At 44.4% G+C, this 287,501-nt stretch overlaps 7 protein-coding genes and 1 long non-coding RNA gene across 18 annotated transcripts; 3 read left to right on the top strand and 5 right to left on the bottom strand.

Moving 5' to 3' along the window:
• Positions 1-879: 879 nt before the first annotated feature.
• Positions 880-25,612, bottom strand: GLYCTK (glycerate kinase). Of its 2 annotated transcripts, none has more exons than XM_035106104.3 (5): positions 25,564-25,612; positions 14,145-14,551; positions 12,920-13,071; positions 6,075-6,250; positions 880-2,895 (listed from the first exon to the last, which is right to left on the bottom strand). In XM_035106104.3, the coding sequence occupies exons 2-5, from the start codon at positions 14,519-14,521 to the stop codon at positions 1,990-1,992; spliced, it is 1,611 nt and encodes a 536-aa protein (XP_034961995.3). In that variant the 5' UTR covers positions 14,522-14,551; positions 25,564-25,612; the 3' UTR covers positions 880-1,989. The 2 variants fall into 2 exon arrangements, with proteins under 2 accessions (XP_034961995.3, XP_088518320.1); XM_088662194.1 differs by lacking the exon at positions 25,564-25,612 and adding an exon at positions 25,244-25,451.
• A 194-nt stretch (positions 25,613-25,806) lies between these two features.
• WDR82 (WD repeat domain 82) lies at positions 25,807-45,145 on the top strand. Its single transcript, XM_035106107.3, has 9 exons — positions 25,807-26,107; positions 32,810-32,907; positions 37,537-37,603; positions 37,748-37,847; positions 40,419-40,535; positions 40,933-41,088; positions 42,133-42,202; positions 42,431-42,573; positions 42,978-45,145. The coding sequence occupies exons 1-9, from the start codon at positions 25,947-25,949 to the stop codon at positions 43,005-43,007; spliced, it is 942 nt and encodes a 313-aa protein (XP_034961998.1). The 5' UTR covers positions 25,807-25,946; the 3' UTR covers positions 43,008-45,145.
• Positions 45,146-47,380: 2,235 nt separating this feature from the next.
• PPM1M (protein phosphatase, Mg2+/Mn2+ dependent 1M) lies at positions 47,381-65,470 on the bottom strand. Its single transcript, XM_035106109.3, has 10 exons — positions 65,101-65,470; positions 57,784-57,907; positions 55,933-56,187; positions 55,426-55,538; positions 54,484-54,568; positions 52,743-52,861; positions 51,679-51,742; positions 50,869-50,976; positions 49,985-50,133; positions 47,381-48,242 (listed from the first exon to the last, which is right to left on the bottom strand). Exons 1-10 carry the CDS (start codon positions 65,415-65,417, stop codon positions 48,077-48,079), a joined length of 1,500 nt encoding a protein of 499 aa, XP_034962000.3. The 5' UTR covers positions 65,418-65,470; the 3' UTR covers positions 47,381-48,076.
• A 13,133-nt stretch (positions 65,471-78,603) lies between these two features.
• On the top strand, positions 78,604-144,113 carry TWF2 (twinfilin actin binding protein 2). 4 transcript variants are annotated; one of them, XM_035106112.3, is made up of 11 exons: positions 78,604-78,753; positions 96,244-96,321; positions 118,622-118,800; positions 122,278-122,373; positions 123,398-123,502; positions 128,073-128,087; positions 131,788-131,820; positions 137,152-137,277; positions 137,422-137,572; positions 138,102-138,223; positions 139,184-144,113. In XM_035106112.3, the coding sequence occupies exons 1-11, from the start codon at positions 78,729-78,731 to the stop codon at positions 139,349-139,351; spliced, it is 1,098 nt and encodes a 365-aa protein (XP_034962003.1). In that variant the 5' UTR covers positions 78,604-78,728; the 3' UTR covers positions 139,352-144,113. The 4 variants fall into 4 exon arrangements, with proteins under 4 accessions (XP_034962003.1, XP_034962005.1, XP_034962004.1 ...); XM_035106114.3 differs by lacking the exon at positions 131,788-131,820; XM_035106113.3 differs by lacking the exon at positions 128,073-128,087.
• On the bottom strand, positions 119,188-123,476 carry LOC148686911 (uncharacterized). Its single transcript, XR_015948222.1, has 2 exons — positions 123,360-123,476; positions 119,188-119,690 (listed from the first exon to the last, which is right to left on the bottom strand). It is a non-coding gene; the product is annotated as an uncharacterized LOC148686911 (long non-coding RNA).
• A 5,867-nt stretch (positions 144,114-149,980) lies between the features above and the next one.
• Positions 149,981-179,260, bottom strand: LOC118080620 (hyaluronidase Ccc Hy-4-like). 5 transcript variants are annotated; one of them, XM_060271511.2, is made up of 5 exons: positions 178,875-178,950; positions 158,970-159,080; positions 154,412-155,420; positions 152,152-152,241; positions 149,981-151,010 (listed from the first exon to the last, which is right to left on the bottom strand). In XM_060271511.2, exons 1-5 carry the CDS (start codon positions 178,907-178,909, stop codon positions 150,618-150,620), a joined length of 1,638 nt encoding a protein of 545 aa, XP_060127494.1. In that variant the 5' UTR covers positions 178,910-178,950; the 3' UTR covers positions 149,981-150,617. The 5 variants fall into 5 exon arrangements, with proteins under 5 accessions (XP_060127494.1, XP_060127495.1, XP_034962007.1 ...); XM_060271512.2 differs by lacking the exon at positions 178,875-178,950 and adding an exon at positions 163,320-167,239; XM_035106116.3 differs by lacking the exon at positions 158,970-159,080 and having other exon boundaries at positions 178,875-179,260.
• Positions 179,261-189,347: 10,087 nt separating this feature from the next.
• Positions 189,348-202,836, bottom strand: ALAS1 (5'-aminolevulinate synthase 1). 2 transcript variants are annotated; one of them, XM_035106119.3, is made up of 11 exons: positions 202,783-202,836; positions 201,117-201,340; positions 196,811-197,026; positions 195,796-195,948; positions 195,473-195,695; positions 194,816-195,000; positions 193,271-193,450; positions 193,021-193,185; positions 191,727-191,995; positions 191,001-191,163; positions 189,348-189,650 (listed from the first exon to the last, which is right to left on the bottom strand). In XM_035106119.3, the coding sequence occupies exons 2-11, from the start codon at positions 201,313-201,315 to the stop codon at positions 189,490-189,492; spliced, it is 1,914 nt and encodes a 637-aa protein (XP_034962010.2). In that variant the 5' UTR covers positions 201,316-201,340; positions 202,783-202,836; the 3' UTR covers positions 189,348-189,489. The 2 variants fall into 2 exon arrangements, with proteins under 2 accessions (XP_034962010.2, XP_088518326.1); XM_088662200.1 differs by having other exon boundaries at positions 201,818-202,836.
• Positions 202,837-252,843: 50,007 nt separating this feature from the next.
• On the top strand, positions 252,844-281,670 carry POC1A (POC1 centriolar protein A). 2 transcript variants are annotated; one of them, XM_088662201.1, is made up of 12 exons: positions 252,844-254,172; positions 256,805-256,889; positions 257,851-258,022; positions 260,168-260,347; positions 262,490-262,597; positions 264,643-264,758; positions 265,827-265,960; positions 269,508-269,576; positions 271,338-271,490; positions 275,193-275,252; positions 276,740-276,922; positions 281,357-281,670. In XM_088662201.1, exons 1-12 carry the CDS (start codon positions 254,110-254,112, stop codon positions 281,453-281,455), a joined length of 1,422 nt encoding a protein of 473 aa, XP_088518327.1. In that variant the 5' UTR covers positions 252,844-254,109; the 3' UTR covers positions 281,456-281,670. The 2 variants fall into 2 exon arrangements, with proteins under 2 accessions (XP_088518327.1, XP_034962012.1); XM_035106121.3 differs by having other exon boundaries at positions 252,844-252,930.
• The last annotated feature ends 5,831 nt before the right edge of the window (positions 281,671-287,501 follow it).

Below are 287,501 nucleotides of genomic sequence, written 5' to 3' on the forward strand. Positions count from 1 at the left end.
CGGCACTCAAATAATGGCCTGCATTTTGCAGCGCAGCAAATTGGGATCAGGACGGTTGCCTCTGCAGGCTTTCTTGCTTTTGTTCTGTGGGATTAGAGGAGTTAATCAGAGTGACAGTGACTTCTGACTTTATACTGTTAAAAAGGTCACAAACTTGAGGCTGCATTGTTTTTTCTGGCCAGCATGCAAAACAATACATGGGGAGAGCTTGCAGCATTCAAGTAGCACAGTGCATTCCGCCATGAAATATCAACCAGGAAGAAAATGCCATCTCAAAAGGGTGAGCAAAAGGTCACAGGGTCAGGTTACATTTGTGCTGGTACATCTGGACTATTCATCATGCCATTCTTCCCATAACAGGTGATGACACTCTCCCACTTCAGTGTTAGTAATGACTCCAAGATCAATAGCTAAAATGCATATGCTCCCTGAATCTGGTCAATTAGATTCTCAGTTCCAAGCTCTTGCCAAGGACCCAGAGGCTGGGCTGTAGAAACGTCTGTCAGATCCAGGCTGCGGAAACTTAACACAGAAGGCTAACCTACTGACACCCCCATGCAGGGAATCCTAAAAATATATATATGCTTATTTGGGAAATGCAAAACAAAGCCAAGCATACTACAGAATAAAGGAACACAGGAGAATGTGTCCCACCTCACTACATCGTTTTTGCTTTAGTGATGGTAAATACAACAAATTCAGGGCCAATGTAAGAAGTTACAATATACCAACATCACTAAATTGAAATGCTTTCTTCTTCAGAGTTTCAAAAGGCTTGTGTCTATAGTCACAAGTTGCTAAAGTTGTCATGCAAAATGTGAAGACAAAAAGTCAAAGGTAATCCCTTTTATAGAAAGAAGAACTTCATAACCATATGAGTTAATCAGCAAATATATTTCTTTTATTTCATAATGGGCAGTGCATTAGACAAGGGGCACTGTGAGAGAGGGAGCATGAAAGACAGTTTTCGTGTTAAAAAAGAAGAAGGTGGTACAGTGGAATCTCGAGTTGCAGACATAATCTGTCCCAGAGGCATGTCCGCAACTCGAAGCATTCGCATCCAAAAGTGCAAGGTCTGCGCATGCGCGCGGCACGATTTAGCGCTTCTGTGAGCAGCAAAATCCGGAAGAAACCATTCCGGTACTTCCGGGTTGCCGCGGGACGCAACTTGAAAAGACGTAACCTGAAGCGGACACAACATGAGGTATGACTCTGTCACTTAGTAAGTGGTGTCTGGGTAGGATGTTTAGCCTACAGCAGACTTAAACTGTGGAATCTATAGTACATACTGTACAGGAAACAGAAGACAGATCTGATACAGTGATCCTTTTTCTGCTCCCCTCTTCTTTCAGTCAGTCTTTTTTGGAGTGGGGAGTGTTCCTAATGGAAGTACTATACGGCTGGTGTATTTCCCCCCCCCCCTGTTCTGGGAGTGTGTCAGGGGAATGGGAGGGTAGTTGCAAAGCCCTTTCCAACCCCAGCCCCAGAATGCTCCCTTTTTTGGCCTCTCCATCAGAGCACCAGTGGCAGAAGAGAAACAGCAGCAGACCTTTCCGTGGTGGCTGGGATGGGAGTGTGGAGTATCTGCAGAATCCTATGGCAAGGTCTCACTTCTGCCAGCAACTGTGCTGCAGCGTCCTTCACTAACTAGCTTCTGAATCAAATGCAAGGGATGCTCCACACAGAGTGTATTTATCCAATTAAAGCATTTATCCTCTTTTAAAAAATCAATTAAAAGATACTTTTTAAAAAAAAAAGCCTATCAGGAAAAAAATATGTTAGTGGTCTTAAACCAGGAGGTGCTAATGCAACCTTAATATCCAGGATTATGATTATCTTTTGCCTTGGAAACATCTACCATGTGTCTAATTGCAACCTTTAGAATCTGACACTGACAGTCTGGGCAGCGAGGCTCCCTGTTTCGTGCAGCCTAGACTTGCCCAAAGTTCTTCCTCTGTAGTAAGAAGAATCTGAATGTCTGGTGCATTGCTAACCACCTCTAGCTCTGATTAAAACAGCATGAACGTCCATGACATTTGTGCCTGTCAGGCCCGTCATCAAAAGGTGGCGCCCTCTTTGGAACTCGGTGAAGAATGTGTATGAATCATTATTGCTCAGAAAAGTTTCCACGTTGAAGCCTTCCTGCTCAGCTTCACGCACCAGCTCCTGGCTGCTGAAGGCCCCGGCAGCCTCTGTCGGCCCATCTTGCCCGTCAGTTCCGCCACTCAGGAACACGACTTCGTATTTCTCCAGAAGGCTGCCGGCCTCCGTGGACTTGGCTCTGTGCAGTTCCAAAGCCACTCGCAGAGCCAGCTCTTGGTTCCGTCCCCCCTTCCCACTTCCTCGAAGCTGCACAGTGGTTTCTCCCCCAGCGAGAAGGCAAATGGGTCTTCCTGCTTGGGATGCTTGCAAAGCTTTCAAAGCATCCGTGCAGTTCAAGCCCGGGATCGCCAGCTGTGCTTCCAGGTCGGATAGTGCTGCTTCCACCTTGTCTTTCAAAAGGTCAGTCTGGGCACCTCTCATGGTGCTCAGGCAAATGAGCTGAATCAACAGGCTGTAGAGACGAGCCACTGTGCCGACCTCCCCACACACTGCATCACTCAGAACCAGGGTCAAATAACCCAGCTCCTCTGCCTGGCACCGGGCTTCCTCCAAAGCTAACCTGTTTGAGCCAATGACAACGTTGAAGACGTGGGAATAGTCTTTGGGAGTGTTATGTCCTGTGGCAGAGCCAGACAACACGGTCTGCACAGATTGTGGCAAGGTGTCCAGCATATTGTATTTGGTCAATATGTGAAAACATTCCTGGACGCCGTGGGAACTGGCAACAGTGGGGCCGCTTGCAATGATGTCCAAAGGATCCCCAATGACATCAGAGAGGATGAGGCTCAATACCTAGAAGCAAGGAAGGCAGGAATGGCTCATTAACGTTCCACTGTGCCTGCTCTGAATTTGAGTCTTAACTGCAAGGGGAGGAGGAGGAGGGTGAGATCCTCCATGCATGCTGATCACACGGGGACTGCAAAATCGTGTGATTACTTGCACAGGGTGAAACAGCCCACAGAGGGGGCTTCCCATCCCCTCATAACACTTTGGGAGCAACTGGTTTCAAAGCAGGCACTTTATAGATTCAGCTATAAGTCAAATAGCCTGCAATCCTAACCAAGCGATGCAGAAAGTCAACCCTGCTGAACTCCATAGAATTTATGCTGAGGATTAGGACCACAATGTTTAAATAGATCCATGCGTATTTATAAAAACCGCAGCTAGCAAGCACCATCTTTGAAACAAGGCATTTCTCACTTTAGAGGGAAGGCTTCCGAGATGATGCCTGCTGCAGCACGTGCTCATTCGCTAAATACAAAGTATACTCGAGAGCTGTGCGCAGGTGAAAGTAATAGATTAATTTGGCATTTCCCAACCTGGAAGCCACAACACTTTTTCAGGTGGGTTGCCCTGTCCCCATCCCTCCCAGGAAGCTGGAGGCACTGCCATGAGCTGGCTGCCTTTCTCCACTTACTGCTGCAGCTGCAACAAGGGAGGAGGGTGAGGGGAAGCAAATGGCTGGAGCTACGTTATCATCAAGCATCCTTGCTGGCCAAGGAGCAGCCAGCAGCCTCTTTCTCCTCCTCCTGGCCCAGGTGGAAGGTGGATATTGCCAGCAGCTGCTGCCCCAGTCCAGCAGTCATTATGGAGTGGGACAAGCTTCTTCATTACCATCACCCTTGGCTAACATGCTGCTCCTGCAGGACTGCCTCCCCGCAAAGACTTCACTCTCTAGGGAAGCTGGACCCAAAGGCAATGCCTTTTGAATCCCACTGTTGCTGCTATATGAGGAAGTGTTTAACAGTGTTGGTATCAAGGCATAGGCTGTGCAGGCATCACAGCAGCAGAGGGCGAGGGGAAAAAGGATAGTGACAAGAAGGCAATGAGAAAGAGGAGGAGGAGAAGGCTTCTCAGTATGTAGAAAGACTCTTGATCAGGGTCCATCCTATTAAAACAAATGGCTACAATCATTCACATTCATTTATCCTGCATGTCTTCTGCAAAAATTGGAAGTGAATGACCCAGCCATGTCTTTAAACACTGCACTGAATACATCAACTGTGCCACTGGTGAGCAACTGCGTTTGAAAATGACTCCAAGAGTGGCAATCTCTTTCTCACCACTCAGACAGAATTGATTTCTGCCCTTCGCTTTTCTTTGAGAAACAGCTGACCCTTCCAAGTCCATGATTTAAAAAAAACATATATTAATGTATAAGACTTCTGGAGTTGTTAAATATTCTACCCTCCCTGCCTCTTACCATGCACAAATTGTGTGAAATGTGAATTAAGAACTAGGCATATACCTAACTTGCATAATCCACAACTGCTGTATAAATTGGGATTTTGATTGGATACTTTGGGATTTTTAGCACAAAATTCCATTATCCTGCTAAAGTGGTCTGTTCAATAAAGAGACCCTAATCTATTGCTTCTTTTGCATTCATCCATTTAAAAAAGAAACTTCAGAGCTCTCATGGTTATGCAAAGGCAGTGTAAAAAATATGGAAGAATCCTCTGGTAATGGCCTCAGAGCTTTTTTTAAAAAAAGGTTTCACCAATGTTGGGCTTCTACTAATTTCCAGAGGAGCACATTTTTTTAGGGATTGGGAGACAACATGATATACTCCAATTGTTGCTGGACTACATCTCCCATCACCCCTGACCTTAGGCCATGAGGACTTCAACTGATTGGAAGTTGGGAGTCCAGCAACGTCTGAAAAGCACCACATTAGCTTGTCCTACTTTAGTGGCTTTTAAATACCCTGTTGCCTTTCCATTTCCCCACCATCCTCCTTCCTTTCCAAGCTCAGCCCCACTCCTGCACAAACAAAGGGAAGGGGGGGGGAACAAGAAAAGAAAAGCAGACATATTTTAAAAAGACTTTCTCTCCGATTTGTGTGTGTGATTACATAGTTCATTCTAGGTGTGTAATTTGGGGTTTACTACTTCACTGTCCACACAGTCTTGAGTGCACTCCGGAAGCAGATCTCTCATAGAATCATAGAGTTGGAAGAGACCACAAGGGCCATCCAGTCCAACCCCCTGCCAAGCAGGAAACACCATCAAAGCATTCTTGACATATGCCTGTCAAGCCTCTGCTTAAAGACCTCCAAAGAAGGAGACTCCACCACACTCCTTGGCAGCAAATTCCACTGCCGAACAGCTCTTACTGTCAGGAAGTTCTTCCTAATGTTTAGGTGGAATCTTCTTTCTTGTAGTTTGAATCCATTGCTCCGTGTCCGCTTCTCTGGAGCAGCAGAAAACAACCTTTCTCCCTCCTCTATATGACATCCTTTTATATATTTGAACATGGCTATCATATCACCCCTCAACATTCTCTTCTCCAGGCTAAACATACCCAGCTCCCTAAGCCGTTCCTCATAAGGCATCATTTCCAGGCCTTTGACCATTTTGGTTGCCCTCTTCTGGACACGTTCCAGCTTGTCAGTATCCTTCTTGAACTGTAGTGCCCAGAACTGGACACAGTATCCAGGTGAGGTCTGACCAGAGCAGAATACAGTGGTACTATTACGTCCCTTGATCTAGATGCTATACTCCTATTGATGCAGCCCAGAATTGCATTGGCTTTTTAAGCTGCTGCATCACACTGTTGACTCATGTCAAGTTTGTGGTCTACCAAGACTCCTAGATCCTTTTCACATGTACTGCTCTCAAGCCAGGTGTCACCCATCCTGTATTTGTGCCTTTCATCTCTCTCCCCCCCCATGCTAAGCAGACAGATGTTGGCCATCTTTCAAGGTCAGTAGCCCACCATTCCTCAGATGCTTTTTGACTACCTGCCACCTTCTCTTCAGCTTCACTGAAACTGAGCTGACCAAGTTTATGCTCATTGATGTTAAGGAGGGCAAAACAGCAACATAAACAGCAAACAAACAGCTTGCCCACTCCTTCTGCACTTCAAGTCTATCCATGCCACCCACATCTGACCTAGAGTTAAAAAAAAGATGTTCCTTTCTAAATGTTCACAGAGTTGCTGGGCAAAGTCAGACAGCATCTCATACCCACCTGGGCAGGATAGGCAGCCCGTGCCAACCCCCCACCTTTCAACAAGGAGAGGGCCTTTCGGATGGTGTTCAGCTCGTGAATGGTAGCTCCCTTTGAAGCAAGTAACCTGGTGATGGTTTCCTTCTCTTCCAGGGTGACTGGCGGGATGGGCGCAGGTAAAAGTGCTGACCCTCCTCCTAAAATGCAGGAGAACTTCACAGTCAGTACATTTTTACACAGCGGGGCTCCTTCTCATGACCACACACAAAGCAGTCCTATATCAGAAACAGAGCAATGGGAGACATTTTGCAGGCAGCTTTACCCTTTCCCTTGGACTGGAAGCATATTTTTTTCCCAATTCTTTTTCAGCTGCATGCATAGCTTATTGGAATGACAACTGGGAGTGCTTTTATACCGAGTGGCTGAAGCAGAGATCCGCATAAAGACTCCTGAATGCATTAGTCCTCCTTCTCGAACATACATCACTGTTTCATCAACGACTCAGTACGGTTCTGAACCTGTAAAATCACAGCATAAGTAACTCTAGCAACTAATGGAGAAACTGTAAAAGACTGGACAGGCTCTTTGTCCTTCAGCTGATACCAAAGGAAGGTGTTTAAATATGAACGTCAAGACAATCAGTTTTTTGTAATGTGTAAGAAAGGGCTTGAGAAATGATGGCGGTGGCAATATAGTCTGAAGGACAGAGGGATCGCTATGGTGAGTGGTGATTGACAGGAATCTGCAGAAAGATTGTCCGGGGGGAACAGGAGTGCGTAGTGCGGGAGAAACAGGAAAGAAAAGATGAGAAAGTGAATGAGAAACAAAATTGTTGCTTTCAGGGATAAGGAGGCAGAGGCTGAAAGTGAATGGGAAAAGAAAAAGGAGGGAGATATAGCAGCACTGGTATAACAAAGGTGGTGGGGGTGGAATGAGAGAAGAAGTCAAGGATCAAAAAGAGAAGACAAAAAGGTGATTGTGAAGAGGAGCCTTCCAATGAGACAAACAGGAACCTTCATTCAAAAGTGTGATGGAAAGAAAGCTAACATTTGTAACACCACCAGAAAAAAGATGAGCCTTTTCCACCAATTCTTAGAGGCCTCTTTGGATAGCTTAACCCACTGCTGACCTGGAATCTGTAGAGGACCTTCCAATGCATAGGCCACCATCTCCTGCCACTCAGCCAAAATATGGGCCAAAAATATGTGGCTGGAGGGGGGAGGGAGGGGAGAGACTGAGGAGGACAGCTGGAAGGCAAAAGGATTTGGAGTGTGCTAGGTCCCAAAGATGATGAGGCATGTTTTAGTGATGAATAGAAGTCAGCAAAAGCATTCTAAAACAGCACTTTCATCTTTGATTTGTTTGTGTGGGGGGGGGGAGGAGATGCAAAGCTGTTTTAAAGAAGCTGAACTGACTGTCTTTGAGGGAAGTGGTTTGCTAAACAAGCGGCGAGAACATTTGCACAAACATATTGGTAAAAAGGATGGCGGGAGTTTCCACATCTCTGACCCCCTTTGTAGCCACAAGCAGGGCTCATTTCCTCTGCTGCTACCTTTCCATTTCTGTCTCTGTAAGTCAGGTGGAACTAAACGGTGGCCCTCCAGATGTTGTTGGACTCCAACCCCGAGCAACATCTGGAAGGCCAAAAGTTAGCCACCCATGAGGCAAACCACGGCAGCCAAGCACCACCACCTGCTGATAATTCTTCAGTACCACCAGCTCCATGTGATCAGACGAGGATTGGGGAGGCCAACTCAGCTATGAAGCTCCATGGGGGAACTTGGACTAGTTACTCCCTCACCCTAACCTGTTGCGAGGATAACAGGGAGTGGGGAAGAATGATGCCTGTTCCCCCGAGCTTCTTGGAGGAAAGGTAGGATATAAATGCTATCAAGCAAGCAAGCCACACCAGATACCATTTTGTTTGTGTCCCAGTAGCTGGGAGGGAGACCTGCTCTACATAGGTGTGGTTGCATGTTATTCTTGCCTCGTGCTTCTCTTTCAAGCCAGACCAAACGTAGTCCAGGAAAGACTTGAGAAAAGAAGAAGGATCCCAGACAAGGCTGTCAAACGTAAGGCCTGGGAGCTTTATTAGACTTCTTGTGGTCTTCAGCGTGGCCTGCGGCATCCCTATCACACTCCGCACAAATTATTCATCCAGGACTCTGGGGCTAGGGAGCAACACTCCTGCCAGGGCAAGTGGCTGTTACCGCATGCGCTTTGCATCAGCCTCTTCCACTATTCCCTTTAAACTAGCAGCTCAGATGTCAGGGAGGGTGACGTGTACAGGAGAGGGGACAAGCATGAAGCAGAACGGAGTGCAGAACGGACAGCTTGCTGGCATTTGCATTTGCAGCTGAGAAGCAAGGGTGCGGAATAGGCAGCAGTGGCCCACAGAGAAATTTGCAGAGAAGGAGTCAGGTGACAACAGGGATATTTAGACAGGCAAGGTGGCGGGGGGGGGGGGTCTTGGGAAAGAGTTGCTGGGTGCTGAAGTCTGGTTTAAGGAATTCCAACTGGGGGCAGTGCTTGCAAAGAGATTTTGTTATGCAAGATGGAGTGGGAAGGAAACTGGTGCAAGACAGCAGACAATATTTTTAGAAGTTAACCAGCAGACCTGCTACTCCCTGTGCATTAGAGTAGGGGACTTTTCAGCGGGTGGTTATGGCTCCTGGGAACCTGCCGGAGGGTAGAGAGTTTTGCCCTGTAATCTGTTTGAATTTGCCACCCCTGATTTACAGAAAGAAGCAGTTTGCCAGGGGAGAACGAGCAAAAGTAACACTAACGCAACGCAGAGCAATCTTGGTTGTTTTATTGACCTCGTTCATAGCGAAGAGTGCTTAAAAAACAGCACCAGGCTATGCAAAGTAGAGAAATGAAGTGAACTGCAGATAAAAGCTTGTGGCAAGTGACACAAGGGGATGGGAAAGGGTGGAAAGAAAAACAGCTCCAGCACCAGACGTATTTGCAGCCCGTGTGACGGATGTGCGATCACAACTAACAGGACAACCACAGAGAGATATGATCAAGAGGATTGTGAAAAGAGTAGAGGGCAATCTTGTACCAGAGGCAGCTCAAAAAGCTACCATTAAATGATAAATGCTCTGAGATTTGAGAGACAACATCTGGCAAATATGACAAACCAGAGAAACAACTAAGTAGGCATGACAGTTCTTCAGTCACCAGCAATCCAGTCACGAGTAGCCAGAGAAGGGAGTGTTCTCTTAGATGGGAGTTTTTGAACCAGCTTCCAAAAACACAGAGCTGGCTACAGTAGGCTTTGAGGGTCTAGAACTCTTGCCAATAAAAAGGTAGCCAAAGGGCAAGGAGATTCCCATCATACAACACTTTCATTCAGGTAGATCCATGTTTGGATGGTAGAATCCTCTCTCCCAAGCATGGCAGATTGCTTGTACACTGTGAAATGGAGGGACCCAGCTGCCAGGGACCCACAGTGGATAATGAAGAATTCAGCTCCCTGTTGAGTTGATTAGGGAAACACTGAGGGATGGTCATGGGAACATTTGTACGCACACATGCATGTATTTTCCATGATAAGAATCAGTGGATGTTTCTGCACATGAGCAGTGAGAATACTTTGGAGGCCACATTCTCTCCACTAAGTTCCCTAACAATTGCTCTGGTCTAACCTCCACATATTAAAATATTATCAGGCGTCCAAGCCAGTATTCTTAGTTGGTGCCTCCCAGAACTGGAATTTCTTCCTCCTGCAGGCCTACAAATTTCTGACCTAGTATATTCATACTTTCTTTGTGTTAAGGAAATACTGGAGTCTATGTTTGGGTTGTGTGGATATCTGTGCTTTACTACTTATTATATTGCTGAATTTTTACCTGCCCTAATCTTCAATACAGTGGTACCTCTGGTTACAAATGCTTCTGGTTACGAATGCTTCAGGTTATGAGCTCTGCTAGCCCAGAAGTAGCTGCTCCTGGTTGCAAACTTTGCCCCAGGATGCGAACGGAAATCATGCGCTAGAGGTGCATGTGCAGCGGGAGGCCCCATTAGCAAAATCGCGCCTCAGGATAAGAATGATTTCAGCTTAAGAATGGACCTCCGGAACATTTGTAACCAGAGGTACCACTGTAATAGCATATAGCAGACATCAGTGCTTAAAATAAATAACTTACTGCACTAGTATCAAGTATGTAAAGGTAAAGGTAAAGGGACCCCTGACCATTAGGTCCAGTCATGACCGACTCTGGGGTTGCGCGCTCATCTCGCGCATTATTGGCCGAGGGAGCCGGCGTATAGCTTCCAGGTCATGTGGCCAGCATGACAAAGCCGCTTCTGGCAAACCAGAGCAGCACATGGAAACGCCGTTTACCTTCCCGCTGTAGCGGTTCCTATTTATCTACTTGCATTTTGACGTGCTTTCGAACTGCTAGGTTGGCAGGAGCTGGGACCAAGCAACGGGAGCTCACCCCGTCACAGGGATTCGAACCGCCGACCTTCTGATCAGCAAGCCCTAGGCTCAGTGGTTTAACCACAGCGCCACCTGGGTCTCATCAAGTATGTACAACTATACAAATTTAGCTGAAATGCATTCTGAATGATGCACAGATAAATTGCTTCTTGTTCTATCCTTCTTTTGCCCCTGCTCATCCATTTCTGTACCAGCTTTGCATTATCACAAATTTGGCATCCATAATGGTGGCAGACACAGTAGGCGTAGGTCTACAATCTGAAAAGGTTCATAACTGGAAAGCAGGTATAGCATATAAGGTTTTAAAGGTCAAAACTAGCTCTTTGAATTGCACCCAGGAAAAAACAACAACAACCTGGCAATCAGTGCAGTTGAGCCAGAATCGGTGCAATATGCTCATACCCTCCTAGTTACCAATGTGGCTGCTGCATTCTGCACCAGCTGTAGCTTCTGAACCATCTTCAAAGGCAGCTCTGTGTACAGCGCACTGCAGTAGTTGAACCTGGAGGTTGTCAGAGCATACACAGCATAAGCCAGGCTACTCTCACTCACGTAATGTCACAGCTGGGCTACCAGCCACAGCTAGCAGAAGGTGCTCCACACCACTAAGGCCAATTGTCCCTCCAATTGAATGACAGTGCTGGATCCAAGAATAACTTGGGGTTGCACATCTGTTCCTTTAAGGGAAATGTAACCTCATAAACAACTGGATGCATTCCACTCATTGAGATGGAGGATTTGGAGGAAGTGTCCGCTAACAGACTTATCTGGATTGAGCTTCAGTTTGCTGGCTCTCATCTAGTCCATTACCAAGGCCAACACATCCACTGCCACACCTACCTGGGAGGGTGGGGGGAAAGAAGCAGAGTCGTGTGTCATCAGCATCCAGACAACAGCATGGGGGGGATAAAAGTGAACCATGTAAAACTCACATCGGAGGCTTAATGGGTCCAAGAAACAACCCCTAAGCACCAATTCCTGAAGCTGGCCATCAAAGCAGCTCCCCTGGCTACCAATTCAGAGACACTAAGGAAGCCATAGTTAATGGAATCCAAGGCTGTCAGGAAATCAAGGAGTCGACATGGACCCAATCCCCCTGCCTCCCTCCCAAATGTAGGGGAACTTACAGGCAACCAAGGCGGTTTCGGTGCCAAACCCAAGCCTGAACCTTGTATGAAACTGACCTAGGAAACCAGTGTCATCCAAGATATTACTGAAGTGCCAGCACAACTTCTTAGGCCAGCTTCCATCTACAGGGCAGTAACACAATCCTTGGGTGAATCACAGAATTGCAGAGTTGGAAGGGACCCAGAGGATCATCTACTCCAACCCCCTGCAATGCAGGAATCCTGCCCACAGCCATCCCTGTTTGGGCTCAAACCACCAACCTTCCACTGCACCACACTCAGCATGCAGCAATACAACAATCCATATAATATTGAAAAGATGCAGGCTTCCTGCTCTGATATCACCTAAGCTCCTTGTCAAAAGGCAAGTTTCATGACTGCACACCAAATGGAAATAAATACAGAATATTTCATTTTCTTCTCAACCCATTCAGAGCAGCTTGCAGACAAGTTTCTTTAACCCTGCTCTATGTAGGCTCAGTGCCCCCTGCCAATTCCACAGCACTTTAGAATAGCATTGCTTTTGCGTTTTCTGGTTCAGGGCTGCCATCTCCTGGAGAAAGCCAACCTTGCCACCTCAAAGTGCACGCGAGTGTTGTGAGAAACAAAGGCAAGAGTGGTGCTTTGAGAGAGCCAGGAAACATCAATGCAAGAACAGAGATCTAACGCAGAGATTAATCGCTATGTGAGACCCGCCGATCTCAAACTACTTAACAAGAAAGGTGAGGCAGGAAGACTGAAACAGAGAAAGAAAGAGAACAACTGATGAAGATCACATAGCAAAATCTATTTCAGCAGAGTAATTTGATGCAGAGAACTTAAAACTCAATGTTAGCATTCCACATTACACTTTCGTCCACTCCAGCAGACACCATCAGGATTCCCAAAATGCAGCTTTCCTTGAGATGGAGAAAGGAACAGAGGACAGATGGGTCAACAGGGACACTGTTTCCAAAGCAAGTAGATAGAGGAGAGGAATATGTGATTATCCTGCTGCTAGAAGAGCACATTCGAACACACAAGCTACGAAGCTGCCAGCAGTGTGGGAGTCACACTGGGGAACAACTCTGAGCCACTTTACGCTCCAGTTCTGCTTTCTTTGCACAGACAAATTGACCTAGTTTGTTAGGTAAGCTTGTGCAGTGGCTTCTTCCCTTCACAAGTGGGAGGGGAAAATATATATAAATCAGATCAGAAAAGGGGGAAAGAACGGTAAGGAAGCTAATGGAGGAAGGGAGGAGAGGCTCTCTCCGTAAAACCCGAGTCCCTGTCTTGGGATCCCAAGGCATTACCTGAGATCAGCACCAGGAGAAGGTCCCCAGCTGCCAGGCCCTCAGCCAAATCCCGGATAGCGTTGGCTGCCTTCAGAGCTGCTCTGTCAGGAAGGTTGTGCTTAGCTCCTTCCATAACTTGGATGCGGCTCTGGGGCTTCAGCAACATTGCCCTGTAGGGGTTAACAAAAGATGAACAGGTTCTCTTCTGGCACATGCTCGGCCTACATGCAAATGAAGAGCTAGGGGGCAGTTCCTTCTGAACTGCTCTGTGAGATGCAATCATTTTAATAGATCCATTGCCCAGTAGCCTGACAGTTGCTCAGCTCTGAGACCTGACAGTGTCATACCCTCAAGAGCTAGGAGGTCCCAATGAATGAAATTACAGCCTGGCTCCAGCTAAACAACCAAACAGGGTGATCAAAAGCAGGACAAACATCATCACTGCCAGACCTAAGGTGTGCATGCACATGCGACAAAAAGGCAACAGAGGGCAGTATCCACCTAAACAGGTCTGCCAGTGCAAGCACTTTTAAACGCTCAATCGAAATCCCTCTCCCTCTCCTTGAGCACCCCCTAAATATGTTCTGGGGGTTCTCCACATCTCTAGATTTAGGGAGCACATAGGGAAAGGGGAGGGACTTCTGTTGTGCAGCCCAAAGTGCTTGCATTAATGGGGTTGTGAAGCTGGAGAGGCATAACAATCCATTCTGCAGGGGCAAAAGGATTCCACAGCATTTCAGCTAAATGTTGCTGCTGTCTTGGATCTATCACAGATCACCAAGTTTCCCTAGTACTCTAGGAAGCCCTAAGTAGCAAAACTAACACATAAAAAACCACCCTTTAACAGCAAAACTAGGTAGGAGTTTAAAGTGGGCAGTCCACAGTAAGAAAAAAGTCTGGAAAATTTCTCTCTAAAGGATCTATACCGGGCAACCAAAATGGTAGCACAGACTATTGTTTCTAACAGGGACATTCCTCTACTGTCTACTGTTTAAAAAGCCTCTGGGACTGGGATTAGATGGCAGATACTTCTGACAGAAAAATGAAGACCAGATTGTTCAGTACACAACCAAGAGTGAGGAAGAAGTTATGTAAAGTCAGTAAGGGGGGACTTTGAGGCTGCTCCCCCAGGCCTGGTTGTGTATTTAATCACCCTCCAACAGGGCCCTGCTTCCTCACACCCTGCTCTAGGATTATTATTTTAACAAAACGTGGACTAGAAATGCCCTTAACAAACCAGTACCTCCTTCCTGTGTGCTGCAGAGTTTCTTGGATGCCTTGAGGAACACTAATCACTCCCCGCACGAGGTAGTCTCCAAGGATGTCCTCTGCCGCAGCTGCCATGCCCAGAACAGCCTTCCCAAAGCTGACCAGATACAAGTTCCTCCTCACTTCAAAAGGCCGACCGTGCAACACAAGCCTTGGGCATTCGCCTGGCTCCAAGACCAGGGCCCTTTTTAGCATAGGCCCCGGCAGGACTCTGGCAACAGCGCTGCGGAATAAATGAAGCCCATGCTCCTGGAGGGCCATGTTGGGGGGAGCTGCCTCACGGGTGGAGCAAGCAGTGGAGCGCCAGCAAGCTCTGCCAACAACAGGCCAACCCTTAAAGAGAGAGGCCATGGCCCAAGTTGTTAACCAGCCGCAGTTCACCTGCAACAAGGGACAAGGGAAAATTAATATTTCGAGCCACACTATGAAATCAGGGGGCGAGAAAGTGACAGAGGAAAGGTGGTGGGTTTCTCTCCACTCCTAACTTAAGAAGCTCTGCATGTACTCTTGCCTCAGCCTCTACAACTGAAGTGCCTACTCACTACCCCCTGGGAAAGTCCAGAGGTCTTCTCGTCTACCCAATTTGATGGATCAAGTGAGGAAGTTAATAATTTACGGAGCAGGGCTTGCTTGAAAGGCATTTGCCTTCCATTAGGTAACTAGACAAACTAGATGAGGCAAGTTAAGTAAAGTGGTATATTTAGAAAAGAACAGTATACCAAACTGCCTTCTCCCACACCAAAAGCAAAGTGGGGTAGACAGGAAGGCTACAAAGCCAGAGCTCTGTGATGTTAGGGTTGCAAAATAAGAAGCTGCAGTGACTATCTAAGGAATGGAAAGGATCGAGCTAGCCGTGGAGCTCAGTCATTGGAGAATGAGGGGGAAAACAAGGAGCTTCAATGTCCCCACCCAGTTTTGCTCTGTAACCACAGCTACTCTACAGTAACATAATGCTGGGGCAGGAGGTAACTCAGCAGGCCAAGAGTCACACATGGTGATAGAACAATGGAGTCTTCCTACATTGAAGCAGGGGTGAGGAAACTCCGAATATTAATGGACTACAACTCCCACTGTTCTTGAGCATTGGCCATGCCAGCCGAGGCTGATGGGACTGGGAGCACATGGGCAGACTTTGGTCTTTCAAATATCAGTGGGGCCCTGGGCTAGGCCAAAATTTGGTGTCCCTCTATCTCTGCCTCTCGTTCTACTCATCATAGTTGCAACGCCCCGAAGCGCCCCCAAGGCTCAGCGCCCAGTGTGGTGGAACCGGTTGCACTGCCCTAAATCCGCTTCCGGAGGGTGGCAGGCTGCTTGCCCCTACACTAAAAGGTGCCTTTCAGAAGCAGATGAACCATCTCCCCTTCCCTGAGTTGTAGTTTCCTTGTCAGGAGGGAACAATAGTTTTGTGTTGCTTTTGTAGTATCCATCTGTAAATGAAGAGGTTGAACAGGTGGCAAAAAGACAGGCCCTGCTAGCTGCTAAGCAACAGAAGCCTCCAAAGGCAAGAAAAGCACTCCAGATTTCCCTCATCCAACGATGTCTGGCAATAAATTCCAAAAACTAGATTCCGCCCCAACCCCAAAAAGAAATTCATAAGTGCATCTGATTTTTAGAAATAGCAGCCTCCAACCAACACTTCGGGTACCTTGTGTACAGGGCAAAAGCACTGAGATATCATCCATAGACTGATGACACCCAATTCTATCATCAGGCAATCTAGAAGCATCAGTGACAGTTCTTAAAACCAATGTCTGGAGGTCAGGGTTGAATGGATGGGGACTAAATTGAGACAAGGCAATTATTATTTTGGTGTGGGATTCTTTGTGCTCTGAGGAGACAAAAATGCTTCAGATAGGAAGGGGAGGGTTACTGTTTACTGACTGGGCTTGCGTGTGGCCGTGCTTCCTGACCTGGTATACCTCCTGGAATCTCAGGTTGCCGGTTTGGCAACAAGAGATTACATCTGATATGTCAACTGAGCCCTCTCCTAGATACAGAGGATCTTGTCTATGTCATGTGTCCCTTTGTAACCTCCAGGACGGACAATTACAATGTGCTTCACGTGCACTGCCCTTGAAGACTGTTTAGAACAGGCATACCCAAACTTGGCCCTCCAGCTGTTTTGGGACTACAACTCCCACCATCCCAGTGGTCAAGGATGATGGGAATTGTAGTCCCCAAACAGCTGGAGGGCCGAGTTTGGGAGTGCCTGGTTTAGAAATTCAATTTCTTGCACGAGTTGGGAGGTGTGTGTTCAACCGGCGCTGCCGAGTGCACCGACTGTGTATTCCCAAGGTATAGGAAACTGCCACACAAGGTCATACAACAAGGCTTTATAGGTTTAGAGCTATAAAGCCCTGTAAGGTTCAGTTTCTCAGCTCCCACCAGCTGCTTGGAAATGAAATGCATGATCTTTGAAGTCCGCCTGAAAGCAATTTGAACACAAACTGTTTTGCCAATGGGACTTCAAAGGCAATGTGTCTTAGCATCCACCAGCTGATAGGCAGCGAGACCTCCCTCTGAAGTCCATTTCCAAAGGGACCTCAAAGGCAAGCCCCTTTTCAAGCTGTTGCCTGTTGTCACGTGACTGAGAGGTGGGTGTTGTTCCACAGTGGATGGGGGAAGGAAGGATCCCGCCGATCCCCACCTCTGCTTTAGACCTTTTATATATTTTAGACTCAAGGCTAGCAAATGTGATAGCCTCCAGATATACATAGCTGGACTCAGTCAATTTCCACCAGCGCAGAGGGATGATGTGTATTCATTCCAGCAGCTTCCTGAAGGCACTGCTTTGGGTGACACAGAGCAAGTGACACAGAAAACCAGGGAGCTTTATCAATCTGCTGGGGGAGGAAAGGGGTGGGAGCATCTCTTCCAGAACAAGCAGAAGACAAGATGCAAACCTCTCAAGGTGCTGAAGGAGTCAGCCTGCTTCATTTCCAAAAAGCAACCCACCCACCCCTTTACTAAGTAATGTTACGAGAGAGGCACGTGCCTATATTCAACCATTTTTTTACTCAGAGCAGCTCATTGAAATCAAGAGACCTAAATGAGCAATGGCCATTAATTGCAATGGGGCTATTCCAAGTAAAAGTTAGCTGGGGGGGAAACTGGACTCTGCCCCGAGGAGTTTTTTGCAAACCAACTTGCAACAATAGGGAAGACCACAGAAGAACGAAAGGAAAAGGACGAGACAAAAGTGACAAGGGACAAATGTCATGGAAGTCCCAGTGCATCAGCTTAGCCTTCTGATAATTTCACTCCAAGCTCTGGATGTGTGTGCTGTATTAGCTGTTTAAATCTATTGTTATCGGAGTGTACATTTGTGGTATTTAGTCAGCTGCTTTGGTCTGCAAAAGAAAAACCAGGCCATAAATAGGGAAACACCCTCATCTGCTAGCAGACGGAAAAACGAGCACAGCTCACAGCCCCACTGACGTTTTCCCGCGGGGAAGTGAATGGCACTTGCTTCTGCTACAGCTATTCCCTCATGAGCATGTAAACGAGCTATGGCAAAACTGAATTTAAGTTGCCTTGGAGAAAAGTTTGACTTTTTGGCAACAGCTCCAGCCAGGCCAGGCTACAAACAAAGTTTCCTTGTTTTCCTGTTCCTTCGTTTCCAACTTTGAAGCCTCTATTTGGAACGTAGTCCAGAAGCCCTCATTAATCTTGGCGGAGATCTGCTGAGAATTGCTTCTTCCATGACAGGATTGCTTGGGGATTGTGAAGGGCTTAGATTAATCTCCTTTAAATGAAAACTTCATAAGCTGCCATTAATGAATAATGGTCCTAATCTGCATATTAATTTGAATAAATCATTTTGATATGTTCTTCTGAATGTTGCTTCTGACTATGGCTTGAGCTCCACTAAACAAGACTGGAGACTGGAGTTCCTAGTTCCTTATTAAATCCACTGGAGGAGGTGTAAAGAGGTGTTCAAGATAATTACAAATCGACGTACAAGCATATATTAACCGAAATGATTCACAGTACCTGCAATTATATCTATATAATATTCATTAAATCACCAGAAAGAAACACAACATTCAATAATGAACACAGATTAGTCAAACAGTATCTCCAAAATCAGTTTCTGGGCCACCAGTGCTGCTTGGAGAATTGTGTTTATCATGAGATGTCCTAGAAGAACTTCTCTCAACCTAGTACCCTCCAGATGTTTTGGACAAGAATTCCCATCATCCCCACCCAGCGTGCCCAATGGCCAAGGATGATGCTGGAAGGCAGCAGGCTGGGAAAGGCTGCCCCAGAATTGCGTTTGGCCCTCGGTGCATTTGCCATTTTGGTGCAAAATGCATTTAGGCATGCTAAGTTCTGAGCACCAACTGACAAGTCACATACAAATAAGGAACCTGTCCTATGACTCATGGGCAATAACCTTAAATCAGGGTAGGCAAAGCGGTAGCCCTCCAGGTGGTTGTTGGCGCTCCCAACTATGATCATCCCCAGACAGCATGGCCAACCATTAGGCCATGCTAATGTAGGATTACCAGATGTCCGTTTCCCGGATTTGTGAATAAGTCCCCGGACAAATTCCATCCCCGGTATGTCCCCGGATTTCATCTAATGTCCCTGGGAAATGCAGCAGTGGCAGTCTCAGCAGCCCAGAGCAGTTGGTTCTGGCTGGCTTCAGGAGCTGCCCAGAAGTCCCCATATGATGGTGGTGCAGGGGCTCTAAGATACAGCTTCTGGGCTGCCTCCACCTTCCCTGACCCCAGCAACTAAGCTGCCTATTGGAGCAGCCTCCCAACTCCTACTTGTTAGGCAACGGGAAGCCTCCCTTCCCAGCTGAGGGATCCCTGCCCCCTCCTGCGTGTATGCAAGTAGGAATGGGATTGGGGCTGCTCCGATGGGAAGGGAGGCATCGCGCCACCTGAGAGATCCCTGCCCCCTCCTGCTTGCACACAAGTAGGAATGGGATTGGGGCTGCTCCAATGGCAAGGGAGGCATCGCGCTGCCCGAGCCCCGCTGCTACCGCCTCTCTCGGCCCTCCTTCTCCGCCTTCCATGGCTGACCCACCGCACACCGCTTCCCCACCACCAAAGAACCAACAACTCAGGGGCTGCCCAGGCTCATGGAGAAAGGCGATAGAAGCCTCGGAGAAAGGGGAAACGTGGCGGTTGAGGTCAAGGCGGCGGCCGCCCCTCTTCCACCGCCATTGCTGCAGCATCAACGTCCTGAACGTGTAGTATTTATTTATTTATTTATTTATTTATTTAAAGTGGCCCTAGATTCATTGAAAAAAAATCTGGTAATCTTATGCTAATGTAGTTCACCAACATCTGGAGAATCAGAGGTTCCCCACCCTGCACTACATGTTAGTACGATAGTTTGGGGCCCATTCGGAGACTGCTTTAGACTCCTAAATGGTGATCTTTATACAATTGGCTATTTGTACCTTTTCAAGGCAAAGCTGAGGATGAATTGACAGGGTATCTGATCAGACAACATCTCTCTCAGAGACTCTTGCCCTCAGCACACGATCTGGCTTCCCTGAGTTTAGGTGAGGTGAAGGCTCAGCCATGCTTTTTATGTATTGGTTGCCACTTGAAGCTGTGGTAATGTCATAGTACACATATTTATCACATTATCTTTCTTCAGGTGTAGGTTTACAACCATGTACATACCACAATGTAAGATGTTACAATGGACCCTAAATATAAACCTCTGAAAAATTACAGGCCCCTGAAAGCTGCCACCTGGTGATGAAAAGCAAGGAAGCCTGCAGAATTAATGGGAGGTAATATAATCAGCATAGCTGGGCGGACTTAATTACAGGTTCACTCGCAGGGCATCGGGACCGGCAGCGGATGTAACCGATATGCAACCTTCCTTACCAAAGCTGCAACCTGAGATTCCAGGAGCTGCTGACATTGCTCCAAGGCTGTCACTCTCCCAAGCCCAAGGTGAGTGATCCGTTCTTTTCTGCAAGCCACTTCTCAGCTATCCCAGTCCCGACGACCCCAAAGCCCATTTTTTACCCCTTTACACTCCTACCCAACTTTCCTGCCTGCACAGAATTCAGATCTTGGCCTGCTCCTTCACCCGAGATCCTTCACCTCTTCTGACTCAAATATCTGGGCTCATGTCCCTTTTCCAAAAAAGTTACCTCCCCCAAGCATATAAACGCAGAGCTCGAGGAAACTGAAAAAGTGTTCGGTAAACTTCTCACACCCAGAAATATCTTATTTCTGTTTTGTTTTTTCTTTTATTGAAAGATTTTCATGGATGTCGTTTCTGCTATTATGAGGGAAACACAGGAAATGCCATGACAGCACTGCGTACCGTGACAATGTTCCTGAGGTTATGGGGAATGAAAAGTGGCAAGTTAGAAATTGGGGTGACAAAGACAATATTCTGGGTCATGATTTCCCACGTGGCTGTATGAAGTTAGAGCCAGTGTTAGATATGAACTGAGATATAAACCTAGGTTATGGGTGCAACAATGGAATGTCTATGTGTACTTTTTTATAAGAAGAATACAAAGCTGAAAATGAATGAACTGCAGCTAATATACTATGTTCATTTTACACACTGTCTAGTCCTTCTCATGCCCACCCCCTAATATTCTTAAGAGGGTCTCTTCTCCAGTCTTCAGAGAGTAGCTGGAAGTGGGAAGGCAGAAAAAGGTCCTCCTTTCCTTCCACTTCTTCCTTCTTAATCTGAAATCGTAAGCCCAGAGCTCAGAAACTGCTCATGCTAATGAAATTCCCTGTCGCAAAATGCACCTACAACAATGGGAGCTTTGAACACTGGTTAGAGCCACCTGGTTCCTACAGAACCAGAATATGGAAGCAGAGTTACTAAAGAGAAAACTCCTAAGTGAAAGGGATGAAACAGCTCTCTTGTTGACATATGTCCCACCTGAACTAAAATCTCACTCACCAAGGAACTAAACTAAAGCCATCATTCTGGTATGGATGCTTTTACTTCCCTTATACATACATCTTGTTGAACTCTCTCTTCCTAGAGAAAAGAGCTGATCAAATCTGTGGCCACCTTATTGTGCTTTCAGAGGATTTACCTTGAGTTCCATTTGTGCAGCAGAACAAAATATAAGACTTCTCATTAAGATTATTTAGGTTCCAACCTGCATCTATGCAGCAGGGAATAAGTCCTGGTTAACTCAAGGGAACTTACTTTTGAGTAGATGTATAGAGGATTGCTCTGTCAAAGTACAATCTGAGAGAAAGGCTCTTCCAACATTCCATTATGAAAAGATTAAACTTGCACAAGGCAAACTGTGCTTTTCACATGCGCCTCAACATGCTATGAAGCCTGCTTCTACAAAATCAACCGAGTTATCCCGAGTCACCTTGATTAACAGAAATATACATTTGCTAAAGTGCCCCTAGGCTTAACTTTTGGTTTTGTTTTGACAGATTAATGGAAATCACCTTCAGGAATTTGTCACCATTTTTACTTAAGTTAACCAGGAGGAAGATTAAAAACAAAGCACCTGACATATTGTAAACAGAAAATATCCCTCAAGATATTTTATGGGATAATATGGGAGTAGCCCCAAATTTACACTGTTGTGTCAGTCATATCTAAGGGGTAAGAAAAAAGTGAGTTTCAATTGCTCAGGCAGTACATAGGTGTCAATTTTTCATATACTGTATGGGTGAGGAGAGCTCAACCCTGCCAGCCACCCCCATCTCACCATACTCTTGTTTCAAACACGGAGAAGCTTTCTGTATTCTGAGCGAGGCTGGGATAAAAGTGCCTGCAGAGATGGAACACACAGAGTCACACAACAAGGACAGGGAAGAGAAGAACTTATCAGATGGAACTGTCACTGTTTTCAATTCACTTTATTTTACTTGCCAAAAAAGAAAGAATTTCCTCATTCACTTTCTTAAATGTGACTATTAGGGTCTTCGGAAAGCATTTTGATTAAGAAAATTATTCTCTCATTGACACAGTATCGTCTATTCATTTAATTATACAAGGGAACTTTTTCTTTTCTTGCCAATCATCCCTACACAAGCCTTGGTGTGACTAACATAGACTGAATCACTTCTGTCCAAAGAAGAATATGTTACCCAAAATATCTCCAAGCAGGATGGTGCTATCCAAGCAGGATACGCATGCTAGCTAGCAACTAACAATCCCACCTGACAGCAGCCAATCAGCCTAAGAAAGCAGCCATGATCTAAACAGGACCAAATGATCACAGCTCACAGAGAAGGGTGCAGTAAAGTGTTGTAATTTATCCGCATATATTAACAGAACCGTGGTCCTTTTCAGTGAGTCAATGGGTGCAATACAATGCAGTACTAAGTTGGGCATGTGCAGAATGAGGTCCGCTCACGCAATGGGACTTTCAACCCCTAAACCTTTTCTGGGGGTTCCCCCAACTCTCCGGAGCAGATTTATGGGGTGCAGGGAGAGGGGGTGAGTTCTAATACGTGAGCAGACCAAACTCCTTGCATGCAACAACTTAGTTGAATCCCACCCAATCTCTCCAAGCAGGACAATCCAGAATCCCAGGGTTTGTCTTATCTTTTTTTTTTTTTTTTTTACTTTGGCAAACCCAGGGTTCCTCCAAGCATGCTTCTTGTTTCTTAGTGTCCCACATTTTGGTGCCATTTCCAGTGGCACTCAACACACTGAGTTCTTTATTAGTGGGAGCAGTGATGCATACGCTCAAGACAAAAATACACTATCATTTTTTATTATTATATAAATTACTCTACCACCCTTCATCCAAGGATCACAGGGCGGTTTGCAATATAAAAACACAAAAACACATACCATAATAACAAACAAACAAAAGCAACCCCCTTCACCCAGTTTAAAAGGCCGTAGAACGTTTAATTAGCCAAAGGCCTGGGAGAAGAGAAATGTTTTTGCCTGGCACCTTAAAATATGCAATGAAGGCACCACAAGTGGGGAGCAACAGCAGAAGAGGCTCATTCTTGTCTTGCCACCTTCCAAACGTCTCGTGGAAGGGCACACACAAAGACACTAATGCAACCATTCACATGAGCAGAGGGCACATACTTGGAAATGCATCTTTATTTCAAAAACAACATATGAAGTAGCCTTGAAAATTTGCAGAAATGTACAAAGACTTGGAAGTCAATCTAGTTCAGTGCTCTGCACAAAGGCAAAATCTCTCACGTTCAAAGTCGCAACTGATCAGCCAGTGTCATCCTATGAAAGCACACCCTAAGAAACTGACTATTTGTTGGAAGCCGCCCAGAGTAGTGGGGGAAACCCAGCCAGATGGGCGGGGTATAAATAAATAAATAAATAATAATAACCGACATGAACAATCGTACCATCGGTAGCCGCAAGACTCAGTCTCCGTTATGACTCCACTTGAGCTCACCATCCCTCACACAGCACTACTCCTTTCGTATTCAATCTCCTGGATTGCAGCTTGCTTTCTCTCAGAGGGACATGCTGGGCAGGGAACATCATCCATTAAATGTGTCCAACCTCTCAAGTGTGGGATTTAAAGCAGGAGGGATGTTAGCAGAAACAAAGTAAGCTGCTTACAGGAAGTCAGACCAGGGCTACATCTAGCTCAGCATTGCATGATTTGCCAGAAACAGGGAATGCTCAGGCCCAGGGGCCAAATGCCAGCCTTTCTGATCTAGCCCTTGAGACACTCTCCAGGCAACACACACTCCCAAGCCACACCCCTCACCACCCCTCATTTTATATAGAGAAATAGCCAAGAATTCTTAGAAATCGATTACCTTTTATTTTTGAGGAAAGGCCATAGCTCAGTGACTGCCACTCGCAGCACTCTAGCAAAATGTGCCACTTGGTCCAAAACAGGTTGGTGACCCATGGCTTAAACTACCGGTAAATGGCACTAGCTCTTTAGGCTTTCCAACAGAAGACCTTCACCATTCTACAGGGACTGGGAAACGGCATAAACTTTGCCACTGAGAACCCTTTCTAATTATAATCTGAGCAGCCTCCCAAAACAGGCCTTCTGTGTGATTCTGCTGGAGGCGCACTGGCATCAGGATATGACTTCATAACTAGATGTGAGCCTCCAAATGCACACCAAAAACGAACAATGATTTTGGAGACGTCTGATCTAGAGTTGTGAAGGGGGAGGAGAGCCCATAAAGTTTCACGGCGGAACCGCCTCTCCTCCACATGCCAGTGAGGTGTAGTGTAAAAGCGGTAGACTCGTAATCTGGTTAACCAGATTGTCTCCGCTCCTCCACATGCAGCTGCTGGGTGACCTTGGGCTAGTCACACTTCTTTGAAGTCTCTCAGCTCCACTCACCTCACAGTGTGTTTGTTGTGGGGGAGGAAGAGAAAGGAGAATATTAGCCGCTTTGAGACTCCTTCGGGTAGTGATAAAGCGGGATATCAAATCCAAACTCTTCTCCTCCCATTTCCCGGGTTTTCACATTTCTAGTTTGATCCTAGACAGGTCACCCTTAATACTGCCTAGAGTGCCACACGCAGCGTAGCACGCCTGGAGTTATACTCTTTTTCAAAACGTCTCCCTCCCTGCCTGGCGGCTGTGTGTGGAGAATCTTCTACCACCAGATTCCAGCTCTTGATTACTTGCAAGGCAACTACTTGCAAGGCCCAGATTAAAGTGTGCACGGTGGTGGTGGGCACTGCCAGAACCTGATTCTTCTACCGACACTGCAACTCATGGGGCAGCCCCCCTTCCTCGCTTATTTTTAATTTTCTAATTTATATGCTGTTTAGTACCATAGCTTCTCAGCGGTGTACAATGAGGATGCAGCTAGGGTTGCCAGACTCAATAGAGGACAGGACTTCTGTGCCTTTAATTGCCCTGCTCTTTTGAGTCTGGAAACCTTAAAGAGAAACCAGCCGATCCTTTGTTTAATTTCCAAGCAAAGGGTCTGCTGCTTTCTCTTTAAGGTTTCCAGACTCAAAAGAGAGCAGCGCAATTAAAGGCACAGAAGTCCTGTCCTCTATTGAGTCTGGCAACCATAGATGCAGCAAGAATGCATGACGAAAACCTGCTAAAATTTACAGCGCGAGCTCGTCCTCGTCTCCCGCCGTTTCCCGGGTTAAGAAGGCGAGACTCGCGAGACTTGGCTATACCTGAAGGCATCCTGAACCTCCAAACCGCAAGGTGAGCGGAGGCGGGGCTCTACACTCAACAGCGATTGGCTGGCTGCCCACAGAGGAAAACGTTCCCGCTCGACCGTTCTATCACGCCCCCTCGCAAAAGGAGGGAAGAGAGCGGAACTGAGCGATTGGAAAAAGGCCGCGCGCGAGCGAGCCCGCCTCATCACATCTAACGCTGCTGGAATGCCGGCTCCCACAATGCACCGCTTCCGCTCCCCCCCCTCAAGCCGCCTCTCAGAGCGACTCGCTTGTATCCCATGAGCCATTGCTCTCCCCCTTTGCCGCCGGCCCACCTGCGCCTTTAAGGGTCGCCGCCTTCCGCCTCGCTTCCCTCCGCTGCCCCACAATTCCGTGCGGCGCACCACCCTCCCCTCCTCCCTCCCGCTCTCCTCACACGGCCCCCTGGAGCCGCAAAATGGCGGACACAATGAGTAGCCTCCGCCGCTGCTGCAACTGCCGCCGCCGCCGCCGCCGCCTTCTCCTCCTGCCGCCCACAGCTTGACTCGAGCCCGCCTGAGGGCGCCGTCGACCAGCTTCTCCGCCCGACCAGCGTCTCCTCCCCGCGGCTTCCTCCTCTCCCTCCGCCGCGAGGCAGGCTCTTCCCGCTTTCCCCGCGCCCTCTTCGGCGTGCAGGCCCCGCCGGCTCCCTCCCTCCTCCCGCGGCGGCGGCGGCGGCATGAAGCTGACGGACAATGTGCTGCGGAGCTTCCGCGTGGCCAAAGTGTTCCGCGAGAACTCGGACAAGATCAACTGCTTCGACTTCAGCCCCAACGGCGAGACCGTCATCTCCAGCAGCGACGACGACTCCATCGTGCTCTACGACTGCCAGGAGGGCAAGTGAGTGTACTGGGAGGGGGCGGGCAGGCCCGGTCAGGCGTGGGGGGGGGAGGAAGGGAAGGAGAGAGAAAGATCCTCTCTGAAGACGGGAGGAGGCCCTTCAGACCTTTCGCGGGTGAAGGGGAGTCAGTGGAGCGGGCGGGGGGAGGGGGCTTGAAGAGAGACATTTAGAACATTTAAAATAAACCGGTTCTCGGCATCTGAGGATACTTGTGGAGGAGGGTGGCTTGGGGACCGGTGTGGGTGTGTTGTTGGCAGGACCGGCTGAAGGACAAGAAGCGCCTCGGGTTGGTGGGATGCCCCGGCTTCCAAGGACGGAGGAACCGAGGGCATAGTTTATTCCCCCCCCCTCCCTTTTGTATCCCGCCTCCTCATCACACTGTGAGATCTGTAAGTAGGGCCTGTCTTATCTTCTAATATTCTTGGGAAAGTGCAAGTGCTCTATAAGCATTGGTGGTGTTTCTTGCCATAGAGAAAAGCAAGTTGTACATCTTAAAGGAAAAGCCCCCCCCCTTTGGTTTGTCAGCCTAGATAGCTCAGTTGCTTAGCATAGTGCTGATAATGCCAAGGTTGATCCTGGTATGTGGCAGCTGCCTATTGTGCGGATGCCTGGTGATCATCTTCCAAAGTAACTACTCTATTCCAAACTTAAAAATGGAAAGCGTAATGCTGGTGGTCAACAAAATAGGTTTAAAGACTGTCTCAAGGCAAATCTAAAAAAATGTAGTATAAACACTGACAACTGGGAAACATTGGCCTGCGAGCGCTCCAGTTGGAGAACAGCCTTTACCAAAGGTGTCATGGGCTTTGAAGACACTCGAACTCAGGACACAAGGGAGTAGTGTGCTAAGAGGAAGGCACGCTTGGCAAATCCACACCATGATCAACTCCCACCCAGAAACCAATGTCCCCGCTGTGGGAGGACGTGTGGATCTAGAATTGGTCCCCACAGTCACTTACGGACTCATTGTTAAAACCGTGTTTATGGAAGACAATCTTACTCTGCTATAAATGATCGCCAAAGAAAGAATAATTCCTGCATTGCAGGGGGTTGGACTAAATGATCCCTGGGTACCTTCCAACTCTACAGTTCTATGATTGGGTTCCCCTCCCTAGCTATATTGAGGATTGTGCTCCCTAACCTTTGTATTTACCTATGCAAATAAGCAGTGTGCTTGGTTGCTGACTGAACTGACTAGGTCCTAGGTTTAGGAGGAAATCTATGTTGATGGCGACTTCAACAAGATAGCATTATTGTGGGATCTTTAGCACATGGATATGTTAGGGATGTAGGTAAACGGGGGGGGGGGCTGAGTGGAGAAAGGCGTGATGTATAAAAACAGTACCTCAGTTGGAATATGGTTGTGTCAGCAGAGGAGCATGAAGTGAGTCTAACTGTCCCATCAGTAGCACCAGATATAATGCTGTAGAATAGATAGACTGGTAAGTAGCTGCCCTTTCCTTTTTATCATTGTGAGAAAATGAAGATGAAATTATACCGGCAGTTGTGTCAGACACGACTCTGTGTTTGTGTTGCCCTGCTAAATGATTCGGTGATTATAAAGTACTGTATTCTTGCAAATGCAATTTGCTGCTCCTGTTAGTGGGTTTGAATTAAAATGCATTTATAAAGGCTTGTGTTCAGTTTTCTTTCCTTCTCACTCAGTGTCTTGTTAAAGTTGATACAGAAAGCACCTTTTTTGAACCACTTGCTTGTTTTTATATGTGAGACCAAAACATTGAGACAATGTGAATACCAAATCCTAGTGAATGTGATATTTTCAGCATCTCACCTATAACAGAATTTTTTTCAGCTTGCTTACTAAGTCTGGTACACTAATAAAGTAGTTCCTACCCCACTTCCTAATCTGTGCTTCTGTGGGGTAGAGGCGTACCTAGGGGTTGGCGAAAACTGCCCTTGCTAGGGGCACAAACTTCACCTAGCAGAATCCTCCTATGATACCTGGAGTGCCCCTGGCTCACCTCTCCAGGTCCTGCCTTGTTTTTCTGCTGGAGGGGACGGAAAGGGTCCTCAGAGCAGCTACCAGGCAGGAAACAGTGCAGCTGCCCCATTCAGCCCCAAGGAGACATGTTCTTCTTGTCCAGGCAAACTCACCTGCTGCTCAGATTTGGGGGTGGGGGCGGGGGATACAGCACAAGAGCACAAGGGGCCCTAGGTATGCCTCTGCTGGAGGGTAGATTACAAGGGAGGTTTTTTCTGCCAGAGGTTGGGGGCTCCATGTCTTCTGTTGACAGCCAACCACCAGTGGTATTGTGGAGGCGGGGCAAAGAGGTTTCCCCCTTTCCTGCTGTATCTAGCTTGCTTCACTTTGTTGGGGGTGGGTTGGTGGTTAGACACATTCGTTTTAATGCATGTGGTCCCAGCACACACCAGATTTTGGGAACTGAGGTTGTGCATATAGTGTCCACACAGGAAAAGGGATGGCATGGGTATGGAAGACCCTAAGCCACATCACACCTCACAGTGTGTTTGTTGTGGGGGAGGAAGAGAAAGGAGAATATTAGCCACTATAAGACTCCTTAGGGTAGTGATAAAGCAGGATATCAAATCCAAACTCTTCTTCTTGAGGAATCAAGAAGGGAAACAAAATTTCCAAAACTTTTAAAGACACATTATTATTATTATTATTATTATTAAAATTCAGTGAGATAGGGTTTTTCAAAATAAGTGTATTAATAGTATTTCTTACTATACATAGATATATAATAAATCTGTCTGTCATCAGTTCTACTCCATGATTTATACTGTTCTCTTTTGTAGACAGAGTTCCCATATTTACGGCTCTCCCCTCCTGAAGTGTCTGCTCTTTTCCATGTACAAGTACTTAACTCCATTAGCTGACACGGGCAGTTCCAATTCAGTCTACTGCTGAATAGGAATCAGGGTTTCTGTTTTCATTCTGAGAGCATCAAATAATATTTTGCAGTCAGCCTTGAGGATGGTGAAATCTTTGTCAATAATGAAGCTATCTTTGCTATTTAAAAAAAGGTTTCTTCTACTGAAACCCATATTATTTTGTATCTGTCTGATTTAGGTTTAAAGCAATTTTTCAAATTTCAAAGGAAAAAATCATTTACTTGTTAAATTGGTTGCCCCCAGCAAGAGTGTCCAGAGCTTATGAAGTGAGACATCAATGAAAAGCACACTCACATGTAATCAGACTATGTGTTGTTGTGTAGCTCCAAGCTTTATTTTCTCCTTGTTTAAGGCAGTTCTTAGACTAAATAAATGCCTTTTTAATAATTGAAAGCAGTCCTATGATCTTGCATTGGTGACACATACAGTTTGTTCCCTCCCTTTCCCCAAGGGGAGTGTGTATCAAGCCAAAAAGAGTTCCTTACCCTCTCACTTCATTGTGGGCTCAATTTTATGGAACTCCTTTCCAACTGAAGTCAGACAGCCCCCTTCCCTGTTGAACTACTGAAGACATTTTAATTGAAGTATTGTTATAGTTCTGACCAATTTTATAGTTCTATCAAAAATTTCCTTTTTGTGTACTATATTTCTTGTACACTGCTTAGAGGTGGTTATACAGTATATAAATTGTTTAATAAATAATAAATAAAAAGGTGATTTTGCCACCTATTGTCACCTATTGTTGAATCACAGTTTACATGCTCTATTTATATTTGTTCTTCTACTCTGTTGATTCTCACTCTGACCACAGATAGACAAATTGAAATTAAGTGTCCCAGCTTCACCTAATGCTTCTGTCAGTTTGAAGAGGACATAACATACCGTACCAGAGTGCAATGAATTTTTGAGTGCTAGATGTAATAGAAGTGGCACAGTACATCCTTTCACTTAGCAAGAACATAATTTTCATTCCCCTACCTATGTTACAGTATCAACAAGTTTGAAAATAAAATTTATTCATGTTTATTGCTTAAATACTATAATCTACCACTATAAGCCATGGTTTATACACCTGGCTTATGCATTCCCACCATTCCTTTTGCTGTGAGAAGGAGGAGCTTGAGGGCTTCTTTCAATTTTAAACTGAAACAAAAAACAGGGCAACACGTGACCAAATTCAAACGAACATAATGTATTTACAACATATGTAATGTCAAATATATGCAGTGGTGCCTTGCTAGACGAATGCCCTGCTAGACGAAATTTTCGCTAGATGAAAGGGTTTTGTAATCGGAGGTTGCCTCGCAAGACGACGAGGTTTTCTATGGCCGCCGCTTCGTCTTGCGAAGCGTGGCCATAAAAAGACGAAGCAGCTGCGAGTCAACCTCTGATCGCAATCCCAAAAGGCATTTGTCTAGCGGGGAAGAGGCAAAGGAAGAGCAGCTGTCAGCGCCTGCCAGCTGATCTTCCTTTGCCTTCTTTCCACGCTACAGCTGGTTCCCCTTTGTGTTCCGCTGGTCTCTGCCGGATCATTCCTCCGCTTCTCCCCTCCTTCGGCTCGGCGGCAGCGGGCGCTTCCTTGGCAAAGGCAAGCAGGCAACCCCGACAAGCAGCGCCCACCGATCTTCGGCTCTGTCCCTCTGTCTGCTTGCCGGGGTTGGCAGCGCCTACCGATCTTCATGTGACAGACGGTGGGGAAGGCAGGCAGGCAGACAAGAGAGCAAGCGCCTGCCTGCCTGCCCCGCCGCCAGTCCCCCAGACCCCATAGAACGCATTGATTAAGTTTCAATGCATTCCTATGGGAAACCGGGACTCGCTAGATGAATTTTTTGTAGGACGAATTGAGTCCTGGAACGAATTAAAGTAGTCTATATATAGTAGTAATATAAATCGCATGTAAACAATTCCAATAGGTCTCTGTGAGTCCCTGTTGATATGGCAGAAAGTCATTCAATAAGAAACAAGTTGAAAAGCTTTGTGTATGCAAAGTTCCGAAGTAGTTAAAGTAGTCAGCGAACTTGTCGTATTCCAAAGTAACTGAAGTATTCAGTGAACTAGTCGGACAGTGTTTTCGGAATGTTGCACTGTTTGCAACACGGGGGTTTGGTTTGTTTCTTTCCATTTTAAACTAGCTACAGTTATGTCCAAAGTTGGGACTCTGATTAAACTCTCTAACCCTGGTTTATGATTCCTACATGAATCTGTTGAATCAAGCCAGATTTCCTGGAGTGCAGACAAGGAGGAATTAAAAATACAGTCATACTTTGGTTGTCAAACGCCTTGCGACTCGAACATTTTGGCTCTCGAACTGCGCAAACCCAGAAGTGAGTTCTTTGGAACCCAAACGTCTTCCGCGGCTTACAATTGAGTGCAGGAAGTTTTCCTGCAGCCAATCAAAAGCTGCGTCTTGGTTTTCTAATCCAGAATGGATTCCATTCGAAAACCAAGGTACGACTGTAGATGCTTCTGACTACCCCTTCCTGGTGTATCCCATGGCTAATTCCGATAATACTAAACTATAGTTTACTAGTACATTCAAAGTGACTTAGCCTGTATCTAGACTGGGTTTTGATGCAGAAGGCCCAAGTTCAAAATTGACTCATCCATAAAGTTCATAAGCTCCTGGCCAATATATAGTTTTTATGATGAGACAGATAACAAATCTCTTCTTGCAGCAGGCTACAATGCTTGCTTTTAAATTTCCTGGGTAAAGATTCAGAAATACTGACATGACTCAGTAGCCAAACATGTTTATGACTTCCTCTTAACCTTCCCCTCCCCCAAGTTTTCTCCATGTGTTATAGAACTTTGGTAAGGAGAGGTCTTCTATATCGTGCTGAGCTCTGGACCAGGCAAAATAAGTGCTGGTTTGTTGTGCTACTTCTGCCTGGCTATTTGTAAAGTAAAGAGCAAAGTCCTTTTGCATATGTTACAATATTTGACAGATGTGAGGGAATTTCTTACTGTAGTGGAAGATTAGATCTAGAACTCTGATTTGGGTTGTGTCTGCACATCATCCAGGAGCTGAAATAAGGCTTATGCATTGCCGCCGCCTCTCCCCTACCTCTGTGTAGCCAGAAGGAAGTTTTTGACTACATCTGGTTTCACTTTTCTCTGAATCTTTGCTTGTTGTGTCATATGGGCCAGGATTTAATATACAGGTGAAACTCGAAAAATGAGAATATCGTCGAAAAGTGCATTTATTTCAGTAGTGCAACTTAAAAGGTGAAACCAATATATGAGATAGATGCATGACATGCAAAGCAAGATATGTCAAGCCTTTATTTGTTGTAATTATTTGTCGTTAGGCGGGTCAATTATAAATGGAATGTAATTAATGAAATGTAATAGTGATGTTTATTTTTGTATTATTGTAACTATTTGTTTTATTATTGTGGAATTTCCAAAAGAAAGCATTTGTAAAAATTAAAAGAAAATAAGTTGCATTACTGAAATAAATGCACTTTTCGACGATATTCTCATTTTTCGAGTTTCACCTGTAAACTCTTAAGTGGTTTAACAAACCAGCTTAAGACACCATGGTTTGAAGTGAGCTTGCTTTGAATCTGACCAGATATTCATTGGAACTGTTGCTAGCCCCACAATCTCTTTATTTAATGGCATATGCTAGCATGTAAAAAAATCATTTGTTAGTCACAGTTCATTTTGTGGTAATCAAAGGAGAGAGAAACGGCAATCTTAAAATGGCAGTTGTCTTCTTTGAGTGAAGGTGTTCAATTGCTTTTTTAAAGGTTTTGATATGGCTAAGCGGAGTTCTTATATGTTGGAACAAGTATAATCGTTCTTGTATTTCTTCCTGGCAGACCTAAGAGAACACTATACAGTAAAAAGTATGGAGTGGATCTCATCAGATACACGCATGCTGCCAACACTGTGGTGTACAGTTCCAATAAAATAGATGGTAAGTGATCTATTCATTGTCTCTAATACCTACCTGCTTTTTGGCAGGGATAGATAATAATTACTGAAGACTTGAGGAAAAGATTGGGCTTGACTACATTGAGTGGTTTATTTATTAAAGCTTTTAGAAGGTAAATGAATATTTTCCATGCTCTTAGGGATTAATCTCTAAAGCATTATTTTAAAGAGAATCCTTAGTCAATTATTGACTGAACTGTTAATCAGGGTGAAATGAAAGCCTGAAACATTGATTTGATGGAAGCTAAACATGTATGCAGATTTCTCTTAAATTTGCTACTGGCTTATAGTGCAATTCTAACCATGTCTACTTAGAAGTACGTCCTATTGAGTTGAGTATGACTTACTTCCAGGTATATGAGGTTACAATTGCAGCCTTAGTACTTGCCCCCATTTCTGTTTTCCCCAACCCTAAATATATTTACTTAGGAATATATATATTGGGGTCTGTAAATTCATTTCTCTTCCTAAAAATGTTACAGTGGATTTTTGACTCTTTGTCTACATGTCTATGTGGTTAACGATGTTGATTATCTTTATCAGACTGGGTTCTGTTGGTCACATCAGATGTACATTTTTAGTATTTGAGCTTGTCTTGTGCAGAAACATAAACCTGAAAGAGATTTATGAATATGGGCTTTGATTTTTCCCCCTACTCAATCTATCCTTCCCACACTTTTCCTGCTTCTTTTTCAGTCTAATCCATTTCCCCCAAACTACTGTAGTCTCCTCACTTCTGTTGTTGTGCTTACTCTGCAGATTCTGCAGTTCCCACCTTCAGTTTATTTATTGAATTTATATCCCATCCTACCAGTGCAACCCTATCCTCAACTATTGACATGTTTGCTCCACTCTCCCAACAGCTCTCTCATCCCCAAACCTGGCTTGTTCCATCCATTCAATATCCCTGTTCATACTCTAATACAGATGAACAGTTTCTGCTTCTCATCTACCATTTATCTAGTGGGTAATCATTAATTACTTACTTTTAACTTGATAATGTTGTTTCCTTAAGTTGACATTTAAGCATTTGAACAAACCATGCTTGACTAAAACACTGAACAAGTTCTCTAGCTTGCTTTTCATCTTAGGGAAGTGGTGAGAAATTGATTTCCCCACCCCCCCCTGTTGGCCAGCTTCATTCCCTCACCCACATACCCCTGTGGGCCACCCTCTTGACTATTGGCAGTTACAGTGAGCACCTTTAAAGTCCATTTGTGAGTACGATTTGATTTAACACTGCACCTTGCAAATGGACAAAACTGGGCTCAATGGGAAACCCCTTAGTGCAAGGCTTCCTCAACCTCGGCCCTCCTGATGTTTTTGAGACTACAATTCCCAGCATCCCTGACCACTGGTCCTGGTAGCTAGGGATCATGGGAATTGTAGGCCAAAAACATCTGGAGGGCCGAGGATGAGGAATCCTGCCTTAGTGCAACCAGTTCTAGTAAAGCTTGCTGGTGGTGCTGATTTAAGCTCCCAGTTGTTATTTTGTAGCCACATCCTTACCTGTCCCACACCTGTCTTCATATATATGACATCAGGTGTCGGGTGGGTGGGCATGTTTGGGGAAAGCAGCCTTGCTTGCCATATTGGGTCCTGTGCCTACAGGGTGGAGGTTTTTCACCCTTTGTAGGGCAAACTTCTAAATTTATCCTTTTTAAGTTCTGTCAATTTAAGCTGTAAGTACAAGGAATGCCTGGCGTGCTATGGTCCATGGGGTCACGAAGAGTCGGACACGACTAAACGACTAAACAACAACAACAAGGAATTTATTTTGTAGTAACACCTTGAGTAAAATAATAAAACTTTTGTCAAATTCAGCAGTTATAACCTGAGAGTAAGATGTTGAGATACTTGGTATCCTAAAGAATAGTCAAGCTGATTATCAAGGCATTAATATGCTAAAAATTATCTGAGAAGCATTGTAGGCATTCATGGAGGGTCATAAAAGTATTATGAATAATATCTTGAGTTTTTTAATCTAAAGCTTAAAATTCAGAACTCTCCAATCTTTCTGGCCTCTGCATAGAGGTGATACCATAGCAGTAATTAACCACATCCTTCCTTCTCTTGCTGGGTGTACAAAATTATGATATGGCTCCTTAACTTTTCTTTTTAAAAAACAAAATGAGTGTACATTCCTTGATTATTAAAACAGTCCTCAGCCATGGTTGTCAGTGTTAAAGTATGCAGTGATGTGGGTTTTCCAGAACCAGCATGGTGCACTGGTTAGAGTGTTGGACTAGGGCCTGAGAGACTAAGGTACAAACCCCACTCTGTCTTAAAGCTCAGTGTGTACCCTTAGACTAGTTACTGCCTCTCACTTTAACTTACCTCACAAGTTGATGTGATGATAAAATGGAAGTTCAGGGGAGAACTATATGCACCTTGAGATCCTTGGAAGAAAGATGGCATATCAACAAATAAATTAAAAATAAATAATTTCCATATCCTAAATCAATTGAGTCTGATTTTACATAATTGATTGATTTAGTAAAAATAAGAAGCGGGGATTGGGTGAATCATGTTTGGGCTAGTTGAGGCTCATCTGTATAGCACTACCAGGGTTGCATGTAAACTTATCCATTGAAGTTGTAATGCTGTATTCAATCCAAAGCTTTACTTGAAAATACATTTCGAGATATAACAGCTTGACAACATACACTTCCTTACATAGGACTGTGTCCAGTGCTAGTCCTTTTCAGAGTAGACCTGTTGAACTTAATGGACATTACTAACGGGTGGAATTCATTGTTGTATGAAGGATGTTGTTCTGTCAGCACTAGCATTTTCTGCTTGCCTTATGGAATGATCTCCTCTCTTCTCCCACGACATGCTGTTCTTAGTGTTCCCCCGCCCCTCCAGAGCAGCTTTGGGTGGGGTCCCATTGCACTAGTGGGAGTCATTGTGGAATAGTTGACACTGACCCTAGATTTAATAATTTCAGTTGGTCTACTTTGAGTATGACTAGGCTTGGCTACAACTCAGGGTTTAAAATTTAAAAGAAAACAAACACACAAAAATGTATTTATTTTAATTACATATTCATGCACACTTCTGAGGGATAGTCATCTACAAAATGTTAATCACAACTTTGAAATTGCAGAGTTTGACTGTTTTATGTGTAACTAATGAATTTTATGAAATAATGGATTTTTACAAATGGAAAAAAAACATTAGAAAATTTTTCTACCTTGTATCACTGATATGTGCTTCAAAAGGTATCTATCTCGAATGTCTGAAGCATTTCAAGAACTCAATCAGTATGGACATGTTCTTGGAAGAGGCAGGCAAGTCATTCCTTTCCTGCAGGAGGCTTGCCACAATTTGTGTGTTTGAATTAATATTTAGGTGCTTCTGAATTTCTGCTCGAACCAGCTCTGCTGATGTACTCCTCTATGAAGAATTTCTCACTTTTCAAGCCTAATTCTACCTGCCTGATTCCAGGCTGAGGTAGTAGTTTGTACAGTTTGAGGGTCTATGATACCACCCGGTACAGGAGATAACTGTACAGGCCACTGCCTTGCCTGGGACAGAGCTTTATCTGCTAAAACAAGGCGCTTCCTCCCTGCATTCGTTTGGTGCCAGGTAACTGTTGCTACCATCAGAGTCTCTCAAATGTGTGTGTGTTTAAACAATAGATTCAGGAGCTTAAAAAACCTGTGCATTGCAGTGTGCATGGTAGAGAGTTGGCTCTTCAGACTAGCATGTCTGTCCTGGGCATTCATTTTTGGCTTGCAAAATTGTTCTTCAAAATGTGGTTACGTGTCTCTGCATGTTCTTACCAGTTTCACTGGAAAATACTTAGCCCATTATTTTTCATGTGATTAAAGGGCTGCAGAGTGTGGGTTCTGCATCCTTACTTTCCACTTGGGATTTGAAATTCTCATTTTATTTGCTCTCCCACTATAGTTTGTCTTTTGGAGAAGCTGACTTATTTACACCAACATTTATAAATATAACTTTGAGTAAAGACAGAGAAATAATTTTACAAGATTAGTTTTATCTGCTGTATAACTTACTTTTTTGGTTTTTTACTCCAATTACAGTTAAGTATGTTGAAAATACTGATTGAGAAATACTGCAAATATAATCCTAGTGATCAATCTCAATGTTCTATTTGTGTTTATATACATGTTTAAGTATTGCTATTTAGTTGTCTTTTACTTGTTTACTTACTTCTGTTCATTTCTTTTTATCCAGAAGTAGTTTTCAGAGTTCAGTATCCCAGAATTCTCATTTCAACTGCAGTTGAGTTGAGGTGGTTGGCAGTTGGATAAGGTTTACATGACTGCTAAATTCTTAACACAGCTAAAAGTTAAACAAACTGCAGGTAGAGAAATGGTTATATTTTTTAGACAGAAAGTACAGTATATTATTCCTACTGGCTCAAACCTAAAACATTTTCATGCTGGGTCACTTAACTATAGGACAGCAAGTACTGTACTATTTTGATCAGGGTATGCCAGAAGACTGTACTTCATGGCTTCAGTTTTAACCCACACAATAACTGTGTTTCAAGAAAAATAACTGTGTATTGAAATAAAAAAGCTGTTATTACTGCCAGGTGATGCAGGGTAATATTGTTTGCCTTGTTGATTTCTTGTAGATACAATCAGATACCTCTCTCTGCACGACAATAAATACATCAGATACTTCCCAGGACATAACAAGAGGTAAGATGAGTAGTGCGCTCGTAATTTTGCTGGTAAAGAAGCGGGAATAACAGTGCATTTTGTTGAATTTTATCCTGTTTAAATTGGCAAGAATGAAAGATGAAAAAATGGGTTTTTTGTCATTTATTTTTATCTCGCTTTCAGAGTTGTTGCTCTATCCATGTCTCCAGTGGATGACACCTTTATTTCTGGGTCGCTTGATAAGACCATCAGACTTTGGGATCTTCGTTCTCCAAATTGCCAGGTAAAATATTGGGTAGTCTGCATGAGGTGCACTGGAGGGCTGTTTCAGAATGTAGAATAGACTGTAGAGCATAGTACTCAATTCCACTAAAAGATGGTGTGTTACCAAAGGAATTACAAGCCTATAAATCTGTTCTGTGCATCAATTTGAGCCTTTTCTCTAATACTAATTGTCAGAATTTGTGGCGGTTCAGCATTGGAATCACAACTGGGGAGGGAAATGTTCACCTCCCCAGGTGTTGTGGTCCCAAAGAACATTCTCCCTCCATGCACACACTTCTTAGTAATATTTTTAAACCTTGTGCATGGTTGTTACCCACACAATGTTCAGCCTTTGGGAATGTATCCAGTTTCTTCGTCAAAAGCTGCAACTCTGGGATAAAGAGAATTATTCTATTTATGAAGAGCAAGCTAGTTGTAGGAAGCATTGAAATCTGATTGGATATCTCTGTTACATTACTTGATTTCTAAATACAGTGGTGCCTCGCTAGACGAATTTAATTCGTCCCGACGGTCAATTCGTCCAACAAAAAATTCGTCTTGCGAGGCACCGTTTCCCATAGGAACGCATTAAAAGTTAATTAATGTGTTCCTATGGGCTCCGGGGGACTGGCGGCAGTGGCGGCGCTTGCTCGCTTGGCTCCCTGGAAGGCGGGCAGACAGGCAGCAACAGCCCCGCAGCTCTCCTTGCTGTCGGTGGCAGGGGGAGAGGAACGAAGGAAGAGAAAGCAGCCATTTCTCTTCCTTCGATCCTCTCCCCCTGCCACCGACAGGAAGGAGACATCCCGGGGTTCGGAGAAACGCTTGCGCAGCGCTTCTCCAAACCCCGGGACCTGTCCTTGCTGTCGGAGGTAGGGGGACAGGAACGAAGGAGGAGAAAGCAGCCCTTTCTCCCCATTCGTTCCTCTCTCCCCCACCGCCGACAGAAAGCACAGATCCCGGGGTTGCCGGATCTGCCAGGCGGTGGGAGGGTCCAATCCTCCGCTTCTCTCTCCCCCTGCCCAACAGAGCCAAAGTTTGCACTGCCGCGCTTTGGCTCCGTCCCCATCAAAAAGCACAAGACAAAATTCCCGCATAATGATGATGATAATAATAATAATAATAATAATAATTTATTATTTATACCCCACCCATCTGGCCGGGTTCCCCCAGCCACTCTGGGCGGCTTCCAACAAAACATTAAAATACAGAAATCCATCAAACATTAAAAGCTTCCCTAAACAGGGCTGCCTTAAGATGCCTGCTAAAGGTCTGGTAATTGTTGTTCTCTTTGACCTCTGGTGGGAGGGCATTCCACAGGGTGGGCGCCACTACCAAGAAGGCCCTCTGCCTGGTTCCCTGTAACTTGGCTTCTCGTAGCGAGGGAGACCCTCGGCGCTGGACCTCAGTGTCCGGGTAGAACAATGGGGGTGGAGAATTATTGATTGAAAATTCCATTAAACCATTGGCAAAAATATACAAATTTTTATTAGAATGGATGAGGAAGTAAAAAAATATGATGATAAGATGGGCACAAGGTGTTGGGAGAACAATATATAGGAGTCAGTAGGATAAATTGTGGAGGGTGGACATGAATTTTACGGCCTGTATGGGAATACGGGAAAACATGATGAAATTGACATACAGCTGGCATTTGACGCCAGAAAAATTAGCGAAAATATATAGGAACAATTCAGATAAATGCTGGAAGTGTAAAGAAAAAATAGGAAATTATTTCCATTTTTGGTGGAGTTGTACAAAGGTTACCAAATTTTGGTCAGAAATCTGACAAATCGAAAAAAAATGTTGAAGTGGACGTTTGAGAAAAAGCCAGAGATCCTCTTACTAAGCTTAATACGTGATAATATCCTGAGCGATAGGAAAAATATTCTCTTGTACGCTTGTGCAGCGTACAAGAGAATACCATCAATTCAGGAGTGGCGTATTAAATTGGCAGAATTCATGAATTTAGCAAGAATGGCGGCAGTAATTAGGAGGCTCCCAAAACAAAAATTGAAAGAAGAATGGAGATATGTGGAGGATTATTTTTGCAAGGAGGGTATAAATTCGAAATGGGTGATTTGCTTAGACTGAGATCCACAAGAATACAAATACATAGACATATAATGTAAGAAAAATGTGAAAAGTTATTTTTTAATTACATACAATAAGGAAGAGGCATGGTAAATGTTATATATTGAAAGGGAACCAATATTAACATGCTTGGAAGTTGATTTTTATTCTTTTATTTCTTTTCAAATTTCTCTTTCTCTTCTTTTTTGTCCCTTTTCTTTTTCTTTTTTTCTTCTCTCCTTATGATTTGATTTGATATGATTTGTTAGAATTTTGCTTTTTGTATGTATTAGTTTGTTATGATTTGGGGGAAATTATTATGATGTGATTTGATATGATTTGTTAGAATTCCCTTTTGGTTTGTGTTTGGTTATGATTTGTTGATGTTTTTAATAAGAAATAAAGTTAATTTTTAAACCTGAAAAAAGAAAGAAAATAAAAAGAAAGGTGGTTTAACAGTAATAGAAGTAACACTTTTTGTTTTTTGTGGAGTAATTCCTTTTAATTTCCCAAATTCTAGGGCTTGATGCATCCTCAAGGGAAGCCCGTGTGTTCATTTGATCCGGAGGGGCTGATTTTTGCAGCTGGGGTCAATTCCGAAATGGTGAAGCTTTATGATCTTCGCTCATTTGATAAGGTATGTAATGTTCAGGTGCATTTGAGATTGTAAACATTCCCAAGAGATCCTCTAAACATGATGTCTGTAACAGGGGCAGAATTCCTGTGATTCAGATATCATGCATTTAACTCTAGAAAACAAAAGTCATACTCTAGATCTCTTATAGTAAAACGTATTTTTTGTTAAGTGGTCCTGAGTTTTCATTAATGTTGAAGAATGTCCTATCTGATCAGGGTCTATCTAGACCAGCATTCTTTGCCAGAATACGAGTGACCAAGAGATGCTCACTGGCTCCCTTCAGTCTTCTCACAACAAAAATAATTCAATTCGTTTGTGCAGGTTCATGTTAACTTTCATAAATAGAATGATTGAGGTGGTTCAGTTATATGCCCTCATTTGATTTTCTTTCTTGAAGGGTCCATTTGCTACCTTTAAGATGCAGTATGACCGAACCTGTGAGTGGACTGGTTTGAAGTTTAGCAGTGATGGTAAACTTGTTCTTATATCAACCAATGGAGGGTTCATCCGACTCATAGATGCCTTTAAAGGAGCTGTTCTTCATACATTTGCGGTGAGGCTGCTTTCCTTACTTTCTGGGGAGCTCTCTATCTTGAACTTCCTTAGTTATAGGTGAGATGTATTGCACAGATCCACTAGTATTGTTTTAGAGATTCCTCAGCTGTTCATCTTTCAACAATCATTCTGTCTAAATGTTTATACTACAGACATTTTTAGGAGGCACTATCAGGTGCTTCTTCCATAAACCTGTTACCGTAACTGTTTGGTATTGCAACCCAGCAGGCAAGGCTTAAAACAATAAGAGTGACAAGTGAGTCAATAGTGCAACTGAAACAGTTATTTATTAAGCAGAATACCCAATGCAAGTGTAATAGATAAAGAAAGCAGATAAAGCATGAATTCTTTACATAACAGTTCTTGGTATTGCATTGCAATATCCTCCTACTGTCCTCTTGTTCATCAACTTAAGACCTGATTATTCTAAGTTTCATAGTAGTTCATAATTAACAGTGACCATCAATATCAATGGATCTCATGGTCCTTTCTCCATCCTTTGAGAGACAAAGTGAGCCTACCCTGCTCCTGTCCTTTATGGGTTTTTATATTGATCAGAGGTGGGAACAACTTTTTCCACCTCCTTTTGTTTACCCAGTTTTCTCCTGTAATGTCATCTTAGCTTCTCTCATTTAGTAGCTTCATCATTCACCAAGCCACCATAGAAGGCCTTCCTCATTCCCTTATCAGCCCAAGGTGTTGCACATGCTGCTTGTGTATGGCAAAGGTTATGTTGAGCCAAACTCTTTTACTACAGTAGTTCATCAAGGACCCAGTAGTTCTTTAGGTCTGGATGGACTAGATTGTCGGCACATCAGTTTCTATTATTAATATCCCTTTAATTTCAAGTATACTTCAAATATTTACAGTCTCTGCCTAATTGCCATTTACTTCCCAAAATCTTGGATCACCCTTTTTAACCCAGGTAACTAAAGGATTCCATGTGTATCATCTTCTGGACTCTAGTGGTTTCTTGCTTCTTATCTTGAGGCATTGACTTGCTTTTCTCCCCTCCAAACTTACTTTTCCTTTTCCTTTGCAGGGATTTAACAACACAAAAGCTGTTACACTGGAAGCTTCATTCACCCCAGACTCTCAGTTTATAATGATTGGTAAGAGAGCCACACTCCTTTATGTAACTGTGGAACACCAAGTTTGAAAAGTAATTTCAGTGTCACTTCCAATGCAGCCTATGGCCTGAAAAGATTTCTGCCCTTCTGGGGTGTATCTGGCTGTTTTGTATATATTGGGTGTGCCATCAGTTGAAAATCAGTTGGGCTGCTTAATTAATTGGTCTCCTGTTGGTGCTTCATACTAATATTGCATAATCCAATTTACAGGATCAGAGGATGGGAAGATCCATGTCTGGAATGGAGAGACTGGAATGAAAGTAGCAGTGCTAGATGGGAAGCACACAGGCCCTATTACCTGTTTACAGTTCAACCCAAGGTTTATGACCTTTGCCAGTGCATGCTCCAATATGGTAAGGAGACAATATGTTTCTACAGAATCCCAGCCAAATTGAATATGTGCATGCTTCGGACAAATGGGCTCGCCTTATGGGTGTTTGAAAGTGAATACAGCTTTTTGTAGGAATTAGGACCTTGTTAAAGCAGAGTTGATTGCAGAGGAATCTACTTGCATTCATGCCCCCTGCAGTGGAAGATCAGGGACCCTGTGTGTGCATATGATGCTGTGAGAACATGGGGGTGAGGCTTGTGTGTTGCACTCCTGTCCCCTTAGCATACTTACAGAACAGTGCACTTCAAAATGCACATGGGCTATGTAAGCAGGAAGTATAAACTCTCAATTTATCTTGAATAGTTCTTTGTAATTAGAAAATTGGCAGACATACTAGAATCACACTGATTTTGTTTCTTCTTTCAGGCCTTTTGGTTACCCACTATAGATGACTAATTCCGGATTCATCTTTTCCATTGGACAGCTTTCATACTGTACTGACAGCAACATATTTGTGAAGACTGTAATAGAAGTATTGGGATTACATTGCAGAGACTTGAATGCTCCCATGCAGCACATCTGGTGTATATTTTGGTATGCCAGGCTCTTTGCTGCATCCCTTCAAAAGGATTTTTTCATTTGCCTGCCCACCTACCACTTCAGGAACTTGAGATCCTGGCAAGTATTGTCCCGAATTGTAGCAGAGCTTTGGTTGAATATTGGCACAGCAAATACATGTTGATACATCAGTCCCTTTTGTTTTAAGTGAGGGTTATCAATGGTAAGCTCCTAGGATTCTGGGCTTGTTTAAAAACAAACTTTCCAGATGTTTTCTCTGGTCTGAAATATCAACAGAAAATACACTCTGCACTCCTTACGTGCTTTGTGCCACATAAACCTTTGTGCCATATATACAGCAACTACCCCATTCTTGGAGAAAGCTTCTTATGCTCCTAATACTCCCATGAGACTTCATAGACATTTTCTATTCCTTGACATGGCAATGTCAAGGACATGCAGGGACTTGGAGTGGATGATCCTAAGCAATAAAGAAGTTTTCAGCTGTAAAATGTTTTTAAAAACAGACTGGATGGAAATGCATTCTCTGTACCCCTTCTTTCAATGTAATTGCAACTGATTATGTAAATATGGGGAGGGGGTGGGTGGGTTGAGCATATTTTTTTTACTTTTAGATATTAAAAAGTAACATTTGGACCAATACAGTATTGTGGAATTAGTCTTGGTTCTTCACCTGCCTTTCACACATCGGTCTTCCTGTTCTCCATATTTCCATTTCATTCCTCCAAGGCTAGGTACAGCTTGTACTGCCCCCTTCCCTAAATATTTCCACCCATTGTGAATGGGGTCATTCTGTTAGTGCAAATTTAGTTAACTAACTCTGTCAAACTAACTTGATGGGACTGCAGAATTTCCAGCTTGTTTCCAGCTTGTTTGCTTTCTTGGCTTGTGAACGAAGGGGCATGTAAGTAAGCATGCCATGTGGCAACAGGAAATGAAATCAAGGTCAGCTGTTCTATTATAGTGATGTGCATCTGGGCCTACTGCTTTGTAGTCTTCACTACCAAGTGCTTAAAACCACTAGCCTGCACATTTCAATAATTATCATCGAAGTAAGCACAATTTCAGTGCTTCATGCTCTAGTAGTTTTGAACTCACATGAAGCCCTCACTCTTACTAGCATTTTGATGAGCCATGTTTCCTTTGGCTATGTCCTGGCTTTGCTAAGTGTTGTTCACACCTTTGGAGAACTTTCCTTTGCATTTAGAACGTGCTCTGGTGGTACATGTTACAGTACTGCATCCCAGGCGTTCTCTACATCCTCCAAAGAGCTGCTGCGCAGGAACCGTACTGAGGAATGTAATGTTTTACGTTTGAGGTGCTGGGGGAGAAAACTCCAATTGCCTTCTTATTAACTAAATTGTATTTAAATTTAAAATGTTTTTTTGTTGTGTTTGTGTCCAGCGGTTGCTTACTCTGCAGAGATAATGGCTGGATCTCTCCTGAGCCTGCCAAAGTTCAAGGATGCAGGGAGCTGCAGCTCAGGGATTTGCCTCAACTGCATCAGCACACAACCTCCTGGCTTCTGTATTAATTCACAGTATGGCAGCACTAGCAGGATTGTCAGATGCAGTGTTGAGATCCAGGGGCAGCACTATTACATCAATTATGTTCTTGGCAGTAATTCATTGGCATGGTGCTGCATTGAGCTGCGTGTTCTTTTCTACGAGCACTTCAGTTAATTTTTTAAATCATAAAATCTTGCCCACCCTGCTACAAAAAGAGAAATCAATGAGTGCTTTACTTTTTACCTTGAGTAAGCTGCTACTCTACTGAAGCTGGTTCTCAGTAGGCAGTGGGATGTATGTGTACTGCGTGTACTGCATTTACTTTTGCCAGGAGCTAGTTTTGATCAAACCATTTTTTAAGAAAAGCATTGCTTGCAAATGAACTCATATTTGTTAACTGTATTATGTATCCTAAGTTACATGTTTCATTTTGTAAACCTGTATTTGCAGCTTGTGTACGACTTTACAGATACGTTAGTCAAGAATAAATTGCAGTATTGGACACAAGGAGCACTGCTGTCCTCTATTAACTTTGCCAAGTAGTGTTCCCACCATGTATGTAATGTTTCCTGGTTACAGTATTTCTTCACTCTTGGACATATCCTTCCAGCAAAGTGTGCAAGTCATCAATTTTTCCAGTTACCGAACCTAAAATAGATGCATCTTCTGAAGCAGTTGCTAGATGTTAAGATTGATAAACATTTTATGAAGATCTACTGCACTGCCAGTAGGTAAGATTCTAAGGCCTGTTCAGTTATGAAAGTGACCCTCACACCTCTTAACATTTTTTTTACATAGGTTTATTGGCTCTAAATGTTTTACACCAAGGAAGGGGAACCTTATCGCTGGGTGGCCAAATATAGCCTTCTAGTTCACACAACTTCACTAGAGTCCATCCCCCACCATTTTCCCAAGTGATTTTGTCTGCCTGCAATATGTCTTATTTGCCTAGATGGAAGACTGAGGGTTGTGCAGCTAATAAAAACCTGACTGCAACGTAGAATAATATATAAACATAAGTCACAACTGCTGCTCTGACCTGCTTAGAACCCCCATAAAGTTGCCGATGAGTGAATGTGGCCTGTGGACTGAAATTTTTTCCCACCTGTTAGCAGATTCTATTAGAGAAATGGGAGCACTGTTGGTCAAACAATTCTGGGCAAAAACTTGGGTGGGTGGTTTTTGTTTGTTTTTTTGCTTCTTTAAAAATATATGTAGTTTGGTTTTAGAATTTTATAGGATGTGGGTGTATAGTATACTATGTGTTCAGCTTTAATAATATGCATGCCTGTTTGCTTACTCTTCCATCTGGACTCATTAAAAAAAATCTCTGTTAAGTCTAAAGCAGAAGTGGTTCCATATGCAGGCTGCTGTCTTGGTGCTTATAACTTACTGTTGCACTTTTAACTCTCAGCTTCATAGCTCTATAGAGTATTGCCCATTTCAAAAGAGATAAATGATTAAAACTAATTCCTAACACATCCTCAAAGATTGAACTTCACTGGGTATGTGAGCTAAGGCTGCAGTCTCATGCAGAAACAAATCCCATTAAAATCTTACTTAGTGGTCTAACAAGGAACAGAATGTGTGCAAAGTTGTCATGAAATGCTAAATACCGTGTTTGTACAAAAATATATCGTAGGTTGATTTTACTGTTAAAACATGTATGCTGATTGAAGAGAGTGTTGTACCTGTAGGAGACAATACTGTCTCTGGTCATCTCCTTCTGCCCCCTTCAGTTTCCTTTTCTAAATAGCACTCAAAATTGTAGGGTTTTAGAAGCTACTGAGTCGTTTGAATCCTCATTGGCCCATATAGATGGTTTGTGGTTTTTACAATAATGTTCTTCTAGGTATGCTGGTAAGAGGGGAGGTGCTTTGGTTAACCCAAGGGTAGTCAACCTTTTTATACCTACCACCCACTAATGCATCTTTCTTGATGGTAAAATTTTCTTACCGCCCACCAGTGCTCCATGGAAAGAGGATTCAGCTTGTGCCATGGAACCTCCTACCATCCACCTAGAATACTGAAATGCCCACTAGTGGGCGGTAGGGACCAGGTTGACAACTCCTGGGTTAATCTGTCTAGCTTGGGTTTGCTTTGAGATGGATCTGCAATGAAGAGTTGTTCCAAGGCAGGGGTCCCCAAACTAAGGCCCGGGGGCCAGATGCGGCCCAATCACCTTCTAAATCCGGGCCGCGGACGGTCTGGGAATCAGCATGTTTTTACATGAGTAGAATGTGTCCTTTTATTTAAAATGTATCTCTGGGTTATTTGTGGGGCCTGCCTGATGTTTTTAGATGAGTAGAATGTGTCCTTTTATTTAAAATGCATCTCTGGGTTATTTGTGGGGCATAGAAATTCGTTCATTTTTTTTTTTCAAAATATAGTCCGGCCCCCCACAAGGTCTGAGGGACAGTGGACCGGCCCCCTGCTGAAAAAGTTTGCTGACCCCTGTTCCAAGGCATAGTGAGGATGTTAACACATTACCATAGCAACCCCATCCCATGTTAGCTAAGGCTGTTTCATACTCAGAACATATTAAAGTTTCTGATAGAAAACCCATTTACCACCAATGGAAAAAGCAGGATGATATGAGAAAGACAGCTGATTCTGCTTATCTCTTTAGTTAAAACAGAAATAATTAAATACATTATGCAATTAGATGGATTCTCAATTTGGTGTTTTTTATGCTGAGCTTTACTGCAGGGCATATCTGTCAACTTGAATAAAGTTGTACCATTTATTTTAAAATAAAAACTAGATGTTTTATTGCATTTAAAAATAATCATGTTTAAATCACAACAATATACAAAATTATAAACAAAATACAAGCTTGTCTGACCTAAAAAAAAATCTTCTTTTTTTAAGTGCTTACCAGTACCTCAGCTTCAGCTTAAGGCGAAACTTGGTAAACACTATATTTAATACAGATTCCATTAAACGACTGGGCAAACCCCTGTACAGAATTTTTGCATGAAAAGCACTGGGACTTTCACTTAGTGGTTTGTGGTCATGTTCTCAGTGTATTGGTGTAGCTTAACATCTTGCTGTAACTTCTGTGAGCCACGATAGAAGCTTGGTACATTTTGTAAGATATACAAAAGTTGCTAAAATCCCGTTTAAGAATAAAATGGATTAAGTTCACATTAGTGTCAGCATGCCATTTCTTTGATACTAATGCTATTGCAAAAGAAAGTCCAGAGGAAAGTTTCCATCTTGGCTCCACTTACTGAGTTAGAAAAGCTTCTTTAAGGAAGTGGGACTATACAGCTGCCCCAAGGGAATGACACCCAAACTGTGCAAGTTGCGTTTTCTGCATTTGTTTTCCAATGACGACAGTGAAAGTTGTTGTTTTTCCACACGGCAACTGTTGGCCTGGATATGGTGTCACTAATAGCAATAATACTCAAATGACAATCATCACTTGTTCAGTAGTCATGGGGTGTTCAGGACTGTGTTTGCAATTCCACTGTTGTACAGTGGAATTGCAAACACAGAAATGTCATCATAAGAAGCAGGCCTGTTACTGCCCATAGTCCAGTAGTATCCATCCTTCTTTCCCCTTGCTTTCTGCACCAGGCACTTTGCAAGTTCTGTAAACCTATAAAAACAAACAATTACTTTGTTATCTCCCAAAGCAGTGATTACCAATCCTAAAGACAGGTGAAGGATGAACTATAGTACTTAAGGCACTGGGAGTTTGGTTTACTGTTCTGGTACAACTGCCCACACACTACAGTGGAAGCAAACCGCTTCAGCGCCCGATTTGGTCTTGAGCACTGCCAACAGTTCAGGTAAACTAATTCTCTAGCAAAGCAATCTCAGCTAAATGTGAAAGGAATAAAATTTTGTCAGAGTAACTCTTAACAAGGTAAGAAAAACATGTCAGTTCAGGCCAGTGGCCCATCTAGTCCAGCATCTTGTTCTCACAGTGCCCAACTAAATAACTGGGAAGGCTACAAGCAGGACAGGAGTACAACACTGTTCTGCCCACCAGCAATTCCTAACAATTTTGAAGACTTGAGACCACGTAGGTTACCATATTTTTCGCTCCATAAGATGCACCTGACCAAAAGACGCACCTATTTTTTTAGCGGAGGAAAGGGGGAAAGCCCTGTTTTTTGGGGGAGGGGGTCAGCTCAAAGTTGTGCAGCTTTTTTGCAAAGGGGGAAAGCTCCGTTTTTTTGAGCATCAGCTCAAAGTTGCTGAGCTTATCTTGCAAAGGGAAAAAATCCTGTTTTTTATGGGGTTCAACTCAGTTCTCCATTTTCTTTACAGTTTCCAGACAGATAATCTAATCAGCCAGTCACATGTCGCTGCAGCCTCCCTCTGCAGAACATTCAACAGTGGAGGCCTGGGCAAGGGGGCGGGGCCTGGAAGGGAGCTAGCTTCCCTTATCAATCAGCTGCTGAGCGGGTTCCTTTCAACGCCCCCTTTCCCACTTGTTAGCCTTTAGCTCTTCCTAAAAAAGAAAAAGAAAAAAGCAGGATCTGCTTTTCACCCCTGGGCAATCTGGCTCCAGGGACTGCATTCGCTCCATCAGACGCACAGACACTTCCTCTTATTTTTTAGAAGGAAAAAGGTGCATTTTATGGAGCGAAAAATACAGTCGCTTCTTGTTGCCTTTACCTCTGCTTAAAATGCTTCTCTGTACATCAGTATCAGTTACAGAGAACTTCATTAAGTATGGAAAATGTTCAAAATGTTTGAAAACAAAAACTCTGCTTCTGATTGGCTGCAGGAAGCAGGACGTTTGGCTTTCAAAAATAGTTCGCAAACCGGAACAGTCACTTCCAGGTTTGCGACGTTCGGGAGCCAAGCTGTTTGAAAACCAAGGTACGACTGTATAGGTGATCAAGATAGCTCAGCCTGAGAAAAAAAACTCCCTCATGGTAAGCATGCCTGTGGGGGGTAGACACACCCACATGGTCTCTTATACACATAGAACTTACACCTCACAGAGGCTTCATTTTTCAATGCAAAGATGAGCCAGCCACTGCTTCATTCTCATGCAGCTATTTCCTGAACAGCTGAGTGATGAGGAAGATTGTGGGGAGGATTCTCTCTGCTCCCCACATCTTTTCATCAAACAGCTGACTGCAGATCCTGGTAGGAGGAGCTTGAGAAGAGAGGCTTTGTGGAACAGATCTAGCCCATGGACTGCCATTTCCCTACCACTGCTATGCCAGAACACATGTCACCATAAGCAAAAGCAGAGGTGTGCATATTCAAATATTTTAAGTTTGTTGAGGCATCTACAAAATTGGTATTGTCAATGCAAAGAATGTGTGTTAAGAAACCAAGACTCGGTGGCTTCCATATTGGCTAAAAGTGCTAACATACCTGTATGGGTCAGATGTGTTCTCCTGGACAAAATTCCTGACAATATGAGCCACATCGTCATTGGACATAACATCCCAAAGGCCATCTGTTGCCATGATGAGGACATCACCTTCCTTGATGTTTTGTTTGGCAAAGTCTAATACTTCAACCTAGTCGGAATTGACGAAAAGATGCAAGCTTTCTTAACTGCTATTCCCAAACAGCTGGATGTTTGCAGTCTCCCTAAAGAATGGTTTAAATGGGGAGCCTGGAGTCCAGCAACTTGTGCAGGGCCACAGGTCTGCCATGCATGCTTTAAATACATGTCACTACAATAAGGTCATACGAGACAAGGCCTGCTGGATGGGACCAAAGGCTATCTTCTAGCACAGGCATCCCCAAACTTCGGCCCTCCAGATGTTTTGGAACTACAATCCCCATCATCCCTGACCACTGGTCCTGTTAGCTAGGGATCATGGGAGTTGTAGGCCAAACATCTGGAGGGCCACAGTTTGGGGATGCCTGTTCTAGCACAACATTCTTTTTCTAATGGAGGAATCCTGATGCTCCTGAGAAACTTAGATGTATAGTATGGAGGCAACAGCTCTCCCCTGTTGACAAACACATCAGTAGACCCTCAAAGTCAGTATACACATGCATGTCTAATTGGGTTCCTAATGACTAACTACCTATTCTGTTTAGGGCTGCAGCATTATATGGACCTACGTTTTTTGGGGTTGGTTTTTTAAAAAAAATAAATAAATCAGGCAATATACTATAAATAGTGACAAAGCTGAATGATCTTTCCCTGAAGATATTCAGAGGACCCAGAAAGGGGAAGGAAGCTGAACTACAATGGTAAACCCATGGCTGAAAAGACTTCGTGTGTCCGATCAATTTCCTACCTTTGGAATGCAGGACAGGAAAGGCTTGACTTCAACATCTGTTTCAATAACTCTCAACCGATGATCTCCCAGGCCTCGTGAAACAGCCAGGGTGCCTAGCAAGCGAGCCTAAAAAAGGATGAGGCATCAAAGAGTAGAAGAGTGTCACAAGCATAGAGCTAGTGGTAATTTCAAGTAGAAGTTATTTAAAACATTCATCTTTTCATTGTAATATTCACAACCGATCACCATACATGTTTAAACACAAAGAACAATGTAATTAAATCTTTAAAAACAATGTTTCCAGCAGCACACTTCTCGAGCCACATAAAAACCATTAAGCATCAAGAGAATGCAATTTTGTTTTTATCTGGTCCCTAAAGGTAATCATACTTGACAACATGTAAACTGACAAGGGGAAGTTTCATAGTGGAGGCACCACTAACAAGGTAGCTCCACACTGTTGGTATGTATGCTACTGTGCAATATTTTACATGTTGAGCATGGTTCCAACTATGGAAAGACAGCATACAACTAAAATTATGTATGTATGTATGGTAAAGGTAAAGGAACACCTGGCTGTTAAGTCCAGTCGCAGGCAACTGGGATCGCGGTGCTCATCTCACTTTACTGGCCAAGGGAGCCGGCGTTTGTCCGCAGACAGCTTCCGGGTCATGTAGCCAGCATGACTAAGCTGCTTCTGGCGAACCAGAGCAGCACACGGAAACGCCGTTATGTATGTATGCATAAAAAACAGAGTACAGGAAGGATGCACTGGCTCTTCCTCCCCTCCCCCCTTTTTTTTTGCTTGCAAGGGCCCTGCAGGCACACCTGTTTTCCATGTCCATGGATAAGAGGATACTTGAGGTCATCTTTTGCTACCGTCTTGTATCCCCTGAAACGAGAAAGGTCAGCTTTCATTTTTGTGGTTCTTCTGTAATACTATGGCCACAATCCAATAAAAAGATAAACATGTTTAAACACACTAAATGTAAAACACATTACTCCGTGGCTGCAGTCTTTGTATATAAATATCCCTTTAACGCAGGCATGTTAACTTTTCTACTAACTGCAGTGCTCCGTTACACAAGGTTGTACGTGAAGCCTGTATCACAGTTCAGAATGTAATCAGTGACATCAATCCAAAAGCCATTTCAGAGCACAAGCCTAACTGGTGGGTGGATTCAGAATTGCAGCTCAAATCTCCAGAAAGCATAGAACTGCAGCATTGGAAGGGCCTCATCTAGTCCAACCCTCTGCAATGCAGGGATATGCAATTGTCCCATACAGAGATCAAACCTACAACCCTGGCATTATCAGCACCACACTCTAACCAGAAGCCAGACTACCATTAATTAACACCATTACTGAGCGGCATGACCTAATACAAGTCAAAGGAGGTCAGAAGATGGTTCTTCATCTCACACTTATGTTAAAAAAACAGCTGCACACTACTGATGGGTTCTTGGGAGCAATCTTAGGCTGACATAGGGGCTTTTCTGCATGTCATACCTTTGAGGGATTGAGAGACGAGAGCAGTTAGACAACATCTGTATCTCAAAATTTGCTCTTATCATCTCTTGAAAGCCAAACACCTTTCCCCCCCTATAATGTAAGCCAGGCATAGGCAAACTTGGCCCTCCAGATGTTTTGGAACTACAACTCCCATGATCCCTAGCTAACAGGACCAGTGGTCAGGGATGATGGGAATTGTAGTCCCAAAACATCTGGAGGGCATTTAAGCAGGGGCTGGGTGTCTGTCAGGTGTTACAGGAGCATCCTGCATTGAGCAGAGTGATGGCTTCCAATGTCCTTTCCAACACAATTCCACCACACAAACACTGCTCATCCAGGGCATCCTCTTATTGAAACCAAGAGAGGCTTGAGTGACTCACCAGCCTTCCATTGAGTAATCTCGATAAAGGACCTTCTGGCCCACATCATCTCCTCTCAATCTCCTTGGAAACTCAAACCGTATGAATTCATCTGCCAGAAGCTCTGGGTACATAAAAGCCTGAGAAGAAAAAGAACATTCAAAAATATTTAAAATGGAAGCATCATTTTCAGGGGAATGTGGTAGAGAAAGCGGGAAAACCTGTGTTGCATATTCTGCCACTGGTAAGTCCATAATTATCAGTGGCATAATACTCTGTTTCTATGGAGAATGGGAATCATCCTTAAATCACTGGTAGAATATTCTAATTGCAAAATTAAAACGAGGGTCCCAAAACCATAAAAGTAATAGGAATGATATTTGCAGGGTGAAGTGAAGTACGCAAGTCAGGAGTTGTTGCAGATGAGCTCTGCGTAAGCAAGCTGATTGCTAGCTCGGCAGAGGCTCCTTTTATTAGCACAATATGCAAAACCAGTCAGATACATTTTGGACTGTGCCCTTTACGCATCCTCCAATCACGAGGTCGTGGGGTGGTACGAAGTTATTTTGGCACCTGTTTCCACAGCATCACGGCACGGCAAACTACTAAGAAAGCAAAAGGTGACTTTCAGACAGCTGTAGCCTGCCTGGGGGCGGAGGCGTGCCTCACACCCAGTGATCAAACCACGGCCTAAAAGATTGCTCCTCACTGGATATGAATAAAGGTCTGGTAAATCACCACTGTTTGGGCAGTCTAATTAACATTATTCCTTCTAGTAGCACCTTAGAGACCAACTAAATTTGTCATAGGTATGAGCTTTCGTGTGCATGCACACTTCTTCAGATACACTGAAACAGAAGTCACCAGACCCTTATGTATAGTCAGAGGGTGGGGAGGGGTATTACTCAGAAGGGTGGTGGGAATGGCTGATTGGCTGATAGGAGTGGTAAACCTGTTAACGACTGACTGCAAATGGTCTTACAGGAAAAAGCAAGCGGTGAGATGGCTAAAGAAAGCTTTATCATGTATAATGAGATAAGAATCCATTGGACTTTTGTCTTCTGAAGTTTCTGGGGGTTTTCCTGTTGTTATTCTGTCTCTCACAACTACAATAAACCTACCATTAAAATTATGGACCGGTCATTTCTTCATCAGAGGCAAAATGGGCAAATTTAGCAGGGGATCAAATACCCCCCCCCAACTGTAGTACTTCACACCACTTCAGTGCTTTGTTTAGACTAGCACTAAAGTGCAACAGGGACCCAGGTGGCGCTGTGGTTAAACCACTGAGCCTAGGGCTTGCTGATCAGAAGGTCGGCGGTTCGAATCCCTGTGACGGGGTGAGCTCCCGTTGCTTGGTCCCAGCTCCTGCCAACCTAGCAGTTCGAAAGCATGTCAAAATGCAAGTAGATAAATAGGAAGCGCTACAGCGGGAAGGTAAACGGCGTTTCCATGTGCTGCTCTGGTTTTCCAGAAGCGGCTTTGTCATGCTGGCCACATGACCTGGAAGCTATACGCCGGCTCCCTTGGCCAATAATGCGAGATGAGCGCGCAACCCCAGAGTCGGTCACGACTGGACCTAATGGTCAGGGGTCCCTTTACCTTTACCTAAAGTGCAACACAAAGCAAGAGTAGTAGTGATATCTCAGAATGAATCTACTCTGCTGTTCAGAATGACCCTACCACTCATGAGAGATGGGTAGTGCAAGGCAGACATGTTGCCATTAGAAAATATGCAGAAAGGTGTGTGTGTTTTTCTTACCAGATGTTGGATTCTCTGCCTCTCTGTTTCTGGAGTGAATTCAGTACTCAGGGGGACAATGCTTTGTTTTCGAACAAGGAGTGCCCTAAATAAAATAATATAAAAACTGAGGTTAACTCAAGTGGATTTTTCTCAGTACATTTTTCAGACATGGGAATTAGTGACAGGGGTATGTGATTGTTGCTATACAACCAGCTTATTTAGTAAGACAGGAGGTGGGGAAGAAGATCCTTTTTGGGCCAGCCCAAGAACTCAAGATGTGTATGCCACCACCCTGCAAGTGTACATTTGAAACACCTTTCATCAATATTCAAAATAATACAACAAAGAGACTATCTCTCCACAAGCTATGCCTGAAGAGTGGCAAGAAGTTTATCCATAAGACAGCTGTTAGTTGTCCCAACACTCTACTCCTAAAGGCAAAAAGAGTGAAATTCCAATTTAGGTTCAGCACACTTCTTTAAAAAGCATGCTCACAGTGTCTTTATATTTTTCCAAGGAAAAACAGCCACATAGGACCTCCATTCAGATGAGGACTTCTAAATTCTGGGAGGAGAGGTTTAACCCTTTTCTCCCTGCACCAGTTTACCATTGAAAATCAACACAAAACACACACACCTGTTTCCAAGCAAAGTTTCAAACAGGAAACAGGGAAGGGATTTTCATTAGGAACCTGATGTAGGGAAGAAAGGGTTAAACACTATTCCTGACCCTGATTAAGGCCTCCGGCAGCTGCTTCCCCCCCCCCACCCCCGATTGTAACAAGCATACTTAATGTAATATATTCAACACTTAACAAAACATCTAATTTTGTTAAACAGAGAAAACTAACATTAACTGAATATCTTTCTTACTCAAGAGACACGAGGAATCTTGCTATTTAACTAGACCAAAAGGACAATGTTGGGTCTCATCCTAGGTTGCATTTGGATGTGAACTCACCTGCTGTCACCTGCGTTTGCCACATAGAGCTTTCCTTGCAAGTAAAGTGCAACTAATGCAGTACAACCTCCTGATTGGCCAGTAGCTTCCATCTCCTGACCAATTACATCATCCTGTTGGGGGAAAACATCATCTGATGATGCAAAGCAGGTGCCGTATTTCTCAGCAAAGTCTGAAATCTAACTTTAAAACCACTGTTAGATAACTAATGATCCGGAAACTCGCAGTCAGTTCAGACAAACACATGCCACTTTCGATCGTGCAGCAAAAATTTCTTGTGAATTGGCAGCTTACATGGGAACAGATATGTCATAGTAAACTTTATATACCAAGTAGAAATGCATAGGGTACTAAGTCCACATTGGCACAACATTTGACAATGAGTCATGGAATAAACAGCCTCATCAGCAGAAACTTCCAAGGGCTGAGGCAGCTGGTTTGCCTGGCTGTGAAAACAGGATCTTGAGCAAGATTTGCACCAATAAAGGGAGAAATAAGGTCACTCACACATTCCTGGAAGGCCTTCTCCAGTGCTCCAATTACCACATCCTCCTGCCGAATTTGTTTTTCTTCCACGAACTGTGGGTCACTTTGGCAGACGCACTGCCCATTGAGGTGCATTGGGGGGCGGTCTTGAGTGATGCCTTCCACCACATCCTCCAATTTCTGCTTGATGCAACAGTGCAAGTAGTTGGAGGCCAAGATAGATGCTTCTGGTCCACCATGACCATCAAACAGTGCCCAGTAGTGGCCAGTCAGATACTGAAAGTCAAAGCATTGAGACTTTTACCATCATTTAGTACATTCTTTTGTGTGATTGCCAGAACATTTGGGGGTGCAGCAGGCTGCACGTTTGCTTTGTATGCGGGAGCCAGACTCAAATTCTCGCTTTTAAGCAAGTCACCAATCACTCAACCTCACCTGCTTCATAGTGGTGGTGTGAGGATTATAATTATAAACCACTCTATAGTCTGAAAACTGAAGCAGACAGGTTTGTGCTTCAGGAATCAAGTCATATTATTATTATTATTGTTGTTGTTGTATTATTATTATTATTATTATTATTATTATTATTATTATTATTATTACACAACCCTCACATCTGCTTGTTAGGAACTTTGGATAGAAATTCATTCACACAAGAGCAAGCATTTCCTCTTTTGCTGTAAGCCACCATTATACTCCAAAGTGTACCATAGAATCTGCTGGTTCCACAAGGGCATCAGCTGCCCACTCTCTGACATACAAACTTCCTCTATACTCCCTAGTTTTACTCTGAGCTTTGTTGTTGTTGCTGTTTCTTTTATCTAAATGGATTTGCCAGGCAGATACAAACCCGCAGCTCATGCCTTTCATGGGATTCTCAGAATGTTGAATGATGAATTGGAGAACAAACCAAGCCATTCAGCGTATGCCGCAAGAGGAGTAGGAAGAAGCCCTAATTGTTTAGAAATATTTCTGCTTCATTCATATTGAACCCCACATGACTATGGTCCAGAAATAATTAGCCCACTGAAAGGAAGCCAGATCGTGATAAATGGGAGATAATGTCATACTTGTGAGAGCAAAACAGTTAGCAAAAGCCACTTAAGGACAAAGCTAGGCGCTAGATAGACATAGCTGCCACTTCTAATGGGTACTGCACCTGGCACCTCTCTGCCTGTGAATTGTGAAAAGATCTGCAGTCCAAAGAGGAAAAGAACAAATACGTTGTCATCATGACCTTTATCTCTGATCAATGCAAATAAATGACACAACCTCCATTTCCAACAATGTAAGAATGCCTACCATGACATCTGACTGGATGTGAATATAGCATTCTGTAATCACTCAAAATATCTTACTAGATATAATGATTATGTATGTCCTGTTTAAGTTTTTCTGACTGACAGTAGTTAAATTAATAAGTTGGCCACTATGCAACTGCTCTCTGCCACAGCCTCTTCCTGCTCACTAAGCCCTGTTGCCTCTTCAGCTTCTGACACCTCTTCCTCCCAATCTTCTCCTTCTGACCACTCGTCATCGTCCCGCCACCAATCCCTGGGTTCTGAGCCTTCGTCCTTGGGGGTTCCCCAGTTGGTACCACCCACCTTTCCTCTGTTTCCAGCCAGTCCATGACAGCCACTACACTGAATATGGAATCTTTGTAAGTCATCTCAAGACGTTGCAAAGTTGGGGACAAATATAACTGGCAAGCAATCAAACTAATGCACTCTGTATATGTTCAGAGACATTCACCTATAGACTTCATGAAGTTTCAGAAATGAATCAAAACAGGTTATGCCATAGGCTGAGCCTTGGTAAGTCCTGACTCTAATTAATCCCTGCTGTAGGCAGAAACGCTACATCTGAACTCACCTCAGTAGTGCACAGAATCAGCCACTCCTGGTCCTCTTCTTTGCCATGTTCCCTCTTTCTGATAGAGATATGACAGCATGTTGCTTGGTCTTCATTGAATTCTGATTTTTCTGCGTTGATGGTTCTGATGGCACGAGAAACAAAATAACTGAAGGAATTCCATTTTATTAGGTCCAATGTAATTGAAAACTAGCGATTTTATAATTTACTTCAAATGAGTTTCAAATGACACCCTGCAGGTGCCAAGAGGCTGAGTAGCCTTGGAGCCTAAAAGCAGGATGCAATCGGTTTTATCAGACCTTATAAGATACTGCTGAGTAGGAGACTACACCCAAATCACCAAGACTGATAATCTATAGGAATCCAAGCTGCAGACCTTTAGTTCAGGGCTAACAAGCATAATCCTAGAGTGAGCAAGCGCCACAGTCATTCATAAGGCCTTTGAGAAAACAGTGAGAAGTGGTGTGATAGGAAATACCTGCGTATTGCATGCGGTTATGGAGGAGGGGCAGCAGCCCAGCTATGCAGGGAGCAGGTCTCTCATTACACTCTGGGTCCTCTACGTTCATTCTAATAAGAGCTCCACATTTTTCTGTGGGTGTCCACATGTATGTTGCCTTTCCGCTGTTCCAAGCACAGGGGCACCGCAAGAATATAATTTAGCCACAGAATTCCCATTAATCCGATTCATTATGGCCTGGGGTGCCTTGAATGATGGTCAGGGGCGCCACAAGCAACACTGGCCTCTGTCCCTCTTTACTTCCCTCCCTCTTCAAATGCCCTCTCGTGTCTCTGTCTCCATCAGGCTGCTAAGGCTGGGGGCATCCTCTTCCCAGCCCCTGGGGGGGTGGCATGAGGAGACACCTCTCTCTTTGGGGTGGGGGGCATCTCAGAGACCAGGGGCAGTGGTGGAAGCTACCCAGAGGACTCCCAAGAAGAGGGGAAAGGGGCCTCAGGGAACACTCCACAAGGCTCGAAGTGTGTTTCCCCAGAGAGGAGCCACAGAACAAATGTTTGTTTGTCCTTTTTGAGGGAGCCGTGGACTCAAAAAGGTTGAAAACCTCTGCATTACGGAGATAATGACTTTGCACAGGATATGGCTGACGTTCTAAGTGTTCTTTCCTCGTTCTGAGCAAAAAATGTCCTCTTTCAAAAGATATTGCCCCACTGACTGACTCAACATTCACCGACACCAAGAGGCAAGCCTTGCTATTTTGCCGTCCTCTTGTTATGTACCGGTAGCATAATCTATTGCAGCAGTGGGTCAACATAGTTTCAACATTAAGTTTATTGATTTATTTTATTAGATTCCTACAACATATTATTTTAACATCATACACAATATCACTAAGGCAGCTCCTGCAACAAGGAAGCTCTTGTTCAGGGGTAGGCAACCTAAGGCCCATTGGCCAGATGTGGCTCAATTGCCTTCTCAATCCGGCCCACGGATGGTTCGGGAATCAGTGTGTTTTTACAGGAGTAGAATGTGTCCTTTTATTTAAAATGCATCTCTGGGTTATTTGTGGGGCATAGGAATTCATTGTTTTTTTCCAAAATATAGTCCAGCCCAACACATGGTCTGAGGGACAGCCCACGGCTGAAAAAGGTTGTTGACCCCTGCTCTTGTTTCTGTTCCTACAACTACACTAAGCTCAACATAAGCAACTTGCCTTCTTTCTTTCATGCTGAAAGCAGTTTTGGTCAGTCACATGGCATTGCTTCTTTTTTTTCCTCTGAAAGTGTTTGTTCATATAGTTAGAAAATATGCTGTGTTTGGCTCCCACTCCCCACCCCTTGAGGATTTGTTGACCTCACAGAATGTAATTCATCTGAAGAGTTCAGTTTGAGGACAGGCAGAGAATATAGATTTCCTGTAGCTTTATGCAAACAAATCATTCAGAAAAAAAGGGGTACTTTATGCAATGGTCTGAGTTTCAGTTTCAACCTCAAATTCAATGTGCTTTTCTATGTGTAGAGCAGTGTTTCTCAACCAGGGGGTAGGCGCATGAGTATTTTTTTTAAGTACATTAGAAGTAAAACATTAACCATCTTAAAATATAAAAACATGAAGTATTATGTTCAGAAGGTGAGAAGATCATATGCAGCGTATTACACGATGTGCACTTCATCATGAGTGCACAATAGTTTGGCGTTCTCTCATGACCAGTGCAGTGCGCATTATACACAACTGAGCAGTTCACTGTGCAGGGTGCAGTTAATTAGTCATGTGTTCATTTGTGCTGTTTATTTCCGTTACTCTTGGGAACATTGAACATTTACTTACTTACTTATTTGGGTTCTTTGGAGGAATGGTGGAATAATAATATAATAATATAATAAATATAATATTAGTAATAACAACCTCTGAGCAGTTTACAATAACATACCATATGCTACTGCTATTACATAGCAAATATTCCTGATTGTAAGGCAGGTGTGTTGCATTGAGCAAGCAGAACATGGTAGTAGTGTTCTTGCAATCTGAATTTGACCTTTTTCATAAAAGCCAGGGAGTATACTCTTTTGGCACATTCAATGCCCAATATTTCATCAACAGAAACCTCTCTTCCCCCCTTTTTTCGAGTAATACACTTGCAATCTTCCAACCCACCCACCCCCCACCCAAAAAAAGGAAGACCATTTCAGCTGGGTATAAGATGGAGGGATTTCGAAGGGGCAGAGGAACCAGAGACCAAATAGCAAACATGCGCTGGATTATGGAGAAAGCTAGAGAGTTCCAGAAAAACATCTACTTCTGCTTCATTGACTATGCAAAAGCCTTTGACTGTATCGACCACAGCAAACTATGGCAAGTTCTGAAAGAAATGGGAGTGCCTGATCACCTCATCTATCTCCTGAGAAATCTCTATGTGGGACAAGAAGCTACAGTTAGAACTGGATATGGAACAACTGACTGGTTCAAAATTGGGAAAGGAGTACGACAAGGTTGTATATTGTCTCCCTGCTTATTTAACTGATATGCAGAATTCATCATGCGAAAGGCTGGACTAGATGAATCCCAAACCGGAATTAAGATTGCCGGAAGAAATAGCAACAACCTCAGGTATGCAGATGACACAACCTTGATGGCAGAAAGTGAGGCGGAATTAAAGAACCTTTTCATGAGGGTGAAAGAGGAGAGCGCAAATTATGGTCTGAAGCTCAACATCAAAAAAAACCAAGAGACATCACCTTGCCTACAAAGGTCTGTATAGTTAAAGCTATGGTTTTCCCAGTAGTGATGTATGGAAGTGAGAGCTGGACCATAAAGAAGGCTGATCGCAGAAGAATTGATGCTTTTGAATTATGGTGCTGGAGGAGACTCTTGAGAGTCCCATGGACTGCAAGAAGATCAAACCTATCCATTCTGAAGGAAATCAGCCCTGAATGCTCACTGGAAGGACAGATTGTGAAGCTGAGGCTCCAATACTTTGGCCACCTCATGAGAAGAGAAGACTCCCTGGAAAAGACCCTGATGTTGGGAAAGATGGAGGGCACTAGGAGAAGGGGACGACAGAGGACAAGATGGTTGGACAGTGTTCTCGAAGCTACGAACATGAGTTTGACCAAACTGCGGGAGGCAGTGGAAGACAGGAGTGCCTGGCGTGCTATGGTCCATGGGGTCACGAAGAGTTGGACACGACTAAACGACTAAACAACAAATAAGATGGAGAGATCCAGGAAGTGAGTCAGCCCAGAGAACTATGACTATAATGTATTGATCCCAGTTGGCTTTGCTCACTAAACTCCTCCATCTCCTAGTTAGGCCTTGCAGCCTGACCAGCCCAGGAGTCTCTCTGAGCTTATGCTGTAGCTGCATTAAAGTTGAGGGAAGGGTTGCAGACATAGCTGCCAAGTTTTTCCTTTTCTCGCGAGGAAGCCTATTCAGCATTAGGGAATTTCCCTTTAAAAAAGTGAGAACTTGGCAGCTATGGTTGCAGAAAGAAATGCATTTATATTTTGTTCAGTAATAGTGGTTATGTACAAGTCAATATAATCTCTTATGCAATGAACATGTTACTGCAAGAAAGAATATTCAATATTTGAAAATATACCAGCAGTCCATACTTAAAAATTTTGCTTTATAATTGAAAATGAGTAGGGATTGGTTTCGTAAGCCTATCTTCACTGGGCTCTGTGTATCAGATGCCATTTGGGTATTTCAAGCTTTTTGTAATAAGAAAGCCATCCAGAAAACCAAGAAAGTCCCAGTGGTAGGAAAGAATGAGGAAGAGACTCCAGGTGCTTTTAAAAAGCTGGAGGTTCTTACTCTTACTAATAGAACAAGAACTGAGAAAACCCTTCTGTCCTCTCCTGTTGATCAAATCTGTTGAGTGAAATAGGAACTCGCTCTGGTATTTGGATGTGCTCTGACTTAGTTCTCTTCAATAGTTTTTATTTAGTCAGGGGATGTAAAAGATTAATCTTCAGGACTTGCACAATAACATGATTTTCGGACAGCTGTCATAACTTGTGTGTGTATCAATGGCACTAACAACTTCTGCTGGGAATACATATAAGCAGCACAATAAGGGTCAATGAAGTGGTCAGTCCTGTGCTGCTGCATGGAAAACCATTTTCAGAACTAAACAGTGTTTACATAACACAATTGGGAAGGAAGTATTAATGATAAATAAGTTGTTAGACTGCTAATAGGGCTTACTTATCATGGCTGTTAAATATATAATGAAGTACCACAGACCACTTTCATTTTTCTTTACAGATTAATCTCCAAACTCAATGCCGTGTCCCCCATCACCCCCATAAATCATAGGTCTTAGTGTTCATTTACAATTGTTGCTGTGATGGGTTTATTTACTGCTGGTGATAACTGGCTACTGTGACGGGTTTTGCTGGGCAGGTTGGGTCCCCAAGTGTTTTTGTTTTCTTTTTCTTTTTCCCTGCGAGCAAATGGTTAACCAATGGCAGCCTCTGAGTGGCTGGGGTTCCACGAGGGGGAGTTGAAAAGCAGAGGATTTTGAGCAGGGGTCCCCAGACTTACCGGGCTTCGGGCTGGTGCCCGCCGCGCCGACCGTGCGGCGGGCCGGAGGGTAGGGGAGTGCGCATGCAGCGGGCCAGAGGGCGGGGGAGTGCGCGCCCGTGCGCATGCGCACACGGTCGGGAAAAAATCGCTGAAAATCGCTTGTGCGCATGCGTATGGGCCTCCCCCGACCCAGAAGTGCATCGGAAATGACCTCTTCTGGGTCGGGAGAGGCCCATACGCATGCGCACAAAGGATTTTTGCCGTTTTTTTGCCGATTTTTTAGATCGCTGCCCCGCCGCGCACCGTAAGAGCGGGCGGCGGCAGCGGGCGGCGGGGGTCGTCGCGGGCCGGATTGGGAGGCCAATTGGGCCGCATCCGGCCCAGGGGCCGTAGTTTGGGGACCCCTGATTTTGAGAGACAGTTTGTAGGTTGGGAGAAAAGGGAGTGAGAGGAGAGAGAGAATTGGTTCTAGAAACACCCACTCTGATGAATATATCACAAGCTAGAGAAAGCAGGCTCTGAGCTTAGTGTGAAGGACAGTGTGTGGTGTCCTATAAGTAATTGTTGTGGTTTAGTCATTTAGTCGTGTCCGACTCTTCGTGACCCCATGGACATAAGAGTAATAGGCCAGGAATTAACTAGGAGGCTGAGCCAGAAGTAGAAGCTGGAAAGATATAGTCTACTTAGGTCTCATTCCAGTCAGGAGGGAAGAGGTTATTCTACAAAAAAACAGTTAAGAGGGGCGTGGTGATCCCTTGGGTCTGTTACTTGGAGTACCTCAGGAGTAGGGTTGTCTAAGGAGTGTGTAACTGACATTAAGTAGCACTTTAAGAACCAAAGGATTAAGCGGCAACAGCTGTGCAACAACTGAGAAAGAACTGAAGTGAAACAGCGTTATATCCTGAAGTATCCTATGTTTTACCCACTTGTGTCATAAACTTCCCTTGTTTAATAAAATCTTTATTGTTTATTTGATCAAATGCTGCCTGAGACTCCAAATTGTTAAATTTTCCCTCCCACAAGATAATACAGTATGGGGTAGTTTGTAGGAATTCATGGAACTGATGTTCTGTGAGGTGGGTGCACTATATTTAAGTGAGGGCATGCCGTTGCGCCGTCACAGCTACTACCGGTAGCATGAATGCTCCTTACTAGCACTATTCCTCTGCCACCTGTAATATGCAAACACTGCATTAAAAGCACTGCGCAGTCACACCTCTAAGTTTGCCAGAAGTTCTAGAATGGCCTGTATAAGTACAGAGACTGAGCCAGGGCTCAGGAAAAATTCCATTCTATAGCACAGAGATCAATTCAGCCAAAGTTAAGCACATGTATGTGCCACTGATTTTACTGGGGAGTTAAACTCAATAGCTGAACTCAATAGAACTTCAGGTGCTTCACTTTAGCAGAATCCTGCCCACAAAGTCAAAGCATTAAAGTAAGGAGGATGCTTGTAGGCACATTTAGGTTGCTACTCCCTTAAGATAGTATGTGGGGTATTACTACATAGGTACAAGAAGGGGAAGCAAATTGCTTATTTCTCACTTGCCTCCTCTTTCTATCCATTCTGTGCGACAGGATGGATGCTGCTGTCATCACAGCAGCACTGTGTCAGGAGAAACCACTCTTGCCACACATTTCCTTGCCGTACAACTATTAAAAGTGCAAATGTTCTCTTTGGTAGAGAATCAAGCAATTCAATGTAGCCCCACATTGTGTCACTGTGGTTTACAATTTCTTGCTGTACCACTTACAGCCAGGAACATGCAGGTCATGCTGAGGTAGTTGCTATCTGTGCCTACCTTACAGACTATTCGCTATTGCAACTTGTAATAACGTTACAATATTGCCTAGAACAAAGGCTACAAAATATATGATGTAACCAGAAGCGGTCCAGCCCATCACTAAGAGCGAGTCGTGGCAAGAGAGGGGGGGAGGGAGAGAGAGAGACTCTTGAACCAGGGATCCCAGACTAGAAAAAAAACATTTTAAAATTTCAAAACAGCATCAGATTTCTCGATCTCCTTGATACTACAGGGGCAAACAGAAATGTGCGGGCCAGGTCTCACTCCCAGCCAACAGAGGTGTCCGCGCACGTGTGCGTGAATAATAAATGCACTAAACTAGGCAAGCAGGATTATCGTGCCATTTTGTAAAGTCCTGACTTTTTAAGCTCTACGGGGCTACTTGCTGCTTTTGCACACCTCTAGGCTTACCCTCCAGCCGCTGCCGAGGTGGCATGGTACTGTATATACAGTAGTTTATTTTTAAGTCCCTGCTTTGCAAGAGGTATCCCCAAGCCGTGCGCCCTCCTCCCCCGACCGCCCACTTACTCCGCATAGCCCGCGTTCCACTGGAGGGGCTTGTCTGGCGGCGGGCAGGCGACGGGGCGCTTGCCAGGCTGCCTCTCCCCGGCCGAGGGAGCCCCGCGCAGGAATTTGGGCCGCCTGTACGGCAACGGGGGAAGCTGCGGCTGTGGCCGTGTGCCTCCTTCCTCCGTTGGCTGCTGCTGCTGCTGCAGCTGCTGAGGAATGCCTTTCCCTCGGCTCGCCGCGCTCAAGAAGCGCCTCTTGAACCAGTCCGAAGACATGAAGCGAAAGGGACAAGAGTCCGCTCCCTCGCCTCTCCCGCAGCCAACTGAGAAGCCCATCGCTGCTCCAGTCCCAGGGAGCCGTTCCCGCAGCCAATGGGTGTCGCGCTCGTGACTCACTAGCACGCGGCAGCCAGTCAGCGCGGCGTTGCTCCGCCGCGTGTCACCAGGCGTTGCGCCGCTTCCTTGGTTTCTACTTCCTTGTTTTTATTTTCTCTCTCCTTTTCTCCGTCTTCCGAGAGCTATGCCGTTAGGCAGGTGGCTTCCAACATGGGGGGCAGTTTGATTTTTAAGGGGGGCAATTCGAGAATGAATTAGACCAAGTTTAGACTTCCTCCTACTGAATAGGAGTTCACTTTTTGAATAATAAGAATTTTATGAGGGGGGCATCAGGATTTTAGAGATGCTTAGGTGGGGCGTGGCCAAAAAAAGGTTCGGAACCACTGCTTTAAACCATTTAAGTAGGGATAAGAATATTTTTTTTAAAAAAAGAGACACCTGCTGGATCAGGGCAATGGCCCGTCCAGCCCAGCATCTTGTTTTCACAGTGGCCAAACCACATGCCCTGTGGGAAGCCCAGAAACAAAAGTGATACCCAGCAGCTTGCTTCCAGAGGGGAGGCAGGACAAAGCCGACAGGGCTGGTAGCCACTGATAGACTTATGCTCCCTGAACTTGTCCCATCCTCTCTTGAAGCCACCGGCGCCTCCTGTGGGAGCGGATTCCATAGTTTAACTATGTGCGGTGTTTTCTTTTGCCTGCACTGAATATTCCAACATTGTGGACATCCACAAGTGCTTATGTGAAAGGGAGAAAAGCTTTATCTGCTTTCTGCATCGTTTTGTACATCTCTTATCATGTCTCCTTTTATTTGCCTTTTCTGTAAACTGAGAAGCTCTGAAAGTTGTAACCTTTCCACGCTGGAGAGTTGCTCTGTACTATTGATCACTGTGCTTGACCTTTCTTGAGTGTTTTGCAGCTCTACAACATTCTTCTGGATGTGAGGCAACTGGAAATGTACACAGTATTCAAAGTGTGGCCCAGGATTGGTGTTAAATGCTCAGAATGCTATTTCTCTGCAAGGGGATTGCAAGGGTATCAGGATAAACAACCAGGTTAGACCAAAAATGCAAGTTCAAAGCTTTATTATCTTATAAAACGTTATACAGCTTAGGATGTTATTTCTCTTGTGAAGAGAAAACCTGGAAAGTGGAACAGAAATTGAAATGAAGGAATTACCTTACAACAAAACTAACCCTAGCACGCACGCACGCACGCACACACACACACACACCAAGAAACGGGAAAATAAACACACACAAAAGAGGATCCTAGCTAGGGAGTCTTCTAAAGATAGGAAAAACAAGTAAGAAAACATGACTAAAGGAAGTCAAATATAAAATGAACATTTAAAACAACATAATTCTCTTGCTAGAGAATATTCATGAACATAGAACACATCTGCTGCTGCTGTTGCCAATCCTGCGGATTGTAGTTCATGGTGGGTGGTGGCTGTGGAAGCCCAGGTTCCATAACCTGAGTCTTTACTAAGAAACAGCCAAACTGGTCTCTCCACATGCATAGGAACTTTTCTTAAAGTAGAGAAGAATTCAGATTGCCTGCATCACCTTTCTTCACCCTTCTTGTAAGCTAAAACCACTCTCATACAAACTCTTACACACCTCCCACCTCTGGAATGTGGTTAGCTCAAACTCTTCCCAGGCTAAATCTCCTGCAGAAAGCCAAAAACTTCAAAAACACAGCTTTATTAATCATGAAAGGATAGCACAGAATTTGAGAGTTGGAGACGTGTTTTAAAAGCATCAAATATGGATATATCATATTTCATTAAAAGGCTTCTGACAAATATTAACTTGCACGGTTGCCAAATAAATAAGTTGGCCCTACTGCTTAGGGTTGCCCTTGTAAAGAGAAAAAACCCTCCCTTCTCCTTCTAAAACCCTGGAGCTGTGTTAGGGAGCCTTGGTTTTCAAGGCATTAAGGGAACATGAGAGAAATGTTCTGAATCGCTCAAGGTCCTCTTTGGAAGAGGTGCTTGCACATGAAATAACAGTGTTACGCTCATTGAAAGGATCTTGTTTGGGAGAGGGAGAAAGAGCAACATCAAAAGTTTGCAAAAGGTTTTGTTTGGGCAATCGTGCAGCTAAACATGCTGGATACGACAGAGAGTGGATTTAATTAGCAGATCTTCCCACTGTATTGTGATGTAACCAATGGAAGTGTAGTTTCATGTATTTTAAATTTAAAGCACTATAAGTATGCTCCTTTGTTAGATGGGGCTATCCTCCCTTCATTGTGGTGGGGTGGGGGGAATCCTGCTACAGCAATAAATAAAGATCGCTCTCCTACCGTAGTTGTATTTTAATCATGACAGCTGAGCCTCTTCTAAAGACCATGGGTTGGATTCAACCATGTATTTGCACCCACAGAAGCCAGTGCAAGGACCCCTGCTAGTGCAACAGAACTATTCCTCCTCTCCTTCCCCACCACACCTTTCGCTCGCACACATACTGTGGAATGGGTTTTAATAGGTAGGGACGCAGGTGGCACTGTGGGTTAAACCACAGAGCCTAGGGCTTTCCGATCTGAAGGTTGGCAGTTTGAATCCCCGCAAGAGGGTGAGCTCCCGTTGCTCGGTCCCAGCTCCTGCCAACCTAGCAGTTCGAAAGCATGTCAGAGTGCAAGTAGATACATAGGTAGATACATAAGTAGATACATAAGCAGGAAGGTAAGAGGCATTTCTGTGTGCTGCTCTGGTTCTCCAGAAGCTGCTTTGTCATGCTGGCCACAAGACCTGGAAGCTGTACGCCGGCTCCCTCGGCCAATAACACGAGATGAGCGGCGCAACCCCAGAGTCGGTCACAACTGGACCTAATCGTCATAGAATCATAGAATCGTAGAGTTGGAAGAGACCACAAGGGCCATCCATTCCAACCCCCTGCCAAGCAGGAAACACCATCAAAGCATTCTTGACATATGCCTGTCAAGCCTCTGCTTAAAGACCTCCAAAGAAGGAGACTCCACCACACTCCTTGGTAGGAAATTCCACTGCCGAACAGCTCTTACTGTCAGGAAGTTCTTCCTAATGTTTAGGTGGAATCTTCTTTCTTGTAGTTTGAATCCATTGCTCCGTGCCCGCTTCTCTGGAGCATCAGAAAACAACCTTTCACCCTCCTCTATATGACATCCTTTTATATATTTGAACATGGCTATCATATCACCCCTTAAGCTTCTCTTCTCCAGGCTAAACATACCCAGCTCCCTAAGCCGTTCCTCGTAAGGCATTGTTTCCAGGCCTTTGACCATTTTGGTTGCCCTCTTCTGGACACGTTCCAGCTTGTCAGTATCTTTCTTGAACTGTGGTGCCCAGAACTGGACACAGTACTCCAGGTGAGGTCTGACCAGAGCAGAATATAGTGGTACTATTACTTCCCTTGATCTAGATGCTATACTCCTATTGATGCAGCCCAGAATTGCATTGGCTTTTTTAGCTGCTGCATCACACTGCTGACTCATGTCAAGTTTGTGGTCTACCAAGACTCCTAGATCCTTTTCACATGTACTGCTCTCAAGCCAGGTGTCACCCATCCTGTATTTGTGCCTTTCATTTTTTTTGCCCAAGTGTAGTACTTTACATTTCTCCTTGTTAAAATTCATATTGTGTAAAGGGGGTCCCTTTACCTTTACCTAACGTAATTGCAATTTATCCCTCCAGGCTCCCAAGTTATGTGGGCTAAATAGAGTTTTAAAATCCCACCGTGGGCACCAAAAATTAAAAGCATAGGAATTAGAGTCTGTAAAATATTGTTTTAAGCAAGTCCAGCTATGAAGTAAACTGGCTCTCCCTTGCTTACCCTGCTTCACAAAGAATCAGGCAAAAACTTGGGAAGCAAGTTTAAAATAAGGTTTACTTACTTTGAAATCATGCATTGGTTCACAGCAATGGCAGCTGTAAAGACTACGCAAGCAAAATACTTACATTCACAGTATAACCAGTTTCAGGCAGGTACCTAAAGCTGGAGCAAGCACAGGGTACACCTGCCCTCATGATTGGTCAAAGAAAGAGAGAGAGAGAGAAAGGGGGGGAGGGAAGGAGGAACAGGAAGTACTATAACTACCGTATATGGTCATTTCTCTCTCTATCAATTGTATTTCTGTAGTCTGAGTATCTGCCTATCAGCAATACAGTTCTGTGGACGTAGCCCTTTCACATGCTAAATATCAATAATATGCATTTGTTAGGTTTGGTTGCTAATCTCCCACACATACCACCCATCCTGAAAGGGGGAATCTGAGTTCTTCCATCCTACCGTTTGAGGATTGGATAATAAACTTTTACTTTGTTTTCAGTAAATTCTACAGCACCATCTATGGCAGCGTTTCTCAACCACTGTTCCTGCACAACCCCCCCCCCCTCCTTCTTCGTGTGTGCACCAATGCAAAGTTGGGAAAAAACCACAGTGCAATTCTAAAGCTTCTGTAATCCTTAAATGACTGCCTGGTCCAATCCATTATGCAATCTTTCTGAGTCTGTATGTCTCTGCTTCTGTAGAACCAACAGTGGCAGACAGTACTAGATGTTCCATACCCCAAATAACTATGAAGAGAGAGAATTGGGAAGTGAAACTGAGCACCAGTACACCATGCCTCAAAAGAGGCAAAAAGAGAATAAAAATAAACAGGGGGAAATAAACCAAGACCACAACCATATGAACCTCACTGAATTTCTGCAGAGGATTGAGATGCTGTGGAAATGTCTAATTTTCTGCTAATAGAACATAGGAATTACTATGCTTTCTTTTGTATTTCATAGAATCATAGAGTTGGAAGAGACCACCACACAAGGGCCATCCAGTCCAACCCCCTGCCAAGCAGGAAACACCATCAAAGCATTCCTGACAGATGGCTGTCAAGCCTCTGCTTAAAGACCTCCAAAGCTTAAAGACTTTTCAAAGGTTTGTTGCTGTTTAGTCGTTTAGTCGTGTCCGACTCTTCGTGACCCCATGGACCATAGCACGCCAGGCACTCCTGTCTTGCACTGCCTCTCGCAGTTTTGTCAAACTCATGTTCGTAGCTTCGAGAACACTGTCCAACCATCTTGTCCTCTGTCGTCCCCTTCTCCTAGTGCCCCCCATCTTTCCCAACATCAGGATGTTTTCCAAGGATTCCAAGGATTCTTCTCTTCTCATGAGGTGCTGATTTCCTTAAGAATGGATAGGTTTGATCTTCTTGCAGTCCATGGGACTCTCAAGAGTCTCCTCCAGCACCATAATTCAAAAGCATCAATTCTTCTGCAATCAGCCTTCTTTATGGTCCAGCTCTCACTTCCATACATCACTACTGGGAAAACCATAGCTTTAACTATACGGACCTTTGTCGGCAAGGTGATGTCTCTGCTTTTAAAGAAGTTGTCTAGGTTTGTCATTGCTTTTCTCCCAAGAAGCAGGCGTCTTTTAATTTTGTGACTGCTGTCACCATCTGCAGTGATCAAGGAGCCCAAGAAAGTAAAATCTCTCACTGCCTCCATTTCTTCCCCTTCTATTTGCCAGGAGGTGATGGGACCAGTGGCCATGATCTTGGTTTTTTTGATGTTGAGCTTCAGACCATATTTTGCGCTCTCCTCTTTCACCCTCATTAAAAGGTTCTTTAATTCCTCCTCACTTTCTGCCATCAAGGTTGTGTCATCTGCATATCTGAGGTTGTTGCTATTTCTTCCGGCAATCTTAATTCCGGCTTGGGATTCATCTAGTCCAGCCTTTCGCATGATGAATTCTGCATATAAGTTAAATAAGCAGGGAGACAATATACAACCTTGTCGTACTCCTTTCCCAATTTTGAACCAATCAGTTGTTCCATATCCAGTTCTAACTGTAGCTTCTTGTCCCACATAGAGATTTCTCAGGAGACAGATGAGGTGATCAGGCACTCCCATTTCTTTAAGAACTTGCCATAGTTTGCTGTGGTCGACACAGTCAAAGGCTTTTGCATAGTCAATGAAGCAGAAAGGTTCATTCAAAGGTTAGATTGCCCCTTCTCCTACCTCATGTGCTATGCAGGTTTGATCACGTGGAACTGAAAGCAGAGGTGGGTCATTAGCAATGCAGATGAGCATTCTGGTTTGTGTAAATTTTGCTTTCTGATTACACCCTTTATGAAAATAAAAGCTGCCATAACCTTTCTGGAACAAGAGCCTCTCTCCAGCCAGCTGCTCCAAGTCAACATCGCAGAATCTTAGCAGTTCATTATCACATGATTACTTCAGCTACTTAAGCAGCTATGCACACACTGTCTTTGTTTTATTGTGAATGAATCGCTTTTCACATGCTTCAAGCTGATAGGTTTTGAAGCAATACAAATAAACGCTCAAATTGTATCATGAGAGAGAAGGCATTTTGGACTATTGCCATAAAAATCAGGAGTGTCTTGTCACACATTAGAAATGAAAAGATTTCTTGTGGCAAAGGTTTCCATAGACTAGAATAGAGCTTACCTCAATCAGTGTCAGGGACTGGCTGGAAGCTGAGAAATGGCTGGAAGGGCCAGCCAAGGAATCCTCAAGGGAGATCCCAGACTCAGAGCCTGGGGATTGGTGGAGGGACAACAAGAAGAGGTCAGAGGGAGAATATTGGGCAGAACTGAGACTGGAGGTGCTGAGACTACTTGGGAAACATCTGGTAGAGTCTTAGAAGTCATGGCAGACAGAGACCTTCAGTCCTAGCAACTACTCTATAAGGGCAAGACCTAATGGGGAGTATTGCTGAGTTGCCTGCTGTTTCCTTGAATAAAGAGTTAACTTCACTGACAACTGACTGTTTCTTTGTGCTGACCTGCAACTGACTTCAGCCTTGGCAATCGGGTAAATACAGTGCTATCCTCAGGTGGCAGATCTCAGCATGGATATAGAGGGGGGGAAATCTTGACTGGCTCCCCAACATCTTTTCCATTTTCTAAAAGCAGCCATGGGGAGGCCAGCTGGGACCAGGGCCATGTCACCAACGAAGCAGCCTTAATTATTTTCCCATGTACACATGGGCATAGCCAGGATTTTTGTTGCGGGGTGGGGCAGCCAAAATTGTTGAGCTTCTTTTAGGAAATCAAAGTTGGAAAATCAAAATACCCTGTGAAGAGGACATTACAGGGGGGCCGGCTTCTGCTGTAGGGGTGGGGTGACAGAGCCTCAAATAATTGAGTACTTTCAATGCTTTTCAATAATGTTTGTGGATCTAGGGGGGCAGCTGCACCCCCCATGGCTACACCCATGCCTGTACAGATGATCCCCGCATAGTCACTATTAACCACACAACACTTGTCTTCTGCTCCTATGATTTGCACTCTATGAGTAATACTAACAACTCAGAGGGGATTGTGATATGCATCTGGGAACTGGCTTGGAATGGTAGGGTTTAAGGCCCTACCAAATCCAAACTATTCCAGGGTGAGTTTCTGGAAAGAAATAGGCACACATCCAGTTTTGGATGGTGCTCATCAAATGTCATTTGGCCCTCAACATTGCTGTTTTTTTGTTGGATGCGTGACCATTTATATTTGAAAATAAAGATTGATGTTTTGATCTTGTGATTGACCTGCAGCATATGTCACATTAGAGATTCATGGGCCCCTGACGGTGATTGCTATTCATCTTAACCTTAGCTTCACAGATACACAAATTAATTCACAACTTAGGGGCTAATCAGTCTGGCAAGTAATGATGCTGAAGAAGTGAGGCTGGCAATGTTTGTGTTGCTGTTGGTGTCTGCGTTATAACAGTGTGAGTAAATGTGCTAAACGTGATCAGTGTAGCTGTCTCATTTTTCCTGGCTATTCATTATAATAAATAATGCCCATAAATTTGCAGTTAAAGGGAATATTGGGAGCAAGTTGCAAGTGTGAGTAGAGATGAAACCAAGTGTATTTAAGTGGGGGGGGGGGAAGATAAAAATACATTGTACTGATACAAGGCCGGCTTGCTTTTATTATTGTGAACTGAATAAAGAACTTAACTGTTGTTATTCACTATATATATACATTGTTATGAGTTTGGGGTGTCAGTCTGGATGATAGCCTGAGTCCCTCCCATGTGATTCTCTGTACAGTAATACCTCCGTGAACGTCCGCCTTGTCTAGCATCCATTCTGGCGAACGTCCGCAGCAAACTCGGAAGTACTGGAACAGGTTACTTCTGGGTTTGCTGCTCACACATGTGCAGAAGTGCAAACCGCTCCGCGCATGTATGCAGATGCAGCGCTTTGCCCTGCGTCCTTTTCGGCTAGTGGCCAGGACTCCGGAACAGATCCCGGCCACAAAGCGAGGTACGACTATGTGGGGTAGAATCTACAACAAGAAACCAGCCAAACCAGTTCCTTTAACCAGTGAAGGCGGTGAAGGTCCTGTGTGAGTGCCTGGAGGCGGTTGGAGGATGGATGGCGGCTAACAGATTGAAGTTGAATCCTGACAAGACAGAAGTACTGTTTGTGGGGGACAGGAGGCGGGCAGGTGTGGAGGACTCCCTGGTCCTGAATGGGGTAACTGTGCCCCTGAAAGGTTCTTTCACACACTTAACGTATGCAAAGTATTGGTACAAGTTGTGGGGTACCCACTGGCTTAGAGGACTTAAAAGGGGACTAGGCTAGCTCATGGAGCTGGAGTTCAGCCTTTTGGGGGCTGCAGCTATCTGTTCCTTTGGCAGAATCTGACGCAGGATTTGAGGTTGCACTGCCTGCTTTACGAGTCCACACTCTTCTGTATTTGTAAGTAAACACATATCTGAAAGCATCCTTATCTCTTGATAAGGAAACTGACCATGTGGAGGTGGGCAGAGCCGACTGTCTTTTAGCACTATGAATTAGGGCTGCAAAGCAATGTTTACTTATTCCAACAGCATGTAAACTAATGACAAAAGTTTCCTGACTTAATCAGGCACCACTTTAGACAAGATGCTCATTGTGAAAGCTTAGGCTGGGCGACACAATGTGAACCATGCACTGTGTTTACTATATTTTACATACCCCCCTCTCCAGCACTGGAGGACTTCACTACATTGATGCAGGTTGTAGATAATACAATGGTGTAAAATAAGAATTGTTAGAAGTTGATGACAATTTAATTAAGAGGAAAGATTTGGATAGAATATAAAAGGTTAAGATGTAAAAGATAGAGAAATAAGGTAATATTAAAGTAACAATTAGAAGTATATTAGATTTAGAGTTTACTACGGAAGATATGTAAAGAATCGCAGAAGGAGGAGGAATGAGGAAGTCAATAGATTGACAATAAGGGTTATAAGTTAGAATTTTTGTTTTTGTATTTTTTGTATTGTTGTATTTTTTGTATTTTGTATTTTCTTTTTGTGTTTTGTATACTTTTTCTGTTTGAGAAAATCTTAATAAATATATTATTTAAAAAAACCACATTGATGCTGTGTTACAATTAGCATAATGGTCAGAATAATCAATACAGATGCTGATTTTATTCTATAAAAGAGCAAACAGCAGTTCAGCTACCCAGCATCTCAAAGAAGGCTGCTTTATTTTTCGCAGTCCATTCCATTCAATCGAGACTCCATTCAAGGCTCAGGTTAAGACTGCACAATTCCTATATCTATAGGCACTTGGTTGTTGAAATTGCAGGAGATGCAAAGTGCTCTCAGTCCACCAGATGGCAGCAAGACCCCAAAGCAGACTCCGGACTCTTGAGAAGTTCAGTATCCAGCAAAAGATATCATGAAATCCTTTGAACTACTGTACTGTACTAATGATTGGATTTAGTGTCCTTGTTTGGTTTGCCTAGCAATGGCACAGAATAATCAGTGCACTCTTTTTTAATTGAATAAAATATATCAATATTTATTTATTATCTTATAGTCTGTATCTAATTAGGTGTGTTGCTTACAATAAGCACAGCTTCCTGGTATGCTTTGCCACCCCTTTCAGTGATGTTGTTCAGCTAGTATGAATGTGGTACTAGGGGCAATATGTTCCACTGGTGCTCAAGAGAGTAGTTATCAGTATCAAGAAAGAATTATTGTTTCCAACAACAGCAATAAGAGAATCCTAGAGATACACCCACTGGAAGAGAGGATGTAAATTCACAGCCTGACATAAAGGCAGCTTTTAAAAGCAAGATTATGAAAATATATTTGACAAAGATACTAACGCGACATCTGAAATTGCACATGCTAAAGTGGTAAAGCGCCCTCTGAGACCTTGCCCTGAAAGGTGGAGAAAGAAATAACTAAAATAGTAATAAAATGCCACCTTTCAATGGATAAAACCATGCTCAAAGTAGCTTACAACAAGAGTCCGATGGGCAGCCTTAGCTTTTATAGTTGGAATCCATCAATCAGGCCTCACCTTACAGGCAGTGAATATTTTGTGTGGGGTTCTGTACCTTGCCCCATGTGCGTCAGTGGAGAACACATAACCCTGCATTGCCCCGTTATACCCCATTATACTCTGCCCTTTTCCGGGTTCAAAAGGACCTGCACATCAGCAGTCACACGACAATTGGACACGTGCAAAATTGTCGCTGCCTAACCCAAGAGTCCGATGGGCAGCCTTAGCTTTTATAGTGAGCAGGTCTTCCAGGACTCACAGCCAACAGATACAGGCAAAGCCTGTTGTGAGGTGCAGGGTACACACAAACTGCCCTGTATTTTGAGCCCTTGCCACCACATCCTCATTGATCTACCTAGCACCTGCCTACTTTCACTCAAACAAATGCTTTAATACAGGAGTGGCCATGCCAGCATGCACTGCATGAGAATGGCAACACGTGCCCCTGTATGATGCTTGCTGTTTTGTGTGGCCAGGTGTGTTAGGTTTGCTCTCTATATGGTGAGTGAGGCTCCCAGGTGCCCTCATCTATATTGGTAGCCAGATTGAGGCTTTCCTCTCACTTGGGCACTTGACGAAATAGGATTCAGACCTTATATTAGTGTGACAGTACATTTCCCCCACCTCTGTGTAATATGGTGTTTAATGTACTGATTTGATTGGCTGAACCTTTATAGCTGTTGTTTAACAACTGTAAGTAAACTAGAAACTGCCTTGTATTCCTTACTACGGTACAGTAGTAATAAATTTTAAAAATGGTGTTTTATTGATTACACAAGGAGTAAAAAACCTCTTAGTCACCCCATCCCATTCCTCATGGAGCATTGCTGAAGGATAATGCAAAGAAAGGGAAAAGACTTTAATCCAGGATGCTGCTCCAACACCTGGCATGCATTGCGGATTATATCCATGTTTTTTATGATGATGAAGTTATTATTACTAATACTAATTCTTATCCTTTGGTGCATGGGCGTACCCAGGATCAAAACTAGGGGGGGGCAAGGGGAGGGGCCAAGGCACGGAAGGGGAGGGGCCACAAAGTGGGCGGGAACGGTGAACTCGCGCTCCGCCGGGCTGTGCCCCTCCCTAGAAGCAGGGCTGGTGGGCGGAGGCGGAGCCCAGCCCAGCGGAGCGCGAGTTCGGCGTTCCCGCCCACCGCGCCGCGCTCCCTGGTTCCCCGCCGCTCTTGGCCTTGCCTGAGGGCGCGCCAGGGAGCTGGAGGGAGGGTGCGGCGCGGCGCGGCGGGAATGGCGAACTCGCGCTTCGCCGGGCTGTGCTCCGCCTCTGCCCACCAGCCCTGCTTCTAGAGTAGGGCAGCTGCCCTAACTTGCCCCATGGTGGGTACACCCTTGCTTTGGTGATTACCTGTAGCCGAGTAAGATTGTCTTCCATGAGCACAGTCTTAACGGTGAGTCCATAAGTGACTGTGGAGGCCAATTCTGGATCCACACGTCCTTCCACAGTGGGGGACATAGATTTCAGGGTGGGAGTTGATCGTGCCTTCCTCTTAGCGCGTTTCTCCTTTTCACTCAGTTTGTGCTTCTTCAAAGTCCATGACACCTTTGGTAAAGGATGTTCTCCAATGAGATCACTTGCAGGCTCCCATTGTTTCCCAGTTGTTGGTGTTTATGCTACATTTTGAAAGATTTGCCTTGAGAGAATCTTTAAACCTCTTTTGTTGACCACCAGCATTACGCTTTCTATTTTTAAGTTCAGAATAGAGTAGATGCTTTGGAAGACGATAATCAGGCATCCAAACAACATGACCAGCCCGATGAAGTTGATGTTGAAGAATCATTGCTTTGACACTGGTGATCTTTGCTTCTTCCAGTACACTGGCATTAGTTTGCCTGTCTTCCCAAGTGATGTGTAAAAATTTTCAGAGGCACTGTTGATAGAATATTTCACACTGCACTTCAATTGGAGAAAGCTGCACTTGCAGAGATCAGGCGATGCTGGATTTTGGCATCAATGCTGGCCCTTGTGGAAAGATAACTGCCCAGGTAGGATAAGTGACCAACACTTTCCAATGTTACACTACTGAGTTGGATTTGTGGCACTGCAGAGGGGTTGTTTTGTGCTTGTTGGTGCAGTACTTTGGTTTTTTGGATGTTGAGCGACAGGCTAAGCTTTTTGTAAGCGAAGATATTTGGGATGGTTTCCCCAGATTTGGAGATACTGCAAGCTCACCTCTAATTTGTTTTTGTGGGATTTGTGTAAGGACCTCGGCATCTATGGGGGAGTTGCGATTAAGGAGATGCTGGTAATGTTCTTTCCAGGGCAATGCAACACCGTAGTAGCTTATCTTTTAGAAGTGTGGTACCATCTGTTGAGCATAGGGGGCATATGTCATGATTTATTGGCCCATAGATGGTCTTTGTGGCTTTAACGAAACTGTGCATCATGTGTGTCAGCTAAGTGCTGGATCTTTGGAGCTTTTTTTATCCACTGGCAGTTCTTTAGTCCTCTGGTTCTCCTCAGAGGGTTGGACTAGGACCTGGGAGACCTGGGTTCAAATCCCCACTCAGCCATGAAGTTCGCTGAGTGACCTTGGCCCAGTCACAGTCTCTCTGCCTAACCCACCTCACTGGGTTGTTATGGGACTAAATGAGGCACGGGATGTGGAAGGGGTGGGCTCTGATAAATGCAATAGATGGGACAATGCATAGTTTGTGCTAGGTAATTTCCCCAGCAAGGCCTTCAAGCAAACTGCCATACTCTCTCTGCATATACAGTACAGCATTCCGTTTTCCCGGAGGGGCTCGCACTCAGGCAGGCCTTGACCCCCTCCCGCTCCCCGCAAGCCTACAAGGTACGCCCTCGCCTCTTCTTGCCTCGACGCTCCGCCCTCTGCCCCCTCCGCCGAAGAGCGGCCCTCCCTCCGGGCGGACCCCGCTCAAGCCCCTCCTGCTCCAGTCGGCAGCAACCCGGAAGCGGGCGGTGCTGGAGTCGGAGCCGTTTCCTGCCCGGGAGACAAGCGGCCAGGGTGGGATCTGTTGCAGCGGACCTGATCCGGAGCCATGACTCACCAGACCGGCATCCACGGTAAGGACAGCGGAGAACCGCTCACCCCCCCCCTTGTCTCTGCGCCTGGGCAGGTCCTTAGCGCCCGCCCGGACCCCGAAGGCTGCCCCGAGCGGCCCGCCGGACGCCAGCTGCCCCTCCACCCGTGCAGCCGCGCCCCGCTCCGTATCTGCCTTTCCTCTGCCCTCCTCGGCCCATTGCCTTGCTCGATGCAGCCTTGCATCTCCCTTGGCAAGGCAGCAGTTAAACGAGCTGGATCCTGTTATTATTTTGTATTATAATAATAATCCCGCTGTCTGTTTGGAAAGGGTTGCTGCACCAGCAGCAGCGGCGTCTGTTCTGGGGAGGCTTCTGAAGCCCAGGGACATCCGTGCGAAGGCTGGCTGGGGGACATGCCTTGAAATGAAGGCTAATTGCCTGCCTTGGAGCCCAGAGATCTCGCAGGCACCTGGTGTTTCGACCTTGCATCCCCCCCCTTCAGGCAATGAATGCCCCACTGAAGCCCCATTTCTCCCAAATGCTGACTAGTCCGCAGTCACCTGAGAGTATCCATTTTCTTAGGTGCTCGTCCAATGGCTGTAGACAACACCAGTTTTCCTTAACACAGTTTGCACAGTTTACCTGGACCGGTTGGTTCTGGGTAAAAACTGGTATATTCTTCATAGCCCCTGCTGGCCTTCACTCACCTGGATTTCCCCCCAAAAAAACCACCACCACCACCGAACCCCGGTCTGAGATCATCTTTCCTACTGAGCCCTTAGAGCCCACAGCTGCATATGTTCTGAATGACTATGGCTCTTTGGGAGCCCTGAAATTCCTTTAGCACCTTCTCTTTTACATGTGATTTCCATATATGTGCAGCAGCTTATTTCCTGTAAAAGCTGCAAAGGCGCCCTACTGCACTTGTTTTGATGCCAAGCCTGAGAGGGCTGCTTCGTGAGGTGTTGTGCTGGAGCTCCTTGTAGTTCTCTGCAAAGGACTTGTCGGTAGCAGCTCTTCTCACCAGAAATGTGTCAGCCTTCCCTCTGCTTCTCCATTATCTCTTAACATGTTCTGCTCCGCAGCATGAATCATAATTGCAGGAACCATTTCCCTTTCTGCGTAGCAGGCAGCTCTTTTGCTTCAGTGTTTCTCTCTGTCTCTGCCTTTAGCTTTCTCCTGGTGAATCGCACAAAAGATAATCACAAACATTAATCTTCTCAGGTTCTTTATGCATGCTACGGTGCTGCTGAAATGCAGCACAGGATGGCAGTACTTCAGAAGGCCAAGTGATGCAGAATGTACATTACTATAATTCATTAAACAATTTGGTATGATGTATGTGAATTGTGCTGATCAAATTACTGGTAAACATGGCAAAAAAATAAAAAATAAATCTATGCCCTTTGTCCTCCTATTTTTAACTTCTTACGAAGAATTTCCAGAGATAAAATCAGGCTGCAGAATGTCACCCCAGGCCTAATCCAAACCTAGTGTTGTTTCAGTTTTAATCCTACAAAGAAAATGTAGGCGTCTCATGTTGCGAAAATCTTTGCAGGCTGCAATAATCCAAGAGGGATTGATTGCTACGAGGATACAATTTGATATGACAGAGCAGCAAGAAATGTGATTGGAACCAGGATAATTTGTTAAGAAAGCAATCTGCAAATGCTTTCCTAGGTCATGTTTACACACCCATATTTAACCTTGAGCTATTCTTTTGGGTGGGTTGGATCTCTGAAAGGAGGATTTTCAGGGTTATCACAAAATTATGTTTCTTAGGAGTGTGATAAAGTGATGGCTAGGATTTGTAAAATTAATTCATATTTATAATGTAGAAATTCTGTTAAGATAGGTGTTGGAGTACCTGAAGACCAGGCTGAATCAAACATCTGGATTTTACAGTAGGGAACAATTGTATGGGTACTGGTAGCTTTCAAACTCTCCTAATAACAGTTTTGTAGCATAGTGTGTAGCATGTCACCACACATATGCTACACACTTATATTATGTCATGCTTGGAAGTAGATACCGGTACATGTCTGTCAATAACATTAATTGGTAATACATAGCTTAGTCCTGAAAATCCTGAGATACTGCTCATCTCACCAAGATGTTTTCCACTACTCCTGGCTTAGCAATGCAATACTAAAATAGGGGTGGGTGGGTTGAGAAGAGGTACCAGCTACCATGGTGTCCTTGAGCATTTTTTTTCTGGACTGTGCCACTTGGAGTGATCTTACTGGTTGCTGGTCTGCCATTTTGACTAGCAAGGATCAGAACAGGAGTATCATGGGCCTTCTGCAGTGTGTAGACATCAGGTGTGCTGAATAAAGGTGTGCTGACACCTTGACAACACCTTCATCACTTTGTGCAGTAGATTTTGCAGTTTCCCATAATTGAAAACAAACCCACAGCAGGTGAAAATGTGGAAGAGCAGGGGTTTGCCCACAAGCTACTGGAATTTATTGCTTGTGTAACCAAACCTGAGGCAAGCCTATTGACTTGGATTAAGAACTGCAATTTAATAGTCCTGTTAACTACAGCATCTTTGGGTTTTTTTGTAAATGGGACCTGATGAAATCACAGGCTTGCCTTTTCTTTAGTTATCTAAATACTTTGATGCTTTGCCTGGGGAAGGTTGACTTTGCTTTGACATAAGTAATTTTTCTTGTCTCTATTTATTATGTGCTGAAATGTCTCCTAGGGTAGTTGACATATTGTTTTAAATTGCTTCAGAAGAAGACGCTGTGATGTATGGGAAGGGTTCATTTGAGGTTTTGTTCATTGTAAACAAACTGAAGGTAGAGATGGTGGATCGCTCTTTCCCCCTATATAGTTTAACTACCTTGAAATCTCAATTGAGGTTTTAAATGTGCTATAAATTATGTAACATAATCAATATAAGTATGTAGGAGCTGGAGATGCTAAAGACCTCCTGGGTCAGCTTTTTCGCCACTCTTGACGATGCAGAATTGTTACCTACTATAGATTCCTCCAGGACTTGTCCGCTTCAATTGCAGTGTATCATGAACTGATGTCCGCCCCCCGCCCCCCACCGCGGTCTTCAGGAGTCTGTTGTGCAAAGCAATAGAATAGATCTTGAAATACCTGAATGCTTTCTGTTGTTAAACACCTTGGTGAGATTCTTTTGGCAAGAACTTTACATTTATGGTCCCTATTACTTAGTGGCTCAACCACTACTACTTGGCAATGGAGCTAACTGTATTCTGGCCTCTGCTCCACAAAGAAGGGAAATCAGTTTCCTGATCAACAAGTACATCAGAGAAGTTGGAAATGCTGTAATGAGGATCACAGGCTATGATTTCCTTAAGACACTATCCTTAGAAAATGCTATCCTGATACATTTTTGTTCGTGTTTCGTATTCTCATTTTAAGTGCCATAGAACTTTGGGATACATGGATTCAATGCTGATGATCTCCACAAATGTATTAAGTCCAAGTCAACCATGTTTTGGCCTCACAGGGGGGTAAGAACCAGAGTTAGCACTGGCACATTGTGCTTAATAATGCTCAATCCTATATATTTGTTTCCTTTGTTTCTGATTGTAAATCAGATCACCAGACTTAGGAGTCCAGGACTCAACTTTTCATGCCTTTAAGATAAAGTTTAAATTGCTGTTATATCTTGAATTTTCTTCTGTTGGGTAGCTGGATAGCAGCAGTTTTATCATGTGTCCTATGCATGCCTCTTCAGAACTAAACCCCATTGAGTTCAGTATGACTGACTTCCAGGTAAATGTGTATCAGAGTACTGCTTTAGAGAGCAATCCTAACCATGTCTGCTCAGAAACAAGTTGAAGTCAGTGGGGCTTACTCCCAGATAAGTAAGGTTAGCCTTGCAGCCTTAGTTGTCTTCCTAATCACATTCCACTTTTGTCCAATACAGTATACTTTTTAGGAAGCAAGGAGCATTAAGCATGAGTCACTTTCAATACTGATATGTCTTCAAATTTGTCCCCTCTATCACTTCTAGTAATCCAGACATTTACCTCATTTAATTCAGTATGACTTATTCCTGAATCACATGATTAGGATTGTGCTGTAGTGCATTGAAGTACTAAAATGTACTTTTGTAGCAGACTAAAACAGCAACTGCCGCTCTAGAATTTGTGTTTTTGCAATGGGACCTTACGTTGAAAGGCAGGTTATAAATGCAGTGGATGACATGGAAAAGACGAACATTTCTTTGTCTGCTAATGCAGACTGGGCCACCTTGGGCCAGTAATTCCCTCTCAGCCTAACCTACCTCACAGGGTTGTTGGGGGATTAAATGAGATGGGGAAGAACCATATACACCACCACGAGCCCCTTGGAGAAAAAGGTGGGAAATAAATGCAGTAAATAAAAATATATCAGTAAAAATGCAATCAGGATTATTTGGCTCCTGACTTGAAGAAAAATGTCCCAATTCTTTGCAGAGTTAATATCTAACCCTAACTGGGAGGTGCAGGGGACTGGAGCAGAACACAAGAACCAAATGTGGCTTCATTTTCTGTGCTCCATGCTGTGTTGAGAGGAATCTCCTATTTAGGTATACTGTATATCTCAAGTTTTAAGAACTTAGCAGTTTGCAAAATCTGAATAGATGCTCCTATCATTTGCACCAAATTGCTCTTCAGGTGTTACCTTGCAGCTCTTGTATTTTGCTTCTCTTCCACCTTAAGTGAAATGCTTGTAATGCCTTGGAACAGTCCTCCCTACCATGAAATGGTTCTTGAGTTTATTCTCTCAATTGTATCGCTTGTGGTGGTTAGTAGAATATTATGCCAGATAGCTCCACCTTTAAATTTCCAAAGCTCTTTTCACTTCACGGCTGGTAATCCCTCAAAGTCGTGGGCTTGCTGGCATGGTTGCGCCTCCCACCCTCCGCAAGGTGTTGCAGAACTGGAAGACGAATGCAAGAGAAGCGTCGCTGCTTACTATGAGGCATTATAAAAAAATCCCAAATGCTGTGGGTTATCTCACCTGAGGAAAAATCTATAAAATGGCACTGCTGAATTCTAGCAAAATTAACCAAGCATATATATCTACTGTATCTGGTTCTAGTCTCACAACTAATAACATTAGAGTCATCATTCTTTGCTGTAGGGCGAGTTCAAAAAATAATTGAACACAGATTGCCTAATTCCTACTGTACCTTCTAGTTTGCGTGGGGTGTGTGTTATACATGATAAAAAAAAATGGTGCGGCTTTTCCACAGTCTCATTGCATGGTTATGGGAATGTTCTTAAAGTGCTTCATTAAGCTATGACACTTGCCCGATTTACCTGGTGTGTTCTCATAATCATTAGTGGATTAACACTCCACCCTTTTTCACCACTAGAGAAGAGCTGAGGAACCTTCCCTTTTATTTAGCTAATATAGGTTTCTTTCATCTTGCCCTTCATGGCAAACCACTTTCAGTCCTATATCCTGTAAGTAGTTATCTCAGTTTTACCCACAGAGCAGCCTTTTTCGAGGGCTGGTTAGGCTGAGACGATTAACGGAAGGTAGCTGTGATCCAAACCCCACTTTCTTTGGAGTAAGCCCCACTGAATGCAGTCAGAAGAATTGACACGTACAGTACCGGCATCAGCTCTCCAGGATTTCTGTTGGTGGACATCCCCAGCTGTACTTCCGGGAAGTGAACCTGGGAGGGACCTTTTGCATGCTGGACAGAAGCCACACCGCCGAGATACAGCCTCTCCCCACAACTTCCACATGTGGGAGTTGGTTTTGTTGTGTGAAGGGTTTTTCTTTGACTCACCTCGTGTTTCTCTCTAGCTTTTTATTGCTATATTGCCTGCTGTCCCGAAGCGAAATATGCTCTCTTTTTTGCTTACATTGCAGCCTTATTGTGCGCTAGGCCGTGAAAGGAAACGCGGTGGATAATCTTACTGGCCAGATGGCATGGCATGTATAAGGAGAGAGCTCTTGCTGCAGGATAGAGATAATCTGTAGCTTGTCGCTTGTGAATCATCCAGTGGGGATGCCGACTCCCAGACTGACTTTTAAGCAAACGATAAAGCCTGATAGAATGAATCAATTAAGACATCGAACCATGTTGCCCGGAGAGCCCATGACTTTGGAGCGATGCCTTAATAATGTGGAGCAAAAATCCTGATCCATGTGTTCCAACTGCTGGGTGAGGAAGGCCACTGGAAAGCTAATCTGTGCAAAGGCCATTCTGTGTGATAAGCTCTTTGTGGGTGCCTGTGCATCATCTATTTGGCAGTATTCATCAACCAAACTATCAAAAATGGACAGGTAAGGGCAGTTCAGGTGGTACCTGAGTAATGTAAGGGTCACAACAGTATGTGCTGCTTTACCACTTTTCTGGGAAGGTGGAAGATCTGACTTAAATAATTTCCCATGTGCAGGGAATCTTTTTTTAAAAAAAACAATGTGTTGGAGCATTTCATCATGTAGCTGTCCTACTGTATTCTGGAATAGTATAGTCCAGGAAGGACTGTATCATGTGCTATTACTGTACATTTTAATTGGTACCAGGTGTGGATTTTGTTTTCAAACACTTGGGCTTTCTAAAAGAAGCCTAACTTAGCACCTTAGACAGCATGAAGACAAGACACAGTAAGAATGTTTATTTACTGCTTCTCTCTCGATAGAAAATTCTGATGGCTTTGTTTCACTGTGCAGTGTTTTTTTTAAAAAAATGGTAGAAAATGAAAATTGGCCACTTGCTTCCATCTTCTGTTGGGCATCACTAAGTAGTAAATGAACTTGACTGATTTAGCTGCCTAGGTAGTTAATGTGCTTTACTCGCCCGTTGCTTACTTGGAGAAGAACTTCAATGCACAGTCTAAGAGCTCAGTTGCTGTCAGCCCGTTTTGCAATGAGAAAATACAAAAGAGACCTTTCTGCAAGGTGACTTCAGTATGGATTTGCTAGGTATTAAATCAAAGTCCCTCTGCCCTGAATCATATGGGTCAGTGGGCTGCTTTAGTAAAGGCTTGCCAATTTCTATAGCCTATTCTCAAAAGGCTGTGATGTAGCCAATGCTCCATCTGGCTGTCTCTGGCTTTTCCAGTCTGGTAGATAAAACGCCTTATTTGCATTGCTGTAAAGTGGTGTAACAGAACAATTGGCAGCCCATCTTTCAAATTCTTAGAAGTATTTTTAAACACCACATTCTAGTACGGTAACAGCCTTCTCTTGGAACGGAAAGCATGTGTGGCGCTGCTCAAGATCTTTTGTTTGCTGGCTGCTGGAAAGGGGAATTTTAAAATAGAAAAGGAATTTGGTTCATGTATTGCCTTTCTGATTTACGATAAGAAGTTCTGTATTCTTGCAAGTGGTAAACATTACAGTGCAGGAATGGGGAAACTCAGGCTTCAAGGGCAAATGTGGCCCTCTGGGCCTCACTATATGACCCTCCGGGCCTCACTATGTGGCCCTTGGGACTTTTCCAAGGCCATACCCCCTTTTTCTGGCCCACAACGCTCACTGGTCCTGTTCTGCCACCTCTTCAAGTTCCTTGAACTGTGATAATGCCTCTTTCTTGCCTGAGTGGATAATATAATACAATGTTTGTGTGTGGAAGTAAGAGAGAGAGAAAAACTCTGATTTTTGTCTTGCTGGAATGTGCCCTGCTATGCAGAGGTGTCACATCTATTGTTCCTACCCACTTTTTGCCCCTGGCCCTGCCTATCCCTGGCACGCGGCCCCCAGAAGATTGCCTACCCACTAACATGGCCCTCAAGCTGGAAAATAGTCGCTAACCTTGCTATGTATATAATGCTAAGAAAGACACTGCTTGGTTCTCGGATGACTTCGTGGGCCAACTGTATATATATTTTAGGGCAGTTTAACGTTTTTACAATGGGCACACTTCTTTTTTGCCTTTCACATGTCAATACATTGCTGTTTCTAATTAAAATGCAGTTTATTTGTTTACATCATTCATAACCCGCTCTTCATTTTTGACACAATCCCAGAGCGAGGAGCAACATTAGAATGCAATAAAACAACAGATATAGCTGAAAGAAAAAAAAGCAGACAGTACAGTAGCACACAGATGCCTCAATCTAGGCAAGGGGCATCGCTTCACGATGGCAAGCAGGTCTTTGCAAAAGCACAGCAGTTGCACCTGCCAAAGAGGCAGGATTGGGCCTCAGCTTCTTGCCCTGTCTACACCCTGGTGGCAAATGTGTGTTCACCGCTATGCGGAGTCATGGGTGAAGCAGGCTGTATTCCGAGAGACTCCCTTTTCATCTCTGCATCAGGGATGGTGGCCTTCCAGATCTTCTTGGGTTCCCATCATTCCTGATCATTGGCCATACTGGCTAGGGGTGATGGGGGGGTGAGAGTCCAACAGCATCTGAGGAGCCACTGGTCCCCCAACTCTTCTTTTACGAGCTAAAGTTTTTAATACTGTGTTTTAATGTAACCTGCCATGTGACCTTAGGGGCAGGTGAATAAAAACAATGAAACCAAAACATGGTTAAGTTCAATGGGACCTGAGCAGACACAACAAGCACATTCTGCAGACCTGGTTGGCAGATCAAATTATTATTTTGAATGTCCTTACCAGCTCTGTTCCATACCAGAAGCTCCCATTGTCCTTCCCGTCGCTTTGTGGAGAGTGCTAAAGGCTAGTGTGTTCAGAAAATAGAGAAGTTTTTTTTCACACAAACAAAGGAGCTGCACTTGATACAGAGCTGTAATTTTGTCTGAATAATTAAGGCCCTGTGAAGCTGAGTGTTTAAAGTTATCCAAGCAGAGGAAACCCCCTTGGAAAGAGTGTGTTTAAGAACCTTTTAGTGTAATAAGCTGATTGTCAGGATCCATCCTTTGGGCTCTGGGGACTTGACACCTGATCCAGCCGTCTCCAGTCATTGCCCGACTCTTGGGAGGGTGAATGACAAGCAGCTACGAGATTGTTTTACAGGCTTGGAGTTCAGGGAGTAATATATACACCGGCAGGACTCTCTGGCTCTTTGTGAAGCTGAACTACTAGGGCTAGATTTCAGACAGGAGGCACTTGTTGTCTTGCAAGTAACCCCTCCGTTTCTTATCGGGAGTCCATCGGAAAGCAGGGACAGGTGTCCTGAATTTTGATTGCCTCGATGAGCATATCAGGGACTTGTTTATGAGGTCAGTAAAATGCATCCAAGCCAAACATGACAGTTAAATCAAAGCTTAAGACCACTGCAGGGAGTGACAACATGGCCTAGAAACGCTGACCTTTGCCATGGCGCACTGAGTCCTGGAAGCCTTTGGAGCAGGTATTTAAGAAGTACTGTGTCTCAATTAGATGGGCCTGAACCATGGCCACCCTCCATCCCCAAAAGCTGAAGCAGGTGCATAAAAGCCGTACTGAAAGTTTTTGTTGTGTGTGCGCGAAGGAAGCTGTTACAGAGGCTTAAATGTTAAGGAGCTTGCATTGTTTTATACCAAACAAAGCTCTCTCTGTGTGTATTTATTTGGGTGCTTCTGCTCTTGCCTTTGGGCAGCCTTTGTGGTACAACAGAGGACAGGTGTCAATGCAGCAGCTGGGGGAGATCTGGAGAGTTGGGAGTGCCATGAAATAATGCTCAGAACAAGAATGCCTGAGGAGCAGCTAGCCAGGAGGTCAGGATGGCCTTACTGTACTTGGGAACCCTATAAGGCCATGACCTTCTGGGATTTGTTTTAGTCATAATACCAAATGTAGCACCTATTTCCTCAAACCCAGTGAATGGGAAATGAAAACGGCTACATAAAGATGACGTCCAGAGAATGAAAGATTGATAGCCACAGGCTCAGATTTCCTGTCAGGAGGACAGAGTGACTCGACATACTCAGGAGGGCATTCATTTCAGGGTTCATGTATTATTGATCCAGTTAATGATGGGACACGAGATGATGGGGGGAAAGATGCTCATACTAAAACTTGGTCCACTCTTCTCCTGGTGTGGGGTATGTGTAAAAATACAATGCGATTACAGTTGTAAACAGTGAATTAGTATAGCAGGAGTAAAGGTAAAGGGACCCCTGACCATTAGGTCCAGTCACGGACGACTCTGGGGTTGCGGTGGTCATCTCTCTCTCTAGGCCGAGGGAGCCGACGTTTGTCCGCAAACAGCTTCCGGGTTATGTGGCGAACCAGAGCAACGCACGGAAACGCCGTTTACCTTCCCGTCAGAGCAGTACCTATTTATCTACTTGCACTTTGACGTGCTTTCGAACTGCTAGGTTGGCAGGGACAGGAACCAAGCAACGGGAGCTCACCCCATTGCAGGGATTCGAACTGCCAACCTTCTGATCGGTAAGCCCTAGCTCTGTGGTTTAATCCACAGCGCCACCTGCGCCCCATAGCAGGAATAGACTCAGGCAAATATGTCATAAGTGTCAGGATATATTCATGCCCAGTTCAGATTACAACAGGCAGGTGTGTCGAAATGCATAATGAGGAAAAAGCATTTAATAACAGAATATGCCAAATGAAAATAATTGGGTACTCTTCCAATCTTTGATTTAAGTCAAGGTTCTCATTTGGAAATTCATGTCATTATCATTAATTTATCTATCACTTACATGCTAGAATGACTTGTAAGTGGTTTCCAACTATGAAATCAATTATAAAATACATACATAATTAAAATACACAACAAAACAACAATCATGTCCTTCCTGAACAGGCAATATGTACTACGTAACTGGTTGCTATAACAATGGAAACATATTGGTTAGCAACTAAATAAAGCCTTTACATGGAATCGAACACGATCCAAACTCTTGGTCATTCAGTCCATGTGCAACTGCTGAATTATATCTCCTTACAGACGATGGACTATTTTTTGTTTTTTTTAGTGCTCTCTGCTCACCAGCAAGGAAACTAAGGCTGCACAATTCCTGTCAAGCTAAAGAACAACATCAAGGATAAGGGCGGGAAATGCCCCCTGGCACCATAAGGGCATCAGGTTATTTCTGCTCCTGACAGAATGCGATTTTTATTGTGATAAACTTTTGCAAGTCTCTTTGAGAAATACAGTGGTAGCTACCCCAGTGTTACCCAGATATGTTGAACTCCAACTTCCATCAGCCCCAGCCAGCATGGCCAATGGGCAGGGATGATGGGAGTTGCAGTCTAGCTAGAGCAGTGTTTCTCAACCAGTGTGCCTCCAGATGTTTTGGGACTACAACTCCCATCATTCCTGACCACTGGTCCTGCTAGCTAGGGATGATGGGAGTTGTAGTCCCAAAACATCTGGAGGCACACTGGTTGAGAAACACTGAGCTAGAGGACATGAGCAGGATTTAAGTATTGTAAGTAAGTAAGTAAGTAAGTAAGTAAAATATAGTTGTCTGCTTGCTGTTCTGTTTTTGATCTACTCCCAGTCTTACAGATATCTATTCTGATCTAGTTCCTATGGGGGGGAGGGACGACACTTTTTAACTGCTTGCATATCTCGGGGTCTTGGAAGCAGAGTAAAAAATTTTCCTTGGGCCACATCCATGCTAAAACAGAGGGTTTTGATGTCCTGCCATATGGAATAGATATGGCCTCTGGTGGAGTTGATGAACCTGAGCAGTGCTGAGTGACAGCTCCTGCAGCCTTTCAAAGTTCCTTTGTATTAATAAGAGAAATTGTCATGGCTTCCTTTTGCAAAGCAACTCAAAAGGGTATCATTGGAACGTTCACTCTCCACCTTTACAGCTGGCATTGTGTGTTAAGGTTCTCTGTTACTACTCTAAGTCTGATTAAAACAGATTACAAAAGAGGCTTGTAATGAGCATTGGCAGCACAACACTGGGAAGCTGGGATCTAGTCAGGACCAAATAATTAATCCCTGTTTAATGCTGTGCTAGATATCTTGCGGGCTGAGCAGTATCTTCCTTAGAAATAGGCATCTGATCTGAGTGTACAAATCTACAGAACATACTAGGGAAGTAAGCTTCTAAGGTCACAGCTCTGGGCATTACATTTGACATTTGCCTGTAGGGCAAGTATTTTAAATTGCTGCATGTAGGTTTAGTGTTTGGGGTGTGTGTGTGTGTGCTGCCCCCAGAAGGAAAATCATTCCATGTTACTATCATATTGTAGGGTCCTGTGAAAAGATAAAGTCTGTTTCCTGAAAAACAAATGAGAGGGAGGAACGGCATCCTTAAAAGCAGTGGGAAGCAGAGGAATTTCTTGAAAGGTGATGGTCCCAGCCTTTGCAGGAAAATGTTTCGCTTGGTGATGCAGCACTCCTCTTAAAACTCTCCCCCCACCAGCAATATATTCACACACACAATGATGTCCCCAAGGCCATTGAATGGCTAATTCTACTCAAGCACACTAGCAGTTGTGGCTTGTGTATGTACTGTTGCTGCAGCATCGCAGAGAGAAATACAGGGTGAGTCTTTTAAAAGAGCCCCCGTGGAACATATGTACTCTGTATCCACGGGGCTTCTTTTAAAGGACTCACCTTGTACAAAAGACGGAGCAGGGGAAGGATGAGGGAAACCAAGGACTCACCAGCTGCAAAATGCCTACTACTACTGCAGTATGGGCTGTTGAGCTTGGTTTTGGGGGTGGTGGTGGAAAGAAGCAGGTACACTCTTGGTCTGTGCAGGGGTAAGAGACCAATGTCTTAGGAAGGTGGAGACTTACTACAGGCTTCTGTGAAGCACAACTTCTCCAGCTCTATTTCCAGCAAACTGGGTCCAAGAGCATTGTACCTGAGGAATGAGGACAACCATGTCACCTGTAGAGGCCAGTGGTGTTTCAACTCTCAGCCAATGTGTCTTGAGTCACACCCAAAGGGGAGAAGTGTATAGGAAGCTGCCTTGCACCAGTCAGACACTTGGTCTACACCAGGGTTTCCCAAACTTGGGTCTCCAGCGGTTTTTGGACTACAACTCCCATCATCCCTAGCTAGCAGGACCAGTTGTCACGGATGATGGGGACTGTAGTCCAAAAAAACCGCTGGAGACCCAAGTTTGGGAAACCCTGATCTATACAGACCATAGCTCTCCAGGCTATCAGGCAGGCAGGGGTCTTTCCACAGTCCTCCTTGGAGATGCTGAGACCTTTTACATGCCAAGCATGTGGTCTTCCACTGAGCTATGGCCCTTCTCAAACAGCATTGGAGCGAGTTAATTGTGGGCTGTGACTGAGAGAGAGAGAGCCAGAAGAAGCTGTGTATGATAAAGTAAACCAGTGTGAGTTCACTTATGCACACAGCCAGAAGGGGGAAGTCCAGCTGTTAGGAGCAAGCAGTGACAATGCCTTTTAAGGTATTGTCACACACAGGCTTACATAGGCTTTCCTTTGCATCAGGCTGTATGAGTAATGCAAAATCTGCATTGGTAAAAGTATATATTGGATTACTTTGCTGCTTTGTGTAGTGAAATGCTTGAAGAAACTTGTTTTGGGGTGCATTGCATGGCCAGTAAGATCAGCAAGGGTACATAGAAGGGGATCATCATGTAGGGATTTAGCATGAGCTAGCAAGGGTAGCCAATGTGGTGCCCGCCAAATGTTTGGAGACAACCCCTATATTCCCTGCCCAGTAGACATGCTGGCTGGAGCTGATGGGATTTGAAGTTCAGCAGCAGTTGGAGGGCACCATGTTGGCTTTCCCTGAGTTAGTGTCATAGGTTAAAATGAGTACTAGCGTATTGCATTAATATCTAGGAGGCAATTGAGAGCCACCTTTAGATCCTGGAGCACTGGTGCAATAGACTCCTCAGGAGGTGCCTCATCAAAAGGCACTCCTCTGCAATCTGCACCATTTGCAGCCCCAAATAGATTCTTAGATCAGCCCTGCAGATGTGCGGTACGTTTATCTATCTTGTAATGGCTAAACATCACACAAGTTAATCCGTAGCAAGGGTTTGCAGCCTCCTTTCGCAGCTGCTGCTGTAACTGGAAGATTCAGCCAAGACAGGCTGTGACTGGTGAGATCAGAGTGAACCTCAGTGAGACATGATTTCCCAAGACTTGCCTGGGCAGAGTCTGCAAACTGCCATTACTTTGGTTTTCTTTGGATTTTGCGTCAGTTGCCAATTACATCCAAGTACCATATAATCATGGAAGGCTGCAAGATCAGCGTCAACTTCTCCAAAGTGGTCCCACAAAAAGTTGCCTATGTTGCATTTGACTCCTGAAAAATCTAATTAAGAGGTAGGGAACCTTAAGGGTGAGATAGCCACAGCCAATGTAGAATTGAACCCTGCCCTCCTGTGCATGGTTTGGAGAAAATGGCCTTGCAGGCCAGATTGGACTCCTGTGGGCCAGAGGTTCCCCAGCTCTGATCTAATAGGATCAACAGGTTTCAGCTCCAGGTAGGTAGCCGTGTTGGTCTGAGTCGAAGCAAAATAAAAAAATTCCTTCAGTAGCACCTTAAAGACCAACTAAGTTTATATTTTGGTATGAGCTTTCGTGTGCATGCACACTTCTTCAGATACACTAGAAACAGAAGTGTCAGACCCTATATATATACAGAGGGTGGTGGGGGTGGGTGGGAATGGGAGATGGGCTGATGGGAGTGGTAAACCTGTAGATGGGTGTTAATGGCTGCTGATGGCTGCAATTAGTCCTGGGCTGAGGTGCTAAAGAAAGCTTGATCATGCATAATGAGATAAGAATCCGATATCTCTATTCATCCCAGGTGCTTCCATGGTTTTAAGCTTGGTAATGATTTCCAATTCAGCAACTTCCCTTTCCAGTCTGTTCCTGAAATTTCTCTGTAATAAAACAGCTGCTTTGAGATCTTGTATAGAATGTCCTGGGAGATTGAAGTGTTCTCCTACTGGTTTTTCAGTCTTATGGTTCCTGATGTCAGATTTATGTCCATTTATCCTTTGGCGTAGGGTTTGGCCTGTTTGTCCAATATAGAGAGCTGAAGGGCACCGTTGGCATTTGATGGCATACACATGGTGGAGGTTTCAGCTCCACCATGCTGATCTTGAAGCATAGATGGTGAATCATGGTAACAAATGCAGGAGCCTGGTGCAGAAATACACAATGGTTTTCATATTCACAACTTCAAGAAAGCACATGCTAATGAGATTCCCTCTTAACCAGGGTTTGCCAACCTGATTAAAATCCTGATTATGATGCAGATGTGGTGGGCTTAAGCCAAATTTGGTGCAGATGTAGCACTAAACAACAGTTTAGGGAAGGGAGGGGCAATGTATGCTGGAGAGGATTAGAGGGAGGGGGCATTCCTGAAGCCAGCTGCTGATTTGTACACCAGGGTTAGCAGGGAACCAGCATTATGGGTCCAGTACACAAGTAGCGGTAAACCAAAGTATAACTTACTGGCACAGCATTGGTTCCTAAAAACGTTCTCACGCCCACTGTGCTTCTTCCTTTTTTAACTCTGTGCAGAACTGCAGCTATGTCAAACTGGGGTTCATGCTTTAAGGTCTCTTCTCTTTAAAGGTAAAGGGACCCCTGACCATTAGGTCCAGTCATGACCGACTCTGGGGTTGTGGCGCTCATCTCGCTTTATTGGCCGAGGGAGCCGGTGAACAGCTTCCGGGTCATGTGGCCAGCATGACTAAGCCGCTTCTAGCGAACCAGAGCAGCACACGGAAACGCCATTTACCTTCCCGCCGGAGCAGTCCCTATTTATCTACTTGCACTTTGATGTGCTTTTGAACTGCTAGGTTGGCAGGAGCAAAGACCGAGCAATGGGAGCACCCCGTCATGGGAATTCAAACCCCCGACCTTCTGATCGGCAAGCCCTAGGCTCTGTGGTTTAGACCACAACACCACCCGCGTCCAGGGGCGTCATAGCCATAGAGGCTACTGGCGCAAGGCGCCATGGCGCCACATTCTGAAGGGCCCTTCCGCCATGCCGTGCCGTGCCCAGAGCCTCCTCCCTGTGGGAGGAGCCGCCCTCAAGCCCTGCCGGCAGCGCCACTCTCGCCTGCCTCTTCTCAGACTGCGGGCGCTGTTGCGGGGAAGCCGGCCCTGAGCCTCCCATCAGCGCGGCAGCCAGGGCTCCCTGGGTGGCAGTGCCGCGCAGCCGCTTCAGCTGAGCAGGCGGAGGCCGAGGCGGAGCACAGGTGGGAGCGCACCTGCCTCCCTTTCTGCCACTGCCACCGCCGTTGCCACCTCCTGCTCGGCAATTTTCATAAAGCGGAGACGCCTCATCTGCCCGGGGGGCGGAGGAGCCGCGGGAGGAGGAGCAGTGCGAGGGCTCCCCAAAAACGGGTGCACGAGCCCGTCTTTGGGGCTGGAGGGAAGAGACAGGGGCCAGATTCCCAGGCTGGGGACCTCCTGTTGCACTCCATCAAGGCGGCAGAAGGGAGGGAAGGGTGGGGGTGGGGGTCGCCCGAGGGATCCCCGCACCACGGCGCCAGATAGGCGTAAGATGGCCCTGCCCGCGTCCCTCCTTAGTCATGACCAAATCTTGTGGTTAAGGAGGAGAGACCTGTGCTACCCTTGGCTTGGAGGGCACACAAGTCAGACCTTGGCTTAGTAGCTGCGCCACTCTGAGCTAAAAATTCCTGGAAGGAGTGAAGTGAGCATGATCACATACATGGGAGCCTTCATGCTAAGTTTGGCTTAGCGTTATGTGAAAATTTGGTCTCTGTCAGGTCAGAGAATCGGATGTTTTCCAGGGCTGCCTTGTTTACTCAATTATTTCAATTGTTCTAATCAGTGAAACTAATAAGCCTTTAATTCCTACTTAGCTAGTTTATCTTTTACTATCACTTGTTTTCAAAGGGAAATGCATGGCCTGTAAAATGCAATTCCTGCCAGCCAGCTCACCTAGAACTGTTGTATCCATGTTTGGTGAGCAGGATGAAAGGGTTTGGCAGATGACATCATCTTCAACCAAAGTAACTCAAATCCTTCCTGCCGTCCATAAAGGTGACATTATCTGTTGTTGGCAACACACAACCCAACAGATTTTTCATTTGGCAAGCATATGCAGCCTCACCAAGAACTTTGCTGGCTTCTCTTCTCTCAGGTTCATAGCATATTATCCTTCAAGGGTCGACATAGGACAGACAGAGGGCGAATGCCAGAGCAGCTCCAGTTCCGATTCCTATAAATGTCTGGCTGGCTGTTTGCTTGGCAGCTCACTGGTGTTGTGTGTGTGGGGGGGGGGGAGGTCACATGCTTCTGGTTGGGGCATCTAAAGCAAAACAGAGTCATTGCAAGAGCAAAAACAGTGCTGCTTCTGCCCATCATCACCCCTAATCCCAGCAGGCTCCTTTCCCTCTGCCCTGTGTATACATCAGGATGCACTGTATATTTAATAAACTGTCACCTGAGCCCACCCTGCCTTTGCAAGCCAAACTATCTGCTAAATTTGGGATATTATGTTCGCCGAAGCCAAGTATCAAGTTCTTTCGATCACATGCACTCCCTCCCAGCCGGTATTTAACTCTGAAACTTCTGTGAGAGTTAATACTTCACCACACAGTCGATCAGAGCAACTGAAATCTATCTTTCTTTTTGAAAAAAAACTGTACTAGTTCTTTCTCCTTTTTCTTTTTCCTTTACCTTGTTTTGAAGAGTGGAATAAAGTTTGGGTTTCCCTTTTCAGATCCTGATCAATATGTTTCTGATTCTTTTAGCCACAACAGAATTAAAGGATTTTTTTGCCAAGGCCCGGAACGGTTCGGTCCGCCTCATCAAAATCGTCATCGAAGATGGTAAGTTTTACAACGATTTTGTGTTGTTGTCTTTTGGTGTCAGCTTTTTCAGTTGTGTACCAGTGGTAGAAAAGCAGGATACAAAATTAATAAATAAATATTTCTTTACTTCATTAATCTGGCTGCCACCAGTCAATTTGGACAGGGTGGGTGGCTGGCATAGAGCTACCCAGAGGAAGATTCTAGTGGAAGCTGCTGGAATGCATTACCTCAAGAATCCACACAACTTTAATTTTAAAAGACCAGTAGGTTTTATCCTTATTTGGGGGTGTTTTTTTTTTTGGTTGCCAGTGAAGCTTCCTTTGGGACATACTGTGAACCTCTTCGTATTTTGAACAACTTTTCCCATGAGGGTGCTTGCTGATGTTTTTGTAAAGCAACAGACCGGAGTCCTATTAGATGGAATAAGATACTTGCTGTCTGGCCAAAGTGAGGTGGCCGTATAGACTGTTCTGTTCCTGGGGCCATTTTCTGGGTGCTTTCAAAATTTGTCTCCCGTACAATGTAAATAAAAGGTTGTGGTCAGTGTTAGCTGTTGGAGTGTCTGATATGGTAGCAGTTGAAAACTTGTCTAACAAAAGAAGCACGGGATGGAATCTAATTGGTGCCCTTGTGGTAGTGAAAGGGATTTTGATCCACTTATAGAAGAGGAAGCAATTTGCACTGATCCCCCTTCCCCTGCTCCTATTGTTCCTGAAAGCCAACTCAAGAAAGTCGAGGGACCGCCCAGAACAGGGTGGGAGAAGTCTGGGAGGTGGTGGGCTGCAGAGGGAAAGGAAGATGGGCAAAAATTGTTCCCCCTGTTCTTCCATTAGGTGACTCCTCCAATAGATTCCAGCCTAATTCTCTAGTAATGACTACAGGTCCTGCTGTTTTGCATGGTTACTATGGAATGACTGTCAGCCAGTAGATAACTGAACCATTTTTTTTTTCATAACATTTTATTAGATTTTCCAATTATTACATTTTTAAACATTCAAATTATAACATAACACCTCTACATACCTTTTACTATGACTTCCCTCCCTCCCCTCATAAGGTTTTCTAATCAAAGCTTATCTCGCAGTTTCTTAAATTTTTCCCTTCACATTCAGTTCACAGGATTTACTTCAACCCTGCAAGAGTTTTTAAACTTCTACAGTTTTTTTCCATATAGTCCACATATTTACTCCAGTCTTTTAGGAACCTTGCTTCCCCCTGGTTCCGGATCCCGCTAGTGAGTCTCGCTAATTCTGCATAGTCCATCATTTTTGTCTGCCACTCTCCAATCGTCGGTAGGTCATGTGTCTTCCATTTTTGGGCTAGTAAAGTCCTGGCCGCTGTTGTTGCATATAAAAATAATACATTGTCCTCTCTTTTGATTTCTTGACCTATAATTCCTAACAGAAATAATTCGGGTTTTTTTGGAAAAGTATATTTAAGGATTTTCTTCAGTTCATTATATATCATATCCCAAAATTCTTTAACTTTATCGCACTTCCACCACATATGATAAAAGTCTCCATCCCTCTCCTTACATTTCCAGCACAATCTGTCATTCATTCTATACATTTTAGATAATTTTACTGGAGTTAAATACCATCTATATATCATTTTCCACATATTCTCTTTCAGTGCGGTACATGCAGTGAATTTCATCGATTGATTCCACAGCTTCAACCAACAATCATAGTCTATATTATGCCCAAAATCTTTTGCCCATTTAATCATGGCCTCTTTTGTCAATTCGTCTTTTGTATCCCAATCTAACAACAAATCATACATTCTAGACAATAATTTTGTTTTGCCTTCTAGCAATTCTATGTGAAATTTGGACTTCTTGTCCTCAAAGCCAATCTTTTTGTCTTTAACAAATATATCATTTATTTGATGGTATTGCAGCCAACTAGTTAGGGAATCTTTGATTTCTTCATATGTTTTCAATTTCCATCCTTGTTCTGATTTTCTTAGAATTTTTTCATATGTTAACCTCTCTCCTTCCATGTTCACCTTTTTCACAATAAATACATCCATTGGTGAAATCCACCATGGGGTCTTGGTTTCTAACAGCATTTTATTTCTTTCCCAAACTTCAAATAATGATCTTCTTATCACGTGGTTCGTAAATCCTTTATGTGCTTTTTTCTTGTCGTACCACAAATATGCATGCCAACCGGCTCTGTTGTTGAATCCTTCTAAATCTAACAAGTCTGTGTTTTCCAATGTTATCCAATCTTTTATCCAGCATAGACAGGACGCTTCAAAATACATTTTCAAGTCCGGCAAGGAAAATCCACCCCTTTCTTTCTTGTCGATCAAAATTTTATATTTTATTCTTGGTTTTTTCCCCTGCCAGACAAATCTTTGCAGTTCTTTTTGCCACTCTTTGAATTGCCCTGTCCCCTTTATAATAGGTATCGTTTGAAATAAGAATAACATTTTAGGAAGCACATTCATCTTTATTGCTGCAATTCTGCCTAGGAACGACAACTTCAGCCTGTTCCATATTTCTAAATCTTTCTTTATTTCTTTCCACGTTGGTTCATAATTATCATTATATAAATTTATATTCTTTGCTGTCATCCATATTCCTAAATATTTTACTTTTTTTGCAATTGCAATACCGTATCTTTGTTGTAGATCTTCTTTTTCCTCTTTCTCTAAATTTTTTATTATCATCTTCGTTTTTTGTTTATTTAATTTAAAGCCAGCCAAGCGTCCAAATTCCTCTATTACTTCTAATACTTCTGCAACGCTTTCTTTGGGGTTTTCTAAAGTCAATACCAAATCGTCCGCAAATGCTTTTAGCTTGAATTCTCTTGCACCTATTTTTATTCCTTTTATTTTTTCAAATTCTCTAATACTATTTAATAACACTTCCAAGACCATAATGAACAATAACGGTGATAACGGGCATCCTTGTCTTGTCCCTTTCGTAATCTCAAAATAATCTGTTAAAACATTGTTTATTATCAACTTAGCTCTTTGTTCCGAATATATCGCTTCTATTCCTTTCAGGAAAGATCCCTCTATTTTCATCTGCTCCAGGTTCATCTTCATAAACTGCCAAGATATATTATCAAAAGCTTTCTCTGCATCTATAAACATTAACGCCGCAGGTTTATCTATTCTGGTCTCTAAATATTCTATCACATCTATAATGTGTCTTACATTATCCTTTAGTTGCCGACCAGGTAGAAAGCCTGCTTGATCTTTATGAATCCAACTTTTCAATATCTCTTTCAATCTTGTAGCCATTATATCTGCAAAGAGCTTATAGTCATTATTCAATAACGAAATTGGTCTATAATTCCTTACTTCCATACCATCTGAACCTGGCTTCGGTATCAATGTTATGTACGCTTCTTTCCAGGTATCTGGGATCTTCCCTCCTTTAAGTATGCTATTCATTAATTCCCCCAAGACAGGTGCCAGTTGTTCATTCAATACTTTATAATATTTTGCTGAAAGTCCATCTGGTCCTGGTGATTTCCCCATCTTCATCTTCTTTATTGCATTTTGAAATTCAAAAGATAACTGAACCATTTACAGGCGGTGAAGGTCCTGTGTGAGTGCCTGGAGGCAGTTGGAGGATGGATGGCGGCTAACAGATTGAGGTTGACTCCTGACAAGACAGAAGTACTGTTTGTGGGGGACAGGAGGCGGGCAGGTGTGGAGGACTCCCTGGTCCTGAATGGGGTAACTGTGCCCCTGGTATCTGAAGAAGTGTGCATGCACACGAAAGCTCATACCAAAATAAAAACTTAGTTGGTCTTTAAGGTGCTACTGAAGGAATTTTTTTTATTGTGCCCCTGAAGGACCAGGTGCGCAGCCTGGGAGTCATTTTGGACTCACAGCTGCCCATGGAGGCGCAGGTCAATTCTGTGTCCAGGGCAGCTGTCTACCAGCTCCATATGGTACGCAGGCTGAGACCCTACCTGCCCTCGGACTGTCTTACCAGAGCGTTGCATGCTCTAGTTATCTCCCACTTGGATTACTGCAATGCGCTCTACGTGGGGCTACCTTTGAAGGTGACCCGGAAACTACAATTAATCCAGAATGCGGCAGTTAGACTGGTGACTGGGAGTGGCCGCTGAGACCACATAACCCCGGTCTTGAAAGATCTACATTGGCTCCCAGTACGTTTCCAAGCACAATTCAAAGTGTTGGTGCTGACCTTTAAAGCCCTAAATGGCCTCGGTCCAGTATACCTGAAGGAGCGTCTCCACCTCCATCGTTCTGCCCGGACAGGGAGGTCCAGTACCGAGGGCCTTCTGGCGGTTCCCTCGCTGCGAGAAGCCACGTTGCAGGGAACCAGGCAGAGGGCCTTCTCGGTGGTGGCGCCCGCTCTGTGGAACGCCCTCCCATCAGATGTCAAAGAGAAAAACAGTTACCAGATTTTTAGAAGACATCTGAAGGCAGCCCTGTTTAGGGAGGCTTTTAATGTTTAATAGATTTATTATTATTATTATTATTATTATTATTATTATTATTATTATTATTATTATCCCTATCTAGTGTGTAGGCTTCTCCTGTGAAACTCCTTCTTCTTTAACCCATAGTTGGGGAACCTCTGACCCTACAGATGATGCTCGACTACATCAACCGTCATCCCTGATAGGCTGCATCCACATGGCAGTTTATTCTGTTCCCTCAGTGTTTCCCTGTTAAATTCCACATTGTATTTGACCACAGATATGACACAGATATAAAATAGAAGTCACTTCTGGAAATCTAAGGGAATGTTAGGGAAGTTTAGCACTCTTTTCCATGTTAACTGCTTTCAGAAAAAAAATCTGTTTGCAGTAACTCAGAACATTGCAGGAGTGAAGTGATGAAATTTGGGGCAGTATACCAGCATACGGTTCCTTCCTGCTCTTTTCATGAGGGAATAGAAGCATGCCTGAGTGGAAAGGATGGGTGAATAGTAATGTTGTCCAATCATTCTCCTTGTGTCACACCACGCTCACTGGTGTGAATGAAATTTAGCACGACAGGCCAGTATATTGGCCCAAAGCTACAATTCTATAATGCAACAGGTACTGCAGTGTGAAAGGAACCTTAGAAAATGAGAAAGAAGCACTAGGATTATTATAAGATAATAATAGCACTCAGCAAAAAATTTCAGCAGGGGGCCGGTCCACTGTCCCTCAGACCTTGTGGGGGGCCAGACTATATTTTGAAGGAAAAAAAGAACAAATTCCTGTGCCCCAGAGATGCATTTTAAATAAAAGTACACATTCTACTAGGACGCGGGTGGCGCTGTGGGTTAAACCACAGAGCCTAGGGCAGTGATGGGCAAGCTTTTGAGCTTGGTGTGTCAAAATTCGCCAAAAAACCGAGCATAACTTGGGTGGTGTGTCACTTCGAGAAAAAAACCCCATAATTTCGTGATATTTATAGTTTAAATAACAAAAATGTATAATTGTAATATATAACTGTATTTAATAAACCAAAAACTAATTATTTAACCAAACCAAAAACCCCTTATTTATCACAAAGTGCCCAGAGCTTTTTTGGGGGAGCTACTAACCAAACTTTTGGAGTTTTTTTTGGGGGGTACAAAAGTTGCTTTGCTTGGGGGGGGGAATGCCCCAAAGCTGCTGCGCTTCTTTTTTTGGGGGGGAGGAAGAGAACAGAAATAAATGACGAATAATACCTTCGTTGGAACTAACACGCAGCACCAACATACTCTGCCAAAGCACCAGAAAAAACAGCACAGAAAGGGTTAAAAACCAATCTCTGGCTACCAGCAACAGCGGAGACAAGCTCTAGCTGAGACAAATGGGGGGGGGGGGAAACCCAACAACAACAGCCGAATGGGCCGATGGGGCGCGTGCCAGCAGTGAGGGCTCTGCGTGTCACAGGTTCGCCATCACTGGCCTAGGGCTTGCCGATCAGAAGGTCGGCAGTTCAAATCCCCGCGACGGAGTGAGCGCCTGTTGCTCGGTCTCTGCTCCTGCCAACCTAGCAGTTCAAAAGCACGTCAAAGTGCAAGTAGATAAATAGGTACCGTTCCAGCAGGAAGGTAAATGGCCCCGAATAAAATAACCCCGAATAAAAATGGTCACCCCAGTAAGAATAACAAACCCCTAAGGGACGCGGATGGCGCTGTGGGTTAAACCACTGAGCCTAGGGCTTGCTGATCAGAAGGTCGGCGGTTCGAATCCCCGCGACGGGGTGAGCTCCCGTTGCTTGGTCCCTGCTCCTGTCAAGCTAGCATCCGAAAGCATGTCAAAGTGCAAGTAGATAAATAGGGACCGTTCCAGCAGGAAGGTAAATGGCGTTTCCGTGCGCTGCTCTGGTTCGCCAGAAGCGGCTTTGTCATGCTGGCCACATGACCTGGAAAGCTGTACGCCGGCTCCCTCGGCCAATAACGCGAGATGAGCGCCACAACCCCAGAGTCGTCCGCGACTGGACCTAATGGTCAGGGGTCCCTTTACCTTTACACATTCTACTCATGTAAAAACACCAGGCAGGCCCCACAAATAACCCAGAGATGCATTTTAAATAAAAGGACACATTCTACTCATGTAAAAACACAACCGTCCGCGGGCTGGATGTAGAAAGCGATTGGGCCAGATCCAGCCCCCGGGCCTTAGTTTGCCTACCCATGAGATAGACTAATATAACATTCCCCACATCTGCATACACCAATAATTGGCTATGCTAGTGGAGGCTGATGGGAGTTGGAGTCTAACAACGGTTGGAGGACCTACAGGTCAGGGCTGCTGAAGTCTTACGAAACTCCACATCCTTTGTGCTGTCTCTCCTGGAAAGATAGTTCAGAATCAGTCTCCAAATATTTCCCTTGTAGAAGCTAGTTTTTGGATTGGCTTACTAAAATGCAAGCATGTCAAGGACAAGGCTAGACAACAGTCTTTCTCCGTGATTTACTAGTGTACTGTATGGAGGTAATATTTTGGCTGAAGAAGCATTAATTCATATGAACTTGCAGCTTCAAGTGGGACGGTCCACATACAAGTTTTATCCCTCAGTGAGAAATAGCTTTTGTTTTTCCCAGCAAGTTTCTTGTTTATTGGATATCAGTTACATTCCAATGGGAAGTCATTCCCTTCTCTGCTCTCACTATTTTCTTCTTCTCTTTTTCCTGCTGCTGCCCACCAGCTGTTTCTTCCAATTTACTTTTATTATCTCCATGGCTCTCATGTGCTGGTGACTCTCATCAGCTGATGAGAATTGGGATGGTGAGATTAGTGCATGAATATGGACTGGTCAGGGGTTTTCCAGGCAAGAATCTTAGTTATGTCTAAGGTAAGAGGTAGAGGACCCCTAGATGGTTAAGTCCAGTCAAAGGCGACTATGGGGTTGTGGCGTTCATCTCGCTTTCAGGCCGAGGGAGCCAGCGTTTGTCCACAGACAGCTTTCCAGGTCATGTGGCCAGCATGACTTAACTGCTTCTGGAGCAACGGAACATCGTGACAGAAACCAGAGCGCACAGAAACGCTGTTTACCTTCCCACCACAGCAGTACCTATTTATCAACTCACACTGGCATGCTTTCGAACTGCTAGGTTGGCAGAAGCTGGGACAGAGCAACGGGAGCTCACTCCATCATGGGGATTTGAACCACCAACCTTCTGATCGGCAAGCCCAAGAGCAGGCATCCCCAAACTGCGGCCCTCCAGATGTTTTGGCCTACAACTCCCATGATCCCTAGCTAACAGGACCAGTGGTCAGGGATGATGGGAATTATAGTCCAAAACATCTGGAGGGCCGAAGTTTGGGGATGCCTGCCCAAGAGGCTCAGTGGTTTGACCATAGCGCCACCCACCCTGTAGTTGTGTCTACAGCTAAATAAATACTCATGATCCAAATATCTGAATTGTTAGGTGGCTCCCATGAAGATTTGTACCACTGTGGTGGTCTTAAAATATCACTAATGTAGCCAACTAATTGACTTTGGGTAGTCTCCAAATCTACTTGAGCTTGTCCAGCAGTTCAGGAAAGATGGAGATCTTGTGGTTAGTCTAAAGTTAATAGCATTTCATTCCTGCTCCCACTTGAGTCACTGGCCTTGGGAAGGTAATCTGAAGTCTGCTTCTGCTTCTAGAATTTTCCAGAAGAGGACTATGGAACTTCTGGTTGCTTACTTTGTGCGGAAAACTGTGTGGTGCTTCAATTTCATGATCTTTAGAAAGACTATGCCTCCTAAGAAGCTTAGTAGGATGAATGTGTGTGTATGTGTGTATATCTATATGTCTATGTATCTGTCTGTCTATTTATCTAACAAACATTATTCTGTATATGAAAAACCTGCCCTCTCTTTCCTTCCTGCATAGGTGATTCAGTGTCAGGCTATTTAGAACTAGCGAATACACATGGATTGATGCGGCATAGGAACCCACACACTTAGTCATGGCTGACTTGAGGTGTATTTATATAAGTGATGCGTTGCTGTAAAACTTGAGGGAGGTCTGCATAAAAGGAATTTCCCTCTTGAGTCTTTCTGTCTTCTATATTTGGTGAAGAGTAAGTGCCAGGGGCACCAAGGAGAGGAGTAGAGAGGAGAATAAAATTTAGATCATTAACTTTGTTTCAGAGATTCTGTACTCTGTAGTAGTGAGGAAAGAGGAAAGTACTCCTCTTGTTGAAGGTTTTTCAGCCTGGGAGGGGGAGGGGTTGCATTCTTTTACGGAGAACCTTCCTGGGGCAGCACCAGATGCAAAAGCAGGGAGAACAGCATGTGTGACTCTTCCTTTTGTGTAGTTGCGCTATATCCCAGCCACACAATCCAGAGGTTTCTGCCTACACACACCTCTCTACCTTCCATCCAGGTAAAGAAGAGGCATCATCACAGTTCAGACACATTCCGGCCACACTATTATTTCATTATGTCGGGGAAGCATCTAAATCCCCTTGTTCTATATCAGGCATCCCCAACCTGCGGCCCTCCAGATGTTTTGACCTACAACTCCCATGATCCCTAGCTAACAGGACAGTGGTCAGGGATGATGGGAATTGTAGTCCCAAACATCTGGAGGGCCAAAGGTTGGTGTTGCCTGTTCTATATCCATGACAGCAGGATTCTTTTCGTGCAAAATAGTCTGGCCCAACTGACGAGAACATTTTCTACAGTGTACTTGTAAGAGCAGGAACTTTCTTGTTTTCCGGCCTATGCCAGATTTTTATTTTTATTTTACTTGAAGCTTTCTCCTTTGCTGCCGCCTGCTCTCTTCTCATTCCTCGGGCCTCCTGTTGCTCAATATGGCAGTGCTTCTTGACTCATTGCCTAAGCCACATAAGCCTTTTTGATGCTTTTTTCTTGTCCTCGCTGCTGATGCTGCTCCCCCCCCCCTTTTCATTTTGAGGCAACTGCTTCTAATGATGGGATCTCCGGGTTTTGGGAAGCAACTTGAAAATGGCCAGATGTGCATTAAGAGTATTATGGATGGCCCCTAAAATTCAGCACTGCGAAAAAGAATATTTTTTGGAAATAATTTACATTTCCTCTCAGAGTGTGTTTGTGAATATTCAAAGGCACTTTAGCAGAGCAGAAAAGCAGATGTACTAGTAACAAGAGAAGGAGCTCTGAAAGAATGGTTTGCATGAAATGAGGTTTTAATGGCTGCTGGTCTGAGGGGGGCGGGGATCACATTTTTTCCCCAGCTCTAGAATGGAAAGCCCCAGTCTTTACGACCTTCCTATGAATTGGCTTGAAGGAAGGGTTGATCTTTTGGGCATCTTTTTAAATGGCAGTTTAATGATCTCCTTAAAAGCAACCACAGATTTCACCATTCTCTTTGGTCATTTCAAATGTATTTATAGCATGTCAGTTTCTTATGGAAGACACCACTTGTGAAATAAATGGTTTTAAAGCTTTCATTTTCAGCGCTTTAAAAAAAAAAAATGTAATGAGCTTCTGTGATGCCCACAAAGTTCAGTGTGAAATCTACTGTCCCCACCGGCTGTCCATGTTGTTTGGCACTGCCAATCCCCCAGCAGATTTGCTCCTGGGCTCCTCGCATTCAGGAATTCCGCCCAGCAATAGCTTTTTGCCACAGAGATACAGTAAAGGTCACAGGAACGTAAGAAGCTCCTTTAAACCAATTGGGCTACCCAGCTCAACACCAACTGACAGTGGCTTGTCAGGGTTTCCTGAAGAAGCTTTTCCCAGCCCTGCCTGGAGACACAAGGGATTGAACATGAAACCTTTTGCAGGCAAGTCTTGTGTTCTGTCACAGAGCTACAGCCACCCCAGATGTGCTCGATATACAGTTAGAAGATTGGGGGGGATCTTTTTAGGGACACTTAGGCAGCTCTCAAAAAGTGTCTGTGAACAGCACTTACAATGCCGGGTTGTGTTTTTTTGCCAGATGACAGTTAAGGAATACAGTTTATATCCTTTACAGCAGGGGTGGCCAACTCTGAAGAGACTGCGATCTACTCACAGAGTTAAAAATTGGCAGTGATCTACCCCCCTTGGGGTGTTCAGGTCAAAGTTGTTAAGCTTTTTTAAGGGAGGAGGTAAGCCTCGTTTTTTAGGGGTTCAGGTCAGAGTTGTTGAGCTTTTCTGAAGCGGGAAAGCCCTGGGTTTTTTTTGGGGGGGGGGTGAAGGGCTAAAATGTTGAGCATTTTTTAGGGGAGCCAAAGTTGTTGAGCTTCTTTGAGGGGAGCCAGTGATCTACCAGTGATCTACCACAGACATCCAGTGATCTACCGGTAGATCACGATCTACCTGTTGGACGTGCCTGCTTTACAGTGAACATCTTTTTGGTAGAGCTTGTATTCCAGCTGTGTCCTATGTAGACTTATTCCAATGGAATAGTTTGGCAGTCATTGCAGACCAACAGAAGCTGCAACCTCTTTACACGCAAGGAAGTAAGACCCACTGAACCCAGTGAGCCTTATTTCAGGGAAGACACGCAAAGTTTTGCACTGTAAGGTACTTAGAAGGCTGTTTGACTAAACAAGGAAATGTTCTTCCTTGGACTTTTCTCTTCCTGCCCTTGCTAATATCCCACACTCGTGCTAGTGTAAAATTACCCTGCTCTTTATCCTAGCATCGCCTATCCTGTCCTCTATTCGTGAGGCAAGTTATTTATTCTCTAAATGCATAAACTATCATTGGGTGTAAAAGTTTAGGTTGGCTAAAGAAGTCAACATTCCCCTTGGCAGACTGAATGATTCCAAAATGAAGAGTATGGCTTTAAGACTCCTCTCGTCCAACCACAGTGCTAAGCTGGGAAATGTGCCCTTTCAGTTACCTCAGAAACATCTCTTCTAGGAAAAAAAAAAGGAAAGGAAAAAGAAGGAAGCAATTTAGAGAAAAGATGGTAAAGGAGAGCATTTCACGTGTTTCAGGTGCGAAGAACCTTTGGTCCTTCAGATGTTGTTGCTATTGCTACCGTGTTTTTCATATTATAAGTCATGTCTTATAATCTTTTTTTTCGGGGGGTGTCTTATTATTTTTTTTAAAAATTACAGTATGGTACCTCCCCTGTCCGGCGCCCGGAACTGGCTGCTGCTGCGCTGCTGGGCGCGTTGTCGGCGCTTCAGCAGGGCACGCTGCTGGGTCCTGCCGGGTCGGGGCTTCACGCGGCGCGCGCTGAGGCTCTTGCCTGATCCCGGCTTGGAGCAGCGCGCGCTGAGGCTCTTGCTGCGTCCCGCCGCCGGGTTGGGGCTTGGAGCAGCGCCAGCGCCAAGCGCCAACCCAGCGGCGGGACCGGCGGGACCTGCAGCGCGCGCGACAGGAAGAGGAGGGACCAGCGAGTGGCAGCCGCGGCGGCCAATGAAGGCTCGGCCGGGTGTTTTTTGTCGTTGTTGCTGCGTCCCGCTGCGTCCCTCCTCTTCCTGTCGCGGCTCGGCGCCCGGAACTGGCTGCTGCTGCGCGCGTTGTCGGCGCTTCAGCAGGGCACGCTGCTGGGTCCTGCCGGGTCGGGGCTCCACGCGGCGCGCGCTGAGGCTCTTGCCGGGTCTCGCCGCCGGGTCGGGGCTCGGAGCAGCGCGCGCTGCGGCTCTTGCTGCGTCCTGCCGCTGGGTCGGGGCTTGGAGCAGCACGCACTGCGGCTCTTGCCAGTCCCGCCGCCGGGTCAGCGCTTGGCGCGGTGCATGCTGCTAGACATTTTGGAGGGGCAGCAGCAGCCGGTTGCGGGCGCTGACAGGCATCTTCCTCTTCCATGGCGCCATCCAGACCTGCTCCCACCACTACGGCTTATTTTTGGGGTATGTCTTATATTTCTTCAACTTAGGAAAATCCTGCCATGGCTTATTTTGTAGGGATGACTTAAAATATGAGAAACACGGTACTACTGATTTGCTAAACACCTTCTAAATCACCATCTCACCTAAGATAATTAAAAACAGTTGAAAACAGAAAAGCAGCAAACACTGTTAAAACGAGGCAAAAACAGTAAGTACGGTAGTAGACGCTTGTGGTAAAAACCTCATAATCCAGCTGGGAAAGCCAGTCAGAACATAAATGACTTCAATTGATTCCAGAAAGTGCAGACAGCTGGCCCCTGTCATATCTGGTCCAGAGCTATGTAGGGCCTTATATGTTAATACCTTGAACTAGGCCTCGTAGCAGATAGGCGGCCAGTGCAAACCATGAAAGCACAGTGTTACATCGTTCCCACAAACAACCTAGTTGCTATGCTCTGCATCTGATCAAAGACCCAGGTAGCCCCACCTACAGTGCATTGCAGTAATCCAACTGTGAGGTTACCACGTTTGCAGAACTATGGCTCCCATCAGCGCAATTATGGCTAGCGGCCAGGGATGATGAGCGTTGTAGTTCAGCAACATCTGGAGCTCCAGAGGTTCCCCACACCTGACGTACATGGTTTGCTTTTTTATTTGTTGGGTAAAGCAAATCCAGGATTTGCTTGGATCAGATGATGCTTGTATCATGCTTGTGACACGAAGGGTGAGGACTACTGCTTCCTTTCCCCCCATGTTGGATAAACCACCCTTCCATTTTTTGGATGCAACGGCTAACGTTTTGTTAATTAAACCTGGATGCAAGCACTGAGGAAGGGGGAGGGAGGGAGCTTGTGGCCCCCTTGCTTTTCTCCCAGCCACTAAACTATGGCTTAGCAAACTGGGAATTGAGCATCCAAACCATAGCTGCCAAGTTATCCCTTTTTTTAAGGGAAATTCCCTTATGCTGAATAGGCTTCCTCGTGAGAAAAGGGAAAACTTGGCAGCTATGATCCAAACCCACTGTGTGTTCTTCCTCTCCTGCACTTGGGTTCAGAGGTGTGATTCCTTTCAGCTCTCCCAAACCCCTGCCAAATAGCTTTATTAGTTAACTTGAATTATGAGGCTTAATTTAAATACTATTCTAGGCAGTTATGATAGCATGTTAGGGGTTTGTGACTGAAATCCTAGTTGGAGCATGACAGTAGCTATGCAGAATGCAACATGGATAAGCAATTTCAATTTGCCTGCTGTCAATCTGAGTTGGAGAGAGTGCAAACTGTGCCCCTCTTCACTCTATAATTTTATAGACTTTATAGTGGTTTCCCCCGTTAGTTCTCTCCTAAAGGTTTCAGACTCTTCAATCTTCCCTCCTAGGAAGAGTGTCCCATCCCTTTTACTGCTTTAATTCAACTTTCCTTTATCGTTTGAGTAGTGATTGGCTTTAGAACCACACAGTGTACGGAACATGCCTGTACTGTAGAGTTGCATAGATGCATTTATAATTAATTCCTTTTGTTTTTGTGTGTGATTTTTTCCTAATAAAGTCTAACACGGAAGTTGCATTTCCCCCCGTTTTCTCTCTGCATAAGGTTGATATTTCGAGTGAGCTTTCCATTAATGACCCAGATACCTCATTCCTTGCTGACCCAATTTAGATCCCTAAGTAGTGCCTATGTAGCAACAGGAGCTTTTCCCCCTAATGCGTATCACTTACAAGAAATCTCATTTGCCGTTCCGTTGCACTTTCAACTGGTTTAAAGACCTGCCCTCCTGAAGAAAAGAATAATGTTGTGCTTTGATAGTTCTCATAGTCAGTCTCGCCAAGAACACCCTGAGGGCCTGTGCTTGAAAATACAACCCACTTATTCCATTGTGCTCTTCACCTTAGACTGCTGGGTTACTGGATTACTATCCCAGAGCACTAACAAGAGGATGAACCTGTGAATCACAGTAATTGATATTGGGCCTGGTGCCAGCAGTCAGCCAGACTGGACACTGACAAAGACCTGCCAGGACTCACAAAGGCCTGACCTGCAACCCCCTTGCTCACTGCCTTTATAAACACCCTCTTTTTAGCAGCTGGCTGCCTGGTTGTGACCGGTAGACCCTTGGCCTTCTCCCAGAGTCCTGGTGGCAGAGAAGGGGCCAGCGCTCCTGCTGCTATTGTGCTGGCGAATAATTTATTTATTTTTTAAGTAACAAAGCAGGCAGAGAGGAGAATTGATGGCGCTGTTGCCACAAAGAGGAAGATTCGTCTCAGTGAGGGACACCAGGCAAACTTTACCGAGGACCTACTGCCGTCTGGCAGTGGTCCTGATTGACGTCTTAGGCATGTTGGGAATATAAGCTTACATTTTAAGGACCCACTTGAAAGCTGTCTGCTCTCCTTTATTTTGTCACACTTCTCAGGTTGTTGTCATGCTAGCATTTAGGGTTGATGTTCTTTGCTCATGTGACCCTGGTAGATTATTACTTAGGATTTCCAACACAACGTAGGGCTCTCATGGGGTGAGTAAGCATGGAGCTTATTATAGATTTTGATGAAGTTTTGCCCTCCCGATGACTCTTCCATCTGCTGTGTGTGACACAGATCAAACATTTATTAGAAAATGGGACATGTACAAAAAAAATATCTTAAGGACTATTGTAATAATATGACATCAGTGGCAGGCCTCGAACGACTTCTGTGGCATGATGGATAATTATAAAAGAATATATTAGGCTACTGATGAAAATTAACAAAAGAAAATGAAAACAAACATTGCGTAGATAGATTAAGTGGTAGATGCATGATGGGGTGATGGGAAGTCATTAGAAATGCAAGAAGAACTTATTGTGATAAGATGTAACAAATATTACCATTTCTTTTGTTTTTTGTTTCCTTTTAATTTCAATAAAGCATTTAGAGTGTGTGTGTGATACCATATAGATTGGGCTGTGACCAGTTATTGACAAGCTTTATTAACTAATCTGCTATTTAGTTTGTATTTTGTTTGCTAGATGGCTGAGTAAAGAGAGGGATGGGAGGTTTTTTTATTTGTGTTGAGTAGGGAACAGAGGGGTCCCTTCTATTTCATACTAGGGTACAGAGATGACATGAATGACAGAAATATCCGCCTCTCCTCAAGCCATCTTTTATATGAACGGTATTGGTAGGCAGGCAGCATGTGAGCCTAAGACTTGCTCTTGCATCCTTCCTGAGGCACATAGAACAGACACACCAGAGCCACGTAGCTTGGTAGTTATAAAAGAAGCATTCTTCTTTACAGCAGTTTTATGTCTAGATGATCAGGTCTTTCCTATTGCCACAGCCCTAAATGATGTTTGTTATTTCTAATCTCGGTGCTTTTAAGAATTAATCTCTTAACTTCCCTTTGAACCACAAGGTCAGGGTGTGCCCAGTGTAGCTTTAGCTTCCAGCACAGTAACGAAGTCTGCCTGCAGCTTGTAGATTGGAAGGGCTGTGGTTCCAAACTTGAGAAATACGTTCCTGGGTATTTGCAGGGTGAAGTGAGTCACAAAAGCTTGTATTGGTTCCAGTGGAGCTTAGAACTTAAATCTCACTTTCTGTCCTCCAGTCTTTTGAATCTTTACAAAAACCCTATGAAGTGTGGAGTAGGAGCAGTGGGAGTTGGGGTGGGGGTGGTGATGCCACTACCAGGGTGTCAAGTTAAATGGCAGGAGATAAAGTGAAAGCCGGATTGTGAAAGCGGCAAGCCATACGGCAAGAAAATCACCAATGTGGGTAGTGGCTGTTAAATCTGAAACCTAAGTGTGACCAGAAGTGTTAGAGACACTCAGATCTCTGCAGAACCCCCTCCCCCTGAAATGAGCTATTGTTCTTATGCTTTTTGAACAAGCTATGTTCATGCCTTTTGTACATGCCTAACAAATAATAACTTGACAGGCTCTTCACCCTGATTCACAGCCACTTCCTACTTTGCACACTGAATCTGTCAGCAATCAAGTGTTTAGCAAATCTGGCTTTACAGTGCAGTGCCTTCTGCCCTGTTTCGTTTTTCCATTTTAATATGGTTAACTGAGAACACCAGCTCTCCACACCCCAAAGTCTATACAGGAAGTAAGAGCTCTTTTTGGCTCAGTCTGTCATTCTTCATTTTGCAGAACAGAAGAGCAATGAGCAGCTTAATTCAGGTTTAAGAAATAGAGCAGCCTTCTGTTGACTGGTGGTACATAAGAGCATAAGAAGAAAGAGGCCTACTGAATCAGGCCACCTAGGCCTATGGGAAGTCTGCAAACAGGCCTTGAGTGTATCGTGGGTAGTAACCATCCTCTATAAATTTGTCTCATACTGTACTCTTTTAAAGCCATCCAAGTCAGTGACCATCACTATATCTGGTCAAAGCAAATTCCACTGTGTGAAGAAGTGCGTCTTTTTGTCCCTCCTAAATATTCCAACATTCAATTTCATTGGATGGCGCTGGGTTCTGGTATTGTACAAGAGGGAGAGAAACCTCTCCTGAACCTTTTCCAGATTTGCAATACAGTGGTACCTCGGGTTACAAACGCTTCGCATTGCAAACACTTTGGGTTGCAAACTCCGCCAATCCGGAAGTAGTACCTCGGGTTGCGAACTTCGCCCCAGGATGAGAATGGAAATCGTGCGCCAGCAGCACAGCAGCAGCAGGACGCCCCATTAGCGAAAGCATGCCTCAGGTTAAGAACGGTTTTGGGTTAAGAACGGACCTGCGGAACGAATTAAGTTCGTAACCCGAGGTACCACTGTATCCTCCTTGAGATGAGATGACGTAAAGTACAGGGGAACCTCGGTTGGCAACCGCCTCTGTTTACAACGAACTCGGAGAGCTATAGCCGTGGACCTGGAAGTATTTACATCCGGGTTCCGCGTGTGTGGATGCGCAGAAGTGATCTGCGCAGCGTGTGTGTGTGCAGAAGCGCTCTATCGGCGCTTCATGCATGTGCAGAAGCATGCCTTCGGCGAGTGACAAACTCGGGGAGCAACCGGCTCCCCAGAACGGATCGTCGTCGTAAACCAAGGTACCACTGTACAAAAATGGGTAATAATGTTGCCTAAGTGTTTCATAACTATACTGTACCCTGTTTCTCATATTTTAAGACATACCCATAAAATAAGCCCTAGCAGGATTTTTAAGCATTCAAGGAATATAAGCCATACCCTGAAAATAAGACATAGTGATAGGCGCAGCAGCAATGCCGGCAGGAGGAGGAGGAAAAAAATAAGACATCCCTTGAAAATAAGCCATAGTGTGTTTTTTTGAGGAAAAAATAAATATAAGATGTGTCTTATAATATGAGAAACACGGTACCTCTGTCTGCTTGCGGTTTCTGCAAGGTTACTTGCCAGTTTCCTGACAAGAAAGAACTTGCTGGTGATGCAACTTGCATCTTTATTCAATAAATAATGCAAAAAAGGTGCCTCAGTGAAGAACAGATTCAAACCCAAGGCCTCCTTTTGCTGATCACCTCCCTCTTTTACCCCTCTTTTTCTTTTCTGTAATAACAGGGCTACTTATTAGAAAAGAAGGTTGTATATTAGAAGGGAATGAAATATGTAGCTGTGACTCCAGGTGAGCTAGCCTTAGCTCAGGCTTGAAATTAGCCACTTGCCTCGTTGCCTGTGGTGTGTCAGGATAACCTCCAGGCAGGAAATCTTTCTGTGCTTGCCCATATGTGCACAATGTATGCAGCTCTGACTCCAGTCTTTGATTTCTTTTGGAGAGGGATATGCTTGACATGCAGAAGTTAATGGGAAAGACTGGCTGCCTGAGACTTCGAAGGGCTTCTCCCGTTGGAGTAGGCAAAGTGCTAGGCTGGATTAATTGGTGGTCTGACTTGGTATGAGGCAGTTTGCAGGTTCATTCCCAATGTCATGTGATTGAGTCCATAAGTTCTCACTTTGAGCAGCAATGATTCCTCTGGAAAGTGGTGACTGCCTGCTTTCGATGAAATAATACGTTGTCGAAAGGTTGGAACTTAGTGGAAGGGGAATTTGTGTGAAGGGGCGTGTGCAGATTGCAGGAGGTGAGCAGCATTCTGGCATGGTCCCTGTTGTAATATGACCAAACAGGTTGTTGTTGTTTTTTTAAAAAAGGCCACATGTGTTGGCTGCCTGACCTGCTGCTGTTCAAGCTGTTGCATTGTTTGTTTGTGACATATTGTTGTTTTCCTATTGTTTGCAGAGAATTAGAGAGACAATTCAGGGCTTGTGTGAAGAATCCTGAAAGTGTATTCCCTGACCTCTCATCTTCAGATTGACTGATGATTGACAGGCCAAGATCAGGCACATATTTGAAGGCCTGGTTTGTTGTTTCATTGCTTGTACGCATGTGGTCTGAAGGCACTTGAGGTCACCACTTGCTGTGGTCAAGCAGGCCTGGGTCTGGCCTGTGCCTGGATGGGAAGCTGCTTGGGAACCATATGTATGCTGTCTTGGGCTCTGTGATGAAGAAAAGGCAGGAAATAAACAAATGTTTCAAACAGGCATAGGCCATCACAAGACAAACAGAAAAGCATTGTGGGCATGCACTGGGAAGCAACAATTGACTGTGGCTCCCTGGGAACCTTTAGTCATGTGGTAAAGGTAAAGGTAAAGGGACCCCTGACCATTAGGTCCAGTCGTGACCGACACACCGTTTACCTTCCCGCTGTAGCGGTTCCTATTTATCTACTTGCATTTTGACATGCTTTCGAACTGCTAGGTTGGCAGGAGCTGGGACCAAGCAACGGGAGCTCACCCCGCCACAGGGATTCGAACCGCCGACCTTCTGGTCAGCAAGCCCTAGGCTCAGTGGTTTAACCACAGCGCCACCTGGGTCCCATATTAGTCATGTGGTAGGCCACCAATATTCCAAAGTGGTGTAATTGTAGGTGATCCATAATGCATCGTATTTCCCAGTGTGCAATTTGCTTCTCCATCGTGATGTCATTTCTTGCTTGAGTGGGCAGTTCCTGATTTGTAATGTATCTGCAGTGCATCTATGTTTATTCTCATAATGTTAAATGGACATGTGCACCTTTGCATACCTGTGTGTGTGTGTGTGTGTGTGTGTGTGTGTGTGTGTTTGTGTTTGTGTTTAAAGAATAAAAGAGAAAGGCAGGAAGATAGGCAGAGCCACCATGACTGGTAATACTTCTATCTATCCAAACTAATGGTGGACAGTTTTATAGGTCTTTAAGAAGGAACTTGAGTGCAAGAAAATCTAGAAACAGAGCATTAAACTAGTCCAAAAGATGCTGAGTTTTATGGCTATTCATTGGAGGTTCTCCAGCCACCTCTAACAAACAAACAAAACTGGTTAGATTGGATGTGCTCCAAATTAGAATTTCCATTTAGTTCATTAATAATTGCTCCTTTTGTTTCTCCATCAACTCTATACGTATTTCCATTTCAGAAACATGGGTCCACCATATCATGTGCTAGCCATTGATGGTTTGCCTTGCTGCTTCATTGTGGGACCAAGGGTTGTGGCAAACTTGTCAGAACAGGAAACTGTAGAAGTGCATCACACAGTGTTTCGCAAAGATAACTGAACCACAAAGTTGTGTGTGTGTACCGGTAGTTGGATGCATCATTCCTAGGAGGTCAAATTAGAATTTATCTTTGATTGAACTGCAATATTTACTCACTTTTTCAGTCAGTTTTTAAGCAGCAGACTGAAAGCTCTCAGATGGTTAAATCGACTTTCCATAAAAGCAAAAACTTGCTAAGGTGGCATAAGCAGCAGTAAATGAAAGGACAGGAAATGGCTGCTAGTTGAGGGCATGTTTTGCATCCTAGAGGGAAGTGGACGTTTCCGGGGCTGTCTCCACAGCCTGAGTGACACCCACAGTGACACCCACATTCCTAATTTCTCTCTTCCCCACCCCCCCTTTTTTGCTGACCTGAAACTACAGGGGATGGCTTTATAAGGACAAGAATGGTTGAGGAGATTTGGCAAGCCGGCAGGAGGCCTGGGTTGCTCTAGCCTAGGGGCATGGGACTTCAGGCCTTGCAGATGTTTCAGGACTCCAACTCCCATTAGCCCCAGCCAACATGGCTGGTGGTCAGGGATGATAGGAGTTGTTGTCCAGCAACATCTGGGCCGCAAATGGGCCACCTCTGTGTTGAAGCAGAAACATTTTGTTATGTTTTTATGAGGTTGAGTTCTGGCAAAGGTCCTTGTGACCTTCTTGGCCCCTTTTTTTGTTTATCATGAGTGAATCGGAGAGCGAGTTAACATGGGCACTCGAGGGTTCCCGAAAAACATAGCCCGTTCCTGCTTTCTTGGGAAATGGGTCTGCAGTAGAAACAAAACAAATGATGCAACAGACAGCTATCACTTACCCAGCCAAGTGGTCACTTGTCAGCAGGGTCTGGAGTGCTTTCATATTTTCTGCCTAACTCAGTAGCTCTGATTATAGGCTGATAGGTACATTCAGAGTAATCACATAGTTTACTCCTCTGGGATCTTGCTTTGCCTTCTCCCTGATGTAGAAATCTAGCCCAAGCAGAAAGGTTTTCTGTTTCCCCCCCAACATAAAATCCCATGAAGCTGCCTTATATTGGAGCCAACTTTTGTCCCATGTACTGGACAGTCTATTCTGATTAGAAGTCACAGAGGCATTTTCCCTACCCAATGCTCTTAAGTAGCAGTGTTAGATTTGAACCTGAGGCTTTCTGCATGTAGCAAAGCAAGTTACCGGTATGACTCGGAGTATTAGTGTTCCCTTTGTCGGTGGCAAAGTCTCTAGGCTGGGCTTCTTTTTTATATACTGGTACATAGGAGCTGGTTTCATTATGTAACCTATAGGACTGCCAGGTTATTATTATTGCCAGATGTCCCTTTGTATTTCAAAAGGGATTGTCCAGAACCTTACAGCTGTGTCAACATAAAATGGGTGTTTCAATATATGCTGGAGAAGAAACACAGGCAGGGATGGGTCTCGCTTTTGAAAACTCTCGCCCGGCCACAATTGCAGTCTGACAGCAGCATGTTGGGGTTGGGGGAGGAGGGAGGCACACGGTCCTTGCGCTTTCTGCACATCTTCTGTGCCCCTCCCAAGCTCTTCTGTAGCCTTATGAAGGCACATTCATGAACAGATTTCCCCCTTCTGTTTCGTGATGGAGAACAAAGGTGTCGTTCCCAACAGGGAAGGAGAGTGGCTCTAGGATCACAGGTCCGCCATGCCTGTTGTGTTCCTAGAGTTGTGCTCTTGGGAGTGGAGAAGACCAATACATAATGCAGATGTTCTGTCTTTGCACACAATTCCCTTTATTTTCCCATAACCCATAAAGCCGAGATTCTCATAATTTCACCCAAGGAGGACTGCCTCTTTCCACCTGGCATGGGGCAGAGCTTGACAGGCTTCACAAGGACTGTGGCTGCTGCTGAGCACCCAAAATCCTCTCTTAAATTGTTTTTAATTTTTATCTGTGTTGTTTTAAATGAGACCACCTTGGCTGTGAGCCCTGGAAGACCTGCACCCTGCCTTACTGGCCCTTTCCCATCTGGCCGGGGAGAGTGGAGTGCTGACTGACTCCAGCTACAAAAGCTGAGGCTGTTGGACAGATTCTTGGGCTGGAGTATTGTTTACGGGGAGTTGAGAGAGCTGTTGCTGTTATTGATATTGTTGTAGCTTTAGTTTTAGATCTTATGATTTATGTGGAAATTGCTTCCACTAAGTTGTGTACTTTTTGATGTGTTTTATTTATTGTTTATGACTTCTGTTATGTTTGTAATTATGTAAATCTTGTCATGTTGTAAGCTGCCTTGAGCATAGTTTCAACAAATTAAAATGATGATGATGATGATGAACCAAGCCTTACCAAAGAATCTTGGTTGGCTTGGGACTCTCTTCATCATACCCTCCTCAGGTGCTTTTGCCTGGCTAGAATACATCCTTGATAATTCCCCCCCCCCCTTTTTTTGCAGGGTGGGCAGGCAGGTGTAGAAACTTTCGGCTTGCATGGCTGGGATGTATACAGCCCACTGTACAAAGACAAAGCCTCTGCCCACCACTGTCCTGTAACCTCCAGAAAGTTGCCCGCATGGGGTTCTGGGGCTGCAGAAGGTTCCTTGAGCCCCGGTTGTAAATGATGCGTGCTGTGTTTAAGAGCCACATCTTTTTGCTGACAGTTCTTTCGTTTTCTCTGCCCCGCCCCCTCCAACTTGCAGAGCAGTTGGTGCTTGGAGCCTACAAAGAACTGTCTCGGCGTTGGGATAAGGACTACGACTCGTTTGTGCTGCCGCTGCTGGATGAGCTGCAGCCATGCTACATCCTCTACCGCCTGGACACCCAGAATGCACAGGGCTACGAGTGGCTCTTCATCTCCTGGTCTCCTGACAACTCTCCTGTAAGCCTCTGCTTTATTTCTGCTCGACTTTCGCCTCCTAGGGCTCAGAGCTGAACTGGCATGGGTAGCTGGTTTATGCATTGGGTTGCAGGTGAAAACGTAGATCCTGTTCCCTGCTGGGAAGAGGATCGTGCAGCCAATGCAAGACTGAACACGGTTCTTCCGCCCACCAGCTGACGTCACCAGTGATGGGCAGGTGGGCACAGTTTGGGGAACATGGCCTGGAGGGCTACCATCAGCCCATGGGCCAGGGGTTCCCTACGCCTGGCTTAATAACATGTGGAAATTGGAGGTGATTCTTTTTCACCATACTTCTGGTTACAGGTAGGTAGCCGTGTTGGTCTGACGTAGTCGAAACAAAATAAAAAAATTCCTTCCAGCAGCACCTTAAAGACCAACTAAGTTTTTATTTTGGTAAGAGCTTTCGTGTGCATGCACACTTCTTCAGATACCAATTTCAGATTCTTTTTCACCATGTTTAAGCATTCATTCAAAACAGACTTTAAAGAACAGTCAGATGGACTTTATCCTATTTTTTCATGATATAATAATAATAATATAATAATAATTTATTATTTATACCCCGCCCATCTGGCTGGGTTTCCGCAGCCACTCTGGGCGGCTTCCAACAGAAAAATAAAACACAGTAATCTATTAAACATTAAAAGCCTCCCTGAACAGGGCTGCCTTCAGATGTCTTCTAAAAGTCTGGTAGTTGTTTTCCTCTTTGACATCTGTTGGGAGGGCGTGCCACAGGGCAGGCGCCACCACCGAGAAGGCCCTCTGCCTAGTTCCCTGCAACTGGGCTTCTCGCAACGAGGGAACCGCCAGAAGGCCCTCGGTGCTGGACCTCAGTGTCCGGGCAGAATGATGGAGACGCTCCTTCATTTCTGTGGACAAGGTAAAATACAGAGGGTAAATACTGCCATTTATACATTCTTGCATTCTCAGGCATTTGTGTTGTGAACACAAATCTTGCAGAACTCTTGCTCCTATAATCTCCGCTCTTATTGGATTATCGTGCCATCTGGAGGCCAACACAGGCAATGTTTTAACATGGCTTATCGTTTCTGTGAGGCGTGCTGCCATTCCCCCCCCTCCCCTTCTCTTTCCCAGATCACTCCAGGTTTCTTTAAAGGATCGTCAGCTAAATCAGTTGAAACATTCTCCCCTATTTATGTATTGAAGGCATTTCTATCCCACCCTTCATCAAAAAGTCATTACAGGGCAGGTTACAATAAAAATTGGTTTAAAAATGCCGTTTGTACACTTAAGCCATTAAAAACAGTTGAAACACCAGAGCCAATTGAAATAAGACAGCCTTTTTAAAACACCTGTTCGCAAATCTCCACCTAAAAGCTCACTCCCCTACAAAAGCCTGGGGTGAATCGGTATGTTTTTAGACGGTGGCAGAACGCAAGGTACGTATGGTGGCACCAGCCATATCTCAGGAGGGACGGAGTTCCACAGCTGCTGAAGAAGGAGCACCACAAATAAAGCCCTCGCCCTGGACACCACACACACAAGGAAGGGCGATATAAATAAAATGCAGACCACACATTACTCTAAAATTGTTTTTGCATAGTTAAAAGCTTTTATGGCTAGAATATGGAGGGGTTGTATGGAGACTGACACTGCCAGAATTCTGACTATAGTTAGCTGAAGGGAACGTATGACACCCATGTTTAAATCGACACCCGTGTTTAAATCAACCACCTCGTTACATTTTCTATGAAAGTGAGGTTGAACTCCTAAATCAGCCTTCCCGAACCTGTGGCCTCCAGATGCTGTTGGACTCCAATTCCCATCAGACCCAGACAGCATAGCCAGTAGTCAGGGATGATGAGAGTTGGAGTCCAGCAACATCTAAGGGGGCCTCAAGTTGGGGAAGATTGCTGTGAATCCTTGGGGCTCAGGGTACTTTAAGGCCTCCCTGCTCCCATATGAATTTGCCTGTATTTTGAGATTTTCTGTGTAGTTTCTGATCTTGATCCTTCCCTTCAGTGTGGTGTATGGTTACTCTCTGGAACAAGGCCTATGAACAGTGGCACCAAAAATATTGCCAGAATTGTGGAACTCCTTCCTGGGAAGTTTTCCTGTGCTAACATTTAGACAGGCAGCAAAGGAGGTGCTTTTTTCAGAAGGTCTGCAGGACTGAGTTTGAGGGAATACAATATGTGTGTCCTGCTGACTTTCTTTTGACCATTTAACTAATGAGTTACTAATTTTCTTCTGTTCTGCTTGTTGCATTTTGCCTTATTCAGTTTTAAAAAAATTGGATTTTAAATTTGAGCTGGCTGCTTTGAAGATTTTTAATTTTAATTCAAATGGCAGAGTGCAAATATTTTTATATTGAAATCTGTATATTTCTGTGCCTTACCTGTGCTAACAGCATTCATACATAGCCACCAACAGTATGAGAGAGGTTCAGGGGATTTTTTTTTTCCTCGGCCGGGGGGGGGGTGGAGGTTAATGCAAGTCTCAATAAACTTGAATATTTCACCCAGTTATTAAAACATAAAACCCTCCTAGCTGTGAAGGCAGTTAAGGTAAAAAGGTTACAGTAATAGGAACAATAGTTGCTAACCATCCCCAAAGTCCTGATGTTGAACTCTGTGATAAGATCATCCATAATCCCTCCTGGGGAATAGCTGCCAGTTCAATTGACTCTCTGTAATTGCTTATATTGGCAGCCCTATAGATTTTACTTGCAAGCCCTCACATGGTTGACTTTCTAGTCTGCCTGAATGTATTTTGGAACAGTAGTTTGAAGATGACTATCTAAAAATATTAGCAAGGGGACATATTCCTTAATAACGAATGAGCTCAGAACCCACAAATGTAAAACCCTGCAGTTACAGCATTCCATGACCATTGTAATTGGGAGACTACTGCAATGCACTCTGCATGGGGCCACCTTTGAAGGTGACTCAGAAACTACAACTCATCCAGAATGCGGCAGCTAGACTGGTGACTGGGAGCAGCATCCAGGACCATATAACACCAATCCTAAAGATCTTCACTGGCTCCCAGTACATTTCCAAGTACAATTCAAAGTGTTGGTGCTGACCTTTAAAGCCCTAAATGGCCTCGGTCCTATATACCTGAAGGAGTGTCTCCACCCCCATCGTTCAGCCTGGACACCAACGTCCATTTCTAAGGGCCTTCCGGCGGTTCCCTCACTGTGAGAAGTGAAGTTAAAGGGAACCAGGCAGAGGGCCTTTTCGGTAGTGGCGCCCGCCCTGTTGAACGCCCTCCTATCAGATGTCAAACAGATAATTCACTATATGACTTTTAGAAGACATCTGAAGGCAGCCCTGTTTAGGGAAGTTTTTTAATGGCTGATGTTTTATTGTGTTTTAAATATTGTGTTGGGAGCCACCCAGAGTGGTTGGGGCAACCCAGTCTGATTCTTCATGTTATCATAGCCATGGAATAGCTTGCCCTTGTCACTGATGTTTCTCTCTGTATGACCAGGTTAGACTGAAGATGCTCTATGCAGCAACCAGAGCAACAGTGAAGAAAGAGTTTGGAGGAGGGCATGTAAAGGACGAGCTCTTTGGAACAGTTAAGGTATGGCAATATGCAGCAGGGCCGTCAGGAAGAGCCTTAGCCATTGTTGTCTTGTACCATGTTGCATCTAGAAGGCAGGCATTTTTCTGGGTCAATTTAACCCCCTCCCCCACAGCCCCTTTGAGTAGTCTTCAGTTGTTTAGTGCAGAAGACAATCAAGTGTGTTAATAGTAATAATAAAAGCTTTCTGGGAAACTGGAAGATAAAGCTATCAGTGGCTACCAGCCATGATGGCTCTTTTTGCCCTCCACTGCATGACTCTGGAAACCAGAGGTAGGGAGAGTGCTGTTGTTCTCATGTCCTGCTTTTGGGCTTCCCATGGGCATCAAGGAAGCAACTGTGTGAACAGGATGGTGGACCTTTGGCCTGATACAACAGGTTTCTTAAGTTCTTCAACTGAGATCTTCAGTGTTTCCCATTTCCCCCCACTGCAGATTTATTTAATTTGTGATTATTTTTAATCCTTTTGAATCCGCATTTGGTGAGGGTCGGAGTTTGGGCTGTGTGGTCTTCATTAAGGCCCTGTCTCCACCTTTCCTCTCCATAATTAGAGCAGCACTCCTAGGTAGGTGTATAGATGGATGAAAGACAGAAAGGAAAGAAAGGAAAGGAAAGGAGGTGCATAGGCTTAACATCAAGTTCGAGCACCCCCTTTTAGGTGGGTGTACTGATATGAAACATGGTTAGTCCATGATTCGACACACGATGCAATAGCAAACCCTGGTTTGCTAGCCATGGTTTTCATGGCACTGTGGCTTTCTAGGAAAGCACCATAAGGTGGCAGCATTGCACATGAAATGAGATCATACTATATATAGCGTGGGAGGAATCTTGCGTTTCTGTTTGTCTGCAACTTCCAGTGGTTATATATAACTGTGAAATCCTCAAGACATGTCTGTCATTTGACAGCAAATCTAATACTAAGCCCAGTGTACATGACCAGCTAACATTGGACAAGTTCCTCTCTGTTGTACTTTGAACCATACCTGTGGCTGCTACATCCACCACCTCTGTCTGTCTACAGGAAGACATCTCGCTCAGCGGTTACCAGAAGCATGTTTCGTCCTACTCCGCTCCGGCTCCTCTGACTGCAGCTGAACAAGAGCTCCAGCAGATCCGCATCAACGAGGTGAGAGGCAGCACATTGTGGCACTGATCCAAACGGTGGCTTGGTGATCCTGCCCAGCCAATCAAGATTTTCCTTTGGCACTATTATGCTTCATAGAGCAAGCAGAGTGTGCATTCTGTTAGACTGAGGGATGAAACCTTGTTGCTGGTGGCAGAGAGAAGTAGCCATAACACTGTCCCCTCCTCCGCCACCTCTCTTTGGGCTGTACACACTGGCTAAGGAAACTGAAAATTTGCAATATTGGGTGGAAAGCTTTTCAAGGCACAAACTATTACAGATATAGTTTCTCCTCCCTGCCTCCAAATTCCTGTGCCATTTCCCCTTTGCAGAGTCTGTTTCTCCTTATCTGCTTCATGCCTCGCTCTCGTGTTTTCTCAGTTGCCCACCTTTGTCGGTCCCAGAACATAGCCATATGGGGAGATAAATCCGTGCCCCCACCCAGTGCAGTTTCCGTCACAGGCGCTGTCCAGTAGGTGCTTTGCAACCATTGTGCAGCCAAATTCCACACAGCAATCATGTCAGCACTAATTCAAGGTGCAGCATTTAATCTGCCTGCACCAAACATGGGACAAGTGTGCTCCTATAGCTCTCCAATGGCTTCCTGGGTTTATTCGGGCAAGATCATTTTTGGTAGTCAATCAGTTAATTAATTCTGACTACTCTGCTGAGCAGTCTCCCCGTACAGTTGTCCCTTCTCACAGCCATAATGCTGTCACCCTGCTCCTGTGGGGTAAGCAGTGAAGAAGGAGAAATTAATCCTGAGAGGGGCAGGGAATTTCTGGCCCTCCAGTTGTTGCTGAACTCGCATGATTTCTGACCATTGGCCATGCTGGCTGGGGCTGATGGGAATTGGAGTCCAACAACATCTGGGGGGAAAACTTTTCCCCATCTTTGTTTTAAGGCAATCTGAGACCTTCATGGAACTGCAGTTGATATTATTTATCAATTGGTCCAGGGCTGAGGTCCTATTCTGTGCCTGAGAGTGAGGAGTAGAATCAGATAGCCTTCCAATTGTATGAAGTTTAAGCAAAAAAACTATCCAAGTTAAGATGATGCCACAGCACTTTACAGGGATTTAGAAAGTTATATGTGCCATTACCTTATACAAATGCAGTAACTGTGCAATAACAGAATTCTCCCTTGGTATTATTTCATTATCGCCTTCACCATTTGAGTCTTCCATGCATTGTTTTCTATTGCCACTTGCTCCTTTAGTATAATATGTATATATACAGACAGTTTTTCTTAACTGAAAGGATTTGACCCTTGACGGCTCCGATCTCCCAGCCACAGATGATGGCCAACTCAAATGGTGATTTAGCAACTATTGGTGCGGCAGCCAGTGTTGTCATTTGCACTGACTTAAGCCTTTGGGATGTTATCATTCTCTCCCAGAAGGGCTGCTGCAGAAGCCTGAAAACAGGCAGAAATAAATTGCTTTCAGCTGTTTCTAAAATGAGCTTATAAGTTCAGTAAGATAAACACTTAAATGTGCGGCAAGCACTTTCCGGGAGACTTAACATTGTGTTTTTATAAAGGTGAGAGTGGGTGGAAAAGGAAAAGCAGGGAAGAGCCAGGAACGCCCTGTCCCCACTTCAGATGAGGGACATGGACTGAGATGGGGCCAATGGTTCCCCCCAGGTAAAAGCTGGACGAATGGACAAGAGGCGTTTAAAACAACTACAGTACGGCTACACCCCATCAGTGAGATTGAGGGACATGGACTGGGGAAGAGAGTTGGTTTGGAGAAGTAAAAATTGTTTTTTAAAAGACTTCTGTCTGTTAAAAAGCAGGATTGCAAAGGAACACTTGCTTTAGAGTTGAGGGAGGGAAGATGTGGAAAAACTACCCCAAAAACAGATTCTCTCTAAATTGAAATCATTTAAAAAAGTATACCTCTTTTGCTCGGTGTTAGGAGTGCAAGAGAAGCACCAAATGGTATTGTGCTTTGCTGGAAACGCTGAAAAGGATTTGCTGTTCTGGGGGATGTTACTTGGATTGACATTCAGCTGGTGTGGAATGGAAAAAAATTATTCTCCCTCCCTAAACTTAGTGCTCCAAATAGTGACTTATTTCTTGTCTGTGTTACTTGTTTGCCACACACCCTGCAGTATCTGTACTGACCACAAAGAGGTAGAGGGTGCTAATAGTTGGGTAGTAATCTTGCCTCTAAGTTAGAGGTGGTGGGGTGTGCATTTTAGGCACCAAACATACAAATGTCCCTCCCTCCCACCCATTTTTCTCTAATAGAGTTTACCTAGAGCTTTGTGTGTACCTGATTTCAATGTTCTGTATGTTGGGAAAGTTCCATAAATATTGAAACCAAGTGTCATTTTATATAGACTACTGGAGCTTGCACCAACTGTTGCAGTATGGAGTGAGCCTTTCTAGTCTCAGGGCATTCCACTCCACCCTCACTGCCCCCAGTTTTCTGCCTATCCACCCCCCTCCACATAGTCGGAGTCAGCATTTCAGCTGCCTAAGCATGCATAATCATGTTTGGGGATTTCCCTAGCAAGGGTTTGCTCCCCCTGCCAAATATTTTGTCATTCTGCAAACCTTTTCCCAAGCCTACTGATGTCTCTCTCTTGAGCAAGTGTTCTGGTGCTTGGAGAAATCGAGATCGCTCACAGTTTATACAAATAGGATCCGCAACAAAGTGTTGCAGTGTGGAACGATGCTGGCCGTGCCATTCCCCTCCCTCTTCTCCTCTAGTTCCTTTCCCTCCCTCTCCCATTCCATGCCCACTGAGTGTGTTTAGTTTTCATTGGGCTGTTTTTTAGATTCGCTTCCCCGCTTAAGTTCTTCACCTTTTTTTGTGTACATTTGCAAACTTTTGGGGTTCACTCAGACCTGATGTTAGGTCCTTTTTTGTGCATAGATGGGGTTGTTTTGGCTGTATAAGGACTGACACTCAGAGAATGGATAAATCTGATCAACTCCACACAACTTCAGGTTTGCCATTTAAAAAAATGCAGCTCACCCCAACAGTTCCTGCCTTCCTTGATCCTTTTCTTTGTAATCAGCTTGCCCTGCCCATTACATTTCCACATATTGCAGAAGGCAATATCTTCAAGTTTGTGCAGAAGACCATTCTTTCAGCACCATTCAATCACAACCAGCCCCCTAACATATCAGGCCCATGCCCGCCCACCCCTCATTTCCTTGTTCAGCAAGTCAGTCAAAATAATCCCAGCCCAGTTATCACCTCTCGTTCTGCACCCTTCTCTGAATATGCATGTCAATATTTCTGCTGACAGGCACCCAGCTCTGCCTCTGCCCATTGCCATCCCTGCACGGCTGAGTGGTTAGGACAGAGAGTCCTCCTCTGTTCAGAGCTCCTTTTTCCTGGGTCAATGTGCAGAGCCTCTGTTGTCACTGTGGCAGGAGAGATGTCAGAATTGGTTGTCACCGGTGAAAGCCTAAACAGCGGCATCTCTCCCTGCCTCCCTCGCTTCTCCTGACAACACAGAGAGAGTACTTTGGGATCCGTAGACAGAATTTGTCTGCGTTTGCTCCTGTTTGTGCTCCTGGTTGGACGCCATAATGCAGAAACAGAAGTAAATGAATTGTCCCTGGGCAGGCAGATACATTCTCTCCGTCCCCTTGTCCTGGGACACTCCAGAGCCTCCTGCCAGCGTCAGAGGGATCAACTTGATCCTCAGCAATTTCCACCTCCCAAACTTGTTGCCCAGCTTGAGGGGGCTGCAGGGGGAAGGGGCCTTCTATCAGTGGAGGGAACACCAACTGGATGCAACCCACAAGGAGTTGCTTGGTGCAAAGTTGAGACACTGGTCCATTTCGCCTAGCAAGTCCTTGCAGCTTCTCTCCCAGCTCTTGAGCCAAAGTCTTTTCTGACCCTCCATTTGAGAGAGGAATTGAGCTTGGGATCTTATGCATTGTGCTGCACAACATGCTCTCCATTTGGAAAGACATTCATGCCGATGGCCCAACTGTAAGGACAGATATTGTGCACAGCATCCACATTTCTGGGCTGTGGGGATCAGAAGCTCTGATTCCATCCTCCCGGTTTTCCATTTTGGAACTAATGCTACAAAGCCAAGGGACAATTATCTTAAATCCCTCCTATCCTGCTCCATTTTGCCCCCCCTTTCCCCCTAGCACTGCCAAGGACTCATTGCACCCTTGTCAAGGTGCAGGGATTGTCCCCTCCAGCATGCACTCGGGTAACATTACCTCCTGGTGCATGTTAATGGATGGAGATGCCTCTCACTAAGGACAATTCTTGCCTTGCTACTTGATGAGACAACAACTATGTAACCTCGCTCTGGAATGGATTTTCAGTCCAGGAACCAAGTCTCCTGTTATTCCTTGACTTGTCATTACAGAAGACAGCACTTCTGAGCACATACAGAACGTCTCTCTCTTGCCACTGTGCCATCACAAGTGGGCTAAGAGGTGCCCGGGTAGAAAGCCCAGATCCAGGCAGGCTTGTGCCTTCTGTCGTCTCGTTTTGTAGAAGTAGCAACATTCTTGTTCAGATTTGTCTTGTTACGAGCCTTATTTTAGTTTTGTGTGATTTAAGCTGCTTTTTGCCTGTGTCTTACAGGGTAAAACAGCCCAGGTAAGTGCTTTCTGTTGCTTGCTTTCTATCATTGCTCTATCTTTACAATTTCCTTGAGTGAAGTGCAGGCCCTTTGTGCAGAGCTTTGCTGTCATAAGCCTGAAATACTTATTAGTACTGGTATCTTTTCCATAGCCTCAAGTACTAGTGACGTACACAGAGAGAGAGGTTTAATTGGGCAATCTTTGTATCTCAAGGTGCTAGCATCATGTTAGGCATTTAACATGTAAGGGCCCATCCCTGTCCCTGGCTTCGCTAAAGCTTAGGATTGCCCTTTTCTCCCTCTGTCTTAGTTTTCAAGTGCCCTTGGCATGTCTAACTAGACTGAGGGGCAGAATTTATTAGGTAAGGAATGCTAGCAGATCTCCATTGATAAGCCTCTGCTAGCCTTGACCTGTTTGTTTACTGGAGGCAAACGGCTGGTGATAACAGTTATGGACCAGTAGGAAAAATGGCACACATTATTGACTGCAGGTTTCATAATCAAGCAGTGGATTTTAGCTGGTGCTAGAAGGGGGGGGGCTCTGCTTCTTTAAAGGGTGGTGGTGGAAATCAGTGTGTCGTGAGCTGTCTTTCTTCCACGCTTGCCTTTCTGTGCCTAACGCATGAGTGCCTGTTTGTGCAGTGTTTCTGTGCTCTTTCACCCCAAGAGAGAGGTCGCTGAGTGCTTGGAATGTTGCTTTTCTGTGACTTGCCTGACTTCCCAGGACAGCATTCAGGTGGCCCGTTAGACACACCTTGGCATTTCTTTCCCAACCTTCTAGTGTTCAGGTCGAATGCTCTTAAAACTAGTTTTGTTCTTTTTCAAAAGCTGTCCGTTGTAGTACTCTGTCGTGTTCTTGCATCAGTGTCACAGCAGTGTAGGAAAAGTAAGCTGTGCAAGTAGCCTAAAAGACATTGGGCGATTTAACAGCACTGCCCTGTGCATGTTTACTCAGAAGTAAGTCCCTTTGAGTTCACTTGCTCCCAAGTTTTATTCTTAATATCCCTGTGCAGCAAAAAAGACGTCAGCTGGGGTTGGCTAGTCCTCTTGCATAAGATCGTTTGGGCTGTGCACGGCTGTTTGCCCATGTGAAATGCTTGAAGGCCAAATCCTTTTACACTCATCTTTTTTTCAAATCCAAAGGATGTTAAGAGGGTTGGCCCTTTTACTCCACATCACACTTAAATATAATACACATTTCAAAGGTTTTGAAAGCATTAGTAAATCGCAAATTAGAAGTGCCCACGGATCATAGGAGCCAACTCCTAGAGACCAAGATACCTTCGCACACCCCTTCAATAAAATAATTGAGGAGGCCACCCATCAAAAGTTGATGGGCGCTACCATTCAAATGGTGCGCATGTATCGTTTTTTGTGATCAGTTATGTGGTGTGAGGCTTACCTCTCCCCCCCCCCCCGCCAAATATTTTATGCAAATTGGCACTCCTGCCTGGGATAGGATGAATTTGGTTAAAATCAGTGCTATTTTTATTGAAAAAGAGGTGCTGGAACTCACCATGAATGGCTCCTTCTTTCTCTTAGAATGGCAATGGCACCCACCTGAGAGGTGCTGGAACTGTGTTCTGCCAAGTTCACTCTTAAAAAAAGCTGTGATTTAAATGCATCATAGATAAATGGGATCTTTCTCTACAATGAATATGAAAACTCTATACAGTATTTAAAAACCATTTTGAATGACTGCTGTGTGTTCACATGCGCTAGAATGTGCATGCCAGGTTGGAAAGTTTTTTAATGGGGCCACCATTGAAATGTTCTATTCTGCATAATAAATCATTTCAAAATGATGACAATTGTATCACTTTAAAACATTTGTTAATTTGGAGAGGCATAGAAATAAAAATGGGGACTTCAATGCGTGTGTCAAGGCAAATGTGCAAGGTATTTGGAGTGTGGCAGGCAGTACTGGATGGTGTCTCTGAAATGGCAGTAATTTGTGTTAGTTCAGAAATACCCAAGAATGAATGTGAAGTAGTATACCATGTTCTATGGAGTTAGAAAAAAATGGGCTTTCAAATAATCCAAATGTTGCACCAGTGCAAAGATTTCCTTCTGAAGTCTCAGGTGTAAAGGTGCTACTGACTCTTTTGGGGAGGCCATATTTTGTGCTTTTAGTGCATACCATTAAGATTACTCCGATTGTGAATGTTTACCAAAGAGAAGTAGAGAAATGGTGGATACCCTATTTGGCTGAGTTCCAAGGGCAGGCTTAAAGCTTGGGAATTTCCGGACTTTCAGCATTAAACCCTTCCATCTTATTCTGGTTTCTTGTAACAGAACATACAAATGCACTTGAAGGTTCTTTAGCTCAAATTAACATAGCAGTGATTTCTTAACACAGAATTGCAGTTTCCTTTAGAACGTTTTGTTGCAATGTTTATCTTAAGAGGCAGAGAGAGAACAGTTTAGCATTTCCGTTTCAGGGTCCAAGGCTGCAACCCTCTATACACAGTTACCTGATTGTATGGCCCGCCAAAGTCAATAGGGCTTTCTTCTGAGTAGACATACATAGGATCACACTGTGAATGACTAGGGGCCCAAACCAGCCACCCATTCACCCGCTTGCCATCCTAGATGTGAAATGTGCCTGGAGAAAGTGGCATTTATGGTAACAAAAGTTGCTGGCAGATTTATTTTTAGGAGATGGAGGTTGATGCGCTGACCCATAGTCCATGTCTCCGTTCAGGAAAACTGGCTGATGCTCAGGGTCATGTTACCTCGAAAAACATTGTTCTGTCAATAAATCCTGTCACTTGAACCAAGTGGGCCTCTTCGTTCCACTGCAGAGTCTGTGACTGACAGGTGGTTCTGAACCCTAGAGCACGATGGCTTCGTTTATTCAATTTTAAGTCGGTACTTTATTGTACAGTGCTAGTCCACAAGTCAGTATATCAAACTTGGTCTGCTTCAGAAATTATCCAAAAAGTAGACCCCAGTGTTTTCCACTACAGGTGGACATCTTATCTGTTATGACAGATTCTAAACCAACTGCAGCCTGTGGTTTATGATCCTGACTTGTTCTGTAAACATAGTTTCTTGGATCAGAGGAAACATGAAACTGTGGTTAAGTAGAGACTTCCTGGTTAATTGTAGCCCATTCACAGGGAGGAGCAAAGCACTGTGTGCATGGCCAAAAGGCTCATTATTTTTTAATTCGTTCTTTGTGTCTTTCTTCAATGATACCTTTTCCCCAAAAGAAACAATATAACCAAACAAAGTATAGGTTACTGAAGGCCTGAAAATACCATACACATATTATAAGCAAAACCGAACATTATCATTAATTTAATCCATTCATGGAATTAGCAATTATAATATGTTCATATAGTAATCAAGTCCTTTCAATAATATTGCTAGTAAGCCAAATAAGATAATCTGAATGCGGACATTCTGTATTTTGCTTTCTTCTTCCTCTTCTCTGAATATTTCTGCATGAAGGAATTGTGTGGCATTCCTTCTAGTTTTTATTAAAGTAGCCCTGTGTGAATGAACTCCATTAGAAGGCCTGTGGTAAATGCATGAAACTATTTTACTGTCTTGGGGCACAATGTCAGGGTTTGCTAAAATGTTCAGATACCGCAAAGCCTTTCTTTAGCGTGGCTCAAACTCTGATCAATTTCTGTATTGGTGATCCTCCTTTCTGGAGGGCTTTAGTACAGAGCTAACCTTGTTGCCATTTTGTTTTGCATGTGCTCCAAGGATCTTCATTCCCTGGCCTCCAGCAGTGAGATGGTAGGCCCTTGTCCTCCTCAAAGTCTATTCATTTGCTTTCCCCTTTTTTGTGTGACAATTCCCCAATACACTGTATATAGCATTATCCATTGTCCTCTACAATGAACCGTTTTCTCAGATGGTTCTGCATTTATTTGCTGTTCCTGTTTCTTCTCTTCACTTGCCCTCAGTACGTACTCAGATTCCCAGGAGTCTTACACTGAGAAGATGTTAGGCTTGGTGACGTGTGTTCCTCCTCCCTCACAGTTATGTTTTCCTTATGGAGCTCCTTCTCTTGCATGTGTTAGCTCTCACCTCAAGCTCAAAGCCTCTTTTTAAGAGGAAGAGCTGCTGTCATTCTGTAAAAGCCACTTCACCCAGCGGCCTGTAAGGCAACCATTTTCAGAAATGGTAAACAATTATTGGCTCCTTCCTGCTTCAGCAGTGTGTTGAGTTAATCCATTGTAGTCCCTCATCACAGTGTGAGGTGAGAAGTTCCATTCTCAACTCAGGCAACGTCTTTTCAGGCATGCCACATACACCCTCTCTGTGCCTCTGTTTCTCTCCCCAAATGCCTTTACTGGGGTATCTTAAACATTACTTTGTGAAGCACAGAGCAATGTAAATACTGAAATATAAATGTGACTTAAAATTAGCCTCATTAAAATATTTTCCCCAAGCCTGTTGACACCCCCCCCCCTTGTGCATGGATGTTGCCATGTTGGGTATATATAAGATTCACAGTCGGGGAATTAATTTATCATTTAACTATAGAGTAATTTGGGGGTGGGGAGGTCAGGAATCAGTGGGACTCTAGGGCTTCCTGGTGGCTCTCTCGTGTGCCATTGCAAGAAGGTGAGGGCTAAAGAGTCTTTTTAGCCTCTGTTTTTATTACCTTACATTTAAAGTAAGTTCAGGCTCAGTTCTGAGCTACCAAGTATCATAGTTAAGTTACCTAGTTGGTTTGCTTATTCATTTGACTGTATTTATAGTCCATGTTAACTTCCAAGTACCTCAGAAGTAGTATACATAGTCTTCACCCCAACCTGAACTATATCAAAACTTGTAGGGTAGTGGAGGCTGAGAGATTGTGACTGGCCCCAAATCATGCAGTAAACTTGGTGCATGAATGGGAATTTGAACCCTGGCCTCCCAGTCCTATTTCAACATACCACACTGGCTCTCATTTGCTTGGGCACTTTGTTTATACAGTGGAGGATATGTGGCTGAACCCCTGTACATTTTCTTGGCTGGTCTTTCCCTGTGAAAGTGGGACTAGTGCTGCCTTCTTATAAGAAGAACTGAGAAATTTCCTAGAAAAGGGAATGTTGACCTGAATAGATGTCAGTCTTGTGAAAGTGCATAATGTGACGTTCAGTGTGAGCGTGTATTGGGGGAAGGTGTCAATGCTGTCCTCCTGTTGCACTTCTGCATCATGCAGATGTAGGCAAAGCCTTGCAGACACAACCTCAGCCTCTTTGGCTTCCCAGGGTCATTGTCCAACCGTTTTTGGGTGGCGTTCTCCCCCCACCCCCCGCAATGTTTGACTCTTATTATACTGGTCAACACAAAAAGTCATTGTGTGCTTTCCATTGAAAAATGACTACATCCTCTTTGCACACAATTTGAAACAAAAACCTACCTCAACGCTCGAAACTGCTTTCCCGGCCATTGTGCAATCAGTCACGCATGCTTGCTTGGCCCCACTGAGTGCATGCTCGAGACTGTGGGGCTGAAGCCATCATCTTCTAGTCCAGCTGGTTTTTGAAAAGCTGGCTGGTTCCTTCCCCCCACCCCAAAGTCAAGGCAGAACCCATTGCAGAAATGTCATCTCCAAATAAATGGGCATCTGTGCCTAGTGAAGCAGCTCTTCTGTATCTGAGGTGGTATACCTGTGGCAACATTTAGACTAAGAGTGGGGAATCTCTTTCAACCTGAGGACTATGTTACCTTATGGGCAACCTTGGAAAGGTGGCCACATACCTTTGTAAGAGGCAAAGGTATACTGAGCAATGGGTGTAACAGCAGGCTGGATTCCAGCCTCACAAAAGCCAGAGGTTTCGACACCACCTCACACTGCTCTCTCTATCTTGCAAACAAGGACACATTCCAGGCAGGCAAAGGCGCTCTTGTGGTGAGGCAGAGCAGTTAGGTGGGTGGGAGGGCACAGCCGGGGGAAAGTTTCAAGGGCCAAGAGGGCTGGATTCTTAACCCATGGGGCAGATGTTTTCCACCCCCTTTTTAAGGATTGTGTTCTCCTGGAGTGCTTAGCGGCCCTTCTTGGCTATTAGCTGAGCCCACATTTTGTGCAGACTTTCAGGTAACTCTTTTCTCTTGTCTCTGTCACAATGTGACTCCGTTTCCCTACGTTCTGCATGACAGATGGTAGCGGGCTGTTGCTGCTGCCCATCAGTGGTTGAATACCCTCACCTTGAGGAGGTAGGCGGCGTTGCCTGCGTTTTGCTTTCTGTTCTCGCTGGGGGTGGGGGTGGGGACTCTTTCTCTTGATTGCCAGTTTGGTTGCATCCTTCTCTGTGTTCTCTCAAATAAACAAACATTCCCATCAAACCAGAGTTCCGTTCCTGCGATGCTCACCAAGTGAACATGGGTCCCATTTTTCTAAATGGCCTTGAGAGAAATAAGTTCCCTAATGGGAGATGTGGATTTCTAACAGAAAGAATCTGATTCCCCGCTTTCCTTTTTGGAGTGGTTTTGGTGTAGTATACTGGTGAGCGAGATTGCAGATAGTGTAATCTGGATGGTCATTAGAGATCTTCACTAATTCAGGGCCTGTTCTGTGGAGTATTCCTTGCAACGCATGTAATTGCTTAAATGCTATCGTGATCAATGTGGCACAGAGTGAGTGCTCCTGGATAAATCAATAAAAATCACAGGCATTCAAGATAAATATGTTAAAGGGGGTGTTGTTGTTTTTTTTAATTTGAAAGACATCAGGACGATCCTTATAATGCAGCCACCAAAGAATGTGGAAGCCTCTCCCAGTTTCTGTCTCGTGATGATAAAATTAGTAGTCTGCTTTGGGAACGCATAGATAATGCCTCTGTATAGTAAGGATTTGTGCAGGTGAGATTGGGAGAGTGTTCCCTACACCGTGGGCAAGAGTTTAACTTATTTATTTACTGCATAGTGTTTAATGAGACCATCCCTGTAGTCTCAGGTCCAAGCAGATTGCTATGTGATCTCCTGGCTTCCATTTTAAATCCTGATCCTCATTTGAACGCTGGAGCTGGCTGAGACAAAATGTTGGCCTACAGAGCATTTTCAAAAGTTTGGGGGAAGTTCCAGGCCTTGGTTAGAAGCTAGCAGCAAACCGAAGTGAGGTTAAATGTGTGGTTGTGTTTAACATATCTATCCCAACCACCACCACCTTCTGAATAAACAACCATGGAGATGGAAGTGAGTGATCAGGATTGAGACTATACCATGTGAAGAGGGAGATTTCACCCTCTCCCGTGCTGCAGTCCCAGTGAAAATGCCCCCCAGACACCTGCTACCCTCAGGAAGAAAGCTTCTGTTGCTGCTTCCCTCTCAGAACGGGGTTGCAACTTCAGAAGTGGGGAGGAATCCCAATTGTGGCACAATCTGTAATTTCTGTGTATACTACATAGGGCTGTTCAGGACATCTAAATTCCCATTCACCACCACCACCTCATGTGACTGCAAGTTCCTTAAATGAAGAACTACTTTCTTATGTCTGTCCTAAACGGCGTTTTCGCAAGTTTGTCTTGTAGTTTTGGGTTCTCTGCCTCCTTTGTGCAGAGGGTGGCCAACATGGTGCCCTGCAGATGTTGCTAGACTCCAGCTCTCCTCAGTCCTAGCCAGCATGACCCAACTGGCTCCTCCTGAAATAATACAGCATAATCTATTTTAAGTAATATTATTTTCAGGCATTCCACATTTCCGGCTTTCTAACTGTGTCACTCATGGATTCTTCTACAGACCAGTTCCTTATTCTAATACTTGATATATTCCAAATTATATATGGGCAGAGCTGGGATTTTAATAATGTTTCATCTACTGGAAAGTGACATTTCTCTCTCACGATAAAAAGCAAAGCCTCAATTTCACTCTGTTATCAAGAACGAAAGTGAAATATTGATAGTTACTCAATGAAGCGTGTGACCTATTTCTTGCTCTTCTATAAAGCAGTAAGCTAAAAGCTAATGATTTTTCCCCTGGTGACACTGTGCAAAGCCTTATAAGGCTGTGGTCTACAGCCACTTGTAGTTATTTTGGAATGAATTTATTATTATGATGATTATTATTATTAAGCTAAGAGAGACTGCCAGGATGTGTGTGTGTTAGTGCACCAAAGTCGCCGGAATTAGTCACAACATTTCCCCTTCTTAAGGCTGTATTTTCATTATTATTTTAAAAAGACATGTGACATTTGAACTGCAACATTTAACCAGTTTCATAAATTTAATGAGAAACTTCCTTTCTCTCTCCTCTGTAAATCTTGTCCTACGCCTCCACAAAAAAACTTATCTGATTTAAAAACAAGACAAAACATGGGCAGGTACAAAAGAATATGGTGTGTGTGGTGGAGAGGGGTTGGATAAAGATCAGAACAGATGTACAATTTGGTTTTCAATGAATGCTTCTATTCAGAACATATGGAATACACTTGACCAAAAATTGGGGAGGAATTGCATGTGTTTTTCTTTACAGCTGGGCTAATGTTAGGGGCTAGCTCAGAGAGCCTGATTTCTGGGACTTTTGTGTTGGGCCCCCATATCTTCTGCCCCTTTCTTCAACATAAACTTTGCTTTTATTGCAAAGCACAGTGCTGGCAAGACCCCAGCCACTCACCATCTTAATTTGCTCAGAGACCTAAATTTGCATATACAGTATATACATGTATGTATGTATGTATATATGCACATGCAAATTTCTTTCATATTCCGTTTCCCAGAGGGTTTTTTTAGGTACTGAGAACCACCCCTGCTTGCAACTGCCTACCAAACCTGGTGGTGGTGTTTTGAAAGCAAACTTTGCCAGTGCCTCAATGCAAATCCCGCCCCAAGATTCTTCTTCTGGCCTCCAGACCGATCCTTTTACTCTGCAACTGCATCAGTCTAGGGAGCAGGGCACCAGGCTTCTCCACTGGTCCTCTCCTTGGTCCAGCATTGTGGACAGGCTCCATCCCCATGTGCCATGGCAGCTGCTAGCAGCCCCTTGCCACAGGCTCTTTCCCTTCCAGGGTGCATCAGCTTCTGAGCGCCCTGAGTCCCAGCAGCATGGCTTGTATTTTGCTGTCACCTTTGTTGCTTTCCTCCTTCCTTCATTTCACCTCTGTTCCTTTCCCCCCATCCCCACCCCTGTTACCAGGTCAAGACTGAAATCAGCGTCGAAAGCAAACACCAGACCCTCCAGGGACTGGCTTTTCCTTTGCAGCCAGAAGCTCAGCAGGCCATCCAGTTACTAAAACAGAAGAAGATCAATTACATCCAACTGGTGAGAAGTCCGTTTTTCACTATTTGGTTTGGCCTTTTGAACGCCTTTTGGACTTCTGTGCAAGCCCAGCTTGTTCAAAGGCTCTTGGTTTCCCCCGAACCAAATGTTGTTCTGAAGTGTGTCCTCTTGCCTTTGTTTATACAGAAGCTGGACCTGGAACGGGAGACCATAGACTTGGTCCACACAAATGCCACTGAGATAGCAGACCTGCCTAAAAGAATTCCTCAGGATTCGGCCCGTTACCACTTCTTCCTGTATAAACACTCTCACGAGGGAGATTATCTGGAGTCAGTTGGTAAGCTCTGGCCAAATCAACAGCCTTGTCTTTGTTTTTTTAACTGACCAGAATTTTGCTTGCCCTTTGCAAACTGTATCCGTGCCTGTCCATTCATTCATTCATCCATCCATCCTTCCTTCCTTTCTTCCCTCCCTCTAGACAGGCATAGGAATTTATTTTCTGAATGTATCAAAGGGCTCTCCCTGCCTGTGCAGGTTCTTCTGTCCATGAATCTGGGGAGCTGTGGGAATGTGCCTTTTAAGTCCTTTCTGATTATACATATTTGCTCATGCAATTTCTCTGGTGCCAGAAGCCTCATAAGCCATTGGTTTAGTGCAAACAATTCTAACCAATACTAGAGCTTTTGGAAACAATACATTACATGAAAAGGAAGATGCTCGCCTGCAAAACTTTTTCCTACTCCTTGTCTTCTGCACTTAATTCCATTATAGTCATTGCATGCATGGTTTCGCTCCCTATAGTTTTGTGGAATTAATCATGGCCAGGCGCAGGGATGACTGATCGTCCTGTTTTCTCTTCCTTGCAGTATTTATCTACTCCATGCCTGGTTACAAATGTAGCATCAAGGAGCGCATGTTGTACTCCAGCTGCAAGAGCCGACTGCTTGACTCCGTGGAGCAAGATTTCCGCCTAGAGATTGCAAAGAAGGTAAGCCTAGGCTGCCGCCACCCCTTGACCCTTAAATTTATATTTGATGAAATCCTTTCATATGGACACTGGAAGCTGTGGATGGTGTGAAGGACTGGTGGGACATTAGATGAAGATTCTTCCAGCGGAATCCCTCTGGACCCAGTATATAACTTGGGGAAGTGTCCTGACATTTGGTCTTAAGAACCTTAAGATCAATCATTTAAAAAATATTTAAATACTTTGGTAGCAGGAGATCAGCTAGAGAGGCAGTTGGGCTTTTGGGCGACAAGGGTGTCAAATACGTGTTAAAAAAGGAAAAAGAGACTGCAGGGAAGCTGAATGGATCTGCTGCATCTGTCTTCCCAGCAAAAGATGTAGGGCAGATCCTGGCCATCTAAGGAAACTGTGCCTTGTCCCTAAGATCAGATTGCAGATTGGAAAATAGCTGATTTTTTTTAATAAAAAAAAAGGATCCAAGGGATTACAAGACAGTTAGCTTAACTTCTGTTTTGGGAAAACTGGTGGAAACCATTATTAAGGATGGAATCACCAGGCACCTGGAATAAGAGTTCTTTGCAGTCATGGGATGAGAGGACAGGTCCTCTCTTAGATGAGTAACTGCTTAAGGAAATGGAAGCAGAGAACAAGAATAACTGGATAGTTATCCCAGTTGGGGGGGGGTGAAGGAAATCTTGGCCAAGAGAAATTTCAGAATTGCATGGCTGACCTATAAAATGATGAAAAGCTCATTGCTCAGATGAGGAGCTGAGATACTCAGATTCTGGAGACAAAAAATATATCTGCTTGGAAGCAACATTTTAGAGTTGGTGCTGGATGAGTAGAAACGATTTTGGGAAAAGAGGTGGACGAGGGAGGTAAGAGTGGCATTACGAGGAGGACAGTCCTTGTCTCATCTGAGATGTAGGTGTTTTCAGAGGCCAAGGCCGAGGACTGCATTTCCTCTTTCCTCTTTGCCAGATTGAAATTGATGATGGAGCTGAGCTGACAGCAGAGTTCCTGTATGATGAGGTCCACCCCAAGCAGCATGCCTTCAAGCAGGCCTTTGCCAAACCCAAGGGGCCTGTGGGAAAGAGGGGACAGAAGCGACTTATCAAAGGACCAGGCGAGAATGGCGAAGACAGTTAAACCCTTGTGGACAGGAGGACAGGTCAGGAAAGGGGCTGCGGGTGCCTACCAGCCCCCGGAATTGCAGCTCCAACCAAATCCACCTCTCGGCATCTGAGCCTGTCCACCGAACTCCAGAGCTGTTTCCTCCATCTCTTCTTTCAAAGTCGTCTCCACCTGGTTTCATTAGGGGGAGGGAGGGTAGGAATCTGGGGGCAGGGAGGGAGAGAGAGGACCTCCAAGCCATTTCTCTTCCTTTTTGCTCTGTCGTTGTGTAAATCCTGGGAGGGAGGGAAACCATAACTGTTCTAGATTGAAATGACTCTTGAAACTGATGCACCTGTTTACCGCTTCATATTGTCACCTGGTTCACTTGGAATTGGCACCACTCAAAGGATTTTCTTCACCACTTATCTGGGGTGGGGTATTCACATGCAAAGAGCAGAACTCTACCCACCCACCCACCCCCACAAAAAATCTTTCAAACGCCTTTTCTCTCACTGTTACAAAACAGTGCATCAATAGTCTTTGGAAATTCCCATACTATTAATGTCATGCTTTACCAAGATGGCAAGTTTGCCTAGGAATTGACTCAGTACTCACTCTTTGAGGTTTAAGGAGTGTGTTCCAGGGATTAACACTGCAGCAGGATCTCCTCCTCTCCCCCTTTTTTTTCTTTAAAACCATGGAGTTGGTGGGCGAGGTGCTAAAGGTTAGTGGGATTTGCTCAAACGGCAGAGGTGTGTTGTTTGGATGAAGAAAAGCTGTTCATCTCCAGGCAGCTGAAGGAGAGGCAGCTGTTCCTGATAGCGGCTCTCATTTCACCAGTGAAGAGGCTTGGCATCCAGTTCCAAGCCTTACCAGGTAGCCTTGTTTCTGGCGCCCCAAATCCACCTACAGGTCCTGGATTTCACTGTCCACTTTTATGAGTTTTGTAAAGCTGTTCCTTGGAGACTACTCAGTTTCTCCCCCAACCTCCTCTGCCTCACTTTGATGGCTCATTGTTGCAGCCACATGAGAAGACGAGAGCAATTAGAAATAAGGAAGTGCAATCCCTGCCCAGTTCCTCTTGGTTGGCTCTTTGACATTCTTAATTTATGGCTGCCACTTCTTTCTTTCTTTTTATGCCACCTCCATGTATAGCTCTGGTATGCTTTGCCCCACGTTGCCACACCAGCGCCTCACCTTGCAATGGGCTCCCAGCCAAATGGCCACGTCAACTTACCCAGCTGTTGCTCTGACTTACAGGAACTGCCTTTTCTCGAGCTAGATGGTTCCAAATGTTGCATTCAGCTGGCTGTTGGTTGTGAAGCCTTTGGGCTCCTTGGCCCAGTGATGCATTTGCTCAGGTGTCGTCCTTCTCCTCCCTCTATCGTGACACCTGCACTGGCATGATGCAAAACCACGCTGATCCTTAGCTGTACAGTAAAACTTTGCCAGGCTAAGGGAATATTGGCACTTCCACAGGATGCTGAACGTTGAATGGGTTGTCTTCTTCATGGGATGCCTTTTCCCCATGACAGATGTTGTTCACCATGGCGGGAATGTTCTGTGCCCGAGAGTGATTGCTGCAGATCCACGTAAACCAGGTGGAAGGAAGGGGCAGATGCTGGTGTGACAGTGTTACCCATGTGCAGGGGAGACTGGAGCAGCTCATGATGGAAGGGCAGTTGCATTGGCGGGTGGGGTGGGGTGGAATAAGTCTTCTCGATCCACTCTGAATGCAAGAGTAGAGGTAGGCCCAGACTCGGCTCAAGCCAGCAATGTGACCCAGATTGGGGACTTCTGAAAACCATTGTAGTAGATGACGACGTGTTCATTCCATGGGGGTCACTGAATTTAACGTGCATGATTAAGCTTCTCCTTCTGACCCCTAGGGAGCTTCTTGGTGGTCTGTTTTGTATTTCATGAAAAAAAATACTCCACACAAATGCTAAGCCTTTTTCTCCCTTTACTCTTTTTTTCTTTTCTTACTTAGCCAATTGTGTGGTGTTAGCTTGATGGCTTTGAATCGTGATTTCTTCCCTGCCCCCCGCCCCCTTTATGAAGTCAGTGTATTCTTTTGAAGTCTACAGAAGAGGCAGATAATTTAAGCAGCAAAGCATGCTGCAACAGTTGGGAAGGAAAGAGCCTGGGTTTTCTCTAGCTCGCTCATTCCCATGGTGGAAACAGCTGGGACTTGGGCCTACAATTCAAGAAAGGAAGGGCAGGTTTCTCCCAAGTTCAAAGCACACTGCCCTAGGGCAGTTTCAAGTATCTGGCTTTTTAAAAAATGATTTAAAAAATACAGAACAGCTCATGCCATAATTTCAGAGGAGATTTTAACTCTCCCATAATCTTTTTATTTTCTTGAGAGGTATGCTGGAAGGATTGGGAAGGACAGTCTCTTTTAACTTTTCAGAATTTCCTCCACATTGGGCAGCAGGCCTTGCTTCCAGTATGTAGCGATAAGAAGACATTGATTAGGTTCAAAGTTTGGCCTAGCTCAGCATGTCATGTTCAGCCAACAGGATCCAGATTCAGATAGGGATAATGAAATCATCTACTGGGGGTTTCCTCTCTCTCTCTTTTGCCTATATTTTCTGTGACCAAAACCCAAACTGTCAAGCTACATTCAGGGACTGCAGTAGTAGGTGTTATCACTCCTCCACCCCCCAATTCTTGTTCCTAGAGCACCATAACTGTTGGCAACTCTAGGCCAGGAGTTGCCAAGCTGGTGCACTCCAGATGTCAAACTCTAATTCCCATCAGCCCCTGCTGGCAAGATGGGAGTTGCATTCAAACAACATTTGAAGGACACCACACTGGCTGTCCCTGCTCTAGGCTCTCTCCCCGCCCTCCCCAGCTGCCACCCTAACCCCCCACCTCCCGGTAACAATCCTGTGGGGCAAGTCTGCATTCTAGGTGGAGTATGCTATGCACATGTGGTGTTATCTAGCCCACCTGTGTTTCATTCATGTGCTTCTGGATGTTGCCACCCTCTGTGGGCATTTTTGCTGCCACTGTGAGACATAGTGAATCAGTGAAAAGCTTTCTTGTCTTGAGATAATGCATACCGGTGCCTCTGTCATCCCATTCCCTCAGGAATGTGCAAGAAGTCAAACGTTTTTAAGAGCATCTCCCCAAGGCCCAAGCAAAGGGACATCCAGAGGTGAGCATTTGCTGACTCAGACGCATTTTCCATTCTGTAGCTGAAAGATGGTGACCAACATGCCACAGAGGTTACACTTCTTTGGGATCCCCACCACTGCCAAAGATTAATAAAACAAGGATTTCATTCCATTTTAAGTTTGTCTAGCAAGGTCAGTGTTGACATGTTCTCTGCCATGTTCTATTTAATGGATTAGCCCCGTGTTCAATATCCCACAACATGTCCTTAAGGAATTTGGTGGCTAAAGCAACCGAGACCTAGCTTGGCCTTGTGTGATATTTGGACTCCATTAGATTGGTCTGAATCTATTCTTTTGCTGCATTAATTCAGAACATTACCATGTAATGGTGATGGTACAATCAGCAGCCTCAAGTGCATGATCAGTTATAATTTAAGGACCTATCAGAACTTCCATGAAGGAAAAAGAGAGAATTGGTAGCCTACATCTCAGTACTCCCTTTCTTGTCTCATTTTCTCCTCTCCACTAACACTAAAGGCCAAATCTCAGGATTTCAGAGAGACTAGTTACAGAATCGTTGTGTCTTCCACTGCCTACCCAATGTCCCATGAACATGACTGGTGCCTGTGGTTACTCCACTATGCGATCTAAATATCTGGAGCTTCTCTCTTTTATGAAGGGGTAACCCTTGTTTCCGAGGTGACGAGAAGACTTTCAAAATCAGCCATGCTGAATGAAGATCACAATTATGTGACAATCCCATAAGTATCCAGCCTTCCTGCGCCCCCATCCTTCACAAGTATCCATCCAATTTGCACAATAGAAAGCTCCCCCCCCAACCTTATCTGTTTTGGAGGAAACACCCCAGCACTGGAACGTTTCTAAGCTGGAGAGGAATGTTACTCAAAGCATGGGAGATCCTTCCTCCCAGGGGTATCCTCAGGTATCTCTGCCTGTGGAAATAATTTCCCACCCCTAAAACATTCTCCAGATTTATTAGGCTGGATCAGAATCAATCAGTCAAGATAACGTCATACTTTTGCCCTCTAGGAGTCAAGTTACAGAACCAGAAGACATGGTTTCTTCCCCTTTAAAATGTTTCAATTTATTTTAGTGGGCCCACTAATATTGCATCACTATGGTGGCCAAGGTAGTTGCTGGAGTGTCAGCTGTACTCTCATTTGGAACTTGTTTTGACCTGAATTGTTTTGGCTCTATATGGAAGCCCAGGGGCAATGTTTTGAAGGGCCCCAAAGTGGCATGAGCCCATAAAGCACTGAGACTATGCTAATACTGAAGAAGAGTAGAGTATTCCTGCATATGCTCAGTGGAGGCTTCAATAGGTTTAGCGCACACTCCGCTCTAGCTGGTGCTTAGCTGTAGTGGCTGAAGGGCAGAGCCAATGGACAACGTGGTAAAAGTGATGAGTTCTTTGCAGCCGTCACTTGACTGTAACTTGCCACAGTGACGAGCAAGGCAGAAACTACCACTACCTTATTCACACTAACAGCACGCATAATCTTAACATGGGCACCAGAGGTTTGGAGAAACTTAGGAAATGCACATTCCTGATTGGACTGGGTGGTGATGTGGATTTGTAGATTATGGGGGAGGCAGGGCACACTGTACTGAATGCTGTATTTTCTAAAAAATAAAAAGTATTTTTAAAACAATAGGTTTCTGTGTATTTCTTTAGTGGGTTGAGGCAGCTGCCAGCCCTGTGTTGGCTACTGGAAAGTTCACTATGCAAAGACTGTAACCTGGCGGAGACTCAGTTGTTGGTGAAATGAATTTTGCTCATATTATGAAGTGATGGCCAATTTTGACAGATGGGTGGGGCTGCCCACCTGTCACCTGGTGTCAGCTGACCCCCTTTTTACCCAAACTAACGATCAATTGGGGGCTTGCAAAGCTGATCAAAAGGGCCTGCAAACCCATTTTGGCCTAGTTGCATCTCTACCTGCTCCACTACCTGTTTCACATGAAGTCAGGTGTGGGGCAGGTGGCTATGGCAATCTGGCTATAACACAGGAGGGCATTCATTTCTCGTCCCGCATGTGCATCCTTCCTCCAAGAGTGCCATAGGTTGCTCATCAGGGTTTGGGTGGTTTTTGCATAAGCCACCCTTGGCCTGAGTTGGTGTAAATAAAGCCACTTGGGACTAGTGACTCCTTTTGCTGTTCAGATTTCAGTGGGCTTTCCCAAGTGGTAACCAGACCAAGCAGTAGACTTTCCTGCTCAGGGGAAAACCTGCTAGGACTAGGCCATCATGGAGACCATTTGGGCAGAAGAATCTTCCTAAAGTGCTGCTACTTTGCTAGCTTCCAGGGTGAAGATTCCTGAATTCAGAAGAACTGGACATCCTTCAAATAAGCTACTCTTCCCTGCAATATTTGGCTTTGGAATAACTAATGTGGAAATAAGCAGTGCTGGCTTTCTACATGCATGGTAACTCCAAGATGAGGATTATCTCGTAAGAATTATTGGGTGGGTGAGGAGTAGCATTCCCAACAGATGGTGCCTCATGGCCAAATTCGTTTAAAGAGTAGGTTTTAATACCGGTATGTATTTCCTTTGTGCAAGTGAAAGGTTCATTTCTGCAGACAAAGGTTAGAGAATTCATGCTAAATTCTGAGAATCCCCATGATGGCTATTTCCGTGCACCAAATGGAGAGGGTGTTCCATTTGCTTCTAACAGCCCATCTCCCAAACTCCATTGCTGCTCAGTTTACTGATTCCTTTCAAGAATGTTGCTGATGTTCTTCTGCCTTCTTGGCTGGTTCCAGCACAGCAGAGTGTAAGGCAAGCGGAGAAATGTGAGATCTGTTTCTTTGTTGTTTCGCAGCTGCTCAAGAAAATATCAAAATACCCCTTTGATTTACTGCATAGGAAAGTTGTTCATCATCAACATGCGCTCAAGGCTGAGAGCAACTTGCCCAAGTTAGAGTAGGTGTTTTGCAAGAGCTTGAGGAGGAAGAATATTCCTGTGAAATAGAAGGTACACACTTGACCCCAAGTGTACTTAACTTAATAAGAGCTGAAACTTGACATTTACCGGTAGGTGAATATTCCTGCTCTGAGAGATCTTGAGGACGAGTAGTTCTATTTGCTGTGAATTTTGTAATAAGTAGGGTAAGTTCATAAGTGAGTGAAAGGAGGCAGTCACCCATGTAATCTGGGTGGCTGCTCCCAGACTCTGGAGAAGGTAGACTGCCCCCCCCCTTAGCGGTCTTTCTGCTAGCAAATGGAAGACCTGCTCTCAAGCCAGCTGTCACCCATCCTGTATTTGTGCGTTTCATATTTTTTTTTTGCCCAAGTGTAGTACTTTACATTTCTCCTTGTTAAAATTCATCTTGTTTGCTTTGGCCCAGTTGTCTAATCTGTTAAGGTCATTTTGAAGTGTGATCCAGTCCTCTGGGATATTAGCCACCCCTCCCAATTTGGTGTCGTCTGCAAACTTGCTCAGGATGCCCTCAAGCCCATCATCCAAGTCATTGATAAAGATGTTGAACAAGACTGGGCCCAAGACAGAACCCTGCGGCACCCCACTTCTCTCCAGGATGAAGAGGAGCCATTTAGGCACCTGTAGACCACAGCCCACTTCATCATACGTGTGATAGGATGTGGGTTTCTTTAATAAGCTTGATGTAACATTCTGGCACATTGAGGTGAGTGAGGGGGATACTAGGAGGAAGATACGAAGTTCACGTTTTGCACATGATAGCAAGTCTGGCAGGTGAGGTTATAAGAAATATGGGTTAAGTGGCAAGGTGTCCTCATAGCAAAACTACCCCCACCTCTTTGCTAGGACTGCAACTCAACCCAGCTTATTTTCATCCCACAGTCTTACACACCAGTTTGGCCATGGGTACTGGAGCTCATCAAATGATAATTCTGTTATATGTCTTGGAGGGCTCAATTCATGCAATACTCCCCCCCCCTTTACCTACTTATTTAATCTTCCTGTATATTGTAAACTGTGATGTGTGGCATAGTGGCCTGTTTTCTAGTATGGATAAGTTCTCCAGTCAACGTACATAACAGTGATTGGAAAATGCACTCTTGTTGTCTTTCATATTGGTTTTTTAAAAAATTGTCTTTCACTCTTGTTGTAAAAGAAAAGTGTGCTTTACCTTCAGGGGCATTAATTTTCAAGCTAACATTTCAGCTCACCTATTACACTTCAACCATGTGTATCTGCTGGTATTTCCTATGGTGAAGCAGCAGTGTGCATCTCCCATCGGTTAGGGGAACAGGACATGATTGTGTGCCAATAGGCTGGGACTCCCAACCGCTTGCCTAGTTGTGTGTTTGGAAATGGATGTCTCCCCATCACCCCTTTTGGTGTTCAGCCTTGCAAACCTCTCTCTCTCTCTCTCTCTCTCTCTCTGTGTGTGTGTGTGTGTGTGTGTGTGTGTGTGTACAGCAAGCAGGTGTGTAAATTATGAATCAACCCCAGCCAATAATCATGCGTTCAGTTTCTAGATAAAGGTCACCGTACTAATTTAATCAAGCCTTTTCCTTTAAGCGCTTGCAGTAGCCAGCTTGACAACAAGAATACAAGTTTGTGTCTCTGGAATGTGCAAGGGACAAGTCGGAGCAAAGGCAGAAATGCAGTCCCCTAATAAAATGTGAGATATTGTCTGTAGGCAGCATGTAAGATCACCCTAATTGCTCTAAACTTAACCAGCAGTGTATAACTGTTAACTTCTCTGCAACTCTGTGGGAGGGCCTGAGCCAAAGGAATGTGATTGCCAGTTCCACAAAACAGCAAGTGCTGGCTTGTGCGCAGTCAAGTCTTCCTGCCCCTTGATTCAGACTCTTGTTTTCATTGATGCTGCATGCCTTGGTTGTATTCTGGCTATAATTGGGGGTGCCACCTTCTTTTCATGAGAGCCTCCATGCCTTCAGCAGCTGTGTGATAACCAGACAATAAATAGGTTTTTGCCAAGGCTGGAAGCTTCTGTTTTCTATTTGGGATTGCCACCCTTTCTCAGTCTCTCTCCTGAGGCCTCTAGGTGCTTAAAAGGAGATAGCAATCATTGCCTACTGGGTAGATTTTGATGCTGCTTAGCTTGCTTTTGAAGGTAACTCTGAATATCAATCACTTCAGTTGGAGCACTGGAAGCTAGGTAAGGTGGCTTTGCAAATGAATGGACTTCAAACTTATTTGTAAGCACAGACTGGGCAAAGGAGGATTCTGAAGCTTAATGAAGACACAGGTATGTTGCCTGATTTTTTTGAAGCAATATGCACACACCAGATGTTCGCATCTTGAACCTAGTGGTTTTTAGCAAAACCTTCCATTCTCAGTCTTTTTGGGTCTTGTAGGTAATGACCTAGTTGCTTGAAAACTTTATCCATGAGACAGCCTGGACTAATAACAAATTTTAATTCCATTTCGTGGAAAATAATGTTGCACCTTAGATTACATAATTGGATATCCCTGGTTTATAAGGTCCTGGAACCGTTTTTCATGATTGCAGGGGACAGATGCTCTCTAGGGGCATGGGGGGAGTCTGCCGTCTTCTAATGCAGGGATAAATGCAACTTCTGTATTCTGGCCAGGTTTTACACTTGCACACCATCATGTCCCAGAATGCCAGCCTTGTAATGGGTCTCTTCCCCTCACCCCACCCCACTTTCCCAGCTTTTGCAAAATGTATTCTTGCAAAATCCAGAAAGTGGAAGAATAATTCATTTGATGTTTGTATATCAGAGCCAGCAAGGAAATTAACATACCTTTTTGGCCTTGTGTTGGAAAATAAACACTTGACTTTTCCTGGCGATTGTGATCAAAAGGTGTGGCAAGTCCCCCTCTTCCCATGCCTGTTAAAAGTGGAAGCTAGGTCTAATCCTTTGTTTTTAGATCTCATAAGCATAGGACAGAAAAGTTTGACTTGTTAAGGCAGGCAGAGGAGCTACTTCAACGTTGTCTGAATGAATACTGAAAATTACATGGCTTATAACCAACCAAAAATAAAATAAATTGAAGCGCTAGTGATGGGCTGAATGTGAATGCTTGTTATCTCAACATTTCCCAGGCCATCTTTCATGTATCCTGTTAGCATATTTCCCCCTTGTGTTACTATTCTCCCATCACGGCTTTAATGGATGGTTAAATATTGTGTAAATCTAAATTGCAGCTTTTAATCATCTGGAGGGCCACAAGGTTCCACTATCTGATCTAGATCAATCTTGTGGCTGATGCTTGGGGGAGCATCTTACTGCCCACCCCCTCCGCCTCTTTTCCTATAAGTAGCAGCAGCCCAGCTCCAAAGGCTATGGTGGTGGCAGCAAAGATCCTTCCACTCACTACTCCTTTTCATGACCCTTTGTTCCTGCTCCCATCCCTGCTGCATAGCACAGACAAAAATGGGTGGGCCTGGGCAGGGGGAGAATTGAGAAAACCAGGAGAGGACCTGCTGAAGGGAGCTGTGTCTGTGCTTCTCCTGCAACATTAGAGCTATGTGCCTATTCTCTAGATTTGAGTCAACACCATGCACAGAGATTGTGATGGTGGTGGCAGCAGCTCCTGCAAACTCTGTGCTACAGATGTCAATGAGCTGATGGAGAACATTTTGCTGTTGAGGGCTGCATTCTCTTACAGGTAATTTCAATTACAGGTAATTGTTCAGGGAAGGAGGGCAGCTGTGGGCAGGGCTGAAGCCAGAAGGGGAGAAGAACCACTTCTTTTCTCCCACCCGTCTTTCTCCCTGCTCAGCTGGCTGCCGGGGAAGTAGATTGCTGTTACCAGGAGTCTAACCTGGTTCTCTTGCAGAGGGCCTTTGGAATTAGGCTAGGTCTGCAGGTGGCCCACCCCAGTCTAGATAATATTTTCTTACCTGGTGCTCCACAAACTCCATTCAGGTTGTTAAACAGTTGAGAGTATCTGTACTTAGCTCTGCACTTGATTTATTCTTTGTGGCGACTGAGATGAAGGCCATTTTGACCTGCAGTTACAGCTGACAAACATGACACCTGACTCTACAGAACTTCACTCACAAAAACAGGCGCATCCATTGCAGTTGGAAAACAAAGACTACACTTATGGTCTGTCAAGAATCTCCATGCACCCAATTTTTACGTGGTCTATGGGTTTGTGGTGGGACGCGGGTGGCGCTGTGGGTTAAACCACAGAGCCTAGGGCTTGCTGATCAGAAGGTCGGTGGTTCGAATCCCTGCGATGGGGTGAGTTCCCGTTGCTCGGTCCCAGCTCCTACCAACCTAGCAATTCGAAAGCACGTCAAAGTGCAAGTAGATAAATAGGTACCACTACAGCAGGAAGGTAAACGGTGTTTCCGTGTGCTGTTCTGGTTCGCCACATGACCTGGAAGCTGTACGCCGGCTCCCTCGGCCAATAAGCGAGATGAGCGCCGCAACCCCAGAGTCGGTCACGACTGGACCTAATGGTCAGGGGTCCCTTTACCTTTACCTTTGGGTTTGTGGTAAGGGGAGACATCTGAGAGCCACTGATCTTGAACACTGCTGGTTATGGCTTTCAGTAGGTGACAATATTGAAATGCTAGGTCAGGCTGTGTCACATGAAAAATATTTAATTTAAAAAGTTTTTTTTAATCTTGCCCCCGCTTAATAAGAGAGGTAGCTTGACGTATACAAACGGACAGACACACATCAGTTAAACAGTACCAATCACATTTGGAGGACGACTATCTGGTTCAAGTAGGAAATGTTTCTTTTGTGTATAAATAATCTGCTTAAATACAGTACAGTGCTGTTAAAGGTGACCCTGCCATTATTTAACTGTTATAAATATCCGATCCTGACTGAATTAACTTTTGCTTTTGTAAAAAAAAAAAATCCATTAGAAAACGACTGTTCTTGTCACAGTTTAGGAAAATATGCACCGCTGAATATTAAAGCTGCAGCTATGCTGGTGAAGAGAGTTACAAAACTTTAAAAGAAAATCTTCAGTGTATTGGAAGAATAGAATCCTGCATAGGTCATGGAAGTTGTTGGAGGGGAAAATCCATATGTGCTCACTTTTCCAGCGAAACACAACAAGGAAGGAACATCACTGGGAGCCACAGATCACTTCACAACACCTTTGTCACCAAACACCATGCTTGTCTTGGTCTTCCCTTCTCACCACTATGCAGAGGGTCGTGGGATTCACTTCACAAAAATCCAAATGTATCACAACTGGTCCAAACGGCTCACAAACAACACCCCCACAGTGCAGAGAGGAGCACCCCAGGAATTAGCCAATCACTTGTCCGCAACCAGAAGCCCCGCCCCCGGGCAGAGCAGCGTTCTCCATTCCAACCCTGGTAACAGTGGCACACAAACTCTCTTCTCATTTTGTCCTCCTGCCAACGTTTCAGTTGCCCCCTCACCAGCACTCGGGTTTGGTTGCCCTCTGCTATTGTTTGGATCTGGAAGGTGTTAGGGCTGAGGTGCAAGTAGCTGTCTGAGTCCATCCGTCGGCGAATGCAGCGGCCGTGGCTGTTGCAGATTTTCTGGCTGCAAAGTTTGGCCGCTGTGGTCACGTTGACAATATAAGGGCCTAAGGTGCTATTCAGGTAGTCCTGAATCTTTAAGCAGTTGGTCTGCGAGGGAAACAGTTATTACAAAATGAGTTAATAGAGAGCTACAAATGCCAGAGAAAGTCTGTGATGCAAAACTAAATAAATCTATTAGAAATACTGAAATTTAATAGTATTGGGGACTTGCTTATTCTTGACTAGCACTTAAAATGTCCTAATTGAGGCTGGGGTCCTGTGGAATTGAATAATAATAATAATAATAATAATAATAATAATAATAATATATTATTATTATTTATACCCTCCCCATCTGGCTGAGTTTCCCCAGCCACTGTGGGTGGCTCCCAATCGAATATTAAAAATACTGCATTAAATATTAAAAACTTCCCTAAACAGGGCTGCCTTCAGATGTCTTTTAAAAGTAGGATAGTTGCTTATTTCCTTGACATCTGATGGGAAGGCGTTCCACTAGGCAAGCGCCACTACCGAGAAGGCCCTCTGCCTGGTTCCCTGTAACCTCACTTCTTGCAGTGAGGCAACTGCCAGAAGGCCCTCAGCGCTGGATCTCAGTGTCCAGGCTGAACAATGGGGTTGGAGACGCTCCTTCAGGTATTCAGGACAGAGGCCACAAAATCCTCCCAAAGGGGTTGATTCTGCCTTAAAATTATTCCCTTGGCATCACATGGGAGGGTCTGTGACAGGAGAGGTTTTGTAGTTCATTCTGTAACTTAAATATAGCACCTGAACCCTGGCTGCATACCAATGCCTAGGCCAAAAGTTCTCATGACAGTGGTAAATCTGTATCAGGGTGCAGCATTGCAGACTGTAGGAACAGGGATTTCTTTTAATACCCCTTGCATATCAGGGAGCTAGGATGTCAAGGAAAAGGCTAGTCTAGAAACCCTCCCTGACATCCTTTTTTTTTTTTTACATGCAAGGAATTTGTGTAACTGCAGATGTGGATATAGATGAGTAAGTGTAGTAAGACTGACAAGCTCAACATTTCAGAATAAGCAGCAGTATGGAGCTAGAACATTTTAAATACCCCATGGTACTCTCTGGTAGTCTTTTAAGTAGCCAGTATACAAAGTAGAACCTCTGCTTTCTCCCTTTGCCCATCAACCTGATGCCGAACAATAAACAAGAGAGATGAAAGAAAAGAATGAGTAAGGAAAGCAGCCTCAAGGGCTGCTATTAAAATTACCCGGTTGCGAGAATACTCTGCGTCTCCCCAGAGTACAATGCCGTGAGCCCCCATGGCTGCAGCCTGCCCAATGGTGTACACCAAGTCTGTCTAGAACAACAGAAACCAGCACACATTAATTTGCAAGCTGACGGTATATACCTAAGCCGTTGTTTCTGGTGGACATCAGGGACCAGAATATATTTGGTATAACGTTTCTCATAGAACTGTTCCCCATACATACAAAGACCTGAGTCAGTTGGTCTATAAAGAAAGGAAGCTTTTGAGTTTATAAATCATGATGCTCAACTGAATATACACAGTTACGAATCTGGGTTTCTTTTTGTTTGACTTCTCGTTTCTGAAGCTTTGGGACAAAGCCTTCTAGATATTGTTGGACTTCAACTGCAGCCTGCATGGCCAGTGGTCAAGTACAATGAGAGTTGTAATCCAGTAAGATCTGGAGGGCCCAGGTCCAGGTTAGCCACCCTGCTACAGGACATTTACCAGTATTTCTCTTTGTTCAACCATGTGGGCTACAAACGTGCAGGCAATTAGCACACTACTTGTATGAAATCAAACCCTCTAATGCAGGCATGTCAAACCTTCGGCCCTCCAGATGTTTTGGACTACAATTCCCATCTTTCCCAACCACTGGTCCTGCTAGCTAGGGATCATGGGAGTTGTAGGCCAAAACATCTGGAGGGCCGCAGGTTTGACATGCCTGCTCTAATGCATGTTTTCCAGAAGTGGTCAGTACAGGCAGCAAGGAGGGTTGGGAAAGAATGGCCAAGAGTATTGGTAGCCAATCCCAGCTATTTGCCAAAGCTTTAGCAAGGGCACCACTTCCCACTGCTGCCTTCTCTTTGGTACTGCCCCCATGGATAAGCGAGTTGGTGGCAACTTCTGGATCCCATCTCCTTTTGAATTAAAAGCAAAGGCCACCAGGAATCTGGCATTCGCTCGCAGTTTGGATATCCTCTATTCCTGCTGTAGTCCAGAACAAACACTCAAGCTGTGGATTGTGTCCAGTGCTGCAATAATGGGACTCTGCTCAACGCAATAGGACATCCTCTCCTCTCCCTGCATGTGCCCCGCCCCAAAAGATATGCTCCGGAAGGTCCTCTGGGTGGATTTTGAGGGTGCATGGGGGCTGCAGAGGAAAGGAGAAGGAAGTTCGACTTAGCAAACAGAAGCCTGTTGCATGAGCAGAATGGCACCACTGTATACAGCCCAATATGGCCGCTGCTGATGCTCAAATGGCTAGACAGGAATATCAGTCTCACTTGATGCAAATGACACTGCACAGTGCAAGGGGAGGCTGGTTGTGTGTGTGTTCATGGAGCGTGAGTAGGAATAAGTTTATTGTCAAACCATAAACCTAATCCATTTCGCTTTCTGTGCAACAGAAGCAGTTTTTGTTATCTTGTGAAACAGTAAAATTTCCAGTCCTGAAGAGAGATGGAATGGCATTTCCCAACACATCACACACAGAGAGAGAGACACATTTTAAACATTTTTATGACTGAGTATTACACCACCATAGAAAAATCAAGATTCCTAATGGATCTCTACTCCTGCCACAGGGCCCACAATATTTGAGAATTGCTCACGCAGACAGACTTAATTGGCACATAGTTGGAGGGGAAGAAAACCATGGCAAGCATGGCCAGTAAAGTGGTGTGAAATCTGAGTGCAGGTATTAAATGTTCAACATTAGTGCCATGTGTATCAGATTTAATTGCGTATGTTGAGAAGGGATGTTCACAAGGAAGTTGTGTGTGTGTGTGTGTGTGTGTGAGAGAGAGAGAGAGAGAGAGAGAGAGAGAGAGAATTAATATTGGAAGTGTCATCTCTTCCAACCCTTGTAATAGTTAATTATTATTTTTTTAAAAGGACACCGTTCATCGTGGAGTCACTTTAGCTGAAGAGGGTATTGAAATGTTTGTAATAAATATTGTGTTTTAATCCAAACAAAATAGGTCTCTCCCAACAGCCCTCTCACCCTCTATTTGGTTGCATCACCATGGCCAGGAGTGAAGTTGGTGGCAACTCAACTGAGATAAACTCAGAAATCAACTAACACCTTTATCTCTTTGCCACAAGGCTCCTTCCTTCACTGGCTACCATTGATCAAGAGCTCTAACTAAGACTCAAACTTGTTAGCAACCTCGCTCAGCAGTAAATCTACTGGGCCTCAAAGCATGGACACTACACACAGACACACACACACACTGTGCAGTTTAGGAGCAAAGGTGGGAAAAGAGGGCAAGTATCTCACCTGAGTCAACTCCTTCAGCGTGTAGGTGTAGAATGGCCTGGCATACGCAAAGACAGGGAGGGAATGTTGAACAGAAGGCAGCTCCGCCACCCTCAGAGCTTCCCCCACTTTGGCCCACACAAACTTCTTCCCTTGCAGAGAGGTCCTCAGCGCCTCCTCCATGTAGATAGAAGGGTAGAGGGCTTTGCTGTTCTCCCAGAGCCAGATCAGCTCGTTGTTGCGCTGCACTTCCAGTGGAGGGCAGTGCCCTGTGAAGTTCTCAAAACTATCCAAGTAGTGGTAATTGTAGCACTCTGGGAAGAGGTAGTAGCCCCACCAGCCCTTGGGGCGGAGAGAGCGGGCCAGTTGCAGCGTCTTAGACATGAATTCCTGGGCAGCCGTCTCAAATTCCCACTTAGCCTGAACTTCGGCCTGGCTGTCTGGCAAAAGGCGATTCTTTTGCCTGACGAGCTGGACGGACATGTCCCGATAGACATTTTTCTTGTCCCAGTTCCGGATCCACAGGGGCCTCCAGTTCTCCCAGTCTATCACAGAGAGGCCCGCAAAGGAGCTGGAGGGCATGGCTGCCGACAGGTCGCTCTCCATCTGCTCCAAGTGCCTTGTCAGGCTGGCGTTCTGAGGGCAGCCGCCGTTGACGGCAGTGGGCGGCACCGTTGTGTCCAAGTAGTAGGGATACAAGCCCAGCTGGTCGTAGTAGAAGATTGTGATGTTGCCACCCACAAAGGCTTCCTGGGCATTTGCCAGGATGCTGTAGGAGTCCAAGCGGAGGGGCACCCCGTAGGCAGCCGAGCACCGTGCGGTTGGCGCATTCCAGGCCACCAGAAAGGGGCTCTCTTTGACGATGGGAGGCAAGGACGGCTTCAGGTTGGGAGACGCCACAGGCAGGTCTGGGAACAAGAGCAGGAGCAGCAGGAGGGCATGGCGGCTGAAGGGCTGGCACAGCCTCAAGGGTGCGGATGCCCACGTGGGTGGCCCGGCTGAGCACGAAGGCGCTGCGTCGCATGCAATGCTGCAGGAAAGACAGAAGAGGCCCGTCAAGAGTTACATGAGCATGATGCTTACTGGCCAGGTGTTGTAAAACAAACCCAACCATATTCCAATCTGGAACTTTGGTTAACGTCTAACAAAACAGTTTCCCCGTGCAGCAATGTTCAGAGTTCCCCAGGCGCATTTTGCTACTGCCACGGGTCCAATTTGTGGGATGGAAGCACCCAAAATGCTAAGTAAAGGGCTAATGCTCACAAGGACTATAGAAATCTGTGCTGTCACACATCCCAAGGCAGGTATTTCAGTTGGTACAGTTATGGCAGTTAGTAACAGTCTGTCATGTGAGAGCAGCTGAACAGTTGTGCCACAGTTAGTCTGTAACAGTATTTATCTTAGATATGTAAGATGTATTAGCAATGTAAGTTAACACCTACCTGCGTTGTATATTTTAGTTTGCAAGTTGCAAGTACACTAAGTAAAAGTTATATGTTCTTTAAACTTTAAAAGAGCGTGTCTTGGATAGTTTTGGGGGAAAGCAAAGTGATTAAAGGGTCAAACGCCCCAGGCTCTCTTCCACATACGGTAACTCTGCAAATGGGAGTTTAATTCCCTCACAATTGAAGGCCCAATTGCAGAAATCTACGTGGAGATTTCTGGGTACCAGTTGGCAATTGACATCTCCATCAAGCCAGCTAACTTGTGTGCAGCAAAGAACAAGCATCTTGTTCTCCTGCGCTGCTGCACGAACCATGTGTAGGAACTTGAGTTTAGTTGCAGAGTCAAAAGTTTCCCTACTGAGGTCTGCACAGCAGCAAAATGGCTTGCTGGCTTGTTAGAGTCTTTCTTAGTTGCGAATCCTTTTTATCCCTCTTAAAAACAATACACATGAATCTGTGTTATAATAAAACAAACTCGCTTACTGTCAGATTCATACTTAGGTTACAAAATAAACAATATGTTACATATTAGTGAGTCTTAACAACTCCTTCATAGCATCTAGCAGCAGCAGCAGCTTAACTGTTCAATGGACTAAAACAAACTTGGGATGTTGGAGTTGACTGGCACATCCCACACCATGAACCCTTTGCTGGGCATCTTAGTCCTCCATCATCCCATCAAGGAAAGTCAGTGCAAGGCTGAGTGCAGATATATTTGACTGTGCTACAGCCTTTCCATAAGCCACCCAAATGGAACTCACAGACCACAGTTTAAAAACTTCTGCCTTAGTCCATAGTTACAGTAATACCATTTCCATTTCTCCTGTGTGTGTGTGTTTTTCCTCCTTGCAAACTGGGACAAATGAACTGTTGTAAGAGCAAGCTACAGTCAAGCAAAGTAGTTGAGATCATAGAATCATAGAACTGTAGCATTGGAAGGGTCATATAGACTCCAGCCCCCTGGCAAACAGACAACCGAAACCTAAGTTTAAGGTGCCATATGGCGCAACTGAGTTTCTAACACTGCACAGAGTGGGACTGCTCCCCAATCATCCCAAGGCCGATCCATTAGGGCAAGTGGGGCACTGCCCCACCACGCTTAGCCACGGCCTGCCGGCCTACCTCCTTATTTGCAAACGGTTGACACTGGCTGCCAGCAACCTCCTTCCTCTTAGAACCCAGACAGAGGAGGATGGGGCAAAATTAGAATTAGTTTGCTCTGCCTGTCTTTGGCTCTGGTTCAGCCTACTGTTGGCCACCCTGCCCCCTGCCTCGCTAACTAGTGCTATATATGTAAAGCCTTCTTTATCATAGACGTTTTCATCCGACAGCCACGTTACAATCATAGAGCTGTAGAGTTGGAAGGCAGGCAGTGAATGCAAACCTCCAAGGAAGGAGAGCCTGACCACCCCTTGTCAGAGAACAGCTCTTGCCATCAGAAAGTTCTTCCTTTTGCTTGTGAGCATCACAGAGCCTCTGAAGACTCCAGCTGCAAAAAGCACAAATGAAACCTTGCACCTTCCCTTGCTTTTGTCTGACATCCCAGGGTCAGGGGGTCAAAAGCAGACTGGGTAGGAAAAGGACAACGGGTGGCAAGTTCAGGACAAGGGGTTAGTGGTGGCTTGTTAAGGGCTCCATTCTCTCCAAATCAGGCCTGAAAGGAAAGCTGCCTTTTTGTTAATTGCTGTGGTTGCAAGAGGTTTCCCTCAAGCTAATTTGCAGAGTACAGTAATTCAATTTGCAGCATACATGAGGGAGGGAAGGAGAGCTGCTGCTGCTACTCTTTAGAGGCCATCCGTCTCCGGGGTCACAAATCTGCTCCCAGTGCTATTTACTCAAGTGTGGGGGAAATGGTGGCCTTGCTTTCCTGTGTCGCTATAGCCTTGTCTGTTTTGTCATTAGCAGTTTTCTCTGTTTAAAACAGGGATGGGGAACCTGCATTGGCAGACTCCAGCTCCCATCAGCCTGGCTAGTGGTCAGGGATGATGGGAACTTCAGTCCCACAACCAGCTTTGGAGTCCGACCTAGAGGGCCACAGGTTCCCTAGCCCAGTTTATAATTTAATCCTTTGATTTAAAACAAAACCAAAACCCTGATGCCCCAATGCAACGCGTTTGGGTTTATAAAATAACATGGATATACATTCTGAATCTAAGGCCCCAGAAGCTCCAGTTTGTTGTTGGCACATTCAGGGCGCTGCTCCCTTCCCCCCTCCTACCACTGCAAGTGTCTCATCTCGTTCTCCCCTTCTCATGCTCCCCAGCTCAGTGAGGCCAATTCCACCAGGAACTGAGCACTCACATTAACCTCATTCTGCATAGGCCACAGAGCAGACATCTGATGATTACAGCTTTCAATCATTGCTGACCTGCATTAAAGCCTAGTATTTCCCTGGAGGTGAAGCGCTTCTTAGTCAAATGCATTACCCACTAATGTCCAGAGCTCTCAGAAAACCTGGTATAACATGGCAGGGTAGAAGCAGCGTGAAAAGCCAGAAAGTTTGTGTAACATTTGATAAGATTGGGGCAAGGAACAAAGTGCCTCCATGTGAGCTTTTGCGGATTGGGGAATCAGAGGTTTATTGAGGGACTGGCGGGGGGGGGCAGAATATCAACCAGAATGAAGGCTAGAAAGAGGCCTCTGGGTGGGTAGAAGCCAGCAGAGCATGCCCAGCCCGAAACTCTGCACATGGGCAGAGGGAGGGAGGGAGGCTGGGCAGGTGGCACAGAGAAATGAAGGGCAGTGGTGGTGGTAACATTGCTGTACAGGGAGGTCCGGGTTCAGATCCCGCCTGACTGCTGAGCCAGCCATGCGGCCATTCATTACCCCTGAGTGCTACTCCACAGGGTTGTTGTAAAGGAGGAAAGGCAGGATGAAAAAGTCTAGGATGATGCCATAGTGCCTGGAAGGGAAAAAAATCAAAATCTTCTTTTCCTCTTCCTGTCTCCTCCCTATTTATTCTTCCCATAATCTCCAGCAGATCTTTCATCCAGACCTGAAAAGGCCCTGAAGGTGTATTTGCATATTTAGCAGGGGGAAATGCCAAAAAAGCAATCACAAAGGGGGTTTAGTGGCTTTTTCAGAGAAGATGACCAGAAAATTCGAAGCAATAGCCAAACCACCAATTAACTTACTTGGGGAGCAGGGTGCCTGTAAATGGGCCTGCCTTTTCCCTGCTGCTGTCTGTGGTTTTGATCTCCCAGATAAATCCTATAAGCCAATCAGCATCTCTCCAGCCCCTGGATCTACAGTGAAATCAACAAAAATCACAAGCTCGCAGCAGCGCCAACGTGGTGTGCCATGCTGCCCTCTGTTTAAGGACAGCAGCACCACTCTCACCAAGCAACCCAGGAGCAGAATAAGCTTTTCCCCCAAGCTGTAAAGGAGAAGTTGCTTTTATCTGAACCCAAGCTTCAGAAGCACTAACTAGACCTCCAGGGAAGATTAAATGGCAACATTGGATACTGAGCTAAGATTTCCTTCTGGAGAGTCAAAGCTCTCAGTGCTTTGTATGGGAGGGGGAGTTTGTTCCCAAAAGAAAGACTTCCCCCCTCCTCTCTAAACAGTGGGGATGGAGAACAAACTATAATTAAATACTACCTAGCCTTTGGTCTCAGTGGCATAGCAATTCACCCACTTGACTCCCAAGACATAATTTACATCTCATGAGTTTTCCTAAGCAGTGAGTAAATCAACCAGAGGGATCTACTCCAGGGAAGCCACGAAAACAGCATTTAAATACTTGCCAGCTAGTTTATTCTCCTCATCGGGGTAGCGTGTGTGATTCCCATCCCATGCACCAATTTTATTTAATAATGCACTAATATTTAATTATAGTGCTTTTTTCCTGAAATGTTCAAAGTGTTTCTCATGTATCTCAGTAATCCTTACAGCGCCCCTGTAAGTGCTGGCATTATTACCCCCATTTCGCAGATTGAAAGCGAAGACCGAGAGGAGGGCATGCCAAAGGCCACCCAGTGAGCTCAGAGCTTAAGGAGATTTCCTGCTCATAATTCATGCTCTTACTATTGTAGATGCCAGCTCACTTAAGTTCTGCGAAGGCTGATGGAAGGATGCCAGGCAACTTTGTGGCAGAGCGATGAATAGTATAACATGGTGCTCCCTAGTGTGCCAATGCATACATATGCATGTTCGTATGTCTTATACGGGTAAACAGTTATTCGGGGGAGGGGACAGATTTGTGATGCTACTCTTGGGATCTTTACTGGAGAGGGCAGACAGAATTGCATTTGTTTGATAACCTGGTTTAATTCAGGGGATTTTTTTTTTTTAGCACAGACCAATCTTAGTGTGCTTGTTCCAGAGAGCCAGCAATAACCACACTGCTGCTTAGTTGTGATATTTATTTGTAAATCAACAGAGGTTTAAAAGTGATAACATGACAATATAAATGAGTTAGGAGCAGCAAAAGCAGCATCACGGCTTGAAATGCCACTGCAGAAACATGCCAAATGGAGTGGGTTGATAATGCCTCCACTGCCAAGCCCACCACCACTTCCTGGACCACTCAATTCCTGTTGCAGAAATGGATCATGGGAGAGACTAGAGGCAGAGAGCCACCTGCCATGTAATTGCAAGGCGAAGGTAAGACTTTGCTACAGGAAAGCGAAAGAACCAGAAAAAGGGGCCAGGGGGGTTCACATACAAAGTTGTACTTTCCCTGTCTTATAAGAGCCGGATTATTTGTGTACTTCCAAGGTGGAACCTAAACACATATAAAAAAATGCTGTGAAAATGCTTTTTAAAAAGTTTTGAAAAATACATTAAATTTGGCATAGCTCAAGGTCACCATCTAGTGTCACATTTGTATATTGCACTTTACAACATACAGTATTTAAAACATTTTATTTGCAGCTGTATAGCTGAGTCCCAAGTCTCATCTGGAGTTGATGGGAATTGAATCGGAGACCTCCAGCACAGAAAGCAGGTGTTCCACCACTGAGCCGTGGCCCCTTCTCTGTGTGCAGTTACAAGAGCAGCCAGAAGGACTTGCTCCCAGTGTAAGAGAAGTGGTGCCCATGGGAACACTTTTCTGGGGCTAACATCAGCCTGGGGGAGAGGAAGAACCTGCACTGGGATCACAGAACTGTAGATGGTGGTCATGGATAGAGCTCACCCTGCTGCAATCCTGGTGAGTCCCCCACACCAGCTGTTTTAAGGTTTTGCACAAACATGCACTTTCAAGTGAGAGTTTCAGCATCATGTGTCCTTCCATCTAGAGGGGAAAGTTCTCATGCCAATCATTGTTAATTATAAAATTGCTATTCTACAGAACATGCCTAGGGCTGTGCCAAAACCATTGTTGCAGGAGTCTACAGTGAAGTCTGGTCTGTACCAACTCTCCCCTTTCAAACAAATTAATGAGAAAATTTATTGTGAGAAAAATAAGAGGCCTTGTGATGGAATGGCAGTTGTGTTACTGGTGCCATAGCAGCAAACCAGTCTTTTTGTGCTAATGTAACTTCCTGGGCCAAGTTACAGGTAGGTAGTAGCCGTGTTGGTCTGGCGTAGTCGAAACAAAATAAAAAAAATCCTTCCAGTAGCACCTTAGAGACCAACTAAGTTTGTCATTGGTATGAGCTTTCGTGTGCATGCACACTTCTTCTTTTATTTTGTTCCTGGGCCAAGTTTACAATTACAACACAAACCTACAGGTTGTCATAATAATTGCTCTGCCACAATGGCCATTAACTCTTCCTGCCAATTCTGTGTGGGTCCACTGACCCTCAGGGGCCTCGTGTTGAGGCACTTAGTTCTGATGGCTGTTAAGTGGATCCCATACAATGATATATTGGGGGGGGGGGTTCAGCACCAGTTTCTCTTTAGAGAATGGTAGCATGAATGCTCGGGGGGGGGGGGCAGCTATCGATTCTTTAAGCTGTAAATCCAGGTGGAGTTTCTGGAGAGACTATGACAGATATAGAAGACTGCCTCACACATGATCCCATTTTCCATAAAGCTCTTAGCTCATCGGACATTGCCCTCAGCCATCCTTTTAAAAGAATTAATATTGCATTTGTGCCTGAAAATACAAGAGCATCGTGCTGAAAACTACGGTAGGTAACAGTAAGTATTCTCAGGTGTAGAATACAGCAAAAATGTTAACATCTGAACGGTCTGGAAACTTGTGAATAAACTTTGTAAGAAAAAGAAAACCCCTGTGCTAGGGTAGCATCCTGCCTGCCAGATGAGTGCTTTGAAATTGCTTGCTACAGAATAAATTAGGACATGATCCAGCAAAGTTAAGGACTCATGCAACCCCACATGTCAAACAGAGCAGGATCACATTCTGTTCAGCAACTGGTGCGATGCAAAGAATAAAGAAAAAAAGAAGATATATTTGATGCCTTTGAAAACATTTTGCTTTCTTTCAGTTTACTCCTCTCACCATCATCACATTCTATTTATTCTTCACACATTCCCAGCATTTTCAGGGCTTGCAAGAATATAAACAACAAATATTCAATTATCAATGTTTTCAGAGATGCATTGAATCCCATGAAAGTGGGGAGGGGAGGGGCACTTAAGTAATGCTAAGCATCTCCATGTCTGTAAATGAGGGTCCAGTGGAGTTTGTATTTTAATTTCATAATTCTGGTCTCCCTCTGAAGTAAAAGGCAGAGAAATTAACACTACAAAACAAGAATTTACTCAGACCAATGCTACAGTTTGAACATTTAAAACTGCTTTTAAAAATTAGAGCTGTTTACCAAATTCGTGTGTGTGTGTGTCTACACACATACGTATACATAAGAATTGTTCTCTCTCATTCTTATGCATTTCATGGCAAATAAGAGGCTGACTATTTCACCTCAGTCATTTAACAAATGCATTTCAAAGGGAAGGAAGTCACATAAAAATCCAGAAGCTCTACAAACTACAATGATCCATTAAATAAGCAGTAGGAGAGCCACAGAAAGAATGCAATCACCAAGTGAGATATAGATTCTCTTTCCTTGGATGTTCCAACATTAGACAATCGGAGTAGAGGGAAAGTACCAGATACTTTAAAAGCAAGGAAGCAGCAATTTCCCAAAGGCTTCAGATATCCCGGCTGCTTGCATCAGATGCAGAAAGCTTTAGTTCGCCAAGCTCCTTCCCAATGCCTTCTGTGTCTTTATTCCATCAGCCACTTTTACGAAGGAAGAGAAATGGGAACCCACTCTGGTTTTAAAAGGCAGGCTTTCCAGAAGACTGAAGAGCCTGTGGCAAACTTGCATCCCTGCAATTCATGACTTCAACACACACACACACACACACACACACACACACACACACACACACCACTCCATGTGAGCGGTTGGATTAAAGATGAGACTCTGCCTGCTGCTAGCTCAGACAGGTGAATTTCCAGCGCAGCCCTAATGCATTTCACCCCTCTTTTCCAAAGAACAATACAAAAACAACTGCTCAGCCAAACAAAACAAAACATGTCGGGAGGGTGGTGTTGGAAGGGCACCTACCTGAAGAGTTTTGCAGCCATGGGACCGAGCCACTCCCTCCACCTCCTCCTGGCTGCCTCGCTGGTCCCTCCAGTGCTGTGTCTCCCTCTTAAGAGTCAGGCTCAGACCTGGAAGATGAGGGCACCTGCTAAGCCAGCTCCCTCCGTGGGTCCCCTCTGGCTAGGACCAAGTCCTTATTTCCTCAGGGTGCCTCAGTTCCTCTCGCCTGCCTGCCAGATGCATTTGCACATCAGTTTTTGTGCTCAGAGACACCCAGGAGGTGGTTCCCTAGACCAAGGGACCAGGAAGGGAGGGGAACTACCTGTGGCCGCTCTCCCCTGCATCTGAAGTGGTACAGCCCATGTCTGTGTGTGCTCTGTGGACGGCTGTGTGTATTGCGAGCACCTCCTCCAGGCTAACCTCGTGCTCGAGTGCGGTGTGTGCTCATTCAGTCACACAGAAAGCTCGCCTGCGCTCGACCCCATAAGAAAGGACGAGCGGCGGCAGCCACTTTTGTCCTGTCTTCACAGCAGCCTCACTGAGCAGAAGGCAGCAGTCTTTACCCTTTGTAGCTCCGTGGTTTTTCTTTGCTCCGATGCATTTTATAACCCCAAAGCAGCTGGGATGTGCGAAGGGTCCCCGCGGGCTGCCCGGAGAGACAGTCGCTCAAAAGTTCCAAACTGAATAGGCAGCGCTTGTTGCCAGTTCGGAACAGGAGTGCTAGGTGGCGTCTTAACTTTGGAGAGAGTTGCAACAGACAGGGGTGGCCCCCAGGGGTGGCCAACTCCCAAGAGACTGCGATCTACTCAAACTGGCAGTGATCTACCCCCTTTTTGAGGGTTCAGGTCAAAGTTGTTGAGCTTTTTTTTTGGAGAGGAGGAAAAGCAGAGTTTCTTAGGCGTGCAGGGCAAACTCTTTGAATTTCTTTGGGGGAGCCAGTGATCTCCCAGTGATCTACCACAGACGTTCAGGGATCTACCAGTAGATCACGATCTACCTGTTGGACATGCCTGGCTTAAGGCATTTGAAGCCTGAAGCAAACTACAAAATCACATACACACACACTCTGCCAGGGAAGAAGGGGTGAGTGGAAATCTACATCAGAAACCACGGAGACAGGAATAAAGATCTGCATTGGGATCTGCTGTTCCTGTGGGTCCTGCCGCCCGAGGCGATTGCTTCACTTTGCCTCATGTGTGCCAGCTCTGGCAACAGGTCTGAGACTTTAAGTCCCAGGATCAGTTAAGATAAGAATTGGAATGTGTGTTTTCTAAGGGAAATCTTTGTCTAGAATTTATAAGCCCAAACAAGCTTACACTGCTCTTCTGCTACTGCACGGCAATGAGATTGTCTTGGAAAGGTGTCAGACAGCCTTTTATAGGTTGCCCCTCCCCTCTCCAGAAGCAGTAGATCATTCATAGGATGGTCGCAAAAGGATGAATACTCTGGAGGTGGATTCTCTCAGAGCTACTGCACATGTTAGGATCATGTAACCAGAGAGGGCCGTCGCCTTCATGCCCTACTTAGAATCATAGAGTTGGAAGAGACCACAAGGGCCATCCAGTCCAACCCCCTGCCAAGCAGGAAACACCATCAAAGCATTCTTGACATATGCCTGTCAAGCCTCTGCTTAAAGACCTCCAAAGAAGGAGACTCCACCACACTCCTTGGTAGCAAATTCCACTGCTGAACAGCTCTTACTGTCAGGAAGTTCCTCCTAATGTTTAGGTGGAATCTTCTTTCTTGTAGCTTGAATCCATTGCTCCCTGTCCGCTTCTCTGGAGCAGCAGAAAACAACCTTTCTTCCCTCTTCTATATGACATCCTTTTATATATCTGAACATGGCTATCATATCACACCTTAACCTTCTCTTCTCCAGACTAAACATACCCAGCTCCCTAAGCCGTTCCTCATAAGGCATCGTTTCCAGGCCTTTGACCATTTTGGTTGCCCTCCTCTGGACACGTTCCAGCTTGTCAGTATCCTTCTTGAACTGTGGTGCCCAGAACTGGACACAGTACTCCAGGTGAGGTCTGACCAGAGCAGAATACAGTGGTACTATTACTTCCCTAGATCTAGACGCTATACTCCTATTGATCCCTACTTGTGGGATCCCTAGTAGTATCTGGTTGGCCACTGTGCAAAATGGGATGCAGGTCTAGATCGATTGTCTGACTTAGCAGGGCTCTGATCAGGTACACCTAAACACAGGTGAAAAGCAAGAAAGGCTACTGAATCTGCTTTAGAAAGCTAAGGTATAGATTTTTAAGTGTTGGCCCTGGTGGGGTGGGGGCGAGGGAGAAGACCCCGCTGCTTCAGGGAGCAAAATGTCCCAGACTGGCACCAAAAACTAATTACAACCCCACTTTCATATTGCTTTCTGACCCTGGGACCTACTTAAATGGAATGTCTTTCCAGAGTTCAGTTTCAAAACTGCCTCCACGCCTTAGCATTTCTATGGTGCAGAGTGGGAATCAAGCCCAAACCTTCCAACGAATTTCAAGTAGGCAACTGAAGCAAAACTGGCAGGAAACAATGACCAGATATTTCACAACTGGCTATCTGGATCAGATAAAGGCCTCCTTAGCCCATTGCCAGTCCCCTGAGGCACTGGGTGCCATCTGATTGGAGGGAAAGAACAGCACAGTATAGAAGAAGAGGAGTGGTCAAGCGGCTCTGCCAGAGATTCCCAGCCCATGTCATGGTGTTATACTCCACCACAACAGAAAGAAAGGTGCAATCCCTCCCCTGCAGTGGTGCCTGTTGGGCAAGAGACTCTGGGGCAGAAATCCAGGGCCTCACTCTGCAGAATGAGTAGCCCCCCCCCAAAAAAAAATAAAGCACACAGAGTGTAGGACTGGCTTAGGACATTCTGAAGTAATACACATTACCATAGCAAAGTAATACAAAAAATACAATGCATAAAAAACCTCAGTGAGAACAACAGCTATTTTATATTGTTTTCATTGGTGTCTTTTATGTATTGCACCTTTATTGTATATTTCTTTGGGGCTAAAAGGTGGTTTATCAATACACCGTGCCATACTATTTACAGAGGGGGTGAGTGGAAGACAATAGAGTCCAGAGTCTGAAGTTACCTAACTGCTCTGCTGCCTCTCGTCAAGGCGTAACAGTGTCATCCCTTCTCAAAAAGCAACCCAAAGCATGAATGAATGCATTATGACAGCATTTTAGTCTACCTTGCTTCACCTGGTGGCTACACACAGGAATTGGTGAAACAAACACCGCCAGGCTGAGAGAAAGATTGACTCACCAAATAGTTGAGCATAAGCATGCTTCTCTAAACCTCCTTAAAATATTGGGTATCCCCCACCCCCTTTCCCCCATCAGTTTAATATTCTCTTGTTACACAGGTTGTTACACAGATCAGTGTGAGTTTCCAGAATGGCTGATTTTTCTACAAGCTGTCATGTTGGCACAAGGAAGGATAGCCCATATCCCAGCTAGTGATCAGGGCCAGCCCATGACATTTTGCTGCCTGAGGTGAAGCAACAAATGGAAACCCCTCCCCACTGGTCAAGGTTCACATCACCAAAGAGGGGCCAAGTTATTTTGGCACCTGAGGCAGAGAATCCCACAAGTGCCTCTCAATCTCCTTGGCAGTAAAAATGCAGTCCTAATAAATTAAATAGCTGACAATTTGCTGCCTTTTCCGGACACAACCCAAATCAGCTGCTCGAGGCCACTGCTTTCCTCTGCCTAATGGTAGGGCCAGCCCCATTAGGCATCAGTATTTGTGCGCCGTTTCAGTGAAAATGCAAAAGGGCGAGTTCCTTATATTTAAACAGTGAATGTGTGCCTATTCTCCCAAAGCATGCATATATACTTGGCAAATCCTTGTGTGGCGGTCGTTTGGTGTATGCATGCAATTGTTCAAATTTACTCTTTAATTAAAAACCCAAGCTTGCAACTCCAGCAGATGTAGGAAAAACAGGAAGTGGTCTGTTCTGGAACGGCAAGCAACAAAACAAAGGGAGCGTGACAAAAGTGTGTGGGTGCAGACCCAGGCAACAACACTTTGGCAATGTGTCCTGCTCAGTTTGCTAGTCCCAAAGGATATCTAGCATATGAGAGAATTGGGAAAACCTAACCCAAATGGCTTCTTGGTCATTCTGATCAGAAAACAGGGAGTCATGCTCTACTGAAGAATCACAAGAGGAGGCTTCCTCAAACCCGGCCCTCCAGATGTTTTTGGCCTACAACTCCCATGATCCCTAGCTAGCAGGACCAGCGGTCAGGGATGATGGGAATTGTAGTCTCAAAACATCTGGAGGGCCAAGGTTGAAGAAGCCTGCACAAGAGATTGCAACATGGTGAATCAAGAGAGTTATTAAAATGAGTGCACAAGGACAGAAAAATCTGCACTTTGGACCAGCTCTTTTCCTGAACCGTATTAAGAAATTTAGGGCCAAGACCAGGCATCCCCAAACTGCGGCCCTCCAGATGTTTTGGCCTACAACTCCCATGATCCCTAGCTAACAGGACCAGTGGTCAGGGATAATGGGAATTGTAGTCCAAAACATCTGGAGGGCCGCAGTTTGGGGATGCCTGGCCAAGACTAACACAGAAACAGTTAGGTTGGTGAGGTTGATTGGTTTAAACCAGCTAACTAATACTAACAAGTTAGAAGATTCACTACAGATGTATGGGGAGGCACACTTTAAGTTGCCAATTCTACATATGATAAGGCTCCTGTATCTGTTAACAGTTGTGTACAAAGGAGAACTTTGACAGGTGTAATTTCTCTTACCATAACTATGGCAGAAAAGCCAGGCCTGCTATAAAACTCCCTCCCATGCAACAATTAAATGGCACAGAACCCCTGTCAACATCTGTCAACATTTTACATTCCTGTTGTCTTCCTGTACTTCTCGCAGTTATCAGTGCAGATGGCTTGACTGTCACAAGTACTGGCAAGCGACAGGCAGACACCTGGAGGCTAGCAAATGTTGCTGCCAAGCCCAAAGTCTTTCATTTCACCAGACAGTTTCCCCTGGTCCTCAGCTGTTGAGCTAAAGGGCTGGCGATGATTTGGCTCTGCTGGGAAGGTGCTCATTCCAAAGTTTTGCCTCCGAAAGCAGCAGCTCTTGAATATGCCGAGTTAAATGAGAATCCCCATGAACCGTTGGGAATTGCAATTTCCCGAAGCATATAGAGTCCCATCCCACCTGCTGTGGTTCGTTTCACAATCCAGCAAGATCGAAACGGTAGCTATTCGGTTTTTTCCCTCGGGTACCCGATTTGCTCGTGGTTCTCGTGAAGCAGAACAGACTTCAAAACATTTCCGACAGCGGAAGATGCGGGAGTGGGGGAGAGAAGGTGTGTGCGGTACAAGTTCAGCAGAGGCAGTTTGAAGCCTCAAGAATCCAAGACCTACTCCAGGGCTGCTGCTGCTTTCCCTCCAATGGAATCCAAAAGGGGGGAGGAAATAGCACCACTATCCCCTTTTAAAAACACAATGGAAAATTCCACCTGCTATACAAACAGTATGATTAATTTAGATAATGGGTTATGATAATATTTAGTGTTTATGTTACATTTTGGAGCAGTCTAAACACTTCACGTAAATTTGCTCTATTCTTCCAATCTACCTGTAAGGTGGGACCCAGGTGGCACTGTGGGTTAAACCACAGAGTCTAGGACTTGCTGATCAGAAAGTCGGTGGTTCGAATCCCTGCGACGGGGTGAGTTCCACCGGGAAGGTAAACGGCGTTTCCGTGCGCTGCTCTGGTTCGCCAGAAGCAGCTTTGTCATGCTGGCCACATGATCCGGAAGCTGTCTGCAGACAAACGCTGGCTCTCTTGGCCTATAGAGCGAGATGAGCGCCACAACCCCAGAGTCGGACACGACTGGACCTGATGGTCAGGGGCCCCTTTACCTTTACCTTTACCTGTAAGGTAGGTTTGCAGCATCCCTGTATTCTGGATCATGTTTTCCCCAAGGCTTGGCACATCATTAGCAGTCGTAGTGCAATTTGAATCAGGGAGCTTAGATTTAACTCAGTATGCTTAGCTTTACAAAGAGCAGGCGAAAGGGCCAGAGTTCAGGGCCAGAGGCACATGTATTGGATGCTGAATGTCCCAGGTTCACTCCATTGACAAGTCTCAGGCAGGAAGGCTAGAAAAGAAGTTCAATTACAGCCCTGGTTCTACCTGGTGGGTAGAACATAGATTGGGATTGACTGGGTGGTTCGCAGTAGGATTGGCAAGTAAGAATGTAAGAAGGATTCTGTTGGATCAGACCAAAGGCCCATCTAGGCCACCCTTCGGTTCTCATAGCAACCCACCCAGATACAAAAAGCCCGCACAGCAGGTCATGAATGCAATAGGCCCCTCTCCCACTCTCGTTCCCAATTATTCAGAGGCATAAATAGGCAGTGATAATGGGAGCCAATATCTAACCACCGTAACTTGTACTGCGTATTAGATTAACCCTCCATGAATTTGTTTCAAACCAAGTTGCTGGCCATCACTACATCTTGTGGTAGCGAATTCAAGGAGGGCGTCAAGGGCTTCTGTTGCCGGATGGTTTCACAACAGCAAGAACAAAACGGCTTCTTCTCCCCCACCCCACTCCCACTCCCCAATTAGGTTGCTGACATCAGATTTGGGGTGGAGGGGCAGGAGTGGATTTTTGTGTGAATTTGTGCGCTCGCCTCTGCTCTTAAGGCCACATTTCGTGCCTGAACATATGTTCAGAAACATTCTGCTCCTTAATTCCAAGTGCAAGTCATGTCACTCCCCCCTCCCCTTTTCCTCAATACACTGCTTTGCACCCAATTAGTGGACCTCAGGGCTTTGGCCGATGGACCAACCGTCTGACAGTATAAGACGATTTCTTACGTTTCACCAGCTCTCAGTGATAAAAACTGCCTTAACTGAATCCTTGACATCCCAAAGGAGTCCCAGGCAAATGCACTCAACTATATTTGATCCAAAACTATTCCTCGTTTAAATCTGCCCAGATGTGCATTCGTTATTTATTAATAGCTTCATCAGAACAAAAGCAATTCCCTTTGATTAACTTGGCACACATATAATGTGTTCTTCAGCGGCAGGAATACCCCCTACAGCTTTTTCACTAACATGTACCAAGCGGAGAGGAGCTGGTGCTTGATAGATTTTCGCACTGACGTGCAGGTTACCACTTGAAAACTGTAACGTTAACATTTGTCCCATACCCAGCGCTGGCTGGCAGCTGAGCAATTCCTCCTCATTCAGGTACCCACCATCTTGAACTATCGTTTCAGTAAAGCCAAAGGAGGTTCTAGCCCGATGCTTCTAAGATATAGTTGCAAAATGAAACTCAAGCTGATTGTCTCTGGCAACGGTTGGCTAGCAAATTTCAAAAGGCAACAATTATATGCAGTTGTTCCAGCTGGGCTCTTGATGAGTTGGGGGACATCTCTGGAAATCAGAAAGTATGTGGTGATCAAAAGAAGCAGTAACAGCCAGCTTCTGGAAAATAAGAAAAAGTGATGGCTCTTTGTCAGCTTTTCCACAGCCATTTTCCTTTGCCGTTGGAACATGGGTTACAGGTGTGATAGTTCTATTTAGCTATTCCTAAAACTTGGTGACCCTGTATTGCGGTTTGCATTCAAGATTGCATAATATGGCTCAAATTACCTTATCATTACTTAATTGCACAATGGGATATGCAAAGTTTAATTAATCCTTATTGGGAGGAAGGAAAGGAGATTTTAATTCAATTTTTGATAGAATATACAATATCAGGGATAGTTCCTTTCCCCCAGATTAATTAATTGTGCAGAGAACAATTGGATCCTGTGAATCTGGCATTAGCTAGGTAGAACATGAGACTCTTCATCTCAAGGTCATAGGTTCAAGCCCCACGTTGGGAAAAAGATTTCTGCATTGCAGGGGGTTGGACTAGATGACCCTCATGGTCCCTTCCAATTCTGTGATTCTGTGAGTATATACCAGAAGAATGTCTCAGTTAAGACTCTTACACACACAGGTTGGGAAACAAGGGAAGTGAATAGAACATAGCAAGAACTCCCATCATTAGACCCTGCTGATGAAGCCTCAGGAGTACAGCGAAAAACATTCCTGTTTAGACAAGCCTACCCAGATGCTTAGAAATGCTGGTGTGAATTTTGATCTGCTTTAACTGCTTTAACTTTTAACTTCTTGTATGTTTTAATGTACTGGGGGGGATCCTGATTTTGTGGTTTTATATTTTTGTAAACCACTTTGAGGTTTGTTGGTTTGTTTTACAGTCAAGCGGTGTATACATTTCATGGAATTAAAAAAAAATTTTTTTAAATGAAGGGGGGGAATCAAGACTAGTCTTCCTTGTTTTGCAGGCTCTGCTATAGCAAAATAGGAGCAACAGGTGTTCTCTTCAGGAAGGAAAAGAGCACAGCTCCCATAGATTGGAGATTCCTGACAAATAAAAATACCAAAGGGAAGGATTACAGGGCTTTCTTGTGGCTAGTAACTCTTAAAAGAGGCCACCCTGGAGAGCAAAGTCATGCAAAGCAGATCTGAAGAATGGAATAATTTCCTCCAAATAGATTGCAACCAAGGACATCTCCACGACCTTTGTGTGCCTGACAATTCCCTTTGTGATACAGAATGCTAGCTAATAGATGTCTAGAAATGCAGCTGCCTGGGGAATCACTGTCACACAATTGCAGGGAGAGATTATAAAAACAACTTGAGGTTTGCTCAGGTTGAGGGTTCTTCCTTTCTCAGCTGGCCTTCTTCAGATGCACAGAGGGAGGGAGGGAGGGAGGGAGTCCATAACTTTGTGTACTTAAGTAAATGAAATTGAAGTGGGTGAAATTTTCAGACACAATAGCCCCTTCCAGTGTGTGTAAAGTATGCCAAATGACAAGTATTTCTGGGGGTTCTTATGCTGAGCACCTTAATAAAATTTGCTTTTCTTTAAAAAAAGGAACCGTAGAGCTGGAAGGGACGCTGAGGATCATATAGTCCAGGCATCCCCAAACTGCGGCCCTCCAGATGTTTTGGCCTACAACTCCCATGATCCCTAGCTAACAGTGGTCGGGGAAGATGGGAATTGTAGTCCAAAGCAAACATCTGGAGGACTGAAGTTTGGGGGTGCCTGATCTAGTCCAACCCCTGTAGTGCAGAAATATGCATCTGTCTCATTTTGGGGGGGGTCAAACTTGCAATATTGGTATTATCAGCATCACATCAATACTTTTTTGGGGGGGCAGAATTTGATGGAGTTTTCAGGCATCATAGACCCTTCAAAGGTGGTGAATAACTGTCATGGTTTTCCTGCAAGGCTGGCGTTTGCAGTTTTGAGGTTGGTAAAAGAAGGAGTGCTCTGGTCCATGGGGTCACGAAGAGTCGGACACGACTAAATGACTAAACAAACAAACAAACAAACAAGGAGTATGGTAATCGATTCTCCCTGTTTGTTATGAGGAAAACCAGTCTGAAAACAGCAGACATGACAAAGGAGCCCTAGATCAGTGTTTCCCAACCAGTGTGCCTCCAGATGTTTTGGGACTACAACTCCCATCATTCCTGACCACTGGTCCTGCTAGCTAGGGATGATGGGAGTTGTAGTCCCAAAACATCTGGAGGCACACTGGTTGGGAAACACTGCCCTAGATAAGAAACCTGCCAAATTTCAGGTCCAGGGAGAACCTTTAAACATTAAAGGGTGGCATTCACTAATAATGCTGGCCACATGACCTGGAAGCTATACGCCGGCTCCCTCGGCCAATAATGCAAGATGAGCGCGCAACCCCAGAGTCGGTCACGACTGGACCTAATGGTCAGGGGTCCCTTTACCTTTACCTTTTAAGGGACCCAGGTGGCGCTGTGGTTAAACCACTGAGCCTAGGGCTTGCTGATCAGAAGGTCAGCGGTTCGAATCCCTGTGACGGGGTGAGCTCCCGTTGCTTGGTCCCAGCTCCTGCCAACCTAGCAGTTCGAAAGCACGTCAAAGTGCAAGTAGATAAATAGGAACCGCTACAGCGGGAAGGTAAACGGCGTTTCCATGTGCTGCTCTGGTTTGCCAGACGCGGCTTTGTCATGCTGGCCACATGACCTGGAAGCTGTACGCCGGCTCCCTCGGCCAATAATGCGAGATGAGCGCGCAACCCCAGAGTCAGTCACGACTGGACCTAATGGTCAGGGGTCCCTTTACCTTTACCTTTTACCCCTCCCATCTGGCTGGGGTTCCCAGAATATTAAAAACACAATAAAACATCAAACATTAAAAACTTCACTAAACAGGGCTGCCTTCAGATGCTGTGAAAGCTGATGGTGTGGCTGGGATTCACTGCCAGCTCAGGCAGACCCTGAATGGTGCTCTGCTGCTTGCTTCCGCTCTAGTATTGCCAGCCTCAGAGTGAGAGTGAACCTACATCTGTTGACTATCAATCTAACATGGCTTCATTGTGGGTGGACAGTGGATACCCTGGTATAAAATTATTTTGAAATGGCCCAGAGAATAAGTAAACAATATCAGAATCCCAAAGCTTTCTATGTGCAATTTTCAAAGGAGAGAGAGAGAGAGATGTGTTTATCCTTTACTACACAAGGTTCTCTGCAAAGCCTTTCCTCCTGCCTACCAGCCACCATCCCTGATGTATCAAAAGATACACCAACAAGCATTGACTAAACATAACTGGTAGAGTACTAGCAGCCCTTAGATGGGCAGACTTGAGACTTCATGGCATCCATGACAACCATAGGGCCCTCTCATTTGTTACCGGCCCAATACGTAGAGGAGAATGCAATCCTCCATTTTGTCTTTGCCTCAAGGTGTGTGAGAGAGGATCTGCACATAGTGCGAGCCGAAATAAGTCTGCTGTCAGGGTCAGACCATTTCCTATTGAGGTTTTGTCACATGTTGGCAGCTCCTCCCTGCAGAAATGGGATAACCATCCACATCAAAGATTCATGGGATCCAATAGATTCTCTCTCTCTCTCTCTCTCTCTCTCTCTCTCTCTCACACACACACACACACACACACACACACACACACACACACAGAGAGAGAGAGAGAGAGAGAGAGAGAGAGAGAGAGACTACACCTGCTATTCACAATGAGAGGAAACATACTCACTATTTATTTTGTAAAACCAACTGTAAAAGGGTGAGCTATGTAGCATGTCTAGTTTGGCTCTAATTTATCTTTGAAAGGCAAAATTAGTAGAAAGTGTAAAGTTTCACCCTAATCCACAAACAAGCCCAAGCTAGCCTGTTTTTCTCCTTGTCCTTAACCAATAGAGTCAAGCTGCAATCCTAACCATATGCTTACTAGGAACTTAGTCCCTCTGAACTCAGTACAACCTCCTGCTGAGTATACAGGTTTAAGACTGGCCTAGCCAGCCCCGAGAACCTGTTGTGAATTGATGGGGGAAAAGCAGCCCAAGGCTTTGCCAAACACTTGAGTTGACTAACAACTGTAGGTGAAAATGTGGATTCGTGCGAAGGAGCGCATGCAGAACTCCCTAGTTGCCAGTGAACTTTTCCATCACAACTAGGTTCTAGTGAAGCATACTGCATATAAAGAGCACCTAGAAGAGGAAGCTTTGTTTCCTGCATCCAATTCAAAATTTCCCATTAAGAAAAATGGCGACATTTCAGTTGGCTAGCACCATCAACAAGGAATTAATGGGCTGCGTTTATACTGTACAGCAGCTCCTCCTTTTCTTTCTTCCTCCTCTTTTGGCTCAGTTGCAGAGGCAGCCATCCACAGGAGACCACGATAATGAACCCCATTCTCTGAACTGTTTTGACATCTCTAATTGCACTGCAAGGCACTTTTGACATGCATGGAAGTAAACAAACCATAAAAGGCAGTATAGAATCCGTTGAACATTAAAGGATCCTGGCAAAGGACAGAACGGGGAGGCAACTCTGAGCAGATATGACAACAGCAGATTTCAGTTGGATTTCAGGTCAAATTGGTTTCAGTCTGGAATAGCTGCCTAGCATTCATTTGCTGTAGATTTCCACCCGTGTAGGCAAAGATTACAATGCTGCTACACTCAGTTTAGTTTTGCCCTTGGTAGCAGCTGACACTAATCTCCAAATAATATTCTCCAGCTTGAGGCAGTACTGCTAACTGATGTTCCCCTTAAATATCAAGCTCTCCTAAGCATGCCTACTCTCCAGAAAATGAATCCATGCAGATATATTTAGGTTATGCATCAGGAAAGAGCACTCACTCTGGATTAGCAAACTGACATCATAATTTCATGTTCATATCTAAACAAATCCTGCAATGATTTAAGCAGCTGGATTCATAAGCTCAAATGTTGAAACACTCAGCTCAAGCAGCCTGCCTTGCTGTTATCTAGCAGTTTCCAGGTCTGGGTCTCATCTGGCAGATGGCCGATTACAAAACATTTTTCAGCAGAAGCTCAAAAGGTACCAGGTTTTTCCTTGAGCATATCCCCAAATACCAATTTATTAACTCGGGTTGTAAATATTTTTTATCATTTCAGGCTTCTTTTAAAACATAAACAATGATGTGTTCATTACTCACAGAACAGAACAGGTACAGCAATTTGTGGGAGACAAATCTAACAGTCAGCTTGTTTCCTCTCTTAAACCAATACAAGAAACGTAACAGATGCACACCCAGATTGTAAGCATCTTCTCATTCATGATAAAATTGCTCGCATTAACCTGGCTTAGCAAGGTTGTTAAAGGACTATAACATTATATATACTGTATATTGTAAAATACCTGTGAATGCTTGCATTCCTGCACTAAGGAGTATTTATGGATCAAAAGAGCAGTTAAGGCTCAAAGTACACATGGCAGCAATAGATTCATGTGTTTAAAACATGGATTTCCCCCAATCACAGTTGATATGGTGAGAGGAAGAAAAGGGAGCATGTTTGCAGGGCCGCTTCTACAGCTGAGGTTAACTTGCCCCAAACTGAGGAGGGGTATCAGAGAAGGTAGGGCTTGCTGATCAGAAGGTCGGCGGTTCGAATCCGTGCGACGGGGTGAGCTCCTGCCAACCTAGCAGTTCAAAAGCACATCAAAGTGCAAGTAGATACCGTAAATAGGTACCGCTCCAAGCAGGAAGGTAAACGCCGTTTCCATGCACTGCTCTGGTTCGCCAGGAGCGGCTTTGTCATGCTGGCCACACGACCTGGAAGCTGTATGCCGGCTTCCTCGGCCAATAACGCGAGATGAGTGCCGCAACCCTAGAGTTGGTCACGACTGGACCTAATGGTCAGGGGTCCCTTTACCTTTATCAGAGTAAAAGGGGTCTGTACATTACCTGCTGCCATCACATGTAGTTTAATACTTAGACGATGGCCGCAAATACGGCCAGTGTGGTGTCATGGCCAGAGTGTCAGACTAGGAACTCGGCAACTGGGATTTGAATCCCCCCTCAGCCATGAAGCTCACATGCGGCGCCAGCCTCTGTCTGCAGTTTGGCTAGAAATTCGGGTGAATTCTGAGGACAAAACCACCTTTCTCCTTTAACACCCTGGAGAGCTGCTGCCAGTTGACAATAATGCACTAAAATGGAAACAGGCCTCAATTTGGCAGGGTCATTTCTGTACATAACCATCTGCATTCATAACCGCTGCAGTTATATTCACCATTTTCAGTTGATTATAGTATACTACCAGGAAATGTTACTAGCGGTAGCAATAAATACCGAAGATTGGAGAGAATGCTTTTTTAGCCAGTAACACTTGTGTTTCAGCCCATTTCCCAAAGAGCTAGAGAGAATGTTGGCAGGTTTGCTTATGTTGATAGGAAGGTTTTTTGATCATAATGAGAGAAGTCAGACAAGCAAGTTCATATCCAACACAAACTGACTTTAGCTATCACCCTGCCTGAGAGATCAAGTGGAACTTTTGTCTAAGCTGGTCCAGCACACTCCATGAACTCCACAGTGCATAATCCTTAGTGCACATCTGTGCACATAAGAACCTTGTGCTTAGAGCTGTAGCATTTTTCAGGCAGCTCCTAGTGACTTCCAGGCCAGCTGCATGAGCTCAAGATACCTGTGGATGTCACATGTCGATCAGCTTTGGGCATTTCACTGAGAAAGGCACTCTCTCTGTACATGGTGTGTTGGGGCAGACAAACCGTTCCACTCAATGCCCTGCACTCAGTGATGGCAAAAGCCACCACAAATCGTTCAGCTGATGTCATCCACAGCATCTTCTACACAGCAAGCTCCACACAGCTGCTGCAAACCCTTTGTAAACTGCAAATAAGAATCTGATTGGCAGATCAACTGCAGTCCTGGAGGTTGCATAATGAAGGAAAAGATATGTTGGGTTTTTAGGCAGGTTCCCCCCCCCCTTGAGTATTTGCTCACATATGTGGCAATCTCCACAGAAGTATTTTAAGAGAGGACATTTGAACAAGGAGAGCATGTAAGGATTGGCACAGAAGGAACTTTGGAGAGGGAAATGGGTACAGTATCACGTATCCAAGTTTCCCCCAAGGTATCTGTGCTCAAGGCACATGAGGTCACTACTTTGCTGAAGCTAAGGAGGTCTGGTCTGCTCAATGCCCGGATGAGAGAAAGTGCCTGCAAACCCCATCTTAGAATCACCAAATTGCAGAGTTGGAAGGGACCTCAAGGGCCATCTTTGTTTGACTGAATCAGAATATTATTGAGTAGGCTTGGTCATTTTGCCAACAGGTACAACATGTTGCATAGGCGCTCACAGGCAACCAGTACATGTTTGAAATTCATCTAGCATACAAAGCCTATCCAACAGCTTTAGGGTGTCTTCACTAAAGCAAGGCTTAAACACACACACACACACACACACCAAGGTTCAGGTGCTTTGCTCAGGGGAACCATCAATATTCAGAAGACATGGGGTGAAATTTTCTCTATAGAATGCCAAGCTCTCCAACTATCAAGCACAGATAATTAAATAAACACCTAGGGTGGAGTTGCTGGGCAGGGCAGCGACTCAACAGGTTGCTGCGATGCCCTCCCCGCCTTGATTTTGCCAGTTGATTCCAGGCGCAAACGGGGGTGGGGGTGGGTGGGCTTCATTCGTGTCTCCGTCTCTCTCTCTCCCGCCCCTCACCCCAGCCCCTTTCAGCAAGGTAATCTCACTCGCCGCGATCTTGAGAGGCGATAAGCGAGTTGCTGCTGCGCTCGGGTCAAGAGATGCAAATGTCAAAGGGCGCGGCGCTAGCGGATCTACACACCTGGATCTACACACCAGGAAGGGAACGACCCGGGGAGCGGGGAGAAGGGGCTCCTTGGAAGAAGCAGCCCCGGAGAAGGAAGGAAGGAAGTGGAAATGCAGGCGGAGGAAGAGGAAGAGGTCTCCAAAAAGTTGACCCACCACGAAGCAACGGCCGAAGCCCACCGAGACCCATTTCAACAGGTAGAAAAGCAACCCCCTGGATTTGAACTCAGCTCCCAAGAGGATGCTGGTATTTGTATTGCCCGAAGTCTTTGCAAACAAAGGAGTCACTGAGAAACTCGAGAGAGGAAGGGAGCGGGGCCGGGGAGGTTTCCGCTCCCAACAGATAGGAAGAAGAAAGGACCGGCTTGGGCTTCCCAACCCAGCAGACGCCGCGATGCAAACGTACCTTTGTCTCGTCCTCATCTCTCCCAGTCCAGGCATCCAGGGCTGGACCGCTGCCTGACGCCGCCTGAGTCCCGCCGGATCCCCCGGCGCCGCTTACCTGGGGGAGGAGGGCAAAGGACCGCCCCTCACCTGCTGGCCCCTCCCACCCACCACCGGCCCCGCCTACCGCCTCACCTGGCCGCGAACTCTGGCCGCTCACGCCCGGGAGTCGTCAGAAGTTGGTGTTTCTGGGAGCAGCTCAGCGATGTCTTCACCTGTGACTCATCTCTGAGTAAGCAGGAAAAGGCTCGTGAGCTCGAGGGTGGGACATGGGGAAGAAGATAAAGGGGGAAATAAGGTGGCAATTGCAGGTGCCTCAATGGCTTTTGCCCGGGGTGTGGTTGCTTCCTAAAACAAATGGGGCTGCCTGCCAGGAAAGTTGTGCTTTGAAAGCTTCAAAACTGAACTTTCACAGGTGACCTCAGGCCTCAGGTCCACAGATCTGACTGGTATTATCCCAGCTGATCCTGGGAAGAGCGAGAAAATACAGGCATGCCCCACCCCGCCCACATCTGGCATGATAAGAAACTGCTCTGTAGCCAACTAACCAGGAATCAAAGCAGCAACACTACAGCCATGACACAAGGATGCAGAAGCAGTCCACGGTGTTGTGACAATCTGGGCATCCCAACACACCCAACTGATGCCACAGGGTCTTGTGGCTCCAGCAGCCACCGTGACTCATTGCATGGTACGGATCTGGGAAACAGAAGAAGTTCAGCCCCACCAGGGGAATTGGGGGGGGGGGCGGCAACACTTACCTTTTGCTTTCCTGGGGGGAAAGGTCAACTCTGGGGTAAAAGAGATGGAGTCCCTGAGACTCGGGTCCGCATTGCAGACACTGCCAAACGGCTTACTGGCCATTCAGCCACAGCAACCAGTAGCAGTTTCACCCACCATAGGGCATTCGTCACCCTCCTAAGACACCAGGAGAACAGAAGAGGCAGCAGGAATTCTAGCTTGATGGAGTGAGCAACCTGTGTTTTACATGAATCCAGGGAACAACCCCATAATAGAAGATGGGGTGGGGAACCTCACACACCAAGGGACACCTGAACCAATGTGAAGCATCAGAAAGAACATGAATGAAAGCAGTTGTTGAATCATAGCTCAGTGACAGAGTGTAAGCTTTTCATTCACAAGGTCCTAGGTTCAACCCATAGCATATCCAATGAAGAGAAGCAGCACTGGGAAAGACTCCCTTCCCGAGCCTGCAGGAAGCAGCCGCCAGTTACAGTAGAGGGATGATACTGGGCTAATATTAGAGCAGTTCAAAGGCTCCTGCAAGGACTTTTGTTTCAGCTGCTCAAAATGAAAAGTATAAATGGTAGAGATTCCTAAATATTGTGATTCTGCAGCGCCACCTGCTGACGTGTCATGTCACAGCCCTTTATAAATCATGGAACATTTTGTTATTTTATATCAGGGTCAGTTACTCTCATGGAAGCTGTGAGAAGTATTTTATCCTCACAATGGACCCTGGGAGGTGGCTTATGTTGAGTGGTAGTTACTTGCCCAAGCCACCTGCTCTGCCTCAACAGCTGAGCAGAAATTTGAACCTTAGTTTCCCCCACATCTCAGCACTTCAGCCACTGTGCCACTCTGCTTTTATAAGGCTGTAATGAACCTTAGGCCTCTCTGCATATCAGGAGTGTGGAAACAGAAGCTTAGGAATGTGCTCTGCCTTTTCCCACTTTACACAGGCTGGCTGCAGGAAACTCTGGTGTAGCCATGGCAACACAATTGCTATGCAAATTATTAAGATTTCCTCAGCCATGAGTAAAAGGGCAATTGTGCTTCTCCATAGTTTACTAAAATGACTGTTTCTGATAATCCCGTGTTTTGCAAGAAAATGTTTCTTTTCTCTTTGTAGAGACAAAGAAAGGCAAAGAAATGCAAGGACAGCGTACCTTGTTATTGGTTTTTCACAAGGGCTGACCACAGGGAGGTTTAGACCTTCATTTTAAGGAGTTTCTCCAAAGCGCTTATGCCTCGGGAATTTGGACAACCCTTCCCTTAGGTAAAGGTAAAGGGACCCCTGACCGTTAGGTCCAGTCACGGATGACTCTGGGGTTGCGGTGCTCATCTCGCTTTACTGGCCGAGGGAGCCGGCGTACAGCTTCCGGGTCATGTGGCCAGCATGACTAAGCCACTTTTGGTGAACCAGAGCAGCGCATGGAAATACCCACCGGAGCGGTACCTATTTATCTACTTGTACTTTGACGTGCTTCCAAACTGCTAGGTGGGCAGGAACAGGGACCAAGCAACAGGAGCTCACCCCGTCATGGGGATTTGAACCGCCGACCTTCCGATCAGCAAGCCCTTGGGCTCTGTGGTTTAACCCACAGCACCACCCAAAGCACTTATGCCTCAGGAATTTGGACAACCCTTCCCTTAAGCACTTAGTATTTCCCTTGTTGAGAATTAATAATATAATAATAATAATAATAATTTATTATTTATACCCCGCCCATCTGGCCGGGTTCCCCCAGCCACTCTGGGCGGCTTCCAAAAAAAAAACAGAAATTCTAAAATACAGAAATCCATCAAACATTAAAAGCTTCCCTAAACAGGGCTGCCTTGAGATGCCTTCTAAAGGTCTGGTAATTGTTCTCTTTGACCTCTAGTGGGAGGGCATTCCACAGGGTGGGTGCCACTACCGAGAAGGCCCTCTGCCTGGTTCCCTGTAACTTGGCTTCTCGTAATGAGGGAACCGCCAGAAGGCCCTCGGAGCTGGACCTCAGTGTCCGGGCAGAACGATGGGGGTGGAGACGCTCCTTCAGGTATACCGGACCGAGGCCGTTTAGGGCTTTAAAGGTCAACACCAACACTTTGAATTGTGCTCGGAAACGTACTGGGAGCCAATGTAGGTCTTTTAGGTCTAATAGACAATTTAGGAAGAAATAACTAACAGGCTGCTTTGTGGAACAGTTTACTCCAGTCTCTATTGTTTTATAAGCAATTAGCAGCCTTATACCCAGCATTGCTTAGGTATTCTAAGAAACAAACAGAATCAGTGCAGTTTAGAAAGTTTCAGCCCACTATCCTGGTTCACAATAGTGTCCAATTGTACCCAAACATAGATGAAAACATGCTTCTTGAGTTCTGAAACTATTACACAGAATCTGGTTATGATATCTTAAGAAGTGTCCAAATGTATAAAGAACAGGAAAAAATGACTTTCTGAATAGTCTTGCTTTCCTTTTCATCCCTCTGATGAAAGGACTGCAGCCAGGTGACTTGTAGTCAAAAGACAGCTGTTTTTGTTCTGCTGCAGCCCATTGGAACTAGTAGGGTGCAAGGCAAAGAAACTAACAGTAGGTGGAGCCAGAGTCATTGAGAGGCAGAGCCAACTAATTCTACCGTACCTTTGTCCCATCATCTTCCTTGCTGAGTTCTACAAGGACAGGACTACTGAGATTAAGGAGAATGAGAAAGCTCACAGCCAGTGCCCCCCCCCATGGGTTTTGAGTAAGAAGACTGGCAGGTGAGAATGGCAAAGGGCAGACTGAGGTTGCTGGGGCAGTGTCCTGTTCACCTTAAATGCATGCCAAATGATGGAACATGTATGCCAAATAAAGTGGTGCCCTTGTGTGTGGAAATGGCTTGATGTGTTGGGAAAAGGCTGCAAAAGTGCGCTAGTCTGGTTGTTACGCTGCGGTTCATTTTTTTCTAATATATTTTGTTGGGATATTTGCTCAATGTGCAAGACAGAGAAGAACATCGTCAGTTCTTGGTTGTTGTTTTTTAAAAAACAACATTCTGTAGAAATTGTATGCGATACGCATGATGCTTGTGCTTTTAAGTTTTGTGAACTTTAAAAAATATTTTTTTTATTTTGGCAAAAGCTGTGAAAAAAAGAGGAAGCAAATTTTGGTGGTGGTTTTGTTTGTTTTTGTCATTTTTGTCATTGGTTATATGAACGTGTGTGTATATGTTGTAAATAAACTCAATATTTTTTAAAAAAAATAATAAAAAGAAAAGAAAAGAAGAAGCAAAACAGAAGAGTGATTTCTTGATAAATCAAGCTATCTCAATGACCACTAGGGGGCATTTTCATTTATGAAATGGAGCAGGGGTCAGCAATTTTTTTTCAGCAGGGGGCCTGTCCACTGTCCCTCAGACCTTGTGGGGGGCCGGACTATATTTTGAAAAAAAAAAGAATGAATTCCTATGCCCCACAAATAACCCAGAAATGCATTTTAAATAAAAGGACACATTCTACTAATGTAAAAACATGCTGATTCCTGGACCGTCCGCGGGCCGGATTTAGAAGGCGATTGGGCCGCATCCAGCCTCCGGGCCTTAGTTTGGGAACCCCTGAAATGGAGCAACAAATTATGGGAACACACAGATCTTGGGACCCCCTTTCAGACTGCAAATTTTGTTCCCAGTTCATCAGCCCTATGTCAAAAATAATACATCTGTAGCTCGAGGCAGCTATGCATAATGTCCAGGCTCGTGTAAGCACAGTTGTATATATATATATATATATATATATATATATATATATATATATATATATAATTACTGTTTTGTTTATCAGATAAGGGACTTGCAGGTACAGCCTCATCAGTGTAATAATATTCCAAACATTTCCATGTTTCAAATATGTAATGAAGAGAGAAGCTCACTTCTTACAACATAGTGTTGCAGTCTTCTTCAATGCACCCACATAGTTAATAAGCATGACTAAGTATCTGAAGAAGTGTGCATGCACACGAAAGCTCATACCTATGACAAACTTAGTTGGTCTCTAAGGTGCTACTGGAAGGATTTTTTTTTATTTTTTGTTTCGACTACGTCAGACCAACACGGCTACCTACCCGTAACAAGCATGACTAACTTAGGGCCACATTTACACCAGACATTTAAAGCAGTATGATACCACTTTGAACAGTCATGGTTCCCCTCAAAGAATTCTGGGAGCTGTAGTTTATTCGGAGTGTTGAGAGTTGTTAGGAGACCCCGATTCCCCTCACGCAGCTACATTTTCCAGAGCTGCCCGGGAAGAGGGATTGTTGAACCCCTCTGGTTGAAATGGGGATGGTTTCATCACTATCTTAAAAAAAATGATAAACACAGCACTTGTCCCTGGGACAGTAGGGGTTATAAATCAAATAAATGGCTAACTAATATTCTGAGTCAATTCGAAAGGGCTAATTGGCAGAAGGAAAGAATGCCATCATGTTCCTTGTAATTGATTAGAGTACAATCTAAAATAACATTTTTTTACAGAGCATCACTTAAACCCTGATTGCAACACCAGTCTTCTTTCCCTGATTATACCTGGGGGCGCTCAGCCACCTCCCAACAAATTTTGAGGAAGCCTGTAGCCTCTTCTGCAGCCCTCAACTTCTAAATGTACATCATTGCATGGTAACAAGAAGTCCAAGCAAGGCTGGCCTAAGACACTATGCTGCCTGAGGCAAAAGGCAAGATTCTCTCCTTATTCCATGTATAGAAGTCGACAAGACTGCAGCTGAATGTTACTCCGGCACAGGTTTTGGGCAGCACCTCCATCATACCTGAGTTCAGCAGACTAGCTTATGGCACATAACATACACTGCTGCTTTAAGTTGCTCAGCATCCGCTGCCTGAGATGGCTGTGCCATTCTGCCTAACCATAGGGCCAACCCTGAGTCAAGCAAGATCGTAAGTGGGAGAATACGTTAGGCTGGCCAATGCGATGCATTTCTGATTTTTTTGGTGCTGTTGCCCAACCAAGAGATAAAAAAGTTTTGGGCTCATGCAACCCTCCTCGGAACAGCCACCCTATAGTAGTAGCAGCAGAGTGTGAGAGAGGCAGGTGCTTCCTTCCCCTTTCTCTTCTCCTCCGTTGTAGTCTGGGGGGGGCAGTTTCTGTCCTCTGTCCACGCTGAAACAGAAGCGGAGTGGAAGGAGAAAAAGAAAATATTTTTGAAAGGAGAGAAAATGTGAGTTGGGTGGGTGAAGAGACCAGAAAAGGGTGAGACTCTTCATGCTTTTAAAGCAGTTTAGGAGAGGATCACTTGATATGTGCGCAGTCACTGCTGCCTGAGGAGAAAACAAGAATTCCATGAAGAGCAGGGCCGGTTCTACTATTAGGCAGAGTGAGGTGGCAGCAGATGCTGAGGAGCGGAGGAACTGTGCACCACATGATCTGTCCCTAAGTGAGACTGCTGGGCAGTGGAGGGTGTAGTGGTTTAGAGCGGTAAACTTGTAATCTGGGGAACCGGGTTCGCGTCTCCGCTCCTCCACATGCAGCTGCTGGGTGACCTTGGGCTAGTCACACTTCTCTGACGTCTCTCAGCCCCACTCACCTCACAGAGTGTTTGTTGTGGGGGAGGAAGGAAAAGGAGAATGTTAGCCGCTTTGAGACTCCTTAGGGTAGTGATAAAGCGGGATATCAAATCCAAACTACTACTCTTCTTCTTCTTCTTCTTCTTCTTCTTCTTCTTCTTCTTCTTCTTCTTCTTCTTCTTCTTCTTCTTCTTCTTCTTCTTCTTCTTCTTCTTCTTCTTCTGTGTTGAAGTAAGATTCATGTGACAGTCTGGTTGGCTTTGATATCTGGAATGTGGAGAATGCCTTGGGCAGGCCCTGTTGAAGACCATGGCAGCTGTCCAGAGTCCAGGTCTTCTCCTGAAGAGAAGCAGCTTCTGGTGCTACTATGACAGAAAGATGAGGGAGGGGCAAGGGTGGCAATGGGGTCAGTTGTCATCTGTCCTTCCCATCTTTGTTTGACTGTTCTGAACAAGAACTCACAAACAAAAATTATCATCATCATCATCTGGCTGTGAGATGAAGATTCCATTGTAATCTGCAACAATGTGGGGTTCAGTGCCTTATCTAGTAATGAGGAACGACAAGTGATTTGTGTTCTGGAACCAATTAATTTCCAATGGCAGGTGCAGTGCAAATAATAACATACCATAAGCAAGGCAGGAGCAGCTCACATGTAAGGAATACACCTAGCAGGCCCTCCATGGCTTCTAATTTCTACCTTCATCATATAGCAAACACAAATCTAAACTGTTTTAGCTGCTCTTTTCTTTTTCATCAGAAGAGAGGTTTAAAGAGTGCAGGACTGAAGAATTGTTTCCACAAAAGAAGTTGCAGGTCCGCACAACTCGCTCCCTCAGTTCCCCTCTTCCCATGAAGCTTGACACTGGCAGGAGGAGGTTTAGTTGAGACCGTAGTTCCTTTTGTTAATGTGGCTTGTGCTGGGGTCTGTGTGTCTGGGGTGGGTGTTACCTGGTTTCCTAAGTTCAGCGTTTGCCAGAATAGTATTCATAGGGGCCCTATGCAAAACCCACGGTAGTCAGGCCAAAACATTGTTCCGTTTCTCTACCACCTCCAAGAAACCAATGTTGTTGTTGTTTAATCGTTTAGTCGTGTCCGACTCTTCGTGACCCCATGGACCATAGCACGCCAGGCACTCCTGTCTTCCACTGCCTCCCGCAGTTTGGTCAAACTCATGTTCTTAGCTTCAAGAACACTGTCCAGCCATCTCGTTCTCTGTCGTCCCCTTCTCCTAGTGCCCTCAATCTTTCCCAACATCAGGGTCTTTTCCAGGGAGTCTTTTCTTCTCATGAGGTGGCCAAAGTATTGGAGCCTCAGCTTCAGGATCTGTCCTTCCAGGGAGCACTCGGGGCTGATTTCCTTCAGAATGGATAAGTTTGATCTTCTTGCAGTCCATGGGACTCTCAAGAGTCTCCTCCAGCACCATAATTCAAAAGCATCAATTCTTCCGCGATCAGCCTTCTTTATGGTCCAGCTTTCACTTCCATACATCACAACTGGGAAAACCATAGCTTTAAGTATACAGACCTTTGTCGGCAAGGTGATGTCTCTGCTTTTTAACCAATGAACCAATAGGGACCAGTGTTTTAAATACTCTGAAATATAAGCTACTGCACACACAAACCTACTCTGGGGCCTTGTTGATGTGGTCTTTTTGCCTTTAGTGTACTAAGCTGCAGAGCAACACAGCTGAAGAGGGTCCTCTCTATGCCATAGACAAGGCCAAATGCTTGAAATCTGCATGGTTTCCAAACTGGATTCAAGAGTGCCTTTAACAGGGCTGGCCTGAGACATTTTTCTGCCTGAGATGGAACCACAAATGGTTGCCCCCTCACCTTTTCCCCCAAGCAAGGTCAGGGCCATCTCAAGCAGGTTGGGTGCCCTGGCGCTGAGGCGCTGAGATCGCTCCGGCGCCCCCGCCCTCGCAGCGCGCAGTACGGCTTCCGCACAGCTTTGCCGTGCAGCGCCCCCCTGCCGGCCCTGCGCCCCGTGCCACCAGGACTACACCTAGAGCCAGGCCTGAGCAAGGCGCATAGTACCCAAAGCTGACCAAGTTACTTTGATGCTTGAATTAGAAAAATCCCACAAGCATCTCGCCTAGGAAGTAAGAAAAAAGCAATACAGTTTAATCACTACTAATGTGCAGGCCTTTCATGACACCCCAAACGGGCTGCTTCACTAATGGCAGGGCTGTCACTGGCCTTTCACCATTGATATCTGGGTTCAGACATATTGCCAAATTATATTTCGTAAGCACAGAGAAAACTGAATGCAAGAAAGGAGCACAGGTGTCCTTTGGCCTGATATTTATCACTCACATTTTGTGATTGGAGGGCATAATGGCCCTCAGACAAGGCTGCCTCACAGGATCACTATAAAGCTCAAACAATGCTTAGTTCTGAGCTCACTGGAAAGTTGGCAATAGAAATGTGACCATCTTCCCTCAGAAGAACAGGGAAGCTTAATTTCTCACAGGATTTTCCTTTTTCCAAGGCAAAACACAAAAGGTTAAAATGACATCTGGTTTATTGGATTCAGACCAATCTGCCCAGGTTTTATGAAACAGCTGCTAGCATCTTTTATTGACTTGAATTCAAATATGTGAATACGAGTCCTAATACGAGTCCTAATAGTTGCTAAACAATATCCACCCTCCACTTAGGAATTTGATTTGGGAATGCAGATAATGAAAGACTCTGGATGGTAAGTACATTTGAAAACTTGAGCTGTTGAAGCAGAATCATGGAGCTGGGAAATTAGCCAAGCAATAGATAACAGGGTTTATAGTCTGACTATAATTCTACCCAGGTTCTCAAAAGAACACCTGGGGGAAGAGAGAGGGAATGGGTAGAGAGGAGGGGGCTGTGGGTGCCAACTCCACCTGCATGTCCCCGCTGATTCCACCCTCCAACCCTTGAGCACTGGGTCAAATATATGCATGGATTATCAGCATACAAGAAGACAATGTGCGGTTGGAATGTTTTTTCCTACTAAATAGATTTGACACACCCTTTGCCAATTCCTTTTCACCTACTGTTATGCAATTTTTAGTTATTCAAACATACCAAATCCTTAGCTATGTCTCTATTGGCTTCAAAGGGATTTGTGTGTTCATAACTCTTACCTCCAGTAATTTGAGAGTGCTGTTTGCTTCTCTCAGACCACTAGAGACCATTGCCTTTATTTGAAACAGGAAGTGAACAGTCATTCTGTGGAGTTGCACTTCTCCCCTACTCCTTTCTCAAGGTCCGATTACTTTGGAAACTTTTTTTAAAAAATAATCACACCCATGTTGTGTGTTGTGAGAGAGAGTCATCTAAGTTTCTCTAACTTATCCTACTGTCTCTCTTATACTTTGAGGAAAGGCCTCACAGAATTTATGACTCACTAAATTCATGCATTTGACAACACCAACATCCTCACTTTTATATAGATGGGTGGTATGTGCACACCTATATTAAATCTAGCATTTTTCCCCAGCTGAGACAACATCTGTTTGGGTGAGGCTGAAGTACTAGATATAAAATTACTAAAAGCTGCAGGAAAACGTTGCTCATCAAGGCCCTTTGTGCACGAAAAGCCGCTTCATCATATCCCCTCTACGCCTGGGTGTCTATACATTATTCCCTCCAAAATCCATTTTTGGAGTTCTGGGACTTGAAAAGGGTCAGAGGATGAACTCTACTAGCTCTGATAAAATTTCCTCCCTACCCCAAGTGATATTACACGTGTGCTATTTCTTTCTGCATTTGCTCCCCCTCCCCCCCTGCCCCACATTTTCTCCTGAGCAATTACTGGTTAAAGTCTTTCAACATTTTAGGTAGATGCATCATTGGAGAACAAGTATGCAACCAATACCCCAAAAATTCTTAAACCTGCATAAAGGATAACATCTCTTTCCTATCAGCTTTTAGATTTCTTGGTATTAGAGGGCCTGGCACAGGCAGAAAGAATATCCAGGTTCAGAACCTCGCCAGCTTAGTAACAACTAGCCTAGTCTGTTAAAGCAATTTGTTAGTACATGAAAGACTAGATGAGTTATTCATTAACAGGACCCCAGCTTGTTTCTACTGCTATCTAAACATGCTATTTGTTATATCTGCAATGATGATAATTGGAGGATGGGAAAAGAAACCACCATAAAATACAGAACTAGTATACACCATCTGAAAGTTTATTTTCAGGAATTCTGTTCTTAAGCTACGGAATAAAATGCATGTCATATGCAGGAAAGAGGCTACAGTGAACATTTGAACACTAGACAACTAGACATAGATGAGACTCTATAGTTTGCTTTATGCAGTCGCTGACACAAGCTTGCTCATTCCACTGAAGTAGGATCTTTCCCTTTCACTCATTACTTCAAAGTGAAGGGGTCGCCTGCAGAAGTTGCATTCAGCAGAGGAGTGTGGCTTCAGCTCCAGGCCAACTTCCTTCCAAGTAGCTAACAGATTCTCTGCAAGGGAAGAAGGAAACAGGCTTACAGTATTGGTAATTATAGAGACATAGCAAACACTCTTGCTAATCTGTAGCATGAAGACACAGAACAACTAATACAAGGTTCATCCTTATTAGCTTTCCTTAACACAGTAGCCTTGAATTTTGAAACACTAATCACCCCATTATGTTCAAAGGTTTCATGGCCCTTTGCCTGTTACAGGTTTACTAGGAGAGACAATCTCAATTCTTGTATTACCTGCTAGACAACATTCCCTTTTGGAGGAAGTCTCCAATACCCTATACAAATCTGAAGTGGAGTCTCTAAAACGGTTGGATGGAGCCTTCTACGCCTCCTTCCGGCAACTCCTGCAGCCAGGCTGGTGCCAAACGTCTTGCTCAACTTTCCTTTGGATCACATCAGTGAGGCCCAGAGGGGGTTTTGTCATCTGGGCAGTCCAGGACCTCCATACACACTGCCCAGCCTTGCGCCACGAAGAGGTCACTTCAGTTTGACTTCACCCCCAGAGGTGAACTCCATTGTCTCTTGAGACAGATGGATGCCAGCAACTATTCAGGAAGCTTGTGTGTGTTAGGACAGAGATAGCAGATTTACTGGCACTAACCCAGTACTGTGTTACTGGCATAGTGCTATGGCGTCTACATGGACTCATGGCTTTCTTTAGAGAAGCAAGAAAGCTGCACATAGCGCAGATGCAGTTTGCCTCTTGGAGACTCTTGCAATTAAACAGGCATGGACTCAGCTAGGGTGAGGATCTGATGGTGTACCATGTTTAGCCTTATCATTTGTCATAATTATTAAAGAAATATCAAGCTGTACAAACAAGTGGAACTAAGCCAGCAGAGTGCTTCCCTGATACAGAAACTTTTGGAGAGCAATCTAACGTGATCACAAAAACACCTTACTGGTCTCAAATTCAGTTTTATATATTGCACTGTGTAAGTTTATGTACATTTTAGGAAGTGGTACTTGCAGTCACCCATCCTGCTTCTTGTGTTTATGACAGTTCATCCTTAGGGACAAAGCATATTTTTTTTCTGTAGGGGCAACCCTGTTTGAGCATTAATTACTTAGGGGATTGCAGTTGCATGCGGGGGTACAGCAGGGACATGCTCCACATAAAAGGCTTCCCATGCATGATCAGGGTTCAAAGTCACATGGGGGAGTCTGAGTGTAGAGTGGGCTCCCACCTTCAGTCTTCAACCTTAATGCCACACACGATTGGAATTGTGCAAGTAATAAGTGCCCAAATAGTTCTTCAGCACTACAGATTTATCAGGTTTTCATTGTAAATGTTAGAAAAGTGTTATGAGATGTTGCTGTGCTTTTATGTCCGTGTTCACTCACCAATAAAATAGTTCATCATTTGTGGTGTATGATGTGGGGTAGGGGCAATACGTAGCAGCTCTTCCCCACGTGGCACAGTGGGGTAGTTTATCGCTTGGACGTAGATGCTATGCTGGCTCATCATTTTGTCACAGATCTCAGTATTTTTAGCAGCATCTGAAACCTGAGGCAGAAAGATTATTTCTAGACACATTTCCAAGACTGTACTATTAACCAGTAAGATACAAGCTAAAACTAGGAGGCAAGTGCTTTGGGGTGGGGTGGAAGCAGAAAAGGCAGGGAGAATGAAGCACATTTGTGTGGTCCAAGAAGGCCAGTGATATACTCCTGTGCCACTTCTCTTGCCAGAGAGACCTCAGAGTACCCCCATCCCAGGTTCCTTCAACAGACCATGTGGGCTTCATAACAATCTCTTCCCTAATCAATGTCAGATTGCTGTATTCTGTGGGTCCTGGGCAGGAAAGCAAAGAAATGCAGGTTGCCATCAATCTCCTACTCTCCCAATCTGTGTTTTATGCATAAATTTAAATTGAAACAGTGTGGGGAGGAAATTGCTGAAGTCATGACCATTATGATGCCTCTTGGGAAACTGGAGAAGATGCCACATTCTACAGAGTTCAACAAGATAAAGAATGTAAATGCACACAGACTTAATTATGAAATTTCTGTGGGACATAAAAGAACAATGGAGTTTTTATGTACTAGATTAAGTCCTTAAATAGTTACCCTGATAGGAATGATGTGACTGGGACAGTGCACTACAGGGAAGCCAGTATCCATCAGCATCTGTCTCATGAGTTTAACATTGCGTTGATGTTGGCGGCGAAGGACTTGCCCCTCTGCACTTTTGAGGATTCTCACAGACTCGAGTGCGCCAGCTAAGAGCATGGGGGGCAGGGACGTTGTAAAAATAAAGCCAGCGGCATAGGAACGGACAGTGTCTATCAGAGAACTTGTGCTGGCCACGTAACCCCCTACACAGCCAAAGGCTTTGCCTGTGGGAAAAGCAAACAAAAGGTTATTTTATACTTGGACTTACAGTTCTTTTGATACCTAATCACTAATTTTGGTAAAAAGCAGGTGTTCAACAAGCAACGCGGTATTTTGATCCCTCTTCTACAGAAGAGAGCTGTTTTAAGTCTTCATGCAACAGAGTAAGGTGGTACGTTCAATACAGAACTACCACCCCCGTTTTCCATAAGCTGCTTAAAGGTGTGTGCACACAAACACATGTATACAGGGAAAGTGCATAAAGAAAACCCCTGACCAAATCTGAAAAGGCAGACATGAAGCCTTCTTTGGGGAATCAGTACATTCTGACATCACATGGTGACACTTAAAAACAACTGTCAAACAGGTTTCAGTGGCAGGAGCAGTTTTCTAACTGGCCCACCAAGAGGGCTTCTAGCACCAAAAAAATTAGGAAAGATTAGCACAATATTCAGTCCTCTCTACTAGTTTTGCTACTTACTATATACAGAGAAAGCATACCTTGTGTAAACCAATTCCTCCAAAGGGAGGTACTCATATATTTCACTTGCATAATAAGAGCAAGCAGTCTGGGGTGGGTACAGCTTTGCAGTTGTTATGTAACACCAACTGCCAGTTCATTGTTCCTTAAAATTAATGGAGGTAAAGTGCTTCCTCTGGCACATTGTTTTTATTGCAGCTTTTGAAACTTGCAATAAGCAATAGCCTTAACTGGTAAAACTTGTTGCTACGACATAGATTTGCTCCTTCTGTTCCTACCAAATCTCCTTACACAACTCCCACGTCAGGTTTCAGGATTAAGAACGTTCTACTTTACAGAGTTAAGTTCTCAAGGTAAAGACAGGAGGACTCTGTAAAACAACCAACATTTTCACATACGTACATTGATTTAATGCAGGAATGGAGGACCTACCACAAATACAAATTATCCTTGCAAATGGAATTACAATGGTATGATCATTCTGTTTTATGACTCATCCTTAGTCACTCTTACTCAAATTTAGAATGAACAGCACCAGTGTGCACATACCCAGCGTTCCAGAGATGATATCCATTTTATTCATGACCCCATCTCTGTCTCCAATGCCTCCACCGTGAGTTCCATACAGCCCAACGGCATGTACTTCATCTACAAAGGTGATTGCCCCATGTTCATGAGCCACATCACAAAGCTCTTCCAATGGGCAGACTGCACCTAAAACAAGGTAATAGTGATATATCAAGTTCTTGTGTTTCAGAACCCATGTCTTCCCACCTGGAGCATGATATAGCAAGCATACCATCCATTGAGTGAACAGTTTCAAATGCAACAATTTTGGGAGTAGATGGATCCGATTTTTTCAACAGTTCTCGGAGATGGCCAACGTCATTATGGCGAAAAATGTGCTTTGGCACTCTGCTGTTTCGAATCCCCTGAATCATAGAAGCATGGTTTCCCGCATCCGAGTAAATTTCACAACCTGAGGAGGGAAAGAAAGAGAGAGAAGGCCAATCAAAAGTTATCAATTACTACATAACAGCTTGATCATCTGTAACTAGATAGGATTAGGACAACTCACTAATCCAGCTAGAGACAGATCAGATTATCCCAACCTGAATGTAAAGAAACCTAGAGCAATAAGATTCTTGTGGGAACCTGTCAAACAAGATACCGTATCCGGGGGAAAGGAGGCAGTGGGTTCAAACCTTGAACCCAGATATTACCCAGCTGGTCCTGCCTTTTGCAAGTCACCTCAATTTTCAAATTCTGCTATTGCTCAAAACCCGAATTGTTAGAAGCAGAACCCCATTCTATGATTCCGGAAGGGAAGCAACATCACTGAACAAGGTAGTCTTTTAAGCAGGAAATCTAGGGAGCGCGCAGGGCAGGAATGATCCAGTGTTGCCTTGGTACTGCTGTGGCCACACATTATGTAGGAAGTGTTATTAGAACATAGGAAAAATATGTAAAGAAACCCAAAACCAAAGTGGTACCTTCAAATTCAGCTACTGTACAGCCACATCTTATACCCATTTAACTTGCACAGTTTCAACAAGCTGGCTGAAACTGCGCAAGTTAAATCCAAGCCTGGTGGAGAGGTTAAAAGTTATGTTTTTACTGGGTTTGCTTGTGGTTACCCAGTGCATAAAGAGCTTTAAAGCTCCCTGGCTTGCCTGCGGGGGGAAATGCGTGCTCAGCGCACCAGCTTTGGGATTTTTGCACACAATCTTGTGGGGCCATCCAAGTTCCTGCAAGATCTCACATGAGCATCCCTAGCCTCCCAGAGCCAGTGTGCCAAGCGGGATGTGCCCAGCAAGCTCTTTTCGCACTGGGTCCACTTGGGGCTACCTGGCGTAAAAAGAACTAAGTTTTCTGCTTTGACTTGGGAGGCAAAGCCTGCCCAGTGCACAGGCTATGGCAGTATGGGGGATTCTCTCTCCTCCTCACCTGCTAGCCGCCGGGGCAGCTCCAAGGGTTTGGGTATAAGCAATTTTCATGTATACACGGAATCCTTGGAACAAAACCCTACACGCTATGCGCTCACACTGTACTTGCATTTTGTCTTCACACATCTCGTTTGGTCCCCCCCCCCCAGTTCAAAGCTTTTGATACAATTTCCATGAGGTGGCAAAAACCATTAACATGCACTTAACCTGGCTGGATTGATAAAACTGCTAGCCACATTCAATTCCAAGCTAGTTAAGTGTTTGTATTGAATTAATCTGGGGCAATCTTGGTGCAATTTGGTGTTTTACAGTATTTGAAATGAATGTACCACAGAATTGTTTTTTGTTTAGTAATTCCTTCAAGGTACAGTAGAACAGCATATTCATGTTAGATTTACCTGGCAACATTTTGGCTAGTGTGAAGAGTGTTGAATCATTTGCTACAAAGCAGGAAGAGAACAAGAGAGCAGCATCTTTTCCATGAAGATCAGCCAATTCTTTCTCAAGATCAACATGGAATTTACTGGTTCCTGAAATATTCCTGGTGCCTCCTGCTCCCGCACCATGCTGTTTCAGTGTTTCCCTGTGAGGAAGGTTCCAACAGGGTCATTAAGCACAACTTGAAGCAATCTCACATTTGCAAATAAGTTGCATTCCCATTCATGTAGGGGAGTTTTAAATAGTTGGCCTGAGTGATAAATCCAAGCACAAACTAGGATAAATTTTTTTTGGGGGGGGGGAATTTCACAGGTTACCAGCTTGAGATTCTTTTAAAAACATTCTTCATTATAAGCAAACTACTTGTGGGAATTAGAGGAGAAGCATTCTGTATTAAGAACTCCATGTAATCTTTTAAAACCAGTTTGGTGTCATGTGGAAATACGATACAGGTGGGTGGATCATTACAAAAAAAAGACCGTGACAAAAGGTCCCCTAATAACCAAAGGGGACCTATCATTTAATAATTTGCTTGTAACCAACAATCGTGTTGGGTAGGCTTCTAAAAGACACAATGTAATTAGCCAACATTTTACTTTCAATTAAAAAACACTTACATAACAGCTCCACAAACTCTAGGATGACGACTCATCCCAAGATAATCATTGCTGCACCAGACAGACACCTCTTTCTTGCTGCTATGGGATTCTGAATAGTCATCTGCCATGGGAAAAACCTGGGCTCTTCGGTTCACAGTTTTGAACACACGGTATGTATGATCTTTTCTTTTCTCATCAATTTTTTTCTCAAAGAACTGATCATACTGGAAAGTTGAAACAGCTAGAAGAGGAAGACATTAGCACATGTAAGCAGCTGGAACGACCAGCAAAGTTTATACAAGCTTTTGCTATCCGTCAAGTTGAACAAGACTGTGCCTCACATTTTGGTAAATTCTCTTGAAGCAGATGAGACACCCTTTCTGGTCTCTGTTTCAACATCATATCCTGGAATTTCTTCAGCAAGCCACCATTTGACTTTTCCCCATCCATCTTAGTGTTTACCGTAACAGTACTTTCTGGTGTTTTGGCAAATTCTACATAGCAAGGGGGCATAAGAAAATTAAAGTAGTGATTGGACAGCTCAAATTAAATTTAATGTATAAACAATGCAGTCGTTTTTATTAAAAAAAATGTTATTGTAACTGAATAAAGTAGTATGTTTAATGAATACAAGCACTTTTTTTCTTCAGAATAAGTCCTGGCAGTGCTGGGGATTCACATAGGGGATAACTGTTTTTCAGCCCTCTATGATAGGTATCTTCCCAGTTTTACGTGTGTTAGATATTTCCAAACTCAGGACTATCACACATTTCCCCTCAAAAAATCTAACCAATAAAACACAGCTGCATGAATCTACTTTAGTTAACTAGACAACAGAAGTTTATATCGTAGTTATACATGAACAACTGCTTAGCACTACACTGGTGTCCACTTGCTTTCTTCCTTGTATTATGGCTTATTCAAAGTTCAAGTCACTGAGAATCAATTAGTGTTTCTCTAAAAGTAGCCATGCTTTCAGAGCAGAGGCAAGTTAAAGTCTGTTATTTTACAGTACATTTAAAGCAGCATGTGAATTAACTGTCCCAAAGTGTTTCCTTCTATTTCATAACTGTACTTACAGGAAACACCACCATTAGAAAGAGAGATCTTTGGCTCAGACAGGTTTCAGAACTATGACCATTATTATTACACCAACAACTAACCGTAAATAAAGCAGAGACAAAAGCCCAAGCCAATGGATGTGCAACATGTGGATTCTGCAAGAGCCACACAATTTAAAGAGCTTGAGAAAGTTGGGCTAAACTTTGTTCAGTTTTGTCTCCTCTCTTTAAAATCTGCCAAGCACAATTAGAACCAAATTTTATTAAACCTTCAAATATTCAGAAGAGGCCATACCTTTTCTTACAGCTTGCATTTCTTCCACATCCTCCTGGAGTTCCAGGCTAGCTTTGCAGAAAACATTGCTGTTCCCTTCGTTCATCTGAGCTGCCAAGAATGGGCATTTAGTCACAGTGGCTTGGCTAGCACTCTGGCTAGCGGCAGGTGGGTGGCTCAATGGAAGTTGGGATCTGCTTGTGTTTCGTTGGGCCACATCTGGTGAATTTTTGACCTCTTGAATAAAAGAATAAAGTGTTTAGTATGCAACAATGATATCCGAGGTACTCATTTTGATAGGTGTGCTAGTTGTATGTGTCTGAAAATATATTTTATGTGTAATACATTAAATATTAGCAGTTAAAAACAAAAGGCTTCCCTGGAACATGGGCAAACGAAGGCATCGTGAAACCCGGGGCAGGGTGTCGCTACATAGGGTGCTTGTGCGGTGTCGCTACATACAACGTATGCGCCGCACGTAGCAACGCCACACGTGCGCTGTACATAGCGGTTTGCCGCCACCGCTCCAGCGCTGTATAGATGGGGCCGGGATCCCTCCATCACCACTACAGCTGTGAACGGAGGATCCTCTACATGCAGCTGTAGCGGCAACAGAGGGATCCCACCGCCGTCTGTACGGCGCTTGAGCGGCGCCAAACCGCTATGTACCGTGTTTCCCCCTTTTTAAGACACCGTCTTATAACTTTTTTTCGTCAAAAAAACACACGGTGTCTTATTTTCAGGGGATGTCTTTATGGTTCGGGGCGCTGCTGGGAGCTCGGCTGGGCCAGGAAGACCATTGGCTCGGCGCTCCGCCCAGCACTGCTGGGCGCTCTGCTCTGCAGCAGCCGGTTTTTAAAAACAAAAAAACCCCACAAAATCATTATCAGGATAAGATTAAACGAGCCTATCCACAGAAGGAAACTTTTGCAACCAGGTGCACTTCAGGCAGCGACCAGGAAAACGGAGTTGCCAACCAACCAGGAAATAATCCGGTTGGAATCTTGCCTCTTCCCACGAACTCACCCCCTGGCCCAGAGGCAACCCGCCCTCTCGCTCGCTCTCGGTCTTTAGCCCCACACACACCACTCCACGTGCACCGGGGAGCCGCATCAGCGCCCGGGCGGCTTTCCGGGGCAGCGAGGGCTCGCAAGGATGTAAAAAGAGCCCCAGGTACCCGCGAGAAAGAGAAACGTTCACTGCTGCTAGAGCGCTCGGGAGCGCTGAGTTCAAATCACGCGCAAAACCCCCGACCCTTAGCCTTTGGTTGATCTAACAAAAACCGCTGCCTCTTTCCCAGATGGGCGCCACCCCAAAATCACCCTCCCTCTGAAATTCGATGGGGAGGTGCGCCGGGAGAGGGAGATCCGCGACGCCCTGCCCACAACCACGCACCCCCGTTCCTCCTTTTTACCTCAGCCGGAGGTCAGGCATGGAGAAGGCGTCGAGGAGCACGGTCCGCCTTGCCGAACTCAAGGCTCTCCTGCTCTGCCATGGCGCTAGGAAGGGGTGAAGGAACCCGGCGGAGGAAGTGGCCGGGCGAGGAAGAGGCCAGGCCGCTGGCTCAGCGCTCCGCTTGGCACTGCGGGACGCTTCAAGAGCTCGGCGCTGTGGAGCGCTCCGCTCTACAGCAGCCGGTTCTGGGCGGCGGGGCCAGGAAGAGGCCAAGCCGCTGGCTCAGCGCTCCGCCCGGCATTGCTGGGCGCTCCAAGCGCTCGGCGTTGCGGAGCGCTCCGCTCTGCAGCAGCCGGTTCTGGGCGGTGGGGCCAGGAAGAGGCCAAGCCACTGGCTCAGCGCTCCGCCCGGCATTTCTGGGTGCTCCAAGCGCTCGCCGTTGCGGAGCGCTCCGCTCTGCAGCAGCCGGTTCCGGGCAGCGGGACGGCAGGCCTCCTCAGCTGGGCCTGGCTGGGGCGCTCAGCGGTCTCGCTTTTAAAATCCAGTCATTTAAATAGGATCTCAGTCTAATTCTGCAACATCTTACTGCCAGTACTGGCCATAAGGAGGGTGTTAGTTTTCATACACGGCATGGAGGTATGTCTTATTTTCGGGGTATGTCTTAAATTTCGCAAATGCTTAAAAATGCTGCCATGGCTTACTTTATGACTACGTCTTAAAAAAGGGGAAACACGGTAGAGTGCATGTGCTGCATCCTTACATACAGCGCATGCGTGCGGTACCACACATACGCTGTACATAGCAGTTTGCCGCCGGCACCGGGATCCTCTGCTCACGGCTGCAGCCACGAACGGAGGATCCTCCACATGCGCCTGCGGTGGCGCAACAGGTGCTCGTGCCGCCGCGAGCCCCTGCGAGGTGCCTTCTTGTCACCCTCCCCAGACATGGCACCCAGGGCACACCGCTCCCCCCGGTTGCGACACCACTGCCCTGGAACACCTCCAGATACTGTAAGGATTGAAAACACTTTCATTCAGAAGCGCTGTTTAACTATCCAATGTAAAAAATACTTAGAGTGGAAACACTACACTCTCCCCCCTGCCCAGCAACGTATCAAACTATACTCAGAAAACATTTAAAACGTTGTAAATCTGCCAACCATTTTGTGTGTTAACCAGTCCATAATAGTAGGTTTCTTTGTGGTTTTTCCAATAACTGTCTGAAGAAGGTGGAGGGGAACACTAACAAACGGACCAGTATTGTGCAAAGAAGAAATGGATGAATTGTTACATCAGCCCCATTATTATGGTAGTTTTGACATATATTGGAACGCACAACAGTTTTTTTTTCATTAATTAGAAGTCTGCTTTTGTAGAATCATTTTAAAAATCAGGGCTATGCCTCACAATAACGCAGTGTGTAACATACAGTTTTAACTGACAAGTGTTCAGGAGAACCAGCATCACACTCTTATGTACATTTACTCAAAAGGAAATCCAGCTGAATCCATGGGATTTACTTCTAAATTACAGCATATAGGATAAAAGCCTTAGACTGCAGTCCTACGCACACTTTGAAGGGTTGTAAACCTCATTTAATTAAGTGGGATTTTCTTCTAATGAAAAACATAGATTTGTACAGTTAGTATTTCCTAAGTTCTTGTTTCCTGAAGTTTCTCCTGCCAGGCTCTTGCCTTTAGTTAGTACTTCCTGATGCAGCGATGAAAACATATTTCAACAGCATCTAGAGAGCCTGTGATTAAAGATACTTTTAGCAATGAAAGCAAAGTTCAAAGGCAGGCAAAACTGTGGTGACAGGTCATTTGCCATTTAAGATTGCCCTAAATCAGGAATGAGGAACCTGAGGCTCAGGGCCAAATGCAGCCTCGCAAGCCTATCTGGCCCCTGAATCTCTTTGCTGCAAACCACACCCCATGCCCAGCCGCACAAGCCATTCTCCTTACCAGTCCCACTTCATACACTACTGCATGGCTGGAATGTGAACTTTGGTAATGTCTTTTGCTTGCCTAGACAGTGTGTGTGTGTGTGTGTGTGTGTGTGTGTGTGTGTGTGTGTGTGTGTAGAAACTAGGGTACTGTTCAAGGGTAACATTTCTATTTGTTGCTTTGCCCAGTTCTGTCTCTGGCCCCCCTACCTCTGGCATGTGGGCCCTGGAAGGTTGCCCTGCAAAAGCTTCATCAGTGTCATCCACCGTATGCAATAATTTTTATACTGTTCTTCACTCTTGTTCTTTGATTGTACAGAGAGAGTTACAATATACTTTGACCTCTGTAACTGGGGAAAGGATGTTCAGAGTTCAGTCAGCCTACCACTTTCTCAAATGTGAACTTGGCTAACATCATTCTGCCTTGAAATAATAAACCATTTCCAAACATACTGCCAATACAAAGTTAATTTTAAAACGTAATGCATCACTTCTATTATAATCACTATGGGCAAAATCCCATATCAAGGAGAGTTGGCATTGTTGTGCAAGCTATTTGCTACTCAAGCATAAGTAGTATAACAGTACAAAACAGGATATCACAGGTTAATTCTGTTTGACATTTCTATTGGCCTATGCTGCCTACTCACTGGATTTGGCCATTGCACTACATTAAGAATGTCCCCCCACCTTCCCCAATTCTATGGCTGTTGCACTCACAGGCTGCCATTACTAGATCTCACCCTAAGTTTCAGAGTACTGTAGAATAAATTAAATTGCTGAACAGGTACAAGCAAGCAGGCAATTCTAGGAGGTTTAACTATCAGTATTTTGCAAAAACTCTTGTGGATGAATAAGATCAGGCCAATGGTATTGCAACTCCACTGGGTTTCAGAAGATTGCTCACCGATGTATTTCAATTTAGTAAGGACAACATTTTGAGAAAGTTTCAAGTTACATGGTATTAAATCACAAAATTGAGCCTTACTCTCACTAGTAGAAGTGGTTTCTTCAGTTTGCTGACAGTGAGCTGATGAAGTACTCAGGGCACGTGAAGCAGGCTTAGTCGCAACTTCCATCATTTTAGGGCAGTTTTGGGCATAGAAAAGAAGGGATTTGCCAGCCTTTTGCAGGAAAGCCTGGGATACCCTTGACAGGAATGGGCAGCGGCGAACAACAGCTTCCATTTTTCAAGAGTTTTCAAAAGTCTTGCTGAAAATAACAAAACAATGTAGTTTAACTTCATACAAAGATGCAAGAGAGATAATCTGTATACAAAACTTCTTCAAGAACTACTGGGGTCACTTCACATATGACAAACATATAGATGACCAGCATACATAGGTTACTGCCTTTTGGATGTGCTTGCAGCTTTTAGATGCGCACAAGATTGTAACATATTATGATCTACACACACAGTTGCAGGTTCGGCCCTACAACGGAGAGCCCTCCAGTTCAAGATGTATACAATGCATGAAGCAACCTTTAAGCAAAAGCAAACAACAGAAAACAAAAACACAGTGTCACTAAGATCATTAAATAACTGCACATGCATTGAGCTACAGGCCAAAATACCCAAACCACTGGCATAGTAATTCAGCAGTGGATAATTTCACATATGACCCCTTGACTGACAAAAGAAGGAAAGAAAAACTGGGAGGATAGGCAGTCCAAGGAATCTTGACTCACCAGTTCCAGAAGGGTAACCTGTGGGTCTGTTGCAATGTTGAGCGCAAAGAGTCTTGCAGCATGTTAAAAACTAAGACTTATTGTGGCATAGCACATTGTGGACTACAGCCAGCCTTGAGTGCTTGCCCAAAATGACAGATAATGCTAGATGCCAGTATCTGGACAGGCAATATTTCATGGGTTCAGCGAAGCGAGCTTTAGCCCACCTAAGATTGTGCCACAATGAACTCGCTAACCTGCAAGACCTCGCCCCACCCCGCCAACACTTCTGTTTGCAAGGCGTTTAAAAACCAGGGAAATTTATTGGTGTGAGTGAGGGACATTTGTGGAGAGGACGCGGAACTTGTCGGAAACCCCCATCCAAGTCTCCTAAGACAACTGACACGGGCAGATCTAGGGAGGCTCCATCCCCGAGGGCTGAAAGAGACCGCCCTAACACGGCCTCTACTTATTCCTCTTCTCGGATTCTTTTGGGGGGGGGACCTAAGTGAAGACTCCTCTGTGGCCGATCGCAAGCCTGCTGCCAGTGAAGGAGGGCCGTGTCTCCCCTGGCACACGGTGGAAACGAAGCGATGGGCACAGAGGGATCAGGGGCGAGGAGGAAGAGGAGGAGGAGGACCCGCTTTTCCTCTCCCCTCCTGGGGACGAAGATCTCCCTCCCGGCCCATTTCGCCCAAGGGCAGCATCCGTGCTTTGTAGGAGGAGGAGAAGCCACTCCGCATCTCGCCCAGCCCTCCCGAGACTCGGCGGCCAAAGGCGCCCCGAGCGGCCACCCGCTTCCCCCGCCCCGGACAGCTCCGTCCATCCGAGGCCGGACAAGGTCAGGGGCGGAGAAGTGCCGGCTGGGCCGCCGCCGCCGCCTCGGACACGAACAAGCACCGCTTTCGAAGGAAACCGGGCCTCCCTCCCTTCCTTCCCTCACGCGCCCCCCGCCACCACCGTATCCGCCTCCCCCGGTCCCTTACCCGTCAATTAACGTCCCTCCAACCCTCGCCTTCCAGTTCTTTCCGCTCAGTGTCAACCCAGCTCCGGCCGCCGCCGCCTATATAGTCGAAAGCAAAGGGGCACCACCGCGCACGCGCACCCTCTCCCGCGGCAACCCCCCCCCCCGCCGGCGTTCCACGAAGCTCGGCCGCTGCGCATGCGCCGGAGTTGGCAACTCGCCCTCCTCGCGAGGGGGCGTGCTCAACGCGAGCCTCGCCCCTTTGGTCTGTCCCTTAGCCCCTTAAACCTCCGTTGCGCTCGTCTGTTCCTTTCCCGGGTTTATTTGCTGAGTGGGAGGCGAGGGAGGGACGAAGGGAGTTGAGACGGCTCTGTGTCTCCCGGCTGCGGCTGCGGAGAAGTGCCTTGTTTTAATTTCATAGAATCTCAGAACTCAAAAGGATCTTGACCAGGCATCCCCAAACTGCGGCCCTCCAGATGTTTTGGCCTACAACTCCCATGATCCCTAGCTAACAGGACCAGTGGTCGGGGAAGATGGGAATTGTAGTCCAAAACATCTGGAGGGGCGAAGTTTGGGGGTGCCTGATCTTGACCATCTCTCCCACCCGCCTTCAGTTTCTGCTTTATGATCCAGTTATATGTGGAAAGTGTTTTTCCTTAAGAGAGATAAAGGCAACCCCTTTATGATCCAGTTATATGTGGAAAGTGTTTTTCCTTAAGAGAGATAAAGGCGACCCCTAAGGCAGTGTTTCCCAACCTTGTGCCTCCAGATGTTTTGGGACTACAACTCCCATCATCCCTAGCTAGCAAGACCAGTGGTCAGGAATGATGGGAATTGTAGTCCGAAAATAGCTGGAGGCACAAGGTTGGGAAACACTGCCCTAAGGACACACACAAACATGATGTCCAATTCCACCTAGCATTGTTTATCAACACTTACCTTTTACCCCACTCTTTCTCTTTACAGGCACTTTAACCTCTGTGCCCAAGCTGGGTTTTGTTTTGTTTTTTTGCACTGGAGCTTTCCCTGCAAAAACCTGTTCTTTAGCACTCAAATCAGATCAAGCTTCAGTTTGGGTTTTCCACAGATTACTGTTTGCTCCGATTCAGCTTTAAAGAGCAGGTTTTCACAAGGAAAGCTTGGGGGGGGAAGGATCCTCTGACACAGAGTTTTAAAGCAGGGGCAGTGCCTGGAAAGAGCAGAAGACAGGTAAGTGTAGAGAAGCCCTTTCTGTGCCTATCGGGAACACAGGCCGGGGACTCCTGTTAGGCATGGTGGCTGCTTGAGTCAAGCTTGGACCAGCATGTAGAGTGATGTTGGGAATCTCCCACCTTCTCTAGCCTGAAAGTCCTCCTCTCTAATATCAGGGCCAAAGTTGTGGGAATTGTGTGCTAAGGACACACCCACACTTGCATTTGACCTGTATTTTGATCATACTGTGTACCGATTAATTCCCCCAGGAATCAATCCAATCTTGCCCACTGAATTGGATATTATCAGATGTGTGGAAAACCCAAAGGCAGATTTTGCTTAACTGAGCTTCAGTTCAGTGGAGAAGGAAAGGCACTCTGCGTCAATTTATAGGGAACATTCTCCTTAATTGTGCCTTTGCCCATTCCAGAGTTGGTCTGATGCTGCAAATGGAGCAGTCCTTGAAGGCTGTTGAAGTCTTCATTGTTATACTGCAAAAGCATCTTTATTGAGAGGGATGAGCATCTTGCTCCAGTGCTTAAGCATATGTATTAGCTCCTTTACTGTCTGATAACCATACAGAGTGCTTGTATTGATCAAGAAATCCCTTGGGATTTATTGGCTTGGGCTCTGTATATCTCAGAGGCCTGCCTTTTCTAATTTCTTCAGGCATGGCCTTTAAATGTCAGCCAAGTGCGTCTATACACCAGGTTCAAGGGCACATCTTGGAGAAGAGCTGTGTGTGTCAGTTTGGGAACTCTAGAAAGGACAAAGCCTACCGGTAAATACCTTTTCTGCTTGTGCTGGGTTTAACAAACAAAGTTGGAGAGGGAGATCCATTTAATTTATTTAATTGGAAAACGTGTTGTGTTTCCCTCATAATGTTGTCACCCTGTGCCCTTAGGGAAGTGGGGAGTGAAACAGAAATGAAAAGCAAGCAAACTCTGATTGAAGATACTTGTGCTGCTTCTTGCTGCGAAGTATTGCAAAAGCAGATGCCCAAGAGGAGCAGGCCAGCAGCAACAAATAAACTGGTTGTCTCTGGATCAGTGGAACAGGCAATCTTAAGGGTCAAAAGCACAGCATCCTCAAGTCAGGAGAGAAACTAATTTCATTATTCTATATATGGGAACATCTGCACTCAGTGTTTTATATTATATGAGTGGCCAGGTCCTTGCTCCAAGCTCTCTTCTGTTCAAACTAGTAGACAGTATGAGTATGGCTAAGATGAAGCCTGCTTCCCTCCAGTAAGAGAAACTAGGCAGGGAAGTAACTGGAGAGGATGTGGGACTTATTTCCTGGTCTTTGCGTGTGAAATTTCCCTGTGACCTCAGCACTGTGAGTCAGCAGCTCCAAGTTACAAAACTTAACCAAAACACATCTGAGTAATGAAAATGCAATGGTTCAGGGGACCCAGGAAGCATGGGAGAGTCCTGGTTTCCATATTCCTTGACTGTAATTCCACACAAGCCTTTTTTGACCTCAGTGATGTAAACAAGCACATTACACATGCTTGTATTGTTTTTGTTTTTATCCTTCAGCTTTTCGTGTTTAATTCTCCGGCTTGTTATACTGTGGTAAGCCACCCAGAGGTTTTGGCAACAAGGTAGGGTAGAAACAGAAGAAAATGAATAAATAACACAACATTATCCAAAAGCCACAGTATGGTAACACTTCATTAGAATGAAACAAAAAACCACCAAGTAATAAGCAAACCTTTTGAGTTCTTCAACATGTTGGTTATTAAAACAAAAATGGGGGTGGGGTTGGAGGGAAAAGTCGCAGTTTGCAGTTTGTAACAGGCGATATAAAATCTAGTAGAACAGGCAGCAACCCTAACTCGATTTGATGATGTTGATGATAATAATAAAAATAATAATAATGATTTTATTACTTATATTCCGCCCATCTGGCTGGGTTGCCCCAGTCACTCTGGTAGGCTTCTAACATAATAAAACCACAGCAAAACATCAAACATTAAAAGCTTCTCGATACAGGGCTGCCTTCAGATGTCTTTGGAAAATCATATAGTTGTTTATCTCTTTGACATCTGACAGGAGGGTATTCGACTGGGCGGGCACCACTACCAAAAAGGCCCTTTGCCTGGTTCCCTGTAACTTCACTTCTCGCCGTGAGGGAACTGCCAGAAGGCCCTTGGAGTTGGACCTCAATGTTCAGGCTGAATGTTGGGGATGGAGACGTCCCTACAGGTATGCCGGTAGTTACTTTGTGTAAGCCCGACTGAATTCAATAGGACTTTTGAATAGACATGGTTAGGATTGCATTGTTGATAGATTTGTAGTTATCTGGAGACAGAACTGGGTAACTACTTGGTGCTCTATTTTTTAAAAATGTGGAAGTGGCCATTATTGCTTACTTAACCCAAGTAGCCCTGGGTGCATCCTGGAATGTGTCTTGCTCTTTGTACACCTAATCCAATTATTTCTGCACAGCTCTTTCTGAATTCCATTTTAAGACTGTTACACAAACTGCAGATTTTGGAATGAGAATATCATGTCCAGCTTTTTCTCCCCTACTCTTCATTTTGTTTAAAATCCAGGCTGATGTAGAGTTCCGGAGAACTCAGAAGCTTGCTCATGACCTTTTGGTGGGTTCTAATAAAGGTGTTGCTATACTGCAATATTTGGCCTCCCTCCCACCCCACGGACCAACATGGCAATCTATATTTGCTAAGGGCAGTCATGAAGCATAAGTGGTGGACATATCCATTAATCAAAAGATTGCGGGGAAAAGTGGTTAAAACTGTATCAATGATTAAAAGCTGACCTTTTATCCTTAGAGTCATTGTCCTGGGATTTTGTTGTTTAGTTGTTTAGTCGTGTCCGACTCTTTGTGACCCCATGGACCAGAGCACGCCAGGCACTCCTGTCTTCCACTGCCTCCCGCAGTTTGGTCAGACTCACGTTGGCGGCTTCGAGAACACTGTCCAACCATCTCGTCCTCTGTCGTCCCCTTCTCCTTGTGCCCTCAATCTTTCACAACATCAGTGTCTTTTCCAGGGAGTCTTCTCTTCTCATGAGGTGGCCAAAGTATTGGAGCCTCAGCTACAGGATCTGTCAACTGATAAAGCATAAGGCTCTTGATCTCAGGATCAGGGGTTTGAGCCCCACATTGGGCAAAATATTCCTGCATTGCAGGGGGTTGGACTAGATGACCCTCGTGATCCCATCCAACCCTATGATTCTATGACAAATTTATTAGGGAATTTGAAGAAACAAATCAAGCATAAGGTGTTAATATGGTATTTAATGGTTACTGCTCACATGCTAGTGGCACAAAAATGGAGAAACAGGCCACCACCAATAACAAAAGAATAGCTAGCAAAAAATGGAAAGGTAGTTGCATGATTGCCAAAGGAGGAGGAGGAGGAGGAGGAGGAGGAGGAGGAGGAGGAGGAGGAGGAGGAGGAGGAGGAGAAGGAGAGGAAGAAGAAGAAGAAGAAGAAGAAGAAGAAGAAGAAGAAGAAGAAGAAGAAGAAGAAGAAGAAGAAGAAGAAGAAGAAGAAGAAGAAGAAGAAGAAGAAGACAGAGTTAAATAGACTTAGAGGACGTAAGCAAAACTGATAACATTTTAAAGAAAAATGGCTCTGTTTAACTGAATTCCTGAAGTAAAGATACAGTACGATACAGTAAATATTGTTGAGTACAATAGTTTTATTATGTGCATCTCCACATCCTCAACCAAACAGTATAAGATGCCAAAGAGATCACTTTACAGACCACTTAGAAAATCTGATATAGTATGTCATCAGCAAGAAAGAAACATTAATAACATACCAGGCAACAGCAGGCAGGGAGAAAAAAAAAAGACCAAATGCTTTCTTTCATTGGATATAATGCTATTAATTAATGTGTTCAAGCTTCAGATACACAGAACTCTTATTCATAAAGAAACAGACCCTAGGGCCAAGCCTTCTATTTTCTACTTAATGAACTTCAGTGATCAAAAGCTGGTGAATTCTAACCAAATTGGTCTAATAATAGGTTTCATTGTACTTGTTTCATGCATAAAAATACTACTTTTGGTACCCAGAAATAAAGGGTCATGAGTGTAAGCAGACTGCTGAAAGGATGAACAATTTTAAAAAACAAGCTAACCTTGTTTAAGAGACTTGTGAGAGTAACTAAACCATGTCCTAGATTCTCAGCCATGGACTTAACAGTTATGCTTTTATCTACCTTGGCTCTAGCTCCAGCCCTGATGTAATTTGAGTACAACAGAATTATGAAACAGGAGACCTTAGTGCACACACTAGATTAGCCTATACTTTTTTGGGGTAGGATCTTTGTTGCATCTTCTGTTTTTATCATCAAAGTGGTTTCTCCTAAAATTGCCTGTCTCCTCCCACCACTGAAATGGAGGCTGACTTTGCACAGAAATATAGGACACAGTCTAACAGGAGTTGAGCTGTTCAGCTACAATTCTAAACACATTTATTTGGGAATGAATCCCTCTGAATATGCAGCTCAGTCTTATACATGTTTACTTATAAGTACCCTGTGTTGAGTATTTGTTGGACTTAAAAACTGCTTAACTTTGACTGGATAGTGCCTTTTTTAAAAAAATCTCTCTTATATCACCACCCAGCAAAATGTCTTTGCAAGCAGTGCCAGTAAGCTTGTAGAAAGGTGATGCCTATGAGGTTTAAGGGTGCCGTCTTTATTGCCTCTGTAAAAGTTAAATGGCATACTGCTGCTGTCATTGAGGCTGTTTTATGGAGTTCATTAATCTGAATTATGGGAATAAACATTAGTGTAGTAAAATATAATGCGTATACATATGTCTCCACCCTGAGCAACCACCTGGGACAAATCAGTTCAGTTGGGCCAATGGCATTGCAGACAGAGATGCTGGCTACGGACCCTGCAACCAGCATCGTGACCAGACCTGAGGTGGAGCTTATCAGACAGAGAGACATTTGAGCCAGTGGACCCCACTGAAGTCTCTTTAAGTCAGTCTGCACCCCCTTAAGAACCACCCGTCTCTACATAAATGTTATTCCAATTCCAATTAAACTTTTTATTGCACTAGCCATAGGCCATGGCATCATTCAGAAGGAGAACAAAAAGGAAAAAAAACAACAATAACCATAAAAATCATCAGGCACAGACATACAACGGTCACAGCTACTAAAATTATTTGTTGCATTAAATAGAATAGAATAGCAGAAGATTCTCAGGTAAGATGTGCCAAATTAAATATCCGAATCCCCTTTGCAGTTGACCGCTATTTTTTTTAAAATATATTTATTGGATTTTCAAACAAAACAAAAACACACCAAAATGACAAAAGATTAAAAAAGAAAAAGAAAAAAAGAAAAAAGAGAAAAATTACAAAAACAGGTACAGCAAGACAATAAAAAAGAGACAAAAAAAAGAACAATCATTATCTAACCTCATTTCATAACATAATTTTGGCTTCCCCGTCCCTCCCTTCCGAGCCTTTATAATATCCCAATTTGCGCAGCTTTCAAATTATGATCATATTACATCATCATTATCTAATTACACATAATCATTATCCCATTACAATTCATTACAGTTCCTTTATATTACTCACTTATTAGAACCCTATTCTTAATATTTCATTATTCCATTTCATAATTTTCCAATTCTCTAATAACTTCCTTTAGCCTATTTTTTTTTCTTTAAAATACTCCAATCAATCAAATTCAATTGACAACTTATTTCTAACCTATTTCAATTCCCGCTACCCTCCTCTATCCCCTGGTTGGCAATTCTCTAGTTAACAATCCTTCATACAGTCCGCATTCAAATCCATATGTTCCATCCCAATCGGTATGCCACTTCCCTTTCAACCCACACCATCCCTAAACCACTTCAGCCCACCCTCCTCTCCCCATCCCTTCTTCTGTTGTTGCAGTTTCTTAGCTCCCTCCCACCTCCATCTTTCCCTTTTCTTCTCCTCCCAAGTGTCTGAACTGTTGTCTGGGGTTCGCCTCCCTCCTCTCACTAGGGGGGCTCGATCCCAGGACAAGTCTTTGTGTTGTGCCACTGCTTGATTGGTTTTACCAGGAGCCCGATCCCTCTCTCTCACTGGGGGGTCGGCATCCTGGATTTTTTCTTCTTTTTGAGCCTCCTGTTTGTAATCCAGATATTGTGCAGCTTCTCTCACAAGCTGCACTATTTTCACATGTTGTTGCTCTCCTTGTACATCCTCTATTATGTCTTTAGTATCTTTAGGTTCCAGAATTTTAGCATGTGGCTCCTGATTGTCCTTGGGGGTAACTTGTTGTAATCTTTCGATGAGAGTCGCTGTGTTGCTTCTGTATATTTTCACCTTTTCCAGCACTTCTCGGGTTTGTTCCCAGATGCGTTGTAGCCAGTTATTTTCCATCTTGTGACTTATTGTTTTGACTGGCCAGTTCCTTTATCTCCTCATATTTCAATATGGAGTTTGGGCTGCTGTGCAGGACAATGCTTTATTCTTTTTATCCACCAATCCAATTTTTAAAAGTTCCAATTTCAAACTTTATTTCCAATTTAAAGAAGAATTGCAAAGTTATAAAGAACCAAGTTCAAAAGATCATTTAGAAAGTTTCTCCAAGTTCAATAAATCATTGTTAAAAAATTTCCTCAGCTTGTGGCATCCCAATGGCAAATAGTCAGTTTCCAGACTCCTGCCCCCCAGGGTCTCAGAGGGGTCATTAAAGAAAGACAAATCTAGATGCTTTGCGGATACTCAATGGAACATAAATTCTCCTTCCCTTGGCTCCGCTACCTCAGGGAAGGGGTTCAGCATGGCTTTTAAAGAAAAACAGAGTCCTTTCCAGCTCTATGGCTGCAGGCTCGGTATCTGCGTCGCTGTTTCCTCGGAGTGGGGGGGGGGAACGACCTCCGTTTCCTCTTTTAATTCCCCTCCCAGGGCCAAATCTTTACAAAGTCCAAATTCCAAAAAATTGGTTACTCACAAGTTTTTATATCTTGGAGGTATCCACCGCTCATCTGCCGCCGGCACGGAGCTGTGCGCCTCAGGGGTAGCAAATGGACCCAAGGCTCCGTCCCGCTCTTGCGCTTATGGCGCTCCACAAAGAGAGCCGCCGGGCCGCGAGCCGGGACTTTGGGGAGCTCAGCTGGGTGTCCCACGTCCCCGGAAAGCCCAATCCGGGGGTTCTCAGGGTGGCTGTGGCGCTCCAACAGCCTCCCCCCCCCGTAGCGCTGGGGACTTCGGAGCCCGAAAAATCCCTTGCCGATCGGCAATGGCGGTAAACCGGAAGTCGCAGTTGACCGCTATTTTGTCTAGTTCCTTCCTCCTGATCTTCTTAGCTGCCAGCGCATAGAGTGCTACTTTATAAGTAACAAAGTCGTCGGTGTCGCTCAGCAGCCATTTCACCCTTTCCACCCTATTCAAATGTGCTCCATTTGTAAACAGGGTTTTTAAATAAATTGGTCTCTTGGGCCTATATATAAAGGGCACTGCAATAAATAATGGCACAGGTCCTCGGCGCAGGGTTGTCCACACAGACAGAGGCTCTCTTCGTAATGTACTTTGCCGTACCTTCCATCAAACACCGCCGAGGGCATCGATTGGAATCGTGGTTTTGTAAAAGGGATTCTTAGTACGGCATGTGGGAGCTTTGTCAGGTATCTGGCTCAGGCATGCTCCGTTTTGATAAGTGGGAACCATGGTGAGCTCTTGGTAGAAGCAATTATGGTTAGATCCCTTTCTGCATCAGACCTAAAGAGACTGTCTCTTAAGTGCCTCATAAACGTCATTATTTTACTCTTCTATGGGTCCTCTGCTGTGATACCGTAATACTAAAAGGTTCTTTGTAGCACCCCAAGCATGTAGCATATGCGTGTATGAGTGTATCATCTGACTACTCCCATGGGGTCCACTGCTGTGATTCTGTGATGCCAAAAGGTTTTTGTGACCCCCACGAAACCCTAAAGTGTACCCTTAATACAATGAAAAACCCAGCCATGCCCACTTCTACACTTTGGTCACACCCACTTTGTCACAGGCCTTGCCTCCCAAACCAGTAGCCACCCCTTCCCCAGAGGAAGAGAAGGCTTCAGTTCAGTCCAACACGACATTGGAGCAAGTTGCTTGTTCCCTGTGGGCTTGTGAATGTCATGACCAGCCAGCTTAACTGTTTCATTTTTTCTGGATACCAAACAATTGACTTTAGGAATAATTACTAAAGATATAGTGACAACTTAAACTCTAAAGAGATATCTGATCATACAGTGATGATGATGATGATAATTTATTTATTATTTATACTCCACCCATCTGGCTGGGTTTCCCCAGCCACTCTGGGTGGCTTCCAACAAAAGATTAAAAATACTGTGAGGAAACTGTAATGTGTTCAGCTGTCATGTAACTTAGCCAGGCATGGAACGATGGAAGAATAGCAGATGATGTTATTGTTGATTTTTAAAATATTTTTAAAATATTGCTTAGCAGCCAAATGATGCCCAGAAAAATGAGGGAAAGCACCCGGGATTGCTAGTCATTGATCAATTTATATATACGGTATATCACATTTTGTATTTGTGTTCAAAGACATTTACAGAAAATAAATACAGTAGTGCAATACAGTACTGTATTCATAAAGCATCACAACATCACTAGCAATAAGTAGCAACTGATTTAAAACATGTCCAAAGATATATGGCGAAGCTAACTGAGAGATGTAAAGATAATGACTTCAAAAAGGATTGGGAACCTTTTAAGATATATATACAGAAACAATACACTGAAATGAACTCACTTGCAGGATTTGAGTAATACACTTACAGTGGACAAATACAAATAGTAAATACAAATAAGGACTAAGAGACTACCGGTAAGTACAGATTAAGAAATACTGTAAGTTTATTTTATCATAGAAGGGATACAAAACTATAAGCAGAACAAAAATAATACACTCTAAACCAGAAAGGAAAGTTGCGGGGGGGGGGGGGTATATCGAGTATGTAAAATGTAATTTGAGTTTCTTGAATATGTTAAAATTTGTTTATAAAAAACCCTAATGGAAATTATTTTAAATAAATAAATAAAATATGTCTGAAAGCATAAAACTTACCAATAAGACAATTAAGAATATGCCAAGTAGACCCAAAGCCAATGGCAATAGCTAGGGTAGCAGCGCTCAGCTAGGATTCTATGTCAAGAATGCTTTGATGGTGTTTCCTGCTTGGCAGGGGGTTGGACTTGGATGGCCCTTGTGGTCTCTTCCAGCTCTATGATTCTATGTCAAGCTTTTATAACTTGATTCTGAAGGCCAAAATTCCCCTCGCAGTTTTTCTGGCAGCTCTTTCATTATGAAGGCCAACACACACACACACACACACTGTCTTTCCCCTGGTTATTATCTGGGATTTCGATGTACAAAATCCTGATGAGCCATAGAAAAGCGGTAGCTGTGCTGGTTGGGATTTATGGCAGCTGTAGTCCAAAACATCTTGCAGATATCAAGTTTGTATTTATAAACAACAAAAGTGACAGCCCCTAAAACCCAAATCCAGTAGTAACAGATTCTTAATGGTTACTCCTTGTCTTCAGGATGGCATGAACAGGCCTTACTGTGCCCTTTCCTTTCCTCAAGTGCAACCCAACACAGATATAGACCATGCTTCCTCAACCTTGGCCCTCCAGATGTTTTTTGGCCTACAACTCCCGTGATCCCTAGCTAGCAGGGCCAGTGGTCAGGGATGATGGGGATTGTAGTCCCAACACATCTAGAGGGCCGAGGTTGAGGAAGCCTGATATAGACTATATGGCCTGACTTGAATATGTGTAAGGACTATAGCCAAGTGGTATAAGTGCTGTAGTTCAGGACTATAGTACATGCTTTGCATGCAAATGGTCCAAGTTTCAAGTCATCAGGTAGGAGATTGAAACCTCTTTTTTATTTTTTATTTTATTGAGGATTTTCTTGGTTTACAAAGGTAATGCAGTGTCTCATATTTTCCATTGTTACATATCAATCTTGCTTGTTGAGACATTAGGAAGAATTGAAATCTCCTATTTGAAAGCACGAGGAACCACTGTCAGTGAGTAGACAGTACTGAGGAAGATGGAACAATGGTTTGGCTCAGTAACAAGCAGGTTCCTATGTTCCCGATATATAAGTTTGTTCACTTCATATAGCAGTTTTCTCATTTGACATTGGACTGACCTAGTGGACACAGATGATTCAGCAGCTTAATTCGGTTGCTTTTCACAAATCCATTTGAAGGCATATAATCAGCGTTGATACATAATTGGGGCAAACAGCCCTCTAAAAAATAAATAACAGGATTATATTTCTACCGAATCCTCCCTAATGGTACAGTTCAGGTAACAGCTTAAAAACAAATAATAGGATACAACCCACAAACTATCAACAAGATGTAACCCGGTATTAAAGCTACACTTCCTCACATCTGTAATGCTACGTTTAACCCGCAGACCAAATGAAGTAACTGGAAAATCTGCCACATATACGTGAGCCTGGGACAAGACATCACACAGTGCCAGGTCTTGCCTGGGAAATGTGAAAATCAGAAGCCTCTTGGGTCAGACCAAAGGTCCATCAAAACCCAGTACAGTGGTACCTCGGGTTACAAATGCTTCAGTTACAGACGCTTCAGGTTACAGACTCCGCTATCCCAGAAATAGTACCTCAGGTTAAGAACTTTGCTTCAGGATGAGAACAGAAATTGTGCTCCGGCGGTGCGGCAGCAGCTGGAGGCCCCATTAGCTAAAGTGGTGCTTCAGGTTAAGAACAGGGCGATGGATTGAAACCATCCTCTGCTAGCCTGGTATTTAAAAATCGTTTTTTAAAAATTAGTGAGATAAAAGCAGAGGGATGGTGGTCCACCCTCGTACCACCAGGTATGTTCATATACATGAGTGGAAGGCATTTTCTCTCTAGATAGCTGAGGGATGGGGTAGGTAGAACATGCTCTGCCCACCCCACCCTCACTTGCCAGTATCACACTTCTATTGATGAAAGGTGTGTATATATATATAGTTAATTATGGGGTCAAAGAAAATCACTTGAAGAGGGAAGTGCCTGTAAAAGGACCCCTGGGGTTGGGGTTGCGGTGCTCATCTTGCTTTCAGGGAGGGAGCCAGCATTTGTCCACAAACAGCTTTCTGGGTCATGTGGCAGCATGACTAAACCACTACTGGCACAATGGGACACTGTGACAGAAGCCAGAGTGCACAGAAAGACCGTTTACCTTCCCACCGCAGCGGGTACCTATTTATCTACTTGCACTGGTGTGCTTTTGAACTGCTAGGTTAGCAGGAGTTGGGACAGAGCAACGGGAGCTCACTCTGTCATGGGGATTCGAACTGCCGACCTTCTGATCGGCCAGCCCAAGAGGCTCAATGGTTAGACCACAACGCCACCTGCTCCCTGCTGGAAATGCCTGTAGAGGTGAGGGGAAGGCAGAAACCACTGCAGGCTTGGAGAGTGAGGAATAAGCTGGACTGTACTTAAATAAAGGTGTTCATGTTTGAAGTCTACCTGAAGTCTGTTTCTAAGAAAGGCAGCCTTGCCGAGCAACAATCGATAAAAACCATAGACCAATTATGTTGCTTGTCTGGAGAGAAATTGCAAGTACCATATACAGTATGAGAGAACGGTATTTGTGTCAGTCTCTCTTGTCACTTGAGGCCAACTTGATATATCCAGAGAAACTTTTCTTTTCTTTAGAGAGCAAAAACAGCAGGTAATAAAGAAGCATAACACCACCAACAGCAGAGGTAACAATAACAAGCAAACAGCCAACCTCAAATGCCTCCTGAAAAAAACCAAAGTTCAGACAGGCTTCTCAGTTATGTGTATCCATGATACTATTTTTAGAGATTTATAACAAACATTATGAAATTAGAACTCTAAGGTGACCCTGATTTACTTGGATTGCTTTACTATCATATCCTAACCTATCCTATCCTATCCAAGCTACAATACCTATATATTTATATATCTTGGTAGTGGCTCCCACCCTGTGGAATGCCCTCCCATCAAATGTTAGGGAAATGAGTAATTTCCCTATATAACATTTAGGAAACATCTGAAGGCAGCCCTGTATAGGGAAGCCTTTTAAGGTTTATGGTTGTATTATGTTTTTATATATGTTGGAAGCCACCCAGTCAGATGGGAGGGGCACACACACACACACACACACACACACATACACACCTCTTTTATAGCAGAATATGGGGATAATTAAAAGTGTTCGCATTTTCAGTACAGGTGTTTCCCAGCTCGTGTGCAATCAACTCGTGCACAACAGCGTATATGCGTGGTGCCGGGGAATAATTAACGAATTCAATTCAAACCGGGAAGTGGTGAGAGAGAGCTGGAGAGCCCTTGTGGCTTGCGAGGAGACTCTCCCCGGAGCCCAAAGAGGATGTCAGTGAGGGCAGAGGAAGCCCTGAAGAGACTGTAGGTGCAGTGTCCCCGCCTAACAGCTGATGTGTGGGGTAGCGCAGTCTCTTGCCAGCCCCAGAGCATCAAGTCTAGTTGTGGATATTTTTGGACACAGTATTTTTGCTATCGTTTGAAGAGAGAGCAGCAGAGAGGGCATTTAAAGGGTGTTCCACACTTTATGCGATTTCATTTATGCACACGGGCCCCCAAAATGTAACCCTTGCATAAGGGGGGGCACATGTAATATTAGGAGCTCTTGGGGTCTGGCTGGATGAGCCGTAGCCCCATTAAAAACTTCCTTGCTGAAGTTCTCAGTGCTTTGATCCCATAAGGAGCAGCAGAGGTGTGAGGTACGGTAGCAGTGGTGATAAGCATCACCTGTTTTTTTCCAGTCACATGCCTCCCTGAAGCAGGCTGGTAGGCTGTTGTGCTTAAAATACACACCCAGAGTTGAGTTAGACTGTGGGCTAAGCGTTTCATCTCAAAGGTACATGTTCATTAGTGTGTGTAACTGCAAGGGGGTGGCTTAATATTTCTACAGCACTTTATTACCAAACAGACTCTGCCTTAAATTGAGAAATCTTGCCATCCAAAGGCTAGGCCCTCCCCTTCCAAATCCAGTACGTCTGCATTTTTAATTCCACCCATTCTTTTAACCACATTAAAGCGGCTGCATTGTGGTATAATTCTAGGTTCTTTGGATGGCACAAATATATGATGGAAGAAAAATTAAGGGAAGATCACTCTTAAAAATATGGAAAAAATATAAAAGAATATTGGAACCAAGGACGCCGTGGTGGATATCGCCAATGAAAATAGTAGCGGTAAAAAGGAAAAATATGGAGGGAAATTGGCCAACATATAAATTATTATTGGAAAATGTAGAGGGCAATATCAAATTGAAAGATGATAAAGAGGTACAAAAATATTTAAATGTTTGGCTTCAATATTTTCAAATTAATCAAAGATTTCAAATAGATAAAGTATTAGGGTTTGAAAATGGTACCTCAAAATTTGAAAAGATAATCATTGGTGAAAATAAAAATTATATTAAAAATTTGTACGATCTATCATTAGAGTGGGATACAAAAGATGAATTAACAAAGGATTTCATGATAAAATGGGGGCAGGATTTGGGGAAACCGATTTTGGCCAAAAATGGGAAAAATTATGGACTAAAGATATAATTTTTACTCCAAATTACGATCTAAAAGAAAACGTTCTAAAAATGCAATATAGGTGGCATCTGACCCCGGCGAAACTGGCGAAGCTATATAAAGGGAATGACAACAAATGTTGGAGGTGTCAACAGGAGGTGGGCTCATTCATTCATATCTGGTGGAATTGTAAATCAGTTAATAAATATTGGGAAAATATCTATATAGAGTTAAAGAAAATTCTGAAATACTCTTTTTAAAAAAATCCAGAATTGTTCTTGTTAGGAATATTAAGAGAGGAGATTAGGGAAGGGGACAAGTGTTTATGTATGCAACCACATCCGCTAGACTTCTCATAGCAAAGAGATGGAAAAGTGTACAAATTCCAAAGATAGAGGATTGGCAAATCAAATTAATAAGATATCAAAATATGGCAAGGAAAATAGGAGAAATCAAAGGGATATCTGAACACAAAGTCGATAAAGATTGGGGAAAATTCATTGATTATAAGAAGAAATTTGTGGAAAATGCCAACCTCTTAGCAGACAGGTGAAGGGTTCAAGTAATATAAATCAAGCTATAAAATATCCAAAAAGGTATACAAAAATTCTTTTGGGAAACCAATGTCAAAATAGAGAATAGGCTGGAAGTCACATGGGGGGGGTATAGGGTGAAGGGTGAGAAGGAACTATTTATCTTGATTTGTTTGGAAGTTTTTTCTTTGTATTTTGTTGTATTATTATTTGTATATTTATTATCAAATGTTGTTTTGGAAGTATATTTATATTTATTTCTTTATTTCTTTTTTTTCTGTTGTATTCTGAAAATTCAAAATAAAAATTTTTCTTAAAAAAAGAGAGAAATCTTGAATGGCAGGGCAAAGGTGGAGGGAAGAACGGTGTGTGTACATGTTAGGATCTGTTGTACAGCCTGGTGGCGTGTATACATAATATATAGAAAGTATATACCGTATAAGGTGGTCAGCATGCCAAGAAAAGTAAGTGTGGGCCCTTGCAGTACACAGCTGTGTATTTAGTATTTATGCTGAGGGGACCTCAGTTTGGTAGAATCCTCTTTGACCCATTCAGGGCTGGGATCAAGGGTTAGCACAGGTGGGAATGCGCAGAGAACCTGCACCTCATTAGGGAGCCCACAGCCAAGAGCTCCTTGGACCAGCCACAATGAGGCAGTAGACTCACCGGTGGGGGGCATGGAGTGGGTGTTGCCCAAGGATCCTCCAAAACCTGGAGCTGACACTGACTATAACAATACCATAAAAAATAGCCTACTGGATCAGGCCAATGACCCATCTAATTCAGCATCCTGTTCTCACACAGCGGCCAACCTGGGAAACCCACAAGCAAGACCCAAACATTAGAGCACTCTCCCCCCACTGTTGTCTCCAGAAAGTGGCTGCATTACAGTATAAGCAGAGCCTAGGTAAGGTGTTTGGTTTGGAATAACACTTCATTTGGTCAGCATTATTCTGGCTAATTATTATTCTGGCTAACGCATTATTATTCTGGCTAACGCATCATCAGAGATCTACAGCCTCTCCTGGACAATGACAGCTCCCTTTCTCAAGCTCTGGGAGGAAGACCTTTCATTGCCTACAGACAGCCACCCAATCTTAAACAACTCCTCACCCACAATAATACAACCACCCGACTTAACATGGACACTGGTACCAGAGCCTGCAATAAACCCAGATGCCAACTTTGCTGCCACATACACCCAGACAATACTATTACTGGCCCCAACAACATCCAACATACCATCTCAGGACTATTTAATTGCTCATCCTCTAACATTGTGTATGCCATCAAATGCCAACAGTGCCCTTCAGCTCTCTATATTGGACAAACAGGCCAAACCCTACGCCAAAGGATAAATGGACATAAATCTGACATCAGGAACCAGAAGACAGAAAAACCAGTAGGAGAACACTTCAATCTCCCAGGACATTCTATACAAGATCTCAAAGTAGCTGTCTTACTACAAAAGAATTTCAGAAATAGACTGGAAAGAGAAGTTGCTGAATTGCAAATTATCACCAAGCTCAAAACCATGGAGGGACCTGGTTTGAACAGAGATATCGGGTTCTTATCTCATTATACATGATAAGCGATCTTCAGCCATCTCCACCCTTGCTTTTTCATGCAAAACCATTTGCAGTCGTTTCCGGTCATCAACAGCTATCAGTCAGTCAATCACCCATTTCCACCACCCTTCTGAGTGATCCCCCCTCCCCATCCCCACCCCTCCCCACCCCTTCTCTACATAAGTGCCTGGAAACTTCCATTTCACTGTATCTGAAGAAGTGTGCATGCACACGAAAGCTCATACCAAAATAAAAACTTAGTTGGTCTTTAAGGTGCTACTGAAGGAATTTTTTTATTTTACTTCGATCCAGACCAACACGGCTACCTACCTGTAACCATTATTCTGGCTGAATTTGCAGTCATGGGCTGTTGTCACGCACACTTTCTTGTGCTGAAATAGATTTGCAACTTTAAAGGCAGCTTTGATGATGGTAAAGGGCAAAAGTAAAGGGACCCCTGACTGTTAGGTCCAGTCGCGGATGACTCTAGGGTTGTGGCGCTCATCTCGCTTTACTGGCCGAGGGAGCCGGCGTACAGCTTCCGGGTCATGTGGCCAGCATGACTAAGCTGCTTCTGGCAAACCAGTGCAACGCACGGAAACGCCGTTTACCTTCCAGCTGTAGCGGTACCTATTTATCTACTTGCACTGGTATGCTTTTGAACTGCTAGGTTGGCAGGAGCAGGGACTGAGCAACGGGAGCTCACCCCATTGCGGGGATTTGAATTACCAACCTTCTAATTAGCAAGCCCTAGGCTCTGTGGTTTAACCCACAGCGCCACCCACATCCCATTGATGATGGTACCATGAAATTCAAATATCCATTTACAAATCAAATACTAGTATGAAAACCAAATATCAAAATCTCAGAATTGATTCCTACATTTCACTCTTGACTCAAAAAGGACTACTACTTCTGAGTACTGTATATGTATTACTTTTGAATACAGCTCATTGAATTTGATACAGATTTTCAAATGTTAACTTCTTTAAGGACACAATTTCAGGTGTGATTTGGGATGGTTTTTGTTTTCAGCTGCTTTCCTTTAAAAACATTGAAATTAACCTTTCCTTGCAGTGTTTTGTTTAATGAATTAACAATATGCTACTTTTTTACTTGAGTCCCCAGAACAGCTTGCAAATCTTCAGCAGACAGAACCATTCCATTAAAAATCTCACACTTTAAATATTAAAAGAATGAAAAAATGCTTTAATGAGTAAAGGGTATCGGGAGCAGGGGTTGAGAGAAAAGAATACCGAACCAAAAGACATATCACAAAAACAGGAGAGAGAAAAAATCACAAAAACAGAGAAACCCAAAATAAGCCGGAATAAAGTTCCCACACAGGGTGAAGTCCAGGGGAGCTGAACCAGAAGCAGGCATGTGTTGGCGTCTTCACCCCCCCCTATTTGTTCAGTTGTTTTATGACATGCTTGCCTTCTATTATACTTTATTCACACATTTAATTAGCTGACCAGGCTCCTGGGTGTGGAGGTGCCTCCTGAGGAAATTTAATTTGAATTGTTTTTCATCACCACAGCTGGCCACTTGCCTGTCGCTAGGAGAAGAACACATTAAGCAGATCAAACTGTGCGAGGCGATCACGTTGCAGAGCAGATTAGAATCTAGACTCTTGGCACTGTCTCCTGAAGAAGCCTCGCTGAAATGAATGGAGTTGCTCAAGGGCTACTCCCCTTCATTCTAGATAAGATTTGCGTCAACAGATATTCAGGATGAATTGCTTTCATAATCTGAGCCTCTTGAACCTCCAATAATGCCATTTCCCTCTTGCTCTGGCTTGTTCATAACCCTGGAGAAGGAGATGGGCTTATGGCAGTAGTTAGCTGCTTGGTACTGTTGTGTATTGAGTCAAAGGATTTTATATCTGTATTATTATTGTCTGTATTTGCATTAGGATAAAGTAACTGCCTTTTGGTTCCAGAGGGTACAGCTACTATTGGTTCATTTAAGCTGCTGTATTTGGATCCTCTGTCTTATTGGTTCCCTCCAAAAGGCAGCACTGTGATTGCCTGATATTGTTCCCTCCAAAATGTATCCCTTCCTAGCCAGTCCCCTGTCCCTATAAATGTAGCCTTCCTGCCCTCACAGTCAGTCTTGTTCACTTTAATAAAGAGCTGTTACTAGAGAACTGTCTCCAGCATGTTTTGTCAAGAGAGCTGAAATCACAAACCCCACGTCACAACAACTGGCGACGAAGGTGGGATCCGGAATGCTGAGGAGCGGTTAAACACAGCCCTGCCTCAGAGTCCGGATTGCAGCTGAGAACAAGACTCACTGGCCAGCTGAGAAGACGACCCTGCCCGCTAGGACAATGGAGAGTCCAAGGGTATTGGAGCCCTTCCAGCCATCAGAGCCCCACACCTGGGAAGACTACGTCGAACGCTTCGAGTTCTTTGCAGTGGCTCAAGGGATCACCGATGCCAGCAAAAGAAGGGCCACATTCCTGAGCTACTGTGGGCCCGAGACTTTCAAGCTGGCCAAGGCATTACTTGCTCCAGCGAAGCTGAGTGAGACATCTCTCAAAGATATGCTTGCCTGCCTAACAAGCCACTTGGCGCCTACTGAGACCAAGATGGCCCGGCGGATGGAGTTCCATAAGAGGCAGCAGCATGCTGGGGAGTCTGTATCCGCATTTCTGGCTGAACTCCGGAAGCTCGCTCAGCACTGCGGCTTCCAAAATCTGGAAGAGACTCTCCTGGATCGGTTTATTGGTGGTCTGAGCAGCAAGAAAGCCAGAAGACGCATCGTGGCTAAAGAAGAGGTTACCCTTGCTTCAGCCTTGAAGGAGGCCACCGCCACGGAGAATTATGAAAGAGAGGAGCTTGATGCCAGTCGCAAGGCCACTAAGCCACAGATAGAAGTTGCGCATGCCATGGACGAGCTAGAGGCTACTCCGAGCCAGAGCCCAGTCCGTGGGGTTGAGTTGGTGCGTCAGGCCTGCACAGTGCACAAAGATCGCCGAGGCAGTTGCCCAGGTTGTGGCGGAAACCATGAGCGGAAGAGTTGTCGTTTCAGGGATGCTATGTGCCGGACGTGCGGAAAGACGGGTCACATCGCCAGGGTCTGTAGATCGGCGGTGTCGGGAGCGACAGGAGCACCTAGACTGGAGCATCGCAGACCACCCACAGCACCTCATTTTCTAAAGGACTGCCACTACGTAACGGAGATCAACGGGAGGGCCGTGCAGTTTCCAGCGCAAGGCAAGGCACACGTCAAGGTGAAGATTGAGGGTCAGCAGTGCGACATGGAGGTGGACTCCGGATCTGCATTCACCATCGTGTCGGACCAGACTGCGAAGACATTCTTCCCCAGGGGTAAGTTGCCCCCTCTGGAGCCCTTCCCGGCAACCTTGCAGTCGTACTCAGCAGGCCGCATCCATGTTATGGGAATGTGTGCCGTGAGAGTACAGTTCCGGGACAAACAGGCTGTACTCAAACTGGTGATTGCGAAGGGCAGTCGCCCCAGTCTCCTGGGCACTGACTGGTTCCCCGCCCTGGGACTGAGTATCTCAGGGCTTAATTCAATCCAAACCTGCCCTGAGATGAGCGAGGCATTATGCAAGGAATTTGCTGGTCTCTTTAATGGAAAACTGGGTTGTTATAAAGGGCCCCCAGTTGACTTTGAGTTGGACCCCGGGGTGGCCCCAATCCGACTCAAACCAAGGCGAGTGCCATTTGCACTGCAACCCAAGATTGAGGCAGAGCTGGATAAATTGGTCAAGCAGGGAGTTCTCTCACCCGTGGACTCTGCTAAGTGGGAGACTCCAATCGTCACGCCCCTTAAAGCAAATGGGGAAGTCAGGATATGTGCAGATTACAAATGTACTATCAATAAGGCACTCAGGGGAAACTCATACCCCATTCCAGTCGTATCACATCTGTTGGCTAAACTGGCTGGGGGCAAGGTGTTCGCCAAAATTGACCTGGCACAAGCTTACCAACAGCTGCCAGTAACCCCACAATCAGCGGAAGCACAGACTATTGTCACACATAAAGGGGCGTTCAGAGTTAACAGATTACAGTTCGGAGTTTGTGTGGCCCCAGGGATTTTTCAAGGGCTCATGGAACGCCTGTTAAGGGGTCTGCCGGGGGTCTTGCCATTTTTTGATGACGTTTTGATTGCTGGAAAAGACCCACAGGAACTGGTTGCGCGTGTCCGTGCAGTGTTGCTCAAGTTCAAGGAGGTGGGGTTGCAACTGAAAAAAGAAAAATGCAGTTTTGGGGTGCCAACTGTGGATTTCTTGGGGTTTAAAATTGATGCATCAGGCATCCACCCCACAGATGCTAAGATTAAGGCCATCATCGAGGCACCACGACCACAGAACAAGACGGAGTTGCAGTCATTCCTGGGACTTATTAACTTTTATCATTCATTCTTACCCCAGAAAGCTTCGGTAGCTGAACCATTACATAGACTTTTGCAGAAAAAGACTGTGTGGCGATGGGGGCGGGAGCAGCAGAAGGCTTTTGACTCCTTGCGAGAAATGCTGAGTAGCAGGAGCGTCCTTGCTCATTATGATGAGTCGAAGCCGCTGGTCCTGGCATGTGATGCCTCTCAATATGGCCTGGGGGCTGTGCTGAGTCATAGGGAACCGGATGGGTCGGAAAAGCCCATCTCTTTCTATTCCCGTACGTTGTCACCCACGGAGCGCAACTATGCTCAAATTGATAAAGAGGCACTAGCAATTGTGTCAGGAATCAAAAAGTTCTATGATTATTTGTACGGTCGCCATTTCTCCATTGAAACGGACCACAAACCACTGTTAGGGTTGTTCAACCCAAACAAACAAACGCCACAAATTCTCTCCCCCAGAATGTTGCGTTGGTCAATATTCCTGAATGGGTTCCAGTACACCTTGACCCATGTGCCGGGGAAACAGTTGTGCCACGCTGATGCGCTGAGTCGATTGCCCCTTCCTGGCGGGAGCAATGAGGATCCTGCTCCGGCGGAGCACATTATGATGCTAGAAACACTTCCGGGGGCTCCTGTAACAGCTACTGATATAGCTGAGAAAACGAGGAAAGATGCTGTTCTCTCCCGTGTGCTCACTTGGGTGGGGAGGGGGTGGCCAGGTGGTCCGCATGAAGAAAAATTCAGGCCTTATGCGACAAGGCAGCACGAATTGTCCATGCATAAGGGTTGTCTCCTATGGGGAGATAGGGTGATCAACCCAGCACCACTGAGAAACAGGGTTCTTGAGACGCTTCACATGGGACACCCAGGAATGGTCAGGATGAAGTCGCTAGCCCGATGTTATGTGTGGTGGCCTGGAATGGACCAGAACATAGAACAATGGGTACGAACATGCAAGGCATGCCAAGAGGTGCGGCCAGAAGTGGCCAGAGCACCAGTCCACTGGTGGGAGCAGTCCAGGACTCCCTGGAGCCGGCTGCACATAGATTTTGCTGGGCCATTCCAAGGGAAGGTCTTTTTGGTTATCGTTGATGCATATTCCAAATGGTTAGAAGTGGCGATGGTCCCTAGCATGGCATCAGCTGCCGTAATCAAGGTGTTGAGGCAGCTGTTTGCAACCCACGGGTTACCTGAGACCATTGTATCAGATAATGGGGCAGCTTTTGTATCCCAAGAATTCAGGGCATTCTTGGCTGATAACTTCATAAGAGGGGTCACATCCGCGCCCTTTCACCCATCCTCCAATGGGCAGGCTGAGCGCATGGTACGAACAGCCAAAGAATCCATTGCACGCTTAATGGAGGGTAACTGGTCGGCTCGCATTGCACGAATGTTATTTTTGCAGCATGCGACGCCGTGTACTGCGACGGGCAAGTCGCCAGCCGAGCTGCTCTTAGGTAGAAGACTGGTAACGGTGCTGGATTATGTCCACCCAGATAAAATGCCAAACCGTAATTCAAGAGCAACCCCCCAGGCTGAGACTGACACAACAAGGTATCTCGCCCCTGAAGATCTGGTCTGGGTGAGGAACTATTCACGAGGTCCGCGGTGGGTGGCCGGTGTGATCACCCGGGCTAGTGGACCTGTGTCCTATTATGTGACCTTGGAAAATGGGCAAGTTTGGAAGAGACATATAGATCAGCTGAGGCGCCGGGCGCTCAGCAGGGAGGAGTCAGATAATTCATCCCTGGCTAATGATGCACAGCTGCGAGACCAGAGTGAAAATGGTCCAGAGGTGCAGTCACCAGGGGCTTCAGCAAATGAACCAGGGTCTGCTAGTCCTCAGGATGACGAGGTACAGGTAGGGGACCCTGAGATGTCTGGGACTCCATCTGTTCCTGACGAAACCCCTATAGCAGCCCCTCCACCACAGGTAACACCCAATCCAGAACCTGCAACACCTGTTGTCAGGAGATCAAGTAGAAGTTGTAGGACCCCACAGTACCTGAGGGATTACGTCTGCTGTGCTCACTAGGGGGGGAGGGGTGTTGTGTATTGAGTCAAAGGATTTTATATCTGTATTATTATTGTCTGTATTTGCATTAGGATAAAGTAACTGCCTTTTGGTTCCAGAGGGTACAGCTACTATTGGTTCATTTAAGCTGCTGTATTTGGATCCTCTGTCTTATTGGTTCCCTCCAAAAGGCAGCACTGTGATTGCCTGATATTGTTCCCTCCAAAATGTATCCCTTCCTAGCCAGTCCCCTGTCCCTATAAATGTAGCCTTCCTGCCCTCACAGTCAGTCTTGTTCACTTTAATAAAGAGCTGTTACTAGAGAACTGTCTCCAGCATGTTTTGTCAAGAGAGCTGAAATCACAAACCCCACGTCACAACAGGTACATTTCAGAGAACATTGGCATATGCCGCTTTGCTTCAGTGCCCCTGTCCATGACGCACTTTGCACAGTTCCTGGTTTTCTCAGTGCCTTGAAAATTCTCCCTGTTAACTATCTGGTGACACATAGATCAGATGATGTATCTCCCCTGCCTCGGTCCATGGCCTTATTTTGACTGTGGCCTAATTAATTATACGCTTCATATGCGGATCTTATTTAAGCTTTGCATGTGGATCGTATCTAAGCTTCTGCTGAAGTGAGTTAACTTGTTACATTTCTTATTTTTCTCAGATTTTTCTTTTTTCTCTTCTTTTCTTTCTGTTCTCTTTTAAGTTGGTTTAATTTGTATAAATAATTTAATTTTGTATAATTTGGATTTTTGGATGTATTTGTGTTATGTTGATTTGTGTTGATTTATGTTGAATTATATTGATTTTATGTATTATATGTTTAATACTAAATAAATATTTTTAAAACTTAAAAAAAAACTTGTTACATTGGCTTAGTGTTGTTGCTTTTAAAATAAATAAATAAATAAATACTGTATATATGATTACCAGCCTCTTGCTGTATCGTGTTACATTTATTTCTTTTGTGAGTGGCCTACTTTATAAACTGTTTCTTGCATATACTTAATACCTGTTTATAGAGTATTCATTCTGACTTGTTTGAGGGGAAGTTATACAATGCTGCATCAAGTAAATGTTGTCCTACACCTGGCGCCTTTAGGCGACAGGCAAAAATGTTCCTCTTCAACCAGTCCTTTGGCTGACTTACATCCTATATCCTTTTAAATGTGTTTGATGGAGGGGATGTTCTTGTTTTGTTTATATTATGTATTTTGTGTATCCACACACTTGCTTCTTCATATTAGCTGTGGTACGGCTAGGTGAGCGGGACCTTATTGTATTTATCATGGGTAATTACAAAAAAAATTTCAAAAAGTGGTACAAGTTTAAAACAGGCAAAATAGACAATAGCACAAATTCCAGTTCCACAGAAAAAGACTATAAATGGGAAACATGGCATTGGCAACCATTTGCAAATCAGCTTTCTATAAATACCCCATGTCTTCACCCTTCTGTGATCTGGTTACAGTAATTTTATCAAATTCTTGTCTCTGGCAATCATCAAGCAGGATTGGCTTGCTTCTGCTGAGCCAGTGACAGCTCTTCCGCTTTGCTCTTTTTGCAGTGAACTGAAACATTTTTATTTGTTTCTAAGGTTGGCCAGAACCGAAGGGTTTTGCTGGGTTTTTAGAAAAGAACACAATGTTTTTATTCCACTCTGCCAAAACTCTGGAAAGGATAATGCAAGTCTGGAATTGATATTCTAATTCACTCAAGAACACTCACCAATAATCTGAGACTGATGTGCGTGCGCGCACATTTGTGAAAGAGACAGAGCACACATGCTGGAGTTCCAACGAAAAAATATTGCAGGGGGAGGTAGGTCAGCTACAGTGTAAACTAGGTACAGTACCCAGAATTCTTTCAGAGACACATTTTGTTTTGTCTTGTTTTGTTTTAGCTTCCCCCTCAATAAATTGCTTCTCTGCTCCCAGGGTCTTGGTCTCAGGGAAGTTAAAATGACAAGCCACCATATGTTCTATCTAAGGCTTTGTCCAAGGCCAAAAGTATTACTCCCATTGCAGTAGAAATCTCCCTGGATGCTTCCATATGTGGATGATTCAGTAGAAAGAACTGAGAGGAGGAGGTTGCCAGGGGTAACAAGGGTGTATGACGTCACCACAGGAAGAAAGGTGTCCTTTTGAGACAGGAGTGGTTTCTGCAAGTGCTACTGGGAAGGAGAAGGAGGACGTAGGCAGAACTGCATGCTGGCTGGCTGGTTCAGGCTCTTACAGAGAGACACGAGGATGGTACTGCTAGGAAGGACAAACCCCTCTTGGGATGTAAACGCTGTAAACTCTCTCTGGGAAACCCAGCCAGATGGGCGGGGTATAAATAAAAAAATATTATTATATCAGCCCTGAGTGCTCACTGGAAGGACAGATCCTGAAGCTGAGGCTCCAATACTTTGGCCACCTCATGAGAAGAGGAGACTCCCTGGAAAAGACCCTGATGCTGGGAAAGATTGAGGACACTAGGAAAAGGGGATGACAGAGGACGAGGTGGTTGGACAGTGTTCTCGAAGCTACGAACATGAGTCTGACCAAACTGTGGAAGGCAATGCAAGACAGGAGTGCCTGGCGTGCTCTGGTCCATGGGGTCACGAAGAGTCGGACACGGCTAAACGACTAAACAACAAAAGTCAAAATCAGCACATTGAATTGGGCCTGGAAACTAATTGACAGCCTATGCAGTCGGGCCAGGATCAGTGTAATATATGTGTAATATGCTCAAACCGTCTTGTCACAGTGAGCAAACTGGCTGCCGAATTCTGCACCAGCTGAAGTTTCCAAACCGTCTTCAGAGGCAGCCCCACACATAACATGTAGTAATATAACATAGGCTAGAAGTTACCAGATCATTGACGACAGGAATTAGGCTATACTTGTATGGATAGGAGCCCAACTGGGCCACCAACCGAAGCTGATGGAAGCCACTCTGCGCCACTGAGGCCACCTGAGCCTCAAGGGCCAGCAAAGGATCCAAAGTAGGACCTTGATTTTTTTCCCTTTCCTTCTTTCCTCTCTTACCGCATGATAAGGTGATGAAATGCTATGGTGGTGGAACTTGCCATTATGATTAAACTCAAGTGATGGGGCACCATTGCAGGGAGCTGCCAGCCAGCCAGAGGAAAGGTTAACCAGAGCCCAGTGATTCCTGACAGAACCTGCAGCCACATGAACACCATTTTGTAATTATTCAGAGGGCTGAAATTGCGGCCGAGGGTTCTTGAATTCGTGTTTGTTCTCTTTTCTGTCAGAAACTCAGAATGCCAAGTGCTTTCTCCTCATGGGGTCATCGCTCCCATTCGTATCCAGGAGAGCTGTTTACAGACAGCACAGGGTGGGACTGCAGAAACAAGATTGTTTTGATTGTTCTCAGAACAGTGCAGTAGGAAAAGTCTTCAGGGCTTTTTCTCTCTGGTGGTGCCACGGGGGCGGGGGGGGGGGAACGACACCAACTGTGCTTCAGTGACATTGTATGTAGGTCATATGAAAGCTGAAGACAAGCACAATTAGAAAATATGTTTTCTGAAACTGTGCTTCACAAACTTAACTGATCTTTGGGAAGAGTATGGTCACCTCCCTTTCCTTCCCCTCTTTTAAAGATTTTTTAAATAATAAAAAAAAGCAGCAGCAGCAGCAGGATATTAAGCAAACAAAATGATAAGCACTGAAAGGGCTTTTTGGCATGGCCACGGAAAGCATGCAGCTTAGCCCTTGCATCATACTCCACCCCACCCCCCAACATTTTGCCAGTGAAAAATGCAGGCAGATTATTTATGGGGCAGATATTTAGCTAAGGGTCAGAGAGCCTTGTAAGGGAGCAGTTATGCTGGTATTTGCTTCCCCCTCCCTTTGAAAAAAAATGCTAAATTTGCTCTTGCAGTGGTGAGCTTTGCAGGGGATTGAGCAGCTTTCGAAGAATGTTAAAAAACCCTTCCAAATTACCTAAACATTAGAACAGATGGCTAATTAAATGACACCGTTGCTGCTGCTGAAGAGAGGGAGGTGGGTGAAAAAGAACAAATCTTAAAAGAGCTAGTGTTGTAGAGAGTGAGGAGAGGCAGACTAGAGTTCAAATCCCTGCTCAACTGTGAAGCTCATGGGGTGACTTTGGGCCAGTCTCCTTCTCTGAGCCTCTACTAAACTACAGGGTCATGATGAGGATATACAGGGAAAGGAGGAGAATCATGTAAGCTGTATCCTTAATGGCTGCAGATGAATTGGATAGGAAAAGGTCAGGCTGCTAACATTTCAAAAACCAAAAAGATTCATTGATTTTAAAAATCTGCCAGTTTAAGACCAGAGTTAAAACTACTTCATGTTGGCTCAAATCATGTCACAAAGCCAGGAAATTGGAAGCTAAGGCTAATGCCATACCAGATGTGATCAGTAATTATTTGCAGTGTCATGAACTGTGCTTGCTTACATCTTAAGTGCCATGCACCCAAATCCATATGCGGAGGGTGGCGTGCCTGGGACCACACTGTAGTGATGATGTAGTGTGATGCAGCAGCTAAAAAAGCCAATGCAGTTCTGGGCTGCATCAATAGGAGTATAGCATCTAGATCAAGGGACGTAATAGTACCACTGTATTCTGCTCTGGTCAGACCTCACCTGGAGTACTGTGTCCAGTTCTGGGCACCACAGTTCATGAAGGATACTGACAAGCTGGAACGTGTCCAGAGGAGGGCAACCAAAATGGTCAAAGGCCTGGAAACAATGCCTTATGAGGAAGGGCTTAGGGAGCTGGGTATGTTTAGCCTGGAGAAAAGAAGATTAAGGGGCGATATTATAGCCATTTCAAATATATAAAAGGATGTCATATGGAAGAGGGTGAAAGGTTGTTTTCTGCTGCTCCAGAGAAGCAGACACGGAGCAATGGATTCAAGCTACAAGAAAGAAGATTCCACCTAAACATTAGGAAGAACTTCCTGACAGTAAGAGCTGTTCGACAGTGGAATTTGCTGCCAAGGAGTGTGGTGGAGTCTCCTTCTTTGGAGGTCTTTAAGCGGAGGCTTGACAGCCATCTGTCAGGAATGCTTTGATGGTGTTTCCTGCTTGGCAGGGGGTTGGACTGGATGGCCCTTGTGGTCTCTTCCAACTCTATGATTCTATGATTCTGTATTGCCTTATGAAGCATCTGAGCCATACCCTAACCCTAACCCTAACCCATACTACCCTGTTTCTCATATTTTAAGACATACCCATAAAATAAGCCATAGCAGGATTTTTAAGCATTCAAGGAATATAAGCCATACCCCGAAAATAAGACATAGTGATAGGCGTAGCAGCAATGCCGGCCACGGCAGAAGGAGGAGGAAAAAAATAAGACATCCCTTGAAAATAAGCCATAGTGTGTTTTTTTGAGGAAAAAATAAATATAAGACATGTCTTATAATATGAGAAACACAGTATATTGCTAAAGGCCTCCATTGGCATTCCCAGTCAGGCAACTTTGACTCTGAGCTTATATTTAAAGAAAGAAGTAGGTCTCTAGTCCACCTAGAAAGAAAGTTAAGAAGCAAAATGTGCAGGTACCCTTCTAAGCGAGGGGAGGGGAGCCAGCCTGTCAGGATTTTTAGATTTTAGATTTTTAGATATATAGTTGTGATTGATAAGTGCATTGTTTGGACACCAGTAACTATCCCTGGAGTCCTAAAGAGTTGTATTTTTCCTCTTCCATTTATAGCACTTTTCCTGCTTTTGTCCAGTAGTCCTTCAAATCTACAGCATCTGCCCTCACCCCCCCTTGCAATCAGAATGCATCTTTCCTGGGCGTGTTTATCAGTGCTCCCTTGAAGTTATATTTTGCAAATGCTGCTATGTGGTAAGTGAAGGTGGATGCTGAAGAATCCTCTCCCCAAATGACAGGTGCAAAATGTGAAAACTGCACAGATGTTTCGGCAGGACCTAGAGCCAGACACTAAATAAAAGTTCACTGTGTAGTTAGTTACCTTATAGTGCAATGTCAACTCAGAAGTGAGTCTCTTTGTATTTAATGGGGCTTATTCCCAGGTAAGTGGGAACAGGATGGCATTGGGGGTGGGGAAGGTGATTGTGCCATTAACAGCTCTATCTCCACAATCAGGACCAGCAGGACATGGCTGGTTTCCTACGGCAAGCATGAGTTTGTCTAGGGTGTTGAAAGAAGCAGCAATGACTGCATTTTCCCTAGGGCTGGCTAGGGATGATGGGTGTTGATGAGAAGCTAACACCAGGCTGGGGAGAGCGGGTATCATCTGATGAAGCAGAGATGGGAGTGGTACCACTGCTAATGTTTTGGGGTATGTAAACCCCACCTGAACAGTCTGGAAGCACTCATAATCCAACTGAACCAGAAGCCCCTGCGGGGATGGAACAAAGAGCAAAAGATAAACTCACAATATCCAACTATGAAGAAGAGTTTGGATTTGATATCCCGCTTTATCACTACCCGAAGGAGTCTCAAAGCGGCTAACATTCTCCTTTCCCCTCCTCCCCCACAACAGACACCCTGTGAGGTGGGTGGGGCTGAGAGACTTCAGAGAAGTGTGACTAGCCCAAGGTCACCCAGCAGCTGCATGTGGAGGAGCGGAGAATGCATATCCGGGCAGCAGCTGTTTATGCTTCTGGCAGCAGGGCAGATGTCCTGGGGGGAAAACATAAATGTTAGTGTGACTGCCCCCTCTCAGGTTGCTGTTGAGGCACTCCTTTAGTTATTTCTGCTTGCCACTTCCTCATTCTCTCCAGGAACCAGGAAGAGCCTGGATCTCTGGTAATTTTAGACTTTCCCCCTTTCAGACTCTGTTTCCTCACATGGGATGCTAGCCAGGAAGCCTATGCTGGGTGGACTAGAGCAGCACCACAGATGAACTTGTTAGTGACCCTTCCTCCTCATGTGTCATAAGTTACCGGTAGCCTGGCCTGTGGGAAATTCTTTCCACTGTTCATAAGTCCACATTGCAGATCCTGTTGTGAAGCCTTTCACTGGCATGTTTTGTCTCCATCACTAGAAAAATAATTTCCTTTCCCCTCACTGAGTGCATGAGCTCCTGTAGTTATTTGTGTTAGCACACGGAAGTGGAAATGTATGTCAGAGTTGCGTGGTGCTTGGCACTGTTCAGTACAGTACCCAACATGATTAACCCATGCCTTGAAAATGTGTGAAGGCAATTTTTCCATTTATTTGACTGTTGATTTACATCTTATTTAAATACTGTACCGGATACCTCATGCTTTCAGTAGCGGGAAGAACGGGGCGTTCCCCAGACAGCTTATAGTCTGAATTCAAACAGGAAACTGTAAAACAATAAAATAATATACACTACCACAATGTAAAACAATAAAAAAATCCATAAAATGCAGTAAATGAACAATGACGCAGCAACATCCCATTAAAAACACCAACAAAGGCATAAGCACTCAGGCATAGCTGCCAAGTTTTCCCTTTTCTTGCGAGGAAGCCTATTCAGCATAATGGAAAATCCCTTTAAAAAAGGGATAACTTGGCAGCTATGACTCAGGGCATCATGTAACTGAAATGTGTGCAGGATCTGGGATCAGAGAGGGATTAGACGATGACAAACCAAATGTGTTCTATGCCCTGTGAAACAAAATCATACATAATATTAGCAGGAAATCCTGCAGTGCAGACACGGCCTCTGGCAACAATAAGATGGAGAGTGAAGCATATGACTCTTCTGGTAGTTTCAACATGGTAGTTTCACTTGAGTAAAATCTGTAGGTGATTATTATTGTCCCCTGAGCATATTGCATCTGGCTCCCCACACAGCTGACCCAAGTTACTGTTTTGTGCATGACTACCACAGGTGGACCTCAAGGTTTTAGAGGAAAAAACCCATCAATGTGAAATTTGCCCACACCTGCTCTAAGTCATCTCATCAAGACCAGATGTGAACTTTGGTTATGGAAACCCACTCCCCTGGTCTCCAACTGTCTCTCCATACCAGACATCCCCAAACTTCGGCCCTCCAGATGTTTTGGACTACAATTCCCATCTTCCCTGACCACTGGTCCTGTTAGCTAGGGATCATGGGAGTTGTAGGCCAAAACATCTGGAGGGCCGCAGTTTGGGGATGCCTGCTCCATACCAAACAGCACAAAATTCGGCACTTGGCTTAAGGCACTCTGGTTTTCTTTGAAAGACACGTCTCAGTTGGAGAGTTGAATTGCACAGTCAGCAATTGTGTGTGTGTGTGAGAGAGAGAGGGTGGGGAGGGAGGGAGAGAATATCTTGGAAGGAATAAAGAAGTGTGCTTATTATTAATGTCTACTGGCAGACGGTCTCATCAGAGTGCAATGTGCAAAGACATTGAACAGACTTTGTGACCACAAACTGATGGCCTCTTAGGCTGGCCCCAAATCCTGGTATGATCAAATAAAAAACCATAAACAGCCTGGCTTGCTACAGATCACTGCCTAGGATCATATATTTACACACTGTACTGTGATTAAATGGTTGGCTTGTGCTATTTCATAACAGAGGCATTAGGCCTCTGAATACCAGTTGCTGGGAATTGTAGGTGGGCAGAGTTGGGTTGCTTTCACGCCCAGCTTTCAGGTTTCCCACAGGACATCTGTTTGGCCCCTGTAAGGACAGGATGCCGAACTGGATGGTCCATCTGCCTCATTCAGCAGGCTCTTTTGTTCAGTGGCATGTGCACACAAGACACGTTCTAACTTATCAGATTCACAAAAAAGGTGTATTTAACAGAAGATGCAACAGAGCATGATCTAGACTAGAGGTTCTATGTAGTTGAGATATTACCTATTACTGCACATCCTAGCCTACAGTTTTTACCCCTGGCTCTTTAGGAGTATCAGCTGCAGCCAATTCATCCACACACACACACACACACACACACACACACACACACACACTGCAGCTGCATGCCCTGTGAGTGCTGCAAAATTGCTTCCCCTGCAAAAAAAGAATTTGAGAGGTTCACCCATCCTCTCTAAGATCCGTTACTGAGCTAGTTAATTTAGACAGAACAGTTTAAGCAAGCAAAGGTTTTACAATGTGGTGTTTGTAGCACTGGAAAGATAGAAAATACATGTTTGCTGAAGAAAGCAAAGTTAATGCTTTATGAATCAGCGGGTGATGTGCCTATTTAGGTGGCCCTTTCTGACCTACGTTTAATTTTCATAAACTGAATTGAAAAAGTACTATTCCTAGTGCTCTTCCAGAAAAAGGTTTACATTATCCTAAGGATCTTCATCCGAAAGATGGCTGTTCCCATTCCTAGGTTGTCAGATGGCTCCTTAAATCTGTTGCTAACTTTCTCTACTTCATATTTTGCCATGTTAAATCTCCGTTGGGGTTCTTTCACCAATGAGTACTTGCCTCAAACTTGAATCTTGGCATTCGGGAATTAAACGCTTCCCCCAACAGTATCTTCTCCCATGCTCAATCTGCAAACGGACACAGTTGCTGTTTGGGGGTGGGATTCAATCGCATTCTGAAAAATTCAGGTTGCGCAATTAAAGTTGATTTGATGAAACAAACCAGCTTCCTGCAAAATGTGACTTTCTGCAATAAGGAAAGTGATGAGAAAATGTGGGATGACAATTGCTTGGCACAATCGCATATTACCTCTCCGCAGAATGCCAGCAAGCTTCCAGTGACCTCTTTTCAAGGAAATGAAATGAAGAATTGGAACACATTTAACAATATGTTTATGACTCCGATGCCTGTCTTCCCATATATTCTATGGGCTATTGGAGAAAGGACATTATAAAAATGTTAAACAGACATTAAGCATTTAGAATAGACTGATTGAGCCAGAGATCTGGAGGTTGTAGCAACTTGAATTTTTCTGTCATAATCATTATCCAGCTTTCTTTATCTTGGGTGATTAAGGGTCTTTTTTCCACAGAAGAGGAAAAGAACAGCATAATAATGCTGCAATGCAACACCACAATAGCTCATAATAGGCCAATGTGGTCGTTCTGTGATTATTTACGCTTTGAGTGGTTTCTGTTCCCTTTAGCATGGCTGCTGCACAGCACATCCTGGTTGTGCTGTGAAAAGACTCACCCATCATCCCTTAGCTCCCTGTTCTTGACAGGTGTGTTGTGTTTCTTTCAGAATACACTCCCTGTGCTATCAACAACTGTGCTCCCTGTGCTATCAACAACTCATGGTTTTGACATCCCTTCGGTTACACTCCAAGATTTTACCTTAAGTGTCCATCATCCTGAAGCACGTTTGCTTCTAAGTGCTAAATCTTCCTCAGGTGGCAGCATCATGTGGGATGAAATGAAATCTGTTGGGTGTGCATTTCATTCTTTCTGGGTTTTTTTTATTTATTTTCAATATGCCATTTAGAAGCCAATTTATTGGGGTCAGTTGGATTGTACGACACATTTTTCCTTCTGGGTCAAACCTCTCTTCAAGACCAAAGGGTGAGATGGGCTGAAGTTTCAGTCAGCCCTTTTAAAATAGATATTTTAATTATCTGCTTGCTGGTGCTAATCTCCATCCTAAACCATCATCATTATTATCTATACAAAGATAACCGAAACCCTACACCAATAAAATGATTAGTTATGCTATCTGAATAGGATAATAATAATAATTTATTATTTATACGCCGCCCTTTGGCTGTACTTGTATAATGTTATGATGATTATTTACATTTGTAAAATTACATCATGTGATGCTAAACAGTAATCTGTTGCTGGTAGGTATGGCCGAAGTGTTAACGCTGTCCAATACCGTGTCCCTCTGGGGCCCTTTGGGAGGATGTAGTCTGGACATGACCCTGTATTTATTTATTTATAGTTATTGCATTTATATCTCACCTTTTCCTCTAAGAAGCTCAAGGTCTTCCCCTCCTCATTTAATCCCCATAACAACCCTGTGAGGTAGATTAGGCTGAGAGGCAGTGATAGGCCCCAAGTCACTCAGTGAGCTTCATGGCCAAATGAGGATTTGAACCCTGGCCTCCAAAGTCCTAATCCGACACCCTAACTGCTATTCCAGTCACACTGACTCTCGGCACTAGATCCATTTCAGTCCGGCTTTCGCCCTGGTCATGGGACCGAGACAGCTCTGGTCGCCTTAACAGATGATCTCCGTAGACAGCTGGATCGAGGTGGGTCGGGACTGCTGATTCTTTTAGATTTGTCAGCAGCCTTCAATATGGTCGACCACGAACTTTTAGACCACCGCCTTGCCGATGTGGGGATTCAGGGCACAGTCCAACAATGGCTGCGTTCCTTTATCTCAGGTCGGCGCTAGGGAGGGAGTTGTTGCCGCGGCACTCCTTGGTGTGTGGAGTCCCGCAAGGCGCAATCCTTTCCCCGATGCTTTTTAATATCTTTATGCGCCCCCTTGCCCAGATTGTCCGAAGTTTTGGGCTGGGTTGTCATCAATATGCTGATGACACCCAGTTCTATCTGTTGATGGAAGGCCGCCCTGCCTCGGCCCCGGACACACTGACCAAGTGCTTGGAAGCTGTGGCTGGATGGCTACGTGGGAGCCGGTTGAAGCTAAATCCTTCGAAGACAGAGGTCCTCTGGCTGGGTCGGGACGATATGGGGTTGGGGGGCCAACTCCCATCTCTTGCAGGGGCTCAATTAGTGCCAGCGCCTTCTGTCAAGGGTTTGGGTGTAACCTTCGACGCCTCCCTTTCCATGGAGGCGCAGGTTGCAGCCACAGCTAAGGTGGCATTTTTCCATCTCCGCCGTATCAAGCAGTTGGTCCTTTACCTCTCTCGCCCTGATCTGGCCACAGTGATCCATGCGACGGTCACCTCCAGGCTTGATTATTGTAACTCGCTCTACGCGGGGCTGCCCTTGAAGCTGACCCAGAAACTCCAGCGGGTTTAGAATGCCGCTGCGAGTCTCCTTACGGGGTCCCGGCCGCGGGATCACATTCATCCAGGGCTTTACCAGCTGCACAGGCTCCAGGTGGAGTACAGGATCAGGTTTAAGGTGCTGGTTTTGACCTTTAAAGCCCTATGCGGCTTGGGACCCCCGTACCTACGGGACCGCCTCTCATGGTATGCCCCGCGGAGGACCTTAAGGTTCACAAACAACAATATTCTGGAGATCCCGAGCCATAGGGTGGCTAGATTGGCCTCTACTAGGGCCAGGGCCTTTTCAGTATTGGCCCCAACTTGGTGGAACGCTCTTTCACAGGAGACCAGGGCCCTGTGGGATTTGTCATCTTTCCGCAGGGCCTGCAAGACAGAGCTGTTCCGCCTGGCCTTTGGGTTGGACTTAGTCTGACCCCTGTGTTTTCCTCCCTCATGGCTGGATTGATGGACTACTTATAATGAGGCTGCATTTTAAATTTTAATATTGTATTTTAATCTGTATTTTAATTAATTGCTTTTTATGTTTTATTGTAATTTTGTTGGTGTGAGCCTGGTTCTGGCTGGGGAGGGCGGGGTATAAATAAAATTTATTTATTTATTTATTTATTTATTTATTTATTTATTTATTATTATTGTTGCCTAGTTGTTTACTATTTCTGAAAAGAAAATGACTTTGCTCTGACTAAAAAAAGTATGCTTGCTCCATTAATTTCCCTGAACATGTGCCATAATAGGTAGATAGAGAGCAAGGCCACGTCCCAGCCAAGAGAACGTAGCCCTCCGTTTGTGACTTGAGGGATATTTTTATTTAGCAGCGCCGCTTTAAATCATCTGCAGTTGCTCTCTCTGAAGCTGTTCAAGGTTCTATGGGCTGGTTGCGTCATGTAGCATTTAAATGTTTAAAATTGGCTTTGATGTTTCTGTGGAAATTAGCTGCACGCTGTCTCCCACCTCTCAAGGCTCTGGGGTTTCAGCCAGTCTCCTCCAGTGCTGTATTTTAAAATACAGTGTTGTGCAAGGGGATCAAGGCAGGGTGATAAGCAGCCGTGAATGTTCTTGCTCTGAAAGTGCTTGTTTCTGTTCTGTCACCCAGGCTGAGAAATGGTCTGACGCCAAATCGAAGGCTAGGAGCAAAACACACATCTGTGCCCACAGACTGATAGGGAAGCATGCGATAGAACACCACAATGACTTCAAAGTTTTGTACAAAGGAATCAAACCTCTTGAGGGAAGACTTGGGAAATTCTGTCATTGAGAAATAAATCCAACATGCAGAATGTGACTCAGTTCTCTCTCTCTTCTTAGGCCATGCTTCAAAAGTAGGTAGTTTGTTATGTTCTTTATCAGTGATTAGGATCTTTCTTTTAAAACACAAACTGGACCCTGACTTCTCTAAAGTGCTATGCCACTTCTGGTCTAAAGTCTGCTTTCATATGTGTCACTTGACTCCCTGCGTGTCATATCTGACTCTTGCAACAGAAGAACAGAGTGATGAGTACAGACACAGCTGTTCTTGAGCCAAGGTGGGTATGCTCCCTCTGAAAGAGCAGGTTGGGATTTACTGGGGGCTTGTGGATCCACCTTTGCTGCTGGAAGCTCAGGTAGCCTCAATGGCTAGGTGTGTCCTTTACTACCGGTAGCTATGGCTGGTACATCAACTACAGCTGTTCTTGAACAGGGATAGTTTGGCCACAGAGATCCCTACATTGGTAACCCTAAGACTTGATTATTTCAGTATGGGCGGCCCTTGGGTCTGGTCTAGAAGTTCCAGCTAGTGCAAAATGCGACAGCTAGATTGTTGACGGGGCAGATGATTGCCAACATATAACCCCAGTGCTCAAAAGCATGTGCTAGCTGCCCATATGCTGCTGAGCAAGCTTCAAGGCTCATGTATCAATTTACAAGGTAATAATAATAATAATAATAATAATAATAATAATAATAATAATAATATTTATACCCCACCCATCTGGCTGGGTTTCCTCAGCCACTCTGGGCGGCTCCCAACAGAGTATTAAAAACACGATAAAACATCAAACATTAAAAACTTCTCTAAGCAGGGCTGCCTTCAGATGTCTTCTAAAAGTCAGATTATTGTTTATTTCCTTGACATCTGATGGGAGGGCATTCCACAGGGCGGGTGCCACTACTGAGAAGGCCCTCTGCCTGGTTCCCTGTAACCTCACTTCTCGCAGTGAGGGAACTGCCAGAAGGCCCTCAGCGCTGGACCAGGATACCTCAAGGACCACCCAGTGACTTACATCTCTGTCCAAACATTGAGGTATTTGTGTGTAGGGCGGTCATCACCAGAAGCAGTGTGTTCAGTATTGTGGGCTGAATTTTATGGAACTCCATACACCACAAGTGTCCCAGGGAAAAAAATGGGACATCCTGTTTTTTCTTGCAAGAGGATGGCAGCCATTTTGGGCACCATGTTCTCACATGATTTTGTGCCATGATTCCCTCCACAGTCTCACATGGCACCCCCAAATGGTGTGAAATCGTGCAATATAACAGTGCCCCAAATGACCCCGCTGTGTTCTCGTGAAAAAAACAATGAGAAGATGGCATCCCAGAACATGGTGCCCCAGTTTTTGTCTTTGAAGCACCCTTCCAGCTGAGATCAGACAAGCATGCCTCCCTGCTGAATATCTGGTTTCATAGTTCTAACTGGTTTTTAACTTTTTTGTGTAATATTTTCTGTATACTGTACTGCTTAGCAACAGTTGCAGTTAAGTGGTACGTAAACTGCTTAAATAAATAAATAAAAACAAATATTTCTTTCAAAGCTGCTCAGGGCCGTCTTAAGCATATTGGGCGCCCTGACGCCGTGGTGCGATGATCGCTCCGGCGCCCCCCCACCCCGTTTCTCAACGCGGTGAGCGGGCAGGCGCAGCCGCATGGCGCCCCCCTGGCGGTCCTGCGCCACCCGGGCTTGCCTTAGAGCCAGCCCTGAAGCTGCTGTATGAAAAAGAGGGAAAGCACAATCAAACACAAACACACACACACCTGTAACTGCTAACAGACAGGCATGTGAGGTAGCGCTGGCAAGCAAATCAAATCAAAACCTTCTAAATGCCAGCGCATAATGGATGTTGTGGGCCTTAGTGCACATGTGCCTCTGAGATTTATATAATACCGAACTCCTGCGGCAAAGACTTCGGCAGCCACAGCCACGAAACAGCTTGACTTCCTTGTGTGGCAGGCTATAATGAGGCTCATGTGGCGAGTGAAAGCTGATGCACTCTACAATGGACTGTTAATAATTGCTTCGGGTGAGTATTAAAGGCACATGGCAGTTCTTATGTAGCTGACTGTCCTCGCAAAATCTCCCCTTTGCCAGGCCTCTTCTATACCAAGAAAGCAAGCACAGGTAGTTACTGTTGATTGCTCAGCATCATCTTATAGGGGCTTGTACCCTTCCTTGAGACAGACAGACAGACAGACAGAGAGAGAGAGAGAGAGAGAGAGAAGATATCCCTGAGTCTTACACCTCAGGTGCTACCAGAATCAAACATTTAATTATATTTCATTATAATTTAGAATAATATGTTGATAAAGTCAATTACTTAAAAGAAGAATAAATATGATCGTCTACACTAGGGGTGTAGGTAGGGATATACTGGTAGATTTATGGGTGGTTTAAAGCATATCAAGGAGAATTTGTGACTTCCAATGACACAACAAAATGACTCCCCCCCCTCCAAATTATACTGTGGAAATGAAAGCTCAACAGTGGGTGGGCTTTTCGTATGGAAGGATTGAGTGCTCGGTTCAGTTTTGGTACTCAGAATAATTATTTGACTCTGGGTTCTATTAAAAAGCAAAGTAGGTCCCCCAAGCCAGAAGTCTGTCTTCCCATGGGTCTGCATAACATCATTGACTGCAACGGCTGTGGTAAGCGTTATGCGCTGTACCCTCCCAAGCGTTAGAAAGCATCCTTATTCTTGCACACATTCAGAGGCCCCAGATTATGAAGCAAGGATATGGACTATTAAAATGTTACTCTAAGAATTTGAAACCCCTCCCAAGTAAGAAACAGACATTCTGAATATTTACAGTGCAATCTTATGCACATCTAAGCGCATTTCATTTATTTCAATGGGGCTTTCCTCCAGGGTGAGTGGAGTTAAGATCGTGGCCCTAATTTTCGGAAGCAACTCCAAGTAGGCAAGAGTCTTTCAAAACAATGACTCATAAAGCTGAGCTAAACAACAACAACAAAAACAAAAGCCTGGCACAGGTAAAAGACTGCCAAGGCTGGGTTTTTTTGTTTTTTGTTTTAAAAAGGCCATGTGGCAAGCAAACACATGGATATTTTTAAGCTGCTCAAGCAAGGGCTGCTCTTGCATCACAGCAGTTCCTTCTACCCTTTCTGAGGCACTGAAATAGACAAGTCATAAAGATGCATACCAGTTGGTGGTGGTGGTGAAATCACTGTCTCTAAAACACGATTTTGTTTGAAGTAAAGATGGTGCTTACAGAACTCCGCCCCCCCCCATGTTGCACAACAGCCCAAAGCTGCTGTGTAATCTTGGCACCTCTATTTTGCACCTACTTCCAAGACTTCCTGCTCTGTTCCACGCTCAAAAGCATTCTTTCAGGCATGAGACATGTTACCGGTAGGTAAGTTTCTCTCTTGTATTATCTGTTGAGTAGTCAAATAAAAGTCCTTCTTGATTAGAGATACCAACAGTACCATTCATATTTGCATTCAGTCTTGAAGTTTCGTGGTAGAGATTAGGGCTGGGCAATATATCATCCAATGTATCACCCAAAACTGGTTTGAAGTCCATATTGTGATATTAGTTTCATAATTTTTGACCTGGCAATATATCACGAATCGTGATGTGTGTTAGGCCTGGGCGATATATTGTCCGGACAGGTTTGAAGCCATGAACTTATCATGGCCAGTGTGGTTCACCAGCACCAAGTCATGGAAACATCCAGAAGTAATACCAAGTTATGGTGATCCTCTGCTATGGATGCAGGTTATGGTCATAGCTGCCAAGTTCTTCCTTTTTTAAAGGGAAATTCCCTTATGCTGAATAGGCTTCCTCGCGAGAAAAGGGAAAACTTGGCAGCTATGGTTATGGTTCACATGGCTGAGCCCAGAATCTGCACAAGAGTGCTAATTTTATTTCCCACAAATATGGAACACATGATCAGCACAGCTTCATTTAATTGACTTTTAGAATGTTTGCAATGGCCTGGTAAAAATGACGATCTATATGGTGAATCACTCAGGAAACACCCATATGGATTCATTGCATACCACGCTAACCTGAACCCTAGTGACCAAAAGGGTTACTTTAAGGCACCATTCGACTCCTAGTCTATTGGAATAGCCTTATCAAAGGAGGTTCTGCTATCTGCTTGATTGGTACACTTGGCACCTTTCTAGTTAGGCCCTCCCAATCAGCTCTGTAAGATCACTACTCAACAAATGCAGAAGGGTTTAAGTACTTTGCCTACAATTAGGCTTCACATTTTGCCTCCTAAATGCTGATTTCTTTTAGATGATCTTGTAAGTCCCGAGACACTTGGCTGACTTTAGTGCAAACATCTGAGCGCAGTTCTGTTCCCTGTTGTATCTAATATGTCACATGGCTTTCGCTTTGTGCCTTTTACTCTCTGAAGGATATGACTGATTTGATGACCTCGTGGGTGAATTTCTTCCATCTATCAATATCCCTGTTGTTATCTACAAAACTGACAGGCTCTTCATCTTTTCTCTTATGCTCCATACACATCTAAACTACATTTTTAGGAAAGGTCTTGTCTTATTGAAGAAATCCCTTATTGTATCCTTGCTATCTGTATTTATCTGAGCTTTTCCATTGGAGTTTTAGCTCTCAATGCAAATAGTAACTTGTGCAGGGAGGGGGGGGGGGACATGGCAGCATGAGTTTTGCCAGAATCGTGACGGGGGAGGGGGAGAGGTTAAACAATTAATTTTATGTCTACTTTGGCCTTCTATCTCCTCATAGAATTATCCTTGTGCATTTCACTGGCAGCTCACACGATTGTGATTCTTGAGCCAAACTAGACATGATACTAAATGTGTCACATGGAATTATGTTACGGTACTTAAAACACACAACAAAAAGCAATCTAGCAAGCACAGGAAGAATGGGGAAGTCCTTCAAATTAGGGGTTATGTAGGGCAAGATCAGGAAGATGGATTAGCCCCAGGTCTCTAGTAATGCATCCATCCCTGCTCTGTAATTTACAGGGCCGACCCTACCATTAGGAAGAGTGTGGCAGCTGCCTCAGGTGGCAGGTGTTGATGGGGTGAGCAGCAGCAATGCATATACAGTATGTTTAGTTTCTGACATCTCAAAGTAGGACTGGGAAAAAGTCCTTTCTGAAATCCTGGAAAGCTGCTGCTAGTCAGCAGACAGCAGTGGTGAAAAGCAGCTTTGCAGACACTCACAAATAACAGTGCTTACTAAGACTGTCTTTAAGCTAATCGGGCAACTTTCAGCAGTTATATGTGGAGATCTGGCTGAGTTGGTCACCCAAGAAATGTGGTGGGAGATGAAGAAATAAAACAGATGTTTTGAGGAGCTGAGATGTTTGCAATGTGTCTTAATTAGCAATGGTGGAGCCAACAGAAGACAACAGAACACCACTCGGGTGTTTCCCTCTTCTGTGTTCTCAGTGGGAATGCACAGCCAAGGAAAATCCCTTTCTACCTCTTCTCCTAGGCTGCTTGGACTCTTGCAAATGATTAAGCTGGATGCCACATTTCACCCCCCCCCCCTGCTTCAATGGGTAGCAGCCATAAATGGCTCAATGAACTGGACAAGTGCAGAGAAGCAGATTCCCAAATCACAGGCAATGGAGAAAGGAAATAAAGAGGATACATGCAACAGGAGGATTGAAGCTGGGTACAACCGGATTTTCTTTGTTCTGCCCTGTACAGTGCAAGAGCCTTCTGTAAAGACACATTTATGAATAAGCCTGTGTCCAGCATCCCGATTCAAGTCCTTTACAGACAACCTGCCAATTAGCTGCCAACAAAACAGCAACGACAAACTTTCCAAGTCATCTGCTTGACTCCCACACAGAGAGGCACATGCTCTTTTAATGTTTCAATGAAAGTGGAAGGTTGGGCAGCTGTCTTGGAGATATTGCGTAAGGTTTGAATTACCCATGAGAACTTTAAATATTCTTATTGGTTTGTTTGTTTCTTCATCTATCAGTTTTTAATCTTGCTTTTCTATAAAATGTATGGCAACTTTCAAGACACTTACGGCACAATCCTATGCATATCCACTCAGAAGTTAAGTCCCCCACACCCTGAATGACACAAAACGTTAATATCATCTAATGTGGTAAACATAGCTGTGTATAATCTTAAAAATTATGATATGAGCAGATAAATAAGCAAGCAGTAAAAAGCCATACATTTAGACAGTGGGCTGCAAGGATACACAGGCCCGTTGCAATTAAATGAATTCAAGGGTTCTGTACTTTGAACCATTGCATTCTTTTAATTGCATAACCTCTTCCCATTGTAGAGAGGTGACATACATATTTCCCATTGTTAATAAATGACACAACATAAGATGCCCAAATGCTTGTTGAAACAAAATCGGCATGCATGGCAATACTGAATAAATAAGGAATGAAATAAGCGAGCACATGCTAACCATGCTTGATAAATAAAAAGTAAGCCTCATTGAATTCCTAAGAAAATGAGCATCAACTTCCTATGCTTGGTGTATACAAAAGGTCCTTGGTTCAATTCTCAGCACCTGCAGTTCGGGCTGAGAAAGAAGTATGAAAGATGCTTTTCTGGAGATTCACCCCACAAGACTCCTGTGTAATGTCCTAAGGCTTGGAACCAACTGGGCAGAGCCAATTTGTGCAAGCCTTTCCCACACAGTTGCCAGCCGGCAGGGATCAAGTAATGATTGTTGGAGGGAAAAGAACAGTGTGAGTAATTCTGCCCATATTGTGCTAGGACTACAGCAGCCCTGTGGTATGGGAATGGAGGCTCCCACCCACTGCTGTATTATTATTATTATTATTATTATTATTAATACCCCACCCATCTGGCTGAGTTTCCCCAGCCACTCTGGGCGGCTTCCAATCGAGTGGTAAAAACAATACAGCATTAAATATTAAAAACTTCCCTAAACATGCAAAGCAAGCCTTGAAGTTGTCAGTGACGATTCAGACATGCAGGACATCGTTTGAAATTGCGGGGATCAAGTGATAACATATAGTGTACACTGAGCTGTCCAGAAGAGTGACAGTATAGCTTGCCTTGGAGAAGAACCCAGATTTGAATCTTGACGTCTCCCCGCAACCACCACCCTTTTTTCATTGCTGCTACTGTTGCTGGCCCAACAAGGCGAGTGAGGTGGTTCCTTCCGAGCCCGACTGGGGCAAGCACCAGTGCTGTAAACACCAAGATCTACAGGAAACATCTAGAATTCCCAATCATTGGCACTCAGCAAGTTTTTATCTAGACTAGGCAATCTCTCATTGAACTTGTATGAACCAGCTGGCTTTGTGTCGTGAAGCCAACCTTCCACATTGAAAACTCTGCAGGATGAGAAGAGTGGGGCAGAAAAAGGGCTGGTGATAAAAGATCAGAGTTCTGGATTCCGTTCAATGCTACATCAGTGTTACTCATCCTTTGCCAACAGGGTTCTTGGCAAGGCATAAAGCAGAAATAAATGTGTGTGTGTGTGCTCTTTCTCTTCTTATTTATTTCATCTACATCTCACCCTTCCTCCAGGGAGCTACGGGTTTGTCAGCCTGTCTCACCAAAACCACCTTTTGAGTTAGGATAGGCCAAAGTTAGGCCTGGTTCTCATAAATTTGGTAAAGCTTGGCCAGCTCTTTTCATTCCAGGAATAACAAAATAAATAAGCATTCAAATGGGGTAGGAAACATGAGTACACAGAATGAAGTCTGCTTGCGCAAGGAGAAGATTCCCACCTCCCTGAACCTGTTTTCGGTTCCACCCCCATCCAGAGCACATTTAGGGGGACCAGGGGGAGGAGAATTGAGGAGGGGGTCCCACTTTGTAAGCAAACCTTGTTCTGTGCACACAACTTAGTTGAATCTCGTCCAGAGGTTTCTACACACCACCTCCATATAAAACGTTCTCCAGGTATAGGCAATACATACACAGGGTTATATTTTGAAGACAAAGCTGTGGAATTGCTACTTTGACTTGTGATGGGTTTGCTCTACCGACAGATGGGCTGCAAAGGGGATGGCTGTTGCCTACACACCTATAATTCTCCCAGGCCTTTGGGTGTTCAGGATGACTCAGCAATTGGACCTTGAGGGTAATCAGAGGGAGCCGGGAGGATGTGAACTTCCGTGAACTCCAGTGGCATTCACCTGATACTAATCTTGGCACCCGGCCTATTTGTGTCAATGTGTCCCTGAGTGCAGCACAGGTTGTGAACTTTCTTGACCTTCGCGCGCAAACGCCAGCCCAACGGAGTGTGTGTGGTGGTCCAGCAACAGAATGAGTACACATCAAGGCCAGAACTTTGTGCAAAATGAATGTCATGATTTCTCCCCTCTTCTTTAAAGGAATGTTTATGAAAAGGCTAAGTATCTCCTGTACCAGAAGTTTCAAAACACTTGTTATTGGGTTTTTGCTCAGTCATACCTGCCTCTTTCAAAGACCTTGCCTCCTCCTGAGCTTTCCAAGTGATGGATGGGCGGAATGTCCTCCAAGCCCAGTTGCTCAGCTGGTCTTCTGCTCTTCCTTAGGTACGTTGTCACTTGTGCCAGCTTTGGTTCCTCACCTGCCCAGCTTCAGAATGCCATGAAGAGGCAAGTCCCTCTTTCCATTTCCTGTAGATCTGTGTATCTTCTGCAAGAAGGGGTTTCATCTAAAAGTTTTGAAAGCCAGCTTGCTTGGAAGGGAAATATCCTCAATACCATTATAATACAGACACATTCATCAGTAACGACCCACTCTTACAACGGAGGATTCTGGATTAAAAGATGCCTACTTTTTTAAGAGCTGCAATTGGGGAACAGAGTCAGACTCATTTTCAAACAATTTAAGAAGATCCAAAACATCCATCTTCCAGTCCCTCTCACAGCTACACACACACACACACACACACACACACACACACACAGCATTTGCCACACAAAAGCTGCCTCATCCATACATACTTTCCCTCTCAACATTTTCTGAATTAGAGATACCATCTCTTCTTGCATAAAAGGTCATCAAACTGATTTGCTCTCTGAATTTCTATGACAGGAAAGTGTCCATTATTGTGAAAACAGTCCTCTCTGCCCCCCCCCCAAGCCTGCATCTGTTGTATCCAGGGATGGAGGAAGGGGGGGGAGGCTGTTCCCTTTCTGCCATCCATAGGACACTAATAGGCATTTTATTTTCTTCTCCAGTACTTAGTGGCTGAGTCAGTATTTCATTAAATTAACCCAGATAATTGGAACTTGAGACAGACGTAGGAATATAGGACACAGTCTTGTACTGAGCCAAACCACTGAACCATCTTTGCTGACTGGCAGTGCATCTCCCAGATTTCAGGCAGAGATCTCTCCCAGCCCTGTGTGGACATGCCAGGGAATAAAATCTGAGTCCTTCTGCATGAAGAGCAGATGCTTTTAGCCCAGGATCGCCTACCCAGTAGCGAAACATTTTTTATAGAGAGAGAGAGAGACCAGGAAATGCAAATAATATACCGGGTAGAGCAAAGGCCCATCCTAGCACTGCTACTTGAGATCTTAAACACACACACACACACACACACACACACACACACACACACACACACACCTGGCAATGTCAGGGATTCAGCCTAGGATCCAGGGCCGGCTCTAGGTAGACCACCGGTGGTGTGGTGAGCCAGGGCCCCAGGCCGGTAGGCAGGGCGCCGCACGGCAAAGCCGCGTGGAAACCATGCTGCGCCCTGCGATCTCCGCCCCTCAGCGCCAGGGCGGTTGACCTGCTCAAGACTGCCCTGCTAGGATCTTAGGGATGTAAGGCATGCACACTTATCATTCATCTCTCTGTGGTGAAATACCAGCCTTACCTGCACGGCAGGATTTTTCTCTACCTCTCTTACAGGACTAGTAAAGAACCCAAAGGCGAAAGTCAACTCACACAAGAAATTCTACAAGCTGCTTTGTGCGCTTCTACATTTCTATCATGAAGGAAAATGTGTGGGTCCTATGTGTAGATCATTGTGTGCGTTGATCCATCCTGTGTAAGCGCACATCTCTGTGCTTACACTTAGGGCTCATCAACACATCTTCTTGTCCTACTGTCCCCCCGGAAAATTGCTCTTTAGCCTCAATCAGAGCAAATGTCAATTTGTGTTCTACCCCAAATGACACTTGTTTGGATTTAGCACTAAAGAGCAAGTTTTCCCTGGGAAATGAGTAGGGCAAAGGGAAATCCACTCAGACCCATGGTTTCTAGGCACAGGGCAAGTGGAAGTGTGGGTGAGCCCTGGGGCAGTGTGTGGACAATCATTCCTGAGGTGCAATAGAGGACTTTAATCAGGGGATTGAGTCCAGATTAGAATTGGTAGCTCAGTAATTGTAGAAATGTACTGGGGAAAGGAATAAACCACCTGTTCTAGAGATGGGAGGGACACCTGTTAACACCTATCTAAATGTCTAAAAAGTGGCTCCTCTTTTTCTAGTCTCGCCCCTTGAAGAGGTGAAATGGACTGGACCAAACCACAATAAAATTCTGATCTGATCAACATTCCTCCTAAGGGAAAAAGGAAAGGATATTTTTTTGAAATGGTAGAGCACAAATGAGTGGAAGAGAGAACATCACCACCCCTGGTTAATTTTAAAAGGCTACATGATAAGCAACTTTCATTTCAGGTACTAAAAGTGTCAGGATTCAGGCCAAAAGGGCTTATGGCTCACTGGAGAGCTGTCTACTTCTACAAGGAAATCTTCAGGAATATACTTTCAAGAGGTTGAGAATGAAACGGGGGTGGTCTGGGACACACATATGTGCTGGTGGGATGCACAAAATAGCTCTCTAACAGCTGCATACTTGGTTAGATGAAAACAGTTCTCTGGAAAAGCCCAAAATCATGCATCTACTACTACTACTACTACTATTTTTATTTTTTTTAAATTTATATAATTATTATAATTTATTGAATTTATTTAACTTGATATCCAAAATGTTTTCCACTTGTACTGTATTTTCTAGTCACAAGTCCAAGCGGTTTTTCATTTGTCCCTTTCACTTTCCCTGGGAAAGCCTGCTGTTTATTGCTGAATCGGAACAAAGTCAATACAGGTACTCAGAAAAACAGTTTGTTACAATTCAGCAGCAAACAGCAGGTTTTCCCAAGGGAAAGCAGGGAAAGCAGAAGTGTGGCTGAGCCCTCAAATATTTCAGATTAGACATTGTATTTTAGACCATTTTAAGTTGCACTTTTCTAACACTTAGATTTTAGTCGCCATCTGGTGGCTCCAATATGGAACAACTTCCACCATTGGAGGAACTTGTTAACGTGCATGTTCCAAAAGCAGGGTTGATCAGTTAATGCAAGCATGTCCAGAGTCCAAAGCTCAGCAACTCCAATCCTGAAAAAAGCTCAACAACTTTGATCGGCCCTCACGCATCTTCACTTCAACAAATCTGGCCCTCTTTGAAAAAAGTTTGGGCACCCCTGAGTTAATGTAATTTATAGAGAAGAAAGTTTTATTCACAGTTAAGACTAGCTCATAAGAACGTAGTCAGCTTCATTATATCAAATCAAATAACACCAAACCATTGGTACATCTAACTCAGCATTGTCCACGCTGACTGGCAGGGGCTTTGCTGTGGATTGAACCCGGGACCCCAAGGAAAAGGCAACTCAATGCAACTGAGCTCCTATATTGTTCAGCGATGCATACTCCTGAATAAGTGTTTTTTGCACTTTTCCCAAGTCACAATTACTTGGAGTAAATCTTGCTACACTCAGCGAGACTTACTTCTTGAGCTAACATGCGTAGGTCTGTTCTTTTAGGCACCCTTACTTGGGAAAAAATACTGATGAGATCTGTGGTGATTACTTTTGCATCAAAATGCACTGGAAGTAGGAGTGATTTACTTTTCCATTAAAACAATCACATTCATATGTTGCTGCACCACGGCTCCTATCAGCCCATCAGTGCTTGGCAATGTTTGTGGTAAACTGCTCAGTGAATTTTAATAATATCAATATATAATAATATTATTATTAATAATAATAATATTTACACCCCAGCCACTCTGAGTGGCTCCCAGCAGACTATTAGTCATAATAAAAAAGCAATAAAACATCAAACATCAAAAACTTTCCTAAACAGGGCTGCCTTCAGATGTCTTCTAAAAGTCAGGTACAGTAGTTTATTTCCTTGACATCTGCTGGGAGGGCGTTCCACAGGGCGGGCGCCACTACCGAGAAGGCCCTCTGCCTGATTCCCTGTAACCTCACTTCTCGCAGTGAGGGATCCGCCAGAAGGCCCTCAGCGTTTGGGCTGAACGATGGGGGTGGAGACGCTCCTTCAGGTAGCCTATACACGACCGATTAAATAAATAGTAGGGCCCTTGGTATCTAGCTATTTCCAACCTGACTCTGCCCCCTCCACCTCCCAGTCTTAGGCTGTAATCTTGTACCGACTTTCCTCAGAATAAGGTTTTCTTCCTTTATTGCATTTATATTCTTCAAGTAGCTCAAGGTGGAGCACATAGTTCTTCTCCTCTCCATTTTATCTTCACAACAACCTTGCGAGGTAGGTGAGCAGAGCCGGATTTAGGTTTGATGAGGCCCTAAGCTACTGAAGGTAATGGGGCCCTTTATAAGCCCAGCTGTCCCTTGTCAACAACAAATTGTCACTGTTTTTTGTGTTGAATATATGCTGTATGGCAATTTATGGACCTAGGTAAGGTAAAGGGACCCCAGACAGTTAAGTCCAGTTGTGGACGACTCTGGGGTTGCAGCGTTGATCTTGCTTTACTGGCCGAGGGAGCAGATGTTTGTCCGCAGACAGTTTTTCCGGGTCATGTGGCCAGCATGACTAACCCACTTCTGGCGAAACCAGAGCAGCGCACAGAAACGCCGTTTACCTTCCCGCCATTTATCTACTTGCTCTTTGACATGCTTTCCAACTGCTAGGTTGGCAGGAGCAGGGACCGAGCAATGGGAACTCACCCCATTGTAGGGATTCGAACCGTCGATCTTCTGATCAGCAAGCCCTGTGGTTTAGAGTCAAGACCACAGTGGCACCTGCCCCGCCCCCCATTTATAAACCTAATAGGTATCTAAAGCCATTTGCCACTGTTGCTGTATGTAGTTTTTATTTTATTTGTTTTTTATCTTATATTTTGGAAATGTACATCCAGTTTTTTTCCTTTGATTTTTTTGGGGGCCCCCCAAGAAAGTGGGGTCCTAAGCTATAGCTATAGTTTGTTGAAGCTACAAACATGAGTTTGACCAAACTGCAGGAGGCAGTGGAAGACAGGAGTGCCTGGCGTGCTATGGTCCATGGGGTCAGGAAGAGTCGGACACGACTAAACAACAACAACAACAACAACAACAACAACAACAACAACAACAACAACAACAACAACAACAACAAGCTATAGCTTGTTTAGCTTATAGTAAATCCGGCACCGTAGGTGAGGTTGGGAGGGAGTGCCTGGCCCAAGGTCACCGAGCGAGCTTCGAGGCTGAGTTGGGATTAGGAACCCTGATCTCCCATGTCCTAGTAAGACATACAGTACTCTTAACTTTTGCACCACTGAACTTAATGAGGCTTATTCCAGAGTCCATCCATCCATTGGAGACCCCTGCATGCCACATTCTGGCGCCGAAAGCGCCTCTCCCGCAGCATGAGCTCCCCGCCCGCCCCCTTCGATTTGAAAACCAGGCGCCGCTTTCCCGTCGGCGGACACTTTCCCGCTCGCTGCCCCGCCCCCCCTTTAAGCGCAGGACGCCGTTACTAAGGCGGCCCGAGGAGCGGGCAAACTGAATCGTTCCGGCGACGAACAGCAGCGGTGGCCCGTCGGTTCCGCTCCGGCTCCGGCTCCCGCAGCGCCATGGCGTTCGCCTGCTTGGTAAGGGCCCGGGGTGGAGCGGGGCTGCGGGCCCGAGGAGGGTCGGGCAGCCTGGCAAGCGGGGCTTCGAGGCGGCGGGAAGAGGGAGGCCCCCTCGGAGCAGGGCGGGCGATGGAGACCTCGGCTGCTCTGTCGACACAAATCTGCAGAGCCGCGGCGCCCTGTTAGCAGACAAGAAGGGGTCGGGGGGGGGACCAGCATTGGTTCCCAAACTTTTTTTGGCATGTCCCACCTAAAATCCCAAAGCGCCCCCCCCGACATATTATTCTTATTACAGTACTGTGAACTCCTATTCACACGGAGGAAGCCTAAAAGGCCATTAACTGTTCCCAACTCATTCTCCAATTGCCCCCCCCCAAAAAATCAAATTGCGCCCCCCCGGGGGAACCATGGCCCTATTGGGGCTGTCTAAAAAGTCACAAAGAGAGGAGCCAGCAAGCTTTTAAAACAAGTTTAGTAAGATTTCCTTATCATAAATAAATATGGGGGGGAGGGAGAGAAAATAGGGCTTGAGAGCGAAGTACGTGGTTTGGGCGCAATGTTAAAAGCTCCTGCCTGTAACACGCTTAAAAATGGCACTTAGGGCTTGAAGTCGGTTGGATTGTGCTTGGTGCAGGAAGAGCTGTTTGCCCTTCTGGGTCTAGGAAGTCATGCCGCCCGTCCTTCCCGCCCCGTTTAATAACAGCTACAGTACAGGAGAGTAAGTCAGGGACCATTTCGGCTTCGCAGAATCCCTCTGCTGGGAAAGGCGTCACCTGAATGCCTGCCAGGCATCATTGTAATGAATAAAGACACCGGCGGGGGTGGGGGAGGCTATGGGTCCGGATGTGTTGTCACAGTTTGTCAGAATTAGGATAGGCTGAAGTTTTAAATGATTCTGATCACTTCCTAGGCTAGCCCTGCCCATTTTTGCTTCTTTGCAATTTTAGGTTGTACAGTATTGTTTTTCACATTAGTCTCCTGAGTGGGTTTTATCAGGGTTATTTTACCTGACTTGCAGGAACTAACTACCTGAAAAACAACGTGTAGAGATAGGCATTCTTGAGCACTGCTGCTTTTATATCCTTTTAGTGGTGCTGTAAAAAAACAAAAAAACCTAAAAACGTTTTTAGATAAAATACCACAATCCCCTTATTGTTACTTAGAAGCAGTGCTTTTTTTCAGGGGGTACTCAGGGGTATGCAGTACTGGCACCTCTTTTTTGTTGTTGAAAAGTGTAGCACTTACTGTAACAACTTCATGGTGAGTACCGGTACTGATTTTTCTAGGAAAAAACCCCACTGCTTAGAAGTAATGTTGCTTCTAGGTATTCATTCTGATTTGTTTGCACAAAGTTTGCAGGAAGGTTATTTAACAAGCATTTGTTCTGATTTGTGTTTGTGGGTGTTAGACAGCGCTGCATCAAGCAAATGACTTCCACACTTTCCAGTGACTTCCCTGTCAATTTCCTTACAGCAAAAAAAGTCTGTTTTGTGGGGAGAAAGTGGGTTTGTTGCATGAGAGCTCCAAATGATCCTCAATTTGCCTGTTGCTGGATTTGAGTCCCACTCCAAATAGCGACGACCTGGAAGCTCCCTAAGTCTCCACTGATTCTAGGAGAGTTTCCAAGGAAATATACTTAGGATTGTGATGTAATAGCTCAGGCATGTCCAACAGGTAGATTGTGATCTACCGGTAGATCACTGGACATCTGTGGTAGATTACCGGTAGATCAGTGGCTCCCCCCAAAGAAGCTAAAAAACTTTGGCTCCCCTAAAAAAAGCTCTTTGCCCTGCACCCCTAAAATGACCTGAACCATCAAAAACAGGGCTTTCCTTCCTAAAAAAATAAAGCTCAACGTCACTTTCCTCTTCCCTAAAGAAGCTCAACACCTTTTACATGAACCCCCCAAAACAGGCCTAAAAAAAGCTCAACCATTTTGACTTGAACCTCCCAAAAGGGGGTAAATCACTGCCAGTTTTTAACTCTGTGAGTAGATCGCAGTCTCTTGGAAGTAGGCTAACCCCTGTAATAGCTGCTACTCACATTACATTTTAAAGAGACAGGTGTATACACCTGTGGCTGAAAATATGCATGACTGTAATCGGGTGTTGCATGTACACTGTATATCAGTGATCATGTTATATAAATTGTAATTCTTAGAACTGTTCTATAAAAAGTTATCACAAGATTTAGTGATGGCCACAACTTGGAGGCCTTTAAAAGAGGATTAGACAAGTTTATGGAGGATAAGGCTTTCTCAGTGGCTACTTGCCATGATGTCTGAGTCAGAGGCAGTACAGTATGCCTTTGAATACCGGCTGCTGGGGATCATGATCAAAGAGGGTGCAGTTGCGCTCATGTCCTGTTGGCCAGTGCAAGAAACGTGCCTTCTGCAGTTTTAGCACGAATTGATAACACACAGTCAAGTATATATTCACAGTCACAAGGGATAAAAACTTTAAAAATATACAGTATATGAATATGGACTTTATTAGGAAGCTGAATTCTGAACACTGCTTCTTTGGAATTGCAGTTTATATACAGCCCTGCGCTGATCCTTACAAAGAAGTATTTGTGTGTTGAATGTTGAGAGTATCTAATCAGAGTATTAAAGTATAATCCTTGGGCAGAGCTCTGTAGCTTAAAATGACCTTGTGCATCCTAAACTGGATTCTGAAGAAAAGAATCCCGGGAAGAGAGGTATACTGCAAAGCTCAGTGTACAGAATATACATGTGTGAGTTTGGTGCTTAGCATTTGTCTCTGCCGCTACTGCACTTCCCACAGAGTATGCAAAATTTTCTAAACATTAATTTACTACCTGGCCAGAGCTCTTGGAATCTTTTCATTTGATTTTCTCAGCTCTCCAAGGACTCCAATTTATTTAGTATTACATTTAAGAACATGGCTGCAGCATTTTTGTGAAATAAAAAAAAATATCCGTATGAGTTCTGCCATTATGCTCTACTCTCCTTGCCTTTGTGTGTTTTGTAGTTATTTTTTTTTTGCTGATAAAAAAATGCATTGGAAAACAAAAAGAAGCAACAACTAGCAGTGCTTGATTCATAACATAGAACACAATTACTTTATAATATGACCATGGGACATCTAGAACGTATAATGGTTCAAACAGCGATTCTGCATCACAACTAGGATTTTGTCCTCAGTATCACTTGGCACTGTTGCTCTCATTTTGAAAAGATGTCTATCCATATTATGCAAATAAAATAAATAAATAAATAAATTGAAAATGTATTATAACATTTGAATAAATGTTTTTAAATTTTTTAAAAAGGGATATTTTGGTATTATACCATACTATGTTACACTGAAATGTTAAATTGTTTTTTGATTGTCATTGAATCTTTCTGCCACACTTGCCATCTTCTCCTGCCACACCAATGTGGTGTGCCACACCCTTGGAGAACCACTGACCTAAAGGATTGTCTTACTTGGCTTCTACCAAGTGAGCCAGTGGAGAACAGATGGATCTCAGAAACCCTTGTCTGCCTTCCAATTCCAGCCCACTTGGTTTCTACACTGGCTGTGGGGGACGGGATTTTCCTTCCCCTATGGCTATTGCAGAAATGCAGTCAGCTGGCATATGAGGAACTGAGTGGTCTCTCCCTTTTCTGCTAGCATGCATCCTGAGTTGCTTGGAATTCCTTGCTGCCTATTTCAAGCAGGCGAGTCACAGTAAAAGGCTGTGCTATTAATCTGAAACTAGATAGAGCAAATTAGAAAATGAAACAGTAAAACCAGTAAGAAATCACAATAAAAATGATGGCATATGTGCAGCTTCCAGAAACGTATAAAGTATTCTTCTTGCTTCAGAAATACTGTTTGTAGCCGTACAAAAATTTAGTCCAATACCGACCTCTTTCCTCCTGCAGGAAGATCCAACATTGGAGAGGCATTTCAAAGGGCACCGTGATGCTGTAACGAGTGTGGATTTCAGTCTAAATAATAAACAGCTAGGTAAGTTGTCAGCTAAGCAGAATTTTCTTTAGTATAGTTTTCTTTCATAGAACAAAATAGCATTCAGTCTGCTTTTAGCAGTTCTCCCAATTGTTTGGACTCAACAGCATACAGAGTATCCAGCGTGGGATTGGGCCTTAGCTAAAGTACTCTTCTTAGTTTTAGCTATCAGATATTAAGAAAAGTAGCAACAAACCTGAGATTGTACAGCAAAGCAACTGAGTCATATAAGATGAAAGGCTGGTTCAACTATGCAGATCTGTTTTGTTTTGTTTTGTTTTGGATTATTATTATTTTTAAAATCACACATTTATGTATTATAATATTATTTTTTAGTTGAAATTCCCCTTGAGCTTTATTTGTTGGATAGTATATAAATATTTGAAAACAAATAGCTTGGTGGATGCAGCTAAAATGATGCGATAATAAAGGACATTTGTACTAAATTCTCTAAATGTTTGCTTGTAATTCTTTGGTTTCCTTCCTTGCCTGTTTTGAAGATGAGACTGCATATACTTCAAGAGGTACTTCTCTCAATTATGCGGATGAACTGGAAAGCTTGTGTGCTTGCTTTCAGTTCTGTGATTAGTAAATACAGTAATACCTTAAAGAACGTCCGCTCCGTTGAGCGTCCATTTTGGCGAACGTCCATGGCAAACGGGTTACTTCTGGGTTTGCCACTCGCACATGCGCAGAAGTGCTGAATCGCGCTTCTCGCATGTGCAGAAGCGCATACCGCTCTGCGTGCATGCGCAGAGCAGCACTTTGTCGAGCATCCCTTTTGCCGAGCGTCTGGGGCTCTGGAACAGATCCCGGACTCAAAACAAGGTACCACTGTACTTTTATTCAAGGAAAGGAAGAGAGAAATTGAAACTAGTGACTGAAATTCATGCCAGGTGTGTATGTGTATGATCTCTCCTTTGAGTATAACTTTGAAAGGTAGTATATTCTTTTTGTCCAGTAAGTGGCTCTATGGATTCATGCCTGATGATCTGGAGTATGAAACCACAAATGAGAGCCTACCGCTTTGTGGGTCACAAAGACGCAGTCCTGAGTGTGCATTTTTCACCATCTGGCCATCTGATTGCTTCAGGTTCTAGAGACAAAACAGTTCGCTTGTGGGTTCCAAGTGTGTAAGTATATGCTGTCTGAGTACTTTGTATGTATGTTATTTCTCTTATTAGGAACACAGGAAGCGGCTTGTACAGAGCCAGACCATTTGCTGATCTTACTCAGCATTGCATTGACTGTCAGTGGTTCTACAGCATTTCAGAGCGGGGTTTTTTTTCTATCCTTGTGTGGGGATCCTTGTCAGGGATTCAATCTGGGATCTAAAGTAGGTGAAGCCTGAGCTCTGCCACTGAGTTACAGCCGCTCTCTCCAAAGTCTTCCAAGATTTGAATTTGGCTTTTTGTTTTAACCAAGTTCAGTTACAGTGAATATGACAGCTTAGTAACGATGAAGGCAGACATTCTTTTTCTCGATGAAGTGCATTGACTTTCTGAGTGTAAAACAGGTGTATATAAGGGAAGAACAATGGCAAAGACTCTGTTGCTGTTCACACTAAAGACAAGGTTAAGAAGCCCTTTGTATGTCAGTTCATGTGGGGTACACTTATTGGACGGAACTCGTGTTACTGACCTCTAGTTGTAGATTGATTCCAAATACAGTCATACCTTGGTTTTTGAACGCCTTGCGAGTCAAACGTTTCGGCTCCCGAACACCGCAAACCTGGAAGTGAGTGTTCCAGTTTGCAAATGTTCTTTGGAACCCGAATGTCCGACGGGGCTTCCGCAGCTTCAGATTGGCTGCAGGAGCTTCCTGCAGCCAATCGGAAGCCGCACCTTGGTTTCCGAACGTTTTGGAAGTCGAACGGACTTCCAGAATGGATTCTGTTTGACTTTCGAGGTATGACTGTACGGTCCCTGTTAAAAATGAGTTGACGATCAGCATATTGCTTCAACAAGAAAAAGGTACTGCTTCATCCCATCTAGTTTGTGTTGCATTGGAAGGCCTCAGGGTACACTTTCCTTGAGGAAAGGTTAACTACATGGATATTGTAAATGTTCCTTCTGTGGCACAGTGGTACCTCGGGTTACAAACGCTTCAGGTTACAAACTCCACTAACCCAGAAATAGTACCTCGGGTTAAGAACTTTGCTTCAGGATGAGAACAGAAATTGCGTGGTGGTGGCAGCAGCAAGGAGGCCCCATTAGCTAAAGTGGTGCTTCAGTTTCAGGTTAAGAATGGACCTCTGGAACGAATTAAGTTCTTAACCAGAGGTACCACTGTATTCAGTTTTTTTGAAACGAGCTGAATTAAAGTTTTTTTAATGCTTGTTCCGTGTCTGTCACTATGGCAAAGAGCTTTTCACTCCACTTTTTAAGAAGTAGCCACACACTATTTGAGAAGAAAATATGTGTCACTTGGCAGAGCTTTGGGGAAGGACTGTAGCTCAGTGGAAGAGCTTGCATGCAGGAGGTCCTGAGTTCAAATCCTTGCATTTCTAGGTAGAGCTGGGCATATTTGTGTTTGCAATCCTGGAGAGCCACTGCCAGTCATTGCAGACAATACTGAGCCAGATGGATGAGCAGTCTGACTTGCTACAAGGCAGTTCCTATGTTTCACACACATTTCAGGTTTTTTACAATCAAGTGGTGTATAAATTTTATGAAATATATTTAGAAGAGGGACCTCAATGCCTTTTTTTTCTTGTTTCTTTTTTAAACCCTGGCTCTGACCTTTCCTAGCTTGATGTTCTGTACTTTCATGTAAGCAGTAGAATCATATACAAGAATACACAAATATGCTTGTAGCTCGTCACTTACTTGTGCAAAAATGTTCAGGGCAGAATGATGTATGTGTATAATTAAATGTGAATTACTCTTGTAAAGTTTCTCAAACTCACAGTATGCCCCTCATGTTTAGACGTCTTTCTCCTTTTTGCAGCAAGACCTATGATGTGACGTTCTTACATGATTTTTCTTTAAGTTGCATCATTGGAACAAGTCTGTTTGACGTTTACTACTTTAAACTTTTTTTTTTAAAGTTCTGCGTAAAAGATACAAACGCAAACTGTCTGAAGTTAGGAGCCATTCCAGTAACTAGATTTAAGTAAAACAGTTTTCTTCCTGTGTTTGGTATGCTCCAGAGGCCTAAAACCAACAGCTTTCTCCTAATGTAAATATATATATTAGAAGCCAGTAGGCAAATGTGCATAAGCTTCATACTGTGTGGAATGCAGTATGTTTATCTTGTGCTTTCCCCCCTAAACTTAGCAAGGGAGAATCGACTACCTTCAAGGCTCATACGGCAACCGTCAGAAGTGTTCACTTTTCTAATGATGGCCAATCATTGGTTACAGCCTCTGATGACAAAACAGTTAAAGTTTGGGCTGTCCACAGACAAAAATTCTTATTTTCACTAAGTCAGCACATAAACTGGGTTCGCTGTGCGAAGTAAGTAAAATACTTTTTTCTTGTTTGTTGACAATGTTGCGGTAATATATATGTGGCATAAAAACAAATTGTATAGCAAAAGTTCACAACTGTAGGAAGATCTGAAATTCTGCTTAACTCACTTATAAACCCACTCATCTTTTAACGTGGCTATCAATATAGGAGTTAGCCACCTTTCAGAGCTTCAGTTGTGTTTCCAATTAATTTCTGTCTTGTTGGAAGGGAGCTATCATTGTTAGAAGAAGCTGTCAGTTGGATATAACCAAGCAGCATTATCGAAGTCATCCTACTGAATGCACTTTCTGAAATCCATAGATTTCAATAAGTGCTTTGGTTTCTTCCTTTTTTGTAATAATTTTTATTAATTTTTCACATTTTTATACATACAGTATTATCTCTCATATATATCCAATTACAAGGTTGCCTGAACCTTCTGACTTCCTCCCCTCCCTCCCATGGGTTCTTAAATTTAAAAATTAATATTTTTTGCATATTGTAATTTTTCCAACTGTTATGTATCCCTAATTTATCATAGGGACATGGGTGGCGCTGTGGTCTAAATCACTGAGCCTAGGGCTTGCCAATCGGAAGGTCGGCGGTTCTAATCCCACGGCGGGGTGAGCTCCCATTGCTCGTTCCCAGCTCCTGCCAACCTAGCAGTTCAAAAGCACGTCAAAGTGCAAATAGATAAATAGGTACCACTCCGGCAGGAAGATAAACGGCGTTTCTGTGTGCTGCTCTGGTTTTGCCAGAAGCAGCTTAGTCATGCTAGCCACATGACCTGGAAAAACTCTGCAGACAAACATTGGCTCCCTTGGCCAGTAAAGCAAGATGAGCGCTGCAACCCCAGAGTCATTCATGACTGGACTTAACTGTTAGGGGTCTTTTACCTTTAATTTATCATAATCAGGTTCACGTTACAAATTTCATTACAACGCTACCAATGATTTTAACTGCTTACTGTGGTTTTTTTAGATACACTATGAATTTACTCAAATCTCTAACAAATACTTGGTCTTCTTGGTTTCTGATCTTCCCCGTCAGTTTCGCCACATGCTTTGTTTTCAATAAGTCTACTGACTATGACCACTGTTCTTTAAAATGGTTTCTAATAATTACTGTTACTGCCAAAGAGGCTTAAAGTTTAGATAACAAAAAGAGGGAAAATGGGAAAATATATGTATGGAAAAATAAGACTTACCTGTACACATACTCATACAGTATTTCATTAATTACTGGTCCAATAGGATTGTTTAATAGGAAAGCTTACATTTTTATGCTATGGTTTTTGTTGGTTATCGTAATACTGTATTTCAAAAGGATTGTCCATGTGTGGAAAAGTCCATTGTTCTGACTATATGCATAGTTGATGGAATCCTGTTGAGATAGATTGTCAAGGAGGAAACTCCCAAGAGTTAATCAATAACAGTATTTATTATTTATTGAATTTCTTACCTGCCCAACATTTTACAGTCCCAACTTACCAACTATAAATAAACATTACAATTTGTCATAGACTCGGTAGTGGCTACTCTAGAGTAACTACTCCTCAAAGCTTTGTCTTTTCATCCTTTTATTTAGTGCTGATTATTTACAGTGCAGAACAGTACTATGTACATGTTATCAGTTAGGGGTCAGAACCTCCGAATGGAGATCTGCGCGTTTTCTTCCAGCAAAGTAGTGTAGGGATACTGAATCTCCGCCCCCGTCGTTTCCTGTGCAATTCCGGGGTCGGCGGGATTGGCCTTCTTCCCTTGCCTCCCACTTCCCTTCCCACACTGGGCATGGGCCTTAGCCTTAGCCTCGGTCACCACTTCCTGAGTCTCCGCTGGAGATATCTCCCTCCCCACTAGCACTCGCGCTGGGCGACGAGCTGCTACTTAGATGGGAGGGACCTGCCTGTAACTTCTGTCCCTCACACAATTGGTTAAAACAAATTACATTCAGAAGAGTCCTTGAAAAAGGCCTATGGGTGGTATTCAACTACATTTTAACTCAGAGTAGACCCATTGCAATTAATGAACATGACAAAGGTAAGTCTATTTTGAGAAAAACTTAGTTAAATAACACATTTAACTGAGGACAATCCAGATCTAGCTTATATTGCTCCTAATCTTGCTTTAATGAATGTATTTATTTTAGGTTTTCTCCTGATGGAAGATTGATAGTATCATCCAGTGATGACAAAACTGTCAAACTTTGGGATAAAACAAGCAGAGAATGTATACATTCTTTCTGTGAACATGGTGGGCAAGTATTGGTGCAATTCCTTGGGGCCTCAGGGGACTGGCCTTCAGCTTGGGGAACCTTGATTAGAGCTTTGCTATATTGATGTACAAGAACATTATCTCCTTATGTGCTGCATGTTTCATTCTGTGAACATTCTCTGTAATTTGGTCACATTCTCTAAATTTTTAATGTAACGTTTTACAACACACTAAGCTTAGAAGCCATATAATAACAATTGCATTTGTGTATAGGTGTTTTTTTTGTTGACTCACAAGCATTTATTATATGAGTTTTAAGCCTGAGTCACACTAGTGCTAAAGTTGTCACAGTTTCTTTAAAAACAATTTTGGTTTTACACGGTGACCATGCCCATTTGAATGTACCCACGTGTGATAGAAATTTATATTGTGAGGGAGTCTCGTTGAAGGCTAGTGCCATAAATATTATTTGTAGTCTATGCTTAAATTGTGTCTGTGTTCTGGACGTTGTTTTCGCTTGGCTCAGCTATGCCCCTTAGGATAGCTCCTATTTATCTCAAACATTTCTATCACACCTTTCCTTGAGCCCCAGGTGGCTAACAACATAATATAATACGGGATACGTAGAAATTGGACAGTGTTCTCGAAGCTACGGACATGAGTTTGACCAAACTGCGGGAGGCAGTGCAAGACAGGAGTGCCTGGCGTGCTATGGTCCATGGGGTCACGAAGAGTCGGACACGACTAAACGACTAAACAACAACAACACGTAGAAATTAAACAATGAAAGTCAATCCCACTTGGGATTTAGGATAAGGCTCCCTTTTGTCCCTGATGGGGGACTTGAGTACTTAGCACAGATGGTGTTTGATTCACGTGGGTCATGCATGAACTTTTCTTAGTGTTCTAGCTTTCCTAGAGAGCTAGGGAATAGGAGATACTTCTCTTTTCTAGGCTCTGCTGTGGCAATGCAAGGTTCTTTGTGATTCCTTCTCAACCCTGAAGTTATTTGGGTGACCATGGGCCTTTCACTGTCTTTCAGCCAGCCTACTTCATCTCTCAGGGTTGTTGGTTAAGTCAAGGTAAAGCAGGATAAGTGGGGAGAAGTGTAACCCTGAGACCCCTGGTGGAAGGCTGGGGCAAAATATAATAAATATTGATTGTCAGCCAAGGGCTCAGCAGTCACTTGCATCTGGACCTTAATTAGAGAAAGAAATGTGTAATCTTCGGAGTTATGTCGCGCTTTTTAAAAATGCCTATTTTAAAAATCTGACAACAAAACAAACCCAGTTACAAAAACAAAGTTCTATCTAACGTAACGTGAAGGTGCAAATTTCAATAAGCTATCAAATTCATTAATTGACAACATTAATACTGTAGTCCAAATAGTTGCATCATTAATGGTCTCAGCAGTTCTCAGCTTTGAATTACTCCTGTTCATTTTTCCATGTCTGACAGTTCAGATGTTTCAGGAGGCTATAGGAGGCTGAGTGTTGTTCCATTTTTTTAAGTCCTCAGTATTTTAGCAGGAGTCGGTAGTTTCATAATCCACTGATTTCAACACGTTAGGCTAATTTTATTTATTAATGTTATATAATATCATTAAAGGCTCTAAATTAAGAGAATATTGTGAGATTGTATGTTACAGCTTTCAGTAGTTTTGTGCAGAGAGGACAAGAGCTCTGTGGTGAGCAGTGTTCTGCAGGGCTCCTCATATTCACACCCAAAGAGATAAGCGTCCCAATGGAAGTTTCTCTAATCCCCAAACCATGGGAAACATAGTGCAGTTCACCCCTCTGTGGCCTTCTTTGTGCACAGAGAGCCAGTGTTGCAGTGAAATAGTTAATACAATGGACTGAGCAAAGTCTCATGGTGACTTTACCATGTGGGAAAGCGAAAACTGGCTGATAAAACATATTTAATATTCATCTTACACACTTTAGGGGAAACTTACTATGAAGTTGCACAATGTTTTGTAAGAACAACTTTTGAGGAGCTAGTATTTTTCGCCACTTGCTTAGATTAATATGTTTTTTCTTCCTCCAAAATAGAAGAGAGATTTGATCTTGTCTTCCAATCTTTTTGCAGCTTTGTGCCTCATGTGGACTTTCACCCTAGTGGTACATGTATTGCTGCAGCTGGCACAGACAACACAGTGAAAGTATGGGATATTAGGATGAATAGGCTTCTGCAGCATTACCAAGGTAAGCAATGCGCTGTCAGAAGTCTTAGTTGCTAAACTTGTAGCTTGATTCTTGAAGTGAATAATTCAACAAAAAAGGTAGTTTTGCCATCAGAAAGAGCTGCATGTAGAATTTTGAATTAGAACCATTGGCTTAGGACAGGCATAGGGAAGCTTTGGCCCTCCAGGTGTTGCTGAACTACAATTCCCATCATCCTTAGCCATTGACCATGTTTGCTCAGGCTGATGCGACTTGTAGTTCAGAGACATCTGGAGGGCCAAAGGTTCCCCACACCTGCTTTAAAAGAAGATAATTTTTCTAAAACATACAGTCCCAAAATTAAGGAAATTAAATAAAATGTGATCACGCCATTATACGGAGAGAGTGCTCGTTTTTAGTTAAACTTCAGGAATGACATTTTTGTTTCAATAAGGTATTTTGTGTAATACATTAAACTATAAAGCTTAATATTCATAATAAAATGCTACTGCAGCTGTAGGGAATTCCTCTGCATAAACAAATTAGATTGAATATGCCATTTCTCTCTTCTTTTTTCCAAATATACAGAAGCTGGTTTAGGTTGCCTTTAATCCAAATATATTTCACATACCATGGTCTTTTGAATTGCACCTTGCTTATGGTATCTGGGCCATACATGCAGTTTAATTTAATAGATGATGCTGATGAACTTTGGATTTCCAGGTCTGATGTCTGTCTCTACAACCCTCCCTTACTACTTACCGGTAGCTGCCCTCGCATGGCTTCCCACGCCCTAACCAGAGGGGCTCAAGACAGGCGTAGTGGTCAGAAATGTGTTTTAACCTGCAGTTAAGGCAAACCTTGAGCTTCTGAGGCAGTGCCAGTTTTCATAGGACTACATTTTTCTGAGTGTCCTTGAAAATATAAGCAGGGGGGGGGGGAATGCCTTTCAACCATTTTTTGTATGGATGTTTTTATACCTTATCCACTTTTTCTTTTCAGTTTGTATTTTTTAAAGTCAAACTGTATTGGTAACTTGTGCTGTCTCTCTTTCTTTCTTTCTTTCTTTCTTTCTTTCTTTCTTTCTTTCTTTCTTTCTTTCTTTCTTAGTTCACAGTGCTTCAGTGAACTGCCTGTCTTTTCACTCCTCTGGAAACTACCTCATTGCCGCTTCCAACGATTCAACTCTAAAAATACTGGATTTACTAGAGGGGAGACTGCTATATACACTTCATGGCCACCAGGTGAGGAGAACTTCTTTAGACATGAGTTGTTTATTACTGTAGACCAGGCATCCCCAAACTTCGGCCCTCCAGATGTTTTGGCCTACAACTCCCATGATCCCTAGCTAACAGGACCAGTGGTTAGGGATGATGGAAATTGTAGTCCATCTGGAGGGCCGAAGTTTGGGGATGCCTGCTGTAGACCTTTCAAAGCTTCACACACGTTTGTGTATACTACACCGTCTCCTGTGATATTATAATGGACTCAAGTAGATTTGCCTCCTCTCTCCTCTCAAAGGCAGGAGTGCAGTTGTCTCAAAAGTCTTTTTGGGTTTCCTCCCTTATGTTCCTGCCTTTGCTTTGAGTTGTTCACTGAGAATTCTCCGTATTTCTTTGTCTGCTCCTTTCTCCTCGCTTTGGCTTCCAAAGAGTCTGAAACTCCATTTCATGGAGTACATTTCAACCGATGCTTGCTTGGCAGCACAGAAAAGCCATTGCTCTCGTTGCCATGCCTTTCTTCATTTGCCTTGCTGCCTCACTTGGATCCAATGTAAAACAAAAATAGAGCAGGGAGTGTAAAATCTCTGGGTGATGTTGCTCATCAGTTTCATGTAGGTGCTAACAAGTGTGGGAGATGAGATGGATTTCTGTGGGACCTAATAGCATAGAGGTGCTGAATCTTATAGGACTAATAATTAGGCTTTAAATGGCTTTTGATAGAAATGACAGTAAGTCAAGTGACTAGTCTACAGGGAATCTTCGTTACTTGGATGAACAGCTTGTTAAATTCTTGTAATTTGCATGTTAGTGCTTGGTTCAGATTTGGTTCTTGTTCTGGCACTGGACTGGTGCTCTGGGACAATTACTCATGAGAGAAGCCTCGGATTCCTTAGAAGCGCTTTGACGCAACTATTGGTTTACCAGGAATTCATTACTAGCTGATTAGTACTAGTTTACAGAGAGAAGGCTGCCAAGTTTACATTGCTGTCTTCAATTATAATGGTGCTTACTCTTCATACCAGAAGGATCATTGGGGAAACGGTGTTTTAACTCGCTGCTCATCTTTGCAGCTGCAAAATTTGGTGTGCTGTGATTGCGTCTTAAGGCTTTCAGTTTATGGAATACATTCTTCTTGAAGTACAAACAGGGCTTGGAATGAATACATAGGCCCACTGCTGACATTTTACTTGTACAGAAACAGAATGTTTCAGAACTATGCCATTCTTGGGTGGTCATTAAAACCTGTGCAGAAGCACAGTCTCTCTCTCTCTCTCTCTCTCTCTCTCTCTCTCTCTCTCTCTCTCTCTCTCTCTCTCTTTGTGTGTCAATTGGAGGGTGTGGGATTTTTGTTTCTTTTTTGATAAAGCTGTACTTGCTGTCTAATTTGTCCTACATGATAGAATAATTCATCCTTCCCCAAGCTGGTGTCCTGCAAATGTTGCTGGACTCCAACTTCTACTAGCCCCAACCAGCATGGCTGATGGCCAAAGACTATTGGAATTGTAGCCCAACAACATCTCGAGGGCAACAGCTTGGGGAAGACTGGAACAATTATTGGGATAGCAGGTTAGACCCACTCTCAGGACATGTAATTGGATAGATAAAGCAGGCTTGATACAGACAAAGCTATAATCATCATTAGAGAAACATTTTTTTTTTTAGTGGGGAGCCATAGAATGTTAACGTATAGACCACAAATGAGAGTCTGTTTCAAAGAATTAACAAGACAGAATAGGTGTGGGTACAACACAGGAGTACTGTATAATGCAAGTAGAAGCAAATCTAAGCACATTTATTGAATACAGTAGTTTTATCTGGAACAGGTCCCAGTGGATGTGTCTATATTAAATCTGGACTAATATTAAAGTGCTTCTATAATGCTACTGTTTTTCATGGTTTCTCACATTAAGGTCCCATCTGCACTATATATTAAAAGCAGTCTTATACCACTTTAAATGGTTGTGGTTTCCACCAAAGAATCCTGGAAATTAAGGATGATGAAAGTTGTTAGGAGACCCCTATTTTTCTCATAGAACTACAGTTCCCAGAATGGAAATTGTAGCTCTGTGAGTGGAATAACAAATAACAACTTTCAGCATCCTTAACAAACTACACTTCGCAAGTTTATTAAGGGTAAGCCATGGTTGATTAAAGTGATATCATAGCGCTTTAGATGTATAGCGCAGATAGGGTTTTAAGATTAGTTTTGCAGTAGAATCCATATACGCACTGTGGTTGCTTTGTTTTAATCAAATCGAGGAAGATAGTTTGTGGGAATTTGCATTGTTCATTATTATAAAAAGATCCGTAAGCATAACGTTTAAGATAATGTACAATTGCAAGTAGAGTATCTCCCTTGTGTGAAAAATTTCCATAGATTATAATCTGTTGAGGCAGGAATCATCTGATAGTAAAGCTCAGTAATGCAGATTTCATGTCTCCTTCAAAATGAGATCTGGCAGAAACTGGACATAAATGTTTGGAATTATATTTCCCACACACTTATCTCTAGATTAATCATACCAGTGACAAAACTGTCCTAAACAAATTTAGTCTCTGTTTACATTCAGTGGCCATGATTTGTCATCTGGGGATGCACAGATGGCCTTGTGCATGTGTGTTGAGGGATAAGTCCCATTGAGTTCAGTGGAGCTTACTCCCAGGTAAGTGGCTAGAAGGTTGCAGAATAAATCTGTGGGTAGATTCAGTTTTTACTCAGAGGAATTTATGGCAATACCTTGGGAGAAGCACTAACCTTGGAATATTGGGATTGAATGACTACGCTGGTTGAGGATAACATTATTGTAACCAAGTTGTATTCTAGCTACTTCTCAAAAGTTTGCATGGCATGACTTTGTTCACATAATTTAATCAGCCAGCAATTTTTTTGAGGTTAAATCTAATATTTTAGTAGTTTGGAACCTATCGTACACTTTTGGAGATCTTTTTTTTTTAAAAAAAGGGAGTAGGCACTTCTAAATTTTGTATCTTCCCTTGCTCTCAGACTGCTTGGCTGTGGGTGGTTCTGTGCAAATATAATTGAAGGTTCAAGATACTATCACTGGGTAAGGTTATTTAGCGTGTCATAGCTGTACATTCTCAGCTCCACTCCCTTGCCTCCGAGGACGTCAGTGGGAGTTGTTGCCTGCCAGCAAGGGAAAACATGCTGCCATCATGGGTTGCGTGCGATCTAGCTGCTCAGCCTCACCCCCTTGCAGCCTCAGGGGACCTCAGTGGGATGCAGGTGGGAGGGGGAATGCCACCTGAATAATCCTGGCATCATGGGGGCACCATGTTATTTCTGTTCCTGACTCCAGAGAATATTTTGTAAGCTGCTGCAAGAACCTCTTTGCTTTATAGCCTCTTGGGGCTGCAAAGCAGGATATAAGTATTCTAAATATGCTTTCAGTCAACATTGATGCTTAGTTGTGGTTGAACTACATGGGGATTGCAACAAATATATCGCAATAGATAATAGAGAAAAGCAGGTCCACTCCCACTGCCCATTTCAATATACTGTATAGTTTCTGGCTGTTCAATCCATACTATATGAGTTGTTCTCTTACAGGGACCAGCTGCCTGTGTTGCTTTCTCGAGAACTGGAGATTTCTTTGCTTCTGGAGGCTTCGATGAACAGGTATCTACTTCATGTTTATTTTCTATAACCCCCACCCCCTTTTTCTAATTCATACACATCACTCAAGATGGATTACAACAAATTACAATTTCACAATAAAGACCTATTTTATTTTATTTTAAAATATATATACAGACAAAATGCAGTAGGCCAAGGGCAGGCATCAGAGATAAGAGTCTCCTCTGATTCTTTAGAAAACTTTTGTTCAGCAAACTGTTTTTCACCTGAGTTTGGAGTATAAAAGGCCAACAGCATGTTAATATTGCCCAGCCCTTTCATTCCTTTTCATCAGAGTCTAAGATTGTGGGCTGTGTTGCAGTGTTTAGTCATGACTGGTAGTTGAAGACGGGATAAACCAGCTGAAATGGAGCCCAGGAAAATGAGTTGCAATAAGTTAGATAAATATAACCCTGTCATGTCTCAACGGTGGGATTTTAGGGCCTGTTGGAAGACCAAATATTTTGCTGATGTTTCTAGGCCTAAATGGGGAAAGAGAGAGAGAGAGCTTTAGATATGGTCATGCTGTTCTTCTGTTTACTTTCTTCTTTGTTGTCTGCAAACTTGCCTTAAAATATTAAAATTTAGGGAAAAAATGCTACCTTTTTATAAAAATGCCCAAGGCAGAGTACAAAAGAGTATTGCAACTACGTAGAAACTAACAACAAGATATCAAAAGCAGCCTTTTAGAAGCCTGGAAGAGTGAAAATATGTCAAATTGGTGTCAGAATTAAGGAGGTTCTTTGATGAGCTTGTTCTAGAAGTTGCAGCAATGCTAGAGAGGAAGCCCTGGCATCCTGGTACTGATATGTCTGGCATCACAGGGGTGATGGAACTTGGAGCTGACACTTCCAGCTGATCTTAAAAGAAAAGGGAGATATGCATGAGGGAACGCATTCCCTAAGGTGTGCTGGGCCTAAGGATTCCATTACCTACCATCAGTTAGCCGTCTTTGCTGAGCAGTATTCCCCCTGTAGTCTGCCCTTGCTAAGAGGTGCTAAAAAGAATCACAGACATTGCCCAAAGCATCTAATCTATGCTTCTTACCTATTTATTATATAGAGGCAACTTTCTAATGACCTAACTTCTCCTTTTTGTACTGAGTGGTGCGCTCTCTCTCTCTCTTTCTCTCTCTCTCGCGCGCTCTCTCTCTCTCTTTCTCTCTGTATGTGTGTGTGTGTGTGGTGTTAAAACAAATAAAAATGGGAAAGCATTAATAAGTGGATCTCCCAATGAAGGCTTGTTAGATACAACCCCAAACAATCTGCATGCTTTTGAAAACCTTTTAAAAAAGTAGCCAGTTTATTTACTAATCTCAAAGTTGCTTTTGATTATCTGAAGGCAGCCCTGTTTAGGGAAGTTTTTAATATGTGACATTTTAATCTATTTTTAATCTTTGTTGGAAGCCGCCCAGAATGGCTGGGGAGACCTAGCCAGATGGGTGGGGTACAAATAATAAATGATGATTATTATTATTCCTAGTTTTATTTTGCATCAGTGCTCTCTGGCAATACGGAATCATAGCTTCAAAAACTTAATAGGATCATGTGCTCTCTGTGACAATCTTTCAAAAGCTTTTTTTAAAAATTAATAGCTTGTAATAAAACTATTCTGCTGGGGAGGCAATATTACTTAAACATAGTTTGGAAAAGCTTCATGGTATTATTTATTCTGGGGAAGATGTAATCTTAATCCTGTGAAATGTAGACAAGCTATTACCCAAATCGTTGTATGTTTGAAAGCTGTTTCAAAATGGCTTTACAGGTAATGGTGTGGAAAACAAACTTTGATGCCGCTGATTATGGCGACCTGCTGAAAACACGGAAAAGCAATATGAATGTGAACGGCACTGACTATGGTGATGCACTGAGAACACAAAGGTCCAGTATGAATGTGAATGGATCTTCCAACAGTGTGGTAAGTTGATGTCCTTGATGGTCATTCTAGATTTTTCGGTTCTCTGGTTATTCCACACTTTGGTAGAACCGATAGCTGTCCAGAAATTCCATTACCATATTTCTAGTTTTCTGGGATAGATTGAAATCCCGGTTGAGCTTCTCATTGCGTGTTGATGATAAAGAAAGCAAAGCCTGGCATTAAAGTCCAATAGTCCCATTGTTACCCATCTGGTTACTGTGTAAGGCACTCAACTTCTTGCATTTTGTCAGTGGTCTCTTGGGCTGTTTCTGTTGCTGACTATATAACATTTTGTTCTTTTTCATCCAGCTATTCTTTATATAAGCAAATTCTTCTCAAACTGCTCATATGCCAGATGTGCTTTCTGTTCTGACCTTGTGGCTCTCAAATTAGGAATTCATTCTAATTTGGGCATTGGTTCATCTCCCTCCCCCCACAGCAGATTTTTAACGCATTTTGAGTGGATGGCAGGGAGTAGGATAAACAATACCCTTGGAACTCCTAAGAGAAGTGATTAAATTAAATGGCTTACACTGTGCACAATGTAATTCTTTGAGTATTTATGTCATAAAAAGCAAATCCAGTGCTATTTTTCTAGAAAAAGAGGATCTGCTCAGTGTTTTCCTTTTCTTAGGAGAGTTCTTCCACTGGGTGTCACTCTTTACTCTTTTTCTGTGCAGCTAGGGATGAAATAATCCTTTACTCATATCTAAAATAACTAGCCTGATAGGTGAAAATATTTTTATAATGACCTGACTTTTGTCACAAGATGTAAGCACTTCTTTAGTTTAAAAATGAAATTCTAATGTTTCTCCTTCTATTCCTAACTAGACAATCTGATGCATTAGTCTAGGCATATACTTTCAGATGTATACAATCTCCACAACTTTGGTTACTCTGAGTGAGAGTGGACTTTCTAGTTTGTACCATGGCTACATAAATTCAAGGGAGGGTAGGAATACAATTTGTGTTCTATTTATGGCATTCTTTCTCCTGTTTGGAATTCCCCTAAATGTAAAACTGCAGAGTACTCAGTAAGGAAGAGTCGTATGTGTGTGATCTTTGTCATTTTACATGGGTTTGTATTTGAGAAATGCTAGCTGGAGAAAAGAAACTTGAGCTATGAAGCAGAAGCTCCCTGGTTCATATCCTGCCTCTCCCATGAACTTGCTATGTAGCGCTAGGAGGGATTTCAGCCTCAATCTCCCCCAATCTGGGATATGGAAATTAGAACCTGGATTTTGCAGAGGAGTAGTTGTTAGGATCATGAGGCAACATATAAAGTACTAAAACATTCAAAAGCAATATATAACTGCCAAGTAATTATTGTTGAATTTTACGTTTCTGTGAAGGATGGCTGCTCTTTATAATCCAATAAATATGGACTGACACCATTGAAACAACTTGTGAATAAAGTTCAGCCTCTGCAGGCCCAGATAAGTTGCTGGACAAACAACCTTTTTTTTTTTTTTTTTTGCAAACACTTGGCAGGAGTGAGCCAGCAGTAAACCACACTGAGTGAGTTGGAGTTAACTCTTTGTAGCAAAAATAGGATCTGCACAGGACAACGACTTGTCTGCGGCAGGTTGCCTCCATGAAGCAGTTGCTGAGACTGAAGCTTCCTGTCTTCCCACAGCTGCCTAAGTCCCCTCTTCTTCAGGGTTTTCTCCAAGCTATCAGAGACATTTCCTCCCACTAAGCTAACTTCTCCTCCCTCTTCATTCCTCTCCTGGTTCTGGGAGACGAGTGGGGAGGGGAGCTCGCCACAGCAGAAGTGGGGAGACTCCCTTGCCTCTTTACCAGCTGGACTCATCTCTGCTTCTTGGCCTCCCTCCTCCCTCCTTCTTCAGCTTCTGTCCCGATTCTGGACTTCTCTCTGCCACAGACTCTCCCAGCTCACTAAGCCCTGTTACCTCTTCAGCTTCCGACACTTCTTCCCAGTCTTCTCCCTCTGACCACCACCAGTCCCTGGGCTCTGAGCCTTCTTCGCTTGGGGGTTCCCCAGCTGGTACCTCCCACCATTCCTCTGTGTCCAACCAGTCTGTGACAACCCCCTTAGTTAGCAAGACTAGTCTGCCTGGGATTGTGATAGGAATTTTCAAAAGAGGATTGCTTTTATTCTCCTTCCCAACCCACGGTAGTTGCAGCTCTCATCTAGTAGAAGCTATAAATAAGTCAATTATTAGCAAATGTTGTTGCTAGTAATAGTCTCTCCTACCGTTCAATGTTCTGTTCTTTTGAATATTTCCAGTACCTGTTAAGTAGGTACTTAGTATCAAATACCTTTGTTCTGTTGTGCTCTTCAAATTGTGCACAGGAACAATTAACTAAAATAGGATTATTTTCTGCACTCGTGTAATTATACAGTAGCCCTTCTAAATAGTCCCTGTTTAGAATTTTGCATATTGGCTGCGAGCACGCTCTGAAAGGTGTCTTGAATTTAATTTTTATTTCTGTGGCTTGGTAATCATTGAATGAGTGCCATTGTCTTCATGCACATGTATGTGTGTTTGCTTGGCTGAAAGGGTCTGAAGGCTCCAGCTTCTTTCATTGAAAAATAAAGCTAGAAACTTAAGTTGTGAATGACATTAAGTGTGTGCTAGAATTAAGGGCTTTGGCACTGATTTTATGATGCTGTCTAGATAGAACCAAATATTGGTTTGCTAGCATTATTTTTGATCATCGCTACTGTGATTTTGGGGTGCGGGCTGATCTTCTTAAAAGGCTTGGGAAAGCCCCCTTTTGAAACTTGTGTAAACTATAGGTGTAATAATGAAGAACTTGAGTCAGTTTTACATGTCTTTCTTTATATTTAGTTTTTTACCAGAGGGCTAGAGAAACTCTGAAATGCCCCAATATGCAGTCATTCTCAGGCTGAACTTCAGAATACCCGTTTGATTATTTTATTGGAGGGTTCTATTTTTATTCTTTTTTTAAATCAGAGCAAGTTGAAAAATTCTTAAATGGAGCCATTTCACTTGGACAATCTATGATTGCTTTTATTTTATGTCATACCTTTTAAAGATTTATTTGTGTCCAGATTATGTGAAGCCTCAAGGGAACTAAAGGAAGTTAAAATACTGTATTTTAATAAATTGCTTTTTATGTTTTATTGTAATTTAATTGGTGTGAGCCGCCCTGAGCCCGGTTTTGACTGGGGAGGGCGGGGTATAAATATAAATTTATTATTATTATTATTATGGTGGGTCTGTTGCCCATTATGGAGAAGCCAGGCCCCTTGCATTTAGGACTGTAATCCTGGATGACCTTTCTTTATACTCACAGTGCAGCTGCTTGCTAAGAAATGTTTACTAAACTCCCTGCTGTTCTATCACCCTCTTTCCCATAGCTCTAGTAAGGCAATTGAAATTATTCTTCAGGATCAAATTATGGGGAAAGCCACTTAGATCTTGAGGAGCAGTGGCTAATGTCACAACTCGTGAGAATAAGTGGTGAAAGCACTTAGTCTTCATTTTTTTTACTGCATTATTTGAAACAATCTTGCAGGGCAGAACCCCAAGTTTTGGGGCTGTTGAATTGGACACCAGGGCACTGCTTTGCACTGTGACATTGAGGTCAAGTCAGTGTGCAGGTAGCTAACTTTTGAAAATCTAGAGACAGATGGGAATATTCAGGGTGCATCGAGTGTCACATCTCAGGTAATGCAGAATAACATAACACTCTTGGATTGCTTGCTTGTAGAAACCAATGGATACTGGCAGTAGAGAGATTCAGAAATCTGGAATTTACAGACAAGAAAAGGTAAGCGAAACCAAACATCTCTGTAGGGGATTTTTCCTGTTACTGTGATGAGTAGAGGCAAGCCTTCGCAAGTATTTTGACAGAGCTTTGTCACAGCCTCACTTACTGACTTTGACCTTGACAGAAACACACGATACGGAAAACGATAATCAAATGTCTGCTCTGAGTTGGTTCGCATGTAATGCTAAGTCATGGTTTTAGCACTACATACATAAGCTAGAATGAGACCAAGCAAAGCCTGAAAATTGCACACGGCCCCCTCTCTAGCCTGCTACACAGCCAGAAGGAAGACTTACATAGACTTTTTTTTTGTCAGCTTCCACAAATCCTATCATTGCCTATGACCTAAAGCAAACTCTGCTCAGACAACCACATTATAACCCATGGCTTGAAGTTAGCTTGTATTGAAACTTCCATGAGTTGGTTTTGAACCATCATCTTTGCTTCATATGCAACAAGAAGCCGGGATTTGTGGAAACTGAAAGTAGACACTGTGAAAGTCTTCCCCTAGCATTGGGGAAAAGAGAGAAGAGGGCATTGTGCAAGACTGAGGCAGCACATGAGTCTTTGTAGCCCATGCATGTAGCTAAACTATGACTTAGCCTTCTATGAGTTACGGACCTATGCTTGCTTGTAGTGAACAGTGGAATACTTGAAGGGCAGGCTTCTGCCTGCAAGTATGATTAATAAAATCCTAGAGGCCACAGCTGTCTAAGTATCCTTCGCTGCAGGAATAAATCTCCTGTTATGGTGGAAACAGTGCAAATGATCTTCTTCCCCTTTTGTGGGAAATAGTCCTTTGCTAGGATTTGAACCTGCTTCTTTCCAAATTCCACATTTGTTGTAGGTGGACTCTCCTGGCCTGTGCACCTGACAAGAAACATTGAGGAATTATTGTATCCAGTAGGCTAGGAAAAGACTGTGCTGTAATTTAATAAATGCACACTTTACATTGTATTTTAATATTTATCAGAATTATATACTTCTCACTGAAACATATGTGAGTTATATTCATCTAAAGGTGCAAAATATCATCCGAAGTGCCTTGGGGCGTGAGAAATGTTTCTCCCCTGACATAAAACTGAGGAGCCAAGGGCTTCTAAATTTCTTGATGCGTATAAAAATATCAGTTGCCTGCTCTTCCTTTTGATTCTGTGGTTATATTTCACTTTTTTTACTTACTTTAATTAAATGATAAATGCTGCACTGGGAAAAGGGTGGGTGGGGATGGCTTATGGGCAGAATGTCTGTGTTGCCGATCATTACTATGTAGCTTTCATGGCCACCATGAACACATTGGAGGGTCTCAGCAGTACAGCTGCAGTACAGTGACTTGAGCAGCCTCCCTTCTCTGAATTTCTGATGCACATGATCCTTAACTGTGTATTTCATTTGAGCTGATGTCTCTCTCCACTAGTCTCCACCTACCCACTCCGCCAGTTTTCATTGAATGTGGTAAGCAATGGTTGTTTTTTTTCATCCTCTAGCAATCAGAGATGGATTTTGCAGAAGTTACAGATAAACACATTCAAGGAACTGAAACGGCAGAATCCGCCAGAAGACAACATGAACAATTTTTATCCGCCAGAAGACAACATGAACAAATTGACGAGACTGGCCTTGCCAGCACCCTCCAGCATATTGTGGGACAGCTGGATGTTCTCACTCAGGTATGCAATACTTTCAGGAGTCTCTATGAAACCTTTAATAGGGTCATAAAACTTCTGCATTTCCTCCCATTATTTGTTGATAGAGCAGGTATTAAAAGGAATTACTACTTGAGACTTGTCCTTGAAATGGATGCCTTGAAATGGGATATCCCAAAAGATATTCTCAACCAATTCTTCTTTGATGTGTCTTAAGTCCTTTTCTACTTGTCTAGTCCGCAAATAGAGGAAATGTTGTATCTCATAATTCAGCATGTGTTTCCTATCGGCCCAAGTTTTATTTGATTTAGCATTGGGGACAAATGGTGAGGCACGGCCCATGAGACCCTAGGAACAGTGTTCATGGCAAAACAAACATTTGTACTGAACTTCACAAATGACAGCTTGCGTGTTTTCTCCTACAAGGGCATTATCTTAGTAAAGGAAAAAAAACGTCATGTGCGGTTGGCCCCATTTGGAAGGTTGTGAGGCATGGATTTGTAGTATCACCAGCTTCCTCTAAATTATAAAATGGGATATTGTGCTCAGAATAGTTTCTCTCTTTGGCAGACAAAGACTCTTTCCCTCTAGTTGTCATTGGTATGCAGCTAGCTTTATTCTAATTCCGTTGCTTTATTTGAATTCTGCATCTGGGGAGATCTGTACAAAACATAGAATGCGCAGTTCTTCAAAAAGGAACTCAGTTCATGTTTATTGTGTGTTTAATTGTGGTGTTTTTGTGTTGTGAGCTGCCTTGCGTTCCATCATGTGCACCGGGATGGCAGGATAGAATTTCTTTTTGAATTAAGATTCACTGGCCTATTCTCAAACCACTGTGGTGGAAGACTGCAGTTGCGGTCAGTGGCAATACTGTGGAACAGGCCGCTTCCTACCGAGACAAAAGTGTCAAGTGGAGTTTCTGTGTACATGATAACAGCAGGACTGTTTTTATTCTGTTAAGTAGCTTCCATCTGCCAGACACTAATTATTTAGCAATGATGAGGCTGTAGTGGTATTATGTCCCGCACAGCAAGATGTTCATATGCAGCCTTGCTTCTTCAATTCCAATTTTTGCACTTTAGCTGAAGTGTTCATTTTGTCAGCAGCCTCTGCCTTGTTCTATCTTGCTGAATGGGCACTTCCTGACAAGTCAAGCATATATCTCAAACTCCACAGCGACTGAGCGAGTTGGTGGAATATCACATTAAAGAGACTTAGGTCCACCCCGGTCCTGGTCTCTGCAATTGCTAAATACAGTAGCATTATGGTGAGATCTTTCTTGCTTGGAGTTACCAGCCAGGAGGCTAGTCCAGGTAACGTTTCCTGGAAGAATGCAGAACTGGAAATTCAGTGGCCCAGAGATTACAGTTGAGTGCTTCCAAGTGGTTATAGTCCTTGTGTGGCAGGCCAGCTTGTTAGTGCTGCTGCTATCAGGGAAGCCTGCCAGAGGAGCATACCTGGCAGTAGCAGCACTCGAGGGAAACGATGTTGAGGACATTATGGGAAACTAAAATGGCAGGTCCCAGTTGCTCAGACTTTTATTTGTAACAGCAGTTGGAAACTGCTCTTGTCCCACCTTGCCTTTACAAAAAAGATCAAGGCGGCTGACACCTGAGAATTGACTTTAGACAAACAGAAGTTGATAGGTAGGGGTGTTTGTGTGTGGCATCCCGGAGTGACAGTATTCCATCTGGCAGATTTATGTAGCAGAAGGGCTCCCTTATAATCGAACGCCTTGTCTCTTGGGTCAGGCTCTGACCACTGGCAGCCGCTAGTGCATTGAAATGGTTAGTTATGATCTGGAAGTCTCCAGTTCAGACCTTTGCTCAGCCATGGGGATGCCTCTCCCACTTCCTTTCTGTAATATAGGGATGATAATACAGTCATACCTCATGTTGCCTTAGGTTCATGTTGCGTCTTTTTGGCTTGTGAACATGGCAAACCCGGAAGTGTATACTTCTGGGTTTTACCGTGTGCACAGAAGCATTCTGCGCATTTCGCACATGCGCAGAAGCGCTGTATTGCACTACGCGCTTGCGCAGAAACGCTGCTCTAGTTGCAGACTTTTCAGAGTGCGAACGGCACCCCAGAATGGATCTGTCTGCAACTAGAGGTACCACTGTATTGGCCGACCATACAGGGTGTTTCTGACTATTACTGAGAGTGTATATGATACAGTGTTTGAAGGAAGTGTTGTATAAATACTAAATGTACTGGGTAAATGATCTTTCACACTTCTTTTACAGTTCCTTCACCAGTGCTTAGAATGGCATTAAATGTGAATATATAGGCCTCAACTTGTATCCTGTTTTGAACCTTTAAAAACCATATTAACTGCACAAATTCACACCTGGTACTTATCAGAGATTTCTTACTGTGGCATTCCTTTGGACAGTGCCATAAAAGGACCAGCAGAGGGCCCCAATACCTAACACGCTGTACTGAAATATATAGGTTTAGCTGTATATACATGTGCCTTCTACATTTGAACTTCAGGGTCAGGTTCTAATATGATTGCTGTAAATATGTGCCTTTATCACGCATAGGAGGCTTCAGATGGATTAAGGAGGCTGTTATTGCTGGATGCCTTAATTGCTCTCAGGGCAGTCTTAAGCAGGTCGGGCGCCCTGGCGCTGAGGGGCGGAGATTGCTCTGGCGCCCCCGCCCTCGCAGGGCGCAGCATGGCTTCCGCGCGGCTTTGCCGCACAGCGCCCCGCCTACCGGCCCGGCGCCCTAACACCCCGCGCCACCAGGGCTCTACCTAGAGCCGGCCCTGATTGCTCTTCTAATATTACATACCTGCAAACATCATTCAGCTCCTCTTGCAAAAATATTCTTCTCCCAGGCTTTTCTGTATTTTAGAATTTCTGTTTTGTTGGAAGCCGCCCAGAGTGGCTGGGGGAACCCGGCCAGATGGGCGGGGTATAAATAATAAATTATTATTATTATTATTATTACAACACACAATGAAGTAGCAGTTTGCTATCTATCTATTGAAGGGTGACAGCCAGTTTTAGGTTGTATACGACTTGTGATTCTTTGGCTTCTAATACTTTCACTGTATAGATAGCCATAAAAACCAGTTGTCAGGGTCCTGTGACCAAGAAATGGAACCCAGGAAATGGCTAGGCAGATCTGGTTTAATTCTCACTTGCTCCCATTCTTCTGCTTTAAGTCTGTGTGGGGCACACTTAAGAGGAGGCAAGCTCCCTGTCAATCCAAGCACTAGGATTGCTGGCTAGCAAGACCCAAGGCTATTACCACCCCAAGGTTGTCTCTCAGTATGGACTCTTACTTTTCTGTTTAATAATTTCTTTAAAAAATTTTTTTATTACTCTTGCTTTTCTTTCATATAACTGAATTGCTAGCATTCATTCCTATGGGACAGATTAGAGCACCACATGGAATGTTGCAGTGGGAGGAAGAACCTGCCAGTCACTCCTGATGGTGAACCCATGGAAAAGGAGCCCACCCTCCTTCCCAGGTTACTCAGTAATTCCCAGGTCACTTGCCCCACCCTGGCCAAAGAAACTACCTCCCCATGCCAGACAGAAACCCAAGATTTGACAGCTCAGTTGGTAGAGCATGAGGCTCTGAATCTCAGGGTCATGGGTTCAAGCCCCATGTTGGGCAAAAGATTCCTGCATTGCAGGGGGTTGGACTAGATGACCCTCGTGGTCCCTTCCAACTCTACAGTTCTAGGATTCTACGAAAGGGCGTGACCTTTTCATCCCAGGAAACACAGTTTCCTGATTGGGGAATGGGGGTATATCTGTTGTTGGCTTTGTAGTCTTGAGGGCTGGAGGCTATATTTGCTTGGGGAAAGAGGACACCAGCCCTGTTTTCACCTCTCGCTGTGCCTGATGCAGTAGTATCAATGAATGGGAGGATACAGGTTGGGTGTGTGGTGGGGGAATTATCCCTGCCTTCCCTGTGGCTCAGACCCAGTAGTCCTTTAATTAGTGTACAGTAAAAGCAAGACATTCTTTCACACAGTGACTTTTTTCCCCCAGCAGGACAATATTATGGTGAATCCTTTCAATTAAGGTTATTTTTCTTGGTTGGGAATTAATTGTGGCATGAAATAGTGGAGATCAGCAGGGAAATGATCTGCAGGGAAATGATTCCCTCCCCCTGATCACAAAAAAGAAGTTTGTGTCTAAAATTGAAAATAACAAGCTGCTTTGCTCCCATGTTATGCCAGCATTCTACATCTCAAAAGTAGACATTTTAAGTTCTGTTGTAACTTTGTGTGCTTGTTATTATTCTCTTTGGAAGGCTGTTTGGTAAGGCAGCAAAACAGCCCATAATGCATAAATAGAAGATGTGCCGCATACCCTGATCCTGGGCATATTTGCTCAGAGTGAAGTCCCACCGAGTTCGGCTTTGTCCCTGGTGGTAGGTTTGCATGCTAAGGTCTTCCAACACCTTTCCGCTGTTGCCTTTCTCCTTTTGCAGACTGTTTCCATTCTAGAACAAAGATTAACCTTAACTGAAGACAAGCTGAAGGAGTGCCTTGAGAATCAACAGAAGATTGCTGAAAGTAAATCCAACTGAGTTCGCTGGGGAACTGACGGCAGCCAGCATTGTTAGGGTGTGTGTGTGTGTGTGTGTGTGTGTGTGTGTGTGTGTGTGTGTGTGCATTCTCAGCATATATTGTGTGGCTGATTTGTAAAGTGAAAACATTTCCTATTTTATTAGAATGAATTGTACAGCTTAATAGTGTCTGTAAATATATACTTTTTTCAGATTAAACTTTCTTACTAACGATGGTCATTTGTGATGCTTGGCTTTACTACCCTGATTCGCATTTCCAGGTGTTGAGGAGTTGTTCATTTTTAAAGTAACACTGGCTTTGCTTCTCAGAGCAGCTCTGTTAAGAATTAAGACAGCCTTGTTTTGGAAATGACAAGCTTCTGGAACCTGTGTTGTAGACTTCTTGAAATAATGTGTCTCTGTGCATCTGAGAACAGTGTGGGAGTTTCCCTTCAGATGCAGAATTCCCAAAGCACTAGAGGAAGAGGAGGAGGAGGACTCCGTTCCAAATGTTCTGCAAGCATTTCAAGCAGAAATGTGACTCACTTCTGGGAGGTACTGCTAAAAAGCTTCCTCTTAAAATTTGAATGTTACCTGCACAAAGCAGTCCCGCCGTGTAGGATCTTTATATATCTCTTACAGTTCGTTGAAGCAGAAAATAACACATTTAATTCATATGAAGCAGTCAGATCCAGAATGGTTTCCATTTTAAAAAAAACAAAATGAACATTAGCTAAGTAATGTCAGATGCCTTGTCTGTTTTTCTACATGTGTATTTGTGTAGTCCGTGCCAGCTTTGCATGCATGAAGAAGAAGAAGAAGAGTTTGGATTTGATATCCCGCTTTATCACTACCCAAAGGAGTCTCAAAGCGGCTCACAATCTCCTTTCCCTTCCTCCCCACAACAAACACTCTGTGAGGCTGTAGGGGTCCCCAGACTTACCGTGCGGCGGGCCGGTGCCCGCCGCGCCGACCACGCGGCGGGCCGGAGGGCAGGGGAGTGCGCGCGCAGCGGGCCGGAGGGCGGGGGAGTGCGCGCCCGTGCGCATGCGCACATGCACACGGGTGGGGGGAAAAATCGCCGAAAATCGCTTGTGCGCATGCGTATGGGCCTCCCCCGACCCGGAAGTGCACCAGAAATGACCTCTTCCGGGTCAGGAGAGGCCCATACGCATGCGCACAAAGGATTTTCGGCGATTTTTTGCTGATTTTTTAGATCGTCGCTGCGCCGCGCGCCGTGAGAGCGGGCAGTGGCAGCGGGCGGCGGGGGTCGTCGCGGGCCGGATTGGAAGGCCGATTGGGCCGCAGTTTGGGGACCCCTGGGCTGAGAGACTTCAAAGAAGTGTGACTAGCCCAAGGTCACCCAGCAGCTGCATGTGGAGGAGCAGGGAATCGAACCCGGTTCCCCAGATTACGAGTCCACTGCTCTTAACCACTACACCACACTGGCACATGTTCATGATCATAGATTTCTGTTGCCATAAGTATACTTATACTCCTGGTGGATAATCCCCCTCATCACCTTTGCATACATTGGAGCTGTGGCATGGGAGACCTTGCAGTGCAGCTTTTTCACATAGTGTAAGGATGACACCAAAAGCCCTGGGTCATGTGAAAGGAGTCCCAAGACACGGCTCCCTGCCAGATTGTTGCCCCTCCTAGAAGTTGGGGCAAAGCTGGCATAGGAAAGAGCCTGATGGTGAATTTCATTCATGTGATCCTAAGTGTCTGATGGTTACCTAAGCAGAATAGGAAGGGACTAGTAGTCAGTGGTTTCACTGTTACTATAAAAGTAATCTCTATGTAGGTTTATTTGCTCCTCATCTTAGCTTTGGGACCATTAGTGTTGCCGGTTTCAAAGACTGACCTGCACTGATTTCGCTCATTTTATCCCAACCCCCACCTGACATTGTGGATAGAAATTCAAATCTCACACTCACACTCTTTATATTTCCTGGAACCATATCTCTTCTCTGCATCGCTTTCCATGGGAGCCTGTATCGGTCTGTGTTTTGCTGAAACCTTCAAAGTCTTTCTTTGGACCTTACCATTTCCATGTGGGGGGGATTTTTAAAAATCCAATTCCATTTTTAAAAAACCCACACCACCTTTCATTTGTATTCCCACCATCTCAGAAAGTCTGTTAAGAAACTACAGGTTATTTTGCTTCCATGGCTTGAAATAAAAAAGGGGAGGGAGAAGATTTGTTCCCTGCTTGGCTTCTGAAAGCCATTTTTGTTGTTGTGTTGTTTTGGAAACACTTTATCCTGGGGGTTCTTGCCCATTACAGGAAGCGGGTTAAGGAGGAAGCAGGGGTGGTTTGGGACTGCATGAGCTCCAGATGTGAGAATAACTTGGCATCCTCCCATGGCAAATGCGTTTTGTCCTCTGTACATTTTATAATGACGGGGAAAGGGTTTGAGTGAGTTAATCTTTCTCCTTTGCCATTTGCGTACTGTGCAAAAAGCCTTGCTTGCAGGAGTGGTTTTCATATCTTTCCCTCCGGAGCATAGCTGCCAAGTTATCCCTTTTTTAAAGGGATTTTCCCTTATGCTGAATAGGCTTCCTCGCGAGAAAAGGGAATACTTGGCAGCTATGCTCCGAAGTTCCCTGTGCATGGGATCCTTGTTTAGTTTGGAGAGAGAGCAAGTGCAGTGAGGGGGGGGGAAGTATTTGATCCCCTGCTAAATGTGCCCTCTGACGAAGAAATGACCAGTGCATAATTTTAATGGTAGGTTTATTGTAGCTGTAAGAGACAGAATAACCAACAGGGAAAAACCCAGAAGACAAAAAGTCAGAGATTGATGTGCATTATAATGAGTGAAATAGGTATTTGATCCCCTATCAACCAGCCAGATGTCAGGCTACTTTGTATCTTCACTGTATGTAACGAGCTGAGATTAGAAGCACCTGGTGTAAGGGAGAGTTCTTACCTGTAATCCCAGCTTGTTACAGTACTTGTGCAAAAGACACCTGTCGACAGAAGCAATCAATCCAGCAGATTCCAAAGTAGCTACCATGATGAAGACCAAAGAGCTGTCCAAGGATGTCAGGGACAAGATTGTAGACCTGCACAAGGCTGGACTGGGCTACAAGCATCTTGGTGAAAAGGTGACAACAGTTGGTGCAATAATTTGCAAATGGAAGAAACACAAAATAACCCAACCTCTCTCGGCCTGGGGCTCCATGCAAGATCTCATCTCATGAGAATGGTGATGAAGCAGTCCAGAACTACATGGCGGGAACTTGTCAATGATCTCAGGGCAGCTGGGACCATAGTCACCATGAAAACAGTTGGTAACACACTACGCCGTGAAGGACTGAGATTTTGCAGAGCCCGCAAGTTCCCCTTGCTCAAGACAGCACATGTACAGGACCGTCTGCAGTTCGCCAATGCACATCTAAATGACCCAGAGGAGAACTGGGTGAATGTGTTGTAGTCAGATGAGACCAAAATCGAGCTCTTTGGCATCAACTCAACTCGCCGTGTTTGGAGGAGGAGGAATGCTGCCTACGACTCCAAGAACACCACCCCCACCGTCAAACATGGAGGGGAACATATTATGCTTTGGGGGTGTTTTTCTGCTAAGGGGACAGGACACCTTCACCGCATCGAAGGGACGATGGATGGGACCATGTATCGTCAAATCTTGGGTGAGCACCTCCTTTCCTCAGCTAGGGCATTGAAAATGGGTTGAGGATGGGTATTCCAGCATGACAATGACCCAAAACACACGGCCAAGGCAACAAAGGAGTGGCTCAAGAAGAAGAACCTGGAGTGGCCTAGCCAGTCTCCAGACCTTCATCCCATCAAAAATCTGTAGAGGGAGCTGGAGGTTCGAGTAGCTACACATCAGCCTCAAAAGCTTACTGACTTGGAGAGGATCTGCAAAGAGGAGTGGGACAAAATACCTCCTGAGATCTGTGCAAACCTGGTGGCCACCTCCAAGAAATGTCTGACCTCTGTAATTGCCTACAAGGGTTTTGCCACCAAGTACTAAGTCATCTTTTGCAAAGGGATCAAATACTTATTTCACTCATTATAATGCACATCAGCCTCTGACTTTTGTCTTCTGGGTTTCTGGGGTTTTCCTGTTGTTGTTCTGTACTGCGGCAGAACTTTTAAACAGAATGTTCTTATCCATGGGAGCTATAAATACACTCTCACTCCTTGTATTTAGCTCTTCTTCCTGACAATGAAACATCTGTTGTGATCATCTTGCAGAAAACGGCTGGTGTAGGAAGCAATGGAATAGATGGTTGAGGGGGTGTATGTTGCAAATTCCAGGGTTAAACGTTCCAAGAGTGAGAGCGGATCGTTTTAAGAGAATTGCTCTGGGTGGCTGGTCTGGGAGGAGCTGAGAAAGGGTTAAGGATCTGTGAGGCAATCACTAAGCCAAGTTCCTAAAAAAAGCAGTTTAATATGTTGCTATTAGGTTTGCCAAACATATGACCTCACTAAAATTTTAGTAACAGCTCTTTTTATTCAGATTGGTCCCCAGGGAAGCTACATATGCCAGAGGGCTGAAGCAAAGGGAATTTTTGGCTGTTACGGGCATGGAACATGTTAAAACATACTCTGACACTGTGAAAAATAGCAGTCTCTAAGCAATGCCCACTTTTCCTCCTGTCTGGGAGTTTAAATTAAAGCAACATCACGGTTAATTCATAATTATATTGGCAGAAAGGTGCAGCACTCTGAGTATGACTGTAGGGCTATATACAGGTCAGCTGTCCAGCACAAATTGGCTTCTTTTAACAGTGACTGTGGGAGTAAGCCCATTGAATCCGAAAGGGATCGGTTTGCAGCCTGAGTCTGTAAAAGGGACCCACATTTTGTTTATCTGCACATAGAAAGGGTACAACTTCTAGATCTAGGTCAGGCTTCCTCAACCTCGGCCCTCCAGATGTTTTGAGACCACAATTCCCATCATCCCTGACCACTGGTCCTGCTAGCTAGGGATCATGGGAGTTGTAGGCCAAAAACGTCTGGAGGGCCGAGGTTGAGGAAGCCTGATCTAGGTAGCTGCTCTATAACAGAGGTTCATGGATGTGACCAGAGGGGCTGCCACAAGTATCTCCTGGGAGTGGGGCTTGGGATACGATTCATCTGCTGTTGAACTGATTAGGAACTGTGACCACAGTGCTATCAAATTCAAATGCAAGTGGGCGATGGCCAAGAAAATCTATCACATTCAGTTTTTATTTCAGAACAGGAAACTGGAAGAGATTGGCAAAAAGGCAATTGGAAGGGAAAGTCAAGAGAGTCAAATCTCTCCAGAATTCTTGGGGGTTCCTCAAAACCACAATAGTAAAAGTGTAGCTAGAATATATTGTATTTTGGGAAAGTTGCTCCCAGGGCCAAGATGATGTAAGCATGGTTTCCTGAGTGGAGTCAAGAAAATTTGAATGGTAAGAAGGCTCCCTTTAGAAAATGGAATTAATGTCCAAATGCGGATAAAAAAGAACACAAACCTTAGTAAAAGAAGCATACAAAATGGTGCAAAAAAAAGACTTATCGGGACCAAATTCCTAAAAACAAAGTCCAACAGTGAACAATTCTTTAAAAACATTAGTTACAGGACCTCAGCTTAGGAAGGTTATATAGACCTTTGAAGAACAAAGGAGTCAAAGGTGGGCTAATGGAGGGAAAGGAAATAGCAGAGGAGGTGAATGAATTATTTGCATCGATCCTCACAGAAAAATATAAAGTACTCCCTGTGCCTGAACTGTCTCAAGAAGGGAATCTGAGGAGCTGAGGCAAATAGTGACGACAGGCAACAAAGTTCCAGGCCTTATTGCTAAATGAAAAACTGACAAATTGCCAGGTGCAGATGGCATCCACCTGACCATTCTTTAAGAACTCGAATGTGAAATTGCTCATCTTCTAAAATAGCTACATATCGGAGGACTGGAGAACGGCCAATGTAACAGTTCTTAAAAGGGGATCTTGAAATTATAGACTGGTTATGAAGTCTATTCCGGTTGGGGGGTAAGCTGTGAGGTAGCCAAGTTTAGTGACAATACTAAATGGTTTCGGGGCATTTTCATTTATTTATTTTATTTA

Source organism: Zootoca vivipara, chromosome 2 (assembly GCF_965207765.1).
Source record: "Zootoca vivipara chromosome 2, rZooViv2.hap1.1, whole genome shotgun sequence".
Classification (NCBI taxonomy): Eukaryota; Metazoa; Chordata; class Lepidosauria; order Squamata; family Lacertidae; genus Zootoca; species Zootoca vivipara.

Bases quoted from the DNA above. Each gene is read 5' to 3' on its own strand.
- GLYCTK (XM_035106104.3), bottom strand. From the start codon at position 14,521: ATGGCCTCTCTCTTTAAGGGTTGGCCTGTTGTTGGCAGAGCTTGCTGG. The intron at 13,072-14,144 runs GTACTGGTTTGT...TAACCCCTACAG, and splicing joins CTGCAGCACACAGGAAGGAG to GGCAATGTTGCTGAAGCCCC. The intron at 2,896-6,074 runs GTGGGTATGAGA...CCTTGCTTCTAG, and splicing joins GGGCTGCCTATCCTGCCCAG to GTATTGAGCCTCATCCTCTC.
- WDR82 (XM_035106107.3), top strand. From the start codon at position 25,947: ATGAAGCTGACGGACAATGTGCTGCGGAGCTTCCGCGTGGCCAAAGTG. The intron at 37,604-37,747 runs GTAAGATGAGTA...TCTCGCTTTCAG, and splicing joins TTCCCAGGACATAACAAGAG to AGTTGTTGCTCTATCCATGT. The intron at 37,848-40,418 runs GTAAAATATTGG...CCCAAATTCTAG, and splicing joins TTCGTTCTCCAAATTGCCAG to GGCTTGATGCATCCTCAAGG.
- PPM1M (XM_035106109.3), bottom strand. From the start codon at position 65,417: ATGGGCTTCTCAGTTGGCTGCGGGAGAGGCGAGGGAGCGGACTCTTGT. The intron at 57,908-65,100 runs GTAAGTGGGCGG...TCGTGCCATCAG, and splicing joins TGGAACGCGGGCTATGCGGA to AACCATCAACGCAGAAAAAT. The intron at 48,243-49,984 runs GTATGTTAGCAC...TTGTTTTTATAG, and splicing joins AACACATCTGACCCATACAG to GTTTACAGAACTTGCAAAGT.
- TWF2 (XM_035106112.3), top strand. From the start codon at position 78,729: ATGACTCACCAGACCGGCATCCACG. The intron at 96,322-118,621 runs GTAAGTTTTACA...TCCAACTTGCAG, and splicing joins CAAAATCGTCATCGAAGATG to AGCAGTTGGTGCTTGGAGCC. The intron at 118,801-122,277 runs GTAAGCCTCTGC...CTGTATGACCAG, and splicing joins GGTCTCCTGACAACTCTCCT to GTTAGACTGAAGATGCTCTA.
- LOC118080620 (XM_060271511.2), bottom strand. From the start codon at position 178,909: ATGCCTGGACTGGGAGAGATGAGGACGAGACAAAG. The intron at 159,081-178,874 runs GTACGTTTGCAT...ATTTCACTGTAG, and splicing joins GAGATGAGGACGAGACAAAG to ATCCAGGGGCTGGAGAGATG. The intron at 155,421-158,969 runs GTAAGTTAATTG...TCTTTCCTGCAG, and splicing joins ACAGGCACCCTGCTCCCCAA to CATTGCATGCGACGCAGCGC.
- ALAS1 (XM_035106119.3), bottom strand. From the start codon at position 201,315: ATGGAAGCTGTTGTTCGCCGCTGCCCATTCCTGTCAAGGGTATCCCAG. The intron at 193,451-194,815 runs GTAAATCTAACA...TTCCCTCCTCAG, and splicing joins ACTAGCCAAAATGTTGCCAG to GTTGTGAAATTTACTCGGAT. The intron at 189,651-191,000 runs GTGAGTGAACAC...CTTCCCTTGCAG, and splicing joins AATGATGAACTATTTTATTG to AGAATCTGTTAGCTACTTGG.
- POC1A (XM_088662201.1), top strand. From the start codon at position 254,110: ATGCAGTACTGGCACCTCTTTTTTGTTGTTGAAAAGTGTAGCACTTAC. The intron at 254,173-256,804 runs GTGAGTACCGGT...TTCCTCCTGCAG, and splicing joins CTTACTGTAACAACTTCATG to GAAGATCCAACATTGGAGAG. The intron at 260,348-262,489 runs GTAAGTAAAATA...TATTTATTTTAG, and splicing joins AACTGGGTTCGCTGTGCGAA to GTTTTCTCCTGATGGAAGAT.